We start from the raw sequence: 239055 nt of genomic DNA, 5'->3' as shown, positions 1-239055 counted from the left end.
GAAAAAATATTATTGATATGATTCTCTCCTACAGAGGTTATCATTCAAGAGACTGACTTGGTTCTTGATAGCGACTTGTAGCCTAACAGTTGTCCTGGTCCCTGCATGTAACATTTCTGTTGGTGAGAGACCAGCTTAAAACTGCTACAGCATTAATTAAATACATTTGTATGGCATGGTAAATCAGCTGAGGACATTGTCCTAGCATTTCCTAGTTGTTAGGGCTGGAAGGTACCAGCCCCCGTGCAGATCGAGTCCCCCTGCACTTGGGCAGGAAAGACTGCTGGGATCAGATGACCCCAGCAAGATGGGCACCAAGATGCTCTTTGAATATTGCCAGGGTGGGTGACTATACCACCTCTCTGGGGAGCCTGTTCCAAACCCTCAGCACTTGACTTTTAAACTTGTGAAGAAGTTTTTCCTTATGTCTAGCTTGAAGTGATCCTCAATCAGTTTGTGCCCATTATTTCTTGACCTCCCCTGGGGGACCTTGGTGAACAGAATGTTTCCCCAGGCCCTGATGTACACCCGAGAGAGAGAAAGAGAGACTGCTATTAAGTCCCTCCGAGTCTTCTTTTCTCCAGGCTGAACAGCCTCTCCTTGTCTGAACTGCTCTCTAGGCATCTTATACATGTGGCCCTCCTTTGGATTCTCTCAAGCTACTCTACATCCTTCCTTAAGTGCAGCAGCCAGCACTGGATGCAGAACTCTAGCTGCAGTCTGGCATTAGTAATGGTAACCGTTAACTGAAGGAAAGCTATTTCTTTTACTCAAGATGAACTTGTCACAGGAATTCAAGAGCCGTGTAGAATGGACATTCATCAGAATAAAGTTACCTAGCTGCCCTTGCTTAATGAGCCAAAAGTATGAGAAGTTCTTAAAATAAGCATACACAACCATTGTCTCTTATCTACAAATATTTATTGTAACACTTGGATATAACTACAGGAAGCCCTTGGCACTGATAGAAAATATTGATTCACTGTTAGGTTACAAAAATTTATACATAGCAAAATTTAATGCTCTTTACATAAAAATATTAGACTACTTAAACAAAACTTCAAAAACTCCCAGTAATAGCTACATTGAATTAGAAAAGAATTAGGCTTTAAGACACTGCCTTCATTACCCTTATGCAAACACTGGGCTAGAACATCACCTGCATTGCTGTAGAAATGTCTCCTTCATGCAACAGGTAAAACAAACACTAGGCTATTGTCATATCTGCTCTACATAGACTGCCTCATTTTTTTAAACTGTCAAATTAGACTTTTAGGTATTTAACCAAAAATTCAATTGCAGATAATATCTGAAAATGTTTCCATATAATATGGACTTACCTAAAGAAATCTGTGCTTCCTTTTATTTAATATTCAGCAAACAGTCAAAACTATCAAACCACACGTTAACTTAACATGGGTATAGGACTTGACTTTACTATTTTTTTTTTTCAAATGACTGTATTTGTTTTCTTCAACATTTATATTATATATATATATATATATATATAATATTGTAAAGAACAAACACCAAATATACCATCACTAATACTCAAGATATCACTGGATAGTTCTGAAAAAAAAAAAAAAAACAATTAGAAGGCAGACTTCTGTGGAAAATTACTTCAATATGGCACCAGGTATTTTTTGCCGAACACCACATTTTCTTGTTGCAATATCTGATTAGCGAAGAGAAAATGAGTAAGCACTGGCTGTAAATTTGTGAAGCACCGAAGTAGAGAAAGGTTGCCAGCTTGTGTTCTGCTTTATGGCTGTAATGTTTTACACACTTTGCATGAAACTCTGCAAACTTACTACTCTGCTCATTTGCAATAGTCAAATCAGTGTCATTTTAATAAGGTAACACTTTTCACTTAAAAACACAGGATAATGGTCTCCTGCTACTATATAAATGCTAAGGCATTTATAGAAAATAAATATTTAAGGCAAAGCTGACATTTATTTTCTAAGAAGGTGATCATTATCCTGACTTAAGGGTTTACATTCTATCAAATAATTAAAAATTAGCCTCAGGACACTCAATCAACTAGTCAGTATGTAGTTTACCCAGGTAGTAAGCGTAGAATAATGACTGTGGCACACTGGAGATAAGGCTGTTGCTCAGTGGACATCAGTCCTTAAGCCCATGAGAATAGCAATTTGAAAGACTGCCATTTTGGAAATCTGGTTTATGAGAGGCTGAAACTGGCATTGAACAAACATGAGCTATTAGAAATCTGAGCTAGCCCCTATTTCATGTTACACAGACCAAGGAGTCTTGTTAAATTACATAAGTATGCCTGTGCAAAAGTGTATACAGCTTTTGATCTGCTACCTGCTGGTCTTGATCACCTGCCGCAATTTTGATCTTATGACACAAGATTGAATCCTGGCCAAATGCTAGCATAGCAAAGTCTTACAAGGATGAATTATTTGGTCACTTGTTGCAAAGTGTTGCCTTTCAAAATGCCGAGAATGAAACCTCCAATCTCTGTATTAAAGGAAAGAATGTTACACACTGGAAAGTTTCTCTTTGAACATGTCCCAGGAACTTAAATATGAAGTTTTACACTTCTATGTTTGTTTGGACATAAATCTGAACTGCAGAGCAGCTGTTTGCTGATTTGTCAGAGCTACAAAAATTCTTTAGCTGAATTACCCTGGCAAACATTTATGTGTAAGAATTGAGTTGCTCTTTTGACCGAGACTGGATATCCTGAAGCTCCTGCTCTTCTTTTGCTTTGATATCCTGGTAGGCCTGCATTTTGCTTGCATCCTTTAAGTAGGCCCAGTTAGAAGACAGTATCATGAGGAAGTGGATCTGGAAGAGAAGGGTGAGCATGATGGCTAGTGAGCATGTCAAGAGGCAAAGCAAGCGGCTAGTCAGATTAATAGACACTCTTTAACAAAAACAAAGTTATTCTACATTAATAGGCATTCTGGTATTAAAACGGGCACAGAGGCTCATTTGAAAAGACCTCTAGAATTTTTGCATGCTTGTCTTTTAGTTTGCTTATTAGAGGGTTAGTATGCAACAGTAGTAAATATGAGCTAAAGAGTCACTGATCAGTTAAAATGTAGTCTAGGGAAAACAACAAAAAACAGACTTTTTTGCAATCGTCAGGTATATATTTTCTGCAGGTTCAGAGAAAAACCAGTTAAACAGCACTTAGTGTAAGTACATGGAGCACAAGATTTCTGGTGAGCCTTTTTCTCCCTTCTACAAAGCAGATATGAATTCTATCTCCCCCCCGGAAAAACAAGCCTAAAATTGCAAACAGCGTTTATTTTTTGTGAAAAAATTGCTACATTTTAACATACGGGGAAAAAATTAAATGAAACAAATGTGAGTCCAAAATTAAGCAAAAGCCTGCAGTCTCTGGGTTAACAAGTTTTAGTGGATTTTTTTTTTTTTGTTTAAATTACATTTATCATCTGCCATTATCTACTTTCTGGTAGAAAGTGAGCATATTTAAAAAATGTTCCTCTCACTTTTCGTAGTAAATTCTTCCCAATTTCCTTTCACCATATTTCATGCAAAAGAAATCTACATCTGAAAAACAAACACCTCTACTCTCTTGTACCTTTTCAGCAGTGTGAAAATATCTAAATCTACACGCAGTTTCTTTCCCATATAATTATACTTACATTTTGAGATCTGGCTACTGAGAAATCAGTTACTAATGTGAAAGCTATTAGCGCAGAAGCTACTCAATTGCAGTCCCTTAGTGAATTTGGAATCTAGCAAGGAAGGTGATTGTTTTACGCAGAGCTGTAGAATGATATATTTTCATTTTCAAGAGAGAGCACACCTTGGCAGTTAGTTAAAAAAAAAAAACTAGTTTTCATTTTTGTAGATTTTCTCAGCTTCACTGACAGGCTGTGCCTTGTGGGTCTACCAATCAGACATGGCAAATACAGGCTATGAAATGACCTGGAAACAAGATATTAAAAAATATATGCTCTGTGTATTTTCAGCCAAAAATGTAGTGACTGGGACTGGTCTTGTATATCTCCTTAAAAACTAGGAAGTAGCAGGCAAAAGGGAGAAATTAGTGATTGACATTTAACCATTCCAGTCTTTGTTTTAGAGATGACAGTTTGGATGTTTGTAATTTAACATCTCCAGTTATTTCCTATCCTCAAAGCATGGTGTACAACATCCCTGAAGTAACTGAATCCTCTCAATGTGTAGGAAATAGCCAGATCTCATCCACATCATAATTCATATACAATAAGCCATTTTATTAATCTAGGTATGCTAAATATGCTTATCAAAGCTATTTACAAAATTACTGTAACAAAATTCAAAAACTAGACTCTTAGTCTAGGGTGTCAGTGGTATGTCAAGCTACATAATGCAGCTCTTTACTGGGCTTATACAATTTAGAATTTAGTGCAGCAATCTTCCCGACTCTTAAACTTCAAAACAGCATAGTTATATGTGGTAGCCATCATGTAGATCAGCTGGTGGAAGAGAACAAAATACAGGACAATAAGATACAATAAGCCAACAGCTCGAGCCCACTTGGCTATTTTTGAAAATTCTATGACAGATACTACTGCATCTCAAATGATGAATTAAGACTTGCACTAACCCAGTATTTGGCTTAGATTTAGAGACCATCATTTAAAGGCAACAATAGGGCTACTTAGTGGAAGAATGGCGTATATGACACCTGATTTTGGCTCTTAGGAGGTTAAAATTGTACAGCTTCAGTAATGCATTACTGTAAAAAAGTGATATGTTAAAGCCTTCATTTCCAATTGCTGCCGAGTATAGCTTTTGCAGAGCAGCCCAAGAAAAAAATTCCTGGGTCCTGACAAGTGAAACAACAGGTTTACACACTACTTCTCAATGAAAAACTAAAAAAGGAAAATAAATTTTAAGAAGTCCTAGAGGCACACTAGTCCAGAAGTAAAGTAGTGATTATTTTCAGAGAGGTGAAAAAACAGTATCTTAAAAGCGTGTGTAAAACCATCACTACACACTCTCACTCAAAGGCCACAGTTTGGGATTTTGTATTGAAATTGCCAGAGTTTACCTTGCCACACATAGGAGTCAGGCAGAAATTACATACTAACAAGTGCTATTAAGTGCTAACTTATCACATGGTATTTTTAAAAAGTCAAAATTTAAAATTCCCTCCGCCCCAAATCAATTCTATTTTAAAACAAGATCTTATTCAAACACAGTGGGTATTACCTTGCCTGTAGTTGGAAGCTATCTTGTTCTTTCTCTCTCTCTCTCACACATGCACACAAAACAACAAGCGATTTCTATAAGAACTTACAGAACAAGAACTGTATTTATTTTACTGGAGATATCATTTTTTTTAGGTGTGTAACTTGTTCTTTAAACACCGTCGCATTAAAAAGCTGAAAAGAATGTGTTACATTAAAAAAAGAGAGAGTGTTACCCACCAGTGCTATGACAGTGGCACCAGCTCCAGCACAGGCCACAATGAACAGGTGATATGACATGTAGAACTAGAAAGGAACACATTGAAATTAAAACCAATTGAGAATGTGACTGAATCACAATGAAGTCATCTTGGTGCACATTTGATGCTTTTATTCACTTTTTTTCTCTATTCAAAGATACTCTGTAAAGTATTGCAGGTGATTTACAGTTCAACTAGAAAGCAGCCCAAAAAGAGCCTTTTCAGAACAACATGCATTTCAGAAATATTTCCTTTTTCTGGATGGCAGGGAAAGAGGACCCATCAATAGCCTTGATATTCGCTAGTGTGTAAAGATGATACAAGCAGGTTAATAAAAGCCTCTGAAAAGGGCACACTTCTTTCCCCCTTTCATTAAGGGTTATGAGACCAGCAAATTGGTTATGCTAGTGTACCTCATTTGTGTTGCAGATATTCTCTAAAACCGGACCACAAGCTCTGCCAGGTACAGCATTCCAAGGGATGATGCCTGCAGTGACGACACCAGAGCAATATGTATCATTGGAATCAATAGCCAACACATAACTTCCCATTCATCTTCTATCTCCTTCCTCCCCACCCACATACCAGTTGTGTTCCCTTATTGTGCACCCACACGTTGACCAGGACAGCTTTTGAGTTGGCAGGAGCAACTAAAACAATTGTTCAGACTGTACATTCTTCCTACATAAAGACTAGCTGCTTCTAGCCAAGATATGTTCTCAGATGTAGGCTTCCCATATGGCAGCCAAATGGTGGCTTTACTCACTGTGGGCCCCATCACATGCTCAGCACTTGTAGGAGGTAATGTGTGCCTCAGAGAAAGTTCAGAATTTAAGTCAATAGGAACTCAGTAGGTCCTTGTCAAACCAAACCCCAGTTGAGTGTTCAGGGTCCCACAAAAGGGGAGTATACCGATGGTGGTAGGGCCATGTAGAGGTGGTAGGGTGTAGTTGACACACAACCAGGGGACTCTGAAATCTTTTCAAAGGGTACTGCACCAGATTAGCATGGATAGGCATGGAAACCCCGTGCATAATTACAAAATGAATCCAGAGATATCAAAAACATCCGGACCTGTTGCAGTCTGAGTTCTTGGCACAAACAGAATGGCATAGTCAAAAACAAGTGAAACTTAATTGCTGCTAGTTTTTCCAGGGTGCTTTGAGTCTTAAAAAAAAAAAAAAAAGAACCCCTAGGGCAGGGGGTGAAGAATCTTTCCTCCCGCCCCCCCCCCGGTGTTATTTTTAGTAGGTACAAAAATAAAGAGGTAAAATCCCTTTTACCTCCCAAAATGTGCTAAATGATTATCCATCTTTAGTTTAAGCTAGATCTTATAGTCATGGTAATTTTATCTTGAAAGTAACCATTTTAAAATGTATTAATACTTGGCCTTCATACTACAACTCAGAGTCTTAAATCTGCCGATTGAGTAAGCAGGTTCTTTGGACATTAAATTTATCTTAAATTGGTACAACTCCAGAAAGAGCTTCATAGGTAAACTTTATGTGCTGTATAAATAAGAAAGTATATAATTCAATCTAAAATGTGTTTTACTAAATAGGGCATTACCCCCTACCTGTATTTTTTAGTGAAAACTGTCATATTTTTGGTCACCATGGTTCAGATTTTCAAGAGCTTTTTAGCCAAGTATAAAGGGATCTTCAAAAGTATCCAGCTTGTGTTTAGCCATTTTACTTCCATTGCAATCAATTGCAATTAAATACCTAATCTGCTTAGGTGCTTCTGAAAATCTCATTAGGTACCTCTGCATTTCTATGGACCTAGGTACTTTTAAGATCTCTGTCCTTCAATTCTTTTAAAACATCTTATCCTCTTGCATCTGGATTTTATTCAGATTGCAAGTTGAAAAAGGAAGAAAGCTTTTTTTCCAGTCAGTTTCTGAACTCTGAATGTAGTCCAAATGAAGAAAATGTTCTCTCTGCAACTGCTTGCTAAATTGGAAGCAGAAGTAATTAAAGCAAAGAACTTTTCCTGTGCAACAAACCAAAAGCACTAGAAATGTACAACTATCTATGTTCATTCCACTATAACGCACAAAGTTGCAGTTGAGTTTAAGTTAGATGTTTCTGTAAGAATTAAAAACCAGCATGCTTTTAGCTTGTCAAACTTTAAATTTGAAATTATGTTGAGGCTTAATTTTTAAAGTTTTTGAAATAAAAAGCAATTTAAATAAAAAAAGAGATTCCATTTTAATCCACCCTGGAGAAAAACATATGCTGATTGACCTATTTAAGTATTAGATTTATGTCACCCTGACATTGTATGGGTAGCAGCTATATTGCTACATCACTACAGGTAAGACACACTTGCCAATTCACTTAAATAGAATGCATCTGAAAAGAGGTCACTGTAATCTGCATTATTTAGAAAAGTCTTGACCTATTCAGATATACTTTAATCTGTTGCTTTTTTGTTTATCTTATATGGCTGAGATTAATCTAATGAAGACAGAGCAAGGAAAGAAGATAAAGCATTTAAATCAGGATTAACATAAGTACCATATTGCCTGATATCCACGCAGATCTGGTCTCCTGAAGCTGTCATATTTGTCTGGAGTGATTTGATGACTTCACAAGTTGACCATATGTTATAAAACATAAAGACAGGCACAGCAGAGAAGCCGAAGACACCAAGCCAGGCTACTCCAAGTACATAAGTGAGGAAAACAAACTAGGCAGAGAAAACAAATTCCATGTTTAATTCTTTTTGTAGGTGACAAAATACATTCACTTTTCTGAGAGGTCCTTATTAAAAATAGGGCCCTAAAAGTGATTTCCAGATACCTAAATATTTAAAGCTAGTTTCCATTTACAAGGAACAATTGGCATGGGATCTTTTGGGCAAAACAGAAGTGGCCAGGTCAGCATTTGTCGTTGCCTCCTCAGTATTTTCTTCAACTAATTTGGCCCCTGAGGCACTAATGAAAATTTAAAACGCAAACACTTATAATCTCTTTGAGTAAGCAGCTTGCCCTTCTGAAACAGCAGTTCATTACTTTCGTGAATTCTTAACCAAAGGAAATTCCGGTTTTCAGTTCAAACTAGTAAACTGCCCGCTATTTTTTTCTTTTTAAAAAACCATTTACCAAATATACCTGAAATACTTCAGAGCTTGAAAGCTGAAAACTGTGGAGCAGGGTTGCCAGCTACAAGGCTCCCTAGAGACTGGTGCATTTTGAATGTGAATTTAAGGAAACCCATTCTTGGAAAATGAATGTGGATGCATAAAAACCAGACATCAGAAACCTTAACTGAGAAGATGTATATTGCCAAATACAAATGCTTAAAAGTCTTTAACATTAATAGGGAAAATCATAGAAAAGCAAGAAGCATATAAGGCCACGCTATGACACTTCTAACATTCCCTCTTTTTCTGTTTTAGTGCAGAGGCAACTTTTTAAAATATTTTTTTTGCAGTCAGCAGCAATGGATTTGCATACTATGGCAGGCATTAGTAAATCCAGACTCTCTCAGCCTAATTGGATTTTATAGCAGTCACTGAAAGCTAACTGCTTTGCCACCTCCAGATGCCATGGAAGTAGACAGCAAGTACTTTGTGCTTTACTATTAGATTCCTACACAACTCCAAATTTAAACTTGGCTACAGACAACAACAGTAAAACTGGGTTCAGCCTGATTTACCAGTAGCAGGCCCCAGGTCTTCCAACTGGAATCAGTCCCCAGTAGTATTAGGTACTACAGAAACAGACTCTTCTCTGAAGTGCTTAATGTATTACACTACAAGACAAATCAAGAGGGTGTATGGCCAGCAGGCAGAACAACAGTGGTGGGAACTTTGTTATACAGACTAGCTGTGCCTGATACTTACCAATCAAAAAAAAAAAAAAAAAAAAAAAAAAGCTTGCTTCACATTTTTCTATAATTTTACTGGAGAAATTAATATGAACCTGGCTAATGCAGTGACAAGTTATATGTAGTTTAATGTGGGAATTCTTCTCAATAAACACTGATGTAAAAAACAGACTGAAGTCCTTTGTGGACAGGAAGAAGAATAAAAAAGGAAGAGCCACAGAAGAGGAGGAATAGCTCAGTCATTATGATAGGACTGATGGATTAGTCTAATTTGTAGTAATAGAAGTCCATTAGCACAAAATGACATGGCAACAGTGCTATGAGACAGACAAGGGGGGTAAATCAAATGGTTGGTGATTGGTAATATACATTTTGTAGTTAATAGAGAGGCAAAGGAAACGATGAGTGAAGAGCAGAAGTTGGAGGTGTTTGCTAGAGTGCCTAAGATCTATGGATTTATACAAGGCCATCCAGTAATACCCTTACTTACCCTATTCATCATATACCAAAAGGGCTTGTTAACCAAAGTGATGAGATAAACAGACCCTTATTTTTTATTTTAATTACAAAAATCTTGTAGTTAATAGATCTTATGTAGCCAAGGGAAAGATATAACCTCACCGACATCTGATATGGGTAAAATCAAAGGGAATTGTGTGTGTGTGTGTTGCAGTAGCAAGCGAAACTGAAAATTATACCTTCAAAAGACAGCCATGAGCAGTACAAAGAGGACCTCTATTCTTTGGCAACAGCATCACAAATTATAACTGCCTTGATCTATTAATATTACTTAAGCATTTCCTTTTATGTTTAATGAATACCACCACTTTAACTGTGAATGTATTATTAGAACTCTCATAACTTGTTATGCAGCTTCCAGATTTTCCACACTTCATGATGATTCATGTGGTGTATTCATTGCAATTCTTACCTCTGCACTTGTGTAAGAATGGCCCGTTTTTCAGAAAGGCATCTTTTTATACCTTGTGTATTTACCATAATTGTGTGCACCACAGATACGTAAGTAAGCAGATGAATAATTGTTTGTGCTCACAGTCACTTAAATTGCACAATTTTATACTTAGATGTATGAAAGTATATGTATTTCTGTTTTCTGGTCTTTAAAAAAAACAACAACTTTTAAACGCAAGTGTTTTGTGAAGTCACCCTTGCCTGCCCAATCATCCATCCATCCATGGAATAGGTACCACTTGGAAAATTATCAATTATATGTTATGTTTATTATTTTAAAGACTGCAGTTGAAAATTGCTCTTTGTTAAACATTCACTTTGTATTTTTCACAACCAAAAAACCCTCAATCTTTCTGTAAGCAACAGAGATTTTTTTTGTAATTAATAAGATGCAATGTAATCGCATCAAAAGCCTCTTCATTTTTCACCCACTCTTTCCCGTGGGTGATCTGTCATATTGCTTAGCTTCTTTCAAAACTCTCAGCTTTGAATCAGATTTTCAGGACAGCTTTGAAAACCTGTCTTGAAAACACTCTTGTGTTTCTATTCTTATAGCGTACGCCCCTGGGAGAATGTGGGCGAGAATCTGAAGTTTTACTTCTGGTGAATTGGTATTAAAATAAGTTAAAAATAAAAAAGTATACTAGTCTGGAAAACAGCTTAAAACTTTTAAAAAGGTTTTAAACATTTCAGTTGCGACATGTGATCCTACCCAACCTTACGTTATTCCCCCATTGGTGAAAATGGACAACAGTATTTGCCAGGGTGTGAGAAGCTTCATTTACTAATGTATGCAGGATATTAAGGTCTTCAGATGGAATGTAATACAGTAGAATTACCATTTTTTCTTTTTTAACTCTGCACATACTAGAAATTTCACAGCCTGAAGTGTAGGCCTTTCAAACGTTAGATTCAATTATCTTAATTCTTAATGTGCAAGGCTGGAAGGAGCCTCAGGAGGTCATCTAGTCCAACTTCCTGCTCAAGACAGGATCATCCCTGTCCAAACCATCCCAAACAAATGATTCGTGTAACCTTTGCTTGAAAGCTTCCAGCGTGTAAGGTTCTGCAAGATCTCTAGAAATCTTTTCCAGAGCTTCAACACCTTCACAGTTAAATACTTTCTAATATAAAACTTATATCTATTTGCAATACAAGTCCTTTGTTTCTTGTCCTAAAGACACAGGACAATTGAGAATCTTCCTTTTTTATATTTAAAGAGAGTGTTTTCAAATCTCAGTTTGCAGCCCACTGTCACCCACAGGTTCTTTTCCTCAGTACTGAAAATAAAGTCATTCGTCTGATTGCATTTGTCCCTTTTGTATTTGTATATTTGATCAACTCTTTTTGTATTTGTGCATTTGATCATTCCATCTTAAGTACAGAACTTTGCACTTACCCTTACTGAATTTCAGATTTTAGACCATTTTTCTAATGGATCAATCTGAATACCAATTCCATCCTCAATCTCATTCCCAATCCAATCCTCCTCAAAATTGAATCAAGAACAAATAAGTCAATATTACATGGCCTAGGAACCATACAAGTATCTAAATAGTCAATCAAAAAAAGTTTGGATAGTGACAGTTTCAAGGAGGGATGAGCCATACAAGACAATTCTGGGCACCTCTCAAGGTTGCAAAGTTTAGCTGAGCAAAAACACTGCAGAGCAAAAGCATGAAGGTATAAATTTAGCAGGAAAGATTTGAGCAAATGAAGACTACAACAAAGAGAGCTCTACTGTTTGGACTTCAGAGAATGAGGTGACCACTGCAATGTTGTACTTACCATTCCACTGATGCATCGGCCACAGGCGGTCGTTTTGAACTCACCATGCAGTTCCTTCACTGCACTCGTTGTATAAAAGCCTTCTGCCAAAAGGATTATTCCATACAAGAAAAAAAATGATGCAATGCCATAGATTACATACTGCATTAGCTGTATTCTAAAATGGAAAGAGGAAAAAGATGTTGTCATATTTTGTCACATTAAAACAAAGCAGATCTTATTGAATCACGTTAGGAACTCATTTTGCCAAGAATCCCTTGATACGTTTTGGATGCATTTGTAAGGAAGAGGATTGCTACTAGGTATTATGAACCCCTCTTTACAGATGGTTAATAGATACTGGATACTGACTTTCACCTGAGCAGAGCCAACCTGGTACTCAAATGAGTTGAGTTTTACTGTACTGACTTGATAATAAGACAAGTTTTTCTCCCATTCAACATTGGGGGGAGGGGGGGGGGGGCGCAGTGGAAATAAAATATTCAAGCCTTGTCTTATGATCACATACAACTTACCTAACTCAGAAAATGTACAGGAGATGGCAAGGTTAGGGAGGATGCAGCCATGCACCTAGCACATGGCTAGTCAGCAGAGGGTGCCTGGGCTCCCCTCAGCGTGCAGGGTCACTATGCTGCTGCCTGGCAGTGCATGCGATTTGGTTCAGCACCCATTGGCTGGAAACCGCACATGCAGCTCAAAATGACCTGGCAGGCACCAGTTAAGCACTGTCCCCACACCAGTACCACTGTACCCTCAACAGGGTTTCTGGCCAGCATGTACTGAGTTGCTCTGAGCTGCTGCTCAAGCAGAGAGTGCTGAAGCACCTTGTCACATGCCAGCAGCTTGGCTGCATCCCTTTAGATGTTCTGGGTTGCTCCAACACCTGCTGCTTGAGCAGCAGCTCAGAGCGATTCAGCACACGCTAGCCAGAAACTCCACACTGCCAGGGACCATGCTGGCTGGTGCCTGCCAGGTCATTTTAAGCTGCATGTATGGTTTCCAGTTAGACAGTGCTGAAGCAAGGAACTCAGCACACAACTCGAAATGACCTGACAGGCACCGTCCCTGCAGCATCAATTCTAGCTAGACCACCAGTAAGTGCATGAGTGCTATATGCAAATTGCTACATCCATGTTTAATTTCAAGGTTCTTGTTTTCAAGTTTGCTCCTTGCTCTCGTGCTCAGGGAGAACAGGGTCTGACAGTAAGGAGAAGGGGAAGGGGCTGCCAGGGGACAAAGTTGGGGGGTAGTAAAGAACAAGGGGCTACCTGACCCCCCCCAGATTTATTGTCCCCGCTACAGCAGTGGGTGGGGAACAAATTCAAGGCAAAACTCCAATAATTAGATTCTGTACCTGGAAAATAACACATTTATAAATTTTGCATACATACACTCTAATCATTGGGGGTCATCTTATTATCGAGGTTGTCTTCTATTCAAGCAAATATGGTAATTCTGATTCTTATACTGACTACTGTCTTATTAGATGGTCACGATCTTGAAACTTCAGTTTCAAGCCTGCAAAACAGAGCTATTTCTATACTTTATACGGACGTTGTAACCCCAACTAAACATTTATGATACAGTAAGAACACAAATGTTCTGAAATAGTAAAGGTTGAATAGGATTCTGATACTCCAGCCATGCAGTTCTCTGCTCATTTGGTTAGGTTGTCAGAGCACATGGCCAGCTCCCCAATTCATATGCCTTTTTGGCCTCCTCCATCCAAGCAAACTATTTGCAAATTTCTTCTACTTTAGGGAAGTTTCATAGATTTGGTTTAGCAAGAAATTCTTTTAACAGAAAATATTTTTCCAGCTACTTAGGGCATGCTTGAGTACCACTATGCTTGCATGGGAGTACCTTCAGTGCCTACATCATAGCACTGCTTTAATTTTCAGCTAGAACTTTAATCCAATTACACTGAGGCACACAAGCCCCTCCACCAATGGCATGGTCTGTAACCCATGGAAAAGCAAGCTAAGGTACAGTTCTCTACAACTGGAAAGCGTTATGCTGCCAAGAGATGACACTCAGTCATCTGGCTCACAGGACTTCCTACAGGTCTGAAAGTCTGGCAGCAAGGGAGTGGTGATGGTCTTAATTGCTGCTTCTGGAGCCACAGCAATTAATGCTGCTGTCCCACATCCTGCCGTCCCTCATCCACATTTTCTGGAATTGTGCGGAGCCCTGTAGGCCAAATGATGTGGCTTACCAGATCAAGGTTGTGGACTGGCCCTATGCAACTCCTCTAGCCTGCAAGGCCATATGAGTTGGCCACCACTTCTCTAAGTGACTGAGCAGCCCTTGGGGGGGGCTAAAAAAGGACCCTTACAAAGAGACTTGCCCTTTGTGTGGACCTGACCAGATGGTTACACTTGGTAGGTCCCTCTTCTTGTGTTCCAACACCAGAGAAATTCTGCTCTCTCTATATAGCTTTGAAGAAAAAAAAAGTGTCCTCACATTGCTGAGCAGACCTAAAGCAATCCAGCCTGCTCAGAGAACGGTGCTTGCTGAGATGATGTTGACATTGTGGCTCTGAACAAGAGGCTGGCAGACAAGAGACAGCCTGTAACTTTATTTTTGTTGAACACCATCACCTGCAAAGACATTCTGACCATTGAATCTGGAAGCTGCAAGCCTCCTACAGGGCATTAGCGATACACTGATGTACACCCCTCTCATCAAGGGGCCACATGCTATATTCATTAGCATATATGCACTGACATAAGTGTACAGAAAGAGGAAGAGAAAGTTATTCAGTGCCTGGATCAGTCTCACTCTGACCCTTCCAAATGAGGAAAAAAAAAGTCAGTTGTCTCGGGAAACCAACTTTTGTGCTTTTCTATCTGGCATCCACACTGGATTCTGCAATCTAGTGCCCACATGTTTTTGTATCTGTGCTGTTTTTTGGCAAGCTGACAAGAGGGTGGCATCATGGGTACATCTGCAATCCCTTCAGTGACATCTAATTAGCTACATTATGGTGTGACAGAGATAGCTTAATGACATCAGAATTACTCAAGGTATGCAAGTGTCTGAGACTGCCTGATAAAGCATCAAAAGATGCATTCAAAGTTAACCCTGAAAATTCAGCCCAAATGCCATAACATTACAGCTAACAGTCTACTAAGGCTAATTCTGGACTGTCCGAAATTAAAAACAGGCTCCTACTGACTGCAATGTGGTCCTGTGTTACTGATACAGACTAATGTCTGAGGCATCATGTAGTGTGTCCCAGACCAATCTGTCAGTCACTAGGAATGGCCAGGCACATGCAATTTAGGTTTATATATAAAACAGATTTTAGAAAAAGATCCATTAAAAGCTTTGATGATTGATAAGGCTATCCAGAAAAAGGCATGTCATGATGCTCATGTGAAGTTTGTAACAGATAAAGTAGGTGAGGCTGGGGTGCGGTTGTAAAACCTGGACATTCTCCAGATGACAGAAATTTCACCTGCACAAAGTACAGCAATATTTCTTGTGCTCCCTCCTGAGGGTCAGGCAGTTGGACCAAGTAAACAAGCCAGTTGGTACAACATTCAAGCATAGATAAAAGCAGGCTCAACACCCCTGGGTTTGCCTATGTTGCATGCATGAGCAAGGAATGCATGCTTTAAGAAGCTCCTGTATACAGGAATGGAAGTGATCAAGAGTAGCCAAAAAGGCATTTTGTGGACCTACTGATGTTTCACCTCATTCAGAACAGTTTGTCAGCTGACTGCTGGCATTGCTAGCCGCACACTGAAATCTCACGGCAGGATCAAAGAGGGTTTTGACCTCTTCCAGCTACAGTGCACTGCCAGCCTGGAAAAAAGTGAGAGGATTTTTTTTGCTTTCCTCTGTAGAGAGGAATGTGGCTCTCTTCCTGGGATCCCTTTAAGTGTATAGTTAACAACCTTTTACAGAAGCGGGATATTGGTGGTCACGGTCCCTCCCTGCTTTACCTGTGCAGGTTAGGGTGTTGTATTTTGTGTTGCGTCAGGAGTGACTGTGTAATTTTACTAAGCAGTTAGACAATGGGTTTGTATAAGATAGTTTGGATGGGGATGATCCTGCCTAAGGCAGTGGGGGTTGGACTAACAGACCTGTGGCAGTCCTCTGCTTCTCTATGGGTGTCTTTACCCATGCTCTGAGGTGCAGAGGGGAGCCACTCTAATTAAAAATGCCCACAGCACAGTGTATTCAGTGCCTCCCACTTCAAAATAGCAGCAGGAGTGCTTTAACTAAAGCTCATTGGATGATCTTCAGTTACAGCACCTTCAACACCACTTGGAAACGCAGACACGCTGCATGCACATGATGCCGAGGCTGCTGCAGCATTCCAATTAGATTAATCGATTAATCCTTCTGCTCTGATGCATTCTAATTAGAGCACGTCAGAGCAGGTGTCCGGCACGTGTATAGATGCCCTTTGATAAGAGAATTGTACAAGGCTTAAACAGCAAAAAGAACACACCACATCAGCCACAGGTTTGTGGGTGGCATTGAAAGTGGTTCAAGTGTTTGGTTGTAAATTGGCCTAGTGAGTCAGACATGCTTGTTGCAACAGTGGTGTAACATGGGATGGGGAGTGAGCCATGTGCCACAAGCACCAGCTACGGGGAAGGGTGCCAGAAGGATGGGGAGGGGGTGCCTCACCTTCTAGTCCCTTGCTCTCCCTGTATTTTCCAGCTGCAGGAAGCAGTTGGCTCCAGCAGTGCGCATCATGGAGCACAACGTGCTCTGAGAACCATAGTTTTGTAGAGCGAAAATGGAATTTGCTGCTGCTGAGGGAAGGACGGAGGAAGAGAATCAGACCGATATTTTGCCACCGAAATCAGCATTTTTTTTTGTTGCCTTCTCAACATGGGCCTCAGCAGCAAAAAAAATGATGTGAAAGTTTCCCCCAGCAGCAGCAAACTCCACTGCCATGCTAGAGAACTAAGATTCCCAGAATATCTTGTATTCTACGAAACACCAACTGCACCACGACTCCCACGCACTGCCTCCTGTGCAAGCCAAGCAAGGGAGAGGCAAGAGTGAGAGACGGCTGCCTGCAGCATTCTTCCCACATTATACCTCTGCATACCACGTCTAAAATTATTCCAATTGCTATCTCCTTAGGCTGAGAAAGAACTGTAGGGCTGGAAGGGACCCCACCATGGGTCATCTAGTTCAACCCCCTGCTTAAGACTAGATGTTTCAATTGGTTGGTCTTGGCTGTCTCATTTGGCCTGAGTCACCTCTAAAATTGTGGGGAACTGATGATGATGACGACATTCAGGAAAAAAAGTTTTTAGGAAGGCAAATGTCCACAACTCCAAACAGCTAAAACCTGGCAGTTTTTTCATAGTTTCATAGTTGACAGGGTTGGAAGGGACCTGAGCAGATCATCAAGTCCAACCCCTGCCATGGCAAGAAAAAGTACTGGGGTCAAACAACCCCGGCAAGGTGTTTGTCTAACCTCCTCTTAAAGACCCCCAGGGTAGGAGCGATCACCACTTCTCTTGGAAGTTGGTTCCAGATCCTAGCCGCCCTGACAGTGAAGTAGCGCCTCCTGATGTCTAGTCTGAATCTACCCTCTGCCAGCTTGTGACTGTTATTTCTTGTCACTCCTGGTAGTGCTTGGGGGAACAGGGACTCCCCCAATGCCTGCTGGTCCCCTCTGACTAGTTTGTAACAGGCCACTAGATCCCCCCTCAGCCTTCTCTTGTGGAGGCTAAACAGGTTCAGGTCTCGTAGCCCCTCCTCATAGGGCCTGCCCTGCTGCCCCCTGATCATGTGGGTGGCCCTCCTCTGGACCCTCTTGATGTTGTCCACATCCCTCCTGAAGTGCAGTGCCCAGAACTGGACACAGTACTCCAACTGCAGTCTGACCAGTGCCGCATAGAGGGGGAGGATCACCTCCTTGGATCTGCTTGAGATGCATCTGTGGATGCATGACAAGGTACAGTTGGCCTTCATGACTGCGTCCCCACACTGTCGGCCCATGTTCATTTTGGCATCAATAATGACTCCAAGATCCTTTTCTGCCTCTGCACTGACAAGAAGGGAGTTCCCCAGCCTGTAGGTATGCTGCTGGTTCTTCCCCCCCCAAGGTGCAGCACCTTGCACTTGTCAGTGATGAAACCCATCCTGTTCTCATCTGCCCACCCCTGTAACCTGTCTAGGTCCAATTGCAGCCTGTCCCTCCCTTCTAGCATGCCCACTTCCCCCCACATCTTAGTGTCATCTGCAAATTTGAACAGGGTGCTTTTTACCCCCTCATCCAAGTCACTGATGAAGATGTTGAACAGTGCAGGTCTGAGGACCGAACCCTGGGGGACCCCACTGCCAACATCCCTCCAGGTAAAAAATGACCCATCCACCACCACTCTCTGGGTGCGACCCTCCAGCCAGCTAGTGACCCAATTGACTGTGTAGGTGTCGACGCCACAGTCCCCTAGTTTTTTAATGAGAATGGGGTGAGAGACGGTGTCGAAGGCCTTCCTGAAGTCCAGAAAGACTACGTCCACTGCTACCCCTGCGTCTAAGGATTTGGTGACCTGGTCATAGAAGGCCACCAGGTTGGTCTGACAGGACCTACCTCTGATGACCCATGTTGGTTGCCCCTAAGCATTACCTCCCCTGCTGGCCTCTCGTGGACATGCACCAGGATAATTCTCTCAAAAAGCTTACCCAGGACCGAGGTAAGACTAACTGCTCTGTAGTTCCCTGGGTCCTCCTTCCTCCCTTTTTTGAAAATGGGGACCACATTGGCCCTTTTCCAGTCCTCTGGTACCATGCCAGAGCACCACGAGTGCTCGTAAAGCCGTGCCAGGTGTCCCGCAATGACCTCTGCCAATTCCCTCAGCACTCTGGGGTGAAGATTGTCAGGACCTGCTGATTTAAATACATCCAGTCCCTCCAGAAGTTCCCTGACTAGGTCCTCACTGACCCTAGGCCTGGGTGCACCTGCCCTGGGGCATGAGGGGGTCCCAGCGGACCGGCTGATCTGGTTCCTGCTCAGGAAAATGGAGGCAAAGAAATTGTTAAATAGGTTAGCCTTGTCATCTGGGATAGTTTTGATAGTTCCCAAAACTTGAAATGCCATGAGATTCAGCCTTGTCTTCTACATTGAGTCTATTATGATCTTTTTTCTTCCCCAGCCATGATAAAAATGAGTACTAGCAAGAGTGCTTTGTCTAACAAAATGACCAATCCAATTATGAAGATACAGCAGAACCTTTAAGTGTTTTTCAAAATTAAATCTCCAAGCCTTTCACATTTGACATTTCTCCTAAATCCCCCAAATTATCACTTGTCATTAGCATTAAAACTCCACGCTTTTATTTTTTGAAGGTGAATTTAGTTCTTGTGAAAACCACTATTTCATTACCTGCAACATTCTGTTTGCAGAACAAGACGACACAATGCTGCTTTTCCAGTGTCATTAATAACTAATAATCATGCCCTGTTTTGAAAGAATTGCTCACCAGAAATTAAAAGATAGCTAGATCTGCACGTTCACCTACTCCGTTCTTAGCCACTCACCTGAGAGCCAGTCTAATAGCGATTTCAGTTGCACCTGAACAGCCTTCCAATGATAATTTTTATTTTTGCTTTATTTTAAAAGGAAAGAAAGATGCTGAATCTAAGTCATTTAGGAAAGAAAATGTATGCAAAGTCCCAATGCACATACTGAAGCTATCATTAGGAAAAAGGCCATCACTCCCTCAAATGATGATGGGAGGTAGCAGTTTTATTTTCATCATGGCATTTCAAACCAATTTAGAGCCTGCTCCACCTACACACCTGCACTGTGAAAAAGACAAGTTTATTTCATAACTCAGAACATTGGATTTGGCCTCCACATCAATATTAAATTCTTCAACTGGTTTCAAAGATGACACATGAGTATTAAGTCTGGTTAAAATTACATTCCAGTAGAACTGGCTTATTTAAATGCACTTTTAAACCTTTCTGTCCTTCAGAGAGAAGTTGGTTTTTTTCCTCCCCAAATCCTCCCACTGCTTCCAAACAGCTAGCATCCACGGCAACGCTGGTAGTGACTGCACACGTCCCTGAGACAATTAGTTTGTGTTTCCATGGCTCCCAATACTGGTTTGATGAGAAATAGTTATTCAAAACAGCTCCAAGTATTGCTATCACAAGGTCTTTCAAAGCTTGCTCCCCATCAGTCTATATGGATGGACTCAATTAAATTTCCCCTATTTTAGCTCAGCTAAACAAATTAACTCTTACATGATCACAGCTTAGTTTGTTATGCAACAGTTGTTTTATTTCTATAGCAAACGTTATTAGCACCTAACTAAAGGGATTAGATGCGAGGCAAGTTCTGGAGGTAGGGAAACTGCCACTAAGCCATCAAATGCCAAATGAACCACATTAGAATGGAAAAAGCTCTCTTACAGGGTATCCACCAGAAGGTGTTAAAATACAGTACACGGTGAGCTGCTAAGTGGGGACATAAGTTCCTAGAGTCTCCCTGCCTTAAGGAACTGTCCTCCTCAAAAGAAAATTCACAGGGAAAAATTTCAGGATCCTACCCAAAACTTATTAATATCACACCAGTGGCCTAAGGTCATGAGTGAGACGACATGCCTTGAAAGAAAAGGAGCTCACCCAAGATACTTGCGTTCTCCTGCCCACTTCCATCAACTGAACTTGCAGCCTCTAATACATCACTACCACTCCCTTCTGGCCTACACAGCACAGAACTGGAAATTAGTTCCCACTGCTAGCAGGAATTAATTCAGCTTTAAAAAAAAAATCAAAGCTCCTGAGATTTTTAGCTGGAGCAGTACACTGCCTTCTTCGTGGGTTTTCAGAGTACTGGTCTTACAATCAGAGCTCTACAGGGCCCAGTCCTGGTTCTGTGTAGCCTAAACAATAGTGCATCACCAGTGACTTCACTCAAGTCCTGGCCTACGCCATCTTCCAGTCACTAAGCATAAGGGCTGAAAGGGAAAAACTAAAACGCAAGAGGAAGGAAAGGTTGCATCCAATGTTGTGCTTTTAATTATACTGGGAAGGCTCCCCTTACACAAGGCTCCTCTTATTGCTCTTTGGCAAACACTTTGTCAGTGGAGCACGTTTCTCCTCAAAAGCAGGCATAGTATGAATGTTGTGTGCCTCTTCTCTTCATGGCACTTGTTGAGCTGCTACGACAGCTGGAAAGAGTTGCACAGGTTTGAAGTACAGGCTTGAAGCCTCTACGTAGTGACTCCTTGTGGAATAAAGATGACTAAGCAATCTTCACAAGCTGCTTTGCAGGCTGTTCCTGTGTGCAAGAGACCTTGGGCACTTTTACTTTCTCTCTCGTTTCATTCCTTCTTTAAGAAAGCACTGTTAACACGTATTCCAGCCCTGGTGCGTGCTCTGTATGAACATCTGCAGTAAATGAGATTTTCAGGATATTTTCCATTTCCCTGCTTTTGCCCCTTTTCAGCCCACTGCATCACATTCTCTCCGAACACTAACTAGGTTGCTTCTTGTAAAAATCTTCCCCGAGGCAACCCTATAGCTCTACCCAGGAGAGAAAGTATGGTCTGCAATTTCTACCATCAAACTGCTTATTTTTTTTCAGGTGAAACTCACCTTTGTTTGACAAAACTAAGACCTTTGATTTCTTGACCGTTCCTCACTCCAAGGTTTTGTTTAGGGGTTTGTTTGTTTGGGTTGTTTTTTGTTTTTGTTTTTTTTGGGGGGGGGGGGTAAGGCTATTTGTAGGGCATAGGCCTGATGCCACTCACTATACACAAGATGATTTCCACCCTTTCTGAGAACAGATTGTTTTCACTGCAATTAATGAATGACATACATAACAATGGAGTGTTCATATACATACTGGTATATACTGAAACTTAATATTATTAGTGCTTTCTCATTGGCTGGAAATCACTGCAGTTTTGCAAAGAGAAGTAGTTAGCCATGTTAGTCTGAAGTCAGTCACAAGGCAGGGTAGATATGCACCTTTTAGACTAAGACAGACATGGGGAGAGGTGGAAGAAGTAAGAAAGCGCACACAAGCTTTCACAGCTTAATGAAGTGAGCTTCAGCCCATGAAAGCTTGTGCTCTCTATGTATTGTATTTAGTTAATTTATAAGAGTTGTATATCTACCCTGCCTTCTGCCATTTTGCAACCAGTGCTGATCCAGGTCGTACAGAGGAGAACTGCATTCTCGAGGGTTTACATCCATTCATTATATACACTGCAAAATGCCTAATATTATTTAAAGAACCTAATCTTCAAAGTTAGGATGGATCCAAACATTAATCTCAAAACTTTGTCTGCATTTTTCCATCGTTTTTTTAGGCCCTAGGCTGCTTTCCTAAAACTCTTTCAGGCAGTAGAAGAAAGGAAGGCATGGCATACTTACACTTCACTCAGTAGAGCATGGTCACTGGTGTTTGTGGAGAAATGCTGTTCCAGGATAGATACAGTTCCAGTGAGAGCCACATGACCACAGCCACAAAACAATGCTACCCCGGAGAAGCAGAGAATGGTCGCCACAAGCGAAGCATATGGAACTCCTCCCAGGCACTTAATGCAACATTCAAAGCAACCTAAGCAGAAAAGATAAAACAAAGGAAGCATTATTGAGGAGAAGAGCAAATTATTAGGAAAATAATAATTCTTTCTTTGGTAAAACCAACTGGGGGTGTCTCTCAAGCCTTAAAAATTGACAAAGCAACATGTGGAAAATGAATGCATGATACAAGACAACACTTTCTGCTCAAGAGCAGTGGTGACCTTCAGTTTTGTCTGTGTGAACTCAAAGCACACAAATTAAAATAAATGGAGTGCTTATATATAAAAAAAATGCCATTGACGAGGCAGCCCATAAACTGAAAAATAGAAATTCATTTGGCTAAGTAACACCTTCAGATCTGGCTAGTTTTAAAACATACTGCATTTAAAACTTACTGGCACTATCAATACCTAGTGTCAGTTATGTTGTTGTCATACCCCCTTAATTAAACAGGAAGCAAAAGCAAAAAGCAGGAAGCATTCTAGAAGAATAAAAACGTATTTTGTATTTTTTTTTTTTTTAAACTATCAAAGGTTTACACTCTCACATTCTCAAAATCCAACTCTAGGACATTCCTTTGACTAAGATTACACTTCTAGGAAAAGTCTGATTATTTGTATGAACTGGAAACAAAATTATATGAACCATTTCATAGTTTAGTTATAAAAAATTAACAGGGCTGAAAAAACTGGCAGAGAATATTTAGAAATTTTTTTTAAGGGATAAAATATATTTTAAAAACAAAAGAAAAAAGAGAATATTTATCAAACTAATATTGAAATTTCTTTTTAGAAGGAACAATGAGATCCAAGCTGAACTCTTAGACAGCACATTTTTGTTCCAATCTTTATGGACTGTACAGATGTACATTTTTCTTTCCCTAAAGACTACAATGATACAGCCATAGAGCTGGATACTGAACTATGCATGCCAATAAAAAAGAACTTAATATGTTAATCAAGTTACATTAACACACACACTTGCTCTACAGACGCTAATAAAGGTAATTCAGTTGCGTCTACCAGATTCCCACTGAGTGCTCTGCCTGATGATCCATTTGCTTGCAGGACTGGGAAATGTAAATTGGAAACAAACATGGCTTTAACTGTGTTATAATGGTAATGGCAATCTATACCAATTCATTACTTCAGTGATGGCATTAAGCTTGCTAAGCATCCTCTGTTTAGTGCACATTTCATACAATTGGGCAAAGCATAAACCACCAGGATACTTCTTAATAGAATTACCAATGCAACAGAAACAGTTTGCTTCTCTCAGCGTAGAGGATGAAATGAATAATAAACCATTTGAAGTTAGAGACAGCTGGTGAATATATATCATAGTTTCCTGTCTCTCAAATTCCACAAGAAGATTAGCAAATTTATATCTAAATAAAGCAGGTTTCTTTTTAACATCCTTTCCTAGTAATGAATGAGCTTTGGAATAGACACATCTACAAAGCATTTGGGAATGTGTGTGCAATAACAGAAAGCTCTCTCACCACTTTAGCAATATAAAACTCTGCTGTAGAGATCTGTTATCAAATGTCCCATCATCCTTAAACATTGCTGAGATAAAATGTCACTTCACAAAATACATACAAGATTCAATTATATGGAAACCAGACTGGAAAACTTTCACAGTCAAAACTAGAACTGAAATCCATTCAGTGAGGCCTCATATCCCACAGAATAACTACAGACAGCTTGGCGTGTGGTTTAACATAAAGGAACAGAGAGAAGAACAGGAAATGGAAAAGAGTGCTATGGGAGGAAATATAACCACTATGGTGTGTATCTTATCAAAGAAGTTCAAAGCTAAAGCAAGGTTCAGAATGACAGATATTGCAGGGTGATAACCAGATGGGACAGTTCAGTTTGGGGAAATTTTCTGTATACAACTTATTGATTCTCTCTCATACTGGGGAACCATGCATCTGTGTCAGGCTACAAACATTAGTTTGAATGGAGGCTTATTGGTCTCCTTTAACTTTTGCCTCCATGTTGTGATAAAATGTGCAAAGGGGTGACATGCCAGATTCTTGCACCTAGTCCAGGGTGAACAATAGTGTTATTAAACTCTGATAATCTTCTAAATCAAATGGAACAGCCTTGGACAAAGACTCTACAGCCTGGGTCAAACGCATTTTTCTAGTCTGACTAGAGGAGCGAGGATTATGAAGTAACAGATTAGCTGGTGAAGGCCTGATCACCTGACAAGACTCATCCAAGGAGCGCTTGACCAAGCGGGCAGGAAGTAATAAAAGGAAGAGTCTTACCAATCATGCATGAGAGAGAGAGAGACCAGAGGCAGACCAGATGTTTGACCACAGGAGTGAGAGCTCTTGACCATGGAGCATAAGCCCCAAATTGATGAGATGAGTGGGGGAAGGGATACCTTAGAGGATCAGGACAGAGCATTGACACATGGAGATGCATGTAGGTGATCATTATGCCTACATCTGTGCATTTCTTCTGCTGAATAAAGTAAAGAGATATTTGCTTTTGGAGTCCTTACAAAGTATGTGCATCTGTTTGCTTCAACTAAGAGACATGAACAATAAAATAAAGTAGACAAGAGCACTGCCCTGGGAAAGGGCATGCTTAAGCTATTGAGGAGTCTGGTGGTGGCTGTGGTTAGCATTGGCTCTAGGGGACTAAATGCATATGGGCAGAGTCCCATTTTCAGAAAGGGGTAACTGATAGTGTGCCTAGTCCAGGCAGTGTGCTAGAGAAGTCAAAGAAATAATGCTGCAGTCCATCCAAAGGAAAGCTTATCAGCACAGGGGCCAATGTTGTGGGATCCAAGATACAGCAGCCTGGAAGCATCCGGGTTGGAGAGCTCTACCAAGGCAATGATCTCCCTTGCCTTGGAGATCTTTGAGAGGAGACTCAACAAACACTTGGCTGGGGTCATTTGACCCCAGCGCTCTTTCCTGCCCAGGGCAGGGGGTTGGACTTGATGATTTAGAGGTCCCCTCCGATCCTTGAAAAAAAAAAAATCTATGAAATTCTAAGGCTGCCTCTCATGATCAGTGATGTGAAAAACTTGTTAGAAGAAACAATATAATCATCAAGTCCTTTTCATTCACAACTCTTATTTGAACAATTTGTTCAGGGACCCAGACATTGTGGTCTCCTTATGCCATCCTTCAGATTCTCCATTAGTCTTATTCCAATCCCTTAACCTGTTGCTGCTATAAGATTCATTTGTCCTGAAGGCTAGGATGTTTGACCTCCTTTACAGTCAAACATCAGAGCTGCTCTAAAAGTCAAAAAGGCAAACAGCACTAAAGAATGATACAGCTGAACAACCCACAAAAACTTTAGATCCATATGGGCCCAAGGACTAAAGGCTGCTCTCTGAACTAGGTCATTCCAGTAGACTGGGCAACCTGTGCTATGAATCCCAGTTTGCAATAGGGTAGTAAACTCCTAACTCAGAGATTTCTTAAAATCAGTCATCAAGTTAATACCTGCGATTACAGGTACTAAACTTAATTCTATGCAACTATGGCACATTAATGAACATGTAGACATGCCCAGAGTCCCAGCAAATACGTACCAATTTGCCCTTGGCTATTGGGAAAACTGGAATATTTTAGTCTATGCATAAACAACTCATTCCTAAAGCCTAACTTTAAACAAACAAAAAAAAGAAAATACTGTAAGTAGCCTATTTCTATGGTGGATACACTACACACACATGCATTCAGTAAGTATAAAACCTTTATACTGGAACTTATTTTTATATACTGCAACAATTTTTATCAAAGACCATCAGCTTTGCACAACACTGTTTTGGAACAATATGTTGCCAAATGTACAAATCTTCATTGTCATATGACAACCTTAAAGAACGTACTGTATTTTGAGCCACTTGTGTCCACACCAGTTGACCTAACCAGTATAGAGTTTGTCTCTTTTGTTTAAAAAAAAATATTAATTTTACCTACACATTACCAGAAAAACCAAGAACAGCATTTCAAAACCAGATATACGATTTCACAAAACAATAAAAAAAAAATTCCTACCCAACTTCCTATACCTTGGTTTATACCAGGAAAACATGCAATTTCCATTGCATACAAAGGACCACAGCCTCAGCTGGTATCTTGAGCTAAAGCATTTTGTATCAGCTGAGGATCTAGCCCAAGGAGTTTCATCATTGGCAGCAAACCACAATTTACTGCACCAATGAGAAGCAGTGAATGTTTATAAAATAAATATGAAACAGGCAAAGTAACTTGATAACTTCCTACTGGTGACTTCAGGCTGAATACTCTATGAGCAACGGTGTAGTATTTACAATGCTTTTGCGAGTTATTAAAAGATGTAAAAAAATCTGCTAAAGAAAAATTCTGCCAGTGTCTTTATATTTTGCATACAGATAATCCTAGGAATCTTTCATCTCTAGATGCACTCCAACATAGCAGTGGAAAGAAATTTAAATATAAGCCAATACAGTATAAACACACATCACTGCATCTAGCTTTCAATGGCCATTTTGTTTAAAGCATCACTAGAACCTTTTGTGTGGCTCAGCAGAATAAAAACATTTTTTGTCCTCAGGCTGGTGAGCAGCAGTTGCCATGGAGGCAGGTTAATAACAGCCCAATGATTTGCCCCGAGCTGCCTGTGATCCTGGCTACAGATTTAAACACTTTCTGAAAGAAGCCAGTTAAAACAAGGACTGAGATTATTCTCTAGGGAATGAATGGTATCGCACACACACACACTGAATATTTTTTGCTAAGGGACAAAAATAAGAGAGAGAAAGAACAGGAACCAACTATTCTTTTTTAGTCTCTTGGAAACTTAGGGTCACAGGAAATTGGTAGAGGATGAACATATACATTTAAAAAAACCCACCAGTGATACTGATTGTTTATATATTTACCCTTTTTGATATGAATTAAGTAATATCCCCAAAAGTGTTCATACTGCATGCACATGGCGGGTTAGCCATTATACCTCCATTAGAGCCAAATACTAGCTTGACTTGAACTTGTTTGCTACTTTAATTCTGGATTTAAATTAATTGTATATGTAATGGAAGGGGTTTTTGTTCTTAAAAATCACAACTGTCTGCCCATAACTCATCCAGCTGATATAGGACTGGGTGAGATTACAAATCCCAGAACAGGGAGCAGAATAGGGGTGACAGCCTCCTATACGTGTACACAAAATGGTATGGTACACAGCAGACTTTTCTCATTTTAAGGGCCTTTTCCTTGAGGCTGGTTCTGCTATGCTCAGATTTGGAGGTTTTGAGGAGTAGGAGAGATATACATAAACTGTCCATCAGACAAAGTAAAATAAAGTGATGTGGGCAGGATAATGTTTGCTGTTCTGCTAGCCAACATCTCACCTTATCAGGGATCCTAGTTTTCTCTGATAAAAAAAATCCCTCATTTCAGGATTTAAAAAAGTAACTCAAAATCCACATTTTTCCATGGTTAAAAAGAAACAGAAAAAAGTGGATTTTGGGTAATTTTTTTAAATCCAGGAATTGGGGGTTTTTTTGTTTTTTTAAAATCACAGAAAACCATGATCCCTGCTTATCTACAGTTCAATTTTCCTTCCAGATTAAAGCACAGTTTTAGCTTTAATCTGGAAGGAATTTGGATATAAAAAGCTGTTTCTAGAGAACACTGAAGTGTCAAGAAGGGAACCAAGCCCAGGGAGTTGAGACTAACCTGAAACAGGGGAAAGAAAGCACCTGAGTTTCAGGGAAACTAGACTGCAGACTCCCCTTGTCATTTTTGCCTAATTTTGTTGCTTCCCACATCACACTCTTCATATAAACTTTACATTGCTCATGAAAAAGGAACATTAGACTGAGGCAGGCAACCCCCAGTACAGGTTTCAGAGCATGGCATGCAAAGGCATTTTGCTTGGCACACGTACCTCAGGGTGGATGGGAGGGAAGTGGCCAGGGCTGCACTGCCACAACAAGGATCAGGAACATCGTAGCTCCCCTGCCGTCCACACCTGACACGCCAACATCTTACAAGTAGAGGCTGCAGGTGTTTTTGCCACGCTGCCCAAAAATGTTGCCAACCCCTAGATTAGACGCACTTCTCTCTCTCTCACTGCTGCTTTTAGGGCTGTTTTATTCATTTTTAAAATCACCCTGGCACACAACATGTCAATCCCAAGCTCAGGAAGTTTCTGCTGCTCTTTCACAGGCAAGAGCGCCACTTTTTCAGCAAAATAAGCTAAGCAGAAAAGGCATCAGGTCACACTTTAAACCTAGTCACCAAACATCCAAGAATGGTCCTGATAAATGCATGCAAGTCCCTTATTTTTGTGTGAACTGGAAGACTCGGACCCTTTTCATTTGCTTATTTCCTTCAGTATCTAGGGAATTTCTAATGTGCCTGTTATGTGAAGATGCAAAGTGCTGTGGGTGTCAGCCTCTATATTTTTTGCAAGAAAATGAAATCTGTTGGTGAAAATAAGTGCCACCACTTTTCACTATATAGTACATGACCGAAAACTGCTGCTCTTGATGGCATTATGCACTCCACGATTTAAAGTATATGAGACAAAAATGGGGGAGCAGATGGTGGGAGGGAAAAAAAAAAGCGTTTTTACATACTGGTAACGAGACAAAATAGAATTTGTTCAACTCCTCTCCCACCTGGGTTCCAGCACACTCCTGCATTTGATAAATATCCTTGGCAGAGGTGGTACGTTGGATCATTGTTCAAAGCAGCAGCCAAAGGACTGTGATAATGGGGATTGTGAGGAAAACTACTAACCACAACAAAGATAGGTTTCACCCTGAATTAAACTTTTCTCCTCTTATCTTTCCCCATTTAGGGCACAAAATCTTAGAGTTCTTTTTCAAAATTATTTGCAGGTCACTGTTCAAGTCAATGATTCACTTTAAAGTTCAAGTTGAAATTAAAACCTAAGCTAAAACAATTGCTCTTAAATTACAATACATACACTACAATATTGAGGGCAACAATTACCAGTAACCAGGAGGGATGTGCAAAGTAGGCTGTATTCGATTCAGATTCAGTCCAGTCCAGGGGACAGTGATTCGATTTGCTGATTCGGATCACTATCCCAATTTAATCTGGTCAAATCTGAATCTGAAGATTCGGTTCCGAATCAGAATCAGCGATTCAGCTACAGACACAGTTCCATACGTTTTTTCTACATACCTCAAGGTACCAGGCGCGGCTCGTGAACTCTGAGATGGTGGGGCGGATGAAGTGTCCCACAGGAGTGCATGGGGAACCTCCACACACCCTCCAGCTCAGCAATTGGTGCCCCCCCAGATATCAGGTGCCCCCCAGACCCAGGAGGCACCAGTCACCGAGCCGGGGGGCGGGGTCCCCTGCGCACTCTGCTGCAGACCTGGAAGTGCTTCTGGTACATTTCTAGGTCCACTGCTGAGTGTGCTGGGGACCCCCCCACGCTCCCATGGGATGCTCCACCATCTCAGCGTTCAAGGGCTGCCTGGTACCTTGAGGTATGTAGAATAAACATATAAAGCTGTGTCTATGTCTGAATCGCCAGATCTCTCCAAATCGAATTGGAAGTTTCTCGATTAATGGGTCTCCTGATTCAATTTGGAGTTGGAGATTTGGCCACCAAATCAGGCCAACTCTCCTCTGAATTGAATCAGCAACCAAAGCTTCGCATAGCCCTAGTAACCAGGCTAATTTAGGGTCTTGTTACACCTTACGCTTTTAGCCATGCAAATGCTGTTACTGCTAGCTTGAAGTCACACCCTTAGTCTAGGGATCTTCTCTGACTGTCCCTCACCTGGACAGCTGACTTCCCACTAGAGGCTTGGTGAGCAGGGGCAGGACTAGGAGCTGTACCCATGAGTTGCCAATAAAAGGCTGGTGAGCTAGGACAGGCTTCTACTCTTGCTCTACTGGTGGGAGGTTCTGGGATCCTGGAGGACTTCAACTTGGGCACACATCTGTGGGGAGTGGCCACACCTTAATGGAACAGGAGCTGGCTGGTGCAGATCAGAGTGGCGTAACTGCAGTGGCATAACTGAGCCACATAACGAGTGCTTAAAACCACATATGGTGTTAATGTGCATACAATCCAGGGGTTAAGGGCTCCAAGAACTGCCCCAAATTACCATGTAACAAGGCCCTTAGTGAATTAAAAGGGGCTACTAAATGCTTAAAGAATTCACATCCAAAAGTCTTTGCAGGATTAGGAGCTACTACTGTACTGACAAAATTGGCTCAGGCCCCTTTTCTGTTTTGAAAGAGCACTGGCTGCATGTTCTGTAAATGTGCCCAGCTGCTTAGGTATTTTAAGGACTGCCTTGCCAAACACTGTAATGACTATTTCCCTTTACGCATATGCTTATAAAAGCTACTTTTTCTGTCTTGCCAGGTGCTGCTTTCCAAGTTACACTATACTGATTTAAAAAAGATTGAAACAAATACCAATTCATGTTAAGGACAAATTGCTTTGGAGAACCAGAAGAGATTCATTTGCATCATTTCCCAGAAGGAAAAGGAGTTGCAATCAATACTCCCCTGGCATACAATGTTCCCTGCAGACTCTGCTGGTAGATCAGTGGTCAGCAACCTTTTTTAGGCTGTGGACCCAGAACAACCCAGGTCAGATCAGAAGTAGGCAGGCACACATTAGGGGCTAGTCACCACTGCTTCTGTCTGCACTGGCATGGAGAAAGTGACTGCTTCTGAAGACTTGGGTGACAAGAGTGCTACAGAGGCCCCACTTTTATGGGCTCTAGGTTGCCAACCCCCATCATAGGACATAAGAATTACTGTACTGATTCAGGCTTGGAATCCAGCTTCCAGTTTCCAACAAGGGCTTAATGCTTCAGATGAAAAGGGCAAGAATACTGCCCAAGGCAGACACAGAGCTACTTGCCTTCCACATTAGATCACTTCCAAATTGTTTAGAGAATGGCTTCAGCCCAGAAGCACCAGAGTTAATAATATCCCCTTCTGAAATACATCACCATTAAACTGCTCTGAATCTTTCAATCTTGCTAAATCCTTATTCCAAATGAAGTCCTGTGACAATGAGCTCTACAGTCTAATTACACAACATGTAATCACGTAACAACATTCATCTTGAAATTTTATTGAATATTTCCATATTCCTATGTAATGATGGGAAGAAGAAGAGTTCTTGGCTACTCTTTTCTGTCTGGGATATAGTAGAGAGGATCTAGGAGCTCTCAGTGGTAGCTACTACTAAGTCAAGGTATCAGAATCTAACTAGATGCTAAATTTAATAAAAAGCTGTGGTTTTCTAGCCCATTTAGTCTGTAAAAGCACTATGGATACCTACACAAATAAGCAGTTCATATATAGTACAGAAAAAAAGTACACCCTGATGGTCATATCAAAGTTTAAGACTTTCTCTAAATGTACGAGAAAAAAAAATCCATGGGAAGCTGGGTTTTCTACATATCTTTAAAAACAGAATGACGACCCCTCCTGCTATAGCAACTAGGCTTGAGAGTCATTCATTTCACTGAGCTAGTCAAGTCTAAAAAGTATAAAACAGATTTGACCAGGGCAAGATTTTCCTCTTCCTCTAAGAGGAAGCATTAAAATGAGGAAAATAATAGAGACTAGTGAGCAATTTGTCATCAGTTTTCATTTTAAAGATCCAATTTCTGATCTAAAAAAGTAAAGATCCTCTCTTGCAGAAATTACTAGGCAAAACTGTGGCTTATATTGCACTGGAGGTCAGACCAAATTATAGCAATGATCTCTTTCCCAACCTTAAAAGAAACATACATTCACAGAAAAAAACACACTCTTCCAATTTAAATCAATTTGATGCATATCCAGTCCATTAAAATAATTCTTGAGGTGCTCTGAAGATACCTCGTTTTAAAGCTGGATAACCTCTAAAATATGAAATACCAATTATAAGTTTAATCACAGGCCTCAATTGTAGGGTACTAAGGATACCTAAAAGTAAGCATTCAATTAGAGTGGGAAGAACATTGCCACCATGCGAGGCACTAGAGCCAAAGCAGTTCTCTTATCCCAGCTCTATCAGCCTGATGTGAAGGTCAGAATGTCATTTCTTGTCAAAACACGATCGACAGGAATTCATTTCAGCCTATGACAACCAATGGAAAAGCAAGGGACTCTTGAACCAAGATGAAACATAAGAAAAAAGTGTATTCAAACAGAATTTGCTTTGAACAAAAATCACAAGTGGGATCTCAAGGCTGGATATTCTCTGCCTATTTCTCCATCAACATAAAATTTGGAAGGGGAGTGGGGGGGAATCCTTACATATTATTGAATCACTGCCATAATTTAAAAAGGGTTTCTTGTGCTAAAGCAGTCAAAGAAATTGATATAGTTTTGCAATAATTCCTTTTGAACACAATGTATTTACCAGGATTCTTATGCAACGTTTGCATGCAGAGATGCTACTCTATATGCAGAATTAAATCTGGGGAAAAGAAAAAAAAAAAAACATTCCACTGGTAAGATTTGTCAATGGCCTTGACTGAAACTATAACTTCCACTCCCAATAGGGTGAAGACAGACAAAAACAAATTATAGCAATTTAAAAGAAGGGAGGAAACTTGCTGTAGAACAGCTGAATCTACTGTGCCGGTTTCATCTGTCTATTCTAACTTCTACTTACTAGCAGATAAACTGCAATTTACCACCTGCTTTACTTGGAATATATTGTTGTGATTTAGCTTCACTAACCATTTAATAGAAGACAGATGAAACAATAACAGAAACTGATGCATGCTCATAAGGGCAATTTCCTCCCCCACTTAAAGCAGGAGAGTTGTTTTGTTTGTCCACAGTGTCAGTCAGTGTTTCACATGAGGTCAGGCAAGGAAGTGTACACACAAAAAAATCAACAGTTGTAATTATTTTATTTTATTTTGTTGAGGATATTTCTCCTTTTTCTCTTTGTTTTGGCCCCTCACCACCACCTACTCCTTCCAATATACTTTGCTTACCTACCTTTTGGAGATACTGCAACAGAGTTCAAAATGCAAGAAATCACCCACAGCTTCAGAACATGCTGGCATAGTTGAACCAAAAGATACAGACGGGACTAGGAGCCATATTTACAAAGTTATTTAGATGCCTAAGAATGCAGACATACACAGTGGGATACACAAAAGCCTCTAAGTGAGCTAGGCACCTCACTCTCATTGATGGCTTCAGCATCTTGGTAAATCTCACCCTTAGTATATTCTTCTCTGCAAATCATCTGCTTTTTCAGTTCCGCTCCCCCCCAAAAATAACCTTTAAATTTTTTCTTTTTAAATTAAAAAAAATTTAAAAAAAAATAATCAAGAATTGTGTTTTAATAAAAGTTGAGAGTCTTGCCTGAAAAAAACTGAGTTCTCTTAGATCCACCAGTCTGGAATTAGTAACTCACCTCAAAGTTCATCAGCTTGTAACATCCAATGGAAGAAAGGCTTTTGCCATATTGGACCTCATCCACAACTACTGACTGATCCCGGAGTTTATTCTCCCTTAGCTACAAGGAAGCAAGCAAGAACAAAACCTCTTTCTCGGTAAGAAAAATCCAAAAAAGGGGAGAATTTTCAGACCAACGGCTCCAAGATTCAAAGCCAAATCCTCCATCTCACTACTAATCTGGATCTACACAGAAATACCTTAAATATAAAATATGGGAAGAAGGAATGTGAACTGCCACCATGACGACCCTTTGGGCAACAATAGCATCAAAAGGTGAAGGGGTGAACAGATTTCTAGGGAGATGTTTTGCAAAATTTTCCTCTGCTCTTGAGCAAGCATACATCCTTATGAAACTGGGTTAAGTTCTGATGGGCTAGTGAATCTTTTCATGCTCTTATGCCTCCATTAGAAGTATGTTTACAAACCAAATAATATTTCGGGAGAGAAAAATATGGGATTGTTAACATTACCATTAAGCAAAATCGATATCAAATTTACCTATGAGAATTTCGACATGTGAATATGGGCACCTCTCTCAGAATCCCAAAGTAAGATAGCCAATAAAGTAATGTGTAAATTATTTATTTCTACTATTTCTTGATCCCATGAAGGAAGCAAAACACCAAACTGGAAGCAAAAATTTGTTATCCTGATATTTCCTAACACTGGCACCGAGGTAAAGAAGGGATATCCACAGTGAGAAGTCCCCCTAGGAAGGAAGTTTCACATCAGTAAATTTGGAAACATTCTAATAGATTCTTCAATGCAGTCCATAACAAGGGACTTTTTGTTCTGATTAAATGGAAACTTTTTCTGCTGTCTGAAGGGAAGTAGCAGCCCAACATTTTAATTTGGCTAAATAATGAGCAAAGACATAGTTATCCTTGCAGAAGATACATTCCGTGTACTTGGGCTGCTGCCTGAAGAACTTCATATTTCTTTACCCCAGCTATGAGAACATTTTTAAACACATTAAATTGGCTTTCAGCATCTGGTTAACTGAGGTTATGCCCAGAACCTCTCGGTACCCCCAACTCTTCCTTTAACATCCACATGATGGCCATAGTATTCTCAAGTTCAAACCTATGTCTCTAAGATTCTTAGTTCAACCAGCATCCATAGGCAGCCTACCAGTCCCGCAGTTACCCAAGCCCAGAAGGATGGTATTAGTACTCATTACTGCTCTTTTTCTCTATGGAGATTTCTAATGACAGCTACCAATCTGCAGGGACCCTGTCTCCGTATCTACCACTCAAGTAGTTGAGATAAATTTGCCAGGCATCTGGCACTTCCTTTAAAAAGTGTAAAGAACAATAGGTTGGTGGACAAGCGTCAGAAAATATTGCCAAGTTAAACAAATGATGTTATTCATCATTTGATCTAAAGAAACATCGAAATAATTTGCCACCAAGTCCAGCATACAAAACTTATTTACAACTGGATACTACTTTTGTAAAAAAAAAAAAAAAAAAGCAGAAAGTTCTCCATAACTGTCTTGTAGCGTGTTGTGGATTACCTATCATTGCTGATCAGGGGGTGGTAAGGTCTAGGAACAACTACCTTGAGCCACTCCAGATCTAGCATGAGACAGCATTTGCCCACTGTCCAATATAAATAAAGCCTCTTGAAATTTAACTATTGATATTCCAATAGAATATATTCACTGGCATCCACACCTTTTCCCCAAAAAACAGCTGCTGGAAACTTCAGTTCGCATTATATGCGAGAAATATGGTAAGAATAGTTTCTGCTACTTCTGGGCAAAAGTGAAAATAAAATCTCTATGGACTCACAGGGAGCAAAACAATAAGCAGATTTGGGTCCCTAACTGCTGCTATTTAGTTACTTACAGGGAAAGATCTTTTTTTTTTCCTTCACTCTGCCTTTCAAAAACAATGTGTATCATATATTATTTTAATCGGTGTAGTATGTAAAAAAATATGGTAATTTAAAAATACAGAAAATTGTTATCTTGCTCACAGCTGGAAGATTGTTGTAAAGAATGCTGGCTTGGCTTTGGAGCAGTCAACTTTCCACAAAAAAAATATTTTTCCTAACCCCTGGCTAGTCCAACCTAAGTCTTTCAGGGTCTGAGAATCTCCTCAAGACACAGGACTGCAACTTGGAGGCGCCTGTGACAGAACAGCTGTACAAATTAATCGAATATTTGGGTCCTAGTGGAAGTGACAGTCTGAAAAAGTACAGAGTATTTTCAGTCTGTTGTTACATTTAGAGAATTATGTTAAGGCTTACCAATGGGATACCAAAATAGTCCATCCTAGCTGAATAGAACAAAGTTGGGTGAATGCTTACCAAAGAAGAAGTCTATTTCAGCAATATTTTTAATATGTTATTTGACAATTTAAAATGTGTGCATGTGTAATCACTTGGTTTTTGTGCACAGACTAAGCCTATGATAGAAACAGGATTTTAAAAGATCTGAAGTACCAGAGCCTCCCAGATAGAAGGGAAATGTAAGGGGATAAGTAGAAATATCGCTGAATGTTACTTTATCATAACCTTCAACTTTCTGATCTGAAGTCAGACATCTTTCAGGCAATCAAGGCATCAAGGAGATTTTAACAGATCAGCTCCACTCATTGACCATTACGTAGAATGACCGTATTTTACAGCAGATATAGCCTTTGGTTTCCAGTGTCCTCACAGGCCACGGTTTTCTGAAATGATTGGTGATTTAGCATGTTTTCATTTCTGGGTGTCCAAACTTAAATGCTTCAAAGCTATTCACTCACACAAATTGGGGGGGGGGGGGGAGTGGGGGTTGGAAATCACCTTCCCTTCCCCCTGCCCCCTTGCACACAGTTTAAAACTGTCTCAGTTTGGGTACTCAAAATCAAGAATCACCAATCACTTCCACCAATGAAGACTCGCTAATAACTTTCAGAATAATTTTTTCTGTAGCCTCTCCCTTAAAGTATGACATGCGCACACACACACAGAGCCTATCATCAGGTGGAACCATATCTGGGAAAGCAGTTGGTAAGTATAACACAAGGGTGTCAAATATAGGGCTGATGGGCGAGATCCAGCCCAGGGAGCCCTATTATCTGGTCTGCCCATGATTCTTGGGCTGGATCTGTAAACAGTTTGTGTGCAGTGCATTGGACGAATCAGGTACGTGCCAAGTCCAGCGCATGCAGTGCATATAGTGCATGAGGCCAAAACATGCTGCACGTGGTTCATGGGGTCAATGTGTGTTGCATGCAGCAGGCAGGGACAGTCTAGGGCACACACCGAATGTAGCACCTGTATCTAGCACACAGGGCCTGTCTAGCTGATGGTCTATGCATGCAATCCTTTGATCACTGGTTTCCAATTTGTGGAGCTGCCTCCAAAGAAACTACCATTCAATCCAATCTGCGGGCAGTTTCAAAACAATTTTGGGTAGCACAGCGTAACAAATGCATCTAACATAGAAAGCTGCTCTATTTCAAAACACCAACAGGTTAAAATAGTTATTTCAAACATTGAATGTGAGAGACAGACTCCTAAATGACTAAGAGAGAAAAAAAAAAAAACATTTTTTAAAATGATGTTATAGCTACTGCAAAGCATTAGGCTTGGGCTACTCTATTTGAACTCTCCATTCAGACTTCACCCCAGCCCTTTATTTACCTTGGTTCCCCAAAGGGCTAATATTGCCTCTCAATGCTGGCACATGATGGTACTGGTGTGGCCTTGAACTCTTGTACATCCAGTGGTACCTGCCAATTTCCATTTCTGGTCTGGTGATCACTGCCAATTTTAGGTGGTAAAAAGTCAGTGTCTCCAGCAAAAAAAAAAAAAGTGCTGTTCAGTACTTTTATTCATTTAATATTAAAATTACTTGGAGAGGCCAAAAAGGTAACCTGATATTTCATAACTGAAGTATAAAACTCATCTGCATCAAATAAGAGAAAGAAAATCAATGGGTTATGCTGACATGCAAATTAAGGAAGAGTGTTTAAAAAAACCCAACTCCATCCAGGTTTTTGAATTAGAAAACACATTCATACGTGAATTTGAATTCACATTTGCACTCTATTGTATTGCAGTTGCTGCTCATTAGGATTCACTTTTCACTCCACCCCCAATCTTCCACAAACCTCCTCTCCCCTTTTCTGGCAAGCAGCCACTCCCTAATAGATAGGGCAGAAAGGGAAATAAAATTGTGGGAAACTAAAAATCTATTTTTAAAATACCTTAAACCCAACAGTGCATAATAATTATTACCAGATGTCTAGAGAGGTCCAAAAAAAATATCCAACAATATACAGTCAACTTTTTAAACAGATAGGAAAAGTTGCAGTTTGTCACATCTCATATTCAAGAGACTCAGGACCAAACTTATTAATTTTCAATTAACTTAGAGATTTACAATGAAAATGTGATCCAATACCCCCTCCCCACTTCATGAGAAAGTTCAATAATGTTGCATCACTTCCAATCATAAGTGATGATCTGTAATTTATTAGGAAAGACCTTCAAAGCTTAACTGCTCCCGAGCACTATGAAAAGAGGCCACTAGCAAAGCAACATCAAACATTTACGTAATTTTTTTTTCCCCCGGCTCTGTTATGAATTGTAAGGCTGTCAGCACAAGATAGCTCATTTCTTAAAATGCACTGGAAGTCCCCACTCTGTAGTAGCTAGATGAAAAAGTAACTGTCATCTCTGTCCAAAATAAATCTTACTTAGCAGCCTATCAGCAGGTGCATGAGGTAGACCAGGACATTAAAACAAGCTTCTTTTAAACTAGGTCAGAGAAGCAGATTTCTGGGAAGAATAAACTTCACATTTCTGGACTTATAACAATTATACTTTAAGGACATAATCGTCCTCTCACAGTGAGCTTCCACTGCTGTAATCCTATTTCACTGCAGTTCTTTTAGCATTAATCAGGAATGAAAGGAGAATTTTATCCTGAGTTCAGTGAGTATATCTAAGAAAGAAGTTGCACATGTACTACTTAATCAATCCAACAGTTTATTTGCCAAAAGACTTTGGGACTAATGCAAATTTAATGTCAATAGATTCTTTAAATGAATATGTTGGGTTTCATTTTCCCTTGATCATGGCTTTCCTCTTTATGGGTTATTCACAGGGAAAGCAGTCAACCACTTTAATACAACTTGCACACTTTTCTATGAAAGAAATTACTTGCCTTCATCTATTTTTTTTCCAATTTAGGGGGGAAAAAAAAAGAGAAAAATTCATATCCTATATATTCAGTTACCTTTTAAGTGCTTTCTAAACAAATCTTCCAAAAGTAATTTGCAGCTTGTACAGCCATGAGGGTTTAATTCCATTTAGTTTTCCCTAAATTGAAACAGTGGATTTTTAGAAATACCGCTTCAATTTAGAGAGAATTAAACCAAGCTAAACCCTCGTGGTATGTACACAAGGGTGGGGGCCCAATCCTTACCTGCCTCTTTGGCGGCGGCAAGGGGGGGGGCACACGGGGCGAGCTGCCAGTGGGCTGAGCAGTCCCTGAGCTGTGCAGGGGCCCCCCCAGGTAGTAACCCACCCTTTAACTGGCATCCAGCCCCAGCACCCCATGCACTGTTGCACTTCGTTAAATAGCAAACTAAAACACCTTGGAGGTGTTTTATCTTGCTACGTACCAGACTCATTTAAAGCAGAATACGCCACCAAACATGCAAACAGCAATGCTATTAAAGTGGTGCAAAAGGGCATTTAAGCCACTTTGAAGGCCAATTTTGTGGAGTGGACAAAGGCCCGTTGTGTCTCAAGACAACCTCATCTCTTCTTACTGCTTATTCAGGCCAGGTATAGACATTACCCTTTCACCAGGATAAGTCTATACCCATAACAGAACAGAGGTTCAGCACACAAAACAGGTCTATACCCATAACAAAACAGAAATTCGACTGGCACGCAGACTGGTTTAAAAATGGCAGAACCCGTTCTAAGATCTGCATCCCCCAAAGGGCCAGTGTACATTCTGTTTGCTACTCATCTAAATAAACTATGCTGCTTACACAAAACTGCATAACTTTGATTGATTCCACCTTGGGCTTTTTGAGTGTCTGTAGCCTTGGTAGCAATCCTTAATTTATACTAGGAGCTCATAAATAAGGAAATTCACTATTTTTGATATTAGATTAAATGAGGGCAGAAGGAACCTAGCAACACTACAATGTGTTTCTTTTACATTGGTTTTCCTCAAACATCATTGTTTGCTTCCTGTTTTCTTGAAGCTTCTTTGCTAACATTTATAAAAAAATCTTAAAACAACAGCAACAACTACTCTCCAAGAGACTCCTAATGATTTTGAAAAATAGCTAATGTATTTGCATTTCCATGGCACCAAAGAGTTTAAGTCATAGACCCCAGTACAATGATAGAAGAAAAAAAATAGCATCACAGAAGGAGAATTTAATTCCTTTTAAATACATACTAAAAAATGTTTTGGCTGCCAGAATACTAATACAAGATAGGATAAAATCCTTTCAGTATTTTTAAAGATCTATCAAAGCCCTCAGAGTCCCGGGTTTCACTTGTAGCAGTTAATAATGCACTTAAACAAAACAAAGCAAGCAGTTGCCTGCCTTACCCTATCATGAGTACTAGCAAGATCATCAGCTTTTACTGGAGAAATCTCAGACTCTGAAACGAAGAAAGGACTTTCCTTTAGTTATCATTGTATAACATTTAATTTGTAATACTAATAACAAACTCATTTGATTTTTTGAAGGGTGCGGGAAGGAAGAAAGGCAGGATGAATAAAGACATTTTTTTGAAAGTGACATTTGTGGATTTTTTTTTAACAAGAATTTTCATTAAAAAGTCCATATGAGGAATTTCTTTTCTCTCTTCCTTACTCCCCTTGTTTAGTTGCATAGACAGTATTTTCCTGGAAAATACGTGCCATTTAGCTACCAGCTTTGTTTTGTAATCCTTAGCAGCCCTATCCATCATTCATTGAAGCCAACAGAGCTCTTTCTACTGACTTCGTTGTCCACTGGATCAGGCGATAAAAGCAGTTCTGCAGATTCTGAGTCATAGGAGAAAAGGCCCACAGACGTTAGAGTGAGGGCATGAACTATCGGTGCGAGATATGGTAGAGCTAGGCCTTAACTGGACATATGATAAGGATTTGCTATATTGAACAGTATTTTCTATTTTAAAAAGTATTTCACTTTACATTTAAGAGCTGAAACATCGCATTACAAATTGTACCTGGGCACTGCTTAGGTATGGGGATGAACAGCTATAGTTGAATATCCTTCCTTAAAAGTTTATAAAAACCCATCTGTACATTTGTGTCTTATGTAGAGCACATGCAGGAATGATGCTGAGTTCACTGCAGTTCAGTCATACAACATCAAGGCATTTATGGAGGTCAAAGCTCACAATTTTGTGTATACCACAGCGAAAGAAGCCGTGTCAGGCCAGCTAATAAAAATGCCTGGATTTAGGTATTTCTCACACCTGTGGGCAATGAAGTGTCATTTATTGAGTTATCAAACAGTTATGCCAGAGCAATGCAAGGAAATCAAACAACAATTAGTTTATTGTTTCCAAAGTAACTATATATAATCTCCCTAAAGAAAATGTTTAAAATGCTGTCCTTTGGTCATTTTAAAGCTTGACAATTACCAGTGAATATTGTTCTGAGGAACATGACTAGTCAGGTAATAAGAATAACAGCAGATGATGTAATGGGGTTTTTACCCATCTTTAATTACTTTAATTCCATGACGATATGCTAGATGGGGCCATCTCATGTCTACTGTGCGTATGCAGTGCCATCTGGTCATTCTTCCATTACAGCCTATCCCATTTCATACAAGATATAGTTTTACTCCCACTGTTTGATCATTTGGACTGGTATTGAGCATAGTCTTTAAGATTTTTTTTTAAATTTAGAAACCCAAACCATGTCATTAAAACCTAGAGCTGAATCCTAATGTTTTATGCTTATATAACCCCTTCTATTTAAGCAGAAATGTTTTTCAGGAGATCTGCCAGAAGCCAAGGAAAACTAGAGCCAGGTCAGCATCTTTGAAATACAGATGTAGAAGCCTGATGTTAAAGACTTTAGCTTTGAAAACTAATCAAGCTTGTACAGTAAGAAGATGGGTTATTCAAAACAAGCTAAAAAAGGACAAATGCATTCATCTTCAGAAATGCCTTAAAATTTATAAAATCAACAGCTTCCTTCCAAATAAAGTTAACCTTAAAGTAGTCGATTGTGTGCTGTTTGGTTTTAAACTATACTCATTTTACAACTCATGATTTTACAGTTCTCTTAAAATACCTTAAAAAAAAAGTTACTGTAAAAGTGCAGGTTTTCCCATCTTAGAGTAAAGCATACTTATTTATTGAGGTTTTCAATTTTGTAATATTTCTATCTACATCATAAAAATAGTTTGCACCATTTCACAGACTCCTAAATATGTAATATCCTGATTAAGTGCTCCTACTAATGTACAATCAAAATTAATGTTCATATTTTTTCATCCACTCCTTAATGCAGCATAGAAATTTGAATCTTGTTATAAATTAGTCCACTACTATGAATATATTCCTCAGTATTTGCTTTTTCTACTATACTTTCACACCCAATTTACTATAGTCAGTCATTCACAGTAAGTTTTGGCACCCTACAAATTAGTAGTAATATTTTTCTTTGTTAAATGAAAAAGCAAACTTCATGTCTCTTTTAATATATATCATGATCTATTTCCTTCACTACTGATGCAAAACAGCATTTCGTTTTGCCCATTTATTCCATCCCAGTGAATCTGCCTACCCAATCCTCACATTTTGATTTAATTTAATGGCTGCAAGATAAGCCCTGTCATTTGTAATAATTTGTAAGCCTTCATCTTTAAATACATCCAATCTATCCTGCAGCTCTGTAAAATATCTGCTAAACATTTGCTGGGGCTTTGCTCATGGTGTTCTTCTCAGATAAGAGCTGCTGATACTCAGTATAAAGCAAGACTTATTTCTTATCTCCATTAAATGAGGACATTGTTCAGTTTCCAATTAAAAACTGGGGCAGCAGACATTCTGGTTTAGCTTCAGATAAACAACTGTCTGAGGAATACTGTAAATCTAACAGCTACATTTCATAACGTTGTGTGAAATTAGGATACCTTTATTTAAATAAAAATTGCAAGTTAGTTAAAGATATTAACAGATTTTGGAAAGGAGGAAAAACGTACTTTTCACCAATTTAATTCTCAAACATCCACTTGTTTTAAATACTGTGGGGGAAGGGGTAGATTCTCAGCTGGTGGCACAGGCACACTGGAATGACAGCTGTGTCTCTTCCCATGATATCCATCACAGAAGAAAACGGACGCAACTGAGTACCAGTGCTGAATACATGCAGTTCATACCTAGTTTACAGCATTCACATGTGTACTTATGCCTTGTCCAAAACTGTTGTGCAGTAATTATATAACGCTTTTCTATAGAGGAGAGTAAAGTAGGCTATATTTTTCCTGCCTACTTTTTACTACTGGTGTAAAAGCATTTTGAGATCCACGTAAAAAAATTCTGCAGAAGCTTAAGCTAATCATTAAAAGTAAAAACAAACATTTTGACTACTGTAGTATGTATTTTTCAAGTAACCACATTTGTTTCTTTCCCAGATGTGAGCTGTGTACTCAATACACTACAAAAACTTGAATAGCTAAAGAGAGGCAAATACTCAGGACCTTTGGTCTCTCAATATTTATGGTGCGTTAACACCAATTACAAGTCCTATCTTTAAAAAGCAAAAGAAAACAGCCCCCAACTTAAGACTTATTTTATTTCACTGGAGTTTGCAACTTGTTTACACTGGGAAAGTTTTAAATACTCTGGATCTTCCTTTGCGGTAAACTTATAGATTCACTGACTGAAATACGGTTATGACAATTTGCAAAGAAATATCTGGTTTCACACACACACACACACACACACACATACACACACACACACACACACACACGCCTTTCCTTGTAAAGAACTCAGACAGGACATTTTAAATATAACAGAGAAGTTAAGCAGCTCTAGTCCGAGTCCTCAAAGCAAACTGGCAAATTTTCAGAAAGGCTCAGCATCCGCTTCAGATACCAAAGCAAAGCAACAGGATTGTCAAGAGCGAGAACAATAGGACCTCATCTGTGCAGCCCAATGGTGCTCAGCTCTCATGTAAAAATCCAGCTATGGCTACTGAGTACCTAAAACACCTGCTGAGCTCTTTTGAAAAAAAAAAAAACCAACAACAAAAAACAAACAAACAAACAAAAACAAAAAAAACTGACCCACTTGCAAGCACTGATCACTTTTGAAAATCCGGCTCAAAAATCCCATGAACCTGAATGCCGTTTCTAATTCAGTATTTATACATAAGTGAATAAGCAAATGGATCTAGATTTGTATTATTGTAGTGGTTCAGTGGCGATAACTACTTCTACTTTTCATATTTCATTGCTTTGTGCAATATATCTTTCAGAAATACACATTAATGTGCTGAATAGATATAAAAGGCCAATATCTGAGATTCCATTTGTCATTTTCAGAGATTATGTTGTTATGGCTTACTTCAAGGATCTGTTGTTATTAAATAGATTTAAACAAAATGCGTATGTAGCCCCAGAAAGCCAGGAAATAGTTGTAAAAAAAAGAATAAATATCAGGGGTCCAAATCCATTTTCTTGATCCTTTTAGGAAAGCAGTGCATGCATTACAAGTGACAAGGTATCAACATTAATGTAGGCGATTATTTTAATATACTGAACATTCTTCTCATATTATGGCTTTGATAGTTGTTTGTTCTTGTTATTTTGGTAAGGATGAAAGGAAATAAATAATGCACATATCTGGTAATGATAAATTGTTATACAAAATAAATGGATATTTTGGTAAATGTTCTAGGTACTTAAATACCTTAAGCTGTCTGTTGTTTATGCCCAAAAATGGAAAACTACTACACTTTTTAAAAACCATCCAAGAGGTTGTGGTGAGTTTTTAAATCAAGGCATTTAACATGCATACTTTGCATGTTAATACTTAGTCAAAATCCTCAGTGAAACTGGTTCTTGTCTATGCATATTAATGGATTTCAAAATTTAAATCTCTCATCATTATAACTTTTTTGTTAAATCCCTAAAGGATTATGTATTGTACTTTATCTAATGCCAAATTTTATTTTGCTAAAATTGAAGCTGGTCATGACTTACATGAACAGATGTGTAGGCACCAAAAAAAAGGAAAGAAAAAGAAATCTACTTTAAACCAGGAAAACATTTCTGGTTATTATTTTAGAAGTTTGGGAACCAAAAGTTTTCACTACATATGTAATTAAATGACTGTTTATATGGAATAGAAAAAGCTACTTTACTTGGTGATATAAAGCAGTAGTTTAATTATTAAAAATAGCTGATGATATACAAAAAAGGTTCTTCTGAAGAAACCCCATTATCATCTGGTTATTTCCAAGAGACCAGGACCAACAACTTAGTGAGATGTTTTTAATGGCATTTTATTTTTAAGCAGAAATTGCTGCTGTCTGTACAATAGCCTGCTACACAAAAGGGAATAATTTAAAACAGCAAAAGCATAAACAGTTTTTCCGTAGCTGAATATATTTTGTGAAATACTGAACTTTAGATCAACACATCACCTTGAACACTTGATCAGATCACTTTCCTACCACCCTCCCATTTCCTTAGGGAAGAATGGTCATCTTGTAACTTTTCCTCAACAGCTAGAAATTCTGGATGGTTAAATCCTAAGGTTTTGCACTATTCTCCTTTATCACCGCCTAGACAAACCTCCATAGAAACAAAATGCTGTGGAGAAGACCATGAAAAAGAACCCAAACAGTCTAAAATACATATTAATATGCTAAATAGGTAGAGAAGCTGCATTAAGGCTCTTAAGGATGTCATTTTAATTATAACTGTAATCTGCATCTCCCACACTGCATTGCAAAAACCACACTAATATGTAGCTGCTCTCAGGGAAAAATATTTTGTTACGGTTTTTGCAGGACATACACACACATGTGCATACATACATGTAGACACACACACACACACACACACACACACACACACACTTGCTATAAACCAATTTACCAAAACTGATCAAAGCTACAGCAACAACAAAGCTTCTTTTGCAAAAATAAAATTTTAGTGGGGTTAGAGAAGGTTCAGAGAGAGAATATACATAGAGGAAAAGATTGCTGCTCTATTAATTTGCTGTCAAGCCTTACAGGAAAAGATCCCTGAAAGCTAGAAGATGCAATAATGATTGTTTAAGAGCCGTTCTAAAAAGAGTGACTAAAACGGTCTAAACCTCTTTAAGCAACTGCAGTGAAAAGATTTAAACAGGCTATTGTTAGACCTCTGGGTACCTTTTTTCTCTTGGCTTTGTTCTGTATTTTCCTCCGCTGCAGTTTCCATGGCTGGCTTCATACCATCCACCAAAAATGCTTTCTCCCCCTTCCCCCCAGCAAACACTTTTTCTCTTTTCTTTCTCTCTTATTCCCTTCTGTCTTATTTACAGCTGCAGTGATTGAGTGGCTCTGTTCTTCACTACAGTAGATTACAGTCTTTTCCAAAATGCAAAAAGTCTTGTCAGCTTCAATTTCGCTCTGCTTACTGGTCCATAAAGATTTGTGCCAGGAAACACTCAGCCATACGTCACCAAGGACCCCAGTTATAAAATAGCCATTTTGTGTCCAATTGTGTCCCAACTTTCTATGTAGCTGGGATGGGAAGAATCAGCTAGCCACCCTTTCCCCTTCCGTGCTCTCTCTGCCTTTCTCTCTCTTTCTCCGAAGGCTCCCAATGAATGTTAATCAATTCCCTCAGCAAAGAATGGATTTGTGACATCAGAAGAGGAGATGCATGTGAAAATGGAAGGAGCCCCCTCCTGTCGCATGACTCAGCTATGAAGCTAGACCCCCATACGCTGTCTCTAAGGAGAGTGCATGTCATCACACAATCACAAGGCTCTTTCTCATGGGATCCTATTATTATGCTTCTCATTTTGATTTATTCCATATGCCCTCTGCTCTTGTAGAGGACATAAACAGAATGTGCCTGTTGCCTTCAGTTTATCTGCTGAGGTTAAGTAAGGTTTGACTTAGACACTGCACAAGCCAAAGGAAAAACAAACAAGAGTGTGTGTGTGTGCGCGTGTGTGTGCGCACACACACACACACACACACACACACACACACACGTGTACGTGGATAGAGTTCTTTACAGTAGAAGCAAAAGCAAAATTAACAAAAATGCAAATGTAAACCATTTTTTAAAATAGGATAAACAAACACACAGTCTACCATTTCAAATGTGCACTTACCATTAGGCATCTAAATCCACATTCAGGCATTTGCTTCCAGGACAACTATGGAGTGTGTATGTGAAGTTAAGCATTTGCTTACTGGTAACTGTACACCTAATTCCAATGTTGAGTTTCTGCCCTGCTTTCCTGAATGGTGCCTTGCCAATTAAGATAATGGATGTAATTTAACAACTTTTTTTAAATGTTGCTACTAGGCAAACTGGAAGAAAAGGGGTTATCTGGTGGTTGCTCAAGTTGTTCACCCCTTTACTGGGTATGTCCCACAGCATATACCCCATATCCTTTGAAACCAAAGCAGAGTGGTAGAGAAAGGAAAGTTCACAGGTGCAGTACAGTCCTTTTTATTTCAAACTACAGCTCCACAATTGGTCAATTCAGTCTGTCATTTGTGAGTATTCCTAGATAGCTCACTGACACTGAACTCTCACAAAGCAACATCTGCAAGAAATGCTTTCCAACAGCTCTGGTTGGCCAGAAGACTAAGCTGGCTTTTGCAGATGACAACTTGGCTTCAGTATCACACACCTTCATAGCCTCCTACTTTTCTACAGGAATATTCTTACACACAATAGGTAAAACCTGCTTCATATGCCACAACAGAACATCCTAAAAACTTTCTAAACTTCATCCGTGCAGGAGCACTTTCCCTCCAGTAAGTCTGTGACAGCAAAACCATCTCTGACAAGACTTTAACTGCTGGCTGGGCGAAGCACATTTCTTTAACCTCACCTTATACATACATTGAAAGGATTTTTAACATTGTTTATGAGGCAAAGAAACCCCCATGCTGCACATACAGTTTATCCCTCCCCAACACAGAACACAGAAAGCTAGTGCACTCGTAGATCCAAAGTGCTGATACCAATACTGTAATATGTAACAGCCTCTCTCTTTTTATTGATTTAGAAGTACATTTTTTACATATTCCCATGGTCTGCAGTGAGTTTATTCCAAAGACATTAAACAACATTATGCTTCCTGGTTTGTACTCATGTTTTGTTGGATGGGTTCAAGACTTTAGAGCATAATGTTTTATTAACATAAAAGCTGGTGGGTGGTAGCGATCATTCCTCCACTTTCTCCTAGAACAGCCTCTCTCCTCCTCACAAATAATGAAGAAATGTGCAACACCCAAAGAAATCATCAACTATGTTAGAACTTGAAACCAAAGTCTAAAGAAGTCATCAATCTAACTATTTAAAAGCATTAATGCTAGCTGCTAAATCATCTCTAAAGCTTTAAGTGATGCATTAGAGTGTGAAGATCTTTCCCACTCCTCTTTGCTTTCCACGGGTTTTACATTGCTATCTATCATCTTCAGTCATTTCTTAATCCTCCACCTCCTTCCCATCATTAGCAATTACTGAAAACAGAATAAACTACATGTTGCTTTCTCCAGTGCTATTACGTGTATCGGCTACTAGTAAATGTTCAAGTGTGGCCAGCAAAACCCCCAAACCTCCTTCCCTTTTTCAATCCATCAGTTTTGCCAATTCCACAATGTACAGTCCTCTGAGGAGACATAAGGCTGCATACAAAATGCTAGGTATCCCTAATGCTACAGCAAAGAGCACTTATCTAGAGAGCCACAAACTGCTGTTAGAGCATGGGATCTATTCCTTTCTCCCTCAAAACTGTTTTATAAAGCCTAATAAAAATGACACAGATTGAAAGCTAGAGAACACAAGTTTCACAGGTTGGGTTGATTCAGATGCTCAGTAATGGAGCAATCAGTTAGTTATGCTCCTCAAGGTTAGAGTGACATTTCATTTACAATTCAAAGTCAAATTAAAAAAAGTGAGAGATCTGGGTGTGATAGGAAAGCACTTTATTGCTGAGGGGCAGCCCTAAGCCTACTGCAGATGCTGTGAAGCAAAGCAGTGGAGTTAAATACATGAGCGTACTGCAGCACAGACCCAGCTGAACCTGCAGTGAGCGCAAAATGGCCTCACTTTAAAAATTAGGTTAGGGTATTTTGTTAATATTGACAATTATTCTTCTTGGTCTAAGTGAAAAACAACAATTATATAAGTTCAAAATTATATTAAAAATCTAATTCTGTTTACAAGTGTCCATTCCTTATGAACACTGACCATCTCAATTCAGGTTGCTGACAATTTATTTTAAACCACTAAAGGATAAGGAGATCCATGAAAACTCATTATAACCTTTGCAAATTAATACAATGGCTTCAGAAGGCTACAACAAAGGTGGTGCTTACACATTTCACATGGAAAATCTGAGACTATAACACCAGATTTGGGAGGCTAAATTCAGAGCCTACCCCAAATACATGGTAACATATACTCATGTAGTTGATTGTAAAAGACAGCAGCACATCATATGACTTCTTTAAAAAGACATGAACTATACCTAAAGAATGATCATGTATTCACTCAACATAGTGTTTTATCTGGGGTTTCACTTGACGTTAGGAATCATCCACAAAAAATACCACACTAAAATTTCACCCGAACCATATTAATGTTTTTAGCACAACGCACTGAAGTACCCTCGTGCCCCAGTCAGCCACATCAGCATCTACACATGTATTGCTGCAGCTTAAAAAACTCCGCAGAAGGATAGTACTGGTATTCACTAGCACTACTATCCTGCTGTAGAGTTTATTAGTTACTCCAGCCTAATAGCCCTGCACTTGTATACTCAAGGGGCACATCCAGACAAGTGCAGTTGTGCGGTGTTCTCTGCGCTGCAAGGGCACACTGCCTGAGCATGCACTGCACCAGGGTTTTTTTTCTGTGGGGGGGGGGGGGGGGGGTTTGTTTTGTTTTGTTTTTTTTTACTCCTGGATATCTGGGATCAAAAAAAGGCTACAGGGGAAAATAATGGAGCAACACATGCTTGACCAGCACATGCTGCTGAAAAGCAGAGCCAGCCTGCCCAGAGCCATGCTCCACTGGCAGCCAGGCTCCATGGTGCAGAACTGCCATGGCTGCAGCCCCAGGAGGCCCCCAGGCAAGGCTGCTGTGGCCAGCACAGTGCTGACCCTAGACTCCCCTACCCCACCTGGGGTAACTTGCCATGCACCAAAGCATGCATGGCATGGGCATCCCCTGGCTACTTGTGCCCAAGGAACCAAATGTCCTGGGTATGTCCAGACGTGCATGAATATTTACTGCAGAACTTAATTAGTCCACTCTGCAGTAAACATCTCATGTAGACTCGTCCAGATTATGCTTTATTGGGAGCAGTTAAATGCATTACAATGAAACAATACAAGAGATTTTTGGAGGTAAAAATCTGTTAACGCAAGTTTAAAAGATTCATTTTGAAATTAAAAACGAACAACAAACCAAGTGACCTATGGCAAAATAATCTAAAGCAAATATCAACAGAAAGGAGAAACCTGGAAAGTAGTTATTCTGAAAACTTGTGTGTAAACAGCAAAACCAAACCAGAGCAAAGATGCTGGGCTATCTTTATCAACATGGAAGTAGAATTCCTTTCTATATAGCTCCAAACTCAAGATATGATGTTCCATACTTAGCACCTGATTACCAAAAATAATGTTGGTAGATCTCAGGAGTTCATGGGATAGCTTCAAAAATAGTACAACTTGAGGAAATTATATTTTAAGGAAGGATTAAGAGATGTACAATGGGGCTCAGGAGAAAACTAGAGGAAACAGGTTACAAACCTCCCAATGTCAAAGTACTAAAAATACCAAGAAAGGTGCATATTTCATCCTCTTATTACGGTAAAAAGCCAAATCTGGCTGAATAAACAACATGCCATTGAACAGTCTATTAAAGGAAGTAGTGGAATCCCCTTCCTTTTAAACGAGCACAGACAAAAAGCACAGTAAGATGTTCTGTAGGGAACTGCAAGCAAAAGGTGGTAGTAACTTTACAATGAACAATGAAAGGACCCCCAATTTGATTATTTAACAAGTATAACCCCACAACAAACTAGTAAAAACAAAAGCTGTTACTTCCCCACAATTATACATTCCCTGGAAGTTCACTAGAGCAGAGGTGCTCAACTTTTTGGCCCCATGGGCCAGAGAAGCAGCATGGGGCCAGATCAAGCCCTGTATACCACGATAAGGTCCTGGGGCTCAGACACCCTCCCCCATCCTGGTCCTGTGTGCTGGTGGAGGGGGTGGGGATTGGACACTCAGTTCAGCATGTAGGGCTTGGGGCCCCCCATGGATCTGGAAATTTGGCAATTTGGGAATGGTATCACTGCTCCCCACCAAATTTCCAGACCTGTGGGGAGCTCTGCAGATCAGATGACACTGAGACGCGGGCCAAGGGTTGAACACGCCTGCACTAGAATAATCAGAGCCTCTCAGAATGACATCTAAACTATGCAAAAGAACTGCCAAGCCTAGAAAACCACCTCTCCACCAGATATAGATTTTGAGTGATATTTAGGATGGTATTCCTTTCATTCTTTTTAGGTCTCTTCTTCAACTCTGTTTAGGGTATGTACACATTATATTTAGATTGTCCTAACCAAGCTGCAAGGGGTCTTAACACCCCAGTGTGCAAGTGTTCGCAGGACTTAGGTTATCCCAAAAATGGCCCACAAGATCTAAAAGTTAGTTCTCACCAGGCAAGAACAAATTTTAAAAATCAGTATGGGTTAAACTGACCTAAAATGGATTAATTTCACTTAACAAATGTTTGCATGCATTCCCAGTGCAGCCCTGGGGCTGAGAAAGCCCAGCCATTCTCCACAGCCCTGGGACTCTGCTATTTTTACTGCAGCACCCTCCCCCACAGCCCTCCTACCCCGACTAAACTATTTTTATTCCCCTGACTAGCTCTTCCCCAGATCGGGCAGCCCCAACCAACACTGGGCCCATCAGTTCCCCCCACTTACTTTCCCCAACTTACTTTTCTTTGGCTACCCATACCTCCTCCTGGCAAGCTGTGAATGCTTGAACTGGGATCACCACCTGTAAGTCTAGGCAGCTTAAACTAAGTCGCCTAAGCCTGAGCCAGGTTCTACAAACACTTGCTCACAGCCTTGGTGGTCATGTTTATAGTCTTAGACATGGACTGAATGGCTTGTTTTTAAGGTTTTCAAAGCCTTGTCTCTCAATAAAGTTTAAACCTCTTAGTTATCCTGTTAACATTACTTGCCGACTTCATGTTCACATCTCTACAAGACGACAAATGAATGGAAGCCTTTAGCCTACATAATGTATTTTTCATCTTCAAAAGGTAAACATTTTTTGTCAAATTTATGATCTTCAGTACCTGCTATAAGATACTCTGTAGTCCATGTGTAAGTAATTGATGAATCAAGACATATCCGATTTATTCTTTTTCTGACAAAACGCAAATTATATTCAGAGCAGGGGTGGCCAACAGGTGGCCTGTGGGCCATGTGGCAGATGGGGACAAACATATAGCACTGCAGCAGATAGGGCAGGTAGCAGAAAGCAGAGCAGGCAATGGGGAGGGAGATTGGGAGTGGTACTCAGGGGCTACTTTGTGACATGCCTGCAAAAAATTTTTTAAAAAAGGTGGCCCCCACTGTGCTAGTCTGTGCTAGGGGACAGTGCTGAAATCAGCCTTTGGAGTTTAAATAAGATGTTAAAATTGACAATGCATTTGTACAGTACTTCCCTTGGTATTATCCCCTTAAACTGTGAACAGATGGAAAATTTAAAGTACAAGTTCCAACATAAGGCATTTTCTTTTTTACCTTAAGCAAAATGCACTTGTACCTTTTTCCTCTTGGGCTTGAAATCATACTTAGGCTATTTTTGACATGTTCACTGATCTCTTCACTTCTCTGCTTTGACTCTACAAAATTCAGCAGTAGATACAATGTATAGGATAAAGATAATGGAGGTCCTTTGTTTTCAATCCCTTCACCTTAGACCTTCTGTTTTTCAACCAATCAGAACCATGCTTGACTATGAATTCCCTCCTTAAATGTTCTTTTCATCTAGAAGTATCACCCTCTCACAAAACTGTCATTTGCAACAGATCTCAAATCTGCTGACATAGCTTCCTACAGAATTATGCCACATTATTTATTACTGTATGCTAATGCGTACTGTGCATGCAGAAAATTCAAGAGCTATTTATAGCAAATCTTCACCACCCAGGAATGGTATTATTGTTGGGGTTAAGAGGTCTGCCTAGGCTTAAAGTAGGTTGCGATGATTGATCACATCATTAAATCTGAGACAGATTCATGCTGTCCAGTATCTAAACATCAGCAAGTCCAGAATATCAGGCTCACTGCTATTCCCAGAAGTGAAATGCAATCACTTCCATGCACCATCATGACTATTAATGTTCAGTCTTGCTCTCTGAGTTTAAAATCACTCACCCCACACACTTCCGTGTCATATCCACATACTTAAACTTACTCACTTTGGTTCTACAGTTGGGCCTTCCTTTCTATTCCATCACACCATGATGAAAGCCTCAGACAAATCCAAGATAGAGCGCCACTATCACTCCCATACAAACAACTTATAGCCAGTCACGTTAATATTTCTGTTAACTTAAATTTTTATTCCAAGCCAGTGAATCACCACCTTTTTTCTTAAGACTCTTCCTCATTCTCAATGAGAGCCATCACTAGTTCGTATGTTCCCTGTTACTACTATTTTTAATTTAGCCCCACTGTTTTACCATCCTCTCATCCAAGACCACATCAGAGTTGGAGCTGTAGTTACCCCATTGGGATCTGAGGGCAACAGGACCATGAGTACAGATTTAGATCTGCTCTCCATGACTGATCTGGATCCTGCAAAATGTTCAGCTGCCACACACCTTCAAATACAGAGCAGCTCCAGCCATCTAAAGTCTGCAGACACTGAAAAGGAGAAGAGAATTTGTCATGGTTTATCTGTGAAGGTAAAGCCACAGAAATGGGATGAAGTTAAATCAAGAAAATTATGAAGGTGAATACCATTGACAAAACTCTAGTAGAAAGCAACAGAAGCCCAGCACAGCAATCATGTAGAATGCATGAGACAACACTTGAGGACATCTTATAGAGAGTACTTCTGGCTTTAGCAGAACACAATGATAGTTATTAGAAAGGTTGGAGCAATGTAGCTGCAGTGGTCTAGAAAATACATGAGGTAGTATTTTTGGATGATATTTTGTACTGAACCAACTGTACATTTGGAAGAAATGTTAGATAAAACATTTCAGCATAAACTACCCATTTTATAGGTCTTTCCAAGTTATTAGAAAAACTGTAAAAGTCTGCAGATGTCTCGCTTCTTACAGACCTTTCTATTTCAAAGGGGGAAGGGGGGAAAACCCTCTCCACGGACTGGTTTCACCTCTACCTCTTTGAGTTCACTTTGCCTATTACTTTTTCCATACATCCAGTGCTAATCTTTATTTTCCCCACCCCTTAATTTTCAGAGCCTGGGACAGAGGGACATGACACTTTAAGCAGTTGTCCCATTCATCTGGCCCCCTTTTACTTGAACCACTGAGAACCAGTGTCTCTAAATTTCACCTGACTTGCTTTAACAAAAAAACCCAAAACAAAACAACCCCCCCCCCTTACTCTTTTGCTTTAGCTTCTGATTGGAATAAGGCACAGGACCCTTTGGGGGACCGTCTTTTTCTTTTGAGTTGGATATGCTTATTTGCATTCCCACCACTTAAAAAATTAGCCTGCAGAGGGACCTAGTCAGAATAAAAAGGAAGAACTTGGTTTGAATTTCAAGAGTTGCTGGCTTCAAATCCCATAACATTTTCAACACTGAAGACACTTTGTAATCTCAACGTCATCTAAAAATAAAGGTTTCATTCACCATGCATCAAGTACTTCAGAAATGAAAAACCAGTAACCTGACTTTACAAAACCAGGATTTATTTTTAATCCTAATTAATTCTCAATTGCAGTCAGGCTACTTTTGTGTTATTTTGAAACTTGAAGTGCGATGTTAAAAGAAAACAAAACAAAATGAAGCAAAACCCACACCACCATACACATGTAGAGATTTTAGTGGGAAATTTTTTAAAATATATTGCTTAAATCTCCTGCTACGTTCTTCCTGCTGCATTCTTACAGAAATAAAGAAACTCCTTACTTCTTCAGACTAATATACATTTCACAAAGTCATAAGAACTGCGGGAAAGTGTACATCTAATTTACAGAGCCATCTGAACATGTATTAACTGGGAAATGAGCACACATACATACAGAAGTTCTGTAACCTCCTCCACCCAAAAACCTCACAATACTTTAAAAATGTGAAGGCAACCTCTAAACACTCCAAGGGCTATAGTTATATTTTCCATCATTTTATAGATGGAGATTATAAAACCACAGAGTAAAGTGCATCATTTAAGCTCACGCAAGAATTCTGCGATAGACCTGAAACTACCACCCAGATGTTCTGGCAGCTTTGCTGTGAGTTTTAATCCTTTACCATCTTTCAAACACAAAAACAACCCCCCTCAAAAACAAACAAACAAAAAAACCAACCAGGCAAGGTTCTTTGGGTAGATGTGATACTTTATTAGACCAACTAAACAGTTGGGGAAAAAAAAAAAAAAAAAAAAATGTTGTTTGCAAGCTTTTGGGTAGAAGCACTCTTCCTCAGGCAGAGGGAGACTCTGCATAACACCAGCAGAGTCTCTGTCTGCCTGAAGAAGAGTGCTTGTGCCCAAAAGCTTGCAAACAACATTTTTTTTCAGCTATTTAGCAGGACTAATGAAAGATATCACATCTACCCAAAGAACCTTGCCTTCCTATGTACTTAGACCAACACGGCTACAACCAACAATCCTGCAAAAAACCCAGAATTTATTTTACATGCTTTTCCCCAAGTTTGAAGCCACCATCTAAACAGCAGAGCCACAACTGTCTTGCAAGGACCCCATTCTGTAATTAGTGCATAATTTAGAAAGAAAATGTGATGGGGAAGTCAAAATGTTGACATGTAAGAAAGTGCTGAACTAATGATTGGGTAACAAGGTGTTGAAACCAATGTTTATTCAAAGCATTGGTTTAACCACCTTGTTCAATTGGAGATTATTTTGATGTGTTGAAACTATACTGTGGGAAAACTCAGGGTTATCCAAGGCAGCTGTAGACCACCTGTTGAATTATAAATGTATTTTTATTCATGTAGAAAATATTAATCATGAAATTCTCAGCTAGGACACTGACTAAACGGCTCCCAATTAATTATCATGTTCTCTGCAAGTACAGATTTCCTCATTAAGAGAGCTGCAGGACATTCACAAGTTTTACTTTGAAGGCTTCCAATTAACTCATCTACCAAATGTATGCCAGGCAACTAGAACTAGCATGGCTTTTCCAAGCCCTTCTTTCTAGTTGTAGCGCTGTATCAATTGGAATCCTAGTCATGTACAAAATAACGGCTCTTTCTGTACTTCACAATGCCCTTGAGAATGCAGTTCATGGGCAACAAACAACAACTGCGGAAGTGTTTAACAGGTCTCTCTCTCGTGCACACACAGGCAGTTGCACACACAAAAAAACCCAAACCCTTAAGTGGGCACTTGGGGAGCTCAACATAATTAAAAAAATCTTTACCCTGTAACAGAGAGAAATTTAACCTGACTAAAAGCTAGGAAATGTGGAATTATGTCTAGATCATGTCCTGCCTACATTTTGCCAGATCTCAGAGCAGTGGGTGATCTCACATACCAAATGAGCTTCAAGACAAAAGCACGACAGGGTAAGTTAAGGACAAAGTAACAGCTTTCATTCTAAATTCCCAGATAGATTGGGAATTTTCCAGGGCAGGATTATTCCCTACCGCATACATTTCCACCACTTTGTCTGGTCTATTTTTTAAGTAACCTAAGTGCTGAGGTGTTTGGCCAATTGGCTGAAAAACTATTCTGCAACCCAACTGTTCTCTTTAACTGAAAATTTATTTTCTCTCTTTTTTCTTTACTTTTTTTTTTTCTCTTCAATTTCAAGCACAAGTTTTCCTTTTCTTGAATGTCACCCTGCTACTTTTAGTTATGCTTCAATTAAATAGTTTCTCTTCAAACTTGGAGTTTTCTTATTTCAAGGCATTGCAGGTAATGATGTCTGGACTCTTTCATCACTTATATTTTTTTCCTTGCAAGGAAGTATCACTTGCTTCCCCCACACTGATTTCAGTTCCTGAACTCTATCTGGGTTTTAACATCTTTCTGGACTTAGTTTCCTAGGAGTTTTTTGGGTTGGTTTTTTTTTTTTTTTTTAAATGTCATCTTTGCCAAAGTTGCATAGGAAGTGATAGTCACACACCAGCCTCTGAACATGTAGTTCAAACCTACACTGGGCTTACACTCAATTATATTGTAAAAGGTGCCCGATTTCCTTTTATCACCCCCATTAGGTCTCCAAATATTAGGAACTGTGTCTTCCCACATCCCATCATTTTTTGGTGACAGAAGGAAGGAAGGGACAGAACAGAAATTATTTCCAGCCTAGTAGGTACCCTCTCTTCTTCCTGGTTAAGCCTTGGTTTGAGCTATAAGTGAAAAAACATAGCCCCATATCCATACATTGGGCAATAAGCTTGCTTACCATTCTGGTGCTTTTCAGAGGTACATGGTCAGCATGGGACTTGGGTTTTCTGTTTATACATCCAATATCCCTATCTGTAGTGACATTTGTATTGGCATTTCTGGTCGATTCACCTCATCTGGTTTATCTGTTTCAAGTTTTACGTAGTACAAACCAGATTACTATTTGAAAGGGTTTTTTTAATGCTTATTTAACTGGACAGTTCTGACAGGTATTTAAATGACCTGGCCTTAGGTTGCTGCAAAGACTCTCTCACATACACTAGCATTACATCAAGATAAGTAATCAAAAGCACATTTCTTAGAATATTTTGCCATTAGTACATTGTTTTCTGGCTTCTTCTCATCCCCAAAAAATCCCATTTTGAACAAGAAAGAAAAAAAATCTAGGTAAAGCATGCTTTAATTTCCTCAGAAGACGAAGCTTGTTTATACTGCAATACATAAAAAGGGGGATAAATAAATATAGAATTTTTTTTAAATGATGAACCTTAATTTGGGTCTCATGCACACTGGACAACAGAAACTTTTTCTGACCCTATACCAATAGTGGCAGAAACTTAAACCAAAGCATCAGAGTAAACAAGCTGGTTTTTTTTCCAACCCAGAGGTTCCTTTTTATAGTTCTGATAGCTTTAAAATGTGTCCAGCTTTCTCTGCATTTGATTGTGCTTTGTTTATATTTGCCTTGTAGTATTTAATTTTTATATTGCATTAAAATATATTTTAAACATACACATTTAAAAACATTTTAAAGGGTATTAAAATACAGACTGCATATAAAAGTTTATAATAATTTACAGTGGTAGACTGACCACATCCTTCTCTTTAGAAGTACATGGTTTTTATTCTGGGTCATGAAAGTAAAAATTGTAAGATGCCATATTTTAACAGATTGGAAAGCTCATTTTTTTTAAGCTGTGGATCCTAAAAAATACACTAACCTCCTGTTAACCAGAGACATTGTGGAAAGGAAGCAAGCTAGATTCTTAACATATATATGGGATTTACTTAGTATTTAATATTAAGTTGTATGTTTTTTACTGAGCTCATTTTACTTGTAAATTTTAATGTTTTTCAAGAATTGTAATTATCAAGAAGTATCCAGCTGTGGCAACAACTTATAGACATCTGTACATAGACATATCTGATCACAATGCATACACCATGAGATGGATTACATGGATATGGACCAAGACTCCTAAATCTTGAATGGAGCATACTAAAAAGCCTCCAAATCTGTCCACAAGAGTGCTCCATTTGTGTGTACGTTTTTTTCCTGATTTTTTTTTTTTTTTAATTGCTTGGCTGACAGGGGAAAGGCATAGCTAAGAGTTTGTCTCATGACTTTTCCCCCATAAAATTAATAGGTTAATTGCATGTATACTGCTGTTCTTGAAGGAGCTGTGTGGTGGCCCCCTGTTGTATACATCTGTGTAGAAAAGATTTCAAGAAGAGTCAGCTGGGCAGGGAGACCAGACCGAGTCCATGAGAACCCGCTCATCTCTGTGCAGCCAGCAGGCCACGGGTCTTCATGGGTGACTGAACTCTTCAGCTCTATTCATCTCAGTTCTCAATGCATAACAACAAACAGCAGCACTCTCATAATACAGGCCTCTCCATTCTTCCCTCTTTTATCATCATTCATATCTCAGCTATGACATGACTGAAGGGGATTCTGATGGGAAATGTGCTTCAGATTAGCATATTTCCCCTCCATACAATAGGGGCATTAAGCTGCTGCAGTTTGAAAGTCTAAACAAGAGCAGCAAGGCTGGTTTTAGCAGCAATGTCTGAGGCTTAATTATCTGTCTCTTTCAAAGCCTCTAAAAAAGTCCTCCCCCACCTTTTTTATTTAGAAAAAAAATGGAAATGTACTGGATAAAAGCTTCATTTCCAGATTATTAGTTTGATACACTAAATGTTTATATACACTTATATAATCTAATATAGTGTGTTTGAATTTAGTAAAAAGCAATGGTTTTATCTGTAAATTGCCTTTACTAATTTTTCACAAACACCAGTCTGTCCAGGGGCGGGGGGCAGGGATTGGGTTTTTTTCCTTCCTTTTTAGTTACTCCAAATAATTACAGGGTTTTAGAACTATAGTACATTGATACTGCCCACTTAAATACTGTAAGGGAAGCCATTTAAGTGAGCAGTGTCAATGCACTTTAGTTTTGAAAGTCCTGATGGTACATCTCTTGGATGGTTAGGCAGTCAACTCTTCAGCTGTATCCTTTCCTAATGTTACTCAGAAGTTTTACGTAAGAGAAAGAGCAGCAAAATAAAGAAGTCTCCTTGAGGCAGTGTTGAATTCCAAAAGCTTTTATATTATCTACACTCTAGCACTTAGATATGTATCTATATAGATATATAAAAAACACACGTATACAGATACATACAAACACATACACGTGTAAAACTATGCATATGTAAAGCCTGCATGTAGTACTTCCTTAAGAGGCATCATTCCAGGTTTGTGGCTTTCTGAAGCGAGTGTGTGTACACACACACACACACACACACACACACACACACACACACAGACACAGGTCTCCCTTGTTTTATGCTGTACACGTTCCCGGAGAATGGCACATAAATCGAATTCGCATAAATCGAACCCACTTTACAATGTAACAAATAGGATAGGTTCCCATGGCGGGGAGGGAGGGAGGGAGGCTGGGACAAGTGAAGGGGCAGGGAGATGCGTGCCGCTCCTGGGGCTCCACAAGGCAGCAAAGCAGAAGGAACAGAGCGGCACTCACCCCAGCCCCAGCTGCAGCAGCCCTGGGAGCTGCTGGCACCAGCTGCCTGCAGCCACCAGGCTGCACCATGCTCTGCCTATCCCCACTGATCTGTGCTCCTGGGCTACACCGTGCCCTGGTTCGGGCAGCTAGTACCAGCTGCTCCCAGGGCCACAGCAGCTGGAGCCAGGGTGAGTGCTACACCCCATACTATCCAGGGCTCCACTTGTCCACACTCACCCCAGCCCGTGTTGGAGCAGCCCCGGGAGTAGGCGACACCAGCTGCCTGCACCATGGCATCATGCCATTCCCAGGCACCAGCGAATCCCAGGGCCGCTACAGCCAGGGCTGGGGTGAGTGGGGCCACAGCCCTTTCCCCTCCTGCACAGACTTCCCTGCTTGGGCAGGAGGGCATCTATGCAGATTGCATAAGAGCAAATTTACCTCACATATAACAAATTATGGGTCTAAATATGCCATAAGAGAAAATTCGCATATAAAGAACCCGCAGAAACCTGTATATATACACACATACACACACACACATGCACACACCTGGGGTGGATGGCAGGGAAGCTGCACGGGGCCCAAATTTTGTTGCGGCAGTGCAGCCCTGGCCCCTTCCCTGCTGTCCACCTCAACGCACACATGTATCCACTGCCAGCAATAAGCCAGGCTGAGGCTTCACAGACCCCGGTGCAGCCGCTTGCAGCCTCCTCACTACCTGTTGCAAGCAGCCGGGGCCCTGCGACAGGCACATGTACCTTTGGGCAGATGGTGGAGGCTGGGCCAGAGCTGCACTGCCACAACCACCCCTGACATAGGCTATGGAAATTAGAATTAAAACAAACAAACAAACAAACAAACAAACAAACTTGTTTAAAATGACATCCAAATTTAATTCAAGATATGGTGAGGCCTAAACTTCTCCCTTAAAATGTTTAAGTAATAAAAGCACATGCATCTACAAGTAGGGTGACAAACTACCCCATTTTTCCTAGGACAGTCCTGGATTTTGGAGGCCAGTCTTTGGTGTGGGGCACAGATTAAAATGAGTATCCTGGACATGGGGTGCAGTCCAGTAGGGAAGGAAAGTAGTGCAGCGCTCCAGGAAGGTGATCAGGCAGGCTTCCTGTCATAGCACGCTGCTCCACCTCCACTTCTCCCTGCAGCGGGCCACTGACTTGGGAGGGAGTGAGGGAGGGAAGAGGCAGTGTCCCAGATGCCCCATATTTCCAGCCGGGACAGATGGTCACCCCATCTACGAGTCTCTATCAAATCCTGAGCTACAGGCAGAGTACTTTTTTATGTGAAGGGAGAAGCATGAGAAACTTCTAATTTTTTACATCAAACTTTATAATATGGCACGACAGTTCACATACTGTATGCTAAAGCCTTGATTCTCCTGGGTGCAAGAAACAGGCAATATCCTCGCAGGTGGGGTCTAGTGTCTGGCTCTAGAAAACCCAGAGCACATCTACACGTGATGCTATGTTACCTTAGCGACGTCTACACACGATCAGCAGCTACGTTGCCGTAGCAGCACACTCCCCCATTATAGCATGCTGCTACGACGAAGTAACTGCTAAAAATAACTGGGTGCCATGTGTAAGGTACAGTATGGGTGGTTACTGCACCAAAAGGAAGTGCTAAAGTACGGTGCAGTAACAACACCGCCATAGGTCAACATGTAGATGTGCCCTCAGTTCTTTAGCTCATTAATCTCTAGTTCCCATCCTAAATTCAGGTACTTGCAAAAAAGTAATTATGTATTAAACAAAAAACAAACAACTTATTCATCATTTTCTTGTATACAAAAATGTAGAATTAATGAGACTGAAGATAGGAAGCTATAGAATTTCCTTATTAAGTTCATACCAGAGTATAACTTACTCTACTGCAGTAAAAAGATACACCAAATGTTGCATAAAGGCTTCATTAATTGTAAATCTACAGGTTGTAATACCTATACCAACCAACAAGAATGCACCTTACTTCAGAGAATACTGAAGGTATATTTGATTTAAAAATCAAGGCTTTCCACAAGAGCTCTCTTTACCCTCTGGAAAGTTTCTTCCCAACTGTCCATATTTAGACAATCTAGAGAAAAGGAGGAATATTTCTGGCACAATATAATGCACCATTTCAGAATTATGCTTTTCAAAATGAGCTGTCTTTTTTCAATCCATCCTGCCTTAGCTCCAAGGAAGCTGCACTAAAACTGTTTTTTTGGTACAAAGCTAAGGGCCCTCTGGATTTTAACTCACTCCCCCATTGGCTCTAAATGAGACGAGTGGCCTTAAAAATACTGCAAACTCCATCTTAGTAACCCAATGGTCTTAATGATCACTAGCGAAGTGTTCGATTTCTTTGTGTGTGGATCTATGACCAATAAAAGTTTCTATTTCTTCATTTTAAGTTTCATACAAGCATCTACTGATTCAGAATTTTACATTTTTCAGTTGAAATAAATATTTCTCTTAGTGATTTCATAGATCACTGTCTATATAGAAAGTTATCTTATCAAGCAACCTCAAATGACAAATTAGGCACTACTTTCTTTTCATATATGCACCTTAGGATGGTTCTGGTAAGAGAACAGCCTTCAGGATTTTGCTTATGTCCGACTTGGCAAGTATCCTAGAAAAATGCTAATTTTATATGGCTGCAAATGGGACTTGCTGGAAAAATCAGAGAATACACCACTATTTTTGTGAGCAGAAATATTTTGTGGTACTCCATGCTGCTCTCAAGTTTTTTCCACCCAGGCAGAGCTTGATTATCCATGAAATCTGCTTCTCTTTGCTTTTCTGTGTTTTTAGCTCACTCTAAGAAGAATATCAAGCGTAAGAAACAGTCATTTTGCACTAACTCTGTAGTGTTTGATTCAAGGCACAAGATCAGTTCAAGAGATTGTCCTCAATCTTTTCAGGCAACTGTATGAAGCTTACCAGACTTAAATATTTGCTGTAAGGCATTCAACTCCCAATTTCCATTCAACAGTGCATATTTCAGACAACATGGGAGCCTGGAACACCCTGAAGTTTATTTAGGCATACACAATTCAGATGAGAAGCAGAAGGGGCATGTTGTATCCCTGAACAGAAAGACATCTTCAAAGTTGAGGAGGGCAAGCTGAGAGTTCCAGTTAAAAAAAAAAACAAAACTTTAAATAGTCAGATACTAGCATTCAGGAATGATTTAATTTCAAGAAACATTAGCTCTAGATTCTTCACCTGCTGCCCCAAAGCTCCAGATTCTAGCCTAGTTCAGACTGCTGTTGCTGATGACACAGAATATAAGAGAGCTAAACCAAGCAACACAGGCCGTGTCTACACAAGACACTGACTGCACAGTCATTTAGTACTTGTATAAACAAGTGCTGAATGACTGTGAAGGAACTGGAGTTACAGCACAGTTGCACCAAAGAAAAGCTTTTATTATGCTGACAGCACAGTAGCTCATGATTATTGCGCAGTAGCATCAAGTCACACTTCCTGCTACACAACGCTACTGTGCAGTAGTCACATGTAGACACAGCTGCAGACTATTTAAAATCATCCTCTTAGAGTCAAGAAGTGTAAGGGAGTGTCATATACCTGCTATAAACATCAGCAAACAATGCATGGGTAAGTCTCCTGAACAGTGCTGTGAAATCTCAGTGTATAGTATTTTCTTATTTATATGGCATAGTTTCATAGTTGTTAGGGGCTGGAAGGGACCTCACTGATCATCGGGTCCCACACCCCTGCACTTGGACAGGAAAGACTGCTGGGTGAAGCTCCATCTTCAATTTTACATACTAACCCAGCTCATGATGTGTTAGTTGTCTCTGTATCCCATGTTATGAAGGCCAACTGTCTTACACAGCACAACCTTACAAACACATACTCTGTAAAAACTGTGGAGGGTGGGAAGAAGGAATGTGCAAGATCTCCCACACTTATGCATTGTACTCAGCATAGGGTTGGACACAGTCCAAGGGTACTGACAGAACAAGGACATTTTCCCTTTTCAGGGAAGTTACCCAGCACAACAGATAGGCTGCAGCCCCACTTATACTGTACCAGCTGACCCCCAACTGGTTCAGGGAAAATTTTGCACCCTACTACAGAGAGAATAGTTTCAAGGATAAAATGCCTTAAGTAATCTGGACTGGCACAGTAGTACCTACGCACTTACAAAGCTTACAGTTCAAGTCTATTTACGTACAGGACCAAACATAGTTGGGGACAGCCCCATTAAATTATTTCAAACAATGTTATAGTTAAGATTTAAACAGACAAAGCTGCCTATTCCAAATGTACCTTTTTCTTTTCTTTTTTTTTTTTTTAAATAAAGGGGAGGAGGCCAAAAAAAGGGGGGAAAGCTATAAGGTTTAATAGACAGGAGCTTTCCTAAAGATTACTTTGAATGACTGTATAATTTACTAGGCTTCCTGGTCTTGCTTCTACAGGCACAGTTGTGAAAAATTCACCATTCATATCAGGTTTTCTTTAGGGTTTTGTTAACAAGAGTAATTCTATGCAGTGCAATTTTTCATCCCTATTGAGTTCTGAAAGATTTTTCCAAGTCAACTTCATCTTAAAGTTTGTGTTCACAGAGGAGAGCTAATGGCAAAAGAGGGGATGAAAAAGAAAGAGTTTTGTCTATTAATATTTGAAGTTTTCTGTTAAAAAGCCTTTGCTTGCAAATATTGACAGAAACAGGAAATACAGGGGCAGCAAAAGAAATTCCATTAACATACAGTTAACAGTGAGTACTTAAAAAAAAACCGGCTGACCAAATTCAGTCTGGATTTTAACATTGGTGAAATAAGGAACATCTAAGATGGTTATAACTGAAAGAAGAAAAAAAGTCTACTCAGTTTGTTAGCTCTTAGTAGTCAGAATTTTCTCCCTTCACATCTGTCTACCTCTGGATGCCAATTTGAGTCTTTCATAAATTAGGAGCAAGAAAAACATTTTTTTTCTGATCTGCTATGTAAAATGACAGTGACTAAAAGCAGGTCTAGTACTTCAAGATACTTTTGATAAACAAGTTGGGTATTTTACTTGGTTAAATTTAAAGTTGATGTCTCCAAACTACTTTAGTCAGTTACTTTGACACAAATATCTTTCAACATACCAATTTATCTGCATAGATAAGGTTAATCTGCTATAATCATTAGTAGTTAATTATACTTTATTTTCAGGATAGGAAATTTGCCTTTAAAGTATCCCCAAGGAACACTTCAATCCTTCTTATTTCTACCTTGTAGCAACAGTGAACTGAATTTTTAACCAAGCAGTAGATTTTTTATCTGTGTGGTCTGCACGTATTTCTTTGAACCTGCCTGCATACTTCATTCTTTTTCTCTCTGCTTCTTTAGTATTTATTGAAATAAACCATTTGCAGCCAGAGTACTTGATGTGTTTCATCTTTATCATATTTGTACAAACTGAGGTCTTCAGAGAGCATCTAAAATTTCTTAAAGTACATCTCTGGCAAGGGAATGTTCTCCAGTATTTCACTATAACACGCAACTACCAAGTAGGAAGTGAAGAGAGCAGATGGGTTATATTATCTATTTAATACTGCATTTTTACCAAAACTATTGTTTCTGTAGCTTTGTATCATTTGTCATTTCTGCATTTTCTTACATAAATCTAACAGCAATACAAACCAGAACAGAGCATGAAGAAGCTCTGAAACCCTGAAGCTTGTTCCTCATTTTCAGAAGTCTATTTAAAATGTTTTAAATTAAAAGTAGATCCATCTCATAAATCAACTACAACAACAGGGTTCTGGTTTGTTTTTTTGTTTTTAACAATAAAGCCTAAACCAAATTTTTTACTCTGAAAGGCAGGTGACAGAATTAGAGGCAGATCAAAATGGTTAAGTATCCTACTTTACTTATGAAATAAAACACGTCAGAAAGAATGGAGAGAGATTACTAAACTGCATTTGTACTAATACGTAATACTTACTCATTAGGGCCTCTCTGGGATTCTACTCCTTTTAGAAAGCCTACTTCTTTCCCCTTCAAAAAGCAATGTTCTCCTAGTACATGATGTGCCCAAAACACTTCCAAGTTCTACTGACACAATCATATTTATCCCACTTACTTTTTCACATCGTTTGAATACATGCATTGTGAGAGCCTCCTCCTCCACTTCTACCTCTCTTCTTCTACAGTATGTGCAGTATCCGTTTGTTTCAGAATATAAAAAAAGTTAATGCTGAAACCACTAAAAAGAAATGCTCAATTTACAGGAATTGGGGGAGATTTGATACGATCAGTAAAAACAAGTAATTCTGAAATCTAGGAGCTCCTGACATATTGAACTAGGAGAGGGAAGTTTCATAGAATATAGTTATGGGTTCAATTAAACTTCTTTGAAAATAAGGAATAAAAAAAAGAAAGTAGTCAACAGCCTTTATTTAAGATCATTGCTGGGACTACCCCACCTGTAGTGAGATAAATTATAATTTAATGACACTCCCTTATTTAGACTAACAAGCTGGGAATTGGGAGATGGTCCCTCAGTTAAGTTAGGTAGAGCCAGACAGAGGGTCTGCAGAGGTTTTCTATTGGTCTGCTATAAAGTTCACTGTCAGTTCTTATCATTCATTGTATGCCTGCACTTATTGAACCCAGTGATCACTACACTACCTTTATATGTCAAAAGATAACCCCAACCCCAAAACATGGTCCCATCACTGTCCAAAACAAAGATGCATACGAGACATGGGGAAATGGGTTTTCCTGTGCAGGTCTGCCTATCATCAGATGAAAGAAGTGAAAAAGTAGTGAAACAAAGGGAAAGAAGCAAGGAAGCACCAGGCAACAACAGAAGTGCTGGTCACACAGTCAAGTTGTGTTGCTGCACACAGTCTGATGTTACACAATAACGGTCAGGCACAACTCGGACACTGAGCAAAGCAGACTTTTTTTTGGTCAGACTTTTTGCTCCAATTTGCTTCACAATCTCATCAGTGGCAGCTAACATAGGCATGGAGCTATGAGCAAAGAAGTCTTCCCACCCAGTAAATTCTGCACGAAGAGAAAGAGTACATCATAAACATCACAAAAGGTACATGACTACCACCAGTTTTTCCATAAGTTCATTTCATCAGATGCCATCGAAGGACGTGGAGGAAGCAAAGCATGACAAGGAGAGAAACTCAGTCATTCTTTCAGCACGGAGATGTTGGGATCTGAACTGCCATAGATATTCAGTATCCTTTTTACGCTTTACAATAATTCAGGTCATGATACCTTGCCAGAATTCATTACTAAAGCAACAATTAGTTATTTTAAGATGGAAGAAGTTTAACAGTATGATTTCTTAGAGAACAATGATCAGCCTTTGAGAACATATAGCTTTCATTGTTCTGGCACAAAACAAGCTTATCTACAAACACAGAACATAGTGGGAATTTTTACACAAGTTCCTGATGCGGTGCTGGGTGCTTTTAAATAGCAGCTGCACTAATTAAAAGCACCGATGCATTATGTGCAACAGCAGCAGTGTGCCTCTGCACTCAGAAAACGTCAGCGATGCACTTTGAGCTGAAGCACACCAAATGTGTCTTCGTTCAAAGCACACCGCTGCCAAAGCGCACACAGTGCATCACTGATACACATGACATGCAAGGCTACCACAGCGCATCAACATATGTGCTCCAGGAAACCCAATTAAATCGAGTTTCCAGCATGTCAGAGCAGTCTCCCCGCGTGTGTCTAAGTGCCCACTCAGTTAAGGGGGTTACAATGTGGATGGTAAATTCAGAACAATACAATTTGGGAAATAACCAAAGTTTTAGAATTATAATCCTAGAACAACAAGTTATTTTATGTACAATTATTTTTTTTAAAAAGATGTACAAAGTTGGATTTAATATCTGATACACTGCAAATGGTCAAAGTCCATTGAAGTACTCCTACTATAGCATATTTGCAGTAAAAATGAAAATAATTTAAATTATTATGAATTCAGATTATTTTAGTTCTGATTATTAATCTGCCATGAAGACATCACCTCATCAAATAATTGGACAAAAACCCAGGTGACATGAATGTTATTTAAACATCTCAACTTTCAAAGTTAATCAAAAGATTCTGTTCATCTGCCATTATAACATTACTAGACTATAAATGGAAATGCACTAGTTACACCTGGCTTTATTTTCCTTGCCAGTGATGTTAATTCCACTGTCTGTGAACCCCCCACACTCCCCCCTGCCCAGTCCCATCCTCATCCTATTCAACATAGACATGTGTCACCCGAAGTAGTTAAGAAGCCAATGACTTCTCTGCCTAAGAGGGAAATTACACTTTCCTCTACTTCCATCAATTCCTCTGCCTCTCCCAGGGTGGATGTCTTTTACGTACGTCTCATGCATATGAGCTCTCAGTCTCTTCCAAGAAGCATGTGCACAGCCTGGGCAAGCATCCTGCACCTCCTTATACTCCTGTCTGATGGAATCAAGAGCAAAGCAACTGCAAAGTTCTCTCAGTTCCCTCCACATGAAGCCGGTGTTGAGGGTGGCTATGGGATCCATTCTGGCTGTAACATCTCGAAGTAATACTTATTGTATCTATGACTGTCATACACTGTATAATACTCCAGAACATAAGGGGAGTAAAGCAGAACTAAATCAGAGTTGGAATGAAGGTAAATTCTGGCAAATAGCACGTGTTCACAAGCGGAGTTGCCTAATAACATGAGACAGATTCATACAGCCTTAACTGGGAGAGATGTCAGCATTTTAAAGTAATGACTAAAGTGAGAACGGTTCTCTGGCACAGAGCTCTTGATGTCATGGTCATCTATGATATTAATTCCACCGTCTGTGACAGCATAAATGATATGCTCCGAGCACCAAAGAATCTCCACACCGATTCCAGGCTTAGTGCCAAAACTGAATCTGAGTATGAAGATAATTTTAGAGGTGGTACTTGTATAAAAACTGCCTTATAAACACAAAGGTGCTATTAGCTCTTTCTTCTCACTGCATTCAACACCTTGTCCTCAGCATCAGCGTGGGCTTGGATGACTTGTCTTCGAAGAAACACTTGGAGGCTTCCTTGTGAAAGGATGTGCAGAGCTGTGTTTGTGTGCCTGCCATAGGGCTGCTTCCTATCACCTTTCAAAGCAGGACTGTGAATTTTTGGCATCTTTTAAAAGTCACTACCTGAACTGAGAAGGCTGTGCATGGCAAGTGCCAGATCTTTTAAGTTAAGCTTTGCAGTTCCCACCTCTTCAGGATCAAATGTTTTTTTTTTTATAGATTGCTCAAACCATAAGCGTCACATAGGGAGGGAAGCGGGGGCACGTGCCCCACCGACAGGGCCATCCCCACTGCTGACGTTGTCTGCAGATGCTCACCAGCTTTGCCCCTGCCACTGGCAGCTTCTGCAGGTGCCCCCCAGACTCAAGAGGCACCAGTTGCCCATGGCTCAAGCATACCATTTTAGCTGGTTTTCTGGGTATAAAACAAGAAGGACAGGATGAGTGAATATTCATCAGGGATATAGCCTTCCACAAGAAAAAAAAAAAGTAGTATTTGTCAAGCCCACTGATCCGGATATAAATCTCTCTATGCACTGTATGTTTAAACCTGTCCCATGGTAAAAAAGTTTTGAGCACTTCATCTTGATGCACAGAGAAATGTTACTGGGGCACTCTCAAGAGTGACCAAACTTACAGATAGAAAGATTACATGATGCAAAAACATGTGCGTGACATTCCATAGTAGCAAAAGGATGATAACCCGTTCCAAGGGCAGATTTTTTTTTTTTGGGGGGGGGGGGGGGTAAATTTCAGGGGGGACTCCCTCTTAAATCAACCACACCACTGAAGCAGCAGCTGGGGACTTAAAAAAAGGTTCCTGAAGCAAGTAAGAAATCCTGCTTCCCTTTCCCTCCCTGCTCTACCTAGAGTACCTCTACTCCCCTCACCCCACAACCATTGCTGCCGTCTCCGGGGGTGGGGCAGAGTTCCAGAGCTGCTTTTGCCCCTTCCTGCCAGGCTCTGCAAAGACCCAGGCTGAGCCAAGGAGAGCTGAAGCAGCGGTCAGGTCTCTCCTCCCTGCCCAGTCCCTCTGGTGCTCCCTGACAGACCACAAGCAAACATTGGGGGGGGGAACCAGCTCACTGCTGTCTCTAGCTGAGCCTGCTCCATGTGCAACCTGGCTGCAGCGAGGCAACAGCAGCTCAGAAGCCCCAGCCCCAAGTCATTTGGGGACAGTGACAACAGCAAACAGGAAAGGAAAGGGATTGGGGGAAGAAAGGGAAACAGATGGGAAGATTCTTTCCCACCTGAGAAATTTTTTTTTAAAAGTATCCCCTTGCTGCTCCTGCGGCACTGCCTGCCTGCCCTGCTAGGAGCCAGGCTGCAGCCACCTGTGTAGCTCAGGTCACTTGCTCCCCACAGCCCATTTTACCAAATCCTAGATCTGCCCATGCCCTCTTCTATACAGCTGCTCATGTGGCATTTGAATGCAAGTTTTTGTTTTAACAACAAGTTTCTATAGCTTTACACTGCACTTTCTGTTCTCTATAAAAATAATGTTAGAAAGACTCCTATATGGATATCTCCAGCAAAAATGCAATGATATGATCCAAGCTTTTTCTGCATGGTGGGAGCAGTGGGCAAGAGAAAGTTTTCCCATTTGTGGAAAATGATCTGTCACTGCATCTTTCTACACCCCTTCTGGTAGGCCTTCTAAAGAAGAGGTAGCCATCTGATACCATGGCAGACTATGTAGGGACAGACTTTCAAACAATCCAACTCAAGAAAGGAGGGCTTGCAGTAAAAAAGACCAGCACAAACTTCCTAAATCAGTAGGATGAAGCATGCATACACAAACATCCACAACATGAAGGACATCCCATTCATTCCTCCCCTCCATCCTATACTGATAGCAGAGAATCATCTATTGCAGAATATTAAGTTTTGGTAACTGATCTTAGTAGCTCCTAATAAGATATCAACTATGCAACATGAACAGGGATCCTGGGTTTTTTGTTTGTTTTTTTTAAACAGAAAATCACAAATTTTCTGATTAAAACCCCCAAAATCCACATCTTTTCCTGATTAAAATGAAACACCACTATATATAGGTAGCAGCTGAACACAATGTTTTCCTGATGTATTTACTAGGGCTGTGCAAAGCTTTGGTAGCCCATTTGATTCCAAGGAGATTCGGCCTGATTCAGGGACCAAATCTCCAAATTCGAATTGAATCGGGAGACCAGTTAAGAGCTCCGAATTGGTTCAAAGCATCTGAATAGATTTGGAAAAGCTTCAGAAAAGATTCAGCCACTTCGGAGATTCAGCCATAGACTAAACAGACAGCTGACACAGCAGCCTCCAGCTAGTAAGTCTGTTGGGGTTGGGGCTGGAACAAGCTGCCCAGCTAGGGCAGGACAGTACGCTACTCCCTTGCCTGGGGCAAACTGCCCAGGGGGACGGGGATGTGGGTGCAACAGCGCTGGGAGTGGGAGCTCTGCCCTGCTGCCGCTTGCCCAGCTAGAGGGGGGAGGGCAAGCAGCAGCAGGGCATAGCCCCCGCTCCCAGTGCTGCTGCACCTGCATCCCCCTGCACCAGCTGGCAAGCAGCAGCAGGGCAGAGCCCTTGCTCCCAGAGCTGATGTGGGGACAGCAGTGCTGGGAGTGTGCCATGCCCTGCTGCCGCCCGAAGTGAGCCGCACCTCTATCGCCCCCTCCATTCTATCCGGGCAAGCAGCAGCGAGGCATAGCCTCTGCAGCTCCCCCCACCAGGGCACAGGCAAGCACAGTGAGAGGTGCAGGAGAAGCCCCTATGGCTGCCCTGCCCCATCCCCCACCTGGCCCAGCCTCCTGGCACTTAAAAAAAAAAAAGCCCCACACTCACTGGCTCTGGCAGGGGCAATCAAGGCCTCTGGGCACTCATGGCAGAGCCCCCTCACCCTCCCCACGCAGCATGGGGTGGGGCAGTGGGGATCATCCCCCTGGCCTGGCACCCACACAACAGCTGCCCTATGACACGGACCGGGTGAGGCCAGACAGGACAGCCATAGGGGCTTCTCCGGCCCGGAGAGAGGCTCCCCCTGCCCGGGGAGAGGCAGGCACAACTGGAGGAGCTGTGAGAGAACCTGTAGCCATCCGATCTGAATCAACGCTGAAAATTGGCAACAACTCTCCAACTCGGCCAAATCAAATGGGGTCAGTGATTTGAATTACCGAATCCAATCACTCTCCTCCAAATCTGAATTGAATACTTTCCTGTTCACACAGGGCCAATATTTACCATTTTAAAGCAATTTGGAAGCCTACCAGTGCCTCAGTCACTATAATGAAATACTTTCTAAATACCTGTAAATCTGGTGTTTGATTTGAGGTTTTCTTTTAATCATGGAAAATCAGATACCCTGCTCCCTTCAGTCACCAAGACAGGAGTCCAGCTGCGGCTGCCACCCCCGCCCCACCACTGCTTTGTGGCACTGAGCAGCCATGATATGCCAGTACCCTGCCCATGCCATTGCCCCTCCCAAGCCACAGCCTCCTAAGCCCTGCCAGTGGCTCTCACTCCCCGCCCACAGCCCCCCACCCCTCCCCCAGCCCTGCTGGAGGGGGCCCCCCCCACCTGCTAGGGCTATGGGGCCACGGACTTGGGTCTGCAGCACCTGAGCCTCAGCTGCCAGCTACAGGAGGCAGCAGCTGCTGCTGCAGCAGAACAGATCATAGAGCCTGGCACCCCCTCCTCCACGAGTAGCACAGCGAAAGCGAAGCCCATCAAGGGAAGAGGGGAGTGGGTGTGGGCTGCCTATTATAGGCTTGGGACTCTCTGCCCTGCTGCCCTCCCCTGGGGCCTCTGCAGCCCAGCAGGTGGGGCCCAGCATGGCAGAGCAGAATGGGGCATGAAAGCTTGTTGCTGCCACAGGAGCTCTGCATTGCCCTGATGAGGCATCCCCTGCCCACTTGGTAACAGCGTGGGTACAACTCTGTGACACCACCCCCTCTGCTGGCAGGTAGGCAGGGGCCACCTCGCCATGGAGGTACAGGCCTCATGGTGGCAAGGAGCTTTCCTACCCTGCTCTTCCCTGCCAAACCAGTTTCCACTTACTGGGCTGCAGAGGCCCTGCAGGGAGGGCAGCAGGGCAGGGAGCCTTCACCTGCAGCTGGCAGCCCGCACCAGCCCCACCACAAATCTGGGGGGGAGCATGGGGAGCAAATGCCCCCCAGGAGTGCATGCAGCCTGCCAGCTTGCCAGGGGAAACCCACTGTTTCCTGTGCACTTCTCCTCAAAAATGAGAAAATCCCAGTTTTGCCATGTTTTTCCATGGCAAACTGAAAACCTGGATCCCTGAACATGAGGAACCAAGTAAGAGAGACCCTTTATAATACAATATTAGATGGCAGCTCTATTCTGGAGAAGTAGTGGGTAGTGAAAAATCTTATATATCTGAATCTGCTTAAACAGAGTCAATCACAGGTTCATTTGCTTACCACTGCTAGAAACTGAAGCCTGCAATGTTTGCATATTCCTACTGATTAACTGGAGCAAATTATTTTACTTCAAGGTACAATGAACCCCTCTCTCTCACCAACCCTGTCAGCTTTATTGAATTCCTTTAGCAGAGATGCATTATATCAAACCCTCACAGAGCTGAGCAGTCATGAGCAAAATACACCCACTAGTTATTCTGAGGAGGAAAGTAATTTAAATTCCATACACTGTTTCAATGCAACTGACTGGCTTTTGAAAATCTAGGCCACAGTAGACTCCATAATCTATTGGCAAAAGTACACGTGTGCCATATATTTAATTCACGTGGTGTTCTGTTTTTGTAGCTTATGTCTCATTATCCTGGGTCAAAACCTGAACTTCAATGTTCTGGTATTTATATGGATAGAGATCAGTATTTTTACACTGTCCCTAGAAATAACATATCTGGCATTACTATAAGTACTGCCAGCATCTGGTGATTTGTACTGTCCAGCACAGATGTGGCATCCTCACAGGTGCATCTTTTAAACGTCAAACATTCAGTAATAGCAAAAAGCACTGAAACTCAGTGGGTGCATCTACACATGTGCTTTAATGTGCATTAGCCCATTTTAATGAGCAATAAAGTATCACAAAGAAGTGCTTTTTTTTTTTTGATAATGCACATTAAAATAAGCTAATGTGGCTTTTTCTAGTACCTCACAATGGAGATACTAAATTAACTGCACATTAACAAAAGTGCATTAAATCAACATGTAGATGCACCCAGTGATACTCAAAGATATTTTGGCCGATAAAAATATTCCCACCCTACCTTGCACTATCAGCTGGTGTTTGGATGTTTTTTCACAGAAGCCTGTGCCTAAGCCTTCTTTTACAGCAAGGATGGCCAACTGTGGCATAACAGGTGCCTGTGTGTAGCACGTGGCAGCTCACAGAAGGGACAAGCAGAACAGCAGCAGACAGAGCAGGAAGCAGAAAGCAAAGCAGCAAATCAAGCAAGGAGCAAAAGGGAAAGACTGTGAATGTAAAGCAGCAGATGAGGCAGGGAGCACAGGACTAGAAGCCGAAAGCAGAGCAGCAGATCAGACAGGGGCAGGGAAGGGTGGCAGTTGGGGAGAGTGTAGGGCTAATCTGTGACATTTCTGCCCTAAGACTGCATTGCAGTCTGCCTGCTGCTATCTCAAGGAGCTAAACAATGTTGTGATGATTTATGAAATGTCTCATTGTACAACTTATGAATTGTGTGCTCTATGGGTTCTCTAAACACAAACTCTCTGTCAAACTATAGAAAGTTTTAATTGCAAGGCTTGTCTGGTCTCCTCTGCTGTTTTTTTTACTGCCATCTCAAAATGAAGTTCTAAGAGGTGATGTAACAGGGCTAGCAGGGGATCATTAAACCCTAGGGACAGACATTATACATACACCAGTTTACGTGATCAGAAACTAGTTTAAACCTATAACAGAACACATGTTCAGTGTACATCAACTGGTTTCAAAATGACTGAAACTGGTCTGAGATAAACCTGGTTAAATGTAGTATCAGACTTAACTGATTTGGGTCAAATAGGTTTATGTAACCTTCCTGGTTGAAATTATAATCAGCCCCCCAGAATCCCAAATGCTTTGCTGGGCAGGGCTCTGCTCTCTGCTCCAGCCCAGCAGAGCTGGCTCCTTCATCTCTGCTCCCTGGCTGAAGCTCTAGCAGAGACTTCAGGTACAGGGTGTATCCTGGCTTCCTCCTGCTCCACCCCCTCCCTGCTCAACCAAGAATTTCCCCCTTCCCCTCTGCCGTACACAGACACCGTGCTCAGCATTAGCATACCACATGCTGGCTACGTCCATGCTGTGGGAGCCAAGACAAAGGCAGACAGGACAGTGGCTTAAGGTTCTTTGGAGCTAATCAACAGGAAGTCAATGAACAATATCAATAGTCTCCCTCTATTCCTTCCTTGGGAAAAGTTGTTTAAGAAGAGCTTGAACTAATGAGAGATCCTTTTGTTTTGCTGATGGGGTGATAAATGCTGTGTAAGTCCCTGCTGGCTCCCTCAATGACCAGCAAGGTGGGGGAACCCCTCCCTAATCAGAGCATCCTGCTGGGGCCTGGCCATGCCCCCCTCAGCTCAGCACTGTGGAAGGGAAGGGAGGGCTGCTCAGACAGGGGGGGCTGTAACTTTAAGAGGAAATCTCTGGCTAATCCTTTATAGAAAAGGAGAGACCAGAAGCAGAATAGCAGTGCTGTGCAGAAGGAGAAAGGGTTGGAACCTGAATACAGGTGAACCAAACTCCAAAAATGAAATACAGTGGGGAAGAATGTGAGGTGAGGAAGGCTTTCCTGGTGCCTAACATTTTGTCTGGATTTATATAGAGAAAAGTAGAAGAGTAATTGCTTCAGCAACCATTGTGAACCTAATGCATTAAATCTTAAATCACCACATGTCTTTGGAGGGATAAAGTGTAAAAAACAAAGTGCCTACAAGGTTGGAGCATAGGGAAAAGATGAACTTGGGTGACTAGAATATCAGTCTGGGAGAGACAGACTTCAAGTATAACTGCTACAGGCCTTTGGATTTAACAAAAAAAAAAAAAGTTATCCAAGTTACTGATGTGGTAAAATATCAATTTGTCTTATGCTGGAATTCAAAGAGGTATAGACAATTTTTATGGTCAGGGGACTGTGAAGCAAACCCACATTCCCTTAAAATTGCCAGAACTGCTTAGACATTTTGGCAACACAGAGTACATTCTTTAACTGGCAGTTACCATCTGACAGATGTTTAGTGGCCTACAGGAAGCAGATTGATGGCCTCCTTCCAGTTGCTGGTGGATCTGTTCCAGATCACAAACCATACTCTTAACATAGGTCATAATATTTCTCCTCCAGGTGGTTCTTGCACTAAGCTTAATTTCTGTCTGAGGTACTGCACCAATGCTAGGAAAGGTGTCTGATCTAGATGCAAAAACTAAACAAAACTTTGGTTGCCAAGGATTTCCACCAAGTCCTTCAGGAAGCTGCTACAATGATTAACCTGCACAGTTAAAAATTCTAGCCTGGATTTGTCTAGCTTTAACTTCCAGCCGCTAGACTGGGACAGGTTTTCCAGACCTGAAATCAATCCTTTAGTTCTTTAAACCAACCAACCTCTTGCCAACTGTCAGCATTTGTTCCAAACACTGACACTTGAACAGGAAATAGTATTCATGTAGAAGACTTGCTTATTCCATAAAGAGGGATAATACTATTCCTTACTTGTTAAAATATTTCCCACTTATATATCCAGCAGACATATTTATTCTCTTGGCTACTGTAAACCAACAGACAGCTACTTACCCACTGTTTTCAAAACAGTGCCACCCAGGGTTTCACTCCCAATCAACTACCCAGGGTGCAGTCCCTTTGTCAGAGACAATTTCAAAATAATTCCCCAGAGTATAAATATCACCTTCATTCTTGATTTCTAGATATGACTTATTTAGCTTTATTAAGAAGTACTTTATCTTCACCAGTTCTGCTTGGTTGGCAAAATTTATTATTTTTATCTGAAAATATTTATCTTATGGAGAGAGTTAACAGAACCTTCTATTCCTGAATATGGAACTCCAAGAAGGAAGAACACCTTCCACTGTCTGTGGATGGTGGATTCTCCAAGGCATTCATGTCTTCCTGCAAGTACCAACACCTGTGCCACTTGTAAATTACAAGCCTGTCTGCATGTAAACTGCCATAAACCTGCTAATGGGTCCTAGCATGGAAGTGTTTTACATGTAGAGCTGCCTCCTCAAAATCAGCTACAGGATTTGACTTGATTAGATCAAGGCTTAAAAGTTGTGGGACCCAACCATGTGTATAAACTGCTGCATGAAAGAGGGTGAGGTGGGGGAGGGATAGGAGAAGAGAAAGAAGAAAGTTAAGGAAGAAAGAGAGCAAGGAGACAAAAAGTATAGAAATTCTGGGTGGTATTGACTTATTTTCTTCCCCCTTAAAAAATAAAGCTTTTATTTGCAAAGTTAAAACTATCATTGTACTCATCCTTTTATCCAATGCTTCTTATATTTCATCAATTCATACCTAAATAGCATTAGATAACCACTCTGGCAATACTTCTTTTATTTTAAACCTTTTCAAAAGAGCTTGATAGTGTTTTTCTTGGTCAAATAGATGTTAATAAACCCAAGTCAGTCATCATCAGCAGTCCTTCAAAGTCAAGGATGTCTGTCAAGCTTGATGGGTCCTCCAGGTGACTGAGGAGCTCGATTCTGGATACACACATTCTTTGGCAATGGGGGCATGTTATTGCACAGGGGAGTGGGATTCGCAGCCCTAGGTTGGTCTCCTTCCTCTGCCACCACCGTTCCACCTCAGTATCGGGTCGTTGGGCCTTGAATTGGTGTGTGCCTTGTTGGACCAGGTGGCGCCACACCAAATAGCTAGCAGTTGGTGTCTATGCCTCTGTGCTTGAGGGTGACTTTGAGTGCGTCTTCGTACCATTTCCTTTGGCCGCCCTTTGAGCGTTGGCCAACAGAGCTGAGAAAAGAGAATCTGGTGAGTTCTTGGACATCCGACGCAGTGGCCCATCCATTAGAGTTGATTTCTCAAGAGCAAGGATTTGAGGCTGGTGGATGCAGCTTCATGGAGGACGCTTGTGCTGATCCGGCAGTCCTCCCATTTGATCCCTACGATTCAATGCAAGCACCGCTGGTGAAAGATCTCGAGGGTCTTAATGTGGCATCAGTAGATGGTCCAGGTTTCATTGCAGTAGAGGAGGGTGATCAGCAAGACAGGCTTGTAAAGCAGGACCTTCATGGACTTCCGAAGGTCTCTATTTTCGAAGACACTTTGTCACAAGTCAGTAGTCACCCATAATTATACCAATGGAAATTTGCAGCCCACTTGCAAATGTTAAAAGTGGCTTAAACTACCAGCATTGAGTAAATTTTCCACTCAGGAGAGAGAAAACGCACAAAAACACAAAACAAAACAAAAACAGCACTTACTGACTCTGAATCCAGAAAGATAATACTAATTTTTTAGTGCATTAGTCTGGGTGCCTCTTATCTAGATAAGCACAGTCCTGGTATCAGACTAGTTCATTTGTTTTTCTGCACACTGAAACATTTTTTCTAGACACGAGTACCACACCTGGACATTGGACCTTTTTCTTCACCCCAATGTCCTACTGCTTTTAGTATTTAGTCCATCATTTGTTCCAAAACAGCACAAATCTGGTTATCTTCCTTAAATGATAGGTTTTGCAGCAGCCTCTGACAACAGCTGGAGGTGCTGGAGTATGGAGTTTTGTTTGGGAATGTGATGGTGGGGAACACTATATTTTCATTATACAGGCAGTCCTTGACTTACAATGTTTCGAGTTACAATGTTTCGCACTTACAAGGTTTATAAATTGACACCCTGTTTCAACTTTATGACATCAGTTTTGACTTTACAACACTTGATCTGTTGCGACACCACTCCAGCAAACAAGTTTGCTGTATTGCTCATCTCCCTGGAAAACATCTGTCCAAACTTCCTTGGACACTTTCTTTAAGAAAGCAGATAAGACTGCAGAAAAACCTGCAGCCAAAACTCCTGGGAAAACTCCAGCCAAGAACCTTTCAAAAAGTCCAGAAAAGTCACATCAAAGAAGCCCTCCAAATCAATATGATTGCTATTTACAACATTACATACATTAAATGTAGCTATATTACTCATCTATAATAGAGTACAAAATTCTGGGGTATTTTTGGTGAAAATAGAGTATCGGGCCTTGGTTCAGGAACCAATCCCCCATTTATAATATTGTTTCTTATGAGAAAATTGGTTCCAAGTTATAACATTTCAACTTAAGACATGGTTTTCAGGAACCAATTGTGTCATAAGTCTGAGGACTGCCTGTAATAAAAAGTGTTGGTTTTTTGTTCTGTTTTTTTAATTAATTAGAGCTACCACAAACACATCTTATACATTAAAATAAGGTAAAAAGTTAAAGTGTTTGGGATCTGATAAATCAGTATTTAAATTCAAGAAAAATATATGTAAGATTTTAAAAGCATCAAAACCCAGGCAGGCATTTAGTTACATAGTACTGTGTGTTGCTAACCACTTTAAAAACAATATAAGGGACTCCCCAGATGCAGCGGTGTATATTTTCAGTACTGAACTCAGTTCCAACCCTGTCTACTATACAAGGGTTTGGAATAGAGCATTGAGAGCCACTGTGCTTCAATCAACTGCATGTTTCCATAGTATAGTTTCTTCCAGCTCTTAAAAATGCTATCAGTAACATCTTTGCTCCTTTTTGGTCAGGAAATTTCTTGCTGTTCATGACAACTTTGTAAACTCCCTAATATCTGTTGATGACCTATTTTAAAATGCATGTCTCTGGCTACAGGCAGCAGGAACTTAAGTTTACTTCAAAAGGAGAGAGGGACTTGCCCCTTAGCAACCTGCAGCAGCTTGTTACTGTGCAACTGCTATAGCTCCCTGTTCTCGTCACAATACAAGTGAGGTAAATGGCTCCAAATTTAAAGCTGAATGAAATGAGATTAAAACTGCAATGGTGTCGGTCCCATCTAGCTGGAGGACAGGCCCCACACCCTTCATCTGGCCCATGGGGCCAAGCAAATCTAGTGCCACTGATATAAAGTAACACTCTCAGATTACTACAGACAAAACAACAAGCAGAATGATTATTCTTATCTGCCATAGTATATCATAACTAATATGATTACTAACCTGATAACCTAACCCCACTTACGTATCTCCAACCATTCTGGCATATGATTAACTGATTTGGAATTTCCTTGAACTTGAATGGGAAAAAGTTTTGTACATCTCCCCATCCTCAGAAAATATATTGATCTGGGCATCTCAGATAAACTAGGGCTTTTGAACATAGATTTGTAGTGAGTTGCTTTGCTTTGGAGCAGTAAGACAAGAAAGATTTGTTGGCATAAAAGGTGACTGCTTTTTGGAAGTTACAAATTTTCTGAAAGGCACAACTTTTTCACCAAACCAGCTACAGTTAACCTATGCCATGGATGTTTGCCTTCATTGACCTACATGGCTTGAAGAAATTGCACAACTGTTGCCGTACAGTCTACTCCTGGCCAAGCTTTACAGGAGACTTTGCTTCTGTTTTGTATTTAACTCTGAAAAATGCGAACAATGCCCCCCCGCAAACAACACCACCACAGACAGACAGACAGACCAGTTATGATGCAGTGTCTGATTTTAAGTTCAACTGAACTTTTTTATCCTGCTTAAAATGTTTCTGGCATAAGTGTTCAAAAGTATTTTCCACAGTTACACTGCAAGTCAAAAGTCTTATAGAAGATTTCAATTGGATAGCTCTGACTACAGGGTGCTAACTAAAATTGTGTTACCTACTTAAGAATTCAGAATTTGATGAGGAGTTACTGAGGAGTAAAAAAAAAAAAAAAAGTCTGAAAGACGTCTAATCTGTTTTCTATTCTATAATTAGCGAATGGAAGGGGAAGAGGGATGAGGCAGCAAGCATGGAAAGATAGCTTAGGTGGAGTTAAAAGTTCCTCAAATGATGGGTTCTTCTCACCTTGTCAGACCCAGACAAATCTTTCCACTAAGTTAGATCATTCAGGCTCATGTTACATTTTTACTTGTATAATTATACCCCTCTCATATGACACTCATTGGGTGCATTTACACATGTTGCTATGGTGATGTTGTTACTGTGCATGATTTAGTACTTCCTTTTGGAAGTACTAAATCATGGCATAGTGACAGCCTGTACTGCACCATATGCATGGTGTACGGTTATTTTTAGCAGCTACTGCACTGTAGCGGCGTCCTATACCAGGGGAGTGCATCGCTACAGCAAAGTAGCTGCTGGTCACACGCAGATGTCTGCAGATGCTACACTGCCAGCGTGTTGCTACGGCGACATAGCATCACATAGCTCATTGTGTAATATATTCACTCATTGTGAATTGTAGGTATAGCCCCATAAAAAAGCCTAGTCTTGTAGGTGCCAAGGAGCAAGACACATGTATACCACTCCAATTTGGCCCCTTATTGCAGGAACAAGACCTCCCCAGGCACTCTCTCTACAACAGTTTGTTGCACTAACAATCCATTTTCCCTACCTTTACATATGCACTACTTTTTTGTTTTGAAAACTCTTTGAATTTTACAGAATATACTGTTCTGCATGATACGAGCGTGTATGTGTGTGGTAATGGCTAACAAACTAACAGCACAACATTCAGCTTTTACTATATAGCATTTCTTTTCTCCCCTTCTAGAAATATATTGCACACCTCCCCCTTACCTCCCACCAACATCATGTGACCCTGTTGCCATATTCAGCGCCTGACAGATTTTTTGTGGACTGTCTAATTTTGAACAGTTTTCCCTAAGATACAAAAGAAAGCTTATTTAATATATGTATTTTTAAAAAATAAATTGAAACTAAATTTAAAAACCTTCTATTATAGTACTCCCCATTCTATGCATTCTCAGCCTTGAAAAGGGGAAAGAGAGAAGTAGAAGCCAGGAATTAGTAGTTATTTGCCCTTCGTTAGTGCCAAAATCTTCAGCTCTTGAATTAAAAAAAAAAAAAAAGTATATAAAACACAAATTAAAAAAAAAAAAAATCACATCCTGTAGTGCTAAAAGTGGCTGCAAGAATCAACACAATATTCTTTTCCAGGAAGAAGAAAGTTAGTTTCCCATCAGGAGATTTTTTTAAAAACAATTCATCAGCATTGTGACCAAGTAAAACTAGAAAAATGTGCTCAAAAGCTACATTCATTCCTGAAGGGAAGAATGACCTCCCTTATAATGAACTGTAAGACTGGCAGCCAGCATGAAGAGGTTTTTCTAATTGCCAGTTTTGGCTTCAGAATAACTAGTGGCTTAGTTCTGCATGTTGTGTAGCAGTTTTCAGAGCCTGCTGAGATGTTTAAAAATTGGACTCCAGAGTCTTTACTTGGCATTACAAATGTAAACTTTGTATTCCACTTTAAAAATGTAACAGTCCTTAACCTTATCTTATGCGTGAGTTAATATTTTTAGATAAGGAACAGAACCAGTTGCTGTCTCTGGAACAGCCACTGGATTCAAATTTTGCATTTTAGCTCTAAAACTGAAGTAAAGATGGCATGGGTAGGAAGCTTCTCCTTGCCAAAGAATAGAAGATGATGAACTATATAGTAAAAAAATAAATAAATAAATAAAAATAAAAGGGACTTGGGCACCATCAGGCTGAGTATTATACTACCTGAAGCATGAGCCCCTGGAGTGGAATTGAGAATCTTGTGCAAGGTCCAAGGCTCCTAAGTGCAAGAGGAGCTAGGTTACATCTATATTGCAGCAGCAATGTGTCCCATCCAGAAAGACCCTGAGCCCAGCCAGCCCATCATGTGCTCTAAACCCAAAAATATACTAGTGAGGTTTCTTTGGAGTTAGTCCCAATGGCCACACTCAAGTACACCAGAGACAGATCAAAGGAAGCCACTGGGAATGACCTCATGAACAGCCTCATTGGTGTATGTCCAGGTTTTGAGCATGCAAGCAGGGCATGCCAAGTGCTGTCCCACTCAGGATGAGCTGCTTGAAGCTGCTGCAGACATGCCCTGAGGCAACTCAGGATGAGATCCAACAAGCAGTTTTATGCTGAGCAGGGAGCTGTCCAGGAGTCAGCCAGGAAGACATACCCAAGGCAGCTGCAACATAGTGACCATTTACTGTTCTGTGAATTCAGGAGTTCGCACATTCAGTACTTGGGCATGTATATACCTATTGCCACATACAGAACTTTATAAAAATCACTAGGTAGCCTGGCTCTCTCCGATTAAAAAAAAACAACACAACCCTAAATTTTGGATTTAAAAAAAGTAACCCAAAATCCACATTTTCCCATGCTTATATATATTTTTTACACTTTTATTAGTGTAAGTTATCATCAGAAACCAGTCGATACCCACAACCAAAAAAAAAAAAGAAGTTTGGCAGACAAAAGTGGTCTATACCCACAAGAGAACAACATTTTGGCATACAACTGGTTTAAAAGATGGAACCTGCTCTAAGATTTATTTCCCCCCTGGCCCTTGCCTCCCTACCACCAAAGGGCAGATGCGAGTCGTGTTCACTATCAATCTAAACTATGCTGCTTTATAGAAGATGGCATAACTTAGACCAATTCTGCCTTGGAATTTTCATAGATTTCATAGACATTAGGGCTGGAAGGGACCTCGGAAGATCACCGAGTCCAGCCCCCTGCCCAAGGGGCAGGTAGTCAGCTGGGTTCACAGGATCCCAGCAAGGTAAGTGTTCAAATGTTTCTTAAGAGTCCAGAGGAGGTGCTTGCACCACCTCTGGAGGGAGTATATTCCAGGCCGTGGGGGCTCGGACAGTAAAGAAGTTTTTTCTTATGTCCAGCCTAAAACAGTCTTGGAGGAGTTCTGAATGTCTGTACCTAGCCTAAGTTTGTCAGTTCAGTCTCATTAACAACAATCTGTAAAGAGAAGGACAGTGCTCCAAGGAACTTACTAGGTTTTTCACTAGACCATAAGTATTGAAAACTTCTTTTCTAGCTGAAACTTATTTGTTTCTAAAAAGCGAAAAAAGATTTAACTATTCAACACGTCAAAGGCCACTATGGTTTTAAAATGTTGAACTCTGCAAGGTCAATACCACAGGGCAAAATGCATTTTTTAAAGCCTTGTTGCAAAACAAAACAAAAAAAAAAAAATCACAATAACTATTTTTCTGGTTAAGATTTACTATCAAATCTCTATAGAGTATGAATTCCTGAAAAAAAATGATAACCTTTAGGCAATTTTTCCATAAGAAGATACTAATGGCTCATGATGGAAACTAATTAGAATCCAAAGTAGCCAGTGACAGCAGACTTGTTGCATAACCCTTACTTTAAGGAGTTTGTACACCAGCAAAACAGAATACAAAATACTGAAGCAGGGAGGAAGACATTTAACAAATGGAGGATGGTTATCACAAAAATGTTTCCCAGCCAGGCTGCTAAGAGTTCTACAACACTATACATATGTTTGACTTCCTCTTGGGTCTTGCTAGAAATATGAATATATCACAGTTAGTACAATTTCCAATGTTGAAGCAGTCCATTGTTGCCATGTGATTGGACTCAAAGCATAACTCTATCCTTCCTTGTGTTCAGAAAGAAAGCCTCAAGGGGATTTTAAATATGAACATACTACTAGGGCTATAGCAGACATTACCACCCAATTCTTTACACCTGAATAAAACTTGAGAGATTTTAAGCCCCCTGTTAATAAAAATAAGCAAGTTGTATACAAAGAGTAAAATCAGAGACATGGAGAAGAGGATAAACATAATCCCATTTGCAAGTTTCAATTCTTAATAACAAAGCTGAGCATGTAATAACTTATAAAATTTACACTGTTGCCAATGATAACATTTCTTAAATTAGCTAATAATTCTGACATGCCACAACTGAGACACCTTTTAAAAAGGGGCCACTTTTTAGAAAGTGTGAAGGACCATCCTTCTGAAAATCAGTTTCCTTTAAAAAGTTTGTTGCGGTGAGCATGAAAGTGTGGGTACTCAAATTCACTAGTCATCTTAGAAAATCTTGGGAGGGGGACAGGGAGGGAGACTTTCCCAGACCATCCAAACTGCTGTTTAAAACAGACTTACAAAGCAAGCAGATGAAAGCAACAATACTTGTAACCTTAAAGCATTTGAGTGTCTCAAAGTAATGTTGATGAATCATTTCAGACTGGTTTAAATAGAAACAGTCAAAACAACACTTGGCCAAAAAGAAATCAAATGAAATGGAAAGGTGCGAGTTTTGTTTAGTGAGTACGGACACAGAATTCCTAGAAGGCTAGCAAAACATCTCCTAATGAATTTTACTATATAACAAACTCCTACAAACATCCCTAAAGGCAAACATTCCTATGGGAAACAAAAACAAAAGAATTCATCTGGGCTGGGGAAGGGAAATAAGGCTGCAACATCTGCACTACAAAATTCTGAGAACACAGATTTTGGGGGGGGGGGGGGGGGAAGGAACAAACAAAAAACAAAAAACTTAGAAAGCAGCATTTCATTCCTGGAAGAGTCAAAATGAAGGTTGTAATCACCAAACAGAAAGATACATCAGTTACACGTCACTGTCCAGAATTCTCCCTTTTAAATTTATAGAAATTTGGGACATTTAAAAAAAAAGTTAGACTGGAGAAAGCACAAGGCAACAAAATATAGTCATGGTAAAAAAAAATTAAAAAAAAAAATAGATTGGTACAACTTCTTTTGGATTAGCTTCTCCATCTTGTTACTGTTTCTAGAGGTGTTCATGCACTTGGGTATGAAGAAAAACCATAGGGTCTTGAAAAAGCAACACAAAACTGAAAAGACAATGACTACTGTTTTTACTAGCAACTTCTGCTGTATATATAAAAAAGTAGGACTTGAAGAGACAAGACCATTCTACCACCACTCAGAAAGAGAAGCGCTCAGAGGAGAGAAAACAAGGCAACGCGAGTCTGACAGTAGGACTTTCATGAAAGGAAAGGGGAACAGGGAATCCTGTGCAGGCATACAGGAGTTGTGAAACAAAGAACCACAGGCAGGAGAAACAAGGAGAAGAGGCTATGGAGAAGTACTATGGGTTTAGGGAAATTTGGATCAAAGTTCTCTAGCACAGACTCATTCCTATTCATTTAGGTCTTGATCCAGCAAGGCTCATGAAGTTCAGAATGATTATTCATATGCTTAGACTGTCAGGGATGTAGTTTACTCACCAATTTTTAAATCTCCTAGTTGTTCCATCAAAGAAACTGGAGTCAACGTTTACAATTGCTCCTCTATAAAGAGAGGCTCGTGTACTTGTCAAAGTTTACAAATAGATACTTCCTGGCGTATAGGTTTCATTTACCTCTTCAGATATCCAGGTTGTATTAAATTAAAGAAATTTTTTTTGCAAAAAATCTTGTTGGCCTAAGAGATATCATCTCTACTAGGAGTCCTGATTGCATTTACCTCTTCATGCTTTCAACTAATTTGCCCCCCTCACTTTTTCCCCACAATAGTTGTTACCTACTAAAGATTCATAGTTTAAACAGTGTGCTACCTTCAAAGCTTGTGATGAAATCATACATCTTAACTGAGCAGAGAAGTCAAATATGGGTTTCTTACTTCCTTGCAGAATCAAGGAGAGGAATGAAAACTAAAGGAGGAAGGCTGCTGTTCTACATACAATGGCTGCCATTCTCTGAGCTGTTTGGGCAAGAACAGTGCTCCTAAGAGCCATTTGTGCTTTTAATCCCTTGCCATCCCCTCCTGCTCCAACTTCTGCCGCTGGTCTAAATTATAGCTTACTGCAGTGAGACCTTTGCCAGGCTCTCTTGCCTCCTCCAGCATTAGGTCAACAGAAATTCCCCCATAAAAAGGGGAATTCTCCAGGCAGAAGGGTTTAAGTTTCCTTGTTCTCATGGTGGACACATCTGCATCATGTCAGATTTGCTAGAGAGCACCACTGTGAAATCTTTGGCGCTAGAAACTTCTGGAAGAAACACTCCAGTGAGGTCATTTTATTGCCTTTCATTTCCCATTCCCCTTATAAAAACAATTGCTTCAATACTCATCTGAATGTGGAGTTTGGGAAACTGATCTAAACCCACACCCCAAACAAACTCTGTAAGGGAGCTTACCCAAGTTGCATTTTTTGCATGATCTGGCCCCTGAAAGAAGTCTACAGATGTAACTTAACACATGTGCATGGCTGCAGAGCACTTTTGAAATGGTTAATTGTGTAAAAAAAAAAAAAAATTAACCCTCCGCAAATCAATGATTAGCTAAATGAGCTCTAGTACAGAGCACCTTAGGGAATGTGTGTGCTCTCAAGGGTTAAATTTAATGCCTTTGTGGGCACTCGGGGCTGTCAGCAGGGGAGGGAGGGAACAGAGCAGCAGGGAGCTACCAGCTGGAGCTGTAGGGAGAGGTGGTGGAATGGAGCTCCCTCAGCTCGTGCTCCCCACACCCTAACTACCCTGGCTGGGGTAACAGTGGGGAGCTGGGCTGAGCCTGTAAGCCCACCTTCTGCTGGGGCCTCGTGACAGCAGCAGCAATAGCTGCCAACTTGACTTTGCAGTGTGGGGGGATGGGGGGGATGTGGAATGGAGCCCCCTCTCCTTGCAGGCCTGACCCAGCTCCCCCCAGTACCCCAGCTGGGGTAGCTGGGAAGGAGCCCATGAGGTGAGGGGGCTCCATTCTACCTAGCACCCACTCCATCCAGCTCCAGCCCGGCAAAGCCCAGCTGGCAGCTCTGCTCCCCTTTTCCCTTTGTCCGCTGCTGACAGCCCTAGAGCTGGAGGGAGGGGTGGACTGGGGATAGGGGCAGTTTGACAGCCTCCTTAGAGGCTGCTGAAGCATCCCTGCCTGCTGGCCATGGTCAGTATAGGCAGGCTTGATTCCTCCCACCCCCCTCCTTGACTCAACAAGCAAACATCTGTTGGGCTGGGGCAGTGGGGGGCTCTAACTCATGGCACTTTGTGTAAAGCGCCATAACTTAGAGCACAGCCCCTAAACAGCTGCAGGCACCCTAAATGTTTGCAGCCACCCACTGATCCAGGTGCCTATTCAAGACAAGTTTAAGCACATGCTGAAGTCTCATTCACTTCTGAGAAAATGCTTAAGCACATTAAATTACAGCCAGTAAGAGATCTCAGACACAACATTCTTCCTTACAGCTGCTAAATGTTGTACAGAAGAATCCAATCTAATCATGTAAGGCCCACGCCTGTAAACACAATGCACAAATAATTGTTCTCATGCAAGCAGCCCCACTGACTTTGAACTACTCTCATGCACTCAAGTGCTTGCAGGTTCAGATCCCAAGAATTCACATCTGTTGAAACAAATTATACAATGAAAATACAATTATGCACAGACTATCTATGTAACAAAATAATTTATTTTAGCAACTGGCATCTCTTAACATTCGGAAATAAAGTGCGTGCACAAAGAAAAATGAAGTCTCTCACATGACTTTTGTGCTAATTATGACCTTACTGGAAAGAGTCACCACAACTCAACTCACTGGGTGTCCTTTTTCTGATTAAGAACAGGACTGTTTTTTCAAACAGGAAATAAAAAGACTTTTTAATGTAGTAGAATGGGAGACACTGAAATGCAGCTGTGCTAGCCCAAGTGTATTCTTTTTCAATTACACCAAGGGGTTATTTTCTATTCCAGCATTTCACTGGCTACTCCATCTTCCCCTGGGTCAAAAGACATTTAACCACGAGATCTGAAACCTTATATATAGTCTCTGCTGATCTAAACTGATGTTAAATAGCGCCTACATAACTTGAGATCAGTGAAAATGTCACGAGGCATTTTTTTTTTAATTCCCATTCATCATTTTTAGTGATTCTTTCACAGAATCATTCTTCAAACCAACTGAAAGGTACAGTTCTTTTCCAAACTGATAAAAGTTTTCATGTATGGTAAAAAAAACCCAAACCCCAAACAAACCACCACTTCCCCTGGCTCCAAATTAGGGCTCTTTTAAAACAACATATTCTATTAGTAAGATCTGAACATTAAGTGATTTTATTAAAAGCAATTCTCAGTGAGGTGTCTTTGCTCTTTAAGAGCATGTGCATGTAGATGATGGATACATTTCCATCACTTGCCTAAACATCACTTATTCCCCTGAAACTTGTGGATAATTGCTTTTTACGTGCTGGTCCTTTAAAGGACAAAATGCTTTACCCTATGCCTCACTAGCCAGTCTCTTAGCACAGCTATATTTTTTTCAATCAATCATTTTCATACTGACTTTAAGGTACAGGGAGAGTGACTGAGTAGGACAGCATAAGCGTTAAACAGACAAAGTTTATTACAGCCATCTTAAAAGCAAATGGCTAAATTGCAATGGTGTAAGTGGGTATCTTAAATGGGAGTCAACTGAGTTGCACCTATGTACAATACCAAAGACAGCTTGGTTCTTTGCTTCAAAAAGGTCATTGCAAACACTTCTATTCCTAATGCTGTTTAAACCCATCCTATTCACCAAACTTCCAGGCCTCCTTCAGTAACAAACATGCCAAGAACTTCTGCAGCATTGAACATTTAACCCATAACTGGCCCATCCTACACCTTGGATCAAGGCACAACAGATGCACTCTCTAATGTTTACTGCCATAAGAAATTTATGGTACTGTCTTGGTACATGTTTATATCATTCTTAACACAAATATGACCTGGCCTCTCAATGATGGCACAAAATGGTAGAATAAAACATACCGAAACAATATTCTTACCACATAATTTAAGACTAAACGTTTTCAAAGAAAATCACCAGAGAAATGCGCCATACTTTCAGATCTCCAAGACCTGAAAAGCTGAATAGCTCTTAAAGGAAATATATTATTATCCCCCTGGTTTCAGGGCCAGGTTTAAAACATCTGCATTACAGAAGCTTTATTGTATATGAAACAGATGGCAGTTCCTGTTACTATTTTAATTCACTTGATGCTTTTGCAAGAGAAAAATGCCATAATTTGAGAAAATAACGCATAATCATTTTGTTACTAACATGACTTGGTAATAGTGGGCACGCTATTAGTGGGCCAGTTCCAGAGAGGGTGTTACAGCTCTTCAAAGCAGATGAGTGATCCAATACTTGCAAGCAGCATTTTAGCTTTAAATCAACAAAAAAAAATGCTAATCAGGAACTCACCATACAGCTTAATTCCAAGTAATTTTTACTACAGCATTAAAATTGATACTAACAGAACACTTTAATGTGGTCTCTACACCTTATTGTTAAATATCTTAATAGTTCCAGGTAGTTAATTACTGGACTTCCATATTAGGCTGATAATAAAGCAGCTTGTGAGGGTGGGATGAGGACATTTTCTGTATTGAGAGATTTAGAGTTCTTCTTCAGGAATTTACCCAGGACACCATTTCTTATAAAACTGCTTCCTCCACCGGATCAAGAAGAAATTTTTGGCAACCCTCCCCCCACACGCACACAATTGAAGATCTGGGCTGACCAGAACATTTACTTAATTACTCTAATTTCAGGAAATTATTTTGGTTAGACGACCTAAACAAGAATAAACTGAACTACTAAAATAAATGTCAACATTAAAAAAAAATAAAATCAACATATTAAATGTTTGGTTTTAAGTAACACCGTTTTAATAAGTTTAAAAACCCTAAGGTGAACTAAAAGTCATTTGACATTAAACTTTTCCTGGTGTAAGTGATAGGAAACTGGTCCATACCTGTAACAGGACAGAAGTTCAGTGCACACAGATTGATTTAAGAATGGTGGACCCTGGTCTGAGATTTAGCCCTCACAAAGGATGAATGCGTGCTCCGTTCGCTACCAATCTAAACTATGCCACTTACAGAAAGCCACGTAGCTTAGACTGATTCCACCCTGGGCTTTTACTACGTCTGTACCTAGCCAAGGAAGCCAGTTATGTGAATAGCTGAAGAAAACTGCACCATTACTGTGTGCACCAATATGAACAAACTGGTGTAAACTTCAGCATGGAAATTACCTTATCCATCTTGCTTTGGGCACATGTAGATTCTAGCATCAATACTGTTTCACATTACTGCTGTACAATGCCTTGAGCAGATACATGATGTCTGAGACAACCTGCAATTAAATCTGCTGACAGTTTGGTTTGTTTCAATGGATACTTTGGATGATTTGGGACTGTGAGTGCCTATGTATATTTTCTTACCCTCTTATACTTGCAGATGACATGGTGAAAAACAAACTCTTCTTACTGGACCTATTATTCATTTACAGTGTAATGACAAGCACTGAGGAATGGACACACACACACTTGGAGCCCTTTCAAAAGGGCAGCAGCTGTTACATCCTAAATGTTAAGTGTAGACAAGCTGGGAACAATACAAATGGAGCAAAACCACTCTAACATTAATACTGCTTCATTCAGTGCTAAAATTTTTGCTATAATTTGTACCATTCCTACCTTATGCACACATAACAATTTATATATTAACAGCTACTGCCCTTCTGGAATGCCCCCTTTTGAAACTACTCCCATACTGTACAAGGGTTCATACCCAGCATCACCTTTGGGTTCAGTGCTCCCATACGCATGAGGCCAGAATTAATTTCTTTACATTTTACTTCCTCACCTTTAGATTTAACATGGTTTTATTCCCTTTACTTGTTTTGTAGCTGGAATAATGGCACAGTCATGTTTTCTTCCAAAAGCCAGAGGCATTAGGAGTTACAGGCTCTTCCATGAAGGCACTATTCCTCTTATCCCCTGCCTAGCACTGAGGAGGCCAGCAGGGAGGTGGGAAATCAGCATTATGCAAGCAGCATGTGGTCAAGTGTATTAATCAGGGAAGTGCAGATACCTGGAAAGTGACCACCTGCCCGATAAAAAAAGATCAAATCTTTGAGTTACTTATTTCCATAATTCCTGAGAAACAGCAATAAATATTCCTTAATTCCAATGCATCAATAAATGAGTATTTCCCCCCAATACTTCAAGATTATTAAAAAAAAAAAAAATACATAACTGTTTTTGCACTCTGTGTTATGCAATGCCTTTATTTGCTCTATGGATGAGGTTTCTCCAGATCCAGGCAAACTGGTGACAAGACAAGAATGACCTCAGCTGATTTGAAGTCTGCTCCAAGTTGCAGAGAAGACCTGCACATAGCTGGCTTGCCAGCAACTCAGCCAGTCCTCTGAGCTGTCAAAACTGTCACTGCATTGTAGGGAAGAGCAGTTGGAGATTAAACTGACAGGAACAACAGAAGTGTGCCACTCTTAAGTCAAGCACTTGTCATACATTTCCTTACAACAGTTGCAAATCATCAGACTGTTGTGATGTATTAAAGTTAAGACCTCATTGCACAGGACACTTAGCACATGTTTTACTGAGGCTGGAATAGGCATTACTGTGCTGTATTAAAGGTTAGAACATGTTCTGAGCAGCCACACTGTAATGCTTACTTTGATTTCAGCCTGCTGTGGACAGGGCTAAAGCTGGCTGTGCCTCCCCCCAGCGCTAACCCTGACACCAGCTGCCGCAGCTTGCATATCCGCCCACGAGGACGTGAAACCCACTTACCCTCCCTGCTGTCCATGCAACACTGCACAAACCCAGAGCACACCAGGATAAGCTGGGTCTCCGCCACTGGAGGCAGGTGGAGGAAGGTACAAGGGGATGAGCCCAGGTAAGGGTGCACTCATGTCACTGGATCTGAGGGGTGAGCTGGGGTCTCTGGCACTGGCTGTCTTGAACCAGGTCCAGTGTGTGCCAAGTGAGTCCACACCACACCATAGTCTTGAATACATATCATCTCCATGGAGCAGTCCAACAAGAGTTGAACATGTTACTTAATAGGATCTGGACATACTTGTCCTGCAAAGTTGCAGCTCTGCTGTGATACAATCACACTTAGCACGTGTTCTGCTGCTTGAATGCATGGGCAGGTATATTTTAAGAGCAGTTAACATGTCTTAAGTATAACATGGCCTTTAATGCACATTAGGGTGGTGTCACACATTCACTTCCAACACTTTCAAATCATTGGCATGCAGTGAACTAGTAAAATTAGTATGTGCTAGGAGATAACCCTCGCCTGAAAGGCAACAACTTTTCAATGCCACACAGGTACTTTACATGGGCTAGGCTGCTGGAACATGTGTCTGCTGGCAATTTAACTGCACTTACTTAGTAAGTGTTAAGTAGAACATGTAACATCACCTTCAGTATTCATTGCTAACACCGACCCTTGCATTGCATTGCATTGATTTGGACAGATGCATTACTGGATGACATAATGGCTAGCTTTGCTCCGAGCCAAAAATAAGTAGCATGAAAACCCTAATGACCACCATTAAAAACAACTGTCTGCTGATGTACGTGGCTCACCACAGGCTGGTAAAGGGGGTGTGGGGAGTGGAGGGGAGGTTGGTGGGTAGCGCACCAAAATTTTCCAGGCAAGAGGGCATTGCACAGCCCAGTTAAACTAAGAGACAAAAGGCCTTCACTTTTCTTGCATTAATTTAACACTTTTACAATACAAATCAGAATATACCATGTAGCACAATTAGCACATGTAAATGTGGCTCACACCATTGAGTAATGTCATTATTTTAAACCCTGCTGCTAAGCAACAGTGATGAAACGAATATGGTTAGGAACATTTTTAAAGCACTGAATGCTCCAACATGGGTTTTTTGGGGTTTTTTTTAAATCTGTTAGATTTTGTACAGCACATTTGAAAGCTTTTTAGAACCTGGAAACTCAATTTTTGTTGTCAACAGAAAGCAATTATATCATAATAGTGCAGGTAGTATTCAAGCGGGAGCACTTCCTGCCAGCTGCTGTTTAGTCAAAAACTTAAGCCAAAATTTAAGAGAGGCGCACAAATTAGGTTCCTTACAATACAGGGAGACATTCAAATGGCATAATTCCAGGAAGGGCTGAGCAGTTAGCAGCTCCCATTGCCTTCAACAGAAGTTTCTCAGTGCTCAACACTTCTTCTCTCACCTCAAAAAATATCTGTCAGGAGCAAAAAAGCCTCAACATGGAGCACCTCTCTGCATCCTGCTCAGCCAATTTTTGCCTTTTGGCAGAATCATAGATTTCACACACATTAGGGCTGGAAGGGATATTATAAGACCATCAGGTCCAGCCCCCTGCCCAAGGGTCAGCTAGGATCAAAGGATGCCAGAAAGATAAGCATCCACTGTTTTTTTAAAAGTGTCCACAGTAGGTGCTTGCACCATCTCTGGGGGGGGAAGAAGAGTCCATTCCAGGACTTGCAGGTTCAGACTGAAAAGTTTTTCCTTATATCCAGCCTAAAACAGGTCTTGTGGGAGCTTGTGACCGTTGGATCTTGTCACCCCTTGGGGTGCTCTCCCCACCCCACTCCCCGAACCTGATGCACATCCCTCATGTACTTATAGGCTGCCACTAAGTCACCCCTGAGCCTGCGCTTCTCCAGGCTGAAGAGTCCCATAGCTCGCAGCCTCTCTTCATAATGCCTGTTCTCTTGCCCTCTAATCATGTGCATGGCTCTCCTCTGGACTCTTTCAAATACAGACACATGCATGATCAGAGAGCAAGAGAACAATTTTGGGGGGATGAATTCTACTGTGATCAAATTTGTGATCGGTGCTACTACAGGAGATTTAGCCAAACTTGAAGGAAAAGCCACGAAGCTTTTAGGACAGATTAGAGCAGTGGTTCTCAACCTTTTCAAACTCAAGGGAATGCCCCACATTGGACTTGAGGTGTTCCTCCATAACTTTTGTGAATCGAGTGTTACTCAATTTCAAAAACTAGTTTATAGATTGCAATGCTTGCTTCCTTGTAGAAGGATCCAGCACTGGAAGTGGGGGACAGTCCAAGCAGGGACAAGCCTAAACCTGTGCTTATCTGCTTAGTTTAGCTGCTTATCTTCTCATACCTCATGGTCTTCTTGAAAAGATCTGGCAGCCCTCTGGTTGACAATCATTGGATTAGAGCAACAGGGACTGCAGACATGATAATTAGGTTTAAGTCCCATACATAAGGAGAAGACAGACAAGCCTTGGATGCAGAATGGAGAGACTCAGCTGGATAACTATACACAATGTGCTGAGAAGCACTTACTTTGATCTTTTCTTTAAAGGGCCCTAATACAACTTTTTTCATACAACCACATCCTATGCTAACTGACAACAGGACTCTGGGAGGATGAAGTCATGCAAGGATTGCTTAGGGACCAACTTTCTGAAAGTAGGAACTAATGCTATCAAACACTTTGTCAGGATTAACATAGAACTACTATGGACACACTCAGTGTTGGTCGCATATTTGTCCTCTCATTAGCTTATGTGGAAGACTTCATCCACTACTGAACTTTTTCACTAAAATCCCTTAGACTATTTTTAAAAGACTTAGGAAAAGAGATAACCTAGTGTAATAAGATCCTTGGTCATCTTATAAATATGACTTTTTTGCCCACCTGCAAACCTGGTTTCTACCAATTGATGCATAACAGGATGTACATTTTTGCCCCAAGCAGATCTCTCATGCTTACATGACAGAAATATCCAGTTAATATCTGGGCCCAAAGCCAAGTTCACACCTTGTAAGTTAAGCATAAATTAGGTTATTCTTCTTACATCACTTCATCCCAACTTGGGCAGACACAACAATTTACTGCCACAAGGCTCAAGCCTTGCTTGTAGTAGTTGCAAAAGCCCACTTTTAGTTGTAAATTTAAAAATTGACTCTCCTCGTCTTCTTATACGACTCCTATTTTGTAACAGCTTCCACCCTTCCCAAATAACTCATACTAAAAGAAAGAGGGTGACCTTTAACCACCTGGGAGTTTTCTCCCCTTTCAAAACTTCCCTGAGCAATACTGCATCTATCTTTATGATGAGCTACTGAGTTACTAGAAGGCAAGTACATGGAGTACATGGAGTCAGTGATATTAAAAGACAGCTGCTGAGTTCTCAGAGGCATCTATTCTCTCTCTCATGATGTACTAAAAACTAGTAAAAGCAGTATGACTAATAAATCTCTCAATTCCCAGCTGACAAGAAGTCACCCACACATATCCAACCCATACTGTTCCAAAGCATCTGTCAAGTATGGCATTTAACCCGCCTCAAAGGCAATTTGCGAGTAAAATGTGAAACAAAAATCAAGAATGGTCAGTCATGACAAAGTATTTACACTTCATTGTTCAAAGGGTTATTTTCCAATCTTTTTTTGGGTCCTAATCCAGTTTCCCCATCTTAAAAATTATGGTAAAATAATCCAAGAAGAGTTTAGTCTTGTTTTTAACTCCGACTCCAGCAGTAGTCAGAAGATAAATGTCAGTCATCATGTCAAACAGTGAGCCCCTGATATGAATCCTCTGTCAAACAAGGTTTTTTGTTATACATTGAAAACCTGAAGGCTAAAAGAGACCAGTTTCTCTTTTGGGAAAACTCTGAGAACTTTTTTGGAAAATTCTAATCTTTTCCATGAGTCTAATATAGGGAAAGCTGATCTCGAGTGTGGACTGCACATTCCAAAGTTGAAAACCCCCTTGAAAAAGCTTTTAGAAGCAAGAGCATTTTATTTAGTTAAAAAGGCTTCCCTTTTGCAAGTTTTTAATTAAGAAACAAAGCTGGGATGAGCTGAAAGTGCTATGGCCCTTCATTGGCAGTGCCATAGGTAACTGCAGAGCCTTGAGACAAAAAAAATATACTAAACTAGTTGCATCTTCCAACTAGGGGAAGAGAATGCTATTGTTTGGTCTTTTGAATGAACGATATTCTACAATGATGTTCCCAATATTCCACTAAGTAAGCTAACCTTTTTTGCTGCATTTTTCTACCTGCTAGCTGTTCCTAGTCTCTCTCCTATTTCAGAGCCCTGTGGATTGTTTTTTAACTCTTTTCAAAATCAGATCTGCCCGTGAAGACCAGTCTTCAGCAGCAGCTAAAGTTTCAGCTTTTGTTTGAGCAAGAAAGGGATGGTGAGTGAGCTGAAGATTAGGTTCTCATTGCTCTATGCAGTCATAACTCTGAAAAAGTCTTATTTCCTCATTCTGCCTCTAAAAAACAAAACAAAGGTGTACTTCTTGTTTGGAGGCGCATGGTATGCAACTGTAAAATGTGTATGTACATACAGTATTTTTGGAATTAAAAGATAATCTTCAGTGAAAAAATGTTAAATAATGCTTGGTGAATTCTAAAAAGATTCCTAGTTTAAAGCCTGTGAGTGTCAAAAACCAAGAAAAACATCTCAAAAGCATGTGTAGACATTTGATTGTTTCACCTTTTCTGGGAATTTGACTTTTGGATTCCAGGACTGAATATTCTTGTGTCTCCTTTGAGAGGATAACAACTCATCACATTTAGTTTGGTTTTTAATATCTTTCAACATTAGCTATAGTAATCGTTTTACCAGAAATAACTGAAGAATATATTGCTTGGTGCATCCCATTGTATACTTACGATTCTTGTCCTGAAGTGATGTGTGCATCTGTGCCCATCATAGTAACATCAAAATATTGTCCCAGTTCTGCAGTGTAGAAGACCCAATACTTCCTGGCTAATCTGGCATATACTCCAATCATTTAAGAAGGGCCCCCAAAAAAGGAGAAACTCCTCTACTCCCGTTACAAAATTTCTAAAAGGCGACTCTAGCCTTTGTTAAATCTATAAATCTGCAATGGATTACATCCCTACTTCTCCTGTACTAACTGTTGCTATCAATTAAGATATAGCTCAATGGATTTCCCCTGTACCACCATATTATTAGGCTTCTCAGAAGAAATATTGATTAGCCTTCCTATAAAGAAATACAGGCTCAGCTATGCTACTTTCAGTACGCCAGGTAGCACACGCAAAGCCATGAGACCTGTTCAAAAGTGTCACTGCCTGGCACTGTTAGTTGGCAGGGTAGATTAGCCACAGACAACACACACAGGGACAGACTATGTTGCCTGACCACTCAGACTTCATCTACAATACAGAATTAAATAGCATGCTAAGTGTTTATTAACACCTACAGTGCTACCAGCAACACAATTTATACCAATGGTTCTCAATCAAGGTGCCTTGAGATTCTGTGTGTGACACTGCCCAGGCACCCTTGAACATTAGTGCTGTTAGGTGTGCAAACAGACTCAGAGGTCACTCAGATGAGCCCCCATGTGCCTCTTGCCACATCTCAAAGCAGTTTGATGTGGCAAGAGGCATGCTGGGAACAAAAAAAAAAAAAAAATGAAACCGAAGTCAAGTAATTGTTAAAGAATTTCCTTCCAGTTTAGCTATAGCATAGAGGCTTATAATTATAAAGCAAGGAGAGAAAAAAAGGTGGAAGGGAATTCCTGGCTCCCCCCTCATGCCATGCTGCAGTTGGAATTATTTGATCGATCCAATATTTCTTTTACACTTCGCAATACTCTCTGAAGCAGCGCAGTACTGCTGTATAAAGCTCCATGTCTTGATTTTATAATGGATGGAACTGCAGTTTGTATTACCATAACCCCTCTGGCTAGGAATACAGAGCACTTTACAAACAATTAATTCAGACTAGCTCAGCAAAGCAGATAGGTATTTACACTCCCACGTTTGGGATGATCATGTGGTCTATCATTATTTTCTCTAATTTCCAATCTCACACTACACAACAGTGATGCATGCAGCAGAGCAGTGTGGCACTGAGAAGCTCCCAAAGTTTGATATAATATAGGAAGCCAGAATTAGAAACAGATTAAAAAGCAAGCATGCATACACATATGTACACATATACACACACACACAGCAAATTATAGGTAGTTGTATTAAAGAATTCCTCTGCTATAAAGAAAAAAAAAAAACACCCTATCCATCATCCTGGGTGCTGAAGTGGGGTAAGAAGGTATTCATTTATAAAATGTAATTACAACAGTTTGCTACCTAAGGCATCATATTAGTTGCAATACAAGGTCTCAGATTCAATACACAGTTTTAAGATACAAATCAGGACCTTTCCCCAAGAGTGCAACTTCATATTATTTCCATTCTTTTCTTTGCCACATTTCTTGGCCCCGGAATATAAATTTGTGTCCATCAATCTAAGCGCTATATGTTTTGGACAACTGTCTGGGTGCCACACTTCAAAAAGGATATAGAGAAGTTTGAAAGAGTCCAAAGGAGGGCCACATGAATGATTAGAGGTCTGGAAAACAGGCCATATGAAGAGAGACAGAAGGACATAGTGTTCATCCTGGAGCAGAGAAAACTTAGGATGGCCTTGGTAGCAGCCTATAAGCATGTGTGTAGTTAAGCATATGTATATTTTTAAAAATCGCATGACCCAGGAGAAAATGCATAGCTTTATAGCTTGCAAAATCAAAAATGCTAATAAACTCTTAAAGCTACTGTTCTGGTTTCATGCTCATTTATGTTGGGTGTTTTGACCATTCTACAATAGCTATAGTTTAATTTTTTGCATACATTTAGAAAAAATCATAATTAGTTACATTTTTGTCAAAAATAAAATGTCAATGGACAGCGTTAGCTGCCCATGGTACAGCCATAAGTCAATATACCAAAATGTAACAAAAACAAGAAACCCCAGCAAGTATTTGAGAAACAAAAACATGCATTTTTTCTTTCAGTTACAATCATCATGCTATCTATCCTCCTGCAAGAAGAGCAACCATTAGATATGTTTAGAACCATCTAATACTAAGTGGGTTCTAACGGAGGTAGTATCTGGCATTTAAAACACATTGCCCTTCTGAGCCACTTCTATGTTTTTACTTCCAGTATTTGCAAACATCAAAATATTTAAGCATGCAGGAAACATAAAACATGCTTTGCTGTAAAAAAACTAGTTTTCTTGTAAGATGAAGGGTGTGTAGTAGACTAACCACTTATTTCATGCTATAGGATGTATATGTTCACACACTGCTTTAAAAAATGGGTATATATAAGTGATAACTGTGTTAGTATTTATCCAAGGCTATAACTGCCAAAGAATAAAAATCAAGAAAAAAAAAATCTCTTTAACATCAACCCCCTTTTTATAGATAGGAATCATTTGGAATCAAAGTATGGGCGTTACTTTTCTTTCCCTTCCAAGCTACATAAAATGCCTTCAGATCATAAGGAGGAAGAGCTATTATATGCCACTCTCATTTTGACCCATAATTCTATTACCAGCACTTTAAACTTCATACCTTCTCTACCCTGATCACAGGTTTTCCAGGGTTACCTAGATCACAGGTAAAAGTGCTCAAGCAGTAGAATGGGTGTACTGCCCTGCATGATCTAATTTCAGTGATTTATCATTCAGTTCTTAGTCCAAGAAAACTCAGGCCCCACAAATATAGGAATCATAACTCACCAAAAAAAAAAACCAAACCTTATTTATAGCTAGATCCATGGTAAAATTGTGAGATTTGCCATGCTGTCACAAAATAATGCTTTTATTTTTAAACTTTAAAAATTATGGTAGCCACACCCAAGACAAAAGATAAAATTAAAAACCCTACACACCACAAGTAGTTTGTGCTTCAGGAAATTACATTTGGCAGTTCTAAAAGTAACTAATGAGTAAGCGACACAATGGTTTAGATGGCAGAAATAACCACATATTTAATCTTAGATGTCACATATACAACCTGTCAACATATGGCTCTTAGCAAGTGAGAAAAGAGGATTTGCACAGAAATCTGTGTCCTTTAAAACAAAGCATTACCAATAAGATGAGCTACCAGTAGCAACACTGCCAACTCGCTTGATTTTTTATTTTGTAAGCCTGATCATATAAAAGGTTTTTTTCTAAAGCTGCAGCACCTATCCTGTTGAACCTCAGTTCATAATTATTTTAAAATATTATAACCCTCATGTTTGCAGGAACCACCCCCCCCCACCAACAACACTGAGCATGTAATCCCTAAAAAGGTCTCTCTCTCACATACATATGTATGTGTATATATCTGTGTGTACATGCATATGTATACACACAATATATATATTTTCCTTTTGTACAGAAAGGGAACTAACTCATGGGTTTGGGTAGAAAGCCATTTTTAAGTGCTTAGCAATACTGCCACAATATTTGTGAATTCGGTAGAGAAAGACAGTAACAAAAAAGTGTCACTAAATGATTTGGTAAGGTTAGGAAATCTGCTGCAGGATAAAGATGTTATGCTTTGTTGCCGATACCATGAGTAGCACAATGCGTTTTGTTTTTTTGAGGAGATAAGGAGAAGGAAAGAGGAATTTGTCACAGTATACATACTCCCTTGACAGCAACAATACTTTCAAGAATAAGTTTCTTTCTCTACTCAACTCCTGTTCCTAGTCTGATACAGTCCTATACCCTCTGCTCCTGCCTCCCCAAAATAGTGGCCATAACCTAGAGGCAAAAGGGACCTGTGAATAGAACCACATCTGTATAATTCTGGAGTAGCGCACATTTTTGGGTTTGGGGTTTTTTTGGGTGTGTTTTGTGGGGGTTTTTTTTTTTTTTTTTAAACACATTTTAAGCCCCAAAAACTTAAGTGTATATAGCTCAACTGCACAAGTATAGACTGTAAAATTTACAAGCTGCTCAGGACTATTTCTTAGTATCCTTTGCCCCTCATCCCAGCAGATGACAAACTGGAGAAATTAGGGGGGAGGCACACAGCCTCACCCTCACCTCCTACCCCAGTATTGAAAGATCTATGCCCCAAGCATTCCAAAACACTGGCTGAGCCGGATGCCACATAATACAGCCCCCGCTGGGACTATAATGATGAGATTCTTAAAAGTTAGAGATGAGTAACTCAAGACAGTCAGAAGATGTAACTTATTATTTGGGGAAAGCAGAAAAAGGGGCTCTAGATACTAGATAAAGCATCTCTGTACCCATGTCATGAAACAAACAACAACAACAACAACAACAACGAAGAGCATGCTAATCACCACACAATGAATTAGCATCCGACTGCCAAACTAAAACTGAAGAACAATAGACAATCTGAGCTGCTTCTGGTTTTACAATGCAGCCTTGTGAACTTCCAGAAGCAGCATATTTCATTTGTAGCGTGCTCTACATCCCCATGTGAGCCTTCAATCACGTGTGGTGTACAACTACAGAAGGCCACATTTCATTTTAAGGGGGAATGAAGTGATAAAACACTTCCTGCAAAATGCCCACCATGGAGAAATTTAAACAAAAATGCCATAACAACAGTCTTTTGGCAATTATTTCCTTTACTTAAATTAGTAGTTATGACTTGAAATTCTTATAGCAAAAAGAATGAATGAGGATTTGGGGGACTAAATATTAGAAATAAATTCAGGATTTTAAAGGGCAGCGAGGATGGATTCACATTTTAGTCTAGTAGGTTTCTGAAAAAAGGGCAGACTCAGACTATGAATGCCAGGATTATTTTTCTTAGCACAGGTGGGTGCACCAGCAGGGGCCACCCTAAACCCAGTTAATCAAGCAGCCAGGTATATGCATTTTAGTGACAGTGAAATGAAAAGAAAGAAAGGGGAAGAAAGGTTTAGGGCCCTATTCATGTCCAGGCCAACATGACCAATGGATTCAAAGCGAACACCACTACTCAGGTCAGCAGAAACTCTTTTTATTCATAAATTTTATTCACCATTTCTCACATGATTCTTCTGTCAGTCTGAAGTTCATCACCACATGAAAAAGAGGCAAAAGAGAGGAAGAGAGAGGTACCAGGTATAACAACATTTCTTATGATTCAGGAGGAGCCTCCCTTTTGTGAAGAAAGCATTAATTGGAATTTTTGTATTTTTCAAGAGAAGGCAGGGGTTAAATTAGAATCCCACCTCCCCTCACTATTCATATACAAATTCTCTTGGCAGCTGAATTAAAGGTCCATCTCTGCCAGGAGAAACCAGCAGAGTCTATTCTATTTTTAGAAAACAGTTCCTTACATCCTTCTTCTTTATTTAAGCCACCAAGACACTCCTATAAAAGTCCCCATGCTGTCTGTGCACTGTAATGGAGGGCAAGGGTTCTCAAAACAGCAATGAAATCCAGGAGGGACATAGGAAGTACACAAGACATACTGACCAAAAAAACCAAAGATTATGGTTAACTCCTGTAAGTGAAATTAGGTTGTATTCTTATAGGATGAATTTATTTTCCTTTAAATTGGTTACAGTCTAATGAAAGAGGACTGCCAGTTCAAATCAGACTAGTTTCAAATTAGCATAATATTACTTCAAAGATAATTAGTAAGAGACCACACACTAACCATAGAAAATCCTAAAGTTCTAGAGAAGTTGGGCTGGAAGAGACCTCCAGAGGTCATCTAGCCCACCCCCCTGGCTGAGACAGGATCATCCCTATCCAAACCATCCCATACAATCCATAATGTAAACTCTACAAAAAACTACTGTTAACCCTGACACAACACAGACCTAACACCCTAATCTACCACAGGTAAAGCAGGAAAACCATGACAGTCAGTGTCCTGCTTCTGCAAAATGTTGTAAATACATGTTCAGGCGATCCTGGGTAGAGGGCCACACGCCCACTCAGAGGATACCAAAAACATTCACAGTTCAAAACAATAGGAGCATGGGGCAAAATTCCTTCTTGACCCCAAATATGGCAATTGGTCCGACCCTGAGCAGAGGGGCAAGACCCTCCAGCCAGGAACCCCTGGCTTTGGTCCCAGCAGGAACACTGGCACACTCTAGTCAAAGTCCCCAGCCTTGGCTGTGGCTAACACCCAATGTTGCTGAGGAAGGCAGGGCAAACCAGCAAAGCCCAAAAGCATGGGAAATACCCATAGCAGACCATAAGCATAACTATGTCTAAATCGTCCCCATCCAGTGGCTATCCCTCCAACCAGTGGCTGTCCAAATCAGACATTACAATTTTGCAGTCTGTAGTTATGTTATAGGGGTGGCGGGGGAGATGTGATCAATTTTGGGGTTATCTTCTTAGATATGGTGTAGAGCAGTGTTTCTCAGCCTGTGGGTCGCTACCCAAAAGTAGGTCACAAGAAAATATGAAAGGTTGGCGAACAAACTTTAAAAATGGAGTCTCCTTTAAAAGGAGAAAAACCATGGGAAACCACAGCTTTTCCCTTGCAGGCTGGCAGAGTTCCAGCCTGCAGTGGGCTGCTTGCAGCCTGCCCCATGCCCCACAGACTGGGGGTGTGGGGCTGTGGGTTGGGAGTGAGGGGCACTGGGTCAGGACTGGCCAATGTTTACAAATGGGTCCTGGTACAAAAAAGGCTGAGAAACACTGGCCTAGAGAGTAAAAGCAAGCAACAGACTCGTTAAAAAGCCCTGCCTTGTTTTTTAATCCCAGCAGGGTAGCACAGTTAGGTAAGAACCACTCCACTAATGACCAGTAGTACCTTCTGTTGATGCTCTAGCATTTAGAACTGCAATAACCTCTTAACTTCTGCTTTATGTTAACAGTCAGAGTTTATCTGTTAGGCACATTTTTAGAATGTGTTAACGCTGAAACATTAATGGAGGGAGTGTTTACCCACAAAGCACATGACATTAACAGCTGAACTCAAGAGACCTTCTTCCATTACTCTGTTTGGACAACAGCACTCTGAATACTGTTTCTTGTAACTTTGGAGTTTGGGGTTTGTTTTTTTTAATTTTCCTTTCCAAAATGAAGTCTCTCCCCTGTGCCACCCCTGCTGTCCCAACCTTATTTCTTACTATTAGTGTTGCTATTGTTATTATCCTTTTAGCAATGACAGGCCCCAAGTGAGATCAGGATTTATGACGTCAGAGACTGCCTACGCTCATAGTATGATATGGCCTTGAAAAAGCTTACATTCTAAAGAGATAAAAAAGATAAAATACAAGACAAGAAATACCACTGTTCACATTTTTATATGTGGGGATTGGAGGTGCACACAAATCAAGTAACTTGTCCAAAATCCAAGGCAAGAACTGAACCCACGCTTTCTCAATCCTAAAGCAGTGGCTTATTTCAGATTGAGATACCTAAAAATGAACCCCGTTATTTAAAAAAGCATGTATCAGATTTTTCCATCAATAGATCTCAACTGTTTCACCAGAGGAGATTATGTACCATTTACCACATTTTACAGATGAGGAAGCAGAAACAAAAACAGAAACTCAACTTGCTCAATACCACATGCAGTAAATCAATGACACAACTGGGAAAATATCCTCCCCTCCCTACAAACTCTAATACCAAGATTAATTTATTAGTACTCTGGGGTCACTAAGCATATACCTCCATAAATGACAGCTGCTGCTTCTGTGTTAAGAGAAGCACCATGGACTCATTCTGTGTCCCCTCCCTCAATTTTTTTTTTTTTTTTTTTTAAGTTCTATGAAAAAAAGCAAGCATGGGAGTATAAAATATTGAACATGCTACTTTAGACAGCCAAGTGGTAGGTCCTAACATAGATAATCTATATGGAAGATGTTTTTCCAAGGTTTGCGGAAGATGTTTTTCCGGTGGAAATATCTAGGCACAAACTAGAGTTGGAACCTAGTTGAGTAGGGTTCTTTTAAGTGTGTTCTACATTCCTGTTAAGTCCCAGTTTTCATGAAAAAGTCTTAAATTTTGCCTTGAAATCTGCAGGCTTCTGCTGATGTTTGCTAAACTGTTTAGGGAAGTCAGTCTTATACAGCACTTAAAAGGCATATTTAAAATTACTTTGTACTTTGGGTACATGACATTGCTTCTAGGTCCCAATCACAACAAGCTTAGACCCCAGTTAGAAGAGTTCACTAATTAAATTAGTAGGCTCAACTAATCTGAACAGGTTAATACAAAATATGCAGGGCAGTGTAGTTGATTAACTAGTATCTTACTGCAAGTTATTCATCTAGACATCTCTTTGAATCATATAAATGGTGACGGTTAATTAAGGTCAGCAAGTCTATTGGTGAAAAAGCAAAGGACGGGGTGATGTGTTCATGTTACATGTACATGCTACACAATGTTCATATGTACACAAAGATCTTTATATATTACATAACCGTGTCTCTATTAGATGTTGCAAAAAAAACCTTTTGTCTTTGTTTCTAGTAGCAAGCATGTATCCACTTGCTGTGCTGGAGATGACTGTACACAATTTTGTTAAGGGCTTAGGTTTCTATAACCCTGGCTCAAGATGAAAAATAAAACTAAGATCTTAAAGAGCAGACTCAATGACACTTTGCAGTTCAGCATTGCTTCTTGACAATTTTGTCTTCTGTACTCAAGACCTAAAAGTATTCAAAGTCTTTTTATCTTTCTTTTTGACAGCAACTTTTGCAGTTCAAGGCAAAGTAACAACAACAACAGTGAGGTGATTTGATAGCTTTTAATCAATATGACCACTAATTGCCTAGTAACTCCAAGAAACACAAGACGTGTAGTAAAGTTTAGCCAGCAGATTAGCTTCGATTTTATTCTCCAGTCTTCTCTTGGATTGGACGTCATCAAGATTGAAAAAAACAACCCTGCCTTCTCCTATCAGAATATCAAATGTTTGTTCAGTGTAAAAAGTTATTTAAGAAAGCTTTGTGTAGCTAACCTGAAGACTGAGACAGGAAGTTCCTTGACCATACTGGTTTTCTTCTGTATTGGCCTAAGGCACAGCAAATAACACCTTTTTAAAAAAAACATACTCTTGCATGTTAAAGCATTTTAACAGATTTCACAAAACTTAACTTTTCTGTGTTTAACTCTAGAGTTAAATAAATGATGTCCTAATCCTTCAGGGAAGTGCACAGCTTCAGTCTACACATTTTTGGCATCCGTGTGTCCCTAAAGCCATCACAAACAGCAATAGATAATTTTTAAAATGTCAGCCTTTTCCAAAAGGCATTTATAGTTAATTATCTGACCAGATCTTTCCACTACCCCTCACTAAAACTTATGTAGTTCTTTCCACTAACTGGTAATAGCAATAATTTAACTATTCAACATGTAAATCTGTTCTATTTGGCCAAAGACAACCATTTTAAAATTGTTTTTCCATCATGAACATTATAGAACTGTAATCTTAAATCTCAACTCCACCAGTTCTCTTGAAAGTCAGAATATCAAAACAGTTTGGTTAGAAAAATGCATATATACTTTAAGTATACACTCTGGCAGAAAGCCAACAAGGATGAGGGGGCCAACATTTTGAGAGAGAGAATGCTGAGGTATAGATTTAGAACCCCAAAACTTTTAGGCATCTTAACTGAACCACCAGATTTTAAACAACCTTTGGGTATCAGTGTTGCAGAAGTGCTACCTGCACAAGAATGTAGGCCTCTAATTTTAGGCACTTGTTTAAAACCAAAACAAACCCTTTACAATTTATTTTAATACAGAAGCATATGCAAGTAATTTTTACTAGCCTAGCAAGCATCAGGTGTTTGAACTGTATTTTTAATATTCACACAAAGGATTTCCGAATAGATGATTTAACACCTCCGATTATAAGTCACTGCTGTATATTCTATAGTGGTTACAGTTCTTTTGCATATTGTTATCATTTAACTTCTCTCTTACTACAGGATTTATCCTTTAGTAGTGAACTATTAGCTCAAATGGTCCTGTACCATGACAGGTAGAAAAGCTGGTGACCTTTTAAACTAAAATATTGTGAAGACTGTGTCCCATACTATATATATTTAATGAATGACCAAGGTGCTAGAGTACAGTGTCATGGGGATCCTACCCATGAGTTCCCTGAGCGAGTTGAAGTCTGCTTTACCGAAGTCCAGGGTCTTTACACTGCTGCTCTCCATCCTTCCTTTCCTTGGGATCTCAAACTCAATCATGGTCTCATGGGCACAGCTGCCCAAGTTGCCATCTACTACTACATTCTCTGCCAATTCTTCCTCGTTTGTAAGCAGCAGGTCAAGAGCATGGCCCCTAGCTGGCCACTCCAGCACTTGCACCAGAAAGTTGTCTCCAATGCTCTCCAAAAGTTTCCTAGATTGCCTCTTGCCTCCCCAGCAGATGTCAGGGTGACTGAAGTCCCGGGTGAGAACCAGGGCCTGTGATATGGAAACTTCCACTAGTTGTTTCATCTACCTCATCCTCTCCATCTGGTGGTCTATAGCATACACCCACAACATCACCCTTATTGCTTCCCCCTCTAACCAGAGGGCACATACTTTTGTGCAGCTGGCCTTCTGAAATGTTTGAACTGTATTGTTTCACCTGTCTGTACCCTCTAGTAAGTGAGCATTTCCATTTAGACAAAAGGTATTGGTAAGGTAGGTGGTTCAGTTTTTAAATGTGAAAATGCCTCTCTCTCTCACACACACACACACACACAAAGCCATACATTTTATCCTTGACCCCTTCAAAACTTTGACACTAAGTCTTGTTTGTACTGTAGTAGCATCTAAAATGTATCTAAGTACAGTGGGATCCAATTATGACAAGCGCTGTGCAAGCAATAACTGTGCAAAAGAAACGTGCAGTACTAATCCTTCTGCAAATAGCATGGATGTCATCTGCTTCATTCTTTTTGCCCCTTGGTTGAAGAGCTTTAAAAACTTACTTGTTACAAAAGCCATTCCTAGTTAGTATAAAATTATCCTATTCTTATATTATAATCCAATAGGAAATACTGTGATGTACTGAGCTACGTAGACGTAATAAGAATACCACCTGGATTAAGAGCAAGTAACCACTAACCTTTCTGGACACTAAGGATTAAATCCTATTCCACTGAACATGTTTTACATGGGATGTACAGAGCTGTGCAACTGCATTTTTTTTTTGGCATGTATGCATAGTTTGTGATTCAGCCTCACCCATATTAGCCTAACTATGCTCAGTGGAGCTGTTCTCATCTGGCAGGACAGCTGTGCAAGAAAACAGAATTACCCAGGTATAGGATGAGCAAGGTCCAAAATGTTGTGTGTAAGAACCACGACAAGTGGGTATTAAGATGGAAGACAAGGAGCAGGAGGAAAAGGATGATGACAACCCTCCAACTTTTTTCCCCAATAGCCCAGTAGTTAGGTAACATCCCCAGGAGTGGGAGACTCAGGTTATAGCCCCTTTGTCCCCCTTTCCCAAGTGGGTTGAACCTGCATTCCCTACTTTTTGATGTTCCCTAACCATCAGGCCATGGGCCAGGCATTGCCTAGACAACCTTCTGAATTCCCATTCCCTCACCTTACATTTAATAGTCGTTGGATAGGCAGCACTGGGAAAGTTCTTACTCCATTGGGAGCAGAAGCTCATGTAGAACCTAGCATCCCCTCCCTTCCAGGGCAGTATCTGTGTCACTGAGCCACATGGCTTGTAGTCTTCCTCCTGATCTTCCATATTTCCCTCTGGCCTGCTCAGTGACTCAACCTCAAGAGAAGGGCTGGAGAATTGTGTGTAATGTCTTACCCATGGCCTAGAAGTTAGAGCACTTGGCTAGAGAACAGAAGATGCAGGTTGAAACCCCTTCTGCAGTTATACGTGCTCTATTTAGGCATTTGATGTGAAATGGGATTTAGTTCTAAGGAATTTAACTCTTCTGCTTATAGCTTGCAAACAGGCCTAACACTCTTGAAAAGGAATTCAATATTAATATATTAAACAGGTTAATATATTAGATTTTAAAGTCTTGAAGGGAGGAAATCACTGCAAGACAAACAGTTTGACAGCATGGTAAAAATAAGTGCATGGAATACTTTGTTTCTTTCACACTTCACATGAACTAAATTAATCTGCACTCTAGGACGTAATTGCATTTGGATTTTAACTTCTACATTTTCACAGAAATTCTATCTTTGCAGATGTCACTTTCAGCCAAAAACATACGTTTGGAAAGTTTAAAAAAAACAAACAAGCTGGGGAAAGGGGTATTATCAAGTGGCGGAAGGAAGGGATCAAAAGCAGCAGTTACCCTGAAACCACTTGGTCAAATGGATTAAGCTCGGAGCTAGGAGTCAGGAATTTGAGTTCCACTACCATTTTTGTTACTGCTGATTTTAATGGCTATAGCCACGACTGTCAACATGTACTATTCTGCAGAGTGGAGTACTCCCTGCCTATTCTCTGCAGAAGCTCTTGAACCTCCTGAAGGACATCCTCCTCTTCAAAATCCCCCATGAGGAGTTTGGCTCTACTGCTCCACCTCAGTTCTACACACTAGTAGTAGCCATTTTCTTCTATAAATGGATTTTAGGGAGAATACAAAATAAACACATATTAAAAATTATATATAAAATATTCCCAGTGGAAAACACTACAAAACTTGTTAGTGCTTTACTGCAAGTATGAACATGGCAACTGACAAAGAAGTTGTGCTGTGCAAGATAAAGGTAGATCAAGAAATCATGATGGAAAGGCACACTGTTGCTAGACAGGAATACCATTATGTAGCTTCTGCAGTGCAGTACTTAGGAAAGTATGTTGGGGGGGAAAACAATTAGTTATACTGTACATATTCCAAGAGCTACAATCAATAGCCAGTGACTGCTGACAACCTCTGGGTGAACAGGGATGTCTAAAAGAATTTATAGCTAGAATATAAATCCAATCTCCTTCTCCTCTCATCTAAACATACAGCTAGGGACCTACCAAATTCGCAGTTACGCAATTTTCATGGCAAAATGTGAATTCGGACAGGCTCAACAAAAAACTGCTGGCTTACTAAAAAAATACTGGCAAACAGCAAAAAGATCAGAAAGCCCTTCAGTCTTGGAGCGCAGGGGGAGAGGGGACAAAGGAGGGCAGAAGGTGGGGTGGGATGAGAAGGGGCTGCAGCCTCTGCTCCTCCTGCTGCGAGCAGCCCCACTGCACCCCCGCTCCTCCCTCCCCTCCACCCCTTCCCCATCCTCGCCCTTCTCTTCCCTCCACCTCTGTGCTCCATGGCTCCAGGGCTTCCTACCTTTCTCTCTGCTTGCTGGTAAGGTTTTTTGATTTTTAATTTTTTCAGCAAGCCTGCCCAAATTGCATAGCCCACAGCTGGGGGGGGGGGGGGGACGGGACGGGGGGACCTGAAGCCACAGCTTAATCATTCTGATGAAGCCCAGGAAAAGCCATTAATCCACACTTAATAACATGTGGATTAATGTTCCCCAGGCTTCTTCAGGGTAATTAAGCTGTGGTTTTGGGTCATATGACAATCTACAGGGAGTGCCAGGACTGTCAGGGCCCCTCAGCCAATTAGAGATGTGGCAGGGGCTGGTCATGCTCAGCCTGTAAAAATGGCGGCCAGCCCCAGGATCTGCCCACAAAAATCAGCTGACCACCTCAAATTCAGTAGACCTCTGTATATAGCATTTAGGTGGCAGCAGATGTTGTGTTTTCCCAAACTGAGAACAAAGCATGGTTACACTATACTACAGGATACCCTAATTTCTACTTCATCTTTACTTCTACATCTCAGTACTTTTACCTTCAGTACTGTGGCATCAAGTTTCACCCGAATGCTGGAACCACCATTTTTGTAGACATCCACAGAGTCTCCAGGGCTACAATTTGGAGATTATGCTGTAGGCAAGATATTTCAGATCGTCAAGCAGACAAACAAGGCAGCAAATGAAAGTTTCAGGAAGAAGTACTGAGAAGGCCCAAAACCGAAGGAAGCAGAAGAGTCCAAGAATGCATTTGATAGATATCCATCAATAAATAAATAAAAGGAAGGGTTTGCTAGTTTTAGACTATAGAGAACTCTCTCCATGGTGTTAGTTCTTCACTTGGGTTTCATACAGATGAATGATGCTTCATCTAGTAGTGTTTTCAAAGATGATCATACTTCAAGTTCATCTTTAGTTGACAAAAACAAGGGAAACCCAAAAGATAAAGTATTATCTTTTACATTTTTCACGTAAAGAATAGAAGAAGCCTGATGCTCCTGAAATATACAGATGCAAGGTACCTGCAGCACAATTGGTGCAGTTGAAACTGCAGTAAAACTGGATGAACAGAATCAGAGTAAGAATTCAGAAAGTAGCAAAAAAAGTTATACTTTTCTTCTGTCATTTAATGCTACTTAAAAATAGTCAGTTGTCACATATAGCATCAGGCCAAATATTCTCCATGCATTCACACATCTATCGAAGCCTAACCTTGAGTGGGACTCGTTTCAGATATAAGGCATACTCAGTTCAGTGACTATACTCACATGTGCCTTTAAATGGACATGCTAGTCAGTAAGGCAAGATTGTAACATGATGGAAAGCTGTCAGAGGTATAGGGACACAACTGGGTGCCTGGGGCAAAGCGGAAGTGCTAATAGCAAAGCAGAAGTGCCAACTGCTGGTCACCACCCGGATTGTGAATGCAGTGGCAGATGGGTCTTTTTTTCCCCCTCCACCACCTTCCCCCTGCCCCAAGTTGCCCCTATTGCTCCCATTGGAAGTTCAATTTAAAATCTGCCCAGTTTACAGTTCTAATGGTCCCAGACAGATGTATTTTTTCTAGCTTAGTGATGTTCACAATTTAATAATATTTGGGAAAGCTTTTGTTTTCTTAGTCTCCAGTCTACCTCACAATATTATTAATTAGTAAGTTTCAGGTCTTCATCTGCCACAGATGAATTCACTATTTAAAAAACAAACAAATGAACAAAACTTTATTTTTCCAAGGCAATTAAGTCTATAGTAGAAACATCTTTTAGGATATGAAATTAAAGTTCGTGTTAGAAGATATACTTAATATATAGAAACAGATTTGGCTAATTAGCCACCTTAAACCTATGGATCAGTCTGCATGTCTACAACCTAAAAAATTATTTCTTGGAAAAAGACAGGCTACAGAAAAATTCCTGCCGATCACTTTCATAAAGCAGTCACAAAGAACTATTTATCCTGAACTCAGTAATTCACAATGTAGCAATAGTCTGCTGTCCAGCTGCAAGTCTTACTCAAGCATGTACTAAACCTGTTTCAGAAATGACCAGATGTGCTCACTCAGACACCATTCACACCACTCTGGTGAACAGCTGCAGCCAAATTTTATAACAAAGACAGCTCAGCAAATCAATACAACTGACAATGTAGACTGAAATATGCTACCTTTATTAATAAAGGTATGTTATGTTAAGAATGCTACAAAGTTAAGCATGCAGAAGTCAGGAAATACCAAAACCATGTCAGTATATACAGCCACAATATAGTCTCTTTGCACAAATACATTCTGATGGAACAATTATGTGATCACATTCTATTGCATCTACAAGCTAGAACATCTTTGCCTCATTCAGTTAATCAATAATGCAAAATCAGATCCCCAGTATGAGGTAGGGCTGCACATATTGAAGAGGGAGAATTAAGTGTTTAAAGACTATAATGAAGCAAAGTTAGCATGGCACCAACTTATTATTTAATTTTTACTTTTATTTCCTGGCTTTCACGTACTTTATTCTGCATCCATATTGTTCCCTCAGACAGCTTTGTATTTCACAGAAAAATGTAAAGTCACGTGTAGTAGATCTCCCATTCTTTAAATGAGGTAGACTTAAAATAGTTACGAATTCGTTGGAATGACAAAATGGGGGTATATCACCCCAAGGGATTTTAAATATTTTAAAAATATATTTAAAAAAATAGAAGTAAAAATGTTTAAACTGTTATGTCATATTACATCAGTAGTAAAAGCAACATGTATATCATGCTACCACTACTACTGACACACACAAAATAAAAATAAAATTTGAAATAGAAGTTTCCAAATTGAAATAGAAATGTTTTTATTCACTTTTGGAAAGAAAACAATATTAACATCTCAAGTTTGGAAAAGCTCTACTCAGCCCCTCATGAAATCATACCCATATCAACAAAGATATTGGTAATATATTTTTGTATATGGAAGGTAGTTGACAAAAAAAGTTTTTCACATACAATATGAACGTTCCCCCCCCCAAAAAAAATCACCCCCCCTCAAAATTGGGGTGCATGTATTAAGCAGGAAAGCTGATTTTCTTACCGGAATGGAAGCACTCTGCCTTGATTCCTACTTCACTGTGAAGCAGCTGTGCCATTACCATTCAGACAACTGAGGGAGTCCGTTGTTCTTTACTCCACACGTGTTAACAATCACATCTCCCTTTTAATGGTCTTAACTTCTACTAATTAAACTAAACTTTCCAAGGGCAATTTTGCTGTCAGCTAGCAGTTCCTGTTCTCCCAACTCCCATTTCACAGCCCTGGAGACTCAAGGTTTTTTTTTCAGAATCACAGATCTACCCATGGAAACCAGTCTTCAGCAGCAGGTAAGGCTTGAGCTTTCGTTAAGCAGGAAAAGAGGTGAAAGCCAACTGAAGAATAAGCTCTTCCCCCTACTCTTCGCAGCCATAACTCTGGAAAAATCCATTTTCTTTATTCTGCATTTCAGAAACAAGTTGTGTATGCACAAACAAAACTAGGATTTTACCCTGGGGGTGTGCTTACAGCGACCAGTGCTGCAGACCTGGATGCACCTCAACTGCTTCCAGTCTCCTTCCCCTCCACCCCATCACTGAAGCAGGCAGACTGTGCCCTAGGACCAGCAGCAAGAGAAACTCAAGTCTGGAGGAAGGTAAGCATTCCCCCCACCCCACCTCCTTTCCCCTCCATGCCCAAAGGCATATTCTTTCCCCCTCCCTTCCCATCTCCCCTGCCTGCTTCTGTCCAGGGAATAAGGGGAACTTCTGGGGCTATGCTCACTCAGGACTACAGCAGTAGTGGGTTGGCATGTTCCCCCACCCGGCATCTACTCCCAGACTGGTCAGGAACACCTGGGGGGGGAACAGGCAGGGAGTGGGAACATGCCCACCTGCTGCTGCTGCCCCACTGTCATGGTCCTGAGCTGAGCCCAGCCCAGCCACCGTGCAGCCCAGGTAGAACAGGCAGGAGCTCCCCTTGCCCCTAGTAAAGCATGAGCAACAAAGTGTCAGGCTGGGCAGGGGATGTGCTTTTGGGCATGAAAGGGGAGAGAGGTGGGGATTTTTACCTTCTTTGGGACTTAAGTCCCCTGTTGCTGCTCTGCCAGCATGATCAGAAAGGGAAGGTGTGGTTGTGCCACAGCACCCTCTCTGGATCCTGTGTGTTATATTCCAGGGCATGTTGCATGTGAGAACATATGGTACTAAAAAGAATAAATAATTGCTGGCTCCTGCCCCTAGTTCTCAGAAATAGATTTTAGTCTAAGAAATAGTAGAGCTATGTGAATATGTTACCCACATGACAGATCGGTTCTCCAGTCATTCCACACTTCTGTTAGATCAGAGGGGACAATCTTTTGGGCAAGTGTGCCATAAATTAAGCTCCTCACTTTCATCAAGGGTCACTATGATCCCTTTTCCCCTTCTCCCAGTAGTAGTAGTAGTAGTAGTAGTAGTGGTAACATGATATACATGTTGCTTCTACTACTGACATAATATGACAAATGTTTAAACATTTTTTACTTTTATGGTTTTAATTTTTGGGTTTTTGGGGGTTTTGCTTTGTTTTTTTATTTAAAATCCTTTAGGGTAGTTGCTACATAATACTGTTCGAAATCACCTTACCTTTTCTGGATCATAACATCTCTTGCTTGTATTGTAATGAAATGCTTTAATGCGATGGGACTTAATCTTTTGACTCTTCTGGCCAGGTAAGTGGTGCAGGGCCAGTCTGATCAGGACCTTGCACTGCCCCTGCCACAGCCTGTGTGCCTGGCCCTGTGTACTCTGTTGGGTCCATGCTGCCCTCCTCCTGTCCCCCTGCATTGTGCCACATAGAGGCTGCCCATGTCACCTGTGGCATTCATACGTCCCATTGACCACAGCTGTATTAGGTCAAGCTTACAAGGACAGTGGTGATTGTGCCATTTATTCTTTCACTTGCAATAGCTTTGCACTTGATCCATCTAACCAGTATCAACTAGTAACTATCAATGTAACTAGTCTTCAACTGCAAGATACTGCAGAGATTCTTAGGTGATAAATACTGAAAGGGCATGTCCACATGAGACACTTTACTGTGCAGGAGAGCTAATTACTGTGTAGTAAGCATCTGCATCTATATGTACAGATGCTTACTGCACAGTAATTGGCTGTAATTATGAGTAAATCCTGCTACCTTCAAATGCAAGTAGCCAACTTACTTGAGATTATTTACTGTGCAGTAATACCCATGTAGATGCTTGACCGGGAACAAGTGTGCTCCCAAATCAACCAGGCAGGAGGGGGTGGGAGAGTGCTCCCTGCCCCTGGGAGGGGACTGGCTCTCCCACTGGAGCCTGGGTGGGAACAATATCCCCCTGACTCGGCAGCAGGGAGCTCCCAGCCCCGTCTCTGCAACTGCTGGTCTGGGAGATCCTTCTCTCAGAACTGGGGCTGGTAGAGAAGAATCTCAGAGTCCCCAGGCCCCACAACTATGGAGCTGGGAGAGAAGGATCTTGCAGCCCAGGCCCATGACTATGGGGCTTGGGCTGGGAGCTCCCTGCTGCTGGGGCAGGGAGACTGTCCCCACCCAGGCTCCCATGTTGGAGCCTGCCCCAGCAGCAGGCAGCTCCCAGAGACAGAAAAGGAATGCCCCCACCCCTACCAGGAGAGAGCTGTCTCCTGCCCCTGGGCCAGCACCCAGAGGATGCCTAGAGCTTCCCTTGGCTGCTGCAGGGGCCCACTGCAGGGCCCCAGGGAGCAGTGCTGGTAGCAGCAAATCTGCTCCCCAGGAAAGTTTACTCTCGAGTAGTTTACTCAAGAGTAAACCACTCCCAAATTATTTGTATGTATAGATGCACCCAGTATGTAGTATACTGTTAAGACTACACTACATATCAATTACAGTGTAGTTACTTAATAACCCCACTTCACTGTGCCATTCTGCCACAAATAGCCAATATAGAACTTCAGCCAAAAATACAGCCATTTCAAGATAGTTTTAGTATTTTATCATCATTTAATCAGAGCAACTAATAAATATTCTCCTCAGGGGGATGGATTTAAAACATCATCTTTTGGACCAACAGCCAAGTATTTTCCAGCTGAGCTGCTCAGCATATTATTGGTTTGTTATCCATCTTGTAACAGCTTTAAAAAAGGTAATGGAAAGAAGTAAATGGTTACCAATAACTTAGCAAAAGACTTTTACAGGTTATTACTTGCAGCTCATAATATAGTCTATGAAAATATTTTTGTACTTTTTATCCTTGTACTTCACCCTTGGTTAGTGAAACTAATTAAATACTGTGAAAATTAACATTTAGTGAAAAATAAAATTAAAGGCACATGCTACGGCTCTTGTTTATGTCAAAGCCCTTTGCCAATTTATCCTACTTAAGGATAATTTCTGTCCTTCACTGAAGCACATCTCCATTCCTAAAGTAAAAGTATGACTTTGGAATACAGTACAGGTTTCCCTCAATTTATGTGGTAGATGTGTTCCCGCAAAACTACGCATAAATTCATTTTGCATAAAAGGAACCTAGTTTATAAAATGTAACAAATATGGATGTTTCCACGGTGGTGCAGGAGGGAGGAAGTAAGGCTGGGGCTAGGGAAGGGGCAGGGAGAGGGGTGCGGAGCAGCCCAGTGGCTGCAAGCAGGAAGCATCAGCCGCTTCCAGAGCTGCAGCAAGGGTGGCACCAGGCTCTTCTGAGTGCTAGGGGCAGGCTATAGTGATGGGAGGGAGGCTGCTGCTACCCCAAAATTCACCGTAGCCCCCCCCCCCCCCCAACCTGCTCTCCCAGCACCACTGCCATGTGCCGGGAAGAGCCCGGGGTGAGTGGGGACAAGCAGAGCCAGTCGCAAAAGAGTGAATTTACCTTGCATATAACAAATTTGGGGTACAAAAAGGGTCATCGCATAAGAAAGATTTTGCATATATAGAACCTGCATAGAGAGAGGGAAACCTGTATTTAATTTTCATAAAACAGTCAAGTGCTAATGAAATCGACACCAAGCAGTAAAGTCTATCCTAATACAACAGTTGAAACTAATTCAGATTCATAATCTTGTAATAAGAATTCCTGATACAGGATTATGAATCTAAATTAGTTTCAACTGTTGAGTTAAGCATGGGCTCTGCTTTTTGGTTTAAAGATTTAATTGAAACTTGAAATATAGCATTGATTTTTGTAGAAGATAAGTCAATTAGAAGCATCTTTTTTTTTTTTTTAATCTGTTCATAAAATATAAGAGCTGTTACGAAAGAATCCTCTGCTCCCCATCTCCCATTTCTCCTGTCTTGCCTATTTTCTTTCAAGCAGCTGTTTTTCTTCTTGTTGTTTTTTTGTTTCTCCCCCTCCCTCAGTTACAAAGTTGGGGGTGGGAGTGTAGGGTGCTAAAGCACAAAGGAGCATTTGTTAAAACTGAATACATCCAGGCAAGTCGCCAGAGTTAATTCCAAAGATCCCTGTTAGAGCAATACTATATATTCCATTTTAGTACAGAGGCACTATCTGTTTATAGGACAGTTTCTCATATAGAAAGAGGGCATAAGAGAAATTACTTTCCAAAAGGCACTATTAAAGGTTCACAAATGTATTTTAGAGTAGCGAATGGAGAAGTAGAGACAAAAAAAGGAAATTGTTTCAGATACTGGGCAGGGGAGGGAGGGAATTGGTACTTTATGCTGGAAAAGATATTACTGATGTTAATATTATTGCATTGCCTTCTTTACAGCAGGCTTAGTAACAGTCATAATTAGCGAGGTTCTGCCTGCATCTCAACAAGTAATATCTTGTCCTCATCTAATTCTGTGGGCTTTGGACTATAAAGTAATGGGGAAACCCCACAAGCAAAGTCCTACTCAGTGAGCAAGAGTGTCAGTGTTTGACCCAGTACATGCAGTACTGCCATACTCAGAAAGATAAAGTATCAAGAAATTTGACTCTAGATAATATGAACTATTGTTGTTAAGACTTTACTGAAAAAGTGAAGCTTCCTAAATTATTTTAGGAACAGACTTTGAATTTCTCATTTATTTTTATAAGCACTTGCCCATGCACTAGAGCAACTCAGCTGAGAAACTGCTCAGCAGTGCAAGTAAATTAATCAAGTTCTGGCCCTTAGATTCAGGTTAGTTTGTGAGAAACATGGGGAGAAGTGTGTCATGGTTAAGTCTTTGCTGGGTAATAGTTGCATGTACTTTAACTTCTAGTATTTGCTATGCAGCCTGATTTGACATACCCAATGTCTAAGTAAATAATTGAGCAACAGGAACATGTTACTAAAATATGAAACAGGCATAACTTGGGAAATTTGCATTCCATGAGATTTATACTTGTTTTCTTCAAAATTTTCCTTTTTAGGGTATGGACAGACACGGATTTATATAAGAGAGGGAATTTACTGCCATGGAATGGGTATCAATTACTCTCATGTAACTGTTTCATCTACCTGCTTCCAACAGCAAGTGAAGCTAAAATGGAATAAATTTACCCCTGAATGAAAAAAGGAGGAATATACTATTACAGATTTGCTTAATTTTCCTTAAATGATTTAGCTGCACCATGAGAAAACTCACCCTCAGCTGAAACAGTTTTTTCTGTTCTTACCTTCAATCTTCAGTTTGAGAAACAAGATCAAATAGTATTACTTCCACAGAAATAGACTATACATTAACATTTAAGCAAATATACAAGTCAGATCCATAATACTGTATTCCAACCTCAAATACAAGCTTGCAATGACTTCCCAACATAAACTTAAAAACTGTTCCCCTTTCTATGTTCTTCCACTCCCCCTACATGCTTTTCGCTGTAGAATAGTCTTCCCCATTCCTTTAGTAACCCTGTGCTCGCTAAAGACTGCTCCATTCACTCATTCGCCCATTTACCCATCCTCTTCCTGCACACCAGAGAGACTAGCATCTTACCATAACCCAGTAATTTTCTTCTCTGCCTCATTTGCAGAGATTACCATTTTATTTAATAAATATAATTTACAAAAAGATGGCTAAATGTACTTTCACAGCATGGGAAGCTTCTCAGTCTTTTGGCTAAGATAAAGTATCCTTGGACTGAAATGGGAGGGAAACTGAGACCCAAGAGAGAGACCTGTTAGATTTCTGAAACTTCTTCATTCACAAGTCTCAAAACACTTGAGTTTTGGCTATTCCACAGTTCACTATGCCAAAACCTGGGCCCTGTCAAATGGGTCCTATCCAGGCAAATCACAAAGGAAGAGGTCCAGCAGTCACATGGATTCACTCATGAATCCTTCATGCCTACACTGCTACAGAAGAGAGTGAAATGCAGAAGGTAAGATGAGAGGTTGTTGGTTGTAGCTATGTGAGTGTAAAGACAAAGGCAGGCAAGGTTCTTTGAGTAGATGTGATAAAATGTGGTAAAATGAAATAAGATGAAATGAAGCCTGATTTCTGAGGTGGTGAACACCTGTATTGTTCTTGTCAGTGGGAGTTGTTCGTGCCCAGCATTGTTCAAAATCAGCAGTAAGGCACTAGGCTTCAGGCACTGGAAGAGGAAATTCAGGGAGGAATAGAAATTAAAGGGGAGACAAATGTACATCAAGCAAGGATGGGAACTGGAAAGGAAACATACTATAATCCATGGCCCCTGGTTGGTCAGCAGAAACCTTTCTTAGTAGTTGGGACTCCTGCCTGAGAGTTTGATTTAGATTCGACTGCTGAGTTTCAGAAGAACAACAACATACAACCTATGAAAAAATGTGGTGGAAAACAGTAAGATTCATAGATTGCAAGATTGGAAGGGACCTTGGAAGAACATTGGGTCCAGCCCCAAATAATTTGCTCTTTTATTTATTCCCACCTCTGAATCCTGCTACCCTCCAGTATTGTGGTGGGTGTATTTGTGTGCACTTACCCATAATCCACCACTGACCCTAACTACATAGCCAGAATCATGGCAACTTCTATCTTGCGCTGAATTTCTCTTGCCTTTGCTCAGACCGTTACCCATGAAGCACGTGAGTGTATACTAGTCAAGTACCACAAAAAGAAAGGAGAAAAAATAAATACATCAGAGAGAGGGTACAGAGGTAGAAGTGAGGGGGAGAGGACGGTGGTGGAAACGGATTCTGAGTAATGGGAAATTTCCAGGGAATGGTGAAACATCATCCACACCTCATTTAGATTCAGGTGAGAGCTAAGCAGAAGAGCAGAATCTGTAGGGAAGAAAGATAACAGGAACCATCCCAATATGAATTTGAATCCATCTGGAAGATGAGGATGAACGTGAACTCTCTCAAGTTTCTGCTAAAAACATTCTCTTCAGTGCAGGTCCCCCTCAGATAGGATAAAAATCAAGAGACTTGTGCTTTAAACTGGAAAGTAAAAATACTTCCAGAAAGGGATGACAAAACAGAAGAGGAGTTTCCCTGTGCACTTTTCATATGCTTTTCCTAACAGAGAGCAAATTAAAAAGTGATTGGATAACAGTGATAGCATGCAGTTTACTACATTCCATGTTGCCATTTCCCCAGGATGGAACAACAACTCAAGGTATTCTTCCAATCCTAGCCAAGACAGCTGGATGGACAAGAGATCACAGCTGTATGAACTAAAATGCAACACATGAAAAACATACTATCTGAAATGGATAAAGGCAAGAAGGCTGACAGGTAAAACAACCATCCACCCATTACTTGAGAAAAACTGTGCAAGTGGAAAGGAAAATGTTGAAGGAAATTCTAAAATACATTATAAAAAAGTGTTACTGTTTCTTGAAGAATTAGGATTATCTTTCTGCGGCAGAAATTGCAAGCTTGGTGATAAAGCCAGGGGCGAATTTCTTGGGTTGTTATTATTAATTTATTGAGTTGTCAGCAAAGTATGATCAGTTTTTTAGATAATCAAGTTGACCTTGTGAAAAAGGCTCAGGCACAACGTCAGAAAAAACTCAAGTGCACTACTTGTCAAAGACCAAATGAAATGAAGTTATTCAGGTATTTGCAGGGTGGGTCAAGAAAACAATCCTTGATGAGGTTAAAAAGAGGCCAAATACTTTTCAGTAATTTCTGATGCGACACCAGGCAGCTTAAAAAGAACACACAGCTCTGTTGATCAGATACATTTAGCAAACAGTTGTTAATAACTTTTTCATTCAACAGCATTTTTGTGCTTCAGAGACTTTACCAAGAAGACTGGCAAGAAAATAGCTAACATTAACCACAACCCCATTAGGTGAATGCATTTAAGATTTCAAACTCTACTGTGAGCAAGCATGTGATACTGGTGCCAATGATCACTACATTCCAAGGATTTACAACTATTGCAAGTGGATGTGTGACATCACCCTGACTGCCAAAACCAGAAAGAATGTTATAAAATACATTTCAAAATATAAATGTGTTCTACTCACCTAATTGAAAATTTTAATTGCTATCAGTGAATGCAAATATGTTCCTCCAGCACAGATAAACAATATTTGAGGTTGAAGACGACAACATTGATAGCCTTGTCATTGAACTAGCACAACTCTGAGAGAAATGGAACAAAAATTTATGATGAATGGGTACATGTTGCCACAAACCCTGGTTTTGATTCAGGTGTGATACATTCTTCTAAAAAGAAATGCAATGATGCAGATGATCAAAGACAAGCCTGAGGCTGCGAAGACCAACTTCAGAATACTATTTTCTTTACCACCCATAGCCACTGTCACAGCTGGCTTTAAAAATTATTTGCTGTGCTCGTATGTATCTGTCAAAAAATTGAATCTTTATGGATGTTCCTTGACAAGGATGCTGTTAATCTTAGTGGCTTTCTGAATCTATACTAATGTCATTGCTGGCGATATGAAAGATAAATACATTTTCCTCAAAGACATTTTCAAGGAGAATACTGGCCCCAAACACAGTTCTTATTCAAGAACTGAAATGGTAACAATGAAAATCACTCTGCAGACCAGAAAAAACACTATTCCCCAATCTGATCACTCTACTCTGCATATTTTGCTGCATACCAGCTTCTGTGGCCAGTGCAGAACATTTAGTATGCTCAAATGTGTCAAGAGCTACCATCACGTAGCATGGGTCAGACACCAACCCCTGCAATTGAAAGTGACCTGGCAATTGATCAGTTTCAATGACATTATTCATTTATTTGCTGCAAAAGGTACTTAAAAACTTTCAATGGTAAGTGATATGAAACTTCCTTTTCTTCATCTGGTTGCCTGACTGCATTCTTTCTCGTCACAGTGTGGCTAACAGTGCTGTCTTCGCATATATTTTATATGTATATTTCTGTTTATCATTTCTTTGTATTAGGAAAGACTGTCATTATGAGGGCAATTAAGCATTTGAACAGGCTACCCAGAGAGCTCGTGGAATCTTTAGCCTTGGATGTTTTTATGAGCAGGTTGAACAAAATACAGAACTGAGATGCTTTATTGGGGATAATCTTGCCTTGGACTGGGGTTGACTAGAGGACCTCCTGAGGTCCCCTCCAACCCTACTGTTCCACGAGTCTATTCATGAGCTGTATTCACAAGTTTTGAAATAATTATTTGAAAAATATAAAATTTCAAAACTTGTGAATACAGCTCACGAATAGACTCGTGGAACAGTAGGGTTGGAGGGGACCCTATATCTCCATCTATCTATCCAAGATCATACTTGCAATTTATAATTTCTCTCATTATATTTTAAGTGTCCATTAATAAAATCAATTTCAACTATTCCAGGGAAGTGGGGCTGACAATAATGCTGTAAGTATGTTTTTTCACCTCAAAAATAGAGGCAGTTTCACCCAAATCTATTTCAGGCTTCTGGCCAGTAGCCACTGACTAATTGAAAAGCTCTGTATATATCTCTGGAAATCAAACTAGTTTTAAGTTAAGGTCTTCCTTGAACAAGAATGGGTAGGAAGATAGAGGGCAACTTCTTCTATGGGTAGGAAAGATAGAGGGCAACTTCAGACACTGAAGGAATAAAGTTAGCAAACAAGTAAGATTTAACTGGTCTCCAGTTTCTACATTATTTTTCTCTTGAAGCCATATTCAACCAAAGAAGAAACAGAACAGTAGAAGCTTTATTGTTCATTTTAATATGTGTACATTAATAAATTAAAGGTAAAGCTTGGAAGTCTTCCTATGTCTTGTCTTACTATTTTTCACTTATAAAACAGCAACTAACATGTACTAGTCAAATGCAGAAAGATATAATAGGGACAGTGGAAGTGCACTGTGCAGAGGCTCCTTTTATCTTGCTAGTTTCATCTCGGCTCCCTGCCCCAACTGGCAGAGAAGGGGCCATGGTGGTCCCACTGCTTGCTAACGATCAGCTGGGAGGCAAAGGCCATGGCATATGAAGCTTATAAGAAGTGGAAAGTTGGACAAACAACTAGGGAGGAGTATAATAGTATTACTCAGGCTTGCAGGAATGAAGTCAGGCCAAAGCATAACTGGACTTGCAGCTAGCAAGGGACATGAAGAGTAACAAGGGTTTCTACAAGTATGCCAGTAACAAACAGAGGATCAAGGTAAGTGCAAGTCCCCTACTGAATGGGGGAGGCAAATTAGTGACAGAGGATGCAGAAAAGGCTGAAGTAAGGTGAAAAAAGCATCGAGTAGTCTTCACTGGCAAGGTGAGCTCCCAGACTAACACACCTGGTAGTGCAATTTGGGAAGGAGGTGAGCAGCCAACAGTGGCAAAAGAACAAGTTAGGAACTATTTTAAAAAGCTGGACATATACAAGCCCATGGGGCTGGACACAATGGACCCTCATATGCATCCAAGAGTGCTGACTGAGTTGGCCAATGCAATTGCAGAGCCACTGGCCATCTCTGAAAACTCATGGCGATTGGGAGAGGTCCCAGACAATTGGAAAAGTGAAATATAATGGCCATATTTAAGAAAGGGAAAAAAGAGGATCAAGAAGTTAGACTCACGTCAGTCCCTGGGAAAAAATAAAATAAAAATAACCCCCCCAAAAAACATGAAGCAGGTCCTCAAGGAACCCATTTCTAAGCACTCGGAGGAGAAGGTGATTAGGAACAGTCAGCATGGATTCACCAAGGGCAAGTCATGCCTGATCAACCCGATTGCCATCTATGATGATATGACTGGCTCGGTGGATATGGGGAGACCAGTGGATGTGGTATAGCTTGATTTTAGCAAGGTTTTTTGATATGGTCTCCCACAACAGTCTCACAGGCAAGCTAAGGAAGACTGGATGAACGGACTTTAAGATGGATAGAAAAAACTGGCAAGATCACTGAACTCGGAGGGTAGTAATCAATGGCTCAATGTCCAGTTCGCAGCCAGTATAAGTGGAGTTCCCCAAGGATCACTTCTAGGACTGGTTCTATTCAATATCTTCATCAACAACTTGGAAGATAGCATAAAGTGCACCCTCAGCAAGTTTAAAGATTACCTCAAACTGAGGGTAGTAGATATGCTGGAGGATAGGGCTGGGATTTAGAGAGATCTAGACAGATTGGTGGATTGGACCAAAAGAAAGAAAATCGCATGAGGTTCAACAAAGACAAGTGCAAAGTCCTGTACTTAGGATGGAACAATCCCATGCACCAGTACAGGCTGGGGGTTGACTGGCTGGGCAGCAGCCCTGACGAAAAGGACCTGGAGGTTACAGCGGACAATAAGTCAGTGTGCCCTTGTTGCCAAGTAGGTTAACAGCATACTGGGCTGCATCAGTATGAGTGTTGCCAGCAGATCAAGGGAAGTGATTATTCCCCTCTATTCAGCACGGGTAAGACCACATATGGAGTAGTGGGTCCAGTTTTGGGCCTCCCACTACAGAAAGCATGTGGGCAAATTGGAGAGAGTCTAGTAGAGGGTGACAAAAATGGTTAGGCACCTGGGGCAAATGACTTATGAAAGGTTGAGGGAACTAGGCTTATTTAGTCTGGAGAAGAGAAAAGACAGAGGGGACTTAATAGAAGCTCTCAACTACCTGAGGGGTGATTCCAAAGAGGATGGCAGTAGACTGTTTTCAGTAGTGACAGATGACAGAACAAGGAGCAATGGTTTCAAGTTGCAACTAGGGGAGTTTAGGTTAGGAATTAGGCAGAATTTTCTCACTAGGAGGGTAGTAAAGCATTGGAACAGGTTACCCAGAGAGGTTGTGAAATCTCCATTGTTAGAGGTTTTTAAGACCCAGCTAGAGAAAGCTTTGGCTGGGATGATCTAGTTGGGGACAGTCCTGCTTTGAGCAGGGTGTTGGACTAGATGACTTTCTGAGGTTCCTTCCAACACTAATTTTCTATTACATTTTCTAGGATTCTATATTTAATAGTGTGATGAGGTTGCCAGCAGGGCAAATAGAACTCTGGCACGCATCACCCGATGTGTGGCCAACAGATCCAGGGAGGTGCTCCTCCCTCTCTGGTGGGCACTGGTGAGACCTCAGCTGGAGTACCGTGTCCAGTTTTGGGCACCGCACTTCAAGAAGGACATGGATAAGCTTGAGAGGGTACAAAGAAGGGCCACCCACATGGAAGATAGGCACCATAAGGACAGACTCCAGGAACTGGGTCTGTTCACTTCGAGTAAGAGAAGGCTGAGAGATGACTTGATAAGTCGCCTACAAGTACATCAGGGGTGAACACCAAGATCTAGGTCGGGGCGGGCAATTATTTTGGGTGGAGGGCCGCTTACTGAGTTTCGGCAAGCCATTGAGGGCCGCATGACAGGCAGCCCAGGGCAGATAATATTAATTTTCTAAATTTTTTAGGGGCCCTGCGGGCTGGATAGAATGGCTTGGTGGGCCGCATCTGGCCCGCATTTTGCCCATCCCTGATGTAGGTGAGCAACTCTTCAGGAAGGGAGGACAAGGGCCAATGGGCAAAAGCTTATAGAGGGTAAATACAGGCTAGATATAAGAAAGAACTTTTTTTCCCCTATAAGGGTTGCCAGAATCTGGAACACTCCCAGCAGAGGTGGTACAGTCAACATTCTTGGAGGTGTTCAAGGGGAGGCTGGACAAGCACCTTGTTGAGCTTGTCTGAGCCCAATAATTTCCTGCCTAATCTTACAGTTCCCTTCCAGTTCTACATTTCTAAGATTTAAAACCATGTTTTTTGCCTTCCAGTCAATCAGCAATAAGCAACAGGGCCCCTTTTTTGTTTGTTTGTTTGTTTGTTTACATAAAGCATTACTATTCTGTACTACATAGCTGATGAACGTGTGCTTACATTAACAGTAAATGAATAAGCGTCACAAAAGCCTGGGTCCTAGTGATCAGACCTGAGGAAGAATGTCTTGCATTCAGAAGCTTCTCTGACTATCCCAGCTACACAGTTGATCCAATAAAAGATATTGCCCTAAGAAATCTCATCCCTTCAGATAAAGTGTGGAAATATGATAAGCTGTGTACACATACAATATGTGCTCTCATTTATACCCACAAAAGTTGGCAAAGAACAGAACAAGAAGCTCTGAACAAAATTCTACAAATGAAATAGTTCCCTTATATTTACAATACTTGAAGGTCTGATTATTTTTAATGAAGATTATAAGAACGGAAATAAAAAGTTAGAAGAACACAATGTACTTGTGCATCTAAGTGATGAAAAGTAATTCATTTTTACAAAGTTTATTATTTTGTTTGCAGCAGTATGTTTTTGGTCCTCTTTATTAACAAAGTTAATAGTGCTTTGTAGCGGGCTGTCTGTAAATAGTAATTTATTTAAAACTGTAATTATATTTCACTAAAGCTAAGGATAAAATAACTTTATTAAAAGAATCCTTTCTAGAATGACTACACTACCATATTTTGTCACATATAACACATACTTTTTTCAATAAAAACATCTGGAAATTGGGTGTGTGCATTATGAGAGAAAATATGGTAAAAGCAGGTTCTGCCAATCTACTTTCACTTTTACCTAAAGCTTAACTCAGCCCACAGGGAGTTAAACAGTGAGCAGGCTGTGCTCCCTAGCTGCTACTATGCAGTTACTTACTACAAGGAACCACCCATTTCTCTTCATTCTGCCTTCGAAAAAGCAAACAGACGAAAAAAACCCACAAAAAAGGTGCACATTTTATTCTAGGGCACATGCATGCAAGGAAAGGGGGGGGGGGGGACAACAAAAAAAACCCCAAAAACCCAAACGCGTGTTGTCAAAAGAAAATGACTCTGAAGAGAGGTTCCAAGCCAAAGCTTATTTATGTTACCTTGAAGCCAGCCTAAAACAGTTGTTAGAAGCTAGTAATTCTGCTTGCATGTACTAGATGTATGCAAAAGGCCAGATCTCTATATCCAAATGTTAGTTTGACTTCAGCCATTGTGAGTATTCAGCACCTCACAGGGGGTAATTAGCAACTTCCAGGAGTAGATCCAGCCTGCAAATGTGCTTTGAGGCTTTTTATGGTAAAAGAGGTCATTACAAAAGTAAAATAATTATATAGTATGTTTTCCTGTAATATTAATGCTTACAGCAAATTGCTTATGTGGAAGTATGATGTTAGGAAAGCATTTAATTTATTTTTAATGTTCTTTAATTCAATTTAATAGTGCCAACTCTTCCTCCCTGTTCCTAGCTGCTAATGTAGCTGGTGGTCCATAGAAAAACCTTCAAGTGCTTGGCAGATTGACAATCATAGCACCTATGCTTCACAAACAAAGCTAGGTTGTGTTCTCCCCTCCTCCTTCCACCTCCCAAATGTTATCTTGCAAAAGTTACAGAGAAAGAAACACCAATGACATAATAAAAATACAATTCTAATGATATAACTGGAACTGAACATTACTTACTATGAATTCATTTCATGCCATTTTCCTGACACAAAGGTCCCAAGTGCCCCCTGCAGGCCCCCATCTAGGAACATTAAGTCTGTATTTAAAGCATATAACTAGTCCCAATTGAAGTTAGTTAGGCTGCTAATGCACCCTGGGGGTCTCTTGAGATCCTTTCAGGGTACCACAGTCACTGTTCAGTGTGTAAACATGATTCACAAGATAAACTCAATGATTTAACATAACAGTCCATCTGGTCAAAAAAACTCTGATTTGTCGTCATCTTTCTGAGTTCTTTATGGAGTTCCTTCTGACTTGCTCTATTATTTTTACATAATCAAAAAGGAGTGAAAACTTAGAGCCGACATGTTTCAGGGCTGCCTTGAGCCTAACAAAGGGTGCCTTTAATCTAAAAGGGTTGAGAACCACTGTGCTAATATAACAAAGAAGTTAACAGACTCTAAAAACAAAGCTTCACCCCCTCCCTCATTTAAAGTCAGGAACCAAAACCAGATGAAAATATCATAATACCACATCATACATGGACAGATATAGAGTTCTGAAGAGAGAGGTGCATCACTACATATAAACCAACACATTTCTCCAGTTACAAATAAGCTGGAGGCTTTACTATTGTCAGGGGACTGCATTATTCAGTTTAAGATTGATGCAAAAACAAACAACTTCATTGGAATGAGTTAAAAGTAATCTGCAGGGCTATGAAATAGGAGCTTCCTTACTAGGAGCAGCCACAGACAGCATAACTGTAGAACTGACAGCTTGATTGGTGGAACACCATCAAGACCATTAAAAAAAAAGAGAGGGTCATTACCACCTGTGGAATGAAGGGTTTAGAAGAGATCACCTAGATTAAAATGACTGATTAAATCAAGTGACTCCCTCAGTACTGCCTGACTAGAAATGCTGCTGCCACTTCCAAGCAGTTGGTTTTAAGCTTTGGGTATACCAGTGCACCTTCCTCCCCCGACCTGCCCCTAACATCATACCATGAACAGTTTCTCCCTGCAGTTCTCCTCCACTAGCATGTGTGTCGTAGCGCTTTGTTTCTCCTACATCTCCAAGAAAACCTGGGAGAGAGAAGAACAGTTTCTGCACTCAAAATAGGCTCTCAAGTTCCCCCAATCCTCTAATATCTTCGCTTGACAGACATATATGCAATAACCATGAATAAAAAACAAACAACATGTTTGGATGTGACAAATACCGGTTTTCCTGCTCAACTGAAGAGAATGCTACTGGTTGATGGCAATACCTTAATCCTTTTCCTGGTACAACTTCTACTCTGACTTGGAAGTTGCAATTGGAGTAGCAACATACTGCTTAAAAGGCACCAATCCCTTATAGTTTTCGCTTTCCATTTGCTTTAGAATAGGGTGCTCAAACTCTAGCCAATGGGCTAGATCTGGCCCACAGAACCATGTCATCCAGACTGCAGGGCTCCCCATGGGTCTGAAAGTTTGGTGGTGGGACAGTGGCAGCAGCTTGTTGCAGCTCTCCTGCTGCCTAATTTCCAGATCTGGGAGGAGCCCCTGGGCCAGACAGCATGACCCTCAGCATTAAATGGAGTGCATGGGGCAGGGCCAATTGCACGACCAATTCCACTGCAGGAAGTGGGGAAGGTGGCATGGGGCCTGATACTGATCCAGCCCATGAACCAACCTTGTGTCACTCATGCAGCCTACAGAGCCAAAGGTTAGGCATCACCACTTTAGAACACAATCCAGTGAGTGGTCAGTGACTCAGTTTTATGCTCAGTTTGAAATGGATCAAATCACTGAAATCATTGCAAGAAAAGAGGCCAAAATCAAGTCAAACAGGCAAGCTCCAGTTTATCCTGATAAAGCTTTCTCTACACGTGGGAATATTTAAAACCATTCCCATTGATAAGGCTCAGCAGCCTCCAGCATTTTACCACCATGTTAATTACATTTACTAACTACAGAACCCAGGGGCAACATTTGGAAGTGGAAAGGAGAAGACAGGAATATTTTGCTAAATAGTTACCTCATGTGACAGCCTAATGCACATATACAAACAAAGAAAAACAAAACCCAGCATAATTTAAAAGTAGGATTAATATTTGCAGTGGTGTAGATCTGGTGAATAGAATTTCACAGAAAACTGCATACATAGTTATAAAAAAAAAAAAAAAAAAAAAAAAAAAAAAGTGCTCTTATTTCTTTCAGCTAATTGAGGGGTAATGAAGTGGACACCCCCCCTTCACTCCACCCCATAACCATGTGATGCCCCACTAAACCCATGGTGTTCGAGCCACATTATACACTTGCTGAAAATAAGAGACATTGCAGCAATCCCTCTCTACTGTCTTAGTGAAGGACAAGTGTTATGACATGACCCAAATGAAAACACTTGTTTTTGTTATGGCTTTGGGGAAGAAGGAAGAAGAGCAGACTGCCCACAAAAGTCATTGTTGATTAAAAAGCACCATTGTTTAGTTGAACAAAACCTAATTTAGCCCCTTGGACCTGTCTGACTCACCAATCACTTCTCTTTCTTAGCCATCATCAGAAACATGCAGAGTTGAGACAATGATGAACACAAAGCTCACATTGCTGTCAGTCATAATGTCTTCATCTGTACTCTGGATAAGTTTACCCAAAATGTATAAGTTTTAAATTTAAAACATGCATTAATAAACTAGATACCACAGAAAACTAAATTTAGAAAAAAAAAAGAAAAAAAAAATCAATATAAACTATATTCACACCCCTCCTGGTTCCTGCTTGGAAATGCAAGGCTCTGTTATATAATGGTATTTTAGACTCTGGTCTAGCAATTCATTGCTCCCATCTTGTTTTACAAGGTGGAAAGTATGGGGGTTAGAAGTACGCTGATACATTAGTCCGATATTGGAATAGCACAGATATAAAGAAAACTGTCTGTATTGGAAATCGGCCTGATATGGCTGATAATTTGGCTGATAAATGGCTCATGCATACGCACACTCACAGCAGAGCATGTAGGCATTGAGGAGCACTGCCCTGCAGCTTGAAGAGCTGCATGTAGCTGGTAAGTCTGTTGTGGTGGAAGGGGAGGGGGAGGGAAGGGGAATGTGGGAGCAGATCACGGTCCCTGCGGTGAGGAAGGAGTGGGGCTGGGGCAAGCTCTGCCCAGCTGGGGTGGGGGGAAGGGGGTGCAGGGCAGAGCTGTGACTCGTCGGGGGGGGGGGGTGGCTCCCACCACTGTGTGCCACTCATCCAGTGGCTCCCACTGCTCTCCCAGGACAGCATAGGAGGGGGGCTGGACTGGGAAGAACCCTGCACAGCGCTGGCCCCAGCCCACCCTGCCCCACTCAGATCCAGGGGCACAACCCTCTCATGCCCTCCTGGACAAGGGGCAGAAGCTACTGGACAGGTAGGCGAGTGCCAGATGAGCTGCCAGACGAGTGGTGCGCAGCTTTGGGAGCTGACCCCCCGACAAGCTGCAGTTCCATCCCATGCTCCCCCACCCCTGCCCTGGCTGGTCAGGGCTTGCTCCACCCCCTGCCCCAGCCCCGCTGGGCTCCTCCCTCACTGCAGAGGCCTTGATCTGCTCTCCAAGCTTCCAGGCTGGTTTCAGAAATTGGATCAGTATTGACCGACATGCCCCCTTCAAAAATCGGCCATCGGTAATCAGCCCCAAAAATATCTCAATTGGTGCATCCCTAGTGGAAGTAATATGCATAGAAACTTGGGGGGTAGGGAGATTTAAAATTGAAAATGCAGCTATACTGTCAAAACATGAAAAAATAGTTCTAGATAGAGCAAAAGAAGCACTCATGGTATGTTAAAGTATAGGTTCCATGGGAAACTGAAAGCCAAGAACCCCCTCTAAAAACTTTTCCTCCCAAATCCCACCTGAAAAAATGTATTGGGGGGTGGGGGGAGGGAGGACCCAAAAAAACAAACAAAAAACCCACACAGCTTTAGCTGGACTATATTTACCCAGGGGCTGTTCTCTTCTCATATACCTATTGATGTAAATCCTGGTGAAAACCCACATCAGTGCAAGAACCATAAAAGAGAGCAAGAGGTGTAAAACAGCCCGCATTGCCTTACTGCCAAGGCAACCAAAAAGGATGAGTCTTGCCCAGGAAGAGATGCACACTGGAGGCAGTTTTGCTACCTCTTCTGATTTTCTTTCTTTGGGGCATTCCTTTAAGCCCCTGGACAAAGTCAACTGAATGAGAATCTCAGTTTTCATTTAAAAAAATTACATTTCTATCCATTATAACAGAGGAGAGAAGTCTGAAAACCACAAGTAAGTATGCCTAACCAGTGGCTCATAAAACAGAATATAAATACAAAGAACCCCCAAATGATCTTTAAACATTAATCTGATCTAATGATTTGTGACAACTTGGATGTACACAATACAATGGCTGGGAAAGGAATGTGATCAGGGAGGATGCTGAGCTCGTGGATACAGTCATTCCTAATAATGGTGCTCCCATAGGGTACTAGCAGGAGCTAAATCCGCAGAAAACACGAAGGAAAAAAAAATGAAGCTAATATCTACCCTTGCCCTCCTTTGAACCCCCATCTACATGTTATGCTTAAGGCATTATTAACCAGTTAATGTCTTAAGTGGTATTCCAGCCACACATTCAATCTATTAATGGCTTGATATAAAGAATAAGCTACAGAGTTATTCCACAAAATGTACAATATTTTTGTAGCTGCTTCCTATCGTGCCATTAATTGAATGGGTGACCAGGGGCCTCTGTGGTTGGGAGCTTCATCAGCCGATAGGGCCTTCCAGGTGGGGAGCCCATGTGCACCCCTGAGCCTGGGAGCTCCCACCTGACAGGGCACCCACACACCCCTGCACTTAAGAGACTGCAGCTGTTATAGATCTCCCAGCCACAAGGGAACCCCACCCAACTGCTGTGGTAATCCAAGCAGCGAGGTACATGGCATGCCCCTACAACTGGGAGTCCCATCAGCTGAGGGGACTTCTTGTTGGTGCAGGTGGAGCTCGGGGTCATACTCCCCCTGCACTGGTAATATAGCGTGATAGCATCCGATTTGCAATCCCACAATCATGCCTCCCTCCATGCATGTGTGACATGACAGGAGCTGCAATTGTGCAGGTTGCACATTGGATCCCAGTGCACTTTTACTTGCAGGTGCAGAGGGTCTCTTAGTATATAGCCATAGGTGCAAGACAACTCACCAGCAGGGAATGTTAAATACACCCCTCTGCAACACTCTGCAGATCTGCCCTGTTTATCTAATTTTATCCAAATGATACAGCTGGTGCAATAACATATCACCCCAAAAACCCTTGCCTATGTGAGAAGGAAGATAATACTGTCACATTTTTTGTGCATCAATCCTGAAATGCCCCTTAAAGAACTAGAGAGTTCCCCAGGAGGCACAGGATGAAAGCAGCAGGAAGTACCGTGTGTAGCCAACATGCAATGAGTTTACCTTTTATTTTGTCATTAAAAAGGAGGAAGGAAATTGAATTGCAGAGCGAGTCTTATCTTTACAAATGTAATGTTATTGTACAGCCTACACTTTGCTGTCCCTTTAGAGAAAAATGAGGGAGATACGTTCTTACTGGTTTTTCCAAGGTGTGATACAAAACGGAACTGCAAATTTGTAATTAATGCAATTATTATTCCAATAGAAAATGAATACATTTCTTTTTATTCTCCGAAATAAATATGGCACAGCATTTGTGTTGTTATTTTACCCAAACTGGGCTACCAATCTCTTATAAGAGGACTGTAAAATGTGTATGATAGATAGACACTTCAGGTTGTGGGGCGGGGGGAGCAAAAAAGGTGTCTGTTTTTGTTCCTCTGCCAACATCAGCTTCAACTGCTGCAAAAATAAGCAATATTAACAAAACAACAACAACAACAACACTTGTTTCACTACCAGAAGATACAGATTATATAGGATCTTGCTGTACAGAGGCACACAAGTCAACTTAAAAGACACTCTAGTACAGAACTGAAGAAAAGGTTTAGGAAGTCATTGCTGCTTGCATTTGAAGTGATTTAAGAAATATCAGTAGCAGTCAAGCAATTCTAGCCTTCTTTCAGACAGAAAAAGTGCATTTGTATAACATGAACAATAGTTTAGCAAATATATTTTGCCATTGTAAAGTATTGACACAACCACAGTTAAAAACAATAAGCACTCATTTCCCCACCCCCCCATCTTCTACCATAAATCCAAAACAGTACAGTGCAACTCCCCAAGGCAAAAATTTGCACACAACTTAGTTTCATTGTTGATAGAGTCAGAAGGGACCCAAGCAGATCATCAAGTCCAATCCCCTGCCACGGGCAGGAAAGAATGCTGGGGTCAAACAACCCCGGCAAGGTGATTATCTAGCCTCCTTTTAAAGACCCCCAGGGTAGAAGCAAGCACCACTTCCCTTGGAAGTTGGTTCCAGATCCTAGCCACCCTGACTGCGAGAGGGCGACACAAAGCTTCGGTGCTTGCAACTACAGTAACAGCAAAATGCCAACAATTTTGTTTAACTTAAAATTTTCAGTGATCTCTTGTAATAAGTCACATACATTTCCTTTGTATAAGACATGAGGATGTAGTGTAAGAACACAGCTAACGAGAAATTATCACGCTATAAATCAGTAAGAGAGCTTCAGTAGTCTGACATCAGAACTTCAATATAAAAATTTTCTTGTGCTGCATTTTTGGCTTGTGCAGTAATTTTATTAAACCAATTACACTAAATGCTGCTGGGCTCAGGTGCCAAATAAACAATCAACTTTAAACATGAACTACATCACCTGCACCTCCAAGTGAACTTTCAAAACAACCTCATTCCAAAGAAAAACAATACATGAGTTAATTAGTCTCTAGTCCAACAAGGGGAAAATACTTTTTAGAAGTGGCATGCACCTTTAGGGTTTCTTGACTGCAGACATGACCAGTTCATGCAACCAAGAATGGTGTCATAATGTTTCCTGCAAGTAGCTACAGGTAATCCATAAGAGGACTACCAATGTGATAAATAATTAGATTTGATATTAGGAAGTACTTTCTTACTATTATAACAATGAGACAGTAGAACAGACTTCAAGGAAGTTGTAGAATCTCTTCATTGGAGGTTTTCAAAAAAAGGATTGTATAAGCACTGGAGATGGAGGATTTAGGAGTAGCACCTCCACGCATGGGGTTGAACCAGATGAGTCCTGAGGTCTTTTCCAACCCTAAGGATTATGAATATAATCCATCACTACAGTTTTACTCATGTTTCTATGTAACAGGTCAAGATAGCAACGTTCTACAAATTCTCTCCTAAATAGGGAGTTGCTACATTAATAATTTGTGCTAAATGGTCAGTGTAAGAGTATTCATTGTATTTATGGTGCAGACCACCTTTTCAGTACTCATGGCTAGGGACAGAAGTTACACAAACCAGTTTAAAATCATCAGAAATTGGTCTAAACTTGTAACAGATCAGAAGTTCAGTGCACATAAACCAGTTTCAAAATTACCAAAACTGGTTTAAAGATAAACCTGGTTGAATGTAGTATCAGATAACTGATTTAGGTTAAACCAGATTATGAAACTTCTATCCCAGACCCCTTCCTGGTTCAAGTTAAATTCGAGTCCCCCAGCATCCCAGCATGCTTTCCAGCCCAGCACTGGGGTGTACTGTCTGCTTCAGCAGAGAAGGGTTGAGGGAGTGGGGAGGCAAGGACTGCCTTCCCGGCCCCAGCTGGGGTCTAGGGTCAGGGAGAGGGGTTAAATTTCCCTTCCCTCAAGTACAGAGGTGCCCTGCCCTGACCTGACCTGCTAAAAATGTACTGTTGGCTGCAACTGTGGACTACAAATCCCAGAGGCACCTGGAAACAGGAAGAGGAAGTGATAAACAGCCCTGCATAGTCCTGCAGTTGTGATTTTGGACTGCAAATCCCAGAGAATTTAGGGGCAGCAGAAAAAGGAAGCAAACACATAGCCCATGCTGGCTACATGTCAGAGAGCTGTGCTCTAGAACCCTCTAGCCTCTGGCCTGAGCCACTGAAGGCACATGGCTGCATTTCCTGAATTAAAAGTGAACGTCTGTCCAGTTGTTTCTCAGTTTAATTTCTGTAGCTTAGATTAACCTGCAAAGACTGAATCAATTCAACCTCAGGCTTTCTGACTATCTGTACTTAGCCTCAATGTACATAAACTGCTTTCAAAATGGTCAATACTGGTTTAAGATAATCATGGTTGAATGTAGTATCAGATTTAACTGATTTAGGTCAAACCGGTTTATGGAACTTCTGTCCCAGATTCCTTCCTGGTTCAAGTTAACTCAGTTCCCCAGCATCCCATGATGCTTTGCAGCCCTGGGTTAGGCTGTCTGCTCCAGAGAACAGAGCTGGCCCCGCTCCTGTGCTCCCTAGCCAGAGCACTATCACTACTCCAGCTCCTTGAGGAGCAGGTGGGGGCGAGAGATTCCGCTTGGGACCCCCACTGGGCTCTGCCTGAGAGAGGCAGAGCAGCCTTTGCTAGGCTTTTCCCTCAATTGTTGCCCAAGTAGAGGGGGTGGGGCATGGCCAAGCCCAGCCCAGAGCTGGCACACTGAGGTGGAGGAGAGGGGGGTGGGTTTTAAACCCCTCTCCCTCCCCCCCACCTCAGCATGATGGCCAGGCCCTGGCCACACCCCCACCCCTGCTCAAGTGGCAAGTAAGGAAAAGTCAGGTAGGGGTTGTTTTACCCCTGTCAAATAGACCCTGGCTGGGGGTCTCATGCAGGTGGGGGAGCTGGTTTAAACAAGCCTCCCTCAGCATGCCAGCCGGGGCCCTGGCTATGCCCCCACCCATTCTGCTCCAGCAGAGAGTGGGGACAAGTCTAGCAGGGGCTGCTGCACCCCTGCCATGCAGACTTTAGCTAGGGTCCTGTGCAGGAAGAGGAGGAGGTTTAAACCCCCTCCCCTCCCCCTCAGTGTGCTGGCTTGCCCCTCCCCCCACAGGGAGCAGAGGAAAAGCTTGGCAGGGGCTGCTTCCCCCATCCCCTGCAGGGGTTTCCTGGCTGGGGTCTATGCAAGCCAGAGTGCAGATTTACACCCCCCCCCCCATCATACTCAGTGGGCCTACCAGGGCCTGGCTACACACCTACCCCACCTCAGCTCAAGGAAGGAGAGGGGAAAAGCCTGGAGGGCTTCTCTCCCGGCTTTCCTCTAGCCTTCCAGTCACTGCGAAGGGAAGAAAAGCTTGCTCTAGCGCCACCCAGCTTCTAACCTGAACCACTGCAGACACATGGCTGTATTTCCAGCATTAAAAAGTAGATGTCTGTTCACTTTTCTCAGTTCAATCTATGCAGTTTAGACTAACCTGCAAAGATTAAATTGATTCAGCCTTGAACTTTTTTGACTGTCTGTACTTAGACCATGTTGCAGCTCTTGTACTACAGGTGTTCTACAGATCCCTAGCTATCATTCCATGCTTTATTCCAGCAAGGGGTGTTATCAATATTATGAACCCTGTCAAAAATTTGCTGAGCTACTGGAGTCATTTTCACTTTAAAAGTATGCAGCTTCATAAACATTTTTAAAAGAAAATTAATTTCAGAGTCTTATAACCCCCCCCCCCCCAAAAAACAGCCTCTTCTCTCCCACCCCCCAAAAAAATCAAAATTCTTTGAAGAGATTTAACTTTAAACAGGGCTTTTGCCAGCAAACACTAAATACCCTAATTCACAGCAGGTTCTTCTAAATCAATACAGGTTAATTTTAAAGTGGCTAAGCAGCTCTCTTTTGGTTTAAGTTGGAGGTTTCAAACATCCAGTCTATAGGCTGGATCTGGTCTGCAGACTTTTGCCCCAACTCTGGCTGTGAGGAGGGAACTTTCTGCAGCAGCAGCCAACCAGCCTTGATAGAGCCTGAGCAGCACCGTAGCTTGTTCCAGTGGTGGCAGCCAAGTGCCCAGTGTCAGGCTTTTTCCCACAATGCAGCTGCAGCTTCAGCACTCTCTCACTCAGGTGCTTGGCTGTAGCCATGGGAAGAAGCTGCTGCAGCTCCAGCACTGCAGCTCTTACCTGCTTGATTGTCAAGCTTGTTGGCACTATTGAGAAAAGTGACAGGAGGGAACAGCAGCCATTCCAAACATTAAGAAATGCCAAAACTTTCTAGCTCAAACTCACATAACATGCATTACAGGTAACCTCTATATGTAATTGTGTGAAAAACTGAGCGCATTTACAAGATATTAAGTGTCCAGTAGACTTATTCTACTGTGCATTAACATCACTAAAAAAACCCATGCGCTGGCACTACTGTGCAGTGGCACCAGTTATTACACCTTGAGTTAGTAGCCATTATTACAGGCAAACTTAAGGCGCAGTAACAATAGCGCATGAATGCATGTGTAGACACACCCAATGATGGCAAGTCATTGAGTTAGTTCAGTGCTAACTTAACCAAAATAGGGAATTATTGGAATTTAAAACCTTGCAAGGCTGATACTTTGTACTTTAGAAATTAAGTTAATAGCTAGTTTATGGGAACCCAAAGACAAGTGAACATGGAATAGAAGTATAAAATGTGATGGGAATGGCAAAGAGCAGTTGTGTGGTCTATACCAGAATAAAGGTTCCCAGAAGGTTATGTGCAGTACTGTTTTGGGGTTCATTGGGTGAAGAGATGATGTACATTACTTAAAATGCCTGGATGCTACCATGGTATGAATTTCATTTTAAAAAGAAAGCCTAAATCAATAAACAAAAAGGTTTTTAATCACCTGTATTTAATCCTGTTCTGTCCTGACACACCTCTCTACTATACATTGTTATTCACCTGGCAATTTACAGAACATCCAAAGCATCCAAAATCATAAAGTCCAATGAGTTTAAGAACTAGCTTTGCCTTCCTTCATATCATTCCAAGTGAGAACTTCAATAGCATACACACCATCTACAAGAAATTACTGTGGGAAGACTCATGCAAATGGATAATTCTGTTTTATATTTTATTCTAAAAGTTCAGAAGTCTTTCTTTATTTTGGTTTCTTTGGAGCAGAAGATCAGCTGCCAGAAAGCCTGAATTTCTGCTCTTACAAGCTCCATCCTAGATGACATTAACCCCAGTATCCTGGAGGAGTCCAGCAGTCTTGATAGGGTCAAAATTGAGGAGGAAAACGTTTTTTCCGAGATAATCTGGAATAGAGCCCCTTAAACTCTGATGACTGAGAAAGATTTGGAGTTAGATCCTGCATCTGGCAAAGAGTGCTTGATGTTCTCAGCTTGTGCTGAAAGCCACATATAGAGTGCATCCTGGTCTATCATCTGAGGATTCCTCATTGCAGTCACTTTTCAATACAAAACAAATCAAATCACAGTTGATTAAGCTTGAAAGATACAAACAACAGAGCCATTTGTTTCTGCTATAAAAGGAGAATAGCTTAACAGCTTTCTTAATGTGCCAAAACCATTTAAATACCCAGAAGCAGAGTCCTCAAGGCCCCCAGGACCATATACCACATTAATTACAAATTCAGGTGTTGACCGCAGTTGCAATGACCAACAAAAGAGTTACTAAAACTACACAGTAACAGGAATTCTCCCATATCAGTTCCAAAAATAAAGACTAGTATCGTTCTGGGGTGAAGGACTTTAATTATCTAGTACAACTATGACTATAAGAAAAAACACACCAGGCTAAGGTTTTACGAGACTGAGCTGATACAGCAGAGCAGCTAGGATGGCAAAAGCTATGATCCCAGTACTGTAGTGTGTAACCTGGATAGGTATGTTCATATAGACAAGTACACCCATTTTTCCTAAAGAAGTTAACTTCAGGACAAAGAAACATCAGATACAAAGTATTCTCTTTTGTTTATATACTTGTCCCTTCTATTTCCTTTTCTACACTTCAGAGATTGGTCATAGGAAAGAAGTTATGTTACTTAATACTAGCATCTGTGTCCTTCCTGTTGGCTTTGGTAGTATATTATAATCCACACATGCTGTACTACCACATTACCATGGGAAAAGGTACAGCCAAGTCTTGAAACTTATTTCCAACAATTTCCCCCTTTTTTGGCTTAAACCACACTCTCCCACATCTTTCTCTCTAAACTATTTTTCTCCCACATTAAATTTCCTTTATCACAAGAAAGAATATTTGGTGAGAGTCAACAATATACCTCAATAGCTACTACAGTTTATACCGGTATGGACACTACTTTAAATATATACTCATTAGCCATTCACCGCTATAACTGAAGTCATGGCTACTACCAGCTAAAGCAGGGGTGGACAAAATACAGCCTGCGAGCTGGATCCAGCTTGCCAGGCCATTCTATCTGGCCCATGGGGCCCCTCCAAAAAAAAAAACAAACAATTCTTACTGGACTGTGACTGCTCCTCTGAAAGTCTATGGGACAGGCTTTTAGGGGTTGCATGCCATTAGACCAGGTGAGCTCTGTGCTTCCACCTCCATAGGGCTCTCAAACTGGGCCACATTAACACATAAGCAAATTAGGCACATGCCTAGGGTCCTAGGCTGCAGGAGGGCCCTGGTCATTCCCACTGTGGCAGCGGCACTAATGGCCTCATCCATCTCCCTTCCCCTCCCCTCCCCTGGGCCCCAAGTTGCAGGGGGCTCCGGTCCTTCCCTCCACGGTGGCAGCACAAGTGGCCCATCTGCCTCCCTTCCCTTCCCTGCCCTCTCTGCTGGTCTTGCCACCAACTCCAAGCCCCGCCCCCTGCTGGTGGCAGTGCCAGGGTGGTGGTGGGGGGCAGTCTCTAATGACCCGGGGCCCACAAGTTTGTTTGCCCAGGGCCATTTACTAAAGGGTTAATCTAGCTCTGCTCCCAGCATTTCACACAAATCAGGACAAATTTAAAAAAAAAAAAATAAAGTTTAATTAAATTATTTTATTGCAGATATCTGACTTCTAGTATACGATTTGGTTTTTTTCTGGTCCCAAGATGGCAAACCCCCTCCCAAAAGGAGTACTTCTGGGGGGGAGGGGCAAAGGTCTGGTGGTAAACGTGAAGAGTTAGGAGGTGGGACTTTTGTCCCAAAATGGCAAAAAAAAAAAAAAAAAAAATCAGGGGGTGAGGCACCAGTCAGGGGGTGGGGCTACCCTTGAGGTCCTTGACAGCTCACCAAAAGTCTTTAAGCAGCCTTCCAGCTGAAATAATTGCCCACCACAAAGCTAAAGTGTGAAGTTACTAGAACACACTAAGGGTATTACACTTAAAAACACAAGCCTCAACATGTTAAAGTTAATTAACTCATGCTAAGTGCCCTTTGAGCCTCTCCACACTACACCACTTCAGGCAAGGGTTAATTCTGGACCATACTACCCAGTTCATGTTAGGGTAACTTCAGTCTGCTTTATGAAGATAAAGTGAATAAATTTGCAGTCCTCCAGCAACCCAGTCCTCCAGTTCCCAGGCCCCCCACCCTGACTAGGGATAAAGTCCAGGTGTCCTGGTTTCTAGCCATACCACTAGAGTCTAGAGTGCTGGTGAGCAGGGGTAAGTCAGAGACATTCAGGCAAGAAATAGCATTAGCCCTTAACATGCGACTGCTTACAGCATGTTCTAACTTTAACATAGCTTCACATTCCACAGATTTATAATAGTCTAAGTATAATGTGCAGCTTCAACCTTACAGCTGAGAGCAACAAAACAGTGTCTCCTGCCCCACAGCTCAGTGAGAAGAAAACCTTAAGGGTTGGGTTCAAACCCTTTGGAGGATTGAAGCGGACTAGAAAACAGAAATAAGGGGTGGGGAGAATGCAACAGAAAAAATAAAGATATAGTACCAGTACTACACAGTAGGTCATAAAGACCTCATCTAATAATATATTGCTCTCAGAGTTATGGGTCTGGAGAACAAAGAATCTATCCAAAGTGGTAGGGGCAAAAGAACTAGGTATTTGGGTAAATACACTGGAACAGAATGGTAAGTGGAGAGAAAAGGAAGATTTTCCCAAGTTTATTGGGCACATAACCACAAGTAGCTTCTCAATACATTGCGGCTCTTAGAGCAACTGTCAAAGATCCACACAACAGTAGAGTGGGAGGAGCAGAGATACAAGACAACTCAACAGCTTTATACCCAAAGCTAATGGAAATCTTCAGGAAGTTTCACTTTCAGATTTTGTAGTATTTTCACCTCTATAAAATTTATAAACTATATTTAAACCAATGACCTTCAAAATCGCATTCTACAGGAGCATATTAATATGTTAGCTCAGCTGTGTCAGATGGAAATAAAAATAGTTATTCCACTCAGGCTTGTTTTCCTGCAAACTTTCATTTCTACCTTGAAATATTAATCTTCTCTACTACATTCTCTTTTGTCATCTCTGCCCCAAAAGGAATAAAAATAAATCTGTGACAAAACATATACAACAAAACCCTACCTCTTCTTGGCAGGAGTACAAGTAGCAGGGGCAGCATACAGGGAAGTAGCATGGCAGGATGTTAACATCAGTTTGAAAAATACGAGACATCAGCTATGAGTTTCTATTGTTCAAACTGACCAAAATTTTAAAACCAAAAAAAACTGCAACATCCAAATAAATAAAAACAGTGGGGAAAAAAAAACAAACAAACCAAAATGACTGGACAGGATAAAGTTCCATGTCAGAACTGGTTATAAGTGCCTAGATATTTTTTTGTAAACTTAGCTATAGCAGCATCAGATACCCACACAATCTGAAACTGAAGAAAAAGGAGGGTGGGGAGTAAGAGAGAAAGAGTCTATGAAGGAAAGCCGATGCTGCATTAGGAAAATAACTAATGCCAGTTTCAGTAAGACAGCATAAAACAAAATAAATATTAGAAGTCCTCTCTCCACAGCATTTACCGAATTTAAGTAACATAAGTATCTGTTTAAAATGAAAATATTTATCACCTTTAGTACCTTATGGCCATTGCTTCCCTGGGCAGTAGGCTGTAGATTTAACTGCTAGTTTCCATGCAAGTGTCCTAGAGGCTGACACTAAATCAAGCGTCTCAGAGGGATTATTTATGTGCTTTGGCCTTCCTACCACCACATAACACAACACATCTTAGTATTGGTTGGGATGCCATCAAAAATCCACAGCTAGCAAGAACAAGTGCAGATCCCTGCATGTGCCAAATCATACCAAACTTCAAATGTCTGACATGTCATTTTTTTTGTAATATCCACTTAAGTAATTCAAGAAGATTATTTACCTTCCCCTACAAATTATGTTATAGCATTTTAAACTCCTGTAGCAGGACTAGCCAGCTTAATATGCAAATACATTTTTTATAAACAAAGCAAAGAGCCAATAGCTGTTTTCCCTACAGAACAGAAACTGGATTTACTTTTAATTTCTTTGTTAAAACCAAATTAAAATATGAGTAGCTAGAATCCAGAGAACATTACCCACATAGACCCTGGCAACAGTTCACAAACTCAAACAACTTCAATGAGATGCCATGCCAGTACAAAGCTCCATGCTACTGGATCCTGATAGAAGAACAGGACCTGGAACACATCAGATTTAACAAATGAGATGTCAGAAGTGCTCCTTTGCAGCCTGATGCAATTAAAGGAAAAAAAATTTTTTAGAGAGCAGTCCTTTAATGATGCAATTATGTTAAAAAACTATATTAAAAGTTCCAGAACATTGAGGGGTTTTCCCCATTAGAGTCAGTGAACAGTCTAATTTAGAAACAGAAATTGCAGTCCCAGCACTTCAAGACGAGACTTTCAAACTTTTTCAGTCCCCAAACTAATACAAAAAAGTAGCTTTTAAAAGGTGATGTGAAATGAGCAACATTTAAAACAAAAGTGATAGAGGCAGGGTGGATTTGATCTAAATCAAGACATAAGATCACTGATCAGGAAGCCTCAATTTAATTACTGTTTTCTACAAAAAGGGCATTCTTGTTGTTTGATATCCTTTAATCATTTAACTTCTTGAAACTTTGCACTTTTAGAGAAAGGTAAGGGCTTCACTGTGTGTACACAAACTTAGAGAGACAATAGGGCTGATCGGTAGGTAATCAGGTCTTTTATCTCTTGTGCTGTTATATGCTGCTGTTAACAAGTATGTTATCTCTGAAGAGGACAAACTCTTCCAAGGCCTGAAGAAGGGCATTTGTGCCTGAAAGCTTGCAAAGAACAATTTTCCCAACTATTTAATTAGTCTAATAAAAAGATAATCACATCTACCCAAAGAACTGAAACTAAGCATCACAGGATACTTCATGGGATCTTCTAGACTGAGCACTGAATCCCATTGGGTTGAGTGGTTTGCTTTAATCTTTACCCATTTATAGAGAAGCCTCTGGGAACCCCATAAGATTGGGCCCCAATATAGTTCATGGCCCGCTGTGACATTTATAAAACTTCTAAAAAGGTTACATAAATATAATCTCAAATAGTATAATTAAAAGTTATAATCCTATTTTATGGTGATATCTTTGAACTTTAATGCATTTTAAAACTATCTTTATGTGTTTATTTTTTTTAAATCTTAACAAAAAATTAAGTATGAATAAATCAAAACATCTGATTTAAATAAAAATCTGATTTATAAATCATTTTCATAGATTTCATAGACATTAGGGCTGGAAGGGACCTCGGAAGATCATCGAGTCCAGCCCCCCGCCCAAAGGGCAGGACGTCAGCTGGGGTCATAGGATCCCGGCAAGATAAGCATCCAGTTTCATCTTGAAGGTGTTCAATGAAGGCGCTTGAACAACCTCCGGCGGCAGGCTGTTCCAGACCTTGGGGGCTCGGACAGTAAAGAAATTCTTCCTTATGTCCAGCCTGAAACGATCTTGTAGTAGTTTGTGACCATTCGTCCTCGTCATCCCTTGGGGCGCTCTGGTGAACAAACGTTCCCCTAGATACTGGTGATCACCCCTGATAAAATTGTAGGTGGCCATCAGATCACCCCTGAGCCTGCGCTTTTCCAGGCTAAAGAGCCCCAGGGCTCTCAGCCTGTCATCATAGGGTCTGCTTCCCTGACCCCTGATCATGCGCGTGGCTCTTCTCTGGACTCTCTCAAGCTTCTCCACATCCTTTTTGAATTGTGGAGCCCAAAACTGGACGCAGTACTCCAGCTGCGGCCTCACTAAGGCCGAGTACAGGGGGAGAATGACGTCCCGGGATTTGCTTGAGAAGCATCTATGGATGCAAGCCAGCGTTTTGGTCGCTTTACTAGCCGCAGCATCGCATTGCGGGCTCATGTTCATCTTGTGGTCAGTGATGACCCCCAAGTCTCTTTCTTCCATAGTGCTAACCAACATAGCACTGCCGAGCCTATAAGGATGCTGCGGGTTTTTCTTCCCAAGGTGGAGAACCTTGCATTTATCGGCGTTGAACACCATCAGATTCTCGTCCGCCCACTTGCTGAGCCTGTCCAGGTCAGCCTGGATCACCCGCCTGTCTTCTGGCGTGGATGCTTTGCCCCAAAGTTTGGTGTCATCGGCGAACTTGGCCAGTCCGCTTCTGACTCCAGTGTCCACATCGTTAATGAAGATGTTGAACAGTATGGGTCCAAGGACAGAGCCCTGGGGGACCCCACTGGTCACAGGACACCACGATGAGTGACTTCCGTCAATTACTACCCTCTGGGTCCGACCCCGGAGCCAATTTTCCAGCCAGTGGATCGTGGAGGACCCAAGGCGACAATTGGCCAGTTTCTCCAAGAGACGATCATGGGACACCAGATTGAAGGCTTTTTTGAAGTCAAGATATATGACATCAATCTCATCTCCCTTGTCCAGGTGATAGGTCACCTGGTCGTAGAAGGAAATGAGATTGGTCAAGCAAGACCTACCCGCAACAAACCCGTGCTGGCTATCCCTTAAGATGTTGGCGTCGGCCAGTCCATTAAGGATGGCCTCCTTAATAAACTTTTCTAAGATCTTCCCCGGGATAGAAGTCAGGCTGATGGGCCTATAGTTAGCTGGATCCACTTTCCTCCCTTTCTTGAAGATAGGCACCACGTTGGCCTTCTTCCAGTCTTCGGGCACTACACCAGAGCGCCAAGAGTTTTCAAAGATCCGCGCTAGAGGCTGGGCTATGATGCTCGCCAGCTCCTTGAGTACCCTGGGGTGAAGATTGTCAGGGCCGGCTGACTTGAAGGTATCCAGCTTCTCAAGATGTTCCTTCACAAAGTCAGCATTAATGGAGGGCAGGGGATCACCCTCACCCGGACTTCCCGGCCCTGTAGCAGGCACAGGCGTCCCATGGGGCTGATGAAAGACCGACGCAAAGTACCTATTTAATAGGTTGGCTTTTTCCTGGGCGTCAGTTGTCAGTTGCCCCATCTGGTTCAGCAGGGGTCCAACGTTGCCCCTGCTTTTCCTCCGGCTCCCCACATATCTGAAAAAGGACTTTTTATTGTCCTTGATGCTCAAAGCTAGCTGGAGTTCAGCTGCAGCCTTGGCTTTCCTGGTCTGCTCCCTACAGGACCGGACCAGTGCAGAATAATCCTCCTTGGAGGTGACTCCCATCCTCCATCCTTTGTAGGCCTTTCTTTTTAGCCTCAGGAGGTCTGCTAGGTCCCTGGAGAGCCAGGGGGGCTGCTGTGCCCTCTTGCTGCCTTTCCTCCGAGATGGAATAGACTTAGTTTGTGCATTGAGGATCACTCCCTTGAGGAGCAACCACTCTTCTTGAACTCCCCTCTCCCTGTGGTCACAGTCCCTTAGGGCCTCACTGACAAGCCTCCTGAGCTTGTCAAAGTCGGCTTTCCTGAAGTCAAGGACTTGCGTGTTGCTGACCGAGTTGCCAGCTTTTCGGCAGATGGTGAAGGTGATCAGCTCGTGGTCGCTGTCACCCAGCTTCCCATCGATCACTAGGTCGCCGACTAGGTCCTCCCCAGTAGCCAGTACCAGGTCGAGCAGTGCTTTGCCTCTCGTTGGCCCATAGACTTCTTGAGTCGGGTAGAGGTCATCCACGCACAAGAGGAAGCTCTGCGACCGCTCAGATTTTGCTGAGCGATCCTCCCACGAGATGTCTGGGTAATTGAAGTCACCCATGACAACCATGGTCCTGGAGCAAGCTGCCTCAGCCAGTTCCTGGGCAAACTCCTGGTCTAGCTCAGGACTTTGGGTGGGAGGTCTATAGTAGACTCCCACCATTGTGTCCCCTGTGCCGTGTTCCCCACGGATTTTAACCCAGAGGGTCTCCAGCCGTCCACCCTGGTCGCCAATATCGGCTTGCAGGGACGCGTAGCTTTCCTTAACAGAGAGAGCTACACCCCCGCCCCTTTTCTCTACACGATCCCTCCTGTACAGGGTATAGCCATCTATCCCCGTGGTCCAGTCATGGGTGGAGTCCCACCAGGTCTCCGTTATCCCTATGACATCGTAATTGTTTGCACTGAGCAGGAGGATGAGCTCCTCCTGCTTATTCCCCAAGCTCCTGGCATTTGTGTACAGGCAGGCAAGTGCCCCCTGGGGGGCTCCTTCCTTGCCCACAGATTTTACCAGGGCTGGGGCTGGGGCGGGCTCCCTTGAGTGCCATGATCCGCTGGCTTTGCAAGGATTGCTCAGCGGGCCAGCAGTGGCGGTCGTCCCCCCGTCCCCCAGCGGGCTTAAGTTTAAAGCCCAGTGGAGCAGGTCAGCCAGTCTGGCTGAGAAGAGCCTCCTCCCTAGGGGAGAGAGGTGGAGACCATCTCTTCCCAGCAGCTCGCTGCCTCTCTCACCAAAGAGCGGGCTGTGGTCATGAAAGCGAAAGCCTTCCTGACGACACCAGCGCCGCAGTCTTTGGTTGACCACATAGATCCTCCTGTCCCTCCTCAGCCCATAGCCTGAGACTGGGAGGATCGACGAGAACACCACCTGTGCCCCCAGACCCTTAAGCCCCGCTCCCAAATCCCTGTAGCGCCTCATGACCTGGCTGGGAGTGCTCCGAGCCATGTCATTGGTGCCCACATGAATAAGGAGCATGGGATAGCGGTCTGTGGGTTTGAGGAGCTTGGGGATCCTCTCCGCAATGTCCCGGATGCAGGCCCCTGGGAAGCAGCAGACTTGCCGGGCTAAGGGGTCAGGGTGGCAGATTGGCCCCTCCGTCCCCCTCAGGAGGGAGTCTCCCACAACAAACACCTTACGTTTTGTCTTGGGGAGAGCAGGGGCGGGAGTTGTAGTTAGGCCCATGTTGCCTGTGGGGGCCGGCAACTCAGCAGGCTCTGCTGGGGCAGCAAGAGGTGCATACCTGTTGCTCAGTTGTGGCAGGGGTGGGGCCTTGGTGCGGCGGGCCTTAGGGCCCTTGACCACCTTGGTCCATGCCCCTGGCTCGACACAGCAGGAGGTCCCAGAGTCCTCCTCTGGCCTGGAGGGAGACTGCGATCTACCCTCTGCCTCCCGGGGGAGAAGGGCCTGGCAGTAGGAGTCTATCTCCTGCTCGCAGTCCCTGATGGCACGCAGTCTGTGGACTGTGGCCTGGAGCTCCTCCAGCTGGCGTGCCAGAGACCCCAAAAGGGAGCAGACCCCGCAAGGGGAGGTCGCCATGCTCCCAGGCCCCAGAGCCTGAAAAGGGGACAGGCAGCCCCCGCAGCCGAGAGCCAGGGGCTCCGTCTGTGTGGAGCCCGGAACCAGGGGCTCCGTCTGGGTGGCCGTCTCTGAGGTGCCAGAGGGGGGGGGCCGCGGAGCCCAAGGGGACCCTCGGGGTGCGGCGCGTGCCCATCCGTGTCATGCCTCTGGGAGGCTGGCTACAGCTGGGACTGTCTACCCTGGGGGGTGCGCAGGCAGGGTCTGGCGCCCTCCCGCACGCCCTCCCGCACGCCCTCAACTCACGCGCCAGCAGAGAAGCGCGCCTGTTTGTGCAGCCTGTTCGCGTGGCTCCCTGGGGGGCTGGGCCAAGTAGGGGCCTGGGCGGGGCTTGACCCGGCCCGGCTCCACTCAGCTGCCGCCTCCCACACACACACTAAGGGGTTAGCCCCTTCTCTCCACGGGCCCCGCTTACCCCGGCTGCGCTGGGGGTCAGCGGGGGGCTCCACGGCTGCTGGAGGGTTTCTGGGGGGCTTCAGGGGAGCGGGGGCGCAGCGAGCTTTCACCCGCGCGTCTCTCGCCGCTCCCGCATCTAACTTTTTATCCTCTCTGGTGAAACACCAAACTGCTATCAAATTATATGAATGCTACATATAACTTAAGTACAAATTTCTTCCTTAATTACTCAATGATACTTGGTTTTATGGGTCCAAGTCCCTTGAAACTGCCAAAAGCATCTCAAACACCTTAGTAAGTAATGCAATTCCCAGATCTATTGAGAGTGCGGTGTAATAGTAGGGTGCACCAGAGGCAATGATTCCGGCATGATAGGCCCCTGGGAGGCTCAGCAAGCTGCTGGCCAAGAGCAGCAGAGAACCCAGTAAGAGTAGAAACCAGCTATTGCTCACCTGCAGGTGTGGGGACACAGATGACAGAGCCATGTGCACAGCCTTGGCCCTGCTTTAGAAGTACATGCTCCCTGTGCATGGGCGCATGGCACCAGAGGTGACATAATAAATCTGCTCCTGGAGTCCACAAACGGTGGGGGAAGCAGAGCAACCTCAGGAGCTCTGCAACTGCAAAGACCCAGCTACTCTGGAGCAAGCAGAAGCAGCAGCTGGATTCCACTGACCGAAAGCCTGGAGAGGTTTTCAGCAACTCAGTGAGCATGGACCTGGAGGAGCAAGGCTCCACACGGACCTCAGAACACAGATCTGCAGGAGACGGGGTACCCAAGTCAGGAAGTCTTGGTGACCTGGAGATTCAGGCACTGTGAAGATGTTATTTTTTTTGTCCATTTGAAGGAGCTGGGATTGATTTAGAACTTTATGAATTAAGGACGATATTGATTTAAAAGCCCATTCATTAACTGGCGGTCGTGATTTGATTTGGATGCTTATGAATTAATTGGATACAAAAAATGTGACTTGAAAGCCCCAAAATTAATTGAGGATTGAAATTTGATTTTGACCAGTATGAATTAGTTATGGACAATGTAAATGTGAATGTCCCATGAACCGGCTGGCAGTTGAAGCCCAATCCAAGTACTCATCAGGGATCCGGGTTTTCCATTTCCCATAGAAAAAACACACGGATTTCCCATTTTTATCAGAGAAAATGTGGATTTTCCCCTTTTAGAAAAGAAACCCACGGATTTCCCCCTTTTGCAAAGAGCTCTGCAAGCTGGCTGAGTTCCAGCTTGCAAGAGCTGTTTGCAAGAGGGGCAGGAAAACCCTCAACCCTGCCTGGAGGGGAAGGGAGAGGGGGAAGGGACACTCGCACTTACCAGAAGCTGCTTCAGGCTCACTCTTCTTGCTGGAGGTAAGTGGGGCTTGGGGGGAAGCTGGCTAGGGGCTGGGGGAGCAGGGAGGTTTGCAGCCAGCCAGGCACTCCAGCCGGGGGGGGGGGGGGCGGTGGCAGTTTGCAGCTTCCCCCACTCCCTCAGCCCCCAGCCAGCTTGGCCACTCTCTGGCCGGGAGGCGGGGTTTGCAGCCAGCCAGGCACTCCAGCCGGAAGCGGAGAAACTGCAAACCCCACATCCCACAGCTAGAGTGCCCAAACAGCTGCAAACCCTGGGTCACAAATGCTGCACTTCCTGCTCTGCTGCCCTCCCCCTGGTCCTCTGGAGCGCAGCATGTGCAACTGGTGCGGCAGGGCACAGCATGGCCACACATGAAAGCTGCCTGCTGCCGCAAGCTCCGCACTGCCTGTGTACAGGGGCAGTTCAGGGTTGTGATCCTTGCTGCTGCCCCCACCTGCAGAGGAAGCGTGGCCAGGGCAGGGTAGAACTCACAGCATAAGGAAGCTTTTGTGCATGGTCCCCCTGCGCACTGCCACACTGGGTTGCACACACTGCACTCTGGAGGGCCTGGGGGAGGGCAGCAGGGTGGGGAGCACAAACCCACAGTGCACACCCACCCTTCCCCCCCAGATCTGGGGGGCGTGGGTCCCCCTGCCTCCTGGGAGTGCTCACTGCTACTGGGAGCAGGCCCCACCTGTGCCTGCAGCAGGCAGACAGCCAGGGGGATCCTGGCTCATGCTCCTGCTGTAGCAGCTGCTGCCTTCCATTGGGGGCAGGGGGCTGAGGACCTTGATCCATAGCTCTGGCAGCTGGGGGCCCCCTCCGGCAGAGCTGGGGGACAGGGGCTGCAGGTGGGAGGCAAGGGGCACCAGCAGGGTTGTGAGGAGCATTTAATTTTAACCATGGATCTGGGGATTTTTAATCGGAGACTTTGCAATTTTTTAAATCAGAGAATTTGTGATTTTTTAATCACGGAAAACCAGGATCCCTGGTACTCATGAATTAATTGAAGAGTGCATTGAGTTTGATGCCTCTAAATTAAGGACTGCATTGATCCATGACAAGAGTGCTTGGGAAAACCTGGGAACCAATTTAAGAACTTGGCCCTGGATAACTGGGACTTGGAGTCACTGTCACAATCCAACACTCAGTTGGCATGGGGACAGGGTGAAGGGCAGGAGGAGCCCCAAGGGCATACGAGCTGTTAATGCTTCAAAACCCTCCCTATTACTATAAAAGATCAAGGTGCGGTGGGTGAGTAGATGGGTATACCACATGAGCAGGACTCTGAAGGCAACAAGGTTGTCATATTGAATGAAATAGTTTGAATGTTTGTAAAGGTTGCCCATTAGCCAGTTTCAGGAAGAAGACAAGATTTATCTCCTTATCTAGTTCATTGTTTTGGGGACTACGTGCAAAAGGTCCTGACTTCGCTTAAAGTCTTAATTTAAATTTCATCTTTTAGAAATCTTTTACAAAGAGAGCAAATATCCTGAATTCCAAGAGATCAAACCCTGAGGCCTTTTGACCAGGTTGGTAAGAAAAGGGCATTTGCAGTGATATGGAAGTTTCCCAAAGGTAATTTAAAATCCTCAACAAAGGTAAAAGAATCTGTTGAGCAAGATCCGAGCCCAAATTTGGGAGCAATGATATATTGAGTAGGAGGAGCCCGCTGACGGCAACTCGCTCAATAAAAACGGTAACTTGCCGTCCCAATTTGGAGGTGACTATACTTGTAGAACAACGAAGGAAAAATCGCAAGTATAGCCCGGTTCAGACTGATCACCTGAAACTACCCTCTCCGTGAACACGAATCTCTTAGTTCACGTTGAAGCCGCAGAGCACCTGAAAAGGACTGAAGGAAGGGGACTTAGTCCTATCACTGCTGAGGCCAGCCTATTGAATTGTATTGCTGAGCCCATTTCATTGAACCGTACTACTGAGGCCAACCCATTGAATCGTACTACTGAGGAATGAAACCATATTTTGGTATTTGGCTTCTTGGAATTCTAGGATTGTAAGTATAATATGAAAATAATAGTATTGATTCAAATTTAACTTTTAGTTGTAATTGTAGTTGTTTTTGTAACACTAATTCTTATAGTATTGTTTGGGAAGGAAGTGCATTCGGAGCATTGTTTCTGATATATGTAATTATTGTGTTTTTAATGTTTGTGGTGTTTCTTAAAGCTAAGCAGTGTTATATACGTAGCAAAGAGTTTTAAAATAAAATTGTGTTGTATAAATTAAGTGTGTAATCATTGTGAAATCATGCAATCAGTTAACTACTCCCCCAGCCAGTGCATCAAAACGAATCAGCAAATTGTGTGGGATTTTCTCTATTCCATAACCCACTAGAGACAAAGGTGTTAGCCTAAGGGGCGGTCACCTGGAGAAGTCTTCCCAAGCCTTATGACACCACCTGTTTTGGCATAACCACTTACATGCAGTCCTCCCTTAAAAAAAAAAAAAAAGAATGCAAGACTAACATTATGCAACTCCATGTTTATTGCATCTCAGTAACTCCAAGTTAAACTTATGTCCTTCATGAGATGTTTCTTCCCAGTCCTCAACCTAGAATCCAAGAATCCACCAAGCACAGTAGTACCTTATGAGATTTTACCATTGCTTCTGTTGTTTGATTTTTTATTTTCCCCTCGAATTTCTCTCATCAGAGAAGAGCCAAGTGAAAAAGGTAGAGAGAAAAGTTAAGAAGAGTGCAGTGGAAAACAAATGACATAATTATTCTACTTTCTTCCCTCCTCTTCATCTCCAATGAATTTAAGCAGTAGACATACCATTAGTGGTGCTTATACCTGTGGCACCACAAGGATTCAAAGATGGTAGAGACACGCCCCAATCTCTTGAGGTTAAGCCAGATCATTCCTTCAGCAGGAGAAGGAAGAAAGACAGAAAGATTTGGGCTTCCACAAGTTCTCACCCAAAGTAAGGAAGGAATAACTAGTGATACACTAAAAGGAACAGAAGGTATTGATTCACTGGGAGATGATTACATTGAGGGAGCCTGAAGGCTACGCACAATAGCCAAGAGAGGAAGTTCAGCAACAGTGTAAAAGCTGAAATGCTCTGGTGTTCTGTGACAAGAATGGACAGAATAGAATAAAACAGAAGAGAAAATATCCATCCTAATATCAGCACTATATTTAAGTTTTATTTAAGAAGCTACCTCCTAGTACAAGCAGGTGCAACTTCACTTAAAACAATGAGTTTTTCCCCTGTGGGATACCTCTGTAAACAGTCCATAAGACTATACCTGTCACTTAACTTTAACTGTATACATTTTACATTATATCAACATATGAAAGTATACACAGGAGCAGGGTAAAGTGACAACCTTGGTGTGGGTGGATCTAATACAAGGGGACCAAGAAGTTAAGTGAAATTGACACCCTTAAGGAAAAAAAAGAAAAAGTTATTTTGAACAAGTCAGATGCATAGATTTAAAATGATATTACTGTAAAAAGCTGGTGTTTGGAATATTCCTGTTACATTCATATTAGTCACACTAATGAATAGATGTAAAAACATCTGACTTGAAACCAAGCAAGTTTAATGCTGGAATCACTTCCTTTTAAATGTTTGAAGCATTAAAATGCTGACATCCAGACTTTAACCAAACCTAAAATGTCTGAGTTAATTCATAAGCCTGGAGCCATTTTAAGAAACAGACAGTCAAAGAGGCTACAGCTCTTCACTTCAGCTACCAGCCAATGATTTCTTTATTGCTTTAAAGATATTCTGATACACCATCTTGCAAGAAGGAGCAGAAGTATCATTATTAAGCACATGGAATAGCAGATTTCCTGAACTACTCAAACTCACACACAGAGAGAGAGAGAGAGAGAGAGAGAGAGAGAGAGAGAGAGAGAGAGAGAGAGAGAGAGAGAGAGAGAGACTGTCTGTAAAGGCATAAACAACAACTTAGGATGCTAAGAAGTTTGAAGAGAATGTCTTCCTGTCCACCCCCTTCTAAAAGTAAAGATACTAAGAAAGCCTTCCATTGGCTTTTTCAGAAAAATCAAAGTAGGTCTGGTGGATTAGGAGAAGAGATGGTGGCACAAAGTTTGGGAGACAAATTCTATATCAATTTCTTAATTATAAAACCTACATTATAATAGTAAAAGAGAAAGATGTATAAGGAGTTGTACCACAGGACCCTTCAGTTGAAATCTAAACAACCTGAAGGGCCACTATTAAACAGATTTTACAGTTACTGTGCCATACAAGAAGACTTGAAATCCTGCCTGGACATAATGTAGTTTGAATAGGAAGAAAGAAGATTTGCTTTCTTTCAGGATTTGCCAGCTGTTCAGGAGAGGAAAGAGCATATTCAAGTCCATCTCATAAACAACAAACTCAAACATATTTGTCTAAGTTCTCCCAGCCCGTATCACCTACAGAGATTCATTGGGTATATACCAAATTTAAGTATTCTCTAAGAAAACTATACATAGGATGCTCTACCACATACACCTCCTCTCTTGAGCCTCAATGACCCCCCCTTTTTTGAGCAGTCTCCATATTTAAATTTCTATTTTGTGGATCACTTTTACACATAGATAGCCTCTTTTGATATTAGTTTATAGTAGAATGTTGTTACTTTGAACAGGACATTTATTTGCTCAGCAAACCAACCCATTATACCCAACTTCTTTTCTACCTACCTGCAGTTTTTTCTCTTTTAAAGTGTGGGGGAGGGGAGGAACAGACACATGCTTTGCCTCTTTGATTTGAAAACGAAGACTATTTCTCTTCAATAAGTTTTAGGATCAGGAGAAAGGAAAAAAAAGGGCATGAAGTCTGACAAAAACATTTCAGGGAAAGCAATATTGTCTGTTTCCAACTTCACAAATTATTTATACAGAACTTTAAAAAAGTCCCAAAGTCACACCTCATTCTTCTTGGAGTTAGCGTCCATTTCTCAACTGTTCAAATGAGAATTTAGAAAAGGCTGAATGTTGTGTACAGGAAGATGATGGGTTCTTCCTCACTCACAAGATATGCAAAGTATTGGGCTGGATAATTCCAAAATCCCCATAGTCGATGTAAAATGTAAATATTATTAAACATAAATCACCCAGCCTATTAGAAAAGCTGAGTACTCTAAATACCTAATCAAGTTAGAGGGAATTTGGGATTCCAGCAGCTCTGAAAATTCAGGTTCAGTGATCTCCAATTCTAATTAGACCCATTGAAATAGCCAGTCCTCAGGCAAAACATTTTTATGGTAGATTGTAGAAAGAAGAAAAGTAAAACAAAGTCATTAAAATCATTCTCCTGATGATCCAAGGTGCCTCTGCAGTTAGAGCATGAAGTCTGCTGCATTAGTTGTTAAAGCTACAGGAATGAAGTACCAACAATCCTTGTCTGACTACTGCAAATCATAACTAGGATTAATTAGTGAACCCTACACAGCGCCAAGGCAACTGTTATGCAACACCAACAACAAAAAGTTTTATGTACAAAGTAGCACCAGCTGAAGAGATATGACCAACATGACATCTTGATATATTCCATAAAAATTTATATTTAAGGCCTTTCCTCCCTAATTATAGTAAAATTGGTTATGTGCCGTTAGAGATTTCAATTTAAAAAACAAACAAAAAACTTTAAAAATTACCAGTTTAAAAACTAGACCTTTAGAGTTGTAATCCTTAGAGTCAGTGTTTTTTTCCCTGTTTTACATTTTTACTAATTGTCTGTTTTATAGTTTCTTATCTCTTACCTTTTAATCAATATGGTCCATATTACTTTAGTACAATGATTTACTTTAAATCTTTGCAAAATTAAGTCTGAAAGGCTTAGAGAATTAATACTGAATATAGATTACCTGACATATTTCCAAAATAATACTTTTATATCAAACTATGCATAAGATAAATTATGAAAGAAAAACCATAACGATATAGTTGAAGTTCAATTTTCAAATATATTGGTGGAATACTAATACAAACACAGGGAACCTCTTCATATAGGAAGTGTTAGTTTAGCTACCAACAATTTCATATTTTACAAATAAAAAGTTACACTCTGAAACCAAAGTGTCTTTATCCAATAAGTTTGACCTGCCAAAACAAAGGGCTGTAATTTAGTGAGTAACACTTTGTGAACTCAAACTCCTCCTTTCTGGTTCCCCAATTCAGACTGCTGTTCAAAGACTTACTGATATCAATCTATGATGATAAAACTGATTTGGTATAAAAACTACAGAAATGTAAGCTATTATGATGCCACACACAATATAAAGTAGAAGAAAACAAAGCAAAACAAAATTCCAAGTTCAGCAAAAAATGCCAATATCACTCCAGGAGTCAGATCTTTATTACCAAAGTACAAACCAGAAAACATTTAAATATTAAAAAGTTAGTTGATGTGAGTTAATTTAACAAAGTACACAGGAATTCAGTTGGCTTCTTTTTTGGCCTTGGCTCAATAATCATGTTCTACTTTAATTAAAACCAGAGATGCTGCCAGCATCAGTATGTACACATTAACATGCAAACATGCATTGACAGCTCTGTTTTAGCAACAGGAACCTCTTAGCAATAATATAATGGCAGTGGCAACTGGACTGTCCAGTCACATTTCAGAAAACAATGAAACAACCATACTTTTTCCATCAGTAACTTCAAATTAATAACTTCTATTATATCTTACTTCATTTTGTTTCACTGTGGATTGAAAAGAAAGCTTAAACCTTGTAAACTGAAAGGCCTGTTATAAAAGAACGTGAATACAATACATGTACGGGTATGTATTCCCATTCTGGGCCCTCGACTTCTGCATCCATTAATTCACTTGTGGAGAAAATACTTAAGTTTCAGGAACCAGAAGGCACCCCTTTCCCTTAATTTGCAAATGAAGACATCAAAGAATAAAGTTTAATATCTTTTAAACTATCCGCCTCAATTACATTGATAACCAGCAAGATCTTTGTCTTAAATGGAATTGTGTCACCATCCCTAGCACTACAGGTACACATGCCATTTTCTAAGCACAGGTTTAACAGAGACAGATTTCCTCTCCTCTCCCCACAAAGACCTTACTCTTTTACTCCCTAATCAGACTTCATATTTGTAACTGGATTCATTTGTTATTTTAATAGAAGTAAAAAAGGGAAATAAATATTAAGTAAAGCTTTAGTCAGTGAAACGCAACAAAGAACCCACCACACACTCCATACTATACCAAAAGCCACTGGCTTTCCAAGAGAAGCTCGAACACCATTAGTAAGCTAATACTTATGGAGAGAATCAAGGAAACTGAAATTCACTGTGCTCACACAAAGTTAAGGCCAGATCCAGAAACAGCTCCCTTTACGATTACTTTTCATTGCAGAGTTATGCTTAGCCCATAGTTTCTGTGCAGATGGTGACTAGATCAGTCTACAGCAAAGGAACAGACACTCCTCTGAGAATTACATTCACTACATTGTTCTGCGCCACAAACTGAGATATACACCCCCCCATGCCCATCTACTTGCAGACAGCATCTTCTGGATAAACAGTCTAGTCAAGAGATTTTGCTGACTATGATGTTTCAGCTAGTAAGGCATGACAAAAAGTACACCAGACCTAATTCATACAACCACATGCAAGAAGCTTTAGGTTCAAGCCTTCCCCCCACAACCCCCAAACATACTACAGCTGGAGTTGATTAGCAAAAACTTCTCAGCATTCTGTTAAGTATGGCACTTACACAACTGCACAAGTACTGTGAATTATAGCCTGTGTGTACACATCTGCATGTAGGTATAGCATGCCAGGCACGTGCATGCACGTGTGCGTCTCCATGGGTATATAGCATGCTGGTGTGCACATACATATAGCATGCTGGTCACACACGTGTGCACCTGTGCATAGCATGCCAGGCACAGGCACACGTGTGTACATACATGTAGTGTGCAAGGCACACGTGTACACATGCACACAGTATGCCAAACACAAGCACATGTGTGTACACCCGTATAGCATGCTGGGCATGTGCGCATGCACCTATGTATAGTGTGTTGGGCACATGCACATATGTACAGCAAGCCAAGCATGCATGTAGCATGCTGGGCACAGGCATGTAAGTGTGCATGCACATATAGCACGCTGGGGACAGGCACGCAAGTGTGCCCCTACGTACAGCGTGTGGGGCATGTGCACATACATGTAGTATGCCAGGTGCAGGCATGCAAGTGTGCATGTGCATATAGTATGCTAGGCACAGGCATATGTGCACCTATGTATAACATGCCAGGCATGTGTGTGTATATACGTGTAGCATGGCGGGTATGTGCGTGTTCCCCCATGTACAGCGTGCCGGGCATGTGCACATCCGCACAGCATGCCGGGCGTGTGTGCATGCACCCATGTGCAGCGTGCCGGGCGCGTGCACAGCCTGCCTAGCATGCGGGTTAGCCAACACAACGCGCGGTAAAGACCGGCAGAAGCAGAGAGCGGCTCCCCGCGTCCCCAGCACGAGGCGGGCGCAGGGACCCGCTCCTCCGCGCAGCCCCGGCGGAGGGGGGCCGAGACGAGCGGCCAAGAGGTGCCCCCCAAGCCCAGGCAGGAGCGGGCAGCAGAGCCCAGGCGCCCCCGGCCCGCCCGGCGCGGCCCCCGCCTTACCCATGCTGGCTCCGCGGGCGGGCAGCGCCGGGCTCCGGCCGGGCTGAGCTCCTCCGCTGCCGCCGCGGCTCGCACACTGCCCGGCCCCGCCGCCGGCCCCCCCTAAGGCTGCTGCGGGGCGGGGCGGGGGGAGTCCCCGCCTCCCTGCCCACCCCCGGGGGTCCCTGCCCCCGCCCCCGCCTCCCTTCGCAGAGGTCGCAGGCAGCAGCAGGATGAAGGACGCGTCCTTCCCCGCCTTCCACTGCTTGGAAAAAAAGCAACGCCCCGGTCCCTCACGTCCCGCCCGCCTCGGCGGGAGCGCTGCAGTCGCCCTCCTCACGTCCTGGCTTGCAAAGGGCAACTCAACCCAGCAGGCTCCCGCCCTGCTTCTCCTCGCTGTTGCCTGCAGTGGCCGGCTGTTTGCATCCTTGGCGCCCCAGCTCCCCTTGGATGGCAGTGGGAGCCAGGCTGGGTTTCTTGGTGTGGAGAAGGACGCCGAGGGGAAAGGAGCAGCCTCACCTACCCTGGAGGTTTTCAAGAAGAGACTGGACAGTCACCTCTCTGGCGTCTAACCCCAGTTGTCTTCCTACCTAGAGTGGGGCTAGATGCAATGATCTATGAGTCCTTCGCAATGCTGCCAGCATAGGCAAGGCTCCTTTCCCCCTCCTTCCTTGCCCCCAAACCTCACGGCAGCTGGGAGGAAGGTGACTCCCTGAGTTGGAAGTCAAAGGTTTTGCTTTGTGTTTCTGGCTGGGTCTGGCAGGCTTTCTGTGTGGCCTTGAGCCATAAGGTTCAGAAGTGCCCTGTGGTGATGGATGTTTCAAGACCTGGGCGCAGGAACCAGGCTGCCAAAAGAAAAAGCATGCGAGGCTTCAGGTCTTCCAAGGTGCGAGGGTCTGGAGTCACACATGTTTGAGGACCTGGGCACATGAATCAGTCTCCAAAACCCTGCTGGAGTGTGGCTAGGTTCCAGTTTCTCCAGGGTGCAGGGTTACAAAATTAAGTATGTTTTAATGGGCATGTGAACCACACTCCAAAGGACAAACCATGCTGGGGCTTGGCTAGGTTTCAGCTCCTCCAAGGTGCAGGGTTATGGTGTTATATAGGTTTCAGGACACAGGCACATGAACCACTCTCCAACACCATGCTAGGGTCTGGCTAGGCTTCAGCTTCTCCAAGGTGTGGGGTATGGTTCCCATACTCAAGTCCCGAACACAGTCTCCAAAACACAAGCCATACTTGGATTCAGCCAGGCTTCAACTTTTGCAAGGGAATAATCACCCAGCTCGGGTTACTCTTGCTCTGAGCAAGTGTGAAGTTTTACTCCTTGGTAAGTGAAAGAGCATCCCTGGTAGTTTAAGTCAGGAGGAAGCCTGGGGGGTGCTCACCACTTCTCCCATCTTGTGGTGTCTGCCCTGGAGTTCTCATCTCTGAAGCAGAGACAAGCCTGCAGGGTGGTTCTGAGATAATGAATGCAACCACGCCTGTGCCTAGTTAGGTACTGCAGTGCCAGGGAGTGTTTAAGTACCTAGGTGGATAATTAGGAAATAGCCCCTAAGCTTGTGCTTGACACATGATTTATGCAGAGCATGCATTTAAAAAAAAATATTTGCTAAATACTAACACATTCTCATCACTGTTAAAAAAATATCTTCCATCCATACCAACTGGGTGAAATCTGCTTGCAAAAACATGTTTTTGGAATCATGTATGAGGGTAATTTCCTAACACCTTGAAAAAGCAGGGTGGAGAGAAGTCCAGCAGAATAAGACTTGGCAGCTGTGAGACCTTTGGGTGGCTTTCCTTCTCTAGGAACTACACGAATAAAAATCCTTTTTATGTCTAGTTGTTATATGAGCCTAAAAAAAGAACAGTAGTGAGAATGTGTTAGTATGTAACAAGTTTGTTTTTAAAAGTCAATCCCCAAAACTCTACTTTGCCTCATGTAAACACATGCACTGCACAGCTCATGTTAAACACAAGCTCAGAGGCCATTTACTAATTATCTGTCTAGGTACTTAAGCACCACTGGCACTATAGTACTAGAGCACAAAAATGGTTACATTCATCGTTTCAGAGATGAGAATGACAATGCAGACATCACAGGACTGGAAAAGTGCTAAGCATTCATCAGCTTCCTCCTGATTTAACTACCATAGATTCTCTTTCATTTACCAAGGAGTAAGACTTTACACTTGCTCAGAGTAATAGTAACCCCACCTGGGTGATTACCTTGGAGAAGGTGATGCCCAGCCCAAGCACCAGCCTTCTGTGTCTTTTGGAGACTGGTTCATGTGCCCATGTTCTCAACCCATAAAAAATGCCATTGTGAGGACCTTTTTTGTAAAAATGCCATCATTATGCCATTGTGATGTTGTAGTACCTCTTTAATTTATACTATAGTATGTACAAACTGAAAGCTGTCATTTTCAGTTGAGTTGCTTTTATAGCTTGTGCTTTTATCATTACAGATATTTTGTTAATATTGACAGCCAGAACCTCAGGTGGTATAAACTGGTCTAGCTCCAATAAAATCAGTCGAGCTGGAACAATTTGCAACAGCTGAGGCTCTAGCTCTTAATGCTTAAGAATGCAGAAACTATTATTTCTTACACATCATGAAAATATGGTTCATTCTTTTCCCAAGAACATTAACAAGTTGACATACTATAGTGATGTAACAATATCAGTCTAATTAAATGAGAGAGATTACCTAAAGAGTTGGCAAAGTCTTTCTATTAGATTTGATGACCTCAGGATAGAGTGGGGGAAATCTACCAACCATACTGTTAAAATATGAAGGCAAAAGAAAGATTTAAGTGTGAAAAATTAGGGAACTTTTTCATTTTTTAAATCATTTTAAACCCCTGAGCTTAAAAATGTTCATGTCCAAGCTGTGTTGCAGAATCCTGGCCATACTTTATTTTCATCTTTTTTATATTAGTGCTGATCCCTTTTAGTTAATTGGATTTCTTTCATTTTCCAAATGTGTGTACATGGCAACATAGAGCCCAATGCACGATCAGAGACTAAGTAGCTTTGGTGTGTGTAGCTATTTCTGCTCTAAAATGTAATACTGCAAATGGACTGATTGATTGATTTAGCAATGTTATAAAGATGGGGAAATAATTCATGCCAAGATCGCCAGCAGTTTCCAGGATCCACTGGGAATTAAAACAGATGAGCCACACACTTCTGCAAAATGGGCTTAATTATGGAAATAGCCCATGGACCTTAACTAGTGAGCTGTACTCTAATAAGGAAGGAGCTGAAAGTAAAAGAGCAAAATATCCAGCTCCGTCTCTACTATGGGCTGGTGAGAGTGGTTCCTTGATCAGAAGTAAGAACAGCTGAGAAATAAGATCCTTACTCTGCAAGACACCTGTACATGCACATGAGGAATACTGCTGAAGTTACATGGGTAAAGTTAATCACAGACCTGATTTCTTGGAGAACTGGGGCTTAAATGTTAAAATACATATTTGAGAGCATAAACTCTTGTGGTAGTGCACAGTTACCACCTCTTCCTCCCCCCGCCCCAGGCAGAGGAATAAGAGACTGCATCCTTTTATTAGCTTTCTGTCATTCTAAGAGATATTTCCTTTTTGTCTTCAGAGAAGAAAGTCAAGAACAGCTGTCCAAATATTGGCTGTAACAGGACATACAAAGGGAATTTCCAATTGTGGATATACTGACTGTTTGGAAAGTACAGAGAGAAGTTCATAGAGCTGATTTCAGACCTTTTGGTTCCTCTGGCAAGGCTAGATGACTGTGCTCCAATGGAGATCAGAAAGGGGAGAGTTAGCATGGATTTCCATTATCAGTAGTTGCTTCAGAATTTGTTTTCAAAGTTAAGATGCCTACAAAGACACATTTGCTCCTAGTTGCACTAATAAGTAAAAAAATATACAGCCAAGTCCTATTTAATTTATGGTCTAGGCCAGTGGTTCTTAACCTCTTTAGGCTCAAAATACCTGTTGCTGGATTCAAGGAACACCTCCAATAATGCCAGCTCTTGGGTTTCAAGCATTTTTTTTCTTGACTATGGGAAAAAATAATAGAACAGTTCTTCTGTTGCAAAGTACTCGGGGAGACTCAAAAAACAGGTCAGAATATTTTTTTACCACTACTGATTCAAATTTCATAGTTCTAGATTTATCTTGGGGATCTTGCACAGGTGTTTGTAAACATAATGATGCTAATATATTGTGCAGCACCCTTAAAAGGTTCTCACAACACCTTCTGTTGAGAATCACTTCCCCTTAATGTACGATTGCACTTTGTTGAGCAGACAGGCCAATGCATGCTGCATTCAAGCAATGGCTACCTGTGGAAAGGCTTCAGAGTAGGTGATGGGTGTAGGGAAGCGGGGCCTGTTGGGTGTAATTCAGAACACTGCTAAAAACTGCTCTAGCTTATAATTAGGTCCAGACTTATCCCTAGCAGATTTCCAAACTTCCAGAGCATCAGGAAAGTACAAAGATGGAACATAACCAAAACCTTTCATATGTTTTTATGAAATAGAATTTAATCAAAACAGCTGTTTTCATCTGCTTTTTTGACATGGCTTTCTTCCCCTCCACCCTTCCTTTGAATAGAAATTTGTCCTACACTTCAGAAACTTTCTCAAAATGAATGGAAATCAATGCTTTTTAATTAAATGTTTGGGTTTAATAAAGAAGCATATTTCAATTACAAAAATGTTGTCAGCAGCTGTAGCATGTGCCTCAATTACATGACTTTCTAAGTCCTGAGATCATATGGGTTCTTCTTCTCTCCCCCCACCTCCAAATATGGTGCAATTTTTCCCTTCAGCAGCTGTAACATGCCCATTGAATATTGTTCTTTTCTAAGTGTAGTGTCTTCTAGAAGGCACCCAGATGCATTGCTGGTGGGTGGCCTCTGTTTTAGAAGGATTGGAATGAATACATATGGCCACTAATTCTTACAGGGGTCTTGTAAGACACACACATATGAAAAATCAGAGTTTCATAAAATAGCCCACTTTAAATATGTGGAATATATTTTATATTAAAAAGTACTCAGTAAAACCAGAATTCATAGAATTCAGCATTAGCTGTAATAATTATTCATGGGGGGTCATTTCTATCTCTAACTTAATGGATTCTATAAAGAAGTCAAAAGCCCACTGTTCTTTACATTTCAGGGTCCAAACTAGTCCCCTTTTTCATGTGCCAATAATGAACATTTTGGAAGATAAAGAGGAACAAGATGAGAGTCAGATAATTTTGTGCTGTCATTTGTAAATGAAGATGAAGCAATGACCTCTCATAGTTTGAGCTCAGCATTTTAGTTTAGATAAAGACGACTGATTTGTGTGCTGTGTTTTATATGTGAAGCTGCTGTGCTTTAGATTCCAGCTACTGGTACCAGAAGCTGGAAGCATCTTAGTGGTGCTCATAGAGCTGCTTCAATTTTTCATGGACCAAGGTGTTGAACTAATTATTCATATCATTAGTATTTGGAAAAGAAATAACCTTGAGAGACATACGCTTTATAGGACAGGGAAAAAAATGTTAACATTAAATGCTAGCTACATTCCCTCCGATGCTTAAAATTCAGTTACTATAGCATGACATAAATAGCCTTAAACATCAAAACTGTTTTCTGTTACCAAGAAGGTCATACTTCAAGCAACCATTTTTCAGTACGTAAATATGAGCAGTGATTGCTTTAGAATAATTATAATTACATATTCAAGGGAATGCATAATTTCTCCCAATGAACTATAGTTAATTTTATCTGAAAATTAGTGATTATCATTTCTGAGTTAATTACAGTGTGCTAAATACATCTTCAGCATTAAATGGCATGCTCTTATCTTTCCAATATGCACCCTGAATCATTTGTAAAGCAGCTAAACAATGTTTTTGTGATTTAAACTGTACAAAGGACATTCCTATAGAGTACATACATATATAGTATTCAAAACAAAACCCCCTCACCACAACACACACTGCCTATATCAGGATACCACACTGTACATCTTGCTATTGATGTTGTTTTCAAAAGTTATTCTTCTGTCACTGTGAGTGTGGTTCTTCCACTGATGTCAATGGGTGGGCTTAGCCTCTCAGGAAGCGTGTGGAACTAAGGGGATCTGAGAGAACTTTGTCTCTAGTGGGTTATGGAATAGAGAAAATCCCACACAATTTACTGATTCGTTTTGATGCACTGGCTGGGAGAATAGTTAACTGATTGCACAATTTCACAATGATTACACACTTAATTTATACAACACAATTTTATTTTAAAACTCTTTGCTACGTATATAACACTGCTTAGCTTTAAGAAACACCACAAACATTAAAAACACAATAATTACATAGAAACAATGCTCCGAATGCACTTCCTTCCCAAACAATACTATAAGAATTAGTGTTACAAAAACAACTACAATTACAACTAAAAGTTAAATTTGAATCAATACTATTATTTTCATATTATACTTACAATCCTAGAATTCCAAGAAGCCAAATACCAAAATATGGTTTCATTCCTCAGTAGTACGATTCAATGGGTTGGCCTCAGTAGTACGGTTCAATGAAATGGGCTCAGCAATACAATTCAATAGGCTGGCTTCAGCAGTGATAGGACTAAGTCCCCTTCCTTCAGTCCTTTTCAGGTGCTCCACGGCTTCAGCGTGAACTAAGAGATTCGTGTTCACGGAGAGGGTGGTTTCAGGTGATCAGTCTGAACCGGGCTATACTTGCGATTTTTCCTTCGTTGTTCTACAAGTATAGTCACCTCCAAATTGGGACAGCAAGTTACCGTTTTTATTGAGCGAGTTGCTGTCAGCGGGCTCCTCCTACTCAATATATCATTGCTCCCAAATTTGGGCTCGGATCTTACTCAACAGATTCTTTTACCTTTGTTGAGGATTTTAAATTACCTTTGGGAAACTTCCATATCACTGCAAATGCCCTTTTCTTACCAACCTGGTCAAAAGGCCTCAGGGTTTGATCTCTTGGAATTCAGGATATTTGCTCTCTTTGTAAAAGATTTCTAAAAGATGAAATTTAAATTAAGACTTTAAGCGAAGTCAGGACCTTTTGCACGTAGTCCCCAAAACAATGAACTAGATAAGGAGATAAATCTTATCTTCTTCCTGAAACTGGCTAATGGGCAACCTTTACAAACATTCAAACTCTTTCATTCAATATGACAAACTTCACCCTTTTAACCATAATAATAGCAATCCTTCTGTCCATCTTGGATTCCTCAATTCGTGTTTAGACATGCAATTGCCTGTATGAAGTGCAAGACACGCATGAGGCAATAACAGGTCTGAAAGAGGACTCCCATCAGAACCTCCAAAATGCACCATATAAAAATGTGGAAAGTTTGCTAGCAATTTTTTTACTTCTGTTCATCAACTGAGATCAATGTGAGTCAAGCCAAGAGTCATCTCACACCTAACAGCGCATTGCACTAATGTGGCTTAAGACGCATCAATTCCTGAAAGAGGTACACAAGAGAGAAATATGGTGTCATCCAGTCACCTCCAATCCTCTAGCCCAAAAGACCAGGCACCTGGCTTGGTGGTGTTGTCCCCTTTGTTATGTAGTTACTTATAGGTGAAGTTAAGTGCAGATTTGTGTACCACACTCTAGGATGTGGGCAACTAAGTGCCACCTTAGCCCCCTGTCCCCTTCCGCACCCCCCCATAAATGTGTTTCTGTGCATCTGGGCCTTTAATCACATGAAGACAATGGGATAAATCCAGCAGGGGAGGACTTAAGCACACGCTGAATGCTGAATTAGCACTCTGATATAGGAGGGGGTTGGAGATTTTTGGGCTGCAAATACTATTTGCTGAAATAAGCAGGAAAACTCTCATTGCCTCTAAAGGATGTTGGCTAAGAATCAGCAATTGTCCAACATTTTTTACAGCTATATGAAAAAGCAGATTTCAGTGACTAACTATTTGCCAAGCAGAAAGCGCAGGAAAGGAAGATAAGTGAAAATAGTAGTAGTAAAATTTAAGAGCATTTTTTATGCATGCATAATTTTTATATATTGCTATATCCTCAGAACATACATGTGTTTAAACCCCAACTACCCAGAACATCAGTAGACTTATCTAGATTTCATGCAGAGTTGCAAATAAAAAACAGTCCATTCATTTTAGGAGCATTGAACACATGGTTGTTATCCACCAACATCACAATGGCACCCACCCGAGAAATAGCTTCAGGGCAGCCTGTTCTGGGTAGACATTTTGGTGAGAAATAAGTTGAGACAAGGTTTCTGCCCCTTTTTAATATAGACATTTGAAGGCAATAATAAAAAGCACTGGAGTGCATTTTGGACTATGCCTCACTCAGCACTTTCAAGCTAACTAAAAGGGCTGGGCAGAAAATTATAGGGCTAGTAGTTTTAACACTTCTCCCCTATCCAGTTGGAAACTGGAGTCTTGGTAACAGCCAGCTGATTTCATTTTCTGTCTCATTTTTCACCACTGTCAGAAAGCAATGACTCTTAGACCTACTACAGAAGGTTTTAATTTTGCTGTTTAAGCATGAATGGTTTCTGAAGTACAAGTTGAAGCATAAACTATCAAAGCTGAATCAAGCTCTCAAAACACATCTCACTTTACTTTTGACTAATATGCATTTTAAAAGTGTTCTTCATCTTTTTGCTGTTTGTTCGAGTAGCATTTAACTACTCAAAGAAGGAAGGCCCTCAAAACTGAAGAAAAGCAGATTGAAGTCAGCAACTGCTTTCAAGCACTCTGTGGTGGAACTGCTGAGGAAGAGGCAAAGGAGTGGACATCTGCAGAGAGGAGGCAGCGTAGAGAGGAGGAAGTACAAGGCCCCAAGGACAGGGGCTCCAGGACCACTGCACCAAGAAGAAAGAGAAAAGTTCTGGTGGTTGGTGACTCCCTTTTGCATGGGACAGAGGCACCAATTTGTCATCCAGATTTGAGGGCCCAGGAGGTGTGCTGCCTGCCTGGAGCCTGATTTTACGACATCACAGAAAGTCTACCAAAGCTTTTCCATCTTTTGGACCACTACCCCTTTCTGCTTGTCCATGTAGGCACCAATGGTACTGCCAGGAATAATCAGAAGTGACTCTGAGGCTCTTGGCAGGAGCTTGGAGCACAAGTGATGTTCTCAATCCTTCCCATGGAAGGCTGGGGTCCAGCCAGAGACCATCGTATCCTAGAAGCAAATGCATGGCTGAGACAATGGCATCAGTGTGAAGGCTTCAGCTACTTTAACAACAGGTGGATGTTCTTGGGAGGAGGGCTACTATCAAGAAATGGGATCCATCCAACAAGAAAAGGGAAGAGCATTTTTGGGCATTGTCTGGACAACCTAACAAGGAGGGATTTAAACTAGGTTCCACAGAGGATGGTGATCAAAACCCTCCAACAACAGAGCACACAGTCCAGAAGAGAAAGTAACTCAGGACTGCAAAAAGTGGCACAAAAGGGAAGCGAGGAGGTCACAATGCAAGATGCATTGATGCGTGCATACTAATGTGAGAAGTATGGGGAATAAGCAAGATGAGCTGGAAGCTGCAGCTATGAAAAGAATTATCTGGTTGGCATCACTGAGACCTGGTGGGACAGCTCTTATGACTGGAAAAAAACTACATACACTTGTTCCCTGGTTCAGGAGGAAGACATCAGCAAAGCAGAATGTATTTGCATGAAGGTGAAAGGTGACAGATGTGAGACTGATATAGTGGTGATGATTTATTATAGGTCACTATAACAACCTTGGTGCTGGAGCAACAAAGTCACCTCTCCTGGCCACCTCACCATCAGCTGAACCCCACTTTGTTATTCCATCGGCCCCTCAGGGACCTGCCCTATTAACTTGCCTGTGATGCTTGCTGTTATTCTTTGACAAGGGAAGCTGCACTAGGGGGCAAAGGGGGTTTTGGTAGTAGGGCCATATCTGGGCTGAAGCCCCCGAGTCCTGGCCCACTTTAGCTGAGCCCCTCAGCTTGGGATCCACTATCTCCACCCCTTGGTCCCTGGTCTCACTCTTACAAGCTCTGGGCTTGCACCCCAGTCTTTGTCTTCTATCTCTGCCCTCTGTCAGGTAGTAACTGACTCCTTGCAGGGTATGGGATACTGCACCCATGCAGCACCCTCTGGGTCACAGCCTTTGGAAGGGCTCTATGCTGAGGACCCCTGCTGTACCCCTATGGCCACCAACAAAACAACACCCTTATCTGTTCCTCTTCTGGATGCAGGATTTCTTCTGCCTCCCTGGCAGTTGAGTCCTTTCCCTGGGCCACGTGGCCTAGCTTTTTCCTGGAGCTAGATCTCCTGCAGCTCCTATGTCCTTACTACCCTCACTGGCTCAGGCCTTGTGCTTACAAGTTCTTAGGACACTTGACAAGCCACTTCTGCCCCAGGTCTGTCAGTCACTGCTCACACCTGGGATGGACAGCTATTTTACTCCAGGGTTGTGTTAGCTTGTCCCAAGTAAGCAGGAAAGGCTAGATATCCCTGGACTCCCTAACAACATTAGTAACTGGGTAGAGGCCTGTTACAGCCACGTAGTCAGAAAGAGGAGGTTGAGGACACCCAGGAGAAAGCCAATTTGCCTAATGATTACTTTGCGTTGGTTTTTTACCAGCCCAAAGAAACCACCCTGCCTAACACGATGCGGAATGACCAGAGTGGGGGTGAATATATGCCTGCCACTGGTGTAGATCTTGTGAGAGAGCGCCTTGAGAGGCTGGACCCCCAAAAATCAACCAGTCCGGATAGATTGCACCCAAGAGTGCTAAAGGAACTAGCAGACATCATAGCACAGCCACTGGCAAGGATATTCAAGAATTTGTGGCGCTCGGGCGAAGTACATGAAGATTGAAAGAGGGCCAGTGTGGTGCCTATCTTCAAGAAAGGGAGGAAAGAAGATCCGGGAAACTACAGGCCAATCAGTTTGACCTCAATCCCTGGAAAGATTTTGGAATAAATTATCAAAGAAACCATTCTTGACAGTTAACAGAAGGCAACGTTCTGAGAGATAGCCAGCATGTGTTTGTTGCAGGTAGGTCTTGCCTGACCAACCTCATTTCCTTCTGTGACCAGATGACGCATCACCTGAACAAAGGAGAAGAGGTGGATATCATATATTTAGATTTCAAAGAAGCCTTTGATTTGGTCTTCCATTATGTCCTCATGGTAAAATCGAGGAACTGTGGCCTCAACAACATTACAGTCCAATGGCTGGGGAACTGGCTCTGTGGTCAGACCCAGAGACTGATAGTCGATGGAACTGAATCAACATGGCACATGGTGACCAGTGGCATCCCCCAGGTCTCAGTACTCGGAATAGTACTCTTTAATATATTCATAAATGATCTGGATTCGGGTGTGAGGAGTGGGCTGGCTAAGTTTTCAGACAACACCTAATTATGGGGAAGTATGGCTGGCAATTCAGGCTGAACTGGATGGGCTCACAAGGTGGGTGGATCAAAACCTGATGACTTTCATCATGGAGAAATGCAAGGTGCTCCACCTCAGGAGAAAAAACCCACATCATACATATAGGCTTGGCAATGCTACACTCACTAGCACAGTGGCCAAAAGAAACTTGGGGGTGATATTTGATAAACATGAGCCATCAGTGTGATGCTGCAGCCAGCAAAGCAAATAAACTCTGACTTTCATCTACCAGTGCATCTCAAGCAAGACCCAAGAAGTCATCCTCCCGCTTTACTTGGCTTTGGTGAGGCCACAGATGGAGTATTGCATCCAATTCTGGGCTCCACACTTTAGAAAGGATGTGGATAAGCTTGAGAGAGTCCAGAGGAGAGCTATGTGCATGATCAGAAGACATGAGAGCAGGACTTATGAGGAGAGGCTGAGAGGCATGGGACTCTTCAGCCTGGAGAAGCAAAGACTTACGGGTGACTTGGTAGCCACCAATAGGTATATAAGGAGTGTGCATCAGGAACTGGGAGAACATCTGTTCACCAGGGCACCCCAAGGGAAGATGAGATTTAACGGTCACATACTTCACATGCTTTTCCTCCCCCTAGCAGAGAAAAGCTATACTCTGCTTTGCCTCTCATGATTTAGTAGTGGCCATTTCAGAAATTGCTCTGAGCACCTTAAAAGGAAACATCCTTTTGACACCCCACCAAATCCATGTGCTGAAAAGGAGATGCGGAGTCGTAAAATGCCTAAGTAACAAAAGACTGTCTCATATTAAAAAAGAAACAGCTAGTGAAACAGTCTGGGGGATTTATCAGACCCCTGTTAAGTTTTCCTATCCCTCTGATCATGAGACTAAGCAGTGATGGAACATGTAGAAAAAATGTAGCTGGTGCCCAGTCACCAGCTGGAGCCATTAAGGGCTCCCCTACTACCTCTAAAATATTAGAACCGAGGTAACCTGCTTATTAAAAGCTAAAATGAGGGACGTTCCCCGAAGGCGGGGTTTAGCCAAATATTGCCACCATGCTTCAAAAATACCTGGCACATGTGAAGCAGGGTGACCAAGACAGAGGGAAATTAACCCTGTTTATGCCAGAACAGAACCCCCTAGAAATGGCAAAACCCCTAGAAACACCAACAAATCCTGACCCCACTGTTCAGGAAGTGTTGGTTAAAGTGCATGCCTGATACAGGAAAATGCTAAACTGTTGCTCAGCAAACTGAGTCAGCACAAGCCTATTTCTTGGGATGATCAAGGGGGTTTTGCGTACAAAGGAATGGTCATCGAAGGTTCTAACATGCTTGACTTAGTTTGGGGGGCTCTTCAGACTCACGCTGCTTTTAGTAAATGTCCAGCTAGAGTTTGGGGCATCTTTATGAAAGCCATGGCTGAGCTAAAGACACTGTCTTCTGTTATGGGCAATGCTGCGAACCGGGATCATCTGGAACACCTGAAAGCATCTGCTGCAGACCAAGAAACACCAGCCTCACTGCCTAAGAAGCAAAAGAGAGTCTTTAAAAGCAAGTGGATCACCATGTCAAGCTTTACACTTGCAATAAACTATTCTATACTGCTTCAAAATTTTGTCTATGGATTTTTTTTTTAAAGTGGTATGGGGTAAAAGAAAAATGTATGCACAGATTTTCCTTTTTTTTAAAAAAAAACAACAACAGTGGGATTCTTTATTTAAATAACACATTTGTGGAAGTAATTGCAAGAGACATATCTGGGCATGTTGAAACATGTTTTGAGCAGGTCCAGCCATGTGGAAAGTTTTATACTTACTTTTTACAACCTGCATCACCATGCAGTTGGTACTAAATCATTGGCATACAATTTTAAAATCTGTTCATATGATAGTCTTGTGTTACAGTGGTGCAGGAAAAACACACAGTGGTATCCACAGGCAACAGAATGGTGGCCTTGTAACTGTTTCATCTGAAAAGCATTGCTTGTAGCATTCTTGTTTAAAGAAAACATAATACATTGAGGAAAGAGAGCACTGTTTGGGGGGGTGGCCATGTGAATAAAAAACTCTCCATGATTCTGACTCATCAGGTAAACAGCCAGCCAGTATTCTCCAGGCTGATTATGCGAGTGTGTGTTGACCACCAGGCTCAGGGGCCTTTGAGACAACCGTACCCTAGGGAGCCAGTCACAGGGGAACGTAGCTAAGAAAGTCTCTTTGGTGCATGAGTGTGTAGATAAAACCCAGGAAAGCTGTTGGGTGTCTAAACATTTTTCCTCTGGTTTCTCTCTATAACATGGTCAAAGACCCCATATATATGATCATGTTGACAGTGGTAGGTAAAGCACCAAAATGTATTTCTGCTCTCAGGTTCCTGGTTTTAATCAGCGAATAATGGTCAGCACATTCCTGGTCAGGAGACAGGTCAGAGGCAAACAAGGTATATCCCCGGGCAAACTCCACATGATTGATCAACAGGGAGCAGTGTCATATGTTTACCAGCCATATGCACCAGATGCATATATCCTCTCATGCAGTTACCATTCTCAACGTCTGGTTGTAGTGGTTTCGTGGGGCTTTGTTCTCTATTAACATACAGGGCAACAAAATTAATATTGTAGTGTTTAAAGTTGAATAGAGTCTTAGCATAGTTCCTGCTAAAGGCATTGTTATCCACAAGCCCAATGATGATGAATTTGGGCAACTGCCCCAAAACTAGATTTTCCTGGTTACTGACCCAGGTGCCAGCAGGGATACTAAACACTTTCATCCCCAGGTGGTCTGAGGGGTATTTAGCATTGGCCATAAGCAAGGCCTCTGCATGGCTCAGTCAGACACCAGAGCTTACTTTCACTTTTTTCACAAAAAGCAAGGCATATGTAATTTGTAGTTTAGACTGGACAACTGCCAGGCTGCCCAGCAAAACAGAAGGTGTCTTTACCGAGAGTCAATTTAATTTTCATGTCCATTCACGCCATTCAAGAAAAGTTTTCCTGAAAAAACAAATCACTGTGGAGGTGGCCTAGCAGCAATATATATCTGCTCTGGGCAGTCAGGTTTGCCCGCCTCCTAAGCTCATGATTATCACCATCCAGAGTGACCATTTCATGCTGTCCACTAGGGCTGTGCGAAGCTTCAGTCACTGATTCAATTCAGCGGAGATTCAGCCCAGTTTGGTGGCTGAATCTCCGAATCCAAATTGTATCAGGAGACCCTTTAATTTCTCTGAATTGAATTGGAACCCTCCAAATCGATTTAGAGAGATTCGATGATTTGGACATAGACACAGCTTTAAATATTTTTTGTACATACATCAAGATACCAGGCAGCTCGTGAATGCTGAGATGGTGGAGTGGATGGAGCGTCCCACAGGAGCATGGGGGGGAGGGTGCCCCATGTGCTTGGCGGTGGACCCAGAAGTGGACCAGAAGCACTTCTGGTCCACTTCTGGGTCCGCTGTGGAGCATGGCCCCCCACACCCTAGTTTAGTGACTGGTGCCTCCTGGGTCTGGGGGGCACCTGGGGTCCCCTTCCAGCCAATCGCCAAACTGAGGGGGAGGGTGCAGGGTCTCCTGTGTTCTCGGTGGCAGACCTGAAAGTGGACCAGAAGTACTTCTGGTCCACTTCTGGGTCCGCCGCCAAGCATGTGGGGGGCCTCCCCCATTCCTGTGGGATGTTCTATCCGTCCCACCATCTCAGCATTCACAAGCCACGCCTGGTACCTCAAGGTATGTAGAAAAAACATTTAAAACTGTGTCTATGGCTGAATCATGGATTCTCTAAATCCGCATCAAATCTTCAGGTTCAGATTCGGCTGAATTGAATCAGGACAGTGATCTGAATCAACTAATCAAATCACTGTCCCCAAATCCAAATTGAATGCTCTGGTGTAGTGCCCGAAGACTGGAAGAAGGCCAATGTGGTGCCTATCTTCAAGAAAGGGAGGAAAGGGGATCCGGCAAACTATAGGTCCATCAGCCTGACCTCTATCCCGGGGAAGGTCTTAGAAAAGTTTATTAAAGAATCAATCCTTAATGGACTGGCTGACGCCAACATCCTGAGGGATAGTCAGCATGGGTTTGTTGTGGGTAGGTTTTGCTTGACCAATCTCATTTCCTTTTACAACCAGGTTACCCATCACCTGGACAAGGGAGAAGAGATTGATGTCATATATCTTGACGTCAAAAAAGCCTTCAATCTGGTATCCCATGGTCAGCTCTTGGTGAAACTGTCCAATTGTGGCCTTGGGTCCACCATGATCTGCTGGCTGGGAAATTGGCTTTTCAGTCGGACCCAGAGGGTAGTAATTGAGGGAAGTCAATCGTCATGGTGCCCTGTGACCAGTGGAGTCCCCCAAGGCTCTGTCCTTGGACCCATATTGTTCAACATGTTCATTAATGATGTGGACATTGGAGTCAGAAGCGAACTGGCCAAGTTCACCGATGACACCAAACTTTGGGGCAAAGCATTCACACCTGAAGACAGGAGGGCAATCCAGGCTGACCTGGACAGGCCCAGCAAATGGGCGGATGAGAACCGGATGGTGTTTAACACTGAAAAATGCAAGGCTCTCCACCTTGGGAGGAAAAACCTGCAGCATCCTAATAGGCTCAACAGTGCTACGCTGGCTAGCACTACGGAAGAAAGAGACTTGGTGGTCATGATTGACCACAAGTTGAACATGAGCCTTCAATGCGATGCTGTGGCTAGTAAAGTGACCAAAACACTGGCTTGCATCCATAGATGCTTCTCAAGCAAATCCCGGGATGTCATTCTCCCCTTGTACTCCGCCTTGGTGAAGCCACAGCTGGAGTACTGCGTCCAGTTTTGGGCCCCACAATTCAAAAAGGATGTGGAGAAGCTTGAGAGAGTCCAGAGAAGAGCCACGCGCATGATCAGAGGTCAGGAAAACAGACTGTACAGCGACAGGCTGAGAGCTATGGGGCTCTTTAGCCTGGAAAAGCGCAGGCTCAGGGGTGATCTGATAGCCACCCATAAGTTTATCAGGGGTGACCACCAGTATCTGGGGGAACGTTTGTTCACCAGAGTGCCCCAAGGGATGATGCGGTTCAATTGTTATAAACTCCTGCAAGACTGTTTCAGGCTGGACATAAGGAAGAATTTCTTTACTGTCCGAGCCCCCAAGGTCTGGAATAGCCTGCCATCGGAGGTGGTTCAAGCACCTACGCTGAACACCTTCAAGAGAAAATTGAATGCTTATCCTATGATCCCAGCTGACTTCCTGCCCTTCGGGTGGGGGGCTGGACTCAATGATCTTCTGAGGTCTCTTCCAGCCCTAATGTCTATGAAATCTATGAAATATGGCCCACTTCACACACCCCTACTGTCCAGGGATGTCTTTGTAAAACAGGCTGACAGAAAATTGAGTGTCAAGTGTGGCATTGCTGTAGATGAGCACTGATTCAATGAAAGTTCAGTAAAGGTAACGGTTGTTGCTCTGACTTATGAGACGATCTCTTAGAATGACATCCAACTGACTGAAAATAGAAGCCAGTGCAGGTGAAGCTTAACAATCACCTTGCCAAAGCAAAATGAGACTTGTCTGTTCTGATTCATCTTTATTTTAATTCTGATTCTGTTAATGTGATGCTGACTCGTGGGGACAATGTGGCTTGTCATACGTGATAGTGACAAGCTCAGTGTTTCTTCCACAGATAGGTATGCAAAGTAGTAAGAGAACCAAAAAATCCCTGCCAAACCCATGTTCTACATCATCCATGTAGACATGCAATGAATTGAATCCTCTGGTAATATCATCCACAAACGGTTTTTTGTTTTTTTGTTTTTAAATAGTGGACATGGGTAGCAACCTCAACATATAGGCTAGGTCACCACAGTAGAAAAAGCATAAGAGCTATCATTGGCTTTAAGTCTCAATTTTCTGCTCACTTGATCATAGATCATAATTAATTCAGGTGGGGTAGGATGGCTGGCAATAAAATTCTGTATGAGATTTTTGTGGTTGAGACAGATTCCCAGGCTCCTAAAACAGACCCAGGGACCAGAACCCTAGCAGCCTGCATCAGAGTCATCGCTAGGGAGCATGGAAGTGTTGAACAAGCCAAGCCATAGGGGTCTCTGTTGAGGTAACTAATCTAAATTTTGGGGGCCTGGCTTTCTATTGTGACTGTGTGGGTCTGTGCTAACTATATAATCTCTTTGTAGGTAGATGATGCCTTTATACACAGCTTTCAAAACCTACACACTGGTAGACCTGTAAGAGTGAAGTTCTCTTGCATGAACTACATTTGCTCATGTCTAAAAGAGGAGTTAAAAACAAGGCTGAAGACTGGTGTATATGTTGCATTTCAATACCTGGTTAATAAACCTTGTTTTACCCAGACTTACGTTTGTTGTCAGGTGCTTGAATCTACCATATGCTTTGTTAGCAAGGACAGCACTATGGTTACCAGTCATATCTACACAGGAGGCTTTGTTAAAGAAAATTTATTACACACTTGGGGCGGCAGGAAGTTTTTGTGATGTGGACTCAATTTTTGAAGTGGCCAAAAATCAAAATAAGAATCTGAGCAGAAGCCAGGTGACCACCAGGCTTTCAGATCAGGATGCTTATACCCTACACAAGCTGGCAAAATGTTTTAAAAGAAACAAGACTTTGTTTCAGATGTGGATGCACAATGGCAGGCAGATTTGATGGATATGCAGCAGTTTTCCAAACACAACAGCAGATTTAATTACTTCTTAACAGCAATAGACATATTGTCAAAGCATGCCTGGGCCTTGAACCTAAAAGACAAGTCAGCAGGTAAAGTATCCCAGGGCTTTAAAACCATTTTCTCAGGGGGTCATGTGCCTCAACAAAATTACAGACTGATCGGGGCAAAGAATTTTTAAATAAGCCTTTCAGTAAACTGTTAAAGCAGTATAATGTCCACCATTTTGTTATGAATAATGAAGTGAAAGCAGCAGTTGTAAAGCAGTTTGACAGAACTTTAAAAATCAAAGATGTAAAGGCATTTTACAGCCCAAACCTTTTGCTACATTGCATTACCAGAGTTTATAAAGAGGTATAGCCACAGCTTTCACAGAACTATCCATGCCAGACTTATTGTGAACTATATGCGAGTTTGAGAAGTTCACCTATGTGAACTTCTCAAAATCTCCATGGGGTGAAAAACGGTGTATGGGGGATTATTTTAAAATAGAGGCAGCAGCACCCCGAGTCAGAAAAGGAGACTATCCTCAACTCCTGGCTCAAGCCCCCTGGCCTGCCTCCCAAATCCTGTTGAGAAACCTTTCAAAGCAGGCCATGTGTTTTGAGACCATGCTAATGCAGACAGAACCAAATATGGATTTTTATGTTATGAAAGTCCCGGACACTGCTTCTGGGCTTTGCTGGTTGCTTCCCCTGGCCCCTCTCCCCTTTTCTGCTATCTGTGTCAGAGGCATTGGGGAGTGACTGACTGGGGTGTACCTGCTACTAATAGCAACTGACTGGGGTGTACCAGTTTACCAGTTCTCCTGCTAGGAGCAAAGCAAGAGGTTACTGGCTAGAGGGTCTTGCCCCTCTGCTCAGGGACAGACCAATTGCCATATTTGGCATTAGGGAGGAATTTACCCCATGGTCAGATTTGCACAGACCATGGGAGCTTTTGCCTTCCTCTATAGCAGGGCGGCATGGCCCTTTACCCATGACCTCTTCAGCATATATTGACAACATTTTATTGAAGCAGGACATAGGTGGGAGTTAGGTCTATGTTGTGTCAGGGTTCATAGATTTCATAGACGTTAGGACTGGAAGAGACCTTGCAAGACCATTGGGTTAGGGTCTTAATCTCCCAGCTTTCCTTCAATTCTCAGGCCGCTCACTAGATCACCCCCTTTGGAGAGTACCAGATCCAGGAGCACCTTACCTCTTGTTGGCCCGTAGACTTCTTGAGACAAGTAGAGTTAGTCAATGCAGGTGAGAAAGCTACATGACCAATCAGATTTGGCAGAGTGCTCCTCCCATGAGAGGTCAGGGTAGTGCTAGAAAGTCACCCATGCACTGAGAGTGTGCAGCCTCTGCCAGTTTCCTAGCAAATGCATGGTCAAGATCTTCCTTTTGGTTAGGAAGTCATTAGTAGAATCCTACCAATATAGCCTCTTTCCCATGTTCCCCCCGTAATCTGACCCAGAGGGTTTCGAGTTGCCCTTCTTGGGTGCCAAAATCCATTTGTAGGGAAATGCTCCTTCACTAGAGCTACACCCCCACCCTTTCTAGCAGCCTGATCCCTTCTGTACAAGGTATAACCATCTATACTTGAGGTCCAGTCATAGGTAGAGTCCCACCAGGTCTCCATTATTCCTATGAGATCGTATGGATTTTTATTTAGCAGGAGGGCTAATTTATTCCTTAGGCTCTTAGCATTTGTGCCCAGGAAAGTAAGCCTGCCACCAGAGTTTCTAGGCTTCCTAGCTCTCCCAGAAGAGTCCCATCCCTGGGCTGGGGTAGGAGTGAATTCTGTTGGGAATTCAGTTGTGTCCCCTGTGCTGCATGAGTGAGAGTAGTCTTGCACAGAGTTCAGGTTATGGTTGTTATACGTGGTTTGAACAGGGATGATCCTGCCTTGGGCAAGTGGTTGGACTAGATGACCTCTGGAGGTCCCTTCCAGCCCTACTTCTTCATGACTAAGTAATTCTTTTCTTTACATACTGCATGCAGGTACCGCTACAGACCTATCAAACAGCTCAAAAGAAGTTGGATTGTTTAAGAAAAGTATAGCATGTTGAATAGGTGCAACTGACCCAGTGGTTCAGCCATAATGCAAACCACTAATGCACAGGAACATGACATTGTACTGCAAACAATTTGCACAGACCACAAGTTTTCTAGTCTCTAGGCTGAAAAAGGAGATACCATTAAAATGGTTATATTATTGTGTCTTTACTGGCAAATGCTTGGGAAAGAATCAGTATTTATACTAGTGTTTTTTTTCCCCCTTTATCAGGAAGCATGGTCACAGGAAGGATGCTGGCTGCTGTCTTAAGCCACACCTTATTTCCTTTGCACTTAATTGGAAGGAGAAGCTAGCCTTTGCTTTTGAGACCATTGGTGTCACAGATTAAAGTATCATATCTAAAATATGAAATTCAGAAGATATCAATTCCCTGGTTGTGTGGGGGACAGTTTACAAAAAGTCAGAGTGCAAGAACAGGATTAAAGTGCATGAAAATACTTTAAAAAGAAAAAAAATCTCCTCAAACTCAGTTCCAAATTTTTGTTTTAAGGGAAAAATAATTAACCTTTGAAAATTCTAATATATATTCCAAGGCATCTAAAACTTAGATATCCTGTTTTTAAAAAGAAAAAAAAAATAAGCTGAGAGAAAAAACCATGCAATTCAATTAAAAATTATGGAAAGAGCAGAAAAATGTTTAACTTGAGTGTTCCATGAATTTGTTGGTACGTAAGAACATACCTTGAGGATTACAAACAGGTGTGGGACAGGCTGGTTGTTAGAAAGGATTTATTCTCCAGCCTTAGAAGACTGAAGTAAATAGTACAATAAGAGATTAATTAAGCATTTACAAAAAGTTTGCAACTGTTTATAGTGTGAGTAAGGACACAACAATTTAAGAGAAGAGTACCTAATCTATCCATGTTCCTTTAAGATAAGAGGACAAAAGAAATCCTTTTTAATTCTTATATTTAATATTTATAAAAATATTGTTCATAACATTGAAGGAACTTTTATTTGAAGGCATCACTTTTAAACCTAAAATGCTAGGTTATTCATTACTTGCCTTTAAAAGAAGCCAGTAATGGGACTAATTTCACACACTGGTAACATACATAGCAAAATCCCTCTCCCCACATCTATGTAGAATATATCGCAGATGTCAGATGGCTGACAATATTAGTTATAAATATTTTTATAAATATGATTTATAAGGAAATGATTTTTTCCTTTACATGTGGGAGGAATTTATTCTGTTTGTGAAAAATGATCAAAAAACAGTTCTAATGAAGGAATATAGCAAGCACTTAGCTAGACTGCTAAAACAACTTGTCAAAATTGCAACTGTAGCAGAAAAGACTGTATTTTCTGCAAAAGACTTGCGCACAAAAATGTCATAGCTTGACACACCTACATTACTCCTAACTACTAAACTGATGTGGAGTGGATGAGAGATCTCCAGCCCTCAATAGAGTAAGTAGTCAAATAACTTCAGTCTTTGTTACCTGGAGAACCAGTTTGGAGCTACAGCTTCAGGTCCAATGGTCCTTGGCAGTTAGGCCAGAGGACCTAAACGGTAGAGCTATTTGTTACCTCTCCTTTATCCCACCTGCCACACCTGTGATATTAATTTGTTATTATTCACCAGGACAGTATGTTAAGTATTTCTGTTCACCCTTATCAGGCTGCCAGCAAGACCCAATCTTGTGCATACTCTAGTAGAGCACTGCCAGCAGCTACCTGCTGGCCTTCCAGGTTCACATCACTCCCTTGCTATCTAAAGCAGACTGCACTCTGGCCCTTTCAGCCTGTAACCCTTAATCACAATTATCAACACTGCCCCATAGTTTCAAAGGTTATACGAGCTTGTCAAGACCTTCTCCATCCTAAGCCATCTACCTCTAACCAGATCCTTAGGTTTTCTGTCCTGGATTTGTCCTTCTAGGCCTACTTGCCTGCCTTCTACTCACTCTGGACAGTTTACTTCCCAAGTGCTAAACTACCTCCACTGTAGGCTTTATCTGCAGTACAGATAACTGAGGCTTGAACCTCTAGCTTACCCCAGCGCACTCAGTTCAGGCTTAACCTTGTCTCCAGACATGCTTGCCTATATCACATACACTAGATGTGCTTGCCTACATTTTAACTGTCCCAAACAGGTTACCCTGAAAACTCCTAAAGCTCTCTTTGGGCTCATAGGACTACTGTCTCCTAGGTCCCAGACAAAGGACTTAAAGCACCCTCCCTAGTGTCCTGACAGGGCTATTATCTTTTTCAGACTAAGGAGTCAGTAGTACCCTCTTCAGGTGCCTTCTTTTGCCTCCTAGGGCTATTGCTCCACAAGTACCATAATCAGTGCAGTGGCCCTCAAGGTGCTGTTTCATCATGTCTGTACTCCTCTTTTAGCCACTCCCATGCCTCACCGCCTAACAAACAAAATCAACACTTAACTGAAGCAAGTACGCTCCTTTGGGTAGCTTTCCCATATGAAAGCCCCCTTTTGTTAGCTCCCCAGACTACCTTGCTACCTACAGCTCCTTCAACTGATAGCACATTCTCATAGAAGCTTCTCACCACTACACACAGTGCTAAACTGCATTTTTTTTGAGCCTAGGAACTAGCTTATATGGCCCTAAGCTCCACTCCCTTCCAGCCACATGACCTCCCATCCTCCCAACCAGTCACATAGACCCCACATTAACCCAATCAGCAGTCTATAGTTCTGCTGCTGTCTATAGCTAGCATCAGGTTTCTACCACTTTACAGCTCCTGCTTTTGGCTCCTTTCAACTGTCTATCTCTTGTAGCTGCTCTCAGTCAGCTGCCTACAACTGTTTGCAGCTGTATGAAGTTGCCTTCTCTCTCTCAAGTAATGGGGTTAGGGGCCCTGTTACAAAGACTAACTTAATAAGCACTGGCAAACAAGTGCCCCATGCCTAAAATAGATATAAATTTACTAAGGCAGGAGCCCCTCTGAAAATGAGATGTTGCAATGTCAGTAAAGCACAACTCTCTTAATAACTGTCAAAATTCTTAGCATAGCCATAGGAAGGCCCGTAGGTGATCACTTGATGCTGGTTATTCCTCATTTCTCATTTATTCCACAACTGTACAGATGCTTTGAAGCAAAGGTGATCGGATGCAAGTATAAAAGCAGTTGGAAGCAAGAAAGAGGAAGCAGCATAGCTGCCTCCATTTTGAACCATTAATAAATCAAGACAGAAGCTAGTCGTGACTACCACAGGAACTGAGAGTAGCAATCAACAGAAGAATAGCTAGGCAAGAAAAGAATGAGGCTATCAGGTTGAAAAGAAGGGAGAGAAAGGAGCTAAAAGTCAAGGAAGAATGTAGACGAGGTAATGAAGATCAGGAAGCGAGGGCATGGGAAACAGTGAGAGAGACTGCAACGGAACAGGGAGTGGAGATGATGAACAGTACAAGAATGAACAAAAAAGAAAAAATCTTCTCATTAAAAGAGTGTTCAAGGATCTACCTGCATGCTTACCTGTTGTTGTAGCAGCCAGTTTTGTGTAGGTCGGTTATTGATTCTGAATTGTAAAACATTTTCCACCATTGCTTCTTTCTTGTGATTCCCCCAGGACCTTAAACTCCACTATCTTACAGGATCTTCAGTATTAAAAATTTCAATGGTAGATTTGGAAACTTGCAATCTACAGAATAATGGAAGATACCCAGGGAGAACTAATATAAAGCTACATAGAGAATTTATTAACAGTGGGGAAAAGAAGCCTGGATCAGCAATTTACTTGCAGATAAATCAGTCAGTGTGTTAATAATGATGTTTCAATCTTCCTGATTGAATAGGATTTGTAAAACAAAAATGCAGCTGCAACTGAATAGCAAATATTACAAGAAAGAAATGACTAGTGGATCCTAACCACCTGCATATGCAATGGTAATTGCATACGTTGTATAATTTAGACTTCATTAGTATTATTTTGGCGTTCCTTTTATATGCAAATGAAATTCTTATCAACTCCTCCATGTAATCACAGAGTAAATATTATTTATTTACTAAGGCAGCAGGGTATCGGTGAAAGATGTGTTTCCCTCCTCCTCCCTCTTCTTCAAGTCCTGGCCTACCACTAAATCCTGGTCCCATTGAAGCTCATGGGGAATTTTGCCACTGTTTTCAACATGAACAGGCTAGCCTCCTAGAATAGGGCTTTTCAACCTTTTTTGGTCAGGGTACCCCTCCATGGTTGATGGAGAAGTGAGGAGTCCCCTGGCATGTGGCAATGAGCGGCGGGAAGAGGGGGTCCCCTGCGCAGCATGTGGCAGTGAAACCAGAAATGCTGCTGCCAAAACTGAAAGCGCTGCTGGCTTCTCCATGCCACTGCCGCATACCCCCTGGGGCCTTCCAAAGTACCCCCAGGGGTATGCGTACCCCAAGTTGAAAACCCCTATCCTAGAACATGATCGCTATGAGCCTGTGATTAATAACAATGGAACCTGGTGGGCAATATTAATTACTTAGGTCTACAAGAAGGACAGAATGATTTTGATATACAAGCATGCAGTCATAAAGATGTTACACATATTGATTTGAGGATATTTAATTTTATTTTTTTAGAGTGTGAATGGTACTTTTCTGTACTAATGTTTGCAACTGAGTTGGGCAGAGCTCTCTATTGGCCTATATTGCTATCAAATGATCCAACTATGGAACCTTTGTCTACAACTAGGATCTGGGAAATGAACTTCATTCTTGGAAGACTTCATCCATATTCCAGCAGTACAGACCACCTGTTGAGCACCCTTGCCCAAAGAGCAGGCAGAGTAGAAAGGACAGTATGGAAGACTAGGCAGATGAACCCCAGCTAGAACAGAAAAGTGAAGACCAAGAGAACCACAAACAATACAATTTTGAAACAGCAAGACCCCAGTTTTAGCAACACAAGTTTGATAGACTGAATGAAATAGCTGTATTTATATGTTATCATTGTTCTTAAACTCAGGTGTGGGCGTTTCTGCCTGCTGCTGTTCTTGATGTTCAGGTTGCTTGGGTCTGTGTGCTCTCAGATGTCGTTGCCTGCAGCTAGCCTCCTGGAGCCCGAGTGTAATGAAGAAAGACACTTTGAATTAGCGTTCAGTGGTGAAAGCTCAGGGAGGTTTATTGTCTAAGACTACACCAGCAGGTTTGTGTCATATTGAATGTAATATTTGAATGTTTATAATAGTTGCCTATTAGCCAGTTTAGGAAGAAGACAAGATTCATTTTCTTATCTAGGCCATTGTTTTGGTCTATGTGCGGAAGGTCCTGACTCTGCTGAAAGTCTTAACTCTTGAATTTTATCTTTGGAGGCCTTTAACAAAGTTAACATAAAAATGACCCTTAAGCAAACATCCCACATTCCGAGAAATCAAAACCTAGGAGCCTTTTAAAAGATTGGAAAGAAAGGAAATTCCTCAAAGTAATTTAAATGATCAACAAAAGAAAATGAACCTAGCAGAAATCTGTTGAGTAAGATCTGAGCCCAAATTTGGGAGCAGTGACAGGTTTGGGTAGGAGGGGCCCAAGACGGCAACTCACTCAATAAAAACTGTAACCTACTGTCCCAATTTGGAGGTAACCTCACTTGCAGAAAACGAAGGAAGAACCGCAAGTGTAGGCTGGATCAGACTGATCACCTGAACCACCCTCTCCGTGAACAAGAATCTCTTAGTTCATGCTGAAGCCGCGGAGCACCCGAAAGGGACTGAAGGAAGGGGACTTAGTCCTATCAATATTGAGGCCAGCCCATTGAACTATATTGCTGAGGCCAGCCCATTGAACCGTACTACTGAGGCCAACCCATTAAATTGTACTACTGAGGAATGAAACCATATCTAGGTATTTGGCTTCTCGGAATTCTAGGATTGTAAGTATATTATGAAAATAATAGTATTGATTCAAATTTAACTTTGAGTTGTAATTGTAATTGTTTGGGAAGGAAGTGCATTCGGAGCATTGTTTCTGATATATGTAGTTATTGTGTTCTTAATGTTTGTGGTATTTCTTAAAGCTAAGCAGTGTTATATGTGTAGCAAAGAATTTTAAAATAAAATTGTGTTGTATGAATTAAGTGTGTAATCATTGTGAAATCGTGCAAGTAGCTAAAAATTTCCCCAGCCAGTGCATCAAACAAATCAGTAAGTTGTGTGGGATTTGCTCTATTCCATAACCCACTAGAGACAGTCTGCATAGCAATCAGCCCAGTTCAGTGAAACTGCCCAGGACAATGGTAAGAGACACATTACATGCAGCCCATGGTCTTCTAAGTCACTGTGAGCAGCCATCTCACAAGAACTTTATTTGTAGCTGAGATGCCCCTACCCTATGCCTATTCTTACCTCTCTTTCTGTCAAGATGTCACTTGTCTCCTTCCCAAATGCAGAAACCAGCAGCTCATCCCTTGGCAACTTTGGACAGCTGCAGCTTACCTCTGTGTTTAACTTTATTAACAAGATCTAACTTCTCAAGTTGTTCAGCTACTATTTTTTTTTCTTTGAATCACTGGGTACATCTACAATTACAGTTAATTCAAAGCAATAAACTCTGGAGCAGCTTGAACTGGAGTAAACTACTACTGGGTGCAGTGTCTACATATGTTCCCAGGACAAAAGCAATTTGAGCCACAGTGGAGCAGTTTACGCTAGGACTGGAGGTTAGCCCTGGGCTCTAGGCAGTGTCAGGCAGTGGAGGGGCTGGCTGGGGTACAGGGATGCTGAAAGTGTAGAGTTGTGAAGCTTGGCAGCAGTCAGGAGTCTGGCCTCCTGCTGACTGGGCACAGTTTATGCCCATGGTCAGAATCTACATGTGTTTAATTCGAGTCAATTACCCCACCATAAGATAGTACTGTTGGGGAGATATTAATTAGTTTATTTCAGCCTAATAGTATTACACATGTAGATGATGATGCTTTACTCCTCAGCTAATCGCTTTACTTTGCAGTTAAGTGCGTGTGTAGACTTGGTCACTGTGCCTTTTACCTGGTCATTCAGTGGTCAGTGAAGTCTGCCACTCCCAAACTCCTATGCGGTGCCTTCACTTAACTGTAGCTTAGTATAACCAGAAGTCCTACAGTCATCATCATCATCCAGTTTTTGAGAGGACTTGTGAAATAAAGATTGTCCAATGAGATCTATGTCCAGGGGCTGTCCCTCTTACTATCAAGGAAGGGCAAGAGTGTTCATGCAGATATCAAAGGAGGACTACAGACATTTCTCTCTGCTACAACTTAGAAGATATTCACAGGTGGAGTACAAGCTAAAGTGGAGGCTGGGGAAGAATAGGTTGGCAGAGGCTCCGCTCTCCCCAACTTTGTAGCCCTGAGGAGACTCTGGAGAGAATTGGAGAGAGACAGAAAATTCCTTTTTCCATCAGTCCAAGGGGAATGGGCATTTTCAAATGATCAGATACTAATAATGGAACTACTGAGGAGCTACTGGACTCTCAGGCAAGAGTCTTAGTACCATCTGCTTTGATACTTGTGCCCAAGTATTGTTGCTGGTTTGTAGACCCCTCAGGTAGGTTAATCTATTATATGCTCCTTTATTAGGTGTTGGAGGAAAACTATTCAAACCCCGTGTGTGACAGACTGACTAAACTAAGGGACAGGACAATGAAGGAGGAAAGTGTTGTATAATTTTAGGTTGGTAAAGGAAGGATCAGAAATGGATCAGATATGCTACATAAAGATTTGAAGGCAGAGTTTATGGGAAGGTAATAAGATAGTATATAAGAGTTGAAGGAGAGAGAAAGGAGGAAACATCTTCAGGTGGAGGTGGGGGGAAATATACCATAAAAAAGAGAATCCTACATCTTCTATTCCCCCATATGTTTCATCGATAACTTGCAGTTTTTCAATTGGACTTTCTGATTAAAGGATTAAAAGTAAATCAGAACTGAAGTTTTAACCCAGGACAAAACTGGCATTTTTCTTTTGCTTTCAGAACCTGCTTTGTCTTGACTAGTAAAAGATCTTGCCCAAATGCTTTTTGTACCTGTGAATCCTGTGCTGCCTTCTTTAAAAATATATTGCATATTATCTATCATCATGTTGGTGTCTGTTCTGCATCATCATAAACTTTACAGGCTTGGCACCAAAATAAGATTTTCAAAGTAAAAAATAAACTCTGTTCAATTAGTGATTTTTTTTTAAATACTGTATTTTAAAGTTCTGCAGTTCAACAATGCACATTACAATACAGTCCCATGGGGTGTGATATCATCTAGGATCAAATCCAGCTTGCTTTATTTTGGTGAGTAATTCTGTTAAATTGCAGGGGAGTACTTGCATGGGTCGGCCAAGCGAGATTTGGCCTGGAATGCCAGTTTGCACAATATAATGTGAGATGCTGGCTTTGCTAACAACTGTCAATGCAGTATTGTGAAAGAGTTTTATTTTCACAGAATGGCCATTGTTAAATCTGTTTGCTAACCTTGAATAACATAAACCACACTGATAGTCGAAAAGAACAAAAGCTGAGAACAGAATAAAGTAAACCAGTTCTGATTTCTCACTTTCTAAACAAAATTTAACTGGTTTTGACATGGAAACTAGAAGACAACTTTTTAGAGGGTGATATGCATTTGTGAAGAGCAAACAAATGATTCTCCGGAAATGTTCTGCAGGGGCATTCCTGCAATCAAGGGATATATGTTTATGCCCCAATAATGGAGATGTACTCTGACCTTAAGAGGGACTGTGAGAATAGAGAATGACAGGGGAACATCCATGTCATTTATTTTGTCAATAATCATCTGCATTTCCTTTGCTGATACTGTAGATCAGTACTGGAATAAAGAGCTCTCTCTTTTATAATGCAGCTGATCTCCTGCCTTGTTCCTGGAGAGAATTCATAATCTGGTGTTTATGATATCACAGCCTGTTGCCATGGAATTTAGTAATGTCACAGATTCAGCAACATGGCTTTCAGAGCAAGATTAAGGATTCTGAAAAAGAGCTGTACCTGGAGAAAGCTTCTTCCAAGTGCAAAAGTCTAACAGCAAGCAAAAGACATAAGGAAAATAGTAGAAAAGCAGGGCAGTTGCCAGGAGAGCTGTGTGAGAGACAAAAATGATCACAATTGGCATTCTTATTGGGGTTCTCAGAAGATGTGCCAAGGAATGGACTCTGAAACTGAACTTCCTTCTTAGCCCTGGAGTTGGTTGCACAGGAGGAATCAAGATGTGTCTGCCGGTGTAGGGAAGCACTCTACTGACTGGACATTTTCGTATGCATACTGGCCTCTGGCTTCTATTCTGTTCCATCCAGGAAGAGCACAGACCAACTGCACATGCTTCCCCAGCCTGACAAAGGGTGTTTGTACCTGAAAGCTTGCAAAGAAGAATGTTTCCTGCTATCTTAGTTGGTCTAATAAAGGATATTGGACAGATATTGGATATTTAGACATATCCAAAGAACCTTGAGAAGCTGGTAATACTCTTCTGTACCCCATGTCATGCCTGCTTTGCCAACCGAGAACAGAACTGGGAAATGCAGTTTATCAAAACACCCAACAGTGGCCAGGGAGATTGGATCAGAGGAGCCAATCCATTTTTTTCATTTTGTATGATTCTTGCTGATGATCTTGGTACCCTTTACAAAAATGAATTCATTTACACCTACATGGAAAATAGATTTGAAAGGATTCAAATGCTTTCATGAATGTGATAATTATTTAAAGCTTCCCATATTCCATGAGCTCAGTTAAGCTCCTGATTCTGCAGTCATGTCACATTGTCTCATTTGTAGGCTGGCCCACTGGGACCAACTCAATCAACACATCATCTGGAAGTTTTGAATAAGGCATTGGCTTGTTATTGCAGCATGTTGCAACATAACGGACTGACACTTTGGCTCAATGCCATCACTTTGCATAAAAATACCCTCACCCCTTGAGAATACTGAGATGGGAGCTACCCTTTTCCAGTCCTTGCAAAGACTATATTTGATAAAATGCCACCCTTTTTTGGTAGCACACTCACTGCATAAGCAAGGCCTTCAGACAGTTATCTACTGAATAAAAATGCATGCATTTCCCTACTATGTATTGGTGCTTACTATCATTGCCTTGATTACATAAATAATTCCTTACTACTGGCCCGCATTGAAACAAAATGCATTTATTTCTAAATCTTTTCTGTAGATTTCTGATGCAAAACAGACCTCCTGCTTTTACCTTAAGAAAGTTAGATTTTTCATTTATATTTCCCCTACAAGACTATTTTCTTCCCCTGGTACACATGGGAGTGTTGGTGCAATCTCATAGCCACAAGAGATACTTAAGTATGTTACTGTGGATCTATTCATATTCCAGTTCCGGAGCTTTGCAAGAAAGGGATAATATAGAATAAAAATAACAGTGGCATCTTGGTGATTCATTCTATCAAACAGTGAAAATCAGAGAAAGATGCTATTCAAAACCTGCTATTAAAAACTCTGTTTAGTAATATTTGAATGCGTAGTGTATGTATATGTAGAAGTTATATGCTGCAAACATTAACTTTAAATATAAAATATCTGTGAGGTCTGGCAGGAGTAGTAGGAACAAAATCATTTAATTAAAGATATCGATCAGTTCAATAATGGATAATATAATTTACAATTGCCTGCAACAGCAGGAGACTGGACTAGGTGAACTAAGAGGTCACTTCTAGTTCCATACGAAGAAAAGGAATAATGCCTAGCTATAAGGAAGAAAACCCTGGACATGAACTGATCCTTACTGATGTTTGTACAATGTCCACTGCAATAGGGACCTTATCTCAGTGGGGTCTCTAAGCACTGCTACAGCACAGGCACTAAAACAAACTTTTATTATAATAACCTCATCATCACAGTGTCCATGTGCCCATAGATATTATTCCCTATGGCACAAAAAGTAACTAAAAGTGTTGTCAGAAATCCCAATTTCAATGGAGTTGTCCTTAGTTAAACCAAGCAGAAGGCAGGGTACAGGTGCACTTTAAGGGTAAACAAATTAGAGAGCATAGGATGATAGCAAAGTAGGGCTGGAACAGATGTCACAAGAGATGTCTAGTCCAGCACCCTGCTTAAGGCAGGAACTTCCTGACTAAACCATCCCAGCCATGTCTGTTTAAACTGCTCTTGAAAATTTCTAGGGATGTAGATTCCTCAGTTTCTCTAGGTAGCCTTAACTACCCTCATAGTCAGAAAGTTCCTCCTAATCTCCAGCCTACATTTCCCCTGCTGCAGCTTTAAGTCCATTGCTCCTAGTCTTGTTCCCTAAACCCATAGAAAAAAGGCTATCTCCATCCTCTCTATAATTGCTCTTCAGGTATTTGAAAACTTATTAATGCTCCTCCACCCCTTACTCTTTTCTTCAGACTAAATAGCCTTAGTTTTTCCAGTCTTTCCTCCTACAGCTTGCTTCCCAGGCCTTTAATCATGTTTGTTGCTCTGTATTGGGGTCTTTCCATTCTATTCATATCCTTCCTGACGTATAGGCCCAAAACTGGACTCAGTACTTCAGGTGAGGCCTTATCAGTGCTAAACAGAGCAGAACAATCAGTGATACTCCTGTTAATATAACCCTGTATGCTACTAGCATTTTTCTCAACAAGAACACTGTTGACTAATATTCAGGTTATGGTCTGCTGTAACCCCCAAGTCCTTCTCTTCAATACTGCAGCCTAGCCCATCATTCCCTAATCTATATCTGTATGTGCAATTAATCCATCCCAAGAACAGGCCTTTGTACTTGTCCTTGTTGAATCTCATCTGATTCATTATAAACCATTTTCCCAGTCTATCTAGGTCATTCTGGATCCTAGTTCTACCTTCCAGAACATCTGCAACTTCACCTAACTTGGTGTTATCTGAAAATTGGCTAAGCATTTGTTCAATCCCATCATCCAAATCATCAGATTGACTTTTATTAGTAAATGTTTAGGATTATGAATCCAAAAAAGCTGACAAAGTCAGTAGGGAAATACATGGTGCCCAAGTGAGGGACTAACAATAGAAGGATGGGGGTGAGGAGGGGAACGCAACTAGGTTACAAGCGATACAATGTTAGCCAACTAAGCCCGGGGGGAGGGGAGAGGGGGGAAGAGGGAAGGGGAGGGAGGGGGTTCGCGACGCTGAGAGAAAAAGAAGATAGATACACACAAACCCATTGCAATGGTCCGCAATGGTGGAAGAAGTGGTCCGAAGAAAAAGTGTTTCAGTCCATATAAAGTCTCATCGTGGGGGTCCTCTTTGGGTGGAGCAGGGTCGTCCGTTGTTGAACAATCCTCTTGAAGTGAAGGTCCAACTGGTGCAGAGGTGGGGTTCAGGCGGTCTCCTCTGGGTCCAGTCCAGCGGCAGTTCATCTGGTGGGGTCGGTGTACTGGCGGTGGCCCGTGATGTGTTCCACGTAGATGTCACCGAACCAACGGATGGTGTTGGACACCATGAGGCAGCACATCAGCTTCGCGTAGCGGTGGGAGACGCGGCAGGCATGCAGGACGCTCTCGTTGCTGGGGTCCCAGGCTCCGAGCGTTCCCACGATAAGCGTGTCGACTGTCATGTTGTAGCCGTGGCCCCTCAGGGTATCGGCCAGCAGGGCGTATTTCTCCCGCTTGCGAGCCCCAGCGTCAGTGAAGGCTTGGCGCCAGTCCTTGAAGGGGATGGTAACGTCCACTATCACAATCTTCTTGGCCTCCTCGTTGGTGACAATGATGTTGGGACGCATCTGGCTCTTGCAGCCCGGGACAGTGCGATTCACGGAGACCTCCCCTGCTGCAGCCAGGATGGCCATCACCAGGCTGTCCTGAACAGCATTGTGGTGGAGCTGCCAGGCCCTGGCATGCGGCTTGCAGCTGCACAGCACGTGGAGGAGGGTCTCTACCGCGTAGCCGCACCGTCGGCACTTCTTGTCCCGGTGGCCAAAGCGGACGGCCCCGTTCAGAGGCAGGCAGTTGAGGCGGGCACGGTGGAGGAAGCACCAGTCCGCAAAGCGCGTGAAGCTCCCGCTGGGCATGAAGTGGTTTCTGGAGTCCCACTTCGAGGTGATGTCAAAGACCTTGCCCTGGTCCGGTTTGGCCCTCAGGTTGCCGGCGTACTTGTTTCGGACAGCGTCCTTCAGGAACCTCTCCAGAAGGGTCCTCATGCGGGGCGTCACTGTCACGGGGTCGGCGTGCGGGGCTGGTTCCAAGGAGACTCCTAGCTCCTGGCGCTCCTCGGTCCAGGTCCAGGCGCAGCCGATGCGCTTCCCGAGGCGGTGCGTGGCATTGCAGGCTTGGCTCCACAGCAAGGCAAAGTCCCTGCCGTCTGAGCTGAACTCGCCCTCCAGCGAGCTGCTGAGGAAGGTGGCCAAGTCACTTCCAGTGGGCTGCCTCCCAATCCTCTTGCGGGCGGTCTCCTCGAGGGCGCTGGCGGCAATGGTACTTACTAAACAATGCCAAACTCAGGACAGAGCCCTGGGGAACCTCACTTCATATCTCCTCCCAACTAGACATTGAGATATTGACTACTTATTAAGCATGATGATCCAACCAGCTATGTATCTACTGTGGAGTACTTTTGTCTAGTCTGTATTTTCTTATCTTGTTCATGTCATATGAGACAGTGTTAAAACCCTTGCTAAAGGCAAGGTATATAACATCCACTGCTCTCCTCCCACCCACAGAATCTGTCGCTTTATTATAGAAGGAAATCAGGTTGGTCATGCATGACTTATTCTTGCTGAATCCATACTGGCTGTTCCTTATCACTTTGTTCTCTTCTAGGTATTTTACAATAGATTCCTTGAGGACCTACTACATGACCTTTCCATATGTTGAGGTCAGGCTGACTGGTCTGTAATTCCTCAGATTCTCTTTTCCCTTTTCTTAAAAGATAGGGAAATCTTATTTAGTTAGTCTGTAAAATGCACCACTAACCCTGCCTTCTGCCTGACTTCACACAAGCAAGGCTAGCTATTTTTTTCTGGTTAAACCAAGAATGAATTTCAGCCCATTATGTTCAAAGTAATATACTTCCTAATTGCAAAAAACAAGAAGGGAGGCAGGGAAGGTCAAAAGGGTTCTATTAAAAATTGAATATAGAATAAAATATGGAAAGAAATGCAAGTGATTTGACATTTCACATGCAAAGCAAATGGCAAGTACCAAGTTAGAAGAAACTTTGTAAGAACAACGTGCTGTCAACATCAGAATATGAATTAGGAAGCTTTGGCTATGGCTCTTCCTCAGGCACTAGTGGAAACCTGAGGTTAACTCCTGGTCTCAGTGAAGTCAGTGACAAAATTCCCATTAACATTAACTTGGGATGGAATTTCACCCTTGATTTTAGTATAAAAGAAATAAAGGGCACAGCCTCACCTTTATGCAAATCAAATTAAAAATCAAGAATAAGGCTTCTTCATAGAATCATAGATGTAGGGTTGGAAGGGACCTTGTAGATCTTCAAGTCCGACCCCCTGCCTGGGCAGGAAGAAAACTGGGCTCAAATGACCCCTGCCAGGTAGGCATCAAGCCTCTTCTTAAAGACCCCCCAGGGTAGGAGCCAGCACCACTTCCCTTGGAAGTTGGTTCCAGATCCTAGCCGCCCTAACTGTGAAGTAGTTCTTACAGATGTCTAATCTAAACCTACTCTCCAACAACCTGTTGGAGGCCGTTATTCCTTGTTATCCCGGGGGGCGCTAGGGGAAACAAGGTCTCCCCCAAACCCTTCTGGTCCCCCCTAGTGAGTTTATAGACAGTCACCAAGTTCCCCCTCAGCCTTCTCTTGTGAAGGCTGAACAGGTTCAGGTCCCGTAGCCTCTCATTGTAGGGTCTGTCCTGCTGTCCCTAAATCATGCGGGTGGCCCTCCTCTGGACCCTCTCGAAGTTGTCCAAATCCCTCTTGAAGTGGGGTGCCCAGAACTGGACACAGTATTCCAGCTGTGGCCTGACCAGTGTCGCGTAGAGGGGGAGGATCACCTCCTTGGCCCTACTTGAGATGCACCTGTGGATGCACGATAGGGTCCAGTTAGCCCTGCCGACCGTGACCTTGCACTGTTGGCCCATGTTCATCCTGGAGTCAATAACGACTCCAAGATCCCTTTCTGCCTCTGTGCTCTCAAGAAGGGAATTTCCCATCTTATAAGTGTGCTGCTGGTTACTACTGCCCAAGTGCAGCACCCTGCACTTGTCAGTATTGAAACGCATCCTGTTTTTGTTAGCCCACCCCTGCAACCTATCCAGGTCTTGCTGCAGTCTTTCCCTCCCTACTAGCATGCCCACCTCACCCCAAATTTTGGTATCATCAGCAAATTTAAATAGGCTGCTTTTCACTCCGTCGTCCAAATCACTGATAAAGAAATTGAACAGTGCGGGCCCAAGGACCGAGCCCTGGGGGACTCTGCTGCCCACTTCCTCCCAGGTCGAATATGACCCGTCCACCACCACCCTTTGAGTACGACCCTTCAGCCAATTTGAAATCCATCTGACTGTGTAGGCATCAATGTCACAGTCACCCAGTTTTCTTGATTTCTCTTTGTAAAACAGTCTAACAATACCTCCTTTTATTTCTAAAAATGTATTTTCTTTGAGAAAGTTACAAACCGTAAGTGTGCAGGTAGCATGGTTGTTGAATTCTTTTAAACTTAAGAAGATTTTCAGGCAAAAGTCCCAGCCTAGTTCAGAAAACCAGTTGTGGATTCAGATAAGGACTGACTTTTGGGGAGAATTTACTCTACTTGGGCTGAAAGATATTTTACTTCAAATATTTGGAGTGCCTAGAATTTCACTTGTTCAGTTAATTTACCCTCTTTAAACAATTTGATATTGCCAAAAATCCCAGTGGAGTGCTGGAAGATCCTCTCATGTTTATAGAATGTGTAATTTACTGTCTATAGAGAATGTGACTCTTGCTTCATTGCGCTGGATTATATTTTCCCAAATAGCCTCAGATTCTCAAAGAAACAAAGGAAAATAAGGTTTTGTGGCTTGAGGCGTTTTACATGGAAGAATCATATTTCACATCGTGGCCACCACTAGCTTATCCCAATGTAATTTATTCAAGCCAAAATGTCAAAACCTAGGTGCCTAAAGTTATGCTTATAAATTCTTCATAAGGCACATTAATAAAAATATTTTGCTTTTCAAAGGTGCTGAACAATAGGCTTGGATTCTGGTTAACTCAACAGTCTGGGGAAAAAAATCTGCCTGTTTTTGTGAAGGTGAATAGATTTGACACCAAAATCTGGAAAAAAAAGAATGTTTTGAGCATTTAACTGATTCTTTTAGAAAAAACAAATCAAACAAACCAAGCCACATAATTTGAACTTAACATCTCAGGCATCATAATTGTATGTATGTCTGCTGTCTGAATATGATAGATAGCATCCTCAGCCAGTCATTGTGCAAAGAGTTCCTGGAGCATCACCACACAAAGGGAAATGAACCCCAAGAGGGAGAACCCGAGTACAATAAAAGCAAGCTTTAAAAAGTTAAATATTGGTTTCACCAATTAGAATGGCTACTGATATGCCCTTATCCATTCAGGCAGCAGCAACCATAAGATAAAACAATTCATAGATTCATAGATGTTAGGGCCGGAAGGGACCTCAATAGATCATCGAGTCCGACCCCCTGCATAGGCAGGAAAAAGTGCTGGGTATAGATGACCCCAGCTAGATGCATATCCAACCTCCTCTTGAAGACCCCCAGGGTAGGGGAAAGCACCACCTCCCTTGGGAGCCCGTTCCAGACCTTGGCCACTCGAACTGTGAAGAAGTTCTTCCTAAAGTCCAAACTAAATCTGCTCTCTGCTAGCTTGTGGCCAATATTTCTTGTAACCCCCCAGGGGCGCCTTGGTGAATAAATACTCACCAATTCCCTTCTGTGCCCCTGTGATGAACTTATAGGCAGCCACAAGGTCGCCTCTCAACCTTCTCTTATGGAGGCTGAAAAGGTCCAGTTTCTCTAGTCTCTCCTCGTAGGGCTTGGTCTGCAGGCCCTTAACCATACGAGTGGCCCTTCTCTGGACCCTCTCCAGGTTATCCGCATCCCTCTTGAATTGCGGCGCCCAGAATTGCACGCAGTACTCCAACTGCGGTCTGACCAACACCTGATAGAGGGGAAGTATCACCTCCTTGGATCTATTCGTCATGCATCTGCTGATGCACGATAAAGTACCATTGGCTTTTCTGATGGCTTCGTCACACTGCCGACTCATGTTCATCTTGGAGTCCACTAGGACTCCAAGATCCCTTTCCACTTCTGTGCCACCCAGCAGGTCATTCCCTAGGCTGTAGGTGTGCTGGACATTTTTCCTCCCTAGGTGCAGCACTTTGCATTTCTCCTTGTTGAACTGCACTCTGTTGTTTTCTGCCCACTTGTCCAACCTGTCCAGGTCTGCTTGCAGCTGTTCCCTGCCCTCCGGCATGTTCACTTCTCCCCATAGGTTTGTGTCATCCGCAAACTTGGACAGAGTACATTTCACTCCCTCGTCCAAGTCACTGATGAAGACATTAAAGAGTATTGGTCCAAGGACCGAGCCCTGCGGGACCCCACTGCCCACACCCTTCCAGGTCGAAGCCGACCCATCCACCATGACTCTCTGGGTGCGACCCTCCAGCCAATTCGCCACCCACCGGACTGTGTAGTCATCCAAGTCACAGCCTCTTAACTTGTTCACCAGTATGGGGTGGGATACCGTATTGAAGGCCTTCAGTATACAATCAGCTGCTCCATGAAGAAATACTTTTACAAGGACAAATTCTACCTTGACTATGTCTCCAGGCCAGAAACAAAATAGTTTTCCATTCAGTATCAGGTGAGAAGGGCACCACTTCATTGTATGTTGAAGTAACATTATGTTCAGTTGCAACAGCTTTTATGCATATATAACACAAAGTACTTTTGTCATTTTCTTTGCACAACCATTGGGACCTGGATGCCAAAGTGAGCACACGTGTGCACCAGTGCACGTGTGCCCTTGGCTCTCCCCTAACTCCACTGAGCGGAGCGGCAAATCAGGTGGGCGAGGAGTCAGCAGCAGCAATAAGGTAAACTGGGGGGGGAGGGAAAGGAGGAGCGGGGCCAGCTGTAGAGAATTGGGAAAGGTTTTCCCCACCTCCCATCCCTATTTAGCTATGATAGGTGGGAGCCACGTGAACAGGCCCCGCAAACAGGCACACTCTTCAGGGGCGTGCCGGAGTTTGCGTGGGAGTTCGTGCTCAGTGGGGCAACAGTCACTGGGGCTCAGTGACTCAGTGCTGTATTTTCTGAATAGGTAGGGGCAGCCAGGCTTGGTCTTAAGGCTGCTTAATGGTTTGAGTTCACGCAGGAGGGCACACAGGAGGAGTCTGAACTCTGCACATCAGCATCATCGGCTTCAGGCGGGTCTTCAGAGTCCTCAGGTGAGCGTACGTGAGGGAGTCTTTGATGGGGGTGGCGACTCGGAGCACAGCCAGAGACCCTGCCATGATGCTGCCTCCTGCCCAGGGCTCCTCTGAGGCCTCCACCCAGACAGAGCCTTTGAGTGGGTCAGCAGCACCCGGGCCCCCTGCCTGCAGGGGTTGCCTGGTGTGTCCTCGAGGGCCTGGGAGTAGCAGGAGGCCCCTACGTGTGCCCTGCTTGAGGCCCTGGAGGGGCAGGTGAGGGAAGTCCAGGCAGAGGTGAGTAGGCTGTGGGGGATCAGGGAGATGGATGGTTACTTTTATTCTCTGCAGAACAAGACACCTGGAAGAGAAGCAGTGAGGGAATGTCCTGAAGCAGATGCAGGTGAATGGAGGACAGTCACCTCCAAGGCCAAACCTCTTGCTGCTGAGATGGTTCCCCTGGTGCAGCTGGGGTACAAATATGAAGCCCTGGCTGCTCTGGAGGAATGTGCAGTGGAGGAAAGTGTACTGGAAGAGCCCACAACCACCACCAAGTGAGCTGAGGGCCAGCCAGGTAACCAGCAGAGGAGATGACACATCATGGTGAGTGACTCCCTGCTGAGAAGAACAGTGGGAACCATCTGTCTCAGATCCCAGGGCATGAGACATTTGCTACCTGCCTGGAGCCTGGATCAGGGACATCATAGCAAGGATTCCTGACCTCATCCGGCCCTCTGATTACTATCCCATGGTCCTCATCCATACAGGCACAAATGATGTGACCAAGAGTAGTCTGGACCATATAATGAGTGACTACAGGGCTCTGGGGGCCAGGCTTAGGAAGATGGGGGTGCAAGTGATCTTCTCGTCGATCCTCGCAGTCAGCGGTCGCAGTAGACATCGTGTCACCTGTGTCAGAGAGGTCAACCCGCGGGTCCAGAATTGGTGCCATTGTGTGGGATTTGGCTTCCTGGACCACAGTCTGCACTTCCGTGCAAGGGACTTCCTGGGATGCGATGGGCTTCATCTCTCTGAAAAAGGTAAGAGTCTCTTCTTTTACAGGTTGGCTGATCTCCTATGCTGGACTTTAAACTAGGTTCAACAGGGGATGGAGAGGCAGGAGGTGGAGAGAATCTAGGACCTACAATCTATGAGACAAGCAACAGAACATCCCATGTAAATACTAAGTGGCCTACTGGGCATCAGAACGGGGGGCATCAAAGGCACCATTTGGAGGGCTCAGGTGCCTCTATACTAATGCTAGGAGCATGGAGAACAAGAAGGAAGAACTCACACTCCTGCTTGCAAACAATAACTTCAATTTAGTGAGGCTAATGGAAACCTGGTGGGACCCTACCCATGACTGGGCAGTATGCATTGAGGGCAATAGACTGTACAGACAGGACAGAGTAATGAGGAAAGGAGTTGGGGTGGTTGCTCGCTAAGTTAAAGAGCGCTATACATCTACCCTAATCAAAATGGGATCAGAGGAGGAGAAAATTGAGGCATTGTGGGTTAGGATACATGGAGGTCAAGGAGAAAGGGACTTGGTAGTGGGGGTCTGCTACAGAGCTAGACTTGGAATTCTTGAGGCAGCTTTCAGAGGCTGTACGGTCTAGGCATGTGGGTGTCATGAGGGACCTAAACTACCTTGACATCTGCTGGGAGGAGCAATCAGACAAATCCACATAGGTTCACATAGGTTCTTAACCTACATACAGGACCTTCACCTAACGCAGGAGGTATACAGTACTACTAGAGGAAATGCCTTACTGGACTTGGTGTTGGCTGTGGGGGAGGACCTGGTAGGGGAGCTGCAGATTCATGGTCACCTTGGGGACAGTGACCATCAATCAATCAAATTCACCATATGGCATAGGGTGGGAAAGATAACTAGTAGGGTAGAAGTGCTTGACTTCTGGAAGGCTCTATCTTCAGTGTGTTCGGGAGTTTAGTCATTGATGCGCTGCAGGATAAGAGTATTGGTGAGATGGGAGTCCAGGAAGGGTGGTCATTCCTAAAGGAAGTGATCCTTTGGGTACAAAGGGAGATGATCCCATTGCGAGGGAAATGGGTTAAAGGGGCCAAAAAACCTCCTTGGCTAAACAGAGAAATCCAGGGAAGACTAAAGGCAAAAAAAGAGGCATACAGGCAGTGGAAGCAGGGGGAAGCTAACAAGGAGGACCTATTTGGCCCGCACTTTCAGAGAGGCAGTTAGAAAGGCCAAAGCAACTACAGAGCTGAGGCTGGCAACACAAAATAAAGACAACAAAAAGTCTTTTGTTTAGGTATGTAGGGAGAAAAAGGAAGGCGCAGGGCAGCATAGGACCCCTACTGAACAAGCAGGAGCAATTAGTGACAGACAGGCTGAGCTCTTCAATGAGTTTTTTGCTTCAGTGTTTCTGAACAAGAGTCAAGACAAGTCTTCTAATGGATTCTTAGATGGGCATCAGAGGGACATCAGCCTACCAACGGTTGACACTGACTTGGTGCAGAGTCACTTGGGTGGATTGGATGTGTTTAAGTCGGGAGGCCCAGATGAGCTTCATCCGAGGGTACTGAAGGAATTGGCCGGTGTCATAGCAGAACCATTGGCACGGCTGTTTGAGCGCTTGTGGCGCTCAGGTCAGGTCCCGGAGGAATGGAAAAGGGCAAATGTGGTCCCTATTTTCAAGGAGAGAAAGGAGGATCCAAATAATTATAGGCCTGTTAGTCTCACCTCTATCCTTGGAAAAGTCTTTGAAAAAATTATTAAGAATCATATTTGTGAGAGTCCAGTGGGAAAACTAATGCAGCAGGGCAACCAGCATGGATTTCAGATTAATAGATGTAGGGTCGAAAGGGACCTTGCAGATCTTCTAGTCTGACCCCCTGCCCTGGGCAGGAGAGAAAGCTGGGCTCAAATGACCCCAGCCAGGTAATCGTCAAGCCTCCTCTTAAAGACCCCCAAGGTAGGAGCCAGCACTTCCCTTGGAAGTTGGTTCCAGATCCTAGCCACCCTGACTGTGAAGTAGTGCCTTCTAATGTCTAGTCTGAACCTACTCTCTAGCAACTTATGGCCATTATTCCTTGTTACTCCGGGAGGCGCTCGGGGGAACAAGGTCTCTCCCATTCCCCACTGGTTCCCCCCCCCCAGTAAGTTTATAGATGGCCACCAGGTCCCTCCCTAGCCTTCTCTTGTGAAGACTGAACAGGTTCAGGTCCCATAGCCTCTCCTCGTAGGGTCTGCCCTGCTGTCCCCAGATCATGTGAGTGGCCCTCCACTAGCGTGTAATAGGTAGATCATGCCTGACTAATCTGGTTTCTTTTTATGACCAGGTCACAAAACGCTTAGATGCAGGAGTAGAGGTGGATGTCATTTACTTGGATTTTAAGAAGGTCTTTTATACAGTATCTCATCCCATTCTTATAAATAAATTAAGAGGCTCTGACTCAAAAGATTACACAGTCCGGTGGGCGGCAAATTGGCTTGTGGGTCACACCCAGAGTGTGGTGGTGGACAGGTTGGTATTGACCTGGAAGGATGTGGGTCCCACAGGGCTCAGTCCTTGGACCTGTACTCTTCAATGTCTTCATCAATGACTTGGGTGTGGGCATGAAGTGTACTCTGTCCAAGTCTGCAGATGATACTAAATTGTGGGGTGAAGTGAACACTCTGGAGGGTAGGGAGTAATTGCAGGCAGACCTGGACAGGTTGGAAAAGTGGGCAGAACACAATAGGATGCAGTACTAGGACAAATGCAGAGTGCTGCACCTAGGGCATAAAAATATCCAGCACACCTACTGGCTGGGGAATGACCCTCTCAGCAGCACAGAAGTGGAAAGGGATCTTAGAGTTATAGTGGACTCCAAGATGAACATGAGTAATCAGTGTGACAAAATCATCAGCAAAGCTAACCGCACTTCATCATACATCAGCAGATGCCTGACAGAGAGAGCCAAGGAGGTATACTTGCCCTCTATGTGGCATTGGTCAGACTGAAGTTGGAGTACTGTGTCATTTTGGGTGCTGTACTTTAAGAAGAATATGGATAACCTCGAGGGCCACTTGTATGGTTGTTTTGCAGGAGAGACTGAGGGACCTGGACCTCTTCAGCCTCCGCAAGAAAAGGCTAAGAGGTGATCTTGTGGCCACCTACAAATTCATTAGGGGGGCATGCAGCACGGAATCAGAGATGCTCTGTTCACCAGGGCACCCCTTGGGGTAACAAGGAACAATGGTCACAAACTGAAAGAGAGCAGATTTAGGCTGGACGTTAGAAGAACATTAGAAAGAACTTCTAAGAATAGGCTTCCAATGGAGGTGGTGCTGTCCCCTACCTTGGGGGTCTTTAAGAGAAGGCTGGATAGGCATCTGCCCCCAGCATTCTGCCCTGCCCAGGGCAGGGCATCAGACTTGATGATCTGTTGAGGTCCCTTCTGACCCTAGCATCTGAGTCAAAGCTTTTTTCAAACATCATTGAGTTTTCCCTTATTGACTTGAAATTGGTTTGCATTTTTCCCATCTGACTGCTGGGGAAGCCGAGTTACAGAGAAGACTAACATTTTTCATGAACTATTGGCTCCATAAAACCCATGGGACCCGATTCTTTTTTGCTTTGTTCCTTGCACAGTTAAACATAGGCTTGTGAAAAGTGAATGCAAAGCTCATGTAAAATGCTACCACCAGGGAGTGGAGAATTGTGATTTGGTATCTCTATATGGTTACTCTGCCTGTGTCAGGGATGGCATGTGGCAAGGGTGAATCAGGCTCATAGTGGTCCATTCTGTTCTTCCATGATGCTGACATAGTACTTTACCTGAGAAATATTTCCGCAGCGTATGATTAAGGACTTTAGCATAGTACTACTGATGGGCAAGAAGGCAGAATTAATATTGAACAGGGAGTATTAACTTTGCATTTCCTCACATCTGAGTGTTAGTCACACTGCTCCCATAATCTGGGTCTTTTTTTCCTTTTGTTATTTTTCAGCATTTCCTAGAATTTTTTTAGAAAAAGCAATGCAGTAATACATATAATAAGACTTTGAAATGCAAGTGAATTGCTTGCAATGTGACCCAATGTTTAACATGAAAGATTGGAGACTGGCAGAAATGAGACCCTTTCCTCTGTAGAAATTTGTGGAAGAGTACTATACTACTCTTTTCCAAACCTTTGGGAGGTTTGGCTGGTTACGGTATGGCTGTTTGTAGGGTGCATTGTGATGGGGACTCCCTTCCGAACACCTCATGGAGACAAAATGGGGTCCAAGTGGCTCCACCCATTTCTTCAGCCCCCTGTAGAACCAAAATTATACGAAGGAATCCACTCTCTTGCTCTGGGAGCACTAGGACTCTTGATATAGGAAGGAGGTTGTAAGGCATGTTAGTCTGAAGTAGGATGTGGGTGGTTAAATGCTTGTTTAACTGATAAGCACAGTGATAACCAGTTATAGCTTACCAGTTATTGTTTAGGGCAGGGCAGGGCAGAGTCCAGCATGGAAGGGAAATCCATACGGTACCCCATCCAGGCTCGGGGCAGCACAGGCTCCATGTTGGGCAGGGTGGGGTGGGGCAGGTGCTAGTCCAGGGCTCAGCACCTGCTGAGCCTGTGCTGCTTTCTGTAGGCAGGTGCAGCCTGCCCTCCATGGCAGGGTGGGGTGGGGCAGGTGCTAGTCCAGGGCTCAGCACCTGCCTGACTTTGCAGAGCCCAGTGCTGTGGCACCCACCCCCCGCCAGATGCAGTGCCTTCTGTTGCTGCAACTGCTGCTGCTGGCAGTGCCCGCACGCACTCCCCAGCTGGCCCTAGGGTGGCTGCAGGGCCTGGCAGGGGCAAAGTAGAGGTAAGGGGGCACAGGGTGGCTCTCCTGGGCCTGTGGCTCAGGCCCACAGTGCACCCCACCCACCCCATCTGTGCCTGGGCTTGGAGAGGACCTGCCCTACCTCCTGTTGGATTGTGAGGTGCAGCCCGGGGAGCTGCTGAGTCCCCACTGCACATGTGGGGGCTAGAATCACCTTGCTGGTGCCAGGTGGGGCAGGGGCAGGCTAGCCTGGAGTAGCCCCATGTGGGCCAGGCTGGGGGGTGCCATACTGATTAATCATTTACCTGTTGCAATTACAACAGGTTTAACCGATATTTTTTAAATTAGTATTTACATCCTTGGTCTAAAGCCACACAGAAAGCTGGGCAGGATGTCACCTTGGAACCTAACTGGTTCAGGAAGACATGAGCTGTCAGGCTTTCATAGGCAACAACCCATTTTGTCAGATGCTAAGAATGAGCCCCTGCCTTTTTTAACAGACTTGTGCATTTTTGAACTAGGTAGTCTAGAAGGTGCCACCCTGCCCTACCTTCTGGCTTCACATAGCAAGGAAAAGATTGGTTTATGGATTATGGGAAGAGAGGTGTCAGGGAGAGGAAGATGCCCTTTCCCCAGAGGGCATGACACATGTCATCCACTTCGCAATTTACTAGTTCAGCAGTGAGTGGATCTGTAACTGCCTGGGGAGAGCTCATCTATTCATGACTCATCTTTTCATGACTTACGTGAGTAAAGCTGCAAAGACTTGCAGTAGATCCTTCATAAGTAATCAGAAATTTTAAGGCAAGTTTAGCACCTGATCCCAAGAAAATGTTATACAGTCAAGATAGCGTATTTAAAAAACAACCCCCTCCCCCCCCAAAAAAGCCACCCCACAAAACAATTATGAAAAGAGTTTATTCTGTCACACAAGAGAACCCCCAACAATTTCTGACACTTTATCCTATATCACACTAGTATAATATGTAATATAACAAAATTCCAGCAAACCAAATGTGGGACTACATATCATAATCCCTCTTTTACCCTCCTGAGAGCAAGCTTCCTAATACAATTACATTGGTAATGAGTCTCAGAGTTGGGAAGCTTTTCATTTCAATTGGCTTGGTCTAACTACATCACATTATACCAAAATGAAGTGAGTTCAGTTAGAATAAATAAAATAGGACTTTTAAAGTTGTAACGCCAGGAAAATAAAAAATGTGCTCTCACCTACCCAGATGTAGCAAATCATAGAGATTTACTTCCCATGTGCTACAACATCTAAGTCAAACAGGCATGTGACAGACAGCTGGAGCAAAATAAAACTGGAACTTCAGCCTTAACTTTCTCTGGTCTAATGATAGATCATGAATGTTTAAGAGATTTTAGACAGCAAACTCTTCCTTTGGAATTATTTATGATGCAGAATCTTGCATAGAGGCCATTTAATCATCACATTCTTTATCTGGCTCGTTTGCGCATACAAAGTACACAGTAGCAAATGACAGCAGAAATCCTTCTGAAAAATAGCTATTGCATACATAGGGTACCACTTTTCACCATTCCAACCATGCCCCACTTGTGAGAAGTACTGCAATAACTCCCCAGCTATTTAAACTACCACTAAATTTAAGTAAGGTGGTAGAACTGTAACCCTAGGCCAGGACTATGCTACAACGTTTTGCCAGTATAGCAAAAGATCATACCCCCACTAAACTAGCAAGACCTGTCACAGCTGGATCTGCACCAAAAAGTGTGCTTCTGTCAGCCAAGCTTATGTCGTTATTCAGGGATCTGGGGTGGCTTTGTTGGGCCAAACATCTCCTTTTCCAGGAATGATCTGCATTTTCAGGAAGAGGATTTGCCGACACGGCTGTCACAGTAGAGCCTCGCATAGGCAAGCCCAGTTTCAGCTGGTTTAATTTTCCTTTCCTTTAAAATGTCAAAAATAACTGGAACCTTTTTGCTACCCTGACAAATTCAGTGTCAGCATAAGCACAAAATGTGCCATGTTTTCACAAATGTCTTTCTTACTAAGCATCTGTAGAATAAAAATGTCCATTTTTTTTACATTTAAATCTAAATTTGCTTCCTGGCTGAAACCCTGCCAGCTGAATATCACACTAGAAGAAAGATTTCCTGCCCTATTAGAAATCTTTGAATAAACATTCAAGTGGTTATGCTACTGTTGCTTAGTACGTTGTACTTCGGCCAACTGACTACATTCCCAAAAATCAAGGATCAAAAGACACATGTGAAATATACCCTGTTTAAAAATCAATCTAAAGGATATTGTGTTAAAAAACTGGATGACTTGTTTTTTTCTGCAAGGGGGAACAGCAGATAATTCAAAACTTAATTACTTCTGTACAGCTTAAGTTTTCCCAGCTCAACTAAGTGAAAACAAATGCTATTTCATTTCCTGCCAAGCACATTCAAGGTAGGCCAATCAATGCTAAATCAATGAAAATATATTCTCAAGTAGTAAAATACCATTTTCCTCTACAATGCAAATCAACAATTAGCTCATCCTCTGGAAGTGGCATTGGTTCCGAAAACACCAGTTGACAGATAAGAGGGAGGGAAGGAATGATACTCAATTTGTTAATTCAGCTATGGCAGCCTAAACTGGGCAGTACCAAGAGCTGGTCTGCTAGTGCTGAACATGATCCAGCTTATAGTTTCAGAGGGATAACAGGCCAGTACTTGGGCTGCTTTTTATCACAGTTCTTATCAAAGGTAAGCTGCATGGCAGTCTCCATAGCTTGGATTTTGGGGGCACCCACACCATACAGTTTCTTCATTTCAGCCATCCTCCTCTCCCCAGGTCTCTCCATAGGGGGTTGCACTGAGCGGCCTGTTCTGACATGCAGGTCATGATCAGCTTCAACATACATGTCCTGGCGCTCTGCTTCAAGCTGCTGCTGTCTTCCTGTACAAATAAACCACAAGAGACTTAAAATTATTGGGATACCTACCATCTAACACATTAGGATAACAACCTCCCAACATGCAATTCACTGCTGCTTCTTTCTTCTCTTAATGAATACTGATTCAAATGCATCCTAGACCCACTGCTCATAATTGTAGGGAAGGATAAACTGTGGCTTATTAATACAATTTAGAAAGCAAATTTCACGTTACATATCATGCTATGTGATATAACAATGAACACCATAGAATGGCAGGGCAAAAAGTTACAAGAAAAATAAACTGGAACTGAAGTTTAAGACTTCTGTAAACAGCGTTCTGAGCAAGGCAAAATTAAAATCAACTTTGTTCCATCTCTCCCTACAAATATATCTTGACAGGAATAAGGGAGTGCGAACTAATACTGTAAGTAGTTATTTTGCAGCTGCAATGATGAAATGATACAACATAACTTTAGATGAAGCAGAGCCAGAGCAGCGGAAACTGTAAACAGTTACTTCATTCTTTTCATGAAGTAACTACAGACTGTCATGCAACTGCTAGCCATCAACTGCATCCAGTGCAACACAGCTGTCATAGTTGAGTTTAAATGCTCTAAGTTCATCTATGACTTAAAAAATATAACAAAGACAATATTCATATTATTTTCCAATTTAAGACCCTGAAGCACTACCAGTTATTTAAGGGTAGTCAAAATAATTCTGAGGTGAAATTCTTAGTTGTATTATAGTAGGCTGGAAGCATGAAATAGGCAATTCCCCCTCCTCAGACCAGGCTCTGTGCAGTGAACTATAACTAAAAGCATCATCTTGACAAGATAGATAACAATGAGCTTAAAGACTTGTCCAAAATTGTAGGGTCTTGAGTACATCCAATTACTACTGCAAACAAAGAGAGGTAATGGTTCTCAATATCTCCCACAACATAGGCCCTTAAATAAGTAAACAAAAGTTACAAACAAGACAAGGAAAGAAAAACTATACTGTTTCTTTTCTAGAATTTAAACAAACAAAGAGAAATGGAGACCCATAGATTACAATGCATGTTTCACATGGGACTCAGACTTTGTATTATGGGTATTGTATTCTGCTTCCCCCAACCCCCAAAGACTAATGTAGAGATTTCTCTCTCATGCAACACAGAACATCTGCAAACCCTAAACCAAAGTTAAGTATCTTGACATATCTACCTTGGAACAGCTGTAGTTTATTTTTACACTGGAAAGTAATGTGTGGAGCAGCCAGCTGACCGTCTGTCAGCCCCACTAAATGAATTATTCTTCATTCATGGAAAATAGAAATTTTGAACAGTATAATCTGAAATTTCAATTCTGGCATTTGTTTCTTTGCTGGAAAGATTGAACTCTCGCTGTTTTAGGTATCATCCATACTTTTTGTCAGAAGGTGGCAAGAAAGCATCAGGAACTATGTGTACTCCATTCAACCTAACGCTCTTCTTACAATGATTTTGTATTTAGGCATACCTCTAGCACTCTGCTGCCAGTACTCACAGAGAAGTATACACTAGAGTTCTGGGGTTTTTTTGCATTTGCCCAGTGCCAGGCCACTTTAAACAAAAAGGCCTCACTGACACATTAGTAAAAACACCTGTGGCAAGTACTAAACCAATCGTGGAAGAATGGTCTGTTAAATGTAAGGTCCCGACTACCCTCCCATCACATTACAAAATATTAATATAATGCTAGGCTGCCAACCACCAGCCAACATTTTTTTTAGGCAAACGTTTATTTAGGTGCTTAGTTACGTTAGTAAAAATATCTATCTATTCCCTGCTCCCTCTTGCCCTAACAAGAAGTAGATCAAAGTCTCTTACACACAGTCGTACAGTAAGACTTTTGCAGGGCTGTGAATAGATCTTTTGACTCTATGACCTGTTCTTTAATATCCTATTAACATGACCCTATTCCTACACTTCTGTATTTATTGTGCAATTAAAAAAAAAAAATTATCTGCATTGCTGCATATGGGAGACATTTCCTCATCTGTTTGCTTGAGAATGCTCTTTTGCAGTTTTTGACACAGGACAACACATTTAAAATAAAATTCACTGCTTTTGGAGGCATGAGTGTATCCGTTTGGTTAGCCGTGGGTTTTAAGGTAAACACACAAGGCAGCTCTGCAATCTTTCTGTTTGGAGATGCCGAGACAATTCTGTGTCATCCCTCTTTTTCACTCCACAGAGAGTGAAATATAACAGCTTCCCCTTAAAGCATTCAACTTTAATTACTGGCAAGATTTCCCCTTCTATTATAATTTGGAACAAAAATTCACAAATAATTTTAGGCATCTGGCCAACCTATCATGTCATCTGGTTATGCGGCAAGGAATAAATATTGCTGACATTTTTATAATTGGACAGTTCCACTTCCCCAAAGTTGCTTTAGTCCTAAAACTAACTCCAGAATCAATATATCACACTGCTAGATGTGACACACTTCTACTTTTAGATGATTCTTAATTGGCAAGAAAACTGTTGGCCTGTTTTTTGGACACAGTGAATAAGAGATTTCTTTCCAACTTTCAGAGGCCCAAAAGCCCATATTTAACTTTTTCAGTTGTACTGGGGCACTGTCAAGATTTTTAGGGTTTTATTATTGTCGTACTAAGTCCTGGTTTTGAACACAAATGTGTAAAGTTCAAAAAAATAAAAATAATAATTAAAAAAAAAATCAAAACCACAGGGATAGGTCACCTAAGCAATAAGGACTCAAGGGGATTTTTTTTGTTTTGTTTTGGTTGTTTGGGTTCTTTTCCTTTTCTGGCATGCAATAATCATATTTAATTTAATAGTACAGTAGATACTATTCCATAGCAGAAGAAATCTATGCCAATTAAGATAGCAGCTTAAAAACAAAGATATCTCTCTCATACCATTTTTATTCTTTTGCTCTTCTTCCCAATTATAAATAGCTAACTTTCAACTTTTTTCCTGTTAATCCTATACAAAATAATAATGCATCTCAAATATTTCTCCATAATTCTTTAGGTGGAAACAGTTCCAATCTGTCACATCTTTTTGGCTTGTGACCTACACAGATAATTCTCTGGCAACAGACCTAGGTCCTTCTCCGATTAAAAAGTCGAAAATTACTCATCCTTTATTAACTTTGTTTCTTGCTTAGCTCCCATACTATTCTTCAGAGAAATACCTCACTTTCCCCAGTTTTGTTCTGCTTTTCCCTCTTTGCAATTTGTAGCCAACCGGGTTTTCTGTTAAGTGTAGTTGTCTGCTTATTTCAATGAGTGGGTTCTCTCTATTACTGCTACACACACGTTCTGAGTTTCCCCAAGCCCTCCTAAACACTACTTGAGCTGATCTTCAGCAGCGCATCATAAAAAGGGCTTACACTGTCATCATTTCCACTTCTCAGATTCCTTCTCCTGTCTCTTAACATGCTTGTAAGAAGCAGCATTCTGCAGCCATGCCCACACAGTGTGGATGTTTGGTTCCCTGGAGACGGCTAGCATTGGTGCACACCTTGCACTGCTGCTACTTGTCCCCAGGGAATGTCTGTGTCATGTGTGCTCTGGTGTGCAGCAGGTTATCCTGAGTGAGGTAGGGGAGTCTAGGGCCAGCACTGTGCTGGCCCCAGCAGCTTTACCTGGGGTCCTCCTGAGGCTGCAACAGCAGCAGCAGCAGCAATTCTGCTGCACAGAGCCTGGCAGCTGCAGTGTGGCTCCAGGCAGCCCAGCTCCACTTTTGAGTGGTGCACACTGCCCATGTGTGCACTGCTCTTCTTTTTTTCTCCATAGGTTTTTTAACCCTTGGATGGATACTGGATATCCAGGGTTCAAAAACACCCTCTGCGTTGCTCCCATGCAGTACAGAGAACAATTGAATGTGTGATATGTGGCGCCACAGACGGCACGGTTGTGCTTGTCTGGACGCAGCCTGTTGTGCTAATTTTTTGCCCATATGCTGCTCCACAGTATGAGATCTCAGCTTTTCCAGAGGTATTTTTCCTAGGGGGCAGCACACAGCACTGCATGTAACACTGTAGCAAGCTTCCATGAAACATCATTTTTGAACTGCCAGAATCAGACTTTAAAAAAATAAAATAAAAGCATATTTATCTTCAACAACAGGTAAGATCTTGGGTACAGCTAAAACCTGACACCTCTCTCTAAAATAAGTTAAAAAACTCAGAATTGTATAAATTGAAGGATTCTACAACTCCAAAATGGTGAGATCTAAAGGTTGAAACCTTCAGCTCTGCTGCTGAGTAAATGTGGTGCTTTGCAAGTCTGCAGTGTTACTGAGAACCCTGAAATGCAACCCACCTTTGAATAAGCCAAAACATGGAAAAGAACAAACAGTCAGGATTATGCAAAGAAAAAAAGAAGAAAAAAGGACTTTGTTTACTGTTTATGATCCTTCTGAAGCTGGCAAGTGCTAAATATCAGAAAAATGCACAAATAAACTGAAGGAAAGCAAGTGACGCATCTGTGGCTGTAAGAATCACCTCTAGCTTGTTAACTGCTTCTCGCTGGTAATTACGTGAGGCAGACCGGATACATGCTTTAGAGTCCTTTTAAATTAAAATTGGGTTCTACTTGCAGAATGACTGTGTTACCAGGGCTCTAAGTGATAACTAGGGATCCTGGTTTTCTCCGATTTAAAAAAAAAATTCCAATTTTCAGGTTTAAAAAAAAGGAATGCGCAATCCACATTTTTCCATGATAAATGAAACACCACTAATATACAGATATCTATATATAGTGGTGTTTTATTTTAATCATGAAAAAAAGTGGATTGCACATTACTTTTTTCTAATTTGAAAATTGGGGATTTTTTTTTTTAAATCAGAGAGATTCAGGATCCCTGGTGATAACTAATCTAACTCCTCCCCTCCAATGTCTAACAGGTGAATTTTGCTCCTTAAACAGGATGTTTAGAGCCAGTTTACACAAAGAAATTAACTAGGAGAGCTACAGCAGAAGAATCATTCTGCTGAAAATAAGCTGATGACTCTCCCGTACAGAATCATTGAGCATTTATACACATAGCTTTTCATCCCATGACACTGGCAAGTTGGAGCAGACTTGATAAATCAAGTCTGCTCCGCATGTGACCTGAAGTGCACTGCGCTGCTTCACGTGCAGTTGTATAAGTGGCAAAATGTACATCAGTGTGCAGAAAATGACAGTGGTGCACTTTGAACTACAGCGCCTTCAAGGTGTTTTAGTTCAAAAGCGTGCCACCACCATTTTCTCAGCGCTGATGCGCATTTTGCCACTTATACAACTGCATGCACCGCAGCACTGGGCACAAGCATGTGTACAAATGCCCACTGTTCTGATATAACTCCTCACATAAACAAATGGTTAGTTATTGTAATAGCAATCAACCATGAAATAAAACTACCACAAAGCACTGGAGGGATTAAAAGCCCTGGCATCTTCATGGTACCCAGTCTTAACTCATTCAGTCCTCTACTGACAAACTGAATAAATCTTACCACGAGCTGAACTAAAACCTGTGAACAAGACAACTCTTCATTATAGACTTTAAAATAATACAATGAACAGATGTGTTCCTTGTGAGGCTTGCTGTAGTTTGACTGAAATCTCATTAGAGAAACCAGAAGGGGTAAAAATAAGTCTTAAAACAGAATGCAGTCCTCAAAATGGACACTGCTGTAATCAACAATCTGCTGCAGCAGATGCAAAACAGATTTTACAAATCAAATAGATTAGCTAGGCACCATTTGTTTTGTCATTATGGATACTTTCTTCACTTTTTCAGAGGGAAGCTGACAAATGTAGAAATAAGATGGACTTACAAATGTTACAAATGTAAGATGGAGAACTAAATGTAAGAACAGAAATGTAAATATGAAATAAAGAGAAAGCAATTAAGTAAATTCAAAACACAGGTACTTGGATGCAAATCTAGAAATGAAATGACAAGATATTGTCAAGACACTTAACCACTCTGGGCCTCAGTTTATTGATCTGTATAATACTTACCTACCTCACAGGGCTTTTGGAAGGATTTATAAATGAAAGACATTAAATTATTTCAAAATCCTGTAGAACTTAAATTAAAGAAGCTAGTTCCTGTTTTATGTAGAGGTGCACCAATATATCAGTCGCATATCAGATTGGCACTGATAACAGGAACATTGACATTACTGGCTATCGGCTTTTTTGGGCTGATAATGTTACCAATAAATGCTGCATGCATACAGACTGTTGGGGGGGGGGGGAGAGAAGGGACATGGGGGGAGGCAGATCAAGGCCCCCAGAGGGAGGGAGGGAGGGAGTTGAGTAGGGGCAGGTGCTGCCTAGCCAAAGCAGGGCATGGGAAGAGCTGCAGGCACCTTGTCCAGGAGGCAGGGGTGGGGTGGGGTGGGGGCGGCATTCCCCCCCCCACCCCATTTTTGCATGGGACAAGGGTGGACTGCCTGTTGTGGGCTTGGGTCCAGGGGCTGCACTGACCTCTTCCCAGCGGGGGACCTGGGCCAGGACTGAATCATCTGTGTGAGGTGGGTGGTAGCACAGCAAAGGGTAGCTACAGGGAGCTATGGGGAATTTTAGGTACAGCCTCCACAAGCCCCCCCAAGTGCAACCCCCCTGCTGGGAAGAGAGCAACACAGCCTCATGCCCCGAACCTACAGCAGACAACCTGCTTTCACTCTGTGCACAAATCTGGGGAGCCACATGCCCCCTGTGCCTCCCCCAGGGGTGCACACAGTGGTGGGGAGCTAACCTCCCCACTCCTTGGACAAGCTGTGCCCAGTCCGCACCCTGTCCCAAGGTCTCATTTACCACCCTGGCAGTGCGGCGTCTGCCCCTGCCCCACTCTCTCCTTCACCATGGGGGCCTTGATCTGCCTCCCCCCCACACCCCTTCCCCCTCACAGACTTACTGGCAGGATGCTGCTCTCCACACTGCCCAAAATCGGCTATTGGATTGGTATCAGCTGATATGGCTGTTTAACAATAGGCCATCAGTATCAGCCAAGGAAATATTAGTGTACCCCTAGTTTTATGAATATGATTAGAAACGAAACGCTCAGTTGTGATCACATATACCTGACCAAAGATCTGAGCTCATAAAAGACTCAAGACTCCACTTCAAAAAATGTTCATGCTAACTATTTACATTTCAACTATCTAGTTAAACTGCCAGTTAATTGACTTGTATTTTTTGCATTACTTTCCATTATAAACATCCTTAAAATGAGATCTCAGCATTACTTAATTCAAAATGAATTAAAACAGAACTATGAATAAGGAACCAGTTTGCTTGACTGTACCTTGAATGAAAATTTGAAAAAGAAAAGAAAATGGAGATGGTGCTATTGGAAATGATGCTGAGAAATATGGCGGTCTCCTACAGGCCCCCCTCAATAAAGGCTAAATTGTACAAATTTAGCTAGTATAATTGAGGCACTATCACATTACAACGTAGAAGTGACCACAGCCTTGTCACAGTACACTGTTTTGTATACCCAATAAGGTGCATGCACTTTTGAAAGAGGTGTCCAGAGTCCATACACTTACATCAGGGGCGGGCAATTATTTTGGGCAGAGGGCCACTTACCCAGTTTTGGCAGGCTGTGGAGGGCTGCATGGGTAGCCCCACCCCTTGACAGGTGCCCCGCCCCCTGGTCACCGTCTTGGGACCAATGTCCCAGGGCCAGCACCGGTGGGGCCCAGAGTGGGGCACAGGCCGACAGTGGTCTGTGCAGCCCAGCCCAGCTCAGCTCCACCAGCAGGGAGGGGGGAGCTGCCTTGACTCCACAGAGCCCCTGCCAGCTGGGACCCTGCACTCCTGCCACCCTGCTTTGGGCCCCACCAGCACTGGCCCCAGGACACCGGTGTGGGCCCTGTGTTCCCACTGGCTCCCCGCTCGCTCACACCCAGTGCCTCCCAGCCCCACGGTACAGGCGGAGGGCAGCACACAGCCCTGACCACCTGCTTGCCAGTAGGGAAGAAGCTGGTACTGAGTGTGGGGAAAAGTGGCCCCTCGCCTGCCCCATGGCCGGCGCCCCGTGCTGCAGGCGCTCGCAGCCCGTGCAGGGCTGTCTGGAGCAGGAACAGGCAGTCCGGGGTGCTGGCCATGGAGCAGGCGAGTGGCCACTTTTCCCCATGCTCAGCACCAGCTTGTAACCCTCCCCACTGTCACCCTGGCAGTAGGGCTGGGTTACAAGGTGGTGCTGAGTGCAGGGGGAAGAAAGCAGTCCCTCCCCGCCCCACGCTGCAGCTGCTCGCAGCCTGCCTGGGCCTGCCTGTGCCTACTCCGGACAGCCCCACGTGGACTGTGAGCACCTGCAGTGTGGGGCGCCGGGCATGGGGCGGGCGAGGGCCACTTTTCTCTGCGCAGAGAAGGAGCCCAGGGAAAAGCTGAGCGTGGGTAGGAAGCGGCCCCTCCCCTGCCCCACGGCCAGCGTCCCACACTGCAGGTGCTCGCAGCCCACATGGGGCTGTCCGGAGTGGGCACAGGCAACTCTACACAGGCTGCAAGCAGCTGCAGTGCGGGGCACTGGGCGTTGGGGGGGGGCTGCTTCCTCCCCACCCTCGCACTCCTTCCTTGCCCGGGGTCCCCCCCCCCGCACTTACCTGAGTTTCCCGCACTGGGGCAGCCACATGCTCCCAGCCCAGAAACCCTGGCTGGGGCTTCTGGCTGAGGGGCAGGGCTGGGTGGGCCCCGCTGTTCTGGGAGCTCGCCAGGCTTCCCCTGTGTCCTACTGCCCTTGAATCCTGTAATTTTTGACAGGAATCAGGGGCACAGAAATATTAATTTTCTACATTTTTTTAGGGGCCCTGCAGGCCGTATTTTGCCCACCCCTGACTTGCACCATCTGACAGAATTGCAGTTTGATCATTACTTTGACATTATAGTGAGAATCAGGTACCCGCTGCTGCCTCTAGTAAGGATCAAGTATACAGCAATAAGATTAGATATAGATCAGCTGACTCTGCACTCTTTCCCTTCCCCTTTTAAAGGACTCCAATCTGTCACTGATGGCAACAATGCTGACATCAGACAAAGGCACTAGCATGTGAACAAACAGAAGGTATACTTAAATCTCTATATAACTGTATCTATATGTCCAACTAGATGCATCTCCACAAGGAAGACTAATACACTTTCTTTCTGTACCAGCCTCTTAAAAATAAGGATGCCCAAATCTAAGCATGTTTCTGTATAAAGTCACGTTTGCCTTGGGCAAGATGCATTTTACTTAAGTTTTGAATGCAGACTTGCACTTGAAAAAAAAAGAAAGTTTCATGCTGCACAGAACCACAGATACATGAATAATATCAGAATGGAAAATGTGGGACTAATCTGTAATAGTATTTTGCCCTGTATATATATTTAAAAAAACATGCAATTCTCACATTAGCAGATTCAATGGGGATATCTTTCTGGCTCCAAGCACAAACACAAATGCTGAGGCCAGGCTTGTTCTATTATACACTAGACAACTGCCTGTCAAGAATGATGGCGGGGGGGGGGAGGCGGCTAGGATTGAGTGCCACCACCTAATGCCCCATGCCGCTGCTGTTTTGCCTCTTGCAGGGAGCAGGCTGGGGGAGCTGAGGTCAGCACTGCTGGCTCCAGTTCCCCCACCCTCTGTCCGGTCCTCGGCATGGCTTCGGAATCATGGTGGCACTCCCCCACGCTTGGAGCACTCTGATTAGCTGTTTATCAGCCAATCAGACAGCGAATAAAGTGTTACAGACGGATGGACTGACAGAGTTTGGCTTTTATAATATTAGAATTATGAGACTGCAAATAAACCAATTAACGTTGGGAAAAGGTAACTATTTTTGCAAAAGTGTTTTTGGATAGTGTATTCTGTTGTTCTGATGATATTTTTAAATAAAAATGAGAGAAGTATATTAATACTATGGACTGGCCTTTTAGAGAATGAACATGAGAATAATTTAGTGCAAGATATAAGAGGTCAGGGATATCATGTATCAACTACTCCATGATAACTGCCCAGATAAATATTTTTATCCTATGGAAAATAGAAGATAGGTCATGGCAGCTTAGCTGAAAGGAGGGTTAAGTTACCATGGTGTAACTTCCATTTGTTGCAGGAAGAGGATCTGCATACAGGAAGTTAGGACAAGACAGGTGATGTGTGGTAAAAACTTTCCTTCTTTAACTCCACAATAAATTACTCTTTTTCCATACTCTTGGTTCAACAGCAGTTATCTGAGATATGGGCAAGTACCACTGATGCTAAAATCGGCCTCTACGAGAAAAGTATTTTTTCTAAGACTAGTAAATTAGGGTAGGCTGCATTGATCACAAGAGGCCTCTTTGAGAGAGGTGTCCTCGTACTTTATGAAGTAACTCAGTTCATCAGAAATTTGGTAGAGGGAGGAAAAGGATGCTTCTTGAAACTTTCTTCTGACTGTGCTTCATATTTCTCTCTCCTGCTATGCTAGTTAACTTTACTTGTAAGGCAATTAACCGGTCAAAAAGTCTGACAATTCAAGACTGTTAAAAATGGTGAAATAACAACCTTCTGCATGCCAGTACTGCGTAGGAACCAAACCATATTTTCCTAGTTCTGACATTGTAAATATTTTTGGTTAAATTTATTAAGAGGCAATGTTTGCTGAAAGAATGCCCCCCCTTAAATTCTCCAGTTCTGTGCTTAGAACAAGATTCTTAGTTTTATTTAATGCAGATGTGAATCCCAGTTAAGGAAAATGAAGACAACCAGCAGCACCTCTAACAAGCAGAAAAGGTGTGAGGGTGGATCCCCTTATTATCTGAGATTTGAGAGCCTGTGGAGAGAACACAAAATTACTCAAAACACCCTATGGATAAAAAAGAGCTGAACTATTTCAGGCCCATTTGCTCACACCAGCAAGGCTTTGCAATCAAGTGGATACAATCTTATGCTCAACTGTAAAAAAGCATGCCGATATCCATGGTGATTTTGCTATATCTACTGCTCTGGCATATTATCCAGAAATAGATGAAGAATACAATGGTATCAGTATCAGCTCTGCTCTGGACAGATCTCAAAAATCCACCAAGAAAATGTACTGACTTCAGGTGGGACTTGAGCTGCTTCCATCATCAACTTCTTTGAAAGGTGAAAAGTTTGGCACTTTGAACAATTCACAAGTCTGCTTCTGGAACAAGAGCTCAAGGACTTGTTCAAGTTGCAGCAAGGGAGAGGTTAAGTTGGATATTAGGAAAAACTCTCTCGCTAGGAGGGAGAGTGGTGAAGCACTGGAACAGGTTATCTTTAGAGGTGGTGGAATCTCCATCCTTGGAGGTTTGTAAGGCCTGGCTTGACAAAGCCTTGGTGGGGATGATCTAGTTGGGGATGGTCCTGCTTTGAGCAGGGGTTTGGACTAGATGACCTCCTGAAGTCCCTCCCAACCCCAATTTTCTATGATTCTATCTGCCTGTTTTGAAAAAGGCAGTTGGCATCCTGCCATTTAGAAAGGAAATACTGTACAATTCCTAGCAAGCCTTTCTCAGTATTTCCCTCCCTCCCACTTTAGTGAGATGATTCATAGTCTTAAAATTAGGGAAGTGCCCAAGTGACTTCGCAAACTCCACAAATAAGTTCAGCTCACAAGTGGGCACTCATCTCCAGGGATCCTGGTTTTCTCTGATAAAAACAATCCCCAATTTTCTGATTAAGAAAAGTAACCCAAAATCCACATTTTTCCATGATTAAAATGAAACATATATCCATATATAGATATCTGTATCTTAGTGGCATTTCATTTCAATCATGGAAAAAAGTGGATTTTGGGTTACTTTTCTTAATCCTAAAATTGGGGATTTTATCAGAGAAAGCCAGGATCCCTGCTCATCTCCCTCAGTCATCTTTGTGAGAAAACATACCAATGACCAGGCATTTGCCACTACTTACTCTGATACCCCACCCTGTCCCTCCATGTATTAGGCAGACTACTTTGGTTATACTAGGTTTTTGCTGTGATAAAAATAATTAAAATTCTTCAAAATTAAATAAAAATACAACTGTCACTGTCCCTTCACTCTGAACAGTTCCACTGGTGAAATAAGGAGCGAGAACAGTCTCTTAGCCAACTGCACACTACAGAGATGGCTTGGAACATGAAAACTATCCCCACTGAACAGTCATAGAACAAATCTTCTCCACCACTACTGCTCTCCTGTCTTCTGCATAAGGCTTCTGCTGCAAGTCTCTTGAAAACAATGGTGATCTGCAAGGAGCAGGCAGGGGAGAGAATATCTGCTCATGGGTGTGTTGATGCTTGTGAACAATGTACTTTGTGGGGACCTAAATTCCCTAATCTCTATTTAAAGGAGACAACAAAAAAGCTGATTTTTTGGTGCAATTTTTCTACAGCAGCTGCAAGAGAAATCAAATCCAGGAGGTTTTTTATTCCATTAAATATGAGCAACAAGACACCACTCCCTGCATTATTTATTTCAATATAAGTCTGAATTTAAGATTTATTCTTTCATTTTATACAGGCTCCACGTTTCACAGCCTTCCACACTGTAGAATTGTGCCTTGATAACAAAGGCTGCTTGAAGATCTTAAAAAAAAAAAGAAGTAATTTACTTTAAATTCCACGTGCCCCTGCGCTGAGCCTAGAGCAGTGGTCACCAACCAGTGGATCTTGATCCACCAGTAGATCTTGGAGCCCCTTGGAGTTGATCTGAGGCTGGGGTGGGGTGCTGAGTGCCTATGTGCATGCATGCGTGCGCCCCAGTCCAGCAGGTCAGTCCATGGGGAAGGGAAGGGGATAGATTGAGGCCCCCACGGTGAAGGACAGTGGCATAGAGGCAAGAGCAGCGGTAAGTTGAGTGGGGCCCTGGCCAGGTGGGACATACCTGCTGGGGAGGTGTACATACATATACACACATCTCCCTCGCTTGCACCCAAATACATTTTTTCTTCTCCCTTCCCCACCATTTCTCTCCCCACAGACTTACCTGCTGGTGGTGGTGATGGTGGGGGGGGGGGGGGGGCAGTGGCGCATAGTAGATCTTGGGTTGTCTTTAAATGCCAAAGGTGATTTCCTACTTTAAAAGGTTAGCGACCACTGGCCTACTGCATGTCCAAAAGAGGCATTGCATCAGTTGGACCCGGCCTGCTCAACATCTGTATAGATTGGGCACTTTTGCAGGGATTTTTTTGGAGCTTTTATCTAATAGCTGACTGAATCAGCTATTAGATAAAAGTGCCAAAAGGCCCCACTGAAGCATACAAGCCAAACAGATGCTGCAGAGCTGAGTCAAACCAATAAACTGCTTCTTTCTGTAAAGTGCCTTTTTTTTTTTTAATTTTAAACACATCTGCAAGCAGCCAAAGTTTTTAGAAGATGTCAGGGGGGGAAAAAAAAAAACACTTTGGCAGCTGGGCAAGGCATTTTTGGCACCTACGTAGTAAATGTGACTGGTGGCATTGAGGAAGCTCCCCTATCACTGTAGAATCTGAACACCTCAAGAATCCTCAATGTATTTATCCTTCCAATGAGCACGAGATGTACTACCATTCATGTTTTAAGACAACCTGCAAATAAGTTAACCACCATGTTTTAGGGTTATTTTTAGGGGAACAAATTCATCCCTTGAATTCACGTCAATAACTACAGATGAAGTCTTTAACGTGTGCTGCCCTTACAAAATTCCATAGGAGATTCAAACAAACAAGGAAAGAACCTAACGGGTTAAACACATTAAAAATAATAAAATTAAAAAGCATCCTCCATGCCAAAGAACATTGTCGAAGTCTTACCATTTTGTCTTCGGCTTAAAAATTCCATGTCAATAGATTATCAAATAAGTATTTTAGTTAAATGGGAACTGTTTACTGATTTAAAACAAGCCCTTAATAGAAGCCCAAACCCTGGCTCTGCAAAGCCCTAGTTTTAGGGGCTAAAAATCCACATTCTTCTAATCTTTTGAGGGATGTTGAAAAGGAGAAGGTGGATTGGACACCCTTAAAATGGTGAGCAAAGTACCTTCAATTAATCTGGGTTTTGGAAGAATAAAACATAACTGTTGTCTTTTAAATTATTTCAAATTTAAACTGTAACGTTTTTTAGTTTAGTGCTAGAAATTTCCTGGATCAAGTGTCTTTCAACTAAGAGATGCACAGTCCAGTGGGAAAAAGGGAGGGGAGGAGGGGATTTAAAAGTTAAAAGCTTCGCATGGCTTCCTGCCAGCTCATCTTGTAGGATATTTTGTGGCTTTGTGACTCTAGCGATGACCTGCCCCTAGGCCAGGCCTTCTCAGATCCCTGCAGGGAAGCCACAGATCTGGAAACCTCAACTTGACTCAGGATTCTTAAAGCTTCATGAGAGATGATTAATACCTGCTTCACACTCTAGTGGAGCAGACTCCACAAATTTAAGAGTTGTAGTGGTGATAATCAACTGAAATCACCCAGCCTTGCTGGGCCTCCCCTGTGCCAACTGAGCCTACCACCCTCTGCTGCTGTGACAGGGCAGATGACCTTGTCTGGCAGTCTTACAGGTGGTGGAGCAAAATGACCCTGCTTGGCACTCAAGGACTACACAGGATGGCTTGTAAGGGTATTTTGCAAAGTAATTTGCTCTCTACAACAATACAATATGGTTCCAATTATAAGTCAGTCCCATATAAGTCAACTGTGATTATTATGGTTCTGAGGGGAAAAAAGGTTCACTTATAAGGGAACAATAAGATATTCTGATCCTAAAAATGAAGGCAGAATTAACTTGCCCAATGTTGCTGGCAATCTATAGGCAGCCTGTGGAGTGAAAGTTATCAATGGTCTTGGACTAGTGTCCCAACCTGAGCATTTTTTCACCTCTCTGCCCTCCCTTCATTCATTCCCTCTTTAGAACAGATGAGGTAACAACAATCTTGAAAGGGGTAGAAGCCCTAAACTCACAGCTTTCTGTTGTCCCAGCTCCAACATCCCTTAACAGATGACAATGGATAAGCGTATTAATTAGATACTTCTATTAAAAAGTCTAAAGAAAAAAAGTGGAAGACGTTGAAATGTAAATCTTTATGAACTCCATTCAGCTACGAAACAGGCAGATCATAATCTTTTACAAATAAAAACTTCCAGAAGTCTTGTTGTAACTTTAAGGGCTAAACTTTCAGTATTTATCAGTTGTAGTCTGATGGACCAGATTCTGTCTCTCCAGAAGTACAGAAATCATTGCTTGTGATTGTCTGCATCTCTTTTGATGCTGGCTTTTCATTCTGTTTTACTTACTTATCCCAATACTTTATACAACTCAAGTGCTTGGGTATAACTATAGCAAAATTTCTCCCAACACCCACACAGAAGGGTCTGCATTTAAAAGTTTACTCCAAAAGATTAATATGAGATTGAATGTTTTGTTTCCAAGACCTCATGTTTACTTCCTGTGGGCTAAATCTTTATGTATGCAGACTTGGCAGAGAGACAGCACGGGACTATGCACCGATTCAGGGGACTAGAAATGCTGTGCTGTCCCATTACCAAAGACACCTTGTATGGTTTTGTGACCACAGCAGGTTAGGGGGTCAGAAGTAAATGCATATACTGGGGAGGAGCAGCAAGCGAACAACTGTGGGGGCTTGGAGCGCTGTGGACAGTAGGGGTGTGCGGAGCAGACAGTATGCAATTCAGATACGGCCTGATTCGGGGGACAGTGATTCAATTTGTTAATTCAGATCTCTGTCCCAATTCGAATTGGCCAAATCTGAATCTGAAGATCCAATTCTGATTCAGAGAATCAGTGATTTGCACATAGACATAGCTTTATACATTTTTTCTACATAACTCGAGGTACCAGGTCGTGAATGCTGAGATGGTGGTGCAGATAGCGTGTCCCACAGGAGGAATGGGGGGGGACAGGACCCCGGCATGTTTGATAGCATGAATGCTGCATGCCCCCGGAGGCTGGGGAGGCATGGTGACTGCCCGCAGGTGGCAGCAGCAGTGGTGGCATGAGGGTGGTGAGCGGGGAGCTCCCGCAGGCAGCTGTGGGTGGTGAGCACCAACTAGTGGTCAGCGACCACTCACAGACACTGCTGGCAACATTCAAACCTATGTGTAGCCAATGCTTGGTGGTGCCCCCCTTCACCCCCCCCCAGCTCAGCGATTGGCCGTGGGGGGACCCCAGGTGTCCCCCAGCTCCAGAAGGCACCAATCACTGAGTCAGGGTGGGGGTGTGTCCCATGCACTCGACGGCACACCCAGAAGCGGACCAGAAGTACTTTTGGTCCACTTTCGGGTCCACCACCAAGTACGTTGGGGACCTCCCCCTGGCGCTCCCATGGGATGCTCCATCTGCCCCACCACCTCAGCATTCGTGAGTTGTGCCTGGTACCTTGAGGCATGTAGAAAAAACATATAAATCTGTGTCTATGCCTGAACAGTCTTGGAGGCTTCCGATCTGATTTGGAGACATTAATGGGTCTCCTGATTTGATTCAGATTTGGAGATTTGGCCGCTGAATCGGGCCGAATCTCCTCTGAATTGAATCAGCGACCAAAGCTTCATAGTTGGTATGGTCGGAAGGGACCTGAGCAGATCATCAAGTTCAACCCCCTGCCATGGGCAGGAAAGGATGCTGGGGTCAAATGACCCCAGCTAGGTGATTATCCAGCCTCCTTTTGAAGACACCCAGGGTAGGGCTTCGCACAGCCCTAGTAAACAGCCACCTGTGGACCGCTATGAGAGAAACAGAGGTTACTACATTCTTCCTGAGCTGCTCCTGAGAAGCAGGGTCTCACCTGCTTTTTTTCCCCAGGAGCTGCAGCTGCTCTCAAATGTTCCCCTGGAGGGAAGAAGAATTAAGAGTACGGGTGCCAGTAAAAGCAGATGTAGATGCTAAGGGAATAGGTAAGTGGGTAAGCTCGACTTCAAAAACTTAATAGTGCAGAGTCCAATATAAAGAGGAACTTGAGGAAACTATGATCTTTGGCTCCACACTTGTAGCAGAAAGCCCCCTTTTCCTCTTGCCTGCATTGCTCTCCCCTCTTTGGATATGTTTCTCTTTTTCTACCTTTTCTTCCTTCCTCTCTCTTTCACTTTTAGATAAAGAATTGTGCTTTAAAATTTGTATGTGTGCATTTTGTATCTCCCCTTGTAGTTTGGTATTTTTATCTATTTGTGTGCCATGGCATTTGTAGCTTATATTTTATAGTCCTCACCTTTCAACTTTCAACTAAATGTGTTTTGGTAAGTTATACACTGTAACAATGTTAACAAGGGCAGGAATCAAACTGTCCTTCTCTGTATCAGGCTGGCCCCTGAAAGAGGGAGTGAATCAGTGATTGAATGTGTAACAAGGTAGCACACAACAATTATCACCTGGAAACTGCAGATCAACCAAGGGAAGAACTCAATAGAAGACAACGTAACAACCGGGAAATCTCTAAACATCACTGATCAAGGGCTAGAAGCCCTGGCCTGAGTTAATCAACGCCAGAGACCAGCTTCTGGGCTGAATATCTCCAGATCGACTGCTCCCAGAGCCCTATTCAAAATTCATCAATGGACTCCCAAACCTGCACGTACATGCGAATGACCCCTGGGGCTGAGAGATGCTGTCCAGTAGCCACCGGGGGGGGGGGGGGGGGGGGGGAAGTCCCACGAGGGTCAATGACCCCTGGATTGGGAAAACCTGAAAACTGGGGAGTCAACAAAGTCTGCCAAGGACAGATAAAAGGCAGTGAAAAGTGACCCTCAGTGGTGCCCTCTTGATCTCCAACTTGACCAGACCTGTCCAGCCAGAAGGACCAGCCGGCGACCCCCTTCTGGAAGATAACACCACGCTGAAAGAAGCCTCAACGACAGACTCCAGCGCTTGTAGGATAGGTATACCTGGCCCTGTAGCCTGCTACTCTGTGTGTGTGTGCGTGTGTGTGTGTGTGTGTGTGTGTGCGCGTGTGTGGACCAGCCCCAAGGTTTATGATTTAACTCATTACAGTGTTTTAATCCGCCTAATAAACTAGAATTTTAAGGATCCCGAGTTGGACATTTGTAGCCAACAAGCTATTGAGAAGCAGCCCCTACCGTGGTATAACGGTCACTGCTGCCTCACAGAACACTCCTTCCAACACTGGTTTCTCCCCTTCTTAAGAAATATTTTTCCTGAGCAGCCTAGTTGAGGCACATGGGGTCTGGAAGATTATGAAGGAAGCTTTTTTGTCCCACAAACAATCTCTAAGCCTTGGATTCTGCCTGTCTGTTCTTTGCCAGTGACTTTATGAATGGTGCCCTCAAATCACTAACTCTCAGGTGTGCAAAACTGGTACACAGCATACACCCGCATTTAACTAGACAATTAAAAAGAGGGGGCTGGGGGAAGAGGTCACAGCAGTTAATCCTTCAGAACCGCAGAAGTGTGTCTGCATGTAGAGGAACTGCATTACTCAAGAGGGTTGGGATCTTTTATTAGCCCATCAACCTTTAAAAGCAGCTGGTGGAAGACTAGCCTTAGCTAGCCCACTGAAAGAGACAATGGCCTGCCCTTGGGAACAGTCTACATTCGCTGAGCCTGAGCATCTAATTCCATCCAAAACAGATAAGAACCAAGCAGGGGCAGCATGGCCAGCAAAGCTGCAAACTTTGTACCAAATTGCTCTAGTCACATGCCTCAATCCTGATCCAGAGAAAACAGGCAGTAGGCAGAAGGATGACCTACCTTATCAAAAGCCTACTGCCACCTACAAAAGTTTACGCCTCTCTGAACCAGTTAGTCTCTAAAGTGCCAACCTGCCCTGCCTTCTACCTGACTTTAGGTCAATACAGCTAACTACTACTCTGTTGGAAACAGGCCACTACTGGAAACAGGATAGTGTAAATGTTCTGTCCTTTCAGCCGTTGGTCTCCTTCCTTGGTGTGCCAACATAGATGTTTTTTGGTTGAAGAAGGCTGGAACCTTTTTTTTTTTTTTTTTTTTTAAACAATTTCTCAGCATGCAAACTCACTTCTGCAGTTCTGAAGCTTAGCTGCTATTTAACTAAGGAATTGTTAGAAATTGGTGTGTGACCAGCATCTCTTTCACATTATCTTTTTTATTCTTCTACTATAGGGTTTTGCACTCTCAGCTGTGGCATTCAAAGCCCTATATAAAACACAAATTAAGTCTCAGAAGGGCCATGTGAGGTAGGTATTATCTTAGTTTTATAAATGGGAAAACTGGAGTACTAAAAAATACTAAAGCCACCTTTTTCATACGTAAGCCTTTAAAATTAGAAAGCTATGACCACATTATGGTACATACAAATTTTTCAGAGATGCTGAGATCCCTCAATTTACACTGGATGAAGTGAGCTGCAAGCGCTCAGTGCATTTAGAGCAAAAGAGGCTGCAGGTGCTTGATACCTCAGCATTACTCTAAGCCCTTCAGGTTGGGCAGAGAAAGAAATGAAACTCACAGGGCCTGGCTCCCAGTCCTGCATTTTAAACACCATTCTTCCTGATGTCAGCCACTGAATACCCAATAAGTAATCTATAGCTCAAGCTGTCCCTGAATCAGTGACCCAAACCCCTGCAATGTTTTATTACTAAGCCACTCAGTGCCTCCCTTAAATTAGCTCTTGATCTAACAGCAGTAACAGCTCTAGAAAAAAAAAAAATCTCCAGGGTTTTCAGACTACACTGGATCATTATGGCTGCAAACAGACGTCACCTTTGTCACGTCAGAAAATTTTTTAATAATAACGCACAATGTAAGAGAACAGACATCCTTGCCCCTTGTCACACACCAAATGCCAGAAGGAAACTCCTATTAATAGTTTGTGCTGCTTTATCACAGTGGATGTCTGTTTGTTTATGGAGTGGTCCCCACAGCCCGGGGCTGCCCACACTTTCAGCCATACTGGGTGGGGGATTTCCAGGGCACACGTCTTCAAGCGTAAAATATGGGACCCCATGGATTTCTCTCCTCCACGCTTGCCCTGGATCAGGGCCAGGCACCTGAGGTGCTGTCCCACAAAATCAGGTCTCTGAAACCCCAGGAGCATCAGGGGCCCAATCCTGTTGGACAACGGCCCCAGGTGATGTTTGTACCTGCCAATCATTTGGACTGGTCATGCCAAGATAGAGCCCAACACAACTGATCCTGCAACAAAAGTGATGTCTGTTTGCAGCCTATGAAATTCACATCTGCACATATTACCTTAACACATGGAAAGCAATACATTTTCACATGCTCAAGCAATACAAGAGCCAAGAGATTTTGTTTCCCCCCCCAGGGAGAACTGTGTGTTCGTTTTGAGCCAACTGTATCTAGTTTTCCAGAATGATCTGTGTTCCCAAATGGGAACTTTTAGAAATAAAAAAAACAACACACCAACTTCTGTGAAATTACAGACAGTACATGCTCATCCAGCTGCTTGCACTTCTCAAATGCACCCAAGTCTATTAAAAAAAAAATTAAGTGCACAATTTATGGCCAAGTTTCAAAATTAAAGTCAATGTCAAAAGAAGAAACTTCTGCCATTGCACTGCTGTAGGGGGGGAGGTGAAGAGAATTCTTCTGCTGTTTGTCTTCTCTGTGCTTGGGACTGGACACTGTACCAACAAATGCTATCTACAAAGGCAGAGGGTGATGATTGTGCTGCTGGGGAAACATCACCATCATCTACTCCTAGAATCCTTTAGAAAGACTGCATTAACGGAAAACTGGCTAAAAAAGTGCAGTACAACAGATACCAAGATATGGCACTCAGGAGACAGTTGTTTTCCTGCCTTCAGCTCAAGTTCTTCCCTTAGCACGCAGGAATGCCGACAGAGGACATCTACCACACCTCAAAAGTGCTGCTTCCAAAGGAGATGCCTTAATGACTCAGGTTTTGCAAAGAAGGTGCCGACTCACATGGTTATAATACTGCTAGATCCTCTCAAACCAATGGGATCTTTACGAAGGGAGTGCATGTAGGATAATGATTTTGCTATAGATCTTCCTGCTTTGATGGCATGGGATGTGGGCAAAGAAGTGGAAAGGAAGCTGGAATCCACAAACATGAGGTTGAGATAGAAACTTTGGCCAAAAAGGTGGCAGCTGAAGATCAGACAGGGAAAAAATATATATCAGGGCAGCAAACAACTTTAGGGATTTGCTTGCATTTTGGAGACAATCTCTTCCCCACAATGTGCAGCAACTTAAAAACAAAAATTATGAATTCAGTGATATTCCTGACGAAAGAAGTCACTGAAAACACAGGAACACCTTTTTTTAAAAATCATGTGTATATAGGGAGGAAATGGCATGCATTTGCAAATCTAAGACAAATATCTTATTTAATCAACCCCCAAAGATTTCTTTTTAAATGACTTCCCCTGCTCCTAGAAACTATACCTGAAAAAGATTTTTATTTGGTTTGAAAAAGCCAGAAGGAGGGTATATGAGGGCACATAAAATTAGGGCTCTAATGGAAAAAGCTAGTCATAGCATTAACAATTGACAGACTACTACCCTACAGAAATGATATAATTAGTTTCCTTTGCTTTTAAGCAAACTGGCAATGTGGTTGTTTCCTTTATTGTTGCTGTATGGTAGTCTGTGTACTGCAAATGTTGGACTGCCCTTCTATTACAACTCATTTTCTTTGTATACATTTTTCCCCTTTTGTTTTAAAACGAGTGTAGGGAGAAATATCCTGAAGCTATGTTTTAAAAGGTCAGTTTAAAAAGTACAAAAACAGAAAGTACGTGCAAATAGAGAATTTGCTGAACAGTAACTCTGAACAACTTAATTTTCTTACTTCGTGTTCCTTTAACTCTTAAAACATGTTCTTTGTAAGTCAAAGAGGCCGTTTATTGTATGCTGTCCTTCACTCCAACATTCTTGGAGAAGCTGGTAGTATATAAGATGTCTGACAGGTGCAATAATCTGGAAAAAATGACTTCGTGCCTTTTTCTCAATAGCCTGAGGGAAGACTTTTAAATGCAACCACAAAATATCCCCTGCAAGTTAGATTAATGGCATTCCCAATTCCATAGGGAACCACACACCAAACAGACAACATAATGCAACAATAAAAAAAATGGAATCGCTATGTAACTTTGTATGTAGATAACTTCCAGACAATGATTTCTTTTTCTTATTACTAACTGTCAGATGGGTATGAGCCAGCAGATGATAGGAGTAAGGAAAGACAATATAAGTTTAACAGAACGGTGCTTACTAGTATGTAAGTTTGTAGTGCAAGAATACAACTGATTTGTCAGATTATAAAGTCTCCGTTCAACTTCACTCACAACTAGCTTGGGGTAGTCTAGGAACACAACTTGGCTCTAACACACAAAGCGAATACAAAGAACCAGAGAGCCCTTGGGTAGAATTCAAGAAAAGAAAAGGAGCCTGTTTTAAAAGAGTGGGCTTTGTGAAAAACTCTATCCCTATTGAAATGTTAAATCAAGCAAGGAATTCACAGCTTGCCAGTTTCAAAGCCTGTACTGTCAAAATCAGAGTCACCGCAGTGCAGACTGCCAGAAAAAAAGTAGCTATAGAATACAGAACCTATACGCTCTTGAACTCTGTAGTTGGTTCCTGGAAAAAAAATAAAAGTATAGTATTTTGCATACGACCTCTATTTTCTTTTGGTAATATGGCTAACTAGTGATGACACACACAAATATACTGCGACACAAAGACTTTGGATCCTTCACTGGTCAAATGCATCCTGCTTCTTCAGCTGTGACCTTTATTCTAGCTTTCTTTGACTATCCAACATGCTTTGCTCTTCTGACACTTCACCTCTTACCACCTTGAGTTTTTTTCTCTTGTTCTGGATAAAATTCAAGCTGCTACATCTTAGCCGTTCCTCCCTGCCTCCCAGACCATAAAGTCTACAAAGTGCTCTCTATTGAGGTCAGTGAAAGTACATAGTCTTTGTGAGGAGAGGGGGTGTTAGGTACTAGAGGAGAAACTTTCAAATAGAATGGGATTAATTTCAGCTCACTTGGTCCATCCTGAGCGCTAAACAAAGCAGGGGTCTTGTGGAAAAAATTGTATGTGAATTCAAAATTAAACTCGCAATGCATTCAGGGAAGGGGGCAGAATTTAAGTTACATGGCATTTCTGAACTCTGGGGTGCCTCTGTAACAAATAACATTCTTAAATATATTTTCTGGATGTAATTATAATAACAAACAATGAAATAATGGTGGCCATCTGTGGAAATAAATTGGTCTATCTGCTCTCATCTAGGCACTAACCCTTTTTCCACATGCGCCATGCAAGCTCCCTTCTCCATTCCTGTTATTACTGTATTTGTCTTCCTTGCCCACTTCTGACTTAATGGCTTCCTACATGCCAGCCATCATTAAAGGTCACAGCTGAAGGATACTCAGCTTTTAAAAAAAAGCTAAAACTCTACATTTCTAAGGCATGCTAGCCCCAAAACTCATACAACACTCCGTCCGTTTATTCTGTCCGCATTGTATCAAGATTTTCACTTATATTATTAGACTATAAATTTCTTTGGGGGTAGGGATTTGTTAGCTGCCCAACACAAATCACCCAATATATGGTACTGCTTATCATCATATAAATAATTAATGACAAGATACTGAACTTGGACCTCATGAACATCTCTAAGCTACTGGGCCATACTAAGCCTCACAAGTTATGGATTACAAAGAGAAATGTGTTGAAGTGGAGATAGGCAAGGCAGAGAATGAGATCACTGATATTTTCCTCATCTACATTTGCTCATGGATCAATGCAGCTACAAAGATTTTTCTGCAGGGAATGAAAGACATAAGATAACATCATTATAGAGTTCAGTTTAATGAACTTCTAGCATTAAATTGGATTTTGCTTGAAAACAGTAATCAGGAAAATCAATAGCACTATCTGATTAAATCAAGAGGTACTGCTCCACAGCATCCTTAAAGATCTCACTACTGCCTATTTACAGCATTTAGCTGAAGTTTCTTCTTCTTTTTGAGCTGTTTTTGTCTGAAAAACTCTGACAGAACTGAAGCACATATTTTAGTTGTTGTTTTTTAATTTGGCCAGGGAGCAGTGTTCTCTCTGAAGACACAGGTATGTTGCTTTGTGAATGACTAAAAAAAAAAATTACCGTTAAACAGTACCTTTTATTCAAGGCTTTTGAGGAACTTTACATATAGATAGCACTTTGTTAAATTAGCCATAAAACTTCTGACAAGCAAGTATCATTTCTCCCACTTTATGGCTATAAGAAAACTGGGGCACATAGAAGATAAAGGCCTGGTTCTGCTTTTATTTGTACCACAGCAAAGCTTTCATTGAACTGAATAAAATTAAACTCCCCCCCTCCCCGGACACAGTGGAAATGATGGGAGAATCCCAACCTATGCATCTCAACAAGGTGTGAAGATGCCAGCTCCACTTGTGGTACAGTTAGGACTCCTGACCTCAAGTCCTGTGGCTACACATCTGATGTTCTGGTAAGGAAGGCCAAATCACACTTCTATCAGGAGAACAAGCAGCAACTGGGGCATGGAGGGAATAAACAACTTGACCGTGTCACAAAAGAGCTTGTGACTGAGCCAAGAACTGAATCCAGATCTCCAAAGGACCAGGCAACCATTGCCTTAATCACAAGGCCATCCTTTAAGACCTACCAAGAACTGACACAAGGAAAATGCTCTGCTGTTGTGCAAGCGTTCCACGCTTCTAAGGATGAACACGCAGCAGTGGGCATTGGCCCGGTTCTGCAGCAGCTCTGCAGTATTCATGGGCTACTCTCATAAATAAGGCCAACTTTTTTACCCTGCCTGTATATTACATTCCTTTGCCTACAAGAAGACTTGCATGTCACACTCATTGAAAGGGTACAGTTAAGCCTACGCATTTAAGGGCTCCAGATATTCTCTACTCTAAGGAGTTCAACAGCAGAAATTTTAATTTACAAAAGCAAAAGTCACTACCTGTTTTATTACATGTTCCTTAAAATTGCCATTCTCTCTCTCTCTCATTGTCCCAAGAGGCTAATTCCAGTGAGAGCTACATTAAGCATTTTTTGCTCTTCCCAGTGCAAGTCACATGAGAAAAGATATTTCCTTTGCATTGTTTCCTTAGAACAGATTGTAAGTTTGCCTGTAAACTTTATTTCTGCAATAAATTGCCTCAATAAAATATAACAATATACTTTATTTTCTTTTACACAGATTGCACAGAGACTGAAGTATCTTTAATATCTCCAAGGACAGAAACCTGCAAAAGCTCCCCTACTGATTTCTTTGGCTATCCCCCTAACTCTTTTCTCAAGGACTCAAGTCCAGCTCTGCTTGTGAAAGAAAAAGATACTTCTTGTACAGTGCTAAATGAAAAGTATCAAGGGGATGATGTGTGCAGGGGAGGAAGGGAGCACGAAGGGAAAGAGGAGGTCTTGGAATCTGTACAGTTGGGATAGCCAAAGAAAAATAAAGCAAATGGCTGTTCCATATTACACACTAAATCACAGTTTACTCCAGGATTGAACAATGTAGTTCTTAGTTTCCTAAGTGCTGCATCTCTCCAGGTACGTAGGATTTTAGTAAAGTAACTTTTAAAAATCCTAGAATTTTGAAATATTAATGCTTTAATGTTTTAAGTTTGAGCACTTATTTAGGACACTGAAATGTTTTTCAAAAGAAAATGTTAGTCAATGCATAACCTACACAAACTAGGGAGCATTTGATGAGAAGTTGGTAAAGGGATTGTTTTTATAGAAGAGAAATTTAGAGAGAAAATGTAAGCAGTGTTCCACTCTGTTAAAGAAACAGGTGGAGATTTCCATCACCAGTATACATAGAGCCTCAATGTCTCTCCGAGTTGTTTTAACTAATCATTTTCTCCTTTATGGAGATGGTCCTCTCAAAACACTCATATTTATTCTCTCCCCCTAGGCGTAGAAAAATCTCAAGTATTTTCTGTGGTTTAGTTCAAATCGAAAGGCAAGTGTACTAAACTCTTGCTTGAAATTTGTCAATTTGTCCAGATCACCGTGTTCATTACTCCTGTGCATCAATGCAGTCACATCCTAAATGCTGAACTAGGGACATATTAAGCATTACAATCTGAAATGCAAAATATATAACACAATCAAGGCCTGAACTTACGTAGCTCTTGTCTGTGCCTCTCTGTTTGTGCAAAATACTGGCGGAGCTCCTCTGTGATCTCCATGTTGCTCAAGTCATACTCTATTTCGCCTTCAGACTCAGATTCCTTCTCCATTTCAGAATCGCAGTCCACATCCTCCCTCACTCTAGAACCACACGGGGCCCTTAAGTATTGCTGAGGCTGGGGAAGGTACTGTGTTCTGCTATTTCGATTGTTACCAGAAGAATAGTCACGAGCAGGCGATGGGTCACTTCCATCCCAATCGGAGTATCGATTACTTGGAAAGATTGCAGGAGGATAGCAGGAGAGATGATAGGACTCCATGGCTTTCCTGAAGGCATTTTTATGCTTGTACATCCAGCCCATGGCTAGGTTGTAGTGCTGCCAGTACCTTCCATATACTTGATGACAATACCATGGTTCAGAGTCTCCTTGTGACAATTCCTCCTAAAAAAAAGGAGAAGCAGAAGAGTCAGGGGCAACACTGTAAAGACAGTTCCTAGATTGCTAAATCTTAAGTGTTTGACTTTCTATACCAACAAAATACGTATAATTTAGAGGAAAATGACAAATGATAAAGGATGAACACATCAAAAATACAAAAATCAATCATGTTGTTTATCCCATTCACCACAATCACTAACAAAGAAAATAATAAAGTGACTGTGTCAGAGTATTACCCCAAATGCTCTGCTAAAATGGCAGAAGCCATTTTTCTGTGATGAAGTGCTATGTAGACATAAAAGTATAGCTGGGATGTCAAACTTATCTGATCAGAGCAGGTGCTGCACCACACCAGTGCCCACCCCAGCCACATGGGACACACACTCTAAGAACCACACCACATATGGCGCCCATTCCAGTTGGTCCAGGATTTGTGCTGCACATGGCGCTTGCAGGTGCTATGTGCAGCATGGGTCCTGGACTAGGTGGAGCAAACATTGCGTGAGGTAGTCTTGGAGCTGCTGTGGGAGGGTGGAGGGCATATGCAGAATGTATCCTGAAGCAGGTGCCATGCGTGGCACAGCCCAGGTGGGACAGGCACCACGTGATGTGGTGCTCACTTTGACCGATTTGGGACCAACACTGTATACCACCATCTAGACCACGTCATACATAGCGCCTGTTCCAGCTATTCTGGGATCTGTGCCATAGGTACCCACACATGTGGCACAGTCCCAGAGTGACTCGAGTGGATGTCACACACGGCAACTGTCCTGGGTGCTGCCAGCAGGGCTGGTCCAGTGTGGATTGTGCCCTGCATGGATCTCCTCAGACCCAGGGGTAGCACCAGGGATCAGACATTAGGGTTCCACAGGTTGGACCCATCCCACAGGCAATATGTTTGACACCCCTAGTTTATGCAAACAAATCTCTTCAAATACACATGCAGGAGATGAATAGTGAGCAGAAATAATTTTAATAGGTGCTTCTCTTCTACTAAATGGGCTGAACATGAGTACAGCTGAAGTGGAGGCTAAGATAACAGAAACGGATAGTCTTGGGTTGGTGTTATCTACTGGCCTATTGCAGAGGAGAAACAGGCACTTCCTTTTTAGGATACTGAGTTCACAGTAGTGACACTGAGTTTAAGAATAATTTGAAAACAGTTTATTTGGTTGGGTACTCATGCACCCTGACAGCATGTCTGTCTTAAACTGACAAGATCCAAGAAACTTAGTATGACAGCTGGTGCTTTCTCCTTAACACGTCACGCTAGTTTAGATAGCGTATGCATTAAGAAGTCAATTTTACATAATTATATCCATTTTCTTATGCACAAGCCCATTGTTACTGAATTCAGGTTAACAGCATCTTTATCTGAAGTCTTTTTTTCTGCAAAACCAGCCCCCATCAAAGAAGGTGTTATAAATATTGACTGTTTGAAGGTAATCAGTGTATTTCAGAAAAAATATCTAAAGCTAATCATCTTCAATGTTTTTCACTTGTTCTGCTTAAAAATTCTGAATCTGTACAAATTAATGAATCTATACAAATGATTTTAAAAAGTTACTAAATAAAATATTTGACTTTTCAGATAAGATGTGATGGCCAGACACGCCACATCTACTAGCATTGAATTGAGAAGGCTCCACTGATATACCATGGTTTATTTCCAATTTAAGCATATGTGAGAGAATGATCTTGCCCTTTATATAGAACTTTATTCATAATTATATTCTAAGACATATAATATAGTGTTCTTACTTCATTATAGTTAAGTAAGATATGTGGGGAGCCGGAGGAAAAGCAGGGGCAACATTGGACCCCTGCTGAACCAGACGGGGCAACTGACAACTGACGCCCAGGAAAAAGCCAACCTATTAAATAGGTACTTTGCGTCGGTCTTTCATCAGTCCCATGGGACGCCCATGCCCGCTACAGGACAGGGACGTCCGGGTGAGGGTGATCCCCTGTCCTCCATTAATGCTGACTTCGTGAAGGAACATCTTGAGAAGCTGGATACCTTCAAGTCAGCCGGCCCTGACAATCTTCACCCCAGGGTACTCAAGGAGCTGGCGAGCATCATAGCCCAGCCTCTAACACGGATCTTTGAAAACTCTTGGCGCTCTGGTGTAGTGCCTGAAGACCGGAAGAAGGCCAATGTGGTGTCTATCTTCAAGAAAGGGAAGGAAGTGGATCCGGCTAACTAAAGGCCCATTAGCCTGACTTCTATCCTGGGGAAGATCTTAGAAAAGTTTATTAAAGAGGCCATCCTTAACGGACTGGCCGACGCCAACATCTTAAGGGATAGCCAGCACGGCTTTGTTGTGGGTAGGTCTTGCTTGACCAATCTCATTTCCTTCTATGACCAGGTGACCGATCACCTGGACAAGGGAGAAGAGATTGATGTCATATATCTTGACTTCAAAAAAGCCTTTGACCTGGTTTCCCCATGATCACCTCTTGGAGAAACTGGCCAATTGTCACCTTGGGTCCTCCACGATCCACTGGTTGGAAAATTAGCTCCGTGGTCGGACCCAGAGGGTAGTAATTGATGGAAGTCACTCATCATGGTGTCCTGTGACCAGTGGGGTCCCCCAAGGCTCTGTCCTGGGACCCATACTGTTCAACATCTTCATTAATGATGTGGACACTGGAGTCAGAAGCAGACTGGCCAAGTTCGCTGATGACACCAAACTTTGGGGCAAAGCATCCACACCAGAAGACAGGCGGGTGATCCAGGCTGACCTGGACAGGCTCAGCAAGTGGGCGGACGAGAATCCGATGGTGTTCAACGCCGATAAATGCAAGGTTCTCCACCCTGGGAAGAAAAACCCGCAGCATCCTTATAGGCTCGGCAGTGCTATGTTGGCTAGCACTATGGAAGAAAGAGACTTGGGGGTCATCACTGACCACAAGATGAACATGAGCCTGCAGTGCGATGCTGCGGCTAGTAAAGTGACCAAAACGCTGGCTCCACAATTCAAAAAGCATGTGGAGAAGCTTGAGAGAGTCCAGAGAAGAACCACGCACATGATCAGAGGTCAGGGAAGCAGACCCTACGATGACAGGCTGAGAGCCCTGGGGCTCTTTAGCCTGGAAAAGTACAGGCTCAGGGGTGATCTGATGGCCACCTATGTTTATCAGGGGTGACCACCAGTATCTGGGGGAACATTTGTTCACCAGAGCGCCCCAAGGGATGATGACTAGGTCGAATGGTCATAAACTACTACAAGACTGTTTCAGGCTGGACATAAGGAAGAATTTCTTTACTGTCTGAGTCCCCAAGGTCTGGAACAGCCTGCCACCGGAGGTGGTTCAAGCGCCTACATGGAACACCTTCAAGAGCAAACTGGATGCTCATCTTGCTGGGATCCTATGACCCCAGCTGACTTCCTGCCCTTTGGGCAGGGGGCTGGACTCGATGATCTTCGGAGGTCCCTTCCAGCCCTAATGTCTATGAAATCTAAGCTTGTCAACCTGACCCCTAGTTACCCAATGCAGAGCAAGACCATAAAAATCTGTTGTCAAATTCACAGGTTAGTTTTGGAAATATAGAGATTTCCTCAAGAAACTAAAAGCTATAATTTGAAGACAAGTGATCATAGTTTTTTGATGTTTTCCTTTTGTGTCTCTGAAATGTCAAGGGCAGACCAATCTCAGACATTGTTTTAATAACCTAATTATATTTTGAATGAAATATAACTACCTTAAAAAACAATTCTTTTAAATATCCGTGTTGACAGCTCAAATACAAATTGAATACAAATCAGAGAATTTCATAAAAATTAAGACAAAAAATGTTCTTAGCCTCAGTATCTTAGCCCGTAGAGCAATTAAAGATTGCTTACCATCTCTTGAGAAGCTTGTTCCAATGATCAAGGGGAACTAGAAAACAAAATAATGGTTTTCAATTTAGCATAAAATTAGCATATAAGGATCGTTACAATCAGAGAAAGTACCTCTGGGCAACTCTAGTTAGTGAGAAGAACATTGAGTTAATGGCCGAGGGATTTTGAGTCATTAGAAAATGCTTGAAATCTCTTATTGCTTGATTCTAATTAGCCGTAGGAAGGAACATTAAGTACCGAGATTATTAATAAGAGTCACCAGATTAAAAGGAAGAGTATTTTTTGACCTATCCCCACTCAGCGCATAATGCTGTAAGGAAGAAATAAAATAAACCCTAAAGGGTAAGGAGAGACAGTTTATTTTACTTTATCCCCCCGCCCAGTTTCAGCCTTCAGTGAAGAGTCCAGTCCCTTTTGCCACACCCAGATATTTTCAAAGTTAACAGCACAGACTGCTAACCCTCTCTCAAGCCATGCAACAACACATAAAAACCTGTAAAGCCAGTCAGTGCATGATCAAGTTGGTCTAATGATATGGCCTGGCAAGGTTCTCCGAGTGAAATCTTGTATTAGACCAGCTGAGCAGCTGGAAACAAAGTTTTAGGCAAGCTTTCGGGCAGTCCTGAAGAAGCCTTTTCTTTTTGCCTCTACTCGAACCATGTCTTCATTCTTCAACTCTGGATGCACACCTTGCTGGGGTCCTCTAACCCCAGCAGTCTTTCCTGCCCAGAGCAGGGGGGCCCCAACGATCTTACGAGGCCCCTTCCAAACTTCTGTGAATCTGTGCAGGGCAACTGAGCACGAAAGCTTGCCCAAAGCTTTTTTTCCCCCCAGCTACTCAGCTGGTCTAATAAAAAATATCCCTCCAAGAACCTTGCCTGCATGTATTATCAAGGGATTTAAAAAAAAAAAAAGCTATTTCACTCAAGTAGTCGGGTTCCCCCCCTTTAATCTTTTATTTTAATCGGTTCATCTACACACCTCCCGTTCTTTTCTCCTACACGTCCTCTCTCTTCCACCATCAACCCTGCCCCACCCAAGCAAGGTAACCCCCCACGCAGTTTGGCGCCGCACGCGGGCGACGGAGGAAGAGCCAGGGTTGCGCATGCGCGCGCCTCAGAGCGGACAGCGGCAGCAGGCCCCTTCCCCGCCCTCTGCTCCGAGCTGCGCGTGCGCGAACGGCACTAACCTACTGCTGGCCCGGGCGCGCAGCGCGAATGCCTTCCCGCTGGGGAGGGGCGGGGCTGGGGGGGGAGAGTGGAATCGCCGGGTCGCGACGTTCCAACCGTCCCGGCGCGCCGCTGAGCACGCCAAAGCGCCCGGCGCCAGCCTCTTCCGGGGGTGGGGCCAGGAGGGGCGGGGCCTCCTTTCCACCCGGGAAGAAGCAGGAGGAATTCCTGCGGGCGGCGCAGCAAATTTTAGGGCGGGTTACGTAGCCCCGCCCCCCCCCTGTTCTGTGGGCTGCGCTGCTGTATGCTGCCTGACTCAGCTCTTCCTTGCTTCGGGGCGGCTGGGGCAGCAGAACCCTGGCTCCTGGACTTGCTGTTCAAGGGCAGGTTTTCATGTCCCAAGTCAAATCAACCAAACACTATGTATCTGGGTCCATGAAGGCAGTTTT

At 42.2% G+C, this 239055-nt stretch overlaps 2 protein-coding genes across 12 annotated transcripts; both read right to left on the bottom strand.

The window, feature by feature from the left end:
- Positions 1 to 899: 899 nt before the first annotated feature.
- On the bottom strand, positions 900 to 160095 carry GPM6B (glycoprotein M6B). Of its 10 annotated transcripts, none has more exons than XM_019494988.2 (8): positions 159990 to 160085; positions 130134 to 130214; positions 22405 to 22591; positions 12037 to 12193; positions 7963 to 8134; positions 5857 to 5930; positions 5424 to 5489; positions 900 to 2820 (listed from the first exon to the last, which is right to left on the bottom strand). In XM_019494988.2, exons 1-8 carry the CDS (start codon positions 159991 to 159993, stop codon positions 2671 to 2673), a joined length of 891 nt encoding a protein of 296 aa, XP_019350533.1. In that variant the 5' UTR covers positions 159994 to 160085; the 3' UTR covers positions 900 to 2670. The 10 variants fall into 10 exon arrangements, with proteins under 10 accessions (XP_019350533.1, XP_059576894.1, XP_059576896.1 ...); XM_059720911.1 differs by lacking the exon at positions 130134 to 130214 and adding an exon at positions 37634 to 37753 and having other exon boundaries at positions 159990 to 160083; XM_059720913.1 differs by lacking the exons at positions 130134 to 130214; positions 159990 to 160085 and adding exons at positions 37634 to 37753; positions 46380 to 46853.
- A 44976-nt stretch (positions 160096 to 205071) lies between these two features.
- Positions 205072 to 238783, bottom strand: GEMIN8 (gem nuclear organelle associated protein 8). Of its 2 annotated transcripts, none has more exons than XM_014607785.3 (4): positions 238627 to 238783; positions 237438 to 237474; positions 233142 to 233589; positions 205072 to 207102 (listed from the first exon to the last, which is right to left on the bottom strand). In XM_014607785.3, exons 2-4 carry the CDS (start codon positions 237438 to 237440, stop codon positions 206846 to 206848), a joined length of 708 nt encoding a protein of 235 aa, XP_014463271.1. In that variant the 5' UTR covers positions 237441 to 237474; positions 238627 to 238783; the 3' UTR covers positions 205072 to 206845. The 2 variants fall into 2 exon arrangements, with proteins under 2 accessions (XP_014463271.1, XP_006266112.1); XM_006266050.4 differs by lacking the exon at positions 238627 to 238783 and adding an exon at positions 238419 to 238553.
- Between the last annotated feature and the right edge of the window lie 272 nt (positions 238784 to 239055).

Source organism: Alligator mississippiensis, chromosome 1 (genome assembly GCF_030867095.1).
Source record: "Alligator mississippiensis isolate rAllMis1 chromosome 1, rAllMis1, whole genome shotgun sequence".
NCBI lineage: Eukaryota > Metazoa > Chordata > Crocodylia > Alligatoridae > Alligator > Alligator mississippiensis.
The sequence above is the reverse complement of the archived record's forward strand: the minus strand, read 5'-3'. Positions and strand labels throughout refer to the sequence as shown.

Excerpts from the sequence above, each read along its gene's own strand:
- GPM6B (XM_059720913.1), bottom strand. The coding sequence starts at position 46,440 with ATGAAGCCAGCCATGGAAACTGCAGCGGAGGAAAATACAGAACAAAGC. Across the intron at positions 12,194-22,404 it reads CATGCTCTACTGAGTGAAGT|AATACAGCTAATGCAGTATG; the intron begins GTAAGTATGCCA and ends TTTCCATTTTAG. Across the intron at positions 5,931-7,962 it reads CGTGGATATCAGGCAATATG|GCATCATCCCTTGGAATGCT; the intron begins GTACTTATGTTA and ends TCGTCACTGCAG.
- GEMIN8 (XM_014607785.3), bottom strand. Across the intron at positions 207,103-233,141 it reads GAGGCACAGACAAGAGCTAC|GAAGACAGCAGCAGCTTGAA; the intron begins GTAAGTTCAGGC and ends TTATTTGTACAG.